The sequence below is a fragment of the Mchenga conophoros genome, linkage group LG5, assembly GCF_057382185.1.
Source record: "Mchenga conophoros isolate Kocher_MC1m ecotype Shallow Benthic linkage group LG5, M_conophoros_male_GT1.1, whole genome shotgun sequence".
Lineage (NCBI taxonomy): Eukaryota > Metazoa > Chordata > Actinopteri > Cichliformes > Cichlidae > Mchenga > Mchenga conophoros.
In genome coordinates this window covers 37,481,023-37,745,756 of record NC_140530.1, presented here as the reverse complement: position 1 = coordinate 37,745,756, position 264,734 = coordinate 37,481,023, and the positions used below count along the sequence as shown (strand labels likewise).

The 264,734-nt window shown below is 41.2% G+C and overlaps 8 protein-coding genes and 2 long non-coding RNA genes across 16 annotated transcripts; 3 read left to right on the top strand and 7 right to left on the bottom strand.

The window, feature by feature from the left end:
* Positions 1–2,569: 2,569 nt before the first annotated feature.
* On the bottom strand, positions 2,570–14,428 carry LOC146575094 (butyrophilin-like protein 10). 2 transcript variants are annotated; one of them, XM_085275281.1, is made up of 6 exons: positions 14,267–14,428; positions 9,336–9,671; positions 8,966–8,995; positions 8,024–8,302; positions 4,152–4,249; positions 2,570–4,000 (listed from the first exon to the last, which is right to left on the bottom strand). In XM_085275281.1, exons 1-5 carry the CDS (start codon positions 14,340–14,342, stop codon positions 4,170–4,172), a joined length of 801 nt encoding a protein of 266 aa, XP_085131407.1. In that variant the 5' UTR covers positions 14,343–14,428; the 3' UTR covers positions 2,570–4,000; positions 4,152–4,169. The 2 variants fall into 2 exon arrangements, with proteins under 2 accessions (XP_085131407.1, XP_085131408.1); XM_085275282.1 differs by lacking the exon at positions 8,966–8,995.
* A 16,163-nt stretch (positions 14,429–30,591) lies between these two features.
* LOC146575093 (V-set domain-containing T-cell activation inhibitor 1-like) lies at positions 30,592–36,592 on the bottom strand. Its single transcript, XM_085275691.1, has 4 exons — positions 36,491–36,592; positions 35,035–35,352; positions 31,356–31,622; positions 30,592–30,743 (listed from the first exon to the last, which is right to left on the bottom strand). Exons 1-4 carry the CDS (start codon positions 36,564–36,566, stop codon positions 30,592–30,594), a joined length of 813 nt encoding a protein of 270 aa, XP_085131817.1. The 5' UTR covers positions 36,567–36,592.
* Positions 36,593–47,394: 10,802 nt separating this feature from the next.
* On the bottom strand, positions 47,395–48,972 carry LOC146575092 (uncharacterized). Its single transcript, XM_085275690.1, has 3 exons — positions 48,416–48,972; positions 47,959–48,275; positions 47,395–47,750 (listed from the first exon to the last, which is right to left on the bottom strand). The coding sequence occupies exons 1-3, from the start codon at positions 48,970–48,972 to the stop codon at positions 47,395–47,397; spliced, it is 1,230 nt and encodes a 409-aa protein (XP_085131816.1).
* A 6,771-nt stretch (positions 48,973–55,743) lies between these two features.
* Positions 55,744–65,201, bottom strand: LOC146575091 (butyrophilin-like protein 10). Its single transcript, XM_085275280.1, has 3 exons — positions 65,084–65,201; positions 56,346–56,681; positions 55,744–55,817 (listed from the first exon to the last, which is right to left on the bottom strand). Exons 1-3 carry the CDS (start codon positions 65,157–65,159, stop codon positions 55,798–55,800), a joined length of 432 nt encoding a protein of 143 aa, XP_085131406.1. The 5' UTR covers positions 65,160–65,201; the 3' UTR covers positions 55,744–55,797.
* Positions 65,202–91,722: 26,521 nt separating this feature from the next.
* LOC146575090 (uncharacterized) lies at positions 91,723–99,823 on the bottom strand. Its single transcript, XR_014892526.1, has 5 exons — positions 96,699–99,823; positions 96,388–96,493; positions 95,045–95,773; positions 93,842–94,060; positions 91,723–93,234 (listed from the first exon to the last, which is right to left on the bottom strand). It is a non-coding gene; the product is annotated as an uncharacterized LOC146575090 (long non-coding RNA).
* Positions 99,824–101,896: 2,073 nt separating this feature from the next.
* On the bottom strand, positions 101,897–182,108 carry LOC146575088 (CD276 antigen-like). The gene is made up of 4 exons (XM_085275278.1): positions 181,937–182,108; positions 115,126–115,428; positions 110,829–111,101; positions 101,897–103,204 (listed from the first exon to the last, which is right to left on the bottom strand). The coding sequence occupies exons 1-4, from the start codon at positions 182,010–182,012 to the stop codon at positions 103,134–103,136; spliced, it is 723 nt and encodes a 240-aa protein (XP_085131404.1). The 5' UTR covers positions 182,013–182,108; the 3' UTR covers positions 101,897–103,133.
* Positions 172,811–174,839, top strand: LOC146575089 (uncharacterized). Its single transcript, XR_014892586.1, has 5 exons — positions 172,811–172,864; positions 173,020–173,077; positions 174,094–174,188; positions 174,297–174,362; positions 174,531–174,839. It is a non-coding gene; the product is annotated as an uncharacterized LOC146575089 (long non-coding RNA).
* A 16,806-nt stretch (positions 182,109–198,914) lies between the features above and the next one.
* Positions 198,915–222,670, bottom strand: rbpjl (recombination signal binding protein for immunoglobulin kappa J region-like). Of its 3 annotated transcripts, none has more exons than XM_085275275.1 (13): positions 222,465–222,670; positions 221,987–222,083; positions 216,614–216,761; positions 211,537–211,671; positions 210,127–210,197; positions 209,902–210,017; positions 207,547–207,724; positions 206,123–206,260; positions 204,933–205,045; positions 202,580–202,720; positions 202,282–202,437; positions 202,030–202,133; positions 198,915–200,767 (listed from the first exon to the last, which is right to left on the bottom strand). In XM_085275275.1, exons 2-13 carry the CDS (start codon positions 222,021–222,023, stop codon positions 200,467–200,469), a joined length of 1,638 nt encoding a protein of 545 aa, XP_085131401.1. In that variant the 5' UTR covers positions 222,024–222,083; positions 222,465–222,670; the 3' UTR covers positions 198,915–200,466. The 3 variants fall into 3 exon arrangements, with proteins under 3 accessions (XP_085131401.1, XP_085131403.1, XP_085131402.1); XM_085275277.1 differs by having other exon boundaries at positions 207,547–207,721; XM_085275276.1 differs by having other exon boundaries at positions 221,987–222,080.
* On the top strand, positions 216,390–246,589 carry matn4 (matrilin 4). Of its 4 annotated transcripts, XM_085275271.1 has the most exons (17): positions 216,390–216,666; positions 229,656–229,796; positions 231,673–231,848; positions 232,127–232,285; positions 233,473–233,704; positions 234,784–234,906; positions 235,866–235,988; positions 237,005–237,127; positions 239,097–239,219; positions 239,567–239,689; positions 240,473–240,595; positions 242,080–242,177; positions 242,506–242,637; positions 243,017–243,200; positions 243,299–243,451; positions 244,399–244,503; positions 244,811–246,589. In XM_085275271.1, exons 2-17 carry the CDS (start codon positions 229,724–229,726, stop codon positions 244,867–244,869), a joined length of 2,109 nt encoding a protein of 702 aa, XP_085131397.1. In that variant the 5' UTR covers positions 216,390–216,666; positions 229,656–229,723; the 3' UTR covers positions 244,870–246,589. The 4 variants fall into 4 exon arrangements, with proteins under 4 accessions (XP_085131397.1, XP_085131399.1, XP_085131398.1 ...); XM_085275273.1 differs by lacking the exon at positions 237,005–237,127; XM_085275272.1 differs by lacking the exon at positions 239,097–239,219.
* A 16,069-nt stretch (positions 246,590–262,658) lies between these two features.
* Positions 262,659–263,825, top strand: LOC146575085 (odorant receptor 131-2-like). The gene is made up of 2 exons (XM_085275689.1): positions 262,659–262,808; positions 263,061–263,825. Exons 1-2 carry the CDS (start codon positions 262,659–262,661, stop codon positions 263,823–263,825), a joined length of 915 nt encoding a protein of 304 aa, XP_085131815.1.
* Positions 263,826–264,734: the final 909 nt, after the last annotated feature.

Below are 264,734 nucleotides of genomic sequence, written 5' to 3'. Positions count from 1 at the left end.
ATTAATGTAGCACAAGTTTCAGTTAGCTTTGCACAGAAATAGCTGGCAGTAATGTCGTCCAAGCAGATACTTTTTACTTTGAGTACATTTCAGAGCTGGTACTTCAACTTTTACTGAATACTTTTTAACACTAGTATCTGTACTTCTACTTAAGTACAGAATATCTGTACTTTTGCCATTTCATCAGCCGTTCAGCTGTAACCTTTCCTACCGTTCCTGAAAGAGTGGGTGGTATACTGATGGGTCTGGAATTACTTCCTCATTTATGAAGAGGCGTTACAATAACGGTTTCTGATGTACAGGGATCATACCTTTAATGACTGATTCACACTGATCAGGTATAACAGTCTGTCCACTGACAGCTGACGTGAACAGCACTGATCTTCTCTTCTTTGTCCTCAAAGTTGATGTTAGAAGCAAAGAAAAAGTTTAATGATTTGAGTGATCGTCATCCCGTGTGGTCCGATGCAACAGACAAACTACTGTAGCTCAAACTGCCATAAGGTTTCATGCTGGTTCTGATAGACAGTGCAGTATGTTGTGTATGGGGCAGACAGTCAGGGTGCCCACGCTGACCCCTGCTCACCACTGAAAGCACCAACAATGGCCACGTGAGCATCAGAAGTGGACCATGAAGCAATGGAGGAAAGTGGTCTGGTCTGATCAATCACATGTTCTTTAACATCATGTGGACGACGGGGTTTGGATCATCGCTTACCTGGAAAACACCTGGCACAGGGATGCACTATGGGATAAAAGGTGACTTGGAGGACGCAGTGTGTGAGATGCTTTGGGCAATGTCCTGGTAGGAAACTTTAAGTCCTGCCATCAAGGCAGATTTACTTTTGCATGTAACATCTGTGTGATTTGGTGAACAAACAAGTCTGATCCATGGAGGCCAAATCTCACAGCTTACAGGACTGAAAGGATCAGTTGATATCATAATATTGTGATCGCAGCTTTTTTATTTGTATGAGTCCTGGTGGGTTAATGTGCCAGAGCACATTATAACGTGGTTTTTAAAGGCAAAAGTGTTTATAGTTGCTTCAAATGGCAAATCTTAAAGCTAGAACTAAAATAAAAACTGAATGGATGTGGTGGTGTTTTGCTGCCATGGTTTGGATCAAAATTGTTCTCACTGATGGTCAAACTCCTGTAAAGATGAATAAAGTTATTCTTTAAACATAGATGTTTAGGAAAGACAGATAAAAAATATTCAGAGCAAAATGTTTCTGTTTTGATGGGGGTGAAGTTTTAGATGATTTGGACAGATGTGTACAGATGTGGGCATGTACAGCTCAGCAGGGCTCACTCGTCGCTCTAATGAGGATGAAAATGATGTGACTCACATGTTATGGTCTTCACAGTCACCAGATCATAATCCAGCTGACTTTACTGATGTTTCCTTTAATTAGTTTCATTATATGACCCTAACAGTAAGCTACCTTAGAAGAGCATTCAAACATGATAGTAAATGTACTTAGTTACTTTCCACCACTACAGCTTCCAAATTGCAGCTAAAGCCAAACTGTAGGAAAAGACAGAGAGACAAACAAGCTGAATATCCCAGGTCTCATCTTAAATTTGTATTATTAATCACAACTGTTGCATATGATCTATATATAATCTTCCCAGCAGCCCTGATAATGAAGATGATGGTGATGATGCAGCATTAATGAGGTCTGATCCTGCATCTCTGCAGGATGGAGACAACACCCTCAGATGCTGCGCACCTCTTTGATTCAGCTGCAATAAAAATCTAGGAGGATGTAATCACATGACCTCAGCTGATGCTTCAGTATTGATTGGTGCAGTGTTGGGGTAACATGCTCCAAAGGAATGTGCAACTTTAATCACGTTACATTTTTCAGTAATCCAATTTCAGTTATAAATATAGTAGCTTGTTGCTTCTATTACAAAGGTTCTTCAGTTATCTGAACACTGGCTGGGTACAAAGGGGGGGGGGGGGGGAGTCAAGTTTTTCCTTCCTGGTTGTTCACACTGCAATCAGAGTAATTTAGTTCATGTGCAGAAGGTGGTGGTGTGATCTACAGCTTTTCAGGAGTCAAGATATGGACATCAATTTTAGTTTTATAGCACAAAAGGACATTCTAATGTGAAGCTAGCCAAGAACCCAGAGTGATGTTAAAGCAGTGAGTGCTGACCCGAGCCCAGGAGCCAGACCCTGAACTTCAACTGATGAGCAGTCAGGCTGTGTCCTCATTAGGCAAGGGACTTGTGTTAGTTAAATAGTAATTATGCGACAATACAGGTGATGCAAACGTAATGTAACAAATTAATTTCTCTAGCAAGTAACTAACTAAGGTAAAGTGCTTTGAGGGGCAGCACCTCATAGCGAAGAATCATATGTTAAGGTCTTCACAGTCATCCATTGCTGTGGAAGTCATCTGAGGAGGAAGCATTGCTTTAACACCGTTGGAACATCACTAATGAACAGTTACCAACTGCTGACAGAGAAGCACTCATCCCAACACACCCTGTCAGTTGATAACTTCTATCTTCCTTTCCAAAGGTTTGAAGACACAAGCACATAAAAAAGTCACAAGAGTTTATTTTCATGTTTTTTGTACACTTGCAGAAATCTTTAAGCACTTTGTGAACTAAGTTTATAATACACAATCATCAGTTACAGCAGAAACACACTTACAGTACAATTGCAGTATCATTCATCCGCAGCATATGAGCAAGTTCAATAAGGAAGTTCTGTAATCACTGTGTGTTCAGCTGCTAGTCTGACCACTACCACATTCTGTCAATACTGACATCATTATTCTAGTCCAATCATCTTCTTGCACACTATCTTTAAGCCAATGAGCTTGCATGATTTAAATCTGTGTGCTCTGTATTCTCCCTTCTGGACTCTCAATTATGTACCCCACCTACTCCCCATCTCCACATCACCCAGTCACTCTGAGTCACTGGGATAACTGGGATTCCATTCTGCCATAAGATTATCATAGTCTAATTATCAATAAAACTGATTAATTTCTCAATAAATCATATTAAGTTCTCCCAAAGGATCTCTCCTTAATGAAATACTTTTATAAAAAAAAAAAAGCATACAGGCTCATTTAAGATAATAGCAAAGCGATATGCATACTAAAGGAGGCACATTATACAGAGGTTCACCTACATTTAGAGCAGTTCAGGGCTAAGTTCACCTTTGTTTTATCAGTTTAAGTCGGCTGATTCAGTGTGAGCTGCTGAATGTATTTCAGTCACTGAGCAATTTTATTTAACATGTTCACAATTCACCTTCAGATATTCATTCACACATAATCAAATGAACTGCTATGCAAAATGCAGTGTAACTCAATGGAAGGCTGAATTTCAACCTTTTCTTTCAAAATTCAAAAAAATTCAAAACAGTGATTTAATGCTCTTTGAAATTTGTTTGAAATGAATTTGCAAACTGATGATGATTCAGTTAATCAATGACGACACAATGCTCTCCCTACATAGGCTGCATTTGTAAGTTAAAAGTATCAGCATTAGTAATACTGACCCTGTAATGACTTAGTATTGGATCAAGATCAAAATTTGCTGTATCCAACAACCACTAAGCTAACACAGCGAGGCAGAGAATCTTGTTTCACTGTTGTAGCTTATTATATGATCCTGCTTCATCATCACATTACTTTTATAAAATGTCAAATTAAAATAAGACAACTTGCATTAAACAGCTCTGGAACAATTTTGAATTCTTCATAAAATTTGTCCAGGAAATAAAGAGTTCTTTATAACACACGAGTTAAACATTCTGGATAAAAGACATGGACACACACGCATGCAAACTCACACTGAAGCAGCTGACTTAAATCCCCAAAATAGAACTGGATTGAGATGTGTGACATGGAGCTTTTCTTCCATCCTTTGCTTCAGAAAACGTCAGGAGAAATTCAGAAGTGGAGAGATAATTCAATGAACTATAACACTTGTCTGTCAGACCCTCCTGGTGCTTTTGATCCCATTCGATTTGCTGTGGAATTGCAGAGAAAAAAAAGCAAAACAAAAAACTAATGAATCTCAATAGAAATTTGTTTTCTTTAAAACAGGGTCAATAAATGAATGTATTATCCTCACATCATGGGTAAGCTGATATTAAAGAAGACGATATTATACAAACTTACCTCGAGCATTGAGTAAAATTACACAACAACTATTCCAATTATTCCAAAAATAACTGAAACAATAGTAGCTCTCATCATCCCAGTCCCAGACGGCTCACCTGAAACACAAAAAAGATGAAGTCACACTCAAGATGTTACAGCAAACATGTACTTAACATAGGTTACAACCTCTGCATCGAAAACATATAAAAGGTGTTATAAAGTATATGGAAACTAATAAGTTAACAGTAAAACATGATTTACTAATGAAACCACAATAGCTAAAATCTCAGTTAAATTAGGAGAGTGTAAATACAAGTGTGTGGAAGTGTTTGACTGGGTCAAAGGAGCTTTCAAAGAAAAGCGTCTGGACTTCTCAGACGCTTTTCTTTGAAAGCTCCTTTGACTACGATGACCTGGATGACTGAGAACCTTCACAGAGAAGTGTTTGACTGTGCTGCCAACACCTGATGATTTATACACTCAACAAAAATATAAACGCAACACCTTTGTTACTGCTCCCATTCCCCATGGGATGGACGTAGAGACCTAAAATTCATTCCAGATACACAATATAACCATCCCTCCCAAACAGTGGTCACAAATCAGTCCAAATGTGTGGTAGTGGGCACATCTGCTATATTGAGATAATCCATCCCACCTCACAGGTGTGCCACATCAGGATGCTGATCTGACATCATGAGTAGTGCACAGGTGTACCTCAGACTGCCCACAACAAAAGGCCACCCTGGAATGTGCAGTTTTTTGCGCTATTGGGGGTCTGGGGACCCAGAACCGGTCAGTATCTGGTGTGACCACCATTTGCCTCATGCAGTGCAACACATCGTCGCATGGAGTCTATCAGATTGTCAATTGTGGCCTGTGGAATGTTGGTCCACTCCACTTCAATGGCTGTGCGAGGTTGTTGGATATTCGTGGGAACTGGTACACGCTGTCGTATACGCCGGTCAAGCACATCCCGAACATGCTCAATGGGTGACATGTCCGGTGAGTATGCTGGCCATGCAAGAACTGGGACATTCTCAGCTGCCATCTGCCCTGAACAATGTGAACCATGATTCATCCGTGAAGCGCACACCTCTCCAACGTGCCAGACGCCATCGAATGTGAGCATTTGCCCACACAAGTCTGTTACGGCGACGAGCTGGAGTCAGGTCAAGACCCCGATGAGGACGACGGGCATGCAGTTGAGCGTCCCTGAGACGGTTTCTGACAGTTTGTGCAGAAATTGTTTGGTTGTGCAAACCAATTGTTCCAGCAGCTGTCTGGGTGGCTGGTCTCAGACGATCTTGGAGGTGAACCTGCTGGATGTGGAGGTCCTGGGCTGGTGTGGTTACACGAGGTCTGCGGTTGTGAGGCCGGTTGGATGTGCTGCCATATTCTCTGAAACGCCTGTGGAGACGGCTTATGGTTGAGAAATGAACATTCAATGCACGGGCGACAGATCTGGTTGACATTCCTGCTGTCAGCATGCCAATTGCACGCTCCCTCATTGCTTGTGGCATCTGTGGCATTTTGCTGTGAGACAAAACTGCACATTCCAGGGTGGCCTTTTGTTGTGGGCAGTCTGAGGTACATCTGTGCACTACTCATGATGTCAGATCAGCATCCTGATGTGGCACACCTGTGAGGTGGGATGGATTATCTCAATATAGCAGATGTGCCCACTACCACACATTTGGACTGATTTGTGACCACTGTTTGGGAGGGATGGTTATATTGTGTATCTGGAATGAATTTTAGGTCTCTACGTCCATCCCATGGGGAATGGGAGCAGTAACAAAGGTGTTGCGTTTATATTTTTGTTCAGTGTATATATGGATGTTCAAATTCATGCTGCCAACGGTCATTTTATTCTCTTGTGATCAATCAGATATCTTCAAAACGTTTCAGTCTGTGTGATGAATACATCAATGTTACTGAACTGTATGACTCTGCAGGACAGATCAGATTTTTTTTTATGTTTTAAAGTCCAAGAGTGGATGGAAACTATTGGTGAAACTGCTAAAGAGGCCTAATTTTAAGAGCCACCAGTACCCCCAGCTTCCACTAAATTCATCACTGACTTTGAGTGAAGTTCACTGCATTGCTGAGTGTGTCATGCTCATTTAATACTATTACTATTAATACTATTACTTTAATACTTAACTTTAATGTTCTGAAATGTAGGTTTGTTTTTAGTTCTCATCCAAAGTTTTGAAAATCAGGAGACAAATAAAATGTAAAAGTTGCACAAATCGAAACTATTTACATTTACAGCTAAAGTTATTTTTGCTTTTCATCAAAACAGACTGTCGGGCTCATCAAAATGTGAGCTGAACTAAACCTGCTGCAGCCTGTTGGGCAGTGAGTTTACGGTTGAGTGGAGCGGCAGAAGTAAATGAAAAAGATTAGCTAGAGGCAAAAAAGAACATAATATTGCCACATAGAATGTAGCAGAATAATTATTCTATCTCGATTATGTTCTTTAGAAAGAATAATTGAAATTCAATTATGAGTTTTCAGAGATCTACTATACTAAGTGTTATAGTAGATCTATAACACTTAGATATGACAGACAAATCTTTTAGCTGCATATACACTTATACACAATAGAGTTTAAGCTTCACACCTGTTCTGTTACAATACCTATATAGAGTATTTACCCTGATGATCTGGTACCCTTTACTGCTTTAATATAAAAAGTCAATATAGTTTGGCTTAAAACAAACAAACACTCTTCACTGGACATCCTACACAGTTCAGTTAAAATTGTCACTACGATATGGTGGGAGAATGGCATTTGTCTAAATCTGCGTAGAGCTGGCTGTCCTCACAAACTGAGTGATCATGTAAGATGACAAGTGTGTGTGTGTGTGTGTGTGTGGGGGGGGGGGGGGGGGACCAAGACCAATGACCAATGGAATATTTCTAACATTTTGAGTTATTTTCCAGTGTTAGAAAATCAGCACTGCTCAGTGTTAGCCATTGTTAATCTTCAAAACTGACTAGGTTACTTTTAAACATATAACACTGTCAAAAGTGTTAATTTAACACTCAACAGTGTTGTATTTAACACTCAGAGGTGTGGACCCATATAGACACTCTCCAGTGTTAATTTAACACTGGAGATTTTGCTGTGTACAGAGTGTCAAAGAGAGCCCCTGTTGAATCAGGCTCATACTAAATATCCTGTGAAATTTGCCCAAACACACGTGGGTAAAGGTCAACTGGCAGAAGGTTCTTTGGCTATCAGACTAGATGCTTTGTTTCACAAACACCAAACACTGCTCATCACCACAAACACACCATCTCCACTGTGGTGGTAGCAGCATTGTGCTTTTGGGATGCTTCTCAGTAGCTCTGGAACGCTTTAATATGTAGAGGGGAATATGGATGCAGAAATATAACACTAAATCCTGGAGGATAATGTCACTTACAAGAGAACTGCAACTTGGGAAAAGATTTATTTTCCAGCTGGACGATCCCAAGCATATGGCAAAAGCTAGACAGACAAGGTTCTAGATTAGCCAAATCAAAACCTAGATCTCAATCCAATCAACAATTTGTGGTTGGACTTGAAAAGAACCGTTTATGCCAGATCCTTAAATAACTTGACTAAGCTTGAGATTTTTTTGCAAGAAAGATTGCAGATGGTCCAGCCCGATGGAGACATATCCATACAGACTCAGTGCTGTGGTTTGAGCTTAAAGTGCATCTACTGAATACTAACCTAATATTTATGAAATCACTTCTTTTAACTTACATATTTATATTTTTTAACTGAACTCAGTGGTATGTCCAGTGAGTTGGAAATCTTTTTGTAGCCATCTCTTGACTTATACTTTTCAGTGAGCTGTTCTAGCAGGAATACCAAAGAACCAGAGACTTACCACTCAAACGGATATAGATTTGCTTTTGTGCCTGATGGTAGATTTCCTTCTGTGTGGCGACACAGCGATAGCGGTCAGTTTTTTTCACAGTAGCTTTGAGGGTGATGGAGAAATGATCTCCTATTTTAGAGACCTGTGGCTTTTCAGAAAGAATGGTTTGATTCTTACTGTCCCACCACTCCACTGAAGGTTCAGGGTAAGCATTCTTAACATCACACTCAAGCAACGCCCAGTGATCTTCTTCTTCAAGGTTTGTAACAGAAGGCTGTGAAGCTGCACCTGTGAACACATAAAAGATAGATTATGTAAGAACAATGGTAGTTTGTCCCTTATTTTTTTCTGTTCAGCTACTCTGACAGAGCTTTTGCAACTGTGGCCCCAAGAATCTCTCCTCTTCCTCTGAGCTTGAGATCTGTGGACTCAGTAAGTCTCTTAAAAACAACTAAAAACTCACCTTTTGGTTTGTTTTGTTTTAAATGCCTTGGCATTTCTTTGTGAAACTATTTGTGATCTTTATCTTGAAAGGTGATATATAAATAAAATTGTACTTACTTACTTACTCTGAGTGCAGATGTAGGTGGTTTGTTTGAGAACAAAAGTAGAGTACTGCCATAACTTATAGCTTATAAGGTAGTTTTCTGCTGGACTGAACAGCTATGTCTAACGAACACATGTCTGACAACACATTGCCTCGATCAATAACAGATTTGTGGTTACTGAACTAATAATGAATTAATTAATGTATCAAAAATAAAAACTCTATAAATATTTATATATACAAATACAACTAAAACTGGTTTAATATTTCTCTGAACTGTTCATAAAAAATAATCAGTAAATGCTTTGCAAGGTTCTAACCAAAACAGTAAAGTAAAGCTGGTTTAAGTTCATATACACACACAGAATGTGACCAACAGTGACGTCATTTCAAACGTGACTCACCTGAGACGTTTCGGACCTTTAATATGCCCTCTGAAAGGAAACAAACACACATGTTAGAGGTGACTGTGTTATCATCAACTTGGCAGTCAGTTTGAACAGTCGTGCGTCTGATATATAAGGAAGAATTAACATTTATTCATTAAGTTATAGTTTATTTTATTTATTCCAATTTATTTTGTTTATTGAACCCTATGGACAACTCAGATCTTTGATAAGTAGACAGGTGCATGATGCACATGGGAAAGTCTCAGCTTTGTTCACTAAATATTGCAAATTTCACTGCAGGTGTGCTGTGGGGGTGAGAGCCTGCCAGATGTGCATGCTGACTGTTTCATCTGTAAATAATCAGCTGATTTATAACAGCACTCACCAACAACAAGCTCAATGCGGGATGTTTTTACACTGGGCTGGGTCACTGGAAAACTACAGGTGTAGATTCCGTTGTCCTCCAGCTTAGTTTTATTCATTCTTATGGAGGCGTTGCCGTGCTTCAGCTGTTCTGGAAAATGTGAGACTCGACCTTTGAATTCATCATCTTGACCTTTGCTATATGTGCTGGGATCAAACATGAACACCTCCTTTAGAGGAACTGTTCCTTCCTTCTTCCAGACAAACAGTTCTTTCTCTATGTTCTGATTGGTGCTGAGGGAGCAGGGTAAAATGACATCATCATCTTCCATCACAATCACTCTGCTGTCAGGTGGTCCTGAAAGACAAAACTTGAATTAAACAATGTGTTCAGATACAAAGTGATGAGGATATAATGAGAGTCATTTATGAGTCAGAGACAGCCAATCAGAAGAAAGTTCACGCTTGATTTTTACTAATCATGAACTTAAAAAAGGTCTAAGTTTAATTTAAAAAAAAAAAAAAAGAAAAGCCACAAGAATATAATCAGCAAACTTTTTCACTATAAAAATCACATATTTTAGCTCAGTTCCCCTTCATAGAAACAAACTGATTAAACTGGTCTGGACAAAAATGATGGTACCCCTAGAAAAGAGTAAAAATAAGATGACTATAGGGACCTTAAACCGAGGTGTGTCCTGTAACTATTGTCAGATATCTTCTTACTTGTAATCAGTCGGCCTATTTAAAGGGTGAAAAGTAGTTAATGTGCTGTTTGATGTTCCTGCACCGCACTGAACATGAACCACAGTGAGCTAAGGACAGAGCTGTCTTAGGTGATGTGACTGACAATTAAAGACAAGCATGTTAAAGGTAAAAGCTATAAGACTGACTCCAAGCAGCTTGATGCTTCTGTGAATACAGAACAATATACTGTATCATTCATGTTTTTAGGGACACCCTGAACATGAACGCAAGAGGAAATCTGATGACAAATTTCATCAATAAGTTCCAAGAGATAAGAGATTAGAGGTGAACTCCAGGTGAAGTAAAGTGTCAAATCACACCAGCCGTTACTGTTTGAGCCAAAGTGGACTTAATGGAAGACGACCGAGGAGGACACCAGTGTTAAAAGCAAATCAGAAAAAGCATGAATGGAATTTGCCATTTAGTCATTTTCTACAATGTCACATCAGCTCAGATGCAAAAATAAGGCTTATAAAGAAAATGACACAGCGCCTGCTCTGAAACATGGAGGAGCCTCGGTTATGTTCCTTTGTGCATCTGGCACAGCGGGTCTTGAAATCTCAAGAGTATCAAGGCATCTTGGAGTGAAATGTAGTCTCCAAAAGGCACCCTTCAAACCTGAGACAGTTGAAGCAGTTTTCTCCTGAGGAGCGTCGACAGGTGCAGACGTCTCACTAACAGTTACAAAACTCGCTTCATTACAATGATCGCCTCCGAAGGTTGTGTAGTAAAGTAATTAAGGGGACCATTTTTGTCCAGAACAATTTCATTTTTTAATCATTCTGCTGAACCACAATTCAAAAGCAGTGTCTGGTTTTCATGAGTCAATTTTCAGTAAATGTTTATTGTCAGTTTAAAGTTTCTTTCTTTCTTTTTAATTGAAGGGTCCATATTTGTGTATTTGATGACACTGAAAAATGATTCTTTTTGTGTTTCCTGTATTAATCATCCTCTTCAGTCTCACAAATACTGATTCCCAGTATCTCAGCTGTAACAGTTTTCTATGAGAGTTTATGCCAGGCGTTCAGGGCAGCTATTTTTGTTAGCACACAGACACGCTCTAATCATACAGCAATAATCAATAACATCAACAGCTTCAAAAACATAAAGTGTTCAAATATCTAATTTTCATCTTTTGGGCACTCAGCAGAGTCTCTGACAGCACGGCTCAAATCCAAAGTCCTCGTCCTGCTCTCTGCTCTCCTTCCTCTTTTCAGCAGCAGGTTTTTACTTTGCTTGTTAAACATAATTTCAAATGCTGCTAACTGCTCTATAAGGCGCTCACTGAACAAAGTGCTGCATCACTGACAGAACACAGAGGGCGAGGTCCATTAAAGTGAACTCTCTCTCTCTTTCAGGAAATGGTCTTCTGCTAAAATGACTGCATCCGCTTGATGCGGTATCTTTACGCAAACGACTGCATGTGAAGTAGAGGCACACTCCTTGATAGTCACTTTGACTGGCTGCTTCCTGCCTTTAGTGCTTCTTCCCCATCACACATTGTGCTTTGTGTTCAGGGGTGACAGAGGTGGAGAGGAAAGTGAACAAACGTGAGATTCTTAGAAACAGACGTGCATGTGCAGTACACGCCTCATCCGTTTCCTGAAGAAGACGAAACTTGACTTTCTCGCTCAAACGTGACTAAAAAACAGACAAATATCTAAACTACTGTTGTTACCACAAAGCTGTGTGGAAAGATTGTAAACTCATTTCTTAATTTATGATTTGGTGCAAAGATCTTCACACTTTTGTGTTTATGGGGAAAACAAACACAGGTGTGGGCTCAGGAGAATTTGGCAAGATAACAAGAAACGTATTAAACTCATAAACATCCAGCAGGTCACCAGTGAGCCACATGTGCTGGTGTTAGGTGTAGACCGGCTTTTAACTACACGCTAAACAAGCAGAGTTTCAGAAAGTGTCTCATGAGCATTTTGGTCTTGCAGTTCTTCTGGGATGAAGTGTGGCAAGTGCATAAAAAATTCATATAAAGAGATAAAAGTGAACATAACCCTGCCTCTAACCAGGTCACTGGTGACCAGGTGGCTCATCAGAGGTTAACAAAAGTTTCTGTGACAGCAGGTTTCTTCATTTCCACTTGATGAAATATCACCAATTCAGGCAGCAACAGTTTCAACGCTGTGAGGCCAAAAATGTTTCACTGATAAAGATTTGAAACACATCCAATCTGTGTCCTTTTCACCAGCTGAGCTCTCAAAAATTTCCTGCCAGTTTGAACCTGCACACCGCAGTCAGTAACAGCCTCATGTTAATGGGCCACAGAGTGTTTTAACTCTGACTGTAGAAAACTTCAGGAAATGGAGCCTAGTGTTCATCTTTGTAGTCATATTAATCCTACTGGCCTCTTCACTCATTGAATCACTCGCTCTGAGAACTGGGACTAAAACACAAACAGACCCTGAAAGAGTTAAAAAACTAAATAAAATTATATGTTATGCATGAGAGACCTATGGATGAGTAAAAGCCAACATCCACTCTGACAGCATCCAGCAACTCAGCGCAACATCAGCAGAACACAGCTGCTATTGAAACTGGAGATCCAGAGCCCACAGCTCAGTGGGATCAGGGCTGGACTGGTAATCTGGTCAATTTTCTTTTCCTTGTCGATATAATTATTCAGGCCACCTTCTCTGTGCACTGGTGCACCTTGCAGAACAGAGTTTAGTGTGGAAGACGTGTTTGATAAAGATGGACAAAGAAAAGAAAAAATACATGGAGCTGAAAAGCTGAGAGAGAAACAGGAAAAGAAAATGGAAACAGATGCAGCCAAATGTGAGACGTTAATAGTCAGGGCTGCTGCACCGTCACCAGCAGTACCACCAACACTTTTAACAAACCCTGGAGGCTCCACATAGGTTAGCACTCGCTAACAACATTAGCTGCCATCACCCCTGTCTGTAGTTGGGCCAGATTGTTGGGGTAGAAGTGAAGGACAGAGACACAAAGACCTATTTTACTTACCTAAGTCCTGCTAAGTAATGCATCTTTTAAACAGAAAATAATGTGATTATATGACTAATTGTTCGATTTACTTGTTTTTTTGCATGCACCACTCAGTGTTATCATTGCTTCATGTGCACATATTTAACCTGGGTGACCGATCATGGTGGGTCACCTGGGCCAAAATTGCCAGCGACAATTTTTTGTCCAAGTCCGGCTCTGAGTGGGATCAATAGTGAGCAGCATGGAGATAATGAGCTGACCCTGGAAGAAGAGTGGATCTGAACTAGATGATGTCCAGCCACCTCCAATCACAGATGCATCTACTGAGCTGAAGATGGAGATTGTGCCCAAACTCAAGGTAACCACCCAACTGAGAGCACAAGTCCCCAGGCTTACAATATCAGAGGAGATGCTCAGAGATGTGAACATTGACCTGGGCAAAAGGACGGCACAGAGGCTCTGATCATACTAGAACCAGAACAGGATAGCGTACAGTGAGCACCACAACCAAGAAGCTGGGAAAGTGTAGAAGAACATCTGTGCTGCATTGAACTGGAAGTCCAAATGTCCTGATGGGAGACACCACCAATGATGGTTGAGAACAGCAGGGCTGTGGTTCTGAGGGACAAGCAGCTGCTGAACAACCAACCAGATACTGTGGTGGGTAACAAGGAGCAGAAGACAGGTGTGACAGAAGACAGTGAGAGGAAGAAGGAGTGTGAGGGAAAAAAGAGTACAGGAGCCAAAGAGCTCCAACTCTGAAACAGGAAGAGAGACAGAGACAGTGTGTGTGTGTGTGAGAGAGAGTGTGTGGTTAATTATTCTTTATTCTATGAGTCAGTTTATTGTTGTCGACCCACTTTAAGAGAACATAAAACTTTAGATGCATTAAAAAATCGCATTCAGACACAAACAAACGTCACACCGTGTCAGCAGGATGAAAGCAGAAATGTGTTTACAGGTTAAAACACGTCAGGATGGAATAATGAGCATCTCTGATAACTGATCATAAACACTAAAGAGAATAGTTTCGGTTCATTGTTGAAGATGCGGCACATTAATCTGCCCTCTCATTGTTTTACTCTAAAACGCGGCTGCGTTAAAAGCTGATGTCACAGGTGTAGACTCCGCAGTCATCCACCCGCTACAGCAGCAGCCTGAGCAGCGTTAAAGCTCCATCCGCTGCTGTGAAACGTGACTGCGCCTGCACTGATTATCACTCTAAATCAATGAGTTTCTTACCGGATTCAGCAGCAAACGTCAGTCCGGACAAAGTCAGGAAACAGAAGCTCAGAAACAGAAGTGGTGGAAGCTCCATGTCTGCAGAAACCCTCTGAGGATCAAACGTTACAGCATCTCTTTTTTTAAAAAGAAAAAAAAAGAAAAAGCTCGGAGCCACTCCCCCTCCCGCACTGACGCACTCCAAAACACTTTGAGTTTCTATTCTCTTAAAGCAGTAAACCATTACTGCACTTCCGGTGTATGTATATGTCGCAACATCAGCGCCTTTTAGATTGAACTTGTTTAACAGCGACAATTACACAGAAACGCGGAGAGAAGAAAGATTAATGAGCAGAGATGGCAGATTATTGTAAAAAGGTTAGGCTGAGGTAAAGAGAAAGGACGCTCCCACCACGGAATCTGCAGCCTTTAAGGTCAAAGACAGGGCAGGGATAGCTCAGTAGGTAGAGTGGTGGCCCCCTGATCGGAAGGTCGGGGATTCAATTCCCCTGAGCAAGGTACCGTCCCTACACACTGCTCCCTGGGTGCCCAATGGCTGCCCACTACTTCATTGAGTGAATGGGTTAAATGCAGAGAGGAATTTCCCCACGGGGATCAATAAAGTACACTTTCTTTCAAAAAAAAAAAAAAAAGGGTCAAAGACAGCTGCAGGTTTTTTTTTTTTTTTTACACTAATATGACCTATATGATGAAAACACACACACACACACACACACACACACAAACCACACACACACACACACACACACACACTGAGGCTGTTCCTGCTCCTCCTCGTAATAAATACAGATTAACCAGGTTGTTCATCTAATACAATAAAGACTAAAACCGTGTTGCACAAATGGAAACATAAATGTAAAGCGCTCACACAGATTCATACAGGGTTCTGGACACTAAACTACAGCACAGAGCTTTTCCTCTCATATTGCTGATTTCTCTGCAGCATCTCTCTTACTTCTTCTAACCTTTTCATATTTTTCTAATATTATAATTTTAGTCTTTATTTGTAAATTCAGCTGCTGTTGCTTTGATGACTGTGATTGGTTGGATGTTTCCAACGCCACCTCTTTCACATGAACACGCTCATGCTCAGAAACTTACAGACTTTGGGTCAACTTAGCTGATAACCAGCTTTATGTGCCATCTTATCCTGATCAACAATCTCAGGTGAAATAAATCCAGGTAACACAAAGAGACCCTGGTTGTCTGCACCTTGCTGAGCAGAACGGTGTCCTGGTATTCAAAGTCACTGCCTCTGTTCCTTCCCCGTTACACCCGCCTCCCTCTCATTCACACACATGTATTCAGTCTCACGTCTACTGACGTCTACACACCTCCACCTCTCCAGGCTCTCCTCCACCTGCTCTCTACTCTCACTACAGACCACAGTGTTGTCTGCAAATATCAGAATCCACAGAGACTCCTGCCTGACCTCCTCTGTCAGCTCATCATCACTGAACAAGGAGCTCTGATCCTGATGTAATCCCACCCCCACCTTGAACCCACCTGTCATTCCTACTGCACACCTCACTACTGTCCCTCTGTCCTCACACATGTCCTGCACCGTCAGTTAGTCATCTGGAGTAACCGTCTTTCCGCTCTTCATCATCTTCGCGGTCCTCACTTCCTCTTTCATAAAGCTCTGTACTTCCTCATTCACTAACTGTCCTCCATCCATCCTCATCTCTCTCATAGAGCTAGAGATGAACAGAATAGATCAGTTTTAACCAAAATGTTGTATTTCTTCTACTTAACATGGACACATTAACGATAAGCAATAGGTCCACATTTCTGTCCATATTAGGAAAACACAACGAACCACTCATGAATCACTGTGCACACAACTAATCTAATCTAACACTATCTTAATTAATAGGATGTGGTGGGAAATGACGTGGGTTAGATTCTGAAGAACAGATTTATGACTCACGTGGCCTCATACCTGCTGATTTTTCAGAGTGTGCTTTGTGTAAACAAGGTTTAAATAAAGTTTAAAGTCTTTTTACAGCCAGTAATGTAATGTTTACTGAGAACCTGAACATGTGGGCTGCTAGTTTCATCCACCCACTCAGGATGAAGGAGTTGAACTATGAATCTACTAAGCCCCCACAGGATTAACTGACTGTTAACTGACTGTAAGGTTAATAGTTTAAAATTACTTTGGGATTGCTAATGAAGGTGTGTATTTTATTATTATTGCTGAGTGTTATCTCAGGATTAAATACAGGAATGATTTATGACAAAGGCTACAAAGTCAATAAGGAAAAAAGATCCAGTTCCACTCTCATGGTCACTTTGTATGACCTCAGTTTGACAAAAACATGTGCAAGAACTGACCTGTAGAATAATGGCTTTGTGTGTCAGCATTATTATACACACATGCACTGACAGCATATTATCTTCAGTGATCAAAGAAAACTCTGGCACCTGTGACAGTGGAAGAAGAATACAGATATAAGAGTTATATTTTCTGTAGGATTGTCCGACCTTTGTGGCTGTGGAGGAGCCATATCTTTGTAAACATGTGGGACGCACTAGTTATTAACCTGCAGTGACTCAGGAATGTGCAACCATATAAACAAGGTGAGTCATGAAGGTGGGCGAGTAGAAATAAAGAAGGATGAAATTTCCTGTTCAGTGTAAAAGACCAACCTTTGTTTAAAGATGAAGAATGAAACCCTGCGTGAAATGTTTAGCTGTGTTTGGTTTCTGACCGCGAGCTCAAAGCACAGATGATGGCATGAAAGGATGATGCTGACTGAATGTGACTGAAGAGCAGAGCTGGAGGAAAGAAAGCTGCATGTGTTTGCTGTCATTCAGGGATTCAGGCTTTGTTGTTTACAGTCAATCAAGTTTTTTATCAAAGGATTTCATTGCTTGCTCGGTGCATTTAAGACATTTTAAATCGAAGTGTTACCAGAGCTGTGACCTCTTCAGACATCATCCTCTTCTCCAACATGAACCTTTTCCAAAATGTGTCTGTGACTCTCAGAGTAGAGCTTTGGGCCAATTCATACAGCAGCCACGAGGCTTTATGGTTTATAATTCCTGAAGATCATTCCAGCTCTACTACATGCCAGAGAGTGGAGATAAAACCTCTCGTGGCTGCAGTCGGCTCTCTTTCTTCTCATTTATTCTGGGGTGATCCACAGTGACAAACATAAAAAAGGTTAAATTTCAGAGCAGGAGAAGGACGCATGCTTACTGTGAGAAAGTCTAAAACAGTTCAGCGAATAAGAAGATAAACCAGCTTCAGCTCAGATGAAATTCTGCACATTTTCTGGAAGAACTGCAGCCACATGGCGCCAGACTGGGAACAGGTTTGTGAGGATTTTTGGGACTAAGGAGGTACACAAGTCAAGACAAGTCATTTGATTTATTTAGCACATTTATGCACAGCCGACATTGATCAAAGTGCTTCACAGCAAATACAAATAGAAGAAACAATAAAAAGATTTAAAGCAATAATAGTAATGTTTTAATAAGTAAAATTGGAGGATAAATACAAATGATAAAAGTAAATAATGATAAAAAGTCATATAATAATAGCAAAAGAGATGCACTGTGAAAGTGACACAATAAACTGTAACTCATCTGAAGCTCATGAGGAGACGGTTAGTGAGGAAGACCTAATCTGAGGAGGAAGATGATTCCAGAGTTTTGGAGCTACAAACCTGGAATTACTAGAAGCTGCCGATCAGTGGACCTGCTGCACCATCATTATCTCAGAGCTGCAGTCCTCTGGTGAATTTCACCCAGCAGTGTCAGCATCCACGTCCTCCACAGGAAGTTGTAGCACTGACACATCAGCTCCCAGTTTATGTTTATCCAACCGACTGAATGCATCTTTTCCTCACATGGTATTTAATTTAATTCATTTTAAATGGCACCAAATCACAACAAAAGTCACCTCAAAGTGCTTTATATTGTAAGGTAAAGACTCTACATTAACACACAAAAACCCCAACAATAAAAAAAAGAAAGAAAAAAAACACCCTGTGAGCCAAGCAGTTGGTAATTTTAATAAAAAGAAATCTTTAGGAGAAACAGGCTCAAGGAGGAGAGGACAGCAGCCATGATGGGTGAGGGGAGGAAGACAAGATAAAGACTTGCTGTGGAGGAGAGCCAGAGATTAATAATAACTAATAATTAAATGGAAAGTGATGCATAAACACATAGTGGCTGAAGAAGAAACACCCAGTGCATCATGGGAATCCCCCAGCAGCCTACATCTATTGCAGCATAACTGAGGGAGGATTCAGGGTCACCTGGTCCAGCCCTAACTATATGCTTTAGCAAAAAGGAAAGTTTGAAGCCTAATCTTGAAAGTAGAGATAGTGTCTGTCTCCTGAATCCAAACTGGAAGCTGGTTCCACAGAAGAGGGGCCTGAAAACTGAAGGCTCTGCCTCCCATTCTACTTTTAAATACTCTAGGAACAACAAGTAGGCCTGCAGAGCGAGAGCGAAGTGCTCTAATAGGGTGATATGGTACTACAACATTACAGCAGACCGTCCCTCTGAGACAGGACGCTTCTAATTTTGCAGATATTGCACTGATGGAAGAAAGCAGTCCGGCTCAACAACGACACAAAGACTCCTCAGAGTGTTACTGGAGGCCAGGGTAATGCCATATCTGGTTAGATACCATATTTCTAAGATATTTACAAAAATAACAAAAGTCTTTGTATTGCCTTTGCAGCAGAATTCTCTTCTTACAAAATCTGTAATAAAATCCTTTGGTTCGCAGTCACACACTGCAGCAGCGCCAAGTCCTGTTTCTGAAGAAAAACCACAAACCTACACATTAAGTACGAGTGCACCCTCAGGCTAATCTTCAGAAAGATCAACCACACGAACAGGCTGTGTTGCAACACTTGTGTTTGTTTCACGTCAGGTCTGCACACAGCGATCAGAAACATATTAGCATTAAGCAGGTTTATAATCTGCAGCAGTGAGGAAATCAAACGTTAACACTGACATGTCTGTGAAGGTTCTCAGTCATCCAGGTCATCGTAGTCAAAGGAGCTTGGAAACAAAAGCGTCTGGACTTCTTTAAGTTGCTTGAAGACGTTTCACCCTTCATTCGAGAAGCTTCTTCAGTTCTAAGGTCAAATGGTGGAGAGTCCCAGATTTAAATCCAGTGGGAGTTTCCCCCCACAGAGGGACAAAAGGACCCCCTGATGAGCCTCTACCTAATCACATGGTGTGAAATCATGCGAATTCCTGAGGTCATTTGGCCCAGGATGTGAGTGGGCGTTAAGGCGTCTGGGAAGGATCTCAAAGCTGGATTATAGATGGCAGAGAGTTGGTGTCGTAAACCCCGCCTCTGTTCAAAGATGGTCGCTCACAGTGGACATAGATGGCTTCTTTCACTCCTCTTTCAAACCATCTGTCCTCTCTGTCCAAAATGTGAACATTGGCATCCTCGAAAGAGTGACCTTTGACCTTTAGTTGCAGATGAACTGCTGAGTCTTGTCCTGTGGAGGTGGCTCTTCTGTGTTGTGCCATGCGCTTGTGAAGTGGCTGTTTGGTCTCTCCGATGTAGAGGTCTGGGCATTCCTCGCTGCACTGTACAGCATACACCACATTGTTAAGTTTGTGTTTTGGAGTTTTGTCTTTCGGGTGAACCAGTTTCTGTCTCAGTGTGTTGCTGGGTCTGAAGTAAACTGGGATGTCATGCTTGGAGAAAACTCTCCTGAGTTTCTCTAGCTTATCCATGCCTTTGTTACGTCACGACTAGATTACTGTAATTCACTTTATTATGGTCTCCACTCTACCCTTTTACATAGATTACAGACAGTCCAGAATGCCGCTGCACGCATTCTAACTAAAACTAGGAAGTTTGCTCACATCACTCCCGTCCTTGCTGATCTGCACTGGTTGCCTGTGAAATTTCGTATTCAATTTAAAATTCTGTTGTTTACTTTTAAAATTACTAATAACACAGGGCCAAGTTATCTTAAGGAACTCTTAAATTCATATCTTCCTACGAGGGCCTTAAGATCCTCCTCACAGTCATTGTTGGTTCAGCCCAGATCTCGCTTGAAGTCTAGAGGTGATCGAGCGTTCGCTCTAGCTGCACCTGAGCTGTGGAACAGTCTCCCGATTGGCATCCGGGCGTCTGATTCTATTCAATCTTTTAAATCACGGCTTAAAACATATCTGTTTGAACTTGCTTTTCCTACCAGTTAATTTCTCGCCTTGCTTCTAGTGTGTTGTTCTAATGTTCTAATGTGTCTGGTTGTTTTGCGCTGTCCTGTGCTGTCAATGTTTTCCATCACTGTGTTTGATGGTTCAGCTTTACAGCTTTACTCTGCTATAGCTCTGTGCTATAGTTTATTCTTATTAGTGGTTTTTACCTGTGAACATAATCTCACACTTATATGACTCTGACGTTATAGTCTTAATTATTTTATTATTTTATTGTTGCGTTGCCTATGTCCTCTATCACTGTGTATGATGGTACAGTTCTCTTTGCTACAGCTGTGTGCTATTGACTGTTCCTATTAGTGGTTTTTACCTGTGAACATAATCCCACACCTATATGATTCTGATGTTTTAGTGTAAATCATTTTATTGTTTTATTGTTTCATGTAAAGCACTTTGGCATGCCCCGGGCTTTTAATGTGCTCTATAAATAAAGATTGTTGTTGTTGTTGTTGTTGTTGGTACACCGGCTACATAGGGGATGACAATGTTGTTAACACTGATAACAGCTTCAGAGGTAAACATGAACTGTCCCAGGAGTCTTTGCACTTGTTTGGTTCACTGCAGTCCTGTTTCATCAGGTATGTTTTCTGATCATCAATTAGCAAAAGAAAAAATTAAACCCATGAAAAAAATATTTAAAAAGTAGAAGAAAAGAGAACCCGAGAAAGTTTATTAAAAGAAAAAACGTGAAATATTCTCGGGTTGGTGTGAGACCCTGAATTAATTTTAATATGAGTTTCTGAAGAAAAGCCATAGAACCAAACAACAACTCTGACTGCAGCCTCGGGTAAGTTTTCCTCAGAAACAGCCGGCATGCAAACAGGATGTGTTCAGCATCCACTTCAGGTCTGCACACAGAAACATCTTACAAGCATCAGTCTAAAATTTATAACCCGCTCCAGATCAATAAGGACAAAACATTTTGGAAAGACTGAAAATGAATTGTTGTGATACAAAATTCAGCTCTCTGGCAATTAGACTCTGATGACCAGACTCCAGATGCTGACGAAGATGAAACTGTACAGTACAATACAGTCAGTAAGTCATATTATGATTGAAAATACTTTATTTATCCCGAGGGAAATTGTTTTAAAGGCTGTCAGATGATCCAGTGCCAGGAATAAGTTGAACAAAGAGTTTTACTTTGAAGTTAATTAAAGCTGCCAATCCCAGTAATGCCCCAGTTTTTTGTGGTTTGGGGTAAATGTTGTTTCATGTGGAGCCAGAGGGTTGATATCAGAGTCACTCTGGACTCTGACTCGCTGATGTGCCAAACCTGACCACCACAAATGTGATGCATTCAAAATTTATGATGGTGAGATTTCATGAAAGCAGATGGTTGGATGGATTTAGGTGTCCATCATCAGCACAGTCAGCTGAACGTAGTGGGCGTCTGTCAACTGAAGTCACTGAAGTGTTTGTGGTGACTTTTGGAACATTTAATGCAATTATGACCTGCTGTGTGGTACACACCATTTAATTGTCATGGTTTTGTAGTTTCTGGACTGATGAGCAGATTCAGACAGCCGGGAAAAGTTTGAACAGTTTATTTAAAACTGAATAATTGATGGAAGCAGACTGATGGAACAGGTGCTAGCTCCCTTCACAGAGAGGGAGAGATGTTATCAGCAAGAGCTGATAATAAAAGGTTGTCTGTATGTACAAGAGTCTTACTTATGTGTCCTTACTTGGAGTTAGTTAGATTGAGAAGAGAGAGGCACAGGGGATCAGGCTGGAATCTGGAGACGATAGAAGGTTGAGTGGAGACTGGGCAGGCAGGTGTGCTTCTGTGAGCTGAGAACTAGGAAGCAAACAGAGCAAAGGAATTACTGAGGGGTAAGAACAACAGCTAGAGATTAACAACCATGGTGGAGAAAACGATCTGGCAGAGAGTGACTTACACAGCAGGTCCTTAAACACTCAGCTAATGATGAGCTATGAGCTCCAGATGGATGAAAGCAAGTTAAGGGTAGTTTCACCCACAGGTGGAGACATGAGTAATCTGCCCACCTCTAAACCTGACAGAAGAGAGAGAATCTGATCACAAAAAAGCAGATACCCGTGCACTTTATGAACACAACCTGCTGATAGTGTTAGTGTAGTACAGTTTAACTACAGTGTCAGCTCATGAGTTAGCAGCCCAGCCTCCACATTGTAACTTTGTATTTTCTACTTAGTATTTTTATTTATTTTATTACTGTTTCCAGAGTAGATTTTCTTGTTTCATCCAGTTTATATTGTTTAGTCTTTATTAGTTTCAGTATTAATTTTAGTCTTTTTTATTATTATTGTATGGAGGTCATATGTCAGAGGCAGGATTTAGAAAATCAGTACAGACATTACAATACCAACACAGAACCTTCTGAAAGCAGCCGACTCACAGTGTTGTAGACAACCCTCATCAGACACATTGTAATAAGATTTTTAACAAGCTAAAAGAACAAAACTAAGAATATTCCCTCTGTACCTTTTATTACATGTTGGTTGGTTTTCCAAGTTCACAAACTAATTTCATTTAGTTTACTTTATGTTCTGACTCTACATTTAATGGTCACAGGACAACAGACTCTGGACAGGTCACTGACTTGTCACATGGCTCTTTGACAGAGTGGAACGAAGCCAGAGTACAGAACACAAAACTCTGACTGGATCCTTGTTGTTGAGAGGGAACCATAATAATCACTGCACCATCCTGAACACAGTAAATCCTAAGATGCTGTTTTACATAGTTAAACCAACAAACTGTTTATTAATATTTGTATGCGCCCTATTGTTTAAGTCACAAATGACAAGTAATGTAAAGCCGAGCTGACATGAAAACATGGAGAAAGTTCAAACAAAAAACGTTTCACTGCACATCAACACTGCAGTAAACCTGTGAGAGGCTCAGACGTCACCTGTGTGGGACTCAAGTAAATGTTAAAGTAAATGAATGTAAACACTGCATGAAAAGGATCTGGGTGGGGATCCTGATCCTTCTGTGCTGCACAGATGGTGAACGTAATAATAACTTTCACACACAAAGGTGCTGAGTGACACACAAAACTGCCCGAACAGGTACAAACAAAACCTGAGTAAACTGAGACTAACTAACCAAGTAAACAACTTCGCCTGTATTTTACTGCATTCAGCTCCTCTGTAACGGTTAGAATATCAGCTCCAAAGTATGTGCTGTGCAAAGAAACCAGTAATCATGTTGCTACACTGATGTTTTTATTCTTGACTCTTTAATATATTTACAATTATTTGATTATCTGCAAAATACACAAAAAGTATTGAAAGTATTCATTCTGTCTGAAAATGAAGAATTACTGTGATATTTTAATAGTGATGTGAACATGTAGTGTTGTGATGGTAGCTCAGTGGTTCCTAACCTGTCATGGTCCTGTGTTTTTAGTTTGGGACTTTCTATATTTCATTTGTATTAAATATTGTTTGTGGATTCTTAGTTTGCTCTCATGTTCTATTTAGTATCTTCCATTTATTTGTTTATTTATTTGCAGGTTAAGTTTAATCATTTATAGTAACCTGTCATTTTGAAGGTCAGTTAGTTTTCTGTACTTTCTGTTCTGGGTCAGTTTGCACGTATTGATTTCCTTCTTTCAGTTCTCTCGCCCTCTCTTGTTTCCTGTGTTGTCAATTCTCAGTTTCTATGTTAGATGTTCTTTTATTTTATCACTTCCTGTTTTATTCTGGCAGCCTCCTGTTCTTACATTTAGTTTTGCATCCTCTGCCTCAGTTGTGTCACATGTGATGCTGTCTTGGCCTTTCAGAGACTGCAGATTATTGTCTTTCACATTGTGATCTGTGTTGGTTTTAACGTTCCTTGTACAGGCACATTCAGTGAGGTCAGGTACAATAATTCAGGCCAGGAATTTGACATCATCCCAGGCTACTCTGTTCATACAGACCACCACACTGTTAACTTTGCAGGATAACACCACTTGCTGTTAACGACTGTCTGGTGTTCCAGTGTTTTTACAGTGAAGCAATGACCAAGATTACTTAAAAAATTTACACAAAGATTCACTGAAACTGACCCTGAGCTTCAACAGTGTAAAACAAGTGTCAGTGAAGGTTCTCAATCATCCAGGTCATCGTAGTCTAAGAAATTTAGAAAGAAAAGTGTCTGGACTTCTTTGAGTTGCTTGAAGACGTAATGTATTGTAAAACATGCTGTTTCTGTTTCAGCTCCTGTTTTAGACTGACCTAATTTCCAACTGGCACTTACCTCTTTTCAGTCTCTAACTCCCCATCTTTCTTCTTTTATGTGATCAACCAGCTTAATCTTGCCAAAAAAAGGGGGAGACACCAAAATTGTGCAGTCAGTGTAATCTGTAAACTGTGTATTGATCAAGCTGACTGTACAAAATGACCCTCAGGCCATCTGGAAATGCCTGGGTTCTTCTGATTGGTCAGTCCAATCCTGGTCCTGCGTTAACAGGGTAACAGGTCTCATGCATTTCCTCACATTTTTATGCAATATTTTGTTCCACCCACAGATTTAAAGCTGAAAATCTGGACTTCAACTGCATTGGAGGTGTTTCATTTAAAATTCATTGTGGCAATGAACACAATCAAAATTAGAAAAAGGTTGTTTTGTCCAAAAATTTATGGACCTAATTGAATATATGTATCTTAATTCTTTTGTGTGTCACTAGAATTGATTTGACCCTAATGCATTCACAAAAGTAGCTGTAACTGTGCCCTAACATTTTAGACCATGTTTGAAAATGCCTGTCAAGAGTTAGGGTTTTGTAAACCCTATCATACGGTTGGCTGACATTAAAATTTTCTCAATGCCCACCCTGTCAGTCCAGCGAGTGGTGATTGCCCATATATTTATCAGTTCCACTGTATTTACTAATCTTACAGATTAGAATTTTAATCAGCAGTACACTGGCCTCTGTGCACATCTCTAAACTGTACCTCAGCAACAAAAACAAAGCTTCAAAGATGGAGACCACTGCATTGGTAAAGGAAAATGTTTGATGCAGAAAAAACTCATTTACTGTGCAAATTTGAAAGAGCAGATATATTTGGTCGGTCATCCAACCCTGCTGGGTATTTGTTGTTTCTACAATTATGAGTTGATCTGTTTGTTGCAGTCGGTGTTAGTTGATTAATGTTTTTTTATGTAACTGGTTTCAGAAAAATATTTAACTACTAACTATATTCCTAGTAAGTAAAATTTATTTATATTATACACAAATAAAAATCACAAAGTGCTTTACAATAAAACCAGAAATAAAAATAAAACAATAATATGAAACAATAAATTATAAAACAACAAATTAATTAAAAGCCTGTCTGTGTAGAAATGTCTACAGCCATTTTTTAAAGAGTCAATGAAGTCTGTACAGCGTAAAGATAACGGAAGAAAATTCCACAAACTTGGTGCCACTGCCTGAAAAGCCCATTCGCCATGTGTTTTCAACCTTTAAAAAAGCGGGAAACTGAGTCAGTAATTAAAACAATAAAAGGGGCCAATAGAGTCAAAAACACTAATCATAAAAGGAGGAGGAAGTACATCAAGGTGTCTTGAGGTCAGTTTCACATGACCAAGCAGAGCACTGATGTCCGGTAAGGTAGCAGTTGGAAAAGAGGACCAGGTATCAGAAGTAACTGCAAGTATGACACTGAGAGGATGATGTAGAAATATCAGACCTGATGGCAGGGACCTTATTAACAAAATTACTCAAAAAATCCATTACATCCAGACTTGTATAGATTGATACACAAGGAATATCAGGAGAGACAATATTCTTAACTGTATTAAATAAAACTTTAGGAATTTTCTTTTCTGAAGCTATAAGATTTGCAAAATGTTCTGTCCTGGCGAAGATTTTCTTGAAAAATAAAGACGTGCCTAGCAAAAAAAAGTTTGGGAACCACTGGTTAAAAGACATCCCCGGCAGCCCCAGGAGGTTGATAGATTAAAATACAATAAATGTTTTTTAGAGAACCAACCTTCATCATCTGTAACTCAAATGAAGAAAGAGTATTTTGGTATTGGGTAACATGTTTATTGAGAACCTGACTGTGTGGGTGCAGTCAGTTTGTTTCCAAAGACAACAAAATTGTTTAGATTATTGATCTACCCATTCAGGCTGAAGGAGCTGAACTATGAATCTATTATGGTCTCCACGGGAGACTGAAATATTTTTTCAAAGTTAAAGTATATGTGGTGAGGAAATGTGAGAAGATTAGACTTTGCAACAAGCTGGCTGTGTGCAGAAGCTCAGGCTTGCCAGATGTCACAGCCTGTGTAATAACGGCCATGTACGCCCGTCTTTTTACAGCATGTTATCTTGATTTAATAAAGATCCCTTCATCTCTACTACATGACAGCATGAGGGTGAAAAAAAAAAACAAAAAAAACAAAACAAAAAAAAACAAACAAAAAAAAAAAAACAGGTGTTTTGAAACTAAAACACTGATAAGCTACATGAAGCACTTTGGATTTTCAAGTACTTCCAAAATTTCAAAACACTGGATCAGAGAAGACAATACATATCTCACAGCAATAATGTATTTTTAGACATAAAAATCCCATCTCAAATCATTCACAGGATAAAGACAGTGACAGAGAAACAAGAACTGAATATCCTGAATGTTCCTTTCAGTGTTCATACATGAGCTTTGGTAATGAATCAAACACAATCAGGAAGCGTCATCACAACTTAAATCTGTATTGCTAACCATAGTTATTGCATGGCTAAATATAATCTATAAAGAAACCTTACAGCAGCCCTGATGATGATGATGATGATGATGGTGGTGGTTTCTGCGAGAAAGCAGCTTTGCTCTGAAGAATGGGGACAACAGTGAAACTCTTTGACACTGTGGATTCTTAATCCACATTAAGAATCCACAGTTGAGGCTTTAATCCTTTGTTTTTTTTCCCTTCCTGCACACCTGTGCTACAATCAGTTGATTTTAGTTTGTGTGCAGAAGGAAGAAAATGGTTATCTATAGTTTTTTAGGAGTGGAGATATTGACATTAATGAGACAGTGTGTTTCAGGTAATGCAAGAGTAATGTAACAAATAAATATAACACATTTCTATTCTCCAGCACGTAATTAAGTATAGGGATGGGAATTGATAAGAATTGACCAATTCTCATTCCATTATTGATGTCATTCATCGATTCTCATTGACTCCGTATGCTGGTTAGTAGTGGTGGCAACTCTCAAAGACAGTACATTCCTGCAAATTAATAACATGTTGTGGGTCACAACAAATGTTTGTGCCACTTGGAGGCATTTCCCCTCTTTGTTGTAATTAGTAATGGGATAATTACTTAAGTATCACACATATTACACAAACGTTTCTTAAAAGTAATGCTGTATTACTGACCTTAATAACTCCCATAGAAAGTAATGTGTTTTACTATTCGTTACATCACTTTCACGTTACTCTGTAAAATGACTTGAAACACTGTCTCATAATTACCATTAACAATATGAACCTGAAGCTAGAGTCCAACACACAAACACAAATCCCCATCTGATGTGGAAACACATATGATCTTTACTTTAATAATCAGTTAGGAACACAAAGCCGACAGCACAAAGCAACAATGAAAACCAGCACAAAGAAATTTTAAACCAATCGTCACACTGATTCTACTGTAGAAATATAAACAACTAGAAACAGAGGCTGTGCCCTGACTGCTCATCACTGGCCGTTGAAGTTGAAGGATCTGGCTGCTTGACATTCATTCAATTTTAACATCACTGTGTTTTTGGCTAGCTTATCGTTAGCATGCAGCCTGCTTGTAAATAGCTGTAGTTGTGTTAGCAGGATAATGCAGTTGTTTCTGTTCTGAATGCAGTTTTGACTTTACCATAGCGCTCTCATTCTTTTTGTTTTAGTAAAAATAATTGGGTTTTTTTATGTTGAGTCACTCAGAAATCATTCAACATTTTCACTGTATTGTCAGGAAGGCATGAAATACTCATTATCTGTGTGTCTATGGCTGAAAAAACATCTTTAAAAAAAATTATGCTCCGATTGATCTCTTATAGTTTGGTCTTTTTTACTTTCATAGCTTATTCTACGATCATGCTTTACTCTTGCATTGCATTCATAAAACCTCAAATTACAAATCTGGGGACCAATTTAATTCTTTCCAGTTTCATCACATTTGTCCAGGAAATAAAAAAAAATCTTAACACTCCAGTGTTTAGCTACGCATCCTGGAAAAAAGTGATAACAATGCACACCAGTGTAAATTGAGGGCACACCGAGGCAGCCAACACGGTGGGTGAAGATCTGTGGCGTGGAAGTTTTGTTCAATTGTTTACACAGCTTCAAATCACAGAAGGAGAATTTCAGCACTGGAGAGACTGATCTTTCAATTTTAAGAAAATCAGTTGTTCTGTATGCTTCCCATGTCAAAACTGTTGCCTTCCATTTTCTCTCCTGTAGGATTGCAGGGAAGTAAACAAAATGAAATTACTATATAATATTAACTTCTCTTATACGTGTTTGATCAGAGTCACATAGTTAATGTCCCAGTTTTTTCTGCCCTGCCTGGTTTGCCTTTTACCAGCTGTCATTTCAGGCATAGCCAGTCCTAACAGCTTCGTTTCTGCAGTCATTGCACATTGATGCACCATAGTTTCTGAATAGATAAAGGTTTTTACCTGGTTTCTATCAGAGCTAAAAGGTACCTCTAATCATGAGCATCCGCATCCTGCTCAGTATTTATATTTTTAATGCTACCTTGAGTAATACCACTTAGTATCATCCTGATATCTGGATCTCGAAATAACGGGAGCTTAATCTAGTCGTCAGTCAGTTATAGTCATAAAATCTCTAGATTTCTAGGTGACAATTGCATAATTTAAAAATTGAACAATAAAATTAATTCTTCTTATTATAAATTTAAATAATATTTAATGAAAGAAAAAATTTAGAAACAAATGCAATAATTGCAAAATGTGGCTGGAAATGTATGAATGCATGATGTGTGGAAATTCAAACACTAACAGAAATATCACACTCGCATCATAGATTAGGTGACACATAACATTATTCAAACTTACCTCAAGATTTGTAGTAAAATTAAACCGCAACAAAAACAGTGATTCCAAAAATAACAGAAAAAACAGAAGCTTTAATCATCCCAATCCCTGATCGGACATCTGAAACACAAAAAAGGTAAAGTTATTCTCACAGTATAACAGTAAACACGTACTGATCAAAGAGTCTCTCAGACTTGTTCTCTAAAAGCCTAAAGAATTAGGGATTTGATCAACTGGTCCCGTAACAGAATTGACAAACTCCTGGGTTTGGGAGAGCCCGATTGTCCTGCGGAGACGTTTGCTGCTGGATACTCGATGGTCGGTTGCATCGTGTGTCTGCTGACTGTCTCAATGGAGGACACTGAACAACATCTACCAATTCAGAACCACGATAACAGAGTTCTGGCTGATTGGAGCTGGCTCGGACCTGGCTTATCGAAGAACAAGAAGCGGCTACAGCTGTTCAAAATCCCACAAGGCTGGCCGACATGATAGACAATGGGCAGGGCTGAATAAGACTGTGTTAGTGAACGCAATATGGATAAGATCTTGGAGAAAAAGAATGGGAATGAGAGGATTGAGAGAATTGGAGAACAGTGATGGACATTAGACCAACTGTAAAAATTGGATGCAGTTGTTCACACTAAAACCAAACATTCACCATCTTCACTCATGCAGCTATCCCAAAGGTACTGGCTGAAGGCCTGCCAAGGTTCATGCTGACTAGAACAAAAAAAAAAAAAAAAAAAAAAAAAATGTCATCCATGATAACAGGATTGTTGTAAGAACTCTTTGTCCCTCCTTCTCCAAACGCTTTTGTCCGCTTATCCCCAAGGCCAGACGGCAGGTCCCATTTCACTGCAGGGCAACTTGCATGTGACAAATAAATAACAAAAATTTTTCAAGTGAAATTTCTCTCCACTTGACAAAAACAAAACAAAAACAAAACAAAAAACAACAACAACAAAAAAAAGTATGAAATACAAAGCCTTCAGGTGCTTAACTGAGTTGGTACTTCAGCACAATAAAATTTAACCTGACATAGCTTATGTTCAGGTTTTCTGACACCATCATAAAGGTGTTCATTCACAGCAGAGGGGTGCCATAGGTATGAGGAGGACTGGGCACTGAGGCTGCTCCTGCTGCTGTTTGGCAAAGCTCAGGAGGCGCTTCTCAGCCCGCTCACAGCAGCAAGGAGAGGCTTTAAAGATGTCCGCCACATGGTAGTGGACCGCTTAGGCCAGGGGTGGGGACCTCCAGGCCTGAAGAGTCAGTGTCCTGCAAGTTTTACATATCACCCTGGGTCAACACACCTGAATGTAATGATTAGTTCAGGCAATTTTCATTGGAAGATAAGGTGCTTGTATTACTCCTTTCTTCAATCTCAAAGTTACTTGTCAAGTGGCAAGGACTCTTTTTGGTCACCTAGCTAGTGGATGACATTGACAATGAAGTGGTATGTTGAAAAGCTCCTGGACCAGTTAGATACTGCTTGTTTTTTCACAACGCTAGATTTAGCCAAGTGCTACTCGCAGATTTCCTTGTCTGCAGAGTCCAAGAAAAACAAACTGCCTTCTCCATTCCGTACGGGTTGTACCAATTGGCCACACTTCAGACACTTCTGCTTGTTAGGAGCACCAGTCACTATCCAGCATCTCATGAACTGGGTGCTGCGTCTACACACTGTTGCCTACCTGAATGACATCAGCGACCATGTGGTGCTATTGGTGTGCGGATCGATAGTGAAATATCAATTCCTCCGAAACCAGTTATTTATGTTCTAGAATATGTTAATTTTTTCATAAATTATCTTCAATGTTTCACTGAAGAATTATCCACCACTCACCTTCATGCACACAAATCTTTGAAGAAATCTGATGCCAGATGTTCATCTGTGTGGTTACACAGCGATAGCAGCCGGACTTTGGCGCAGTAGCTTGGATGATTATGTGGAAGCGATCTTGTTCTTGTCGGTCCTGCAGCGTTTTAGAAGGAAGAGTTTTGTTGTCACTGTCCCACCACTCAACTGTAGGTTTAGGATAAGCACCTGGAACTTCACACTCCAACTCCCCTTTTTTTTCAAGTATTGTGACATACGGCTTTGGAGCAGCACCTGTGAACACATCACAGACAACAAATATAATACAGTGTTAACAATGTAACAATGTGACTTGTAATACTCAATTGTTTCTCAGTGCATTAACAAGTTAAAATGTGTTTAAAAGCAAAGATAAGCAGAGTGCTCCAGCATTGTTTAACATGACTGTAAAGTTTGTACTGCAAACAACATCTGTAACTTGTAAACAGATGAGTTTGGACACATTTTCACATAGAAAGAGAAAATACTGCGTTACAGCAGTTAGTTAAAATAACCACTACCACCAACAAAAAAAACAAACAAAAACAAAACACTAACACTGAACAAATATAGCTACATTCATGTTAAAATGTTCACCTTCTGTCAGATCTGGCAAAACCAACCACTAAGCTGGTACTGTAAAAAATAAAATAGAATCAATAAATAAAATAAAAAGACTAACAAGAGGTGTCTATAGAGAGTTTATAGTTCTCCTTTTGGCAAAGCAAATGGGCTTCACACAAAAAGTATTCAGACTATGATTCTGTTTACTAAATAAATCATGAAACTGTGTACACCAAACATAAAGATGAAAAAAAAAATGCAGTAAGTATAATTTAATGTGATATTTCAACATTAAATTTGATTATGTCACCCAAATACAAGTTAAATCATCAAACAGCTTTTAACATGTATGCAAACAAAATGCAAACTGAGGAAACATTTCACTAGAGTTTCATTTATCTTAAGCATAAATACTAATTGTATTTTATATTAGTAAAACAGCAGGGCAAATATCTGAAAGGTATTCTTTGCAATAAATATCTTTCAACAGCATGCCAGCATTGTTCCCAGAAAATTCATAAACTTGATTACACACTCAAAACATTATAATTTCAGGCTACTGAAGAGTTGAAGTAAACTGAAAAAGTGCTTGATTATATGTAGCGTGTAACATTGTTTTCCACTGGGCTGTGTGCAGGTGGGCCTTAGTCTGATTTACAGTTATTGACTATGAAACAGTTATTGTGACATAAAAATTTCAAAACACATCATTGCTTTAAAAACAGACTAAAAATAATAAAACTAACACAGATAATCTTTAGATACTCTGTTTTTAAGCTGCTGTATGTCTTTACCAATTAATAATGAGTCCACATATACACACGAGGATGTAAAAGTCAGTTACATAATCACAAACAGGACTCACCTGGGATGTTTCGGACCTTTAACCTTTTAAAACGCAGAGGTTTTATGCGACCCACGTTTACATGTAAAAATTAATAAATAACCATACTGCTTATTTTCATGATGACCGGAAACAACGGCACAGACATTTTTTATGTCATTTCAAAGCCAAGATGTTCGTTTTTCAGCAGATTCAATCATTTCGATAAACTATTTACGACATAAAAATCATAGCATCTTAATTTACGGCAGTAAATAGTTAGTGACTTTACTGCTAGCCTGAAGCACCACCGTTAAAAAGCAGTTAATTGGGCCAAAAAAAGACATTTAAAGCCAAAAGGGAGCTCCTCTTTAAAAACAAAACTCACCGATTAACTTCTGCTTGTTCAAATTTAATCGTGAGTAAAAACACAAGAAGAAATTGTCATCTATTCTCTCATTAAGTTTTATCAGAGTTAGCACAAATTTCTGAAACTGCCAGATTAAATAAAGTTTTAAACTACTCACGAATAATTCCAACAATCAAGTTCGGCATCGCTGAAATCTGTAAACGGCCATGAGCAAAATGAACCAATCCTCATCTTTCCATGATGTAAAGCGATGCATCACAAAGCCGTTAATCCAATCAGCCAATCAGCGAAGGCGATATTTATGGAAGCCACATGAGTGTTTGATTGACAGCTGCTGTCATCCAATAGAAAGTTAACGCAGTGAAACCACTCTGACTTTGAAGCCGGGAAAATCACCTATCGGACCATATATGAAAGTTAATATAGTTAGCCTCGCAGTTACAATGGAAAAAAATCAATTCCTAGAAAATTATTTGAACTGTTGAAAAAGACCCGCTTAAATTAAAGTAAATATAAAAATATTCAATTTAATTGTTTGGGACCTTATTTTGTAGACGAGTTTAGCAATTAGGAACATTTGAATTGTAAAAATAATAGAATGAATCCTTATTATTTGCTTACTTTGGAGAAATTTTTGTGGCATTTTGAGGTAACTGGTTAGAGATGTTCTGCTTTGCACTTTAAACGAAACTCTGTAATAACTTAGAGTCACTTTTGTGTATCAGCATAATACTTGGCACGTTTATTGTACAAATAATGACGACAATAGCATGTGAATTTCAGCCTTCTAGTCCTCATAATGACTGATTTAATGTATTTAACATGTCAAGAATAACCTTAAAAAGAACAAGGCTTCAGTCACTTCCTGTATAATCCTCAAACAAATGATCTGTCTTAGAGCAAAAGATAAAACTAACAGAATAGAGTAAATATCACAGATTTTACTTCACAGTGATGAAAAAGGCAGGTATCAGCTATTTATGGTTTGGAAATTATCTAAAAGTTTAATCTGGTAGTTACAGACATGCAGAAGTGCACATGACTGTGGGGGGGCTCTAACAAGTTAATATGGGCTCTGAAAGGAAAACAGCACATATGTTAACGGTGACTCTGGTTTCATCAATTTAACAGTTAGATAAAACTGATGAAAATAAACTCAAAAGTGTTAACCTGCTATATTAGAGAGAGATTTTAATTTCATTTTGTGAAGGTAGCTACAGGACCAGCATGCGCATAGGAAGGTCTCTTGGTACGTTTAAAATGTAGCTCCTAGGGGCTATTATTAACCTCTTTTTTAAGGAAAGGTGGGTAGGAGATAAAGAGAATAGAAAAAAAGAGCAAAACAGAAAAGGCGTGTGCTGACATTGGTAACAACCTTACATTAATTTCTAAACAATTGTGAACAGATGTGGTTTTGTGTCTGGCCCTACGGCATATAAATTTGTCAGATTTTCCTTTTCAGGAAGAGAATATTTAAACAAATCACACAAATGTGAATTAAAACCTCTGTGGGACACAATTTACTGCAAACTCCACAAAACCATGTCTTCTCCCGGTTGCGTTTTCTTTTTAGGAGATGTTACAAGATCAGATGGTGCAGTACCAAAACTCTGTCCTAAAACTCTTCACTCAGTCGCACTGAGTGTTTAGAGGAGACCCCCACTTATTTCTGCTCATCAATAATACTGGGATTTTACTCAAACAGAGTAGAAATGAACTGAACTGAGTTGTTGTTTTCTCAGTAGCAGGCAAACAGCAAGTGATTTCTCTCTCTGAATCTTTGTAAATAAATTATAGTCCAGTCTTCAAAGATCACCCTGCGATTGCAGTATAGGAAAAATTTCCTCCATCCATCAATTTTTCTAGATGATTATAAAAAATATAATCAGGTCATTTTAAAAAGCACTCACCAACAACAAGCTCAACGTGGAATTTTTTTATTCCTGACAAAAGGCACGTGTAGTTTCCTTTGTCCTCCTGCATAGTTTTATTTATTTTTATGGAGGCATTGCCGTGCTTGAGCTCTTCTGGAAAATGTGAGACTCGACCTCTGAACTGCTCATTTTGATCTGTGAGGACATTATTGTGATGGGCACCATTATTATACGTGAACACCTGAACTGTGCCTTCTTTCTTCCAGTCAAACACCTTTGACTCAGTCTTCTCATTGGTGCTGAGGGAACAGGGTAAAATGGCATCATCATCTTCTTTCACAATCACAGATGTCACTGAAACACAAAACACGAATTAAACAGTGAGCTCATGCACAGAGTAATGAGGATACACCGAAAGTCAAGCATGGGAAGATAACTGGTTTAAAGCAAAGCTTTTCAAACTTTTTTTTGTCATGTTTCAGAAGCTAAAAAAATTAAAGGTTGGTTTTTATAAATAATGAACATTAAAAATTCAAGTTCAGTTTTAGAGAACACAATATCATCTGCAAACTCTCCGTTTTTGTCTGTACAAAAATCACATTTATTTGCTTTAGCTCCCCTTCACATTGCTCCTATGTGTGGTTAATTATTCAATCAATCTTTACTTATAAAGCACTTTTCATACAAAAAATGTAGCACAAAGTGCTTTACATAGTTAAAAGCAGCCCACCCCACCCTCCAACTCACTCCCCACACTCTCATTAACATAAATGATGTGAATACACACATATCTCCCCCCCCCCCCCCCCCCCACACACACACACACACACACACACACATGCACACTTAAAGAGTAAAAATTGGGCTGGGTTCACATGAGCCAAGTGAGGAAACACTATAACAGGGAGCCGTCTGCACCGAGAGCCGGTCACAGACCGCAGCCTCCAGGCTGGGCACACAGCAGGAGGGAGGCAAAGGAGCCCCCCAGCCAGGCTGAGAGGACCCCCAGAGACCCAGCAGCCACAGTCGATCACAGCCCCGGTGCAGAGAGCGCCCCTCCGAGGAGAATATTCTCTATTCTATGAGTCATTTTATTGATGTCGACCCAGTTTAAGAGAACATAAAACTTTAGATGCATTAAAAAAATCGCATTCAGACACAAACAAACGTCACACCGTGTCAGCAGGATGAAAGCAGAAATGTGTTTACAGGTTAAAACACGTCAGGATGGAATAATGAGCATCTCTGATAACTGATCATAAACACCAAAGAGAATAGTTTCGTTTCATTGTTGAAGATGCTGCACATTAATCTGCCCTCTCATTGTTTTACTCTAAAACGCGGCTGCGTTAAAAGCTGATGTCACAGGTGTAGACTCCGCAGTCATCCACCCGCTACAGCAGCAGCCTGAGCAGCGTTAAAGCTCCATCCGCTGCTGTGAAACGTGACTGCGCCTGCACACATGATCAGTCTAAATCAATGAGTTTCTTACCGGATTCAGCAGCAAACGTCCGTCCGGACAAAGTCAGGAAACAGAAGCTCAGAAACAGAAGTGGTGGAAGCTCCATGTCTGCAGAAACCCTCTGAGGATCAAAGGTTACAGCATCTCTTTAATAAAACGGAGCTCGGAGCCACTCCTCTTAGCGCACTGACGCACTCCAAAACACTTTTCAGTTTCTATTCTCTTAAAGCAGTAAACCATAACTGCACTTCCGGTGTGATATGTCGCAACATCAGCGCCTTTTAGATTGAAATTGTTTAACCGCGACAGTTACACAGAAACGCGGAGAGAAGAAAGATTAATGAGCAGAGATGGCAGATTATTGTAAAAAGGTTAGGCTGAGGTAAAGAGAAAGGACCTTCCCACCACGGAATCTGCAGCCTTTACAGGGAGTGCAGAATTATTAGGCAAATTAGTATTTTGTCCACATCAGAATCAGAATCAGAATCGTGTTTATTGGCCAAGTATATGTGCAGACACATACAGGGAATTTGGTTCCGGTAGATGGTGGCTCTCAAGCACAGCAATGTAAATCTCACACACACACACACACACACACACACACACACGCACACACACACACACACGCACACACACACACACACACACACACACACACACACACACACACACACACGTGTCTATATACACATTACACATACATACACAAAGCTGTGTAAACCAACTACAAATAACGAATCTAAACTTATATACATAAAATACAGAAATGAATGAGGTGGAATGAATACTACAAAATGTACATAAGGTGCAGCTGCAGTCTGGCAGTGGGAGCAGTGTGACAGGTCAACTGTTAAGAAGGGAGATGGCGAGTGGAAAGAAACTGTTCCTGTGTCGGGTGGTCCTGGTCTGCAGGCTTCTGTACCGTCTGCCAGAGGGCAGCAGATCAAAAAGTCTGTGTGCAGGGTGTGAGGGGTCTGCGATGATTTTCCCTGCCCGTTTCCTGGTTCTTGAGAGGTACAGATCCTGGATGGAGGGCAGGGGGGCGCCGATGATCCTTTCTGCTGCCCGTACAGTCCGCTGCAGTCTGCTCCTGTCCTGTTTAGTGGCTGCTCCATACCAGACTGTGATGGAGGAGCACAGGACAGACTCAAAGACCGCAGTGTAGAACTGGATCAGCAGCTCCTGTGGAAGACTGTACTTCCCCAGTTGTCTCAGGAAGTACATCCTCTGCTGGGTCTTTTTGAGGATGGAGTTGATGTTGGTCTCCCACTTCAGGTCCTGGGAGATGGTTGTACCCAGGAACTTGAAGGTCTTCACAGTTGACACAGGGCTGTCTGATATGGTGAGGGGGAGCAGAGTTGAGGGATGTCTCCTGAAGTCCACTGTCATCTCTACAGTCTTAAGAGTGTTCAGCTCCAGATTGTGCTGACTGCACCAGAGTACCAGCCGCTCAACTTCCTGCCGGTATGCAGACACATCATCCTCTTCATGCATGTTGTCTTACTCCAAGCTGTATAGGCTCTAAAGCCTACTACCAATTAAGCATATTAGGTGATGTGCATCTCTGTAATGAGAAGGGGTGTGGTCTAATGACATCAACACCCTATATCAGGTGTGCATAATTATTAGGCAACTTCCTTTCCTTTGGCAAAATGGGTCAAAAGAAGGACTTGACAGGCTCAGAAAAGTCAAAAATAGTGAGATATCTTGCAGAGGGATGCAGCAGTCTCAAAATTGCAAAGCTTCTGAAGCGTGATCATCGAACAATCAAGCGTTTCATTCAAAATAGTCAACAGGGTCGCAAGAAGCGTGTGGAAAAACCAAGGCGCCAAATAACTGCCCATGAACTGAGAAAAGTCAAGCGTGCAGCTGCCAAGATGCCACTTGCCACCAGTTTGGCCATATTTCAGAGCTGCAACATCACTGGAGTGCCCAAAAGCACAAGGTGTGCAATACTCAGAGACATGGCCAAGGTAAGAAAGGCTGAAAGACGACCACCACTGAACAAGACACACAAGCTGAAACGTCAAGACTGGGCCAAGAAATATCTCAAGACTGGTTTTTCTAAGGTTTTATGGACTGATGAAATGAGAGTGAGTCTTGATGGGCCAGATGGATGGGCCCGTGGCTGGATTGGTAAAGGGCAGAGAGCTCCAGTCCGACTCAGACGCCAGCAAGGTGGAGGTGGAGTACTGGTTTGGGCTGGTATCATCAAAGATGAGCTTGTGGGGCCTTTTCGGGTTGAGGATGGAGTCAAGCTCAACTCCCAGTCCTACTGCCAGTTTCTGGAAGACACCTTCTTCAAGCAGTGGTACAGGAAGAAGTCTGCATCCTTCAAGAAAAAAACATGATTTTCATGCAGGAAAATGCTCCATCACACACATCCAAGTACTCCACAGCGTGGCTGGCAAGAAAGGGTATAAAAGAAGAAAAACTAATGACATGGCCACCTTGTTCACCTGATCTGAACCCCATTGAGAACCTGTGGTCCATCATCAAATGTGAGATTTACAAGGAGGGAAAACAGTACACCTCTCTGAACAGTGTCTGGGAGGCTGTGGTTGCTGCTGCACGCAATGTTGATGGTGAACAGATCAAAACACTGACAGGATCCATGGATGGCAGGCTTTTGAGTGTCCTTGCAAAGAAAGGTGGCTATATTGGTCGCTGATTTGTTTTTGTTTTGTTTTTGAATGTCAGAAATGTATATTTGTGAATGTGGAGATGTTATATTGGTTTCACTGGTAAAAATAAATCATTGAAATGGGTATATATTTGTTTTTTGTTAAGTTGCCTAATAATTATGCACAGTAATAGTCACCTGCACACACAGATATCCCCCTAAAATAGCTAAAACTAAAAACAAACTAAAAACTTTGTATTTAGAAATAATAGTACCAACTGTGACACTGGCGTGGCACCCCCTGATGGACGGCGCCCTTAGCATTTGCCTATACGGCCTATGCCACGGGCCGGCCCTGGTTAAACTTGTGCTTTTGTAACGTTCAGTATGGCGGAAGATACAGGTTGCATGCCCCGTTGGAAAACTTTATTTCAATTTATTTGCATTTGTTTAATCCGAACAAGGAAAATGAGAACCAAAGTCCGAGTTGCAGAAAACTCTTGCGACTCCCATTTATCCCCAAACCTTAGATAAGTCAACAGGAAACCCCCCGTCTTTCTCCAAAAAGACGGGGGGTTGCGCACAACAAATCCCCCCTAGAATTACTTGATAGGGACCACTCTATTCCCAAAACTTAGGGCAAAAAGTCCTGAAAAAATACTTAGTCTTTTTTCTCAAATTCCACCTATGGTGGCCCCTAAAGACAAAGCATGTACAAACTCCAAAACAAGTACAAAATACAAAACACTTGCAAACTCCAAAACACAACGGAAGTGCTCCAGGACGCTAGGGGCAGTGTTGAGCTCGATTTGCAAAATAAACGGCACGTTTGTCTGTATGGGACGGTCTGGTCTCCGTCGTGCTGCCCAGGTTGCCTAGCAACCATGATACTAACCGCTGGAAACGTGTCATACAACTTTGTTTGGCAGAAATGAAGGAGAACATATTTTGTTCATTTGTTTGTTTGTTTCTACATGAGCTTTGTGTGATTTGATAAGTATCTGAGGCTGAGACCACAGGACAGTAAAACATGATTGTTGGGCTTCATTTTTGTACTGAACAGTTATTTCAAGATTAGTTAGTAAATAACAATTAGCTCATGTTGTTCATGAGACTAAAGTCATATCACTTTGGTAATGTAAATATAATATGGCCAATATTATAGTTATTATATTAATCATTATTAGCTATTACAGCAGTGAACATGAACTCTGTGTCAAATACTGAGCTTCAGTACAGATTCAAGTTGCAGTTATTTATATGTCTTACCACCTTAAATCTTCACTCAAAGACAAGTATCTTTGATAGTGTATATATATATATAGGTGTATCATATATAAGAGACAAATGTTGTTCCTTCAGTATGTTGGCATTACTAAATTTGGCTCATTGCTTACATATATTTATAAAAAGAAAATGTACAAGCTGTGATAACTGTGTCTGATAGAATGAAGAGCAGACTGATATATGAAATATTCCTTTATTGGGTGAGAAAATCAGACCATGTCATAACTGCTGTAAGTCACACAGAATAGATATCAGAGCCTTAAACAGGCTGACTTCTGCTAAATGGGTCAAACTGGGCAGAAAGTCTACAAACACATAACATCCTTATAGAATATGATGTAACACTATAGATCAACTTAGCTCAGAATATATAAAGCATATAAACAATTACAGCATTATGATGCAACAAACACAGCAGTGCTACTGATCCAAAATACTCAAAGCTTCATAGAAATGAAACAAACATTTATTTTTAGCTCCATTCTGCTGCTGATACAGACTTTAGGTTTCTGAACATTAAACTTGTTGCTGCCTTTCATAGTGTGTAACTTGAAGGCCCTGAGTACTTCCTCCCACACTGGAAACACTGGGATGATCACATTATGTGAACATTACCTAATAAGACTGATTCAGCACAGACAGTTATGTTAAACTTTCCTAGCAGTCCTTCACAAACAGGGAACAGTCTGTCTATTCTCTCCATCTGTCAGCTGCTGCTGGATCTTCCTCCTCCTCTTCCTCACACACTGCTGAGTTTGTCCTGGTGGATCATCAGGGGTGCAAAGCCTCACAGATGATGTGCAGCAGTGGGTCCCTCAGTCTGTCCTCACTCTGGACACTTGCAGTCGTCACACATGGAAATGAAATGTGTGATAAGCTGCAGGATTCAGACACAAGTGTAACTTATAAACACACGTTCATACTTTTATTCCACAATCAGAGAGAAAGAAACAGAGAGAGAGTGCAGGACAGACAGACAGGTGACAGTCTCAGGATGTCAGTGGTGTGTGACATTTTTAAATACGATGAAGGAATACAAGACAGTCATAAGGAGTTTCATAGAGCTACGTGCACGGGTGAGTAATCAGGTGATACTCACACCGAGGCATTGCAGTCAGATTTATTTATACCAAGAGACAGTTGCATAGCATTTCCTGTTTTTCAAGCTTACTTATCAGCATGTGTGTGTGTGTGTGTGTACGTGACAGGATGTAATGGCATGTGATACAAAAATATATGAACATTTTAATACATTTGAAAGCTTTATAACGGAGGTATGTTTTAATAATAGACATCTGCAGTTTAAACTTAAAAGTTACTCCTATCACAGGTGTACACACTGCTACAAACAGGAGGATTTAGTGTTTGTGTTATTACGAGTGCTAAACAAGAAGAGTTCCAGATGGTGCAGTGGACACATGTGTGACTGCTGTGATTAAAGCATCTTTCTTTCAGCTTAACGAGTGAACCGTCAGCTCGTTCAAACACACGTTAAAGTCCGTTTGGCTCGACACCACCGAACAGAGGCAGCAATATAACATAGCTAACATTAACAGTGCAGTGAATCCTGCTTGTGCTGTGATATTCAGGGCTGCAAACGGAGCAGCATCACTGACTTTCTGCTTGTTGTGTTTGTGGATATATGACTGACTTTAATTATCCATGAAATCATCACAATCACATTCTCTGTAAGATTAAGGTCAACTATCGAACGGCGTATATTTTGAAGTAAAGGCTTTAAAACCAAGTTAGTACAAACATTGCTAATGTCACATAACTTTCCCGACATGTGGCCAACAGCAATGTTCTTCATTATTAAACATTTGTGCATAAATAAGTAACATAATACTCAGTACTTACTTTTGAAAAGTACATAGTTTTACAAGAGGCATACAAGCACTGTGGAAAAAGTAATCGTGTGTAAGTCCTCTAAAACTGTTTTTGTGAACACTTTGCTCCCTACATTATACTTTGAAAATGGGATACATGTAATGTGTTCATCAAAGAACATGATTTTTTAAAAACGTTTATTCTTTCGCTTTTAAAGTATGTCAGATTATCATAAAACACTTATTTGTATGTTATAATGTTTTTCTTACACCGTGTGTAATTTTTATAAAAATCTTTTTTTTTGTTGTATCAATGTGTGATTATCTATCTTTGATTAATAAAATATTAAATCTTGTATTTGTGTACTTTGAGGTTATTAAAAAAAGATTGTGACATATTGCACTGATAAACACAGATGGCTGAAAGACATGTTTGATGGAAAAAAGGAAACAGGTGTTTTGCTGCTAAACTTTGAGGTTCTAAGTTTAAATAAGAAAATGCATAGAGGAAACTAGCAGCCCCAAATCTGTAGGTAAAACATGGAAACTTCACAGCAGTCATACTTGTTCATACATAGTTGCATTTATTCTTTGTTACGATACTTTACTGCTCCAATGAAACAACAAGATCTCATTTTAAAGTGCATTATTTGCCATCCTGCCATCTCATTTGCCAAGTTCTCTTAATATCTTAGAGCTATTTCCAGGGGCAAGAATGTTGATGTTAGATTCTGTTTTAAATCAGCTTGTGATCTTAAAGTCACTCTCATAGCAGAGTAATGTGCAACAGTTGTAATATCATTTAAATTTCCAAACTGTCCTTTTCTCCAGTCAGGGTTATGGTGAAATTTAACTTGTTCTTTTGTGTAATTGCACATGGCCCATCACAGGACCCCTTAGTAAGCTGTACAGCAGAAGTTTCAATTCACTTTCATCTATGCATCAGTCACCTGGTAGCGAGACTGTTAGTCACACAAATGGTGGACAAAAAGTAATTTTCCAATGTACCGGTAGAACAAATCGAATGACTCAATTAACATTTATGGTTTTATTTATTATTATTATTACACATTTTTTTTCAGTCCTCTTACATCTATGGCAAGGTGTGTGTGGACTCTATGGGTGGGGACTGTACCTTAACTGTGAAGCTCACATTTTTAACACAATCTTTGTGTGCATTCCTTACATAATACCAGTATGGCAACGAGTTTATGACTTATCTGTTTTTCTTTTCTCAAAGAAAAGACAGAAAACTTCACAATATGTGAAGTTACAGCACAGTTTCTCCAAATGTGTGCTTCTTTTTTTCAGTCAGGGGGCTTTTCAGAGCATCTACATTAGCTCAGGTAATAAAAGTACAATCACTAAGAGTACTTTAACATTTGAGGTTCCGATCGAGTCTTGCTTAGATGATGTGAACTATTTCAAAGACCTGTTTTTTTCTTCTTCTTTTTTTAAATTATGCATCAAACTTATGCAAATCAGTTGTAATTTATTTGAACAAATGAAGGGACAAGCAACTCCTTTTTACCTTCTGTGATGCATTTACTTCTTACACATTAAACTAGAGTTAATGGTGTCAGAGGTAACGTGTCTCATGTTACCATCTTGTATTTCTAAAACCCAGCCTCAGTGTTCACCCTGTAGACTCTCGGATGGAATCACCATTGATCTAGATAATCAATAATTTCATCACGACATCTTTAACGTGTTACGTTTTTCTTGTTTTTATGTTTTACATAAAAAACTTCAAATTTCTATATTTTTAAAATGAAAGTGTCATGTAAAGGTATCTTTCTTTAATGATGTTGGTGCAGCGATCTCAAATACTAATTTTTTTATGGTCAAACTATGTGATTTTCCAAATGTGTGTGTGTGTGGAGTAAAATTACCTTCTTCTTATGATGTTGTCACCGTGAATCATTCAGGATTAACAACACAAATTGTTTCGATATAACTTACAATTCTCAGACGTTACCGCTAGTTTTACAAACACAATCTTCTTCAGGTCTGTTTATGTAGCTTTTATGAAACTGATTTCCATAGTACAAGTAGCATTTAATTTTTCTTTGCTCTCCAGTATAAATACAAGAATTTGCAGGCTTTATTGAATTTATGTATTGATCATTTATGTATTGGTCACATTGTTTATTGGTAATGCTTTTAGGTCACTGTTTTAGCATGTTTTCCTCATACTCCATTCAAACAGTTAGACAGGTGGTGGGGGTCTGGTAAGGAAGTTGGGGGGAAGCAGACAACTCCACAGGAAGAGTCTTTTTGTCTTTTCTCCACTGTAAGAGATAGCAAGGCAGTGTGAAACTTTCTTTGGGCGAAAGACCAAAGGTGTGAAAACAGCTGTGTACTGACTTTTGTTCCTGTAGGAGGTATTTAACTGAGAGCCATGCTAGGCTCAGTGAGAGACTCTGCTCATCCTCTGCCCCAGCGATGGCAGTCCCTCACCAAGCCTGGTTTCTGTTCTTTGTCTTGATTAAAGAATGTTAGCTACCGCTCATCGCTTGTCTGCAGGCTTTATTAAATGGAAAACTTCCACAACAACCTCTAAACAGTGGTTTATGGCTTTTTATCAGCTGCAACACATGTAACACTTGGATGTTAGATTCTTTTACCAGTCAGTGTTGTTAGCCCCAACCCCCAGGCTCCAGGTGTCTGAGCTCTAACCCTGGCTGCCAAATGTCCCCCTGAGGCCTTTGTGCCTTTTACCACCAGACTAAGTTTGTAGTCCTATCTACTAATATTATAATTTTTTTTTTTTATAATAGCACAAGGTTCAGTTAGGTTACTACTTTGACTTCCTCAATTTGAGCACATTTCTGACCCGATAATTTATCAAACTTTTTACTCAAGTGTTTTTGACACTAACAGCTGTACCTCTACTTAAGTAAAACATTGTCTGCACTTTTGCCACTTCAGTTGCCACTTTCTCTGGAGTTTGTACAATTTTTACATTCACATTTTCAAGGGTTTATGTGTTATCCTTGATCACAGTTCTAAATAAGTTAACTTTCTTGACATAAAAGTAGCCCAAAAAAGACAAATATACGTCCAGTTCTTTTTTACTCCAAACCTACTGATCAGAAAACATTATGTGATGCTGGACGTTTTCATCCTATCATCCTATCCACCTCCAAAACAAGTTTACCTGTAAGCCAACACATTAGACTTAAACAAATTTGTGAAATTCCTGAACAATACTGTATGCTTTGTGCAGTAGCAGTAGTACTAGAACTAGTACTAGTAGTCCTAGTATTGTGCAGCAACCAGGCTTCAAGAGTGATCACTCTTCTGGCTTGCAAATGGTGAAAACATGTCACAGTCTTAGCTGCAAATCAGAAATGTTGGTAAATTTAAAAAAGGAGTTTAAACTTCAGGTTTGACATAGACACAGACTTTATTAATGCCACACTCAGGAGATTCACATGTTATGCGAGCACAACGGTCAGTAAGAAAAAGTGAATCAGAGATACATTACAAAATACAAAAATTGAAAATAAATAGTGGACAAATTTAAAACAAGCAAAACACCTATGCAAGAGTAACTACTAATGATTTACAAATACTTGTCGTATACAGCCAATACACTCAGAGAATTTTAGCATATCAGTATAAAGCTCTTTGTAATTCCTGGACAGTTCATGAAATAATTTAAAATTAAATCTGCATTTCGGTTAACTTTTTTTAAATAACAGGTTTATGTCTTAGATCTACGGATACAGCTAAAACACTCTGCTTGTATAATGCTGTATTCTCTCCCAGCTTACCCTTTTCTCACAACAGGGTGATTCCAAAAGTACGAGTCAATAAAGCATAAACATTATCCCAAAAAAAAAACAACCCATCAGCCCATAAAAACGAAAAATCAGCATCAGCCCACCGGGTGATTTTTCTTTTTTATGGGCCGATGATTTTTTTTTTTTTTTTGTAACGGTATAAACACTGAAAGGTGGTGGATTGCCCAGATGCTGGGAGATGTGTAAAAATAACTCAGTTGTTTGGTGGTGGCTATTGCGGAGCTTCCACAGATTCAGTAACATTAGCAAGTGGTGGAGGCCAGCAGATGCAACACGCTGGCAGGTGGATGACGGAAAGGCAGGAGGAGAAGAGACCCGAGGCGGTGAACTGAACTTCAGGTAAGAAGTTATGACCTGCAGTCTGTCTGAGTCAGATATAAACCAAGATTAGGTGGAGTTTATTTTCGTTGTGCTGACTTTTTACAGTCAGTTACAATAACTCGTACTGCGTGCTAGCTAGCATGACGAAGTTTTTATACAGCTGGGTGGGTGCTTTGATGTTACTGATAGTGAACTTTATTTTATTCATAAGGTTAGTAGAGTCGCCAAACGCCCCTTAAAAACGGAATCGTCTCGTATTCATAGAAAATATTGCGCATTTCTTATTGAGGTGAAAAGGAACAGTTTGTCCTGGACTTCAGCTAGAATGGAAAAAAAAGACACAAAGCTGCAGTTATTCTGCGTCTTTACGCTGTCAGCTGCCTCTTCTTCTCTCATTCAATCATGAAACTGATCAATGATCAGCTGATCGGTATTTCTGACACAAGTCCCGTCTCTCGTTTGTTTATCACCCACTTTGTGCCAGAAAGAGGAAACCAGGGGATGTTGTGTTAAACAACAGCAGCACATTTAAGCTTGATCAGCTGATGTTAGAATTCATTTAATATCAATTTCTAGTATCAGCTGATGTTTGCTGGAGCCACAGCAGTAAAGCTGCTGGTCATGATGTCAGTTTGGTTAGCAGAGGTGGAAAGAGTACTCAAAATTTGTACTCAAGTACAAGTACTGTTACACTGGTTAAGTTGTACTCAATTACAAGTAAAGGTACTGGTGTTAAAAAAATACTCTTGAAAAGTACTTTTCTCAAAAACTACTCAAAGTATGAATTACTTTTTAACAGACTGACGTTTTATTCTGTCGTCAACAGCAGGCATTCGACTCAATTCACCAGTATAAATATTTATGTTCAAAGCACATTTCTCAGATGAACAAGGTATAGAAAGGTAACTTGTTTTGTAAATAAATGTAGATATAAAAGGAGGAATTTTGTTTGTTAAAACAATGACAAAAATGTTTCTGAACATGCGTAGAACCGTTTAAACTTTTCCCCATACACTGAACAACAGGCAGGTAAGTGTCTTAAACGCTTAGCGTTTTTGTCACACTTTACTTTCTGAACCTTTTGTTCAGTTTCAGCAAGAGCTGGTTTTCTAAATTAACAGAGGCAATCCGACTTGGTTTGGCTGTGAAGAGTAGACCAGCACAGCTAAAAAGTCGTTCACACGCAGCAGAAGCAGGCAGAGCTGTGTTCAGTTTAAGAGAGAGGTTTTTGATACCTGAGAAGGAGTGCAGCAGCTCCGTGGTGTCTGTGGCACAAGAAAGATAACCATCAAGCTCAACTGCACTTTGCAGCCTTCTGGAGATTGGTCTGGAGAGGAATTCATCTTCATCAGATGACTCTCTTTGCTGATCCTCACTCTCATGCTCCGTTGTTTCAAGATGTTGTTTGATGTATGTCAAGGCTGTAATTGCAAGTAGATAACACAATTTTGTTATTTAAATTTCAGTGATTATTCCTGAACACAAATTTAAAATCGGCAAATTCTCAAAAAGAATTGTTTAGTATTCAGGACAGACCATCAATAACTTACAATGTATTAGGTGAAATACTCACTTAGGCATGTGTTCAAATGTAAAAATACACAAAAATGGGATCACATGAATCCTTACCAGCCTCTGTTACATCTGCTCTGTCAGTCCAGGAAGTCTTGAACTTGGGTAAGAGGACTGCAGCTGCAGCCAACTCTGGATCCTCCATCATCGCTCCAAAACGCTTTTGAAGGCCATTTTGCAGGGCTCTGATGAGTGGCACGCATGTTTTGCTTGATGTCTCCAGCCTGCTAAGTTTGGACAGTAGTTGTTGGACTACTGGCAGGAGCCATCCCATAAAGGAAGTGGACTCAGACTGAAGGATGTTCGAAGCTTTCACCAGTGGCTTCGTGGTGGTATAGTACTCCCTTAGGAATGCAACTTCTGCAGGACTCAACCTGTAAGGCACAACAACAAAACCCACCATGACTATAATAGGGATCTTCTGATTTAATATTAAGAGTCTGCTCACGTTTTTAACCATCCATTAAGGAAAATTCACAAAATTGGCAATTGGTAGGTGTCCAATTTTACTCACATTTTCACCTTGAACTCCTCACAAATACTCCTGATGGCATCTTCCCCCTTCTCATCAATGATGCGTATTATCCTTTCAATGGCAAGGTAGGTTGAATTCCATCGTGTTGCATTGGGACGAATGATCTGTAGCTCACACTTGTCCTCTACCACTTCATTAGCCAAATGAGATCGGCCAGTTTTGTTCCAAATGGCCTGGCATTTTGCAAAGGTTGCACGGGAGAGCCTCTTGTAGGTTTCATTCATGCTCTCTGCTAGGGCAGCATCAGATGTTGCCACAAGGTTTAGCAGGTGACATGCACATCGCTGATGAGGCGGGAGTTGATACTCCAAACCAGAGTCTTCATCAAGAATTGCACTTGCCTCATGGTAGTCCCTATGGTCAGTCAGGTCAATAGTTTCTGGGTCTGCTTCATCTTCAGCTTCATCTGCATCATTTTGTGCCCCAAACATATGGAAGGCCTTGACAAAGTTGGATCCCCTATCAGTTGTGGTTCTTACAACTTTGGCTCTAATCTTGTATTGGCAATGGATATCATCAAGCGCACCATCAAGCATGTCAAATGTGTGAGACCCTCTCGATCTTTTGCACGCTAGTGCTGCAGATCTTCTTTCCAGGGACGCTTCCTCTATCCAATGGCATGTGACTCTAAGGTAACTTTTCTGATGAGCTGACCAACAATCAGTAGTGGTAGCAACAAATTTGACTTTATCCAATGCTGCAACCAAAGTCATCTTCATGTGATCAGCAGCTTCATAGATTCTGGCACGGACAGTGGGTCTGGAGATGACTTTGGCTTGAAGTTGTAATGTGGTAACCAATTCTTTGAAAGATGGCTGTTCTACCACTGCAAATGGCTGTAGACCCTCACATATGAAATTGATGACAAGCTTGTCAAGAGTTGCTTGTGGAACATGTTTGTTTGCAGCTCTCAACATCCGGTCTGGTAACTTGGCTTGTGTATTTGCTGAGAGCTTGTTTGGTGTGGCTGTGGACTTTCGCTTTTTTTTAAATATAGGCCAGCTGATTGTAGGCCTGTGAGTTTTAAATGACTACAAGTTTAATTTATTGTAATGACGGTGGTTGTCCAAATAATAAGCTAAAACATTCCTACGAATTGTAGCTCAATTATGCATGCACACACACACGTACGTTAGCTAGCTCCGTCTTATTTTAATATCAGGCTAACCAATGGCGGTGACAATATCTTAGCCAAACTAATAACCTTAACACACATGAAAAATAAGAAAGCAATATCATACACGTATAGTTGTAAAACCGCTTACCTCAATGTGTTTTTTTAGATTAGATGCTGAAGTCTTGTAAGCTGAAATGACTGTAGAGGTCAAACAAAGTTTGCACTGCATCTGGACGCTGTCTCCTTTTCTTCCTCTGTACACGAAAAATTCCTCCAGGTATGGCCACGGGCACGCGTCCTCCGTCTTTTCTATGTCATTTTCACGGTTGACAGTGTTGTCCTCTGTCTCCATTTTGGCTTCTTTGTCTCCAAATCTTCCGTCTATAAAGTAGTTTATACTCCACCATTTAGCACCTCTAGACACCTGTGCCTGCTGCTGCAGCGGAGTTTATTCTTTGCTTATGTCTTAAATCGGCGTGGTCGCGATTGCACGGCCTTATTGGCTGCAAAAATGCAGATGAAAGGTTTGAATAATAATTCAAATTGTGGGCGTACTCAGTAGCGACTTTATAAGTAGCGAAGTAGATTACATGGTGTAAGTTTTACTCAAGTATGAGTAAAATTACACACTTGAAAAATTACTCATAAAAGTACAAGTACCCAAAAAATCTACTTAATTACAGTAACGTGAGTATTTGTAATTCGTTACTTCCACCCCTGGTGGTGAGAGGGAAACATGAAGATGTCCTTACTGAATCATCAGAGCTGAACAGGTGATGGAGAAACAGGTTTACCTTTTAGGTGACATGAATGAGTTGAAGGGAAGTTATGAACTGTTTCTGAGAGACAAATAACACCAGGATCCTTTTCTAAGTAGCTTTTTGCAATTTATTGCTAATGCAATTACATGGCAAATTGACTTCCGAGGAAATTTTAGATGGCATCATCAGAAAGGTTGCCAAACCCTGACCTAATGTATATGCACAAGTCGAGGAGCATGTCAGGTTACATTTCACTGTGTGTTATACCTGTATAACTATGCATGTGACGAATAAAGAACCTTGTACCTTAAATATATTCTGCAGTACAGCAGTTCCTTGTTTATCGCAGGAGTTATGTTCTAAAAATAACCTGCAATAGGTGAAATCCGTGAAGGAGCCAACTTTATTTTTTAACCATCGTAGAAAATTAAGTCCAGTATTACAGAATGAAACCGAAGTCACCCGCGGCTGCCTTTTTCGGTGCAAAACGTTTCACTGACATTGGTGTGTTTGTTGGGGAGAAAACTTAGAGACATACAGTACAGCACTTCAGAGTCACACTGCTAGGATCGAAGATTTGTGTAAATTTTACAAGCTGAAAGCATTCTGTACAGTACAGGAGACACAAGATGAGATTGATTGACATTGGTATACAGCCAATCCGTACACATGACACAATGCGCTGTTAAATAAAAGCATGCAAAACTGCACAAAAAAATCCGCAAAACAGTGATGCCGTGAAAGGTGAACCGTGTTATAGTGCGGGACCACTATAGCTCAAAAATGGAAGAAAACCGCAAATCAACATATGAACATTACCTGATGCCGTCGAAGTGAAGAAAAGTTGCAGATAGACCATTTCTAAGGTCAAATGGTGGCGAGTCCCAGATTTAAGTCCTAGGGGGGAACTCCCTGTGATTCTCTAACTAATCACACTAATCACGCCACGGTGTGAAAACGGATGTAGGTCACAATCGGCCAAGGTTTCGGGTGAACCCGCTTTGAAACCTAGCCCCACCATATCATGTGACTTCATGTGACTTAGAACTGGAGAAACTTGTCTGATGAAAGGTAAAATGTCTTCAAGCAACTTAAAGAAGTCCAGACACTTTTCTTTCCAAGCTCTTTAAAATACCATGACCTGGATGACTGAGAACCTTCACAGATATTATTTACTGTTATTTATGCATGTGTTGGCTGTTGATGTGGTTTCCCTGCTGTATTGTTTTTGCTTGTTTTTTTTTTCAGCAGGTGATGAAGCAGATTTTCAGTGTTTTTTTCTCTCTCCCTCACTCTTTATCCCTCTTCTTCTCTTATTTTTCCTCCCTCTCCTTCTATCAACCTTCACTGTAACTTATCTTCTTTCTTCTTTTCTGACCCACGGTCTGGTCTGTTCTGATTGTAATAACTCAAAATCAAAAAATTCTAATAAAAATCTAATAAAATGTATATGAATATCAAGTGACCAGTATAGCAAAAAATGTAATCATCCACTTGGGAAAATAAATCTGTTGGGCATTTTTCTTGGTCTTCAGACAATAATTCTGTGGCAGTAAGGACAGACCCGACCACACTTCAGCACTTTTCATCTTTATTGACACTCAGTTGCTGTCACACTCTCAGTCGGCTGCAGCTCCGCAGCTCACAGCCTGACACATTCCAACAACAACAAGTACAACAGTCAGCACAGGCTTTTTAGCCAGCGAGGCATGATTGCAGATGCTGCTCACACATCTGCGCGCACACACACACACACACACACACACACACACACACACACACACCTCATTTAAAGGTTGAGTCATGGTCAAGGTGAGGTGCTGTGACTTGTTTTAAACATATTCCCTGGCTGCTTGTAATCCTGCAGGAAGGAAAACAAAATTATTTTAAATAAATGTGGAAATGTTTAAGAATGTGATAAAGAATTTGTTATTGTCTGCTAATCATGATTGTTGAAATAACACATTATCAAAACTTACCGTTAATATAGTTACATACTCTAGTTCTAAGTAAATACAGGAGAACTAACACAAAAAGAACACAAAAGACAAAAGTAGCAATGACCCATCCAACAGGGAACTCTGAAACAGAAGAAAAAAACACTGATGTAACCCTCAGCCTGTGAAGGGATGTCATGAGCAGACCTCAGGTTTCAACAGCAAGCTCAGTGATGTCAACATGGATCTAACTTCCTGTTTTCTCCTGCGCGTCTCCACAGCTACCAGGCTGGTTTCTGCTATGAGCAGTGAGGATGATGATGCTGGAGCTTCCTCCATCAGAAGGATGTTTGAATCTTTGTGCTGTTGCTCAGAGACTCCTTCTTTCCTCTTGCTAAACCCCCATTCCTTAAAATTAATTCTAAGAAAATGTTTTTATTGCTCTGCTTTTACAGTGGGATACAAAAGTTTGGGCAACCTTGTTAATAGTCATTATTTTCCTGTATAAATCGATGGTTGTTACAATAAAACAATTACACACACACAGTGATATTTGAGAAGTGAAATGACATTTATTGGATTTACAGAAAGTGTGCAATAATTGTTTAAACAAAGTCAGGCAGGTGCATAAATTTGTGTACCACAAAAAAAAAAAGAAAGAAATGAAATCAATATTTAGTAGATCCGCCTTATGCTTAAATTACAGCCTCTGAACGCTTCCTGTTGGTTCCAATTAAGGTCTGGATTGTGGCTGAAGGTATTTTGGACCATTCTGCTTTACAAAACATTATCTATCTATATATATATATATATATATATATATATATATATATATATACACATACACATACACACTTACATTGACAGGTAAACCAGTGCAAACTAGCCAGATTGTGGATTTGAACCTGGTGGGACTGTCGATCAAAGACGCTGAAGATATCTACCTATTCGGAGAAGCTCACTCAGAATAACGCCTCTGAGCTCACTGTAGTTGTGAGTCTTTGAGCACAAGAACGACAACTGGGGTGATCGTGGCTACGAGTTACTTTTTGCTTCGGCTCCAGTGAATCTGTCTGCTGGAGTGTTTTATCACACACCTCTACTTTTTCACCTGAAAATTTTTTTCCAGACATCTGACTGCATGTCTTTATCGTTTCATTATTTATTTTTTTGTTTCTGTGCTGACATAATTTTTTGCATTCAGTCTGTGCACACATTTTTGAAAAACACTATTTTCTTAAAACATTTTAAGATTAAAATTTCACTCACCATTCAAACGCACATTGATTTCCGTATGTGCCTGATGCCAGATTTCCTTCTGTGTGGCGACACAGTGATAGCGGCCAGTCTTTTTCACAGTAGTTTTGAGGGTGATGAAGAAGCGCTCTCCTTTTTTAGAGACCTGTGGCTCCTCTGAAGGAATGGTTTGATTGTTACTGTTCCACCACTCCACTGTAGGTTTGGGGTAAGCACCCTTAACATCACACTTAAGGACTGCCCAGTCATTTGTTTGATCAAGATTTGTGACAGAAGGCTCTGGAGCTGCACCTGTGAACACATAATACATTGTATAAGAATATAATAAGAATGTAAACACATAATAGAAATATTGTAAAAGAAAAATGGCAGTAAATCAGTTCTTTTTGATGTTTGAAAACAAAGAAAAGAGTACTAACTCAACTCAGAGTTTTTACTCAACAATATTTTAGACTCACATGCAGACATTTATATAGAGAAAAGGTTTGGACTAAGGTTGTGCGATTGGACAAATATATCAACTATCGATGATAGGCTGAGCTTTTCACCGATCACAATTTATTTATTTGAGCAAGTTTGCTAACAACGTTGGTGGAAGCTAAGAGAAGCAGTCAACAGAAAAAAAAATAGGAAGGATTTCAGTGCTGTTTATAATTGTCATAAATACGAATATAAATAAATATTTGAACAACTGTAGAGGTTACAGAAAATATCAGCAAAAACAAAATGCAATCTCCAAAACAAATCCACACTTCTCTTAAAACATATAACTAGAACTGTTTTTTTTTTAAATTACACTGAGAGGGATAAGATACTTTATGTAGCTCATAAGCTAGTTTTCTACTCGGTTGAATAACTTGTAAGGAGTTCACGTATACACACGAGGAGGCAAATATCAGTGACGTCAACAAGCATGACTCACCTGCGATGATTCGGACCTTTAACTTTTTAAAACGCAGAGGTTGTATGCGACCCGGGTTTGCATGGAAATATTAATAAATAAACATACTGTATATTTTCATGACATGGACAACATAGACACGGAGACGTTATACGTCGTTTTAAAGCTCAGATATTTATCTTTCAGTAGATTCATGAACCCCAGTGAAGGATTACGACTTAAAAACACCCGCGTCTTAATTTACGGCAGTAAATAGTTCGTGACGTTCATTCTAGCTATTAGCATCACCATTAAAAAGCCGTTTATTGGACAAAAAACAGAGTTTAAAAGACAAACATGGGGTCGTTTAAAGAAAAAAACCCCCACAGATTAACTTCAGCTCGTTTCAGTTCAAGCGGAAGTAAAAACAACCTGAAAAAAAATGAAATTATTCTGTCAAAAAGTTTTATCGGAGCTAAGCAAACTAACAAAACTGGGATTTTAAAGCCAGTTTTAAGGAATTGTAAGATTACTTCACCAATCAAGTTCGGTATCGCTGAAATCCTTAAACCCCCACGAACATCAATAACCTATCAGCATCTGCCGCCGACCTGAAGCGACGCGCCCACGAGACCGTTATTCTAATCAGTCAAACAGAAAAATTAATCTTTACGCCAATCACACGGCTGTTTGATTGACAGCTATCATCATCCGATAGAAAGTTAACGCAGTGAAACCACGCTCCTTTTGAATCTGGAAAAATTACCTGTCTGACCACATATGGAAGTTAATGTAGTTAACCTCGCTGTTTCAATTGAACGAAAATAAATTATAGAAAACCAATTTTATCTGTCGAAAAAGACCCTATTAAAAATACTTAATTATTATTTTCGTTATTTAGCAGATGGTTTTTGTAGTTTAGTATTTACGAACGTTTGAACGGCAAAAAAATAAAATTAATCCTTATTATTTGTTAACTTTGGAGAGATTATTGTGGCGTTTTAAGGTAATTGATTAGACATGCTCTGCTTTGCACTTTGAACTAAACTGTAATATCTTACAGCTACTTCTATATGTCAGCCTGAAATTTGGTACATTTATTGTAGACAAATTGAAGAGGATAGCCTGCAAGTTTTAGCCTCTTAGCCCTTAGAATGACTGATTAACTGTATTTAACACTTGAAGTAAAGGGCTAAAAATATCAAGGCTTCAGTCATTTCCTGCATAATCCTCAAACAAATGATCTGTGTTAGAGCTAAAGGTAAAACTAACAGACTGTATTAAAGATCACAGATTTTACTTCACAGTGATGAAACAGGCAGGTATCAGATATTTATGGTTTGTAAATTATTAAAAAGTTTATTCTGGTAGTTACAGACATGCAGAAGTGCACATGCCTGTGAGAGGCTCTAACAAGTTAATATGGGCTCTGAAAGGGAAAAAAGCACAAATATTAGAGGTGACTGTGTAATTATCAATAGGCAGTCAGTTCAAACTTGAGAAAACAAATTCAGGAGTGTTAACCTGCTATATTAGACATATTGTTATAATCCCTAACTAAAAAAGGAAGGCAAAGTCACATAATCCATAAATGTCCTTATGTATATTATACAAAAGGCTGGTTTATGGTGGTGGATGTGTTATGACACAATCAGAAAACAATTTGAACAGCTGTCAGTCTGAAATTTCAGGTGAAGTCAGAATTTTTTCATTCACCTTTTACAGTTGCATTCACAGAGATTTATTTTGTTTAGTGAAGACTGAATGGATCTGAGGGCACCTCAGAGCTTAGATAAGTAGACAGGTGCAGGGGCAGCATGAACATGGGAAGGTCTCAGTTTTTTTCATTAGATATTGCAAATATCACTGCAGGTGTGCTGTGGGGGTGAGACCCTGCCAGATGTGCATGCTGGCTGTTTCATCTGTAAGTAATCACCTGATTCATAACAGCACTCACCAACAGCAAGCTCAATGTGGAATCTTATACCACCGGACTGACTTTTTGGAAAAATACAGATATAGTTTCCTTTGTCCTCTAGCCTAGTGTCTGTTATTCTTATGGAGGCGTTGCCATGCTTCAGCTCTTCTGGAAAATGTGAGACTCGACCTTTGAACTCCACAGACTGATCTTCAAAGTCATTGTTATGATGTGTGCCATTATTGTATATGAACACCTGCTTTCCCTCTTTCTTCCAGTCAAACAGCATTGACTCAATGTTCTCATTGGTGCTGAGGGAACAGGGTAAAATGGCATCAGCATCTTCTTTCACCGTCACTCTGGTCACAGGTGTCCCTGAAAGACAAAACATTAATTAAACAGTGTGTTTTCATACAGATTGATGAGGACAGAAGGAAAAGTCAGGTATGAGTCAGGGACAGCTAACCAGAAGAAAGTTCACGCTTATTTTTTTTTATTAATCACGAACAACAAAAACCAATCCAAGTTCAACAAAAAAGAAAAACAGTCACAACATGAAATCGCAAACGTCGCAGTTTTTTGCTTTAGCTCCTCTTCACATTGTTCCTCTGTAGTCCACGCCTCACTGCACAGTGTGAGAGTAACTGGTTTAAACTGAGGCTGAAGGAGCTGAAGAGCTTGTTTCAGAGAGGATGGAGTCAGAGGCTGCACCAAGGCCCAGTCTGAGATAAACAAGGATCATTGTGAACTGTTAATCATGATAAACTGTTCCAGAAGTGTCCAAGAATCAAGTATGGAGCTGGAAATCAGTGTAATAGCTCACCTTTACTTCATGTACTACATTTCTGTTTACAGAAGTCAGTGTGAGGTCCATTAAAGAGGACTCTCTCTGAATATTGATTTTTGCTAATATTACTGCATCCACATGAGCTGTTACAGAAATGCTTCTCCCTTCTACCAACACACAGCTGAAGCACCCCCAAAACGAATCAAAGCACTCCCAAAGTTTTCTTACTTTTTTTGAGAATATTTGCTGTTTGTGTGACACACCACTAAAAATCTAAAAACCATACAGTACTTGGTTGAGACGTAATATTCTAACAACAAAATGGTTTGTTCCAGCTCGGCTTTCTCCTGCTCTGGCTCTAGCGCCCTTTCTGCCAGAGCGATGGTGGCTGAGATGCAGCTGGCTTAAAACAGGACATTTCAGCTGCATTTAACCTTCAGTTACTCTTTATATAGTTAGGTAGGAGTAGACCATGTTTCTTTTTAGCTGAAAACCATTACACCCAGGTAGGGATGCAAGAAAATATCGATACACCGAAATATCGCGAAATTTCGTGCAATGATACTGAATCGATATTCAAAATCAGTTTTATCAAGGTCTTCTACAGTTATCGAGGTCTCGCAATAACTGTAGAAGCGTCTAGATTGCCAAAACCAAAGAAGCAGAACAGTGGATGTGTGGCCAATTGTGCTAGCTAACTGATGATTGAAGAGGAGAGGATACAGCCGGCCCCAGCAGCTTTCGAATCTGATGTGTGAACTTATTTTGGATTTAGGACAAAAGAAGGCAGTAAAGACTATGACAAGAGCTATGCAGTCTGTAAAATCTGCACTGCCAGAGTCAAATATTCCGGTAACACAACAAATTTATGAACACACATGCCATAGCGACATAGCGTCAAATGCTAATTTTAAAATGAAACGAGGTGATCCCGCTCAACAGACAATTGAAGAAGTTAACTTTTCGAAACGCCCAGCAACTTCAACTTGTGCAACAAAAATAACGCAGTCAGTACTTGTTTTTATTTCCAAAGACATGCGCCCTCTGAGTGTTGTGGAGAATAAAGGATTTCGGAATATGATTAAAATGCTGGAGCCCTGTTACACCGTTCCTTCCCGACAACACATCACGGACATTGCTCTGCCAAAGTTGTACCACAAAGTCAAAGCAACAGTGCTGGACTCCCTGAGCTTGGCAGAGACAATTGCTTTGACATGCAAAGCAGAAACAGTGCCTCCTTCAGATACCAGCTCACAGGTTGATCATGGACGTAATTACAAGATGGAATAGCTCCTATGATATGATAGAATGATTTTTAGAACAGCAACCAGCCATCTGTGCAGCTCTTCTTTCTGCAGAAGTTAGGAAGAGTGAAAAAGAAATTTTCACATTGAGTCTGACATCACATGTGCAGAAGAAGTTGTCAGGGCACTCAAGCCTATGAAGGACGCCACCCTGGTGATGTCAGAGGAGAGCATGCCAACCCTGTCCATCATTGCTCCTCTTCATGCAAAGCTTGTGATTGGTGCACAAGAAAGTGTTGATGATACACCGACAGTAAGGGACATTAAGACTGCCATAGCAGAAGATCTGGGAAAGAGATATGTAAATGAGAGGGAGACACTATGGATGGCAGCTGTTGATCCTCAGTTTAAGGACCTGCCCTTCCTGTCTGAAGCAGAGACCAGTGAGACCTATTCCAGACTGTTGGACACTGAGGTGACTGTGATAAAGAAGGAAGAAAATGTAAGTAAATAAATGAATGAATTTATTTGGAAAATTCAACTGAAGTTATAAGCAAGTGAATAAATTTTATTTTATTTTTTAAGTATATTGATGACATTTGTCATCAAATATTAGTGCAGAACAGGGTGAATCTTGGATTTGAATTTTGACTTTCTGACAATATTACTATTTGAATTTAATGTTTTTCAGCAGCAAAAGAATAAGGAGACTGACAAACAGGTGGAGGAAGAGAATGCCACAGAGGAGGCTCATCACCCACATAACAAAGACAGCTTTGACTCCATCCCTCGGCCACCCCTAAAGAGACAGAGGACCTCATGTGCATTGGTGGACTTGCTCGGAGCTACGTTTGCCTCTACTAGTGACAATACTGCACCAAAATCAGAACATGATGTTGCTGCAGCTGAGATCAAGAGGTATAGAGATGAGACCCCTTTGCCTCTCACAGGAAATCCTCTCAGTTGGTGGAAGGACCATGAACAGGAATACCCTCAACTATCCAAAGTAGCAAGGAGTTTCCTATGCATTCCTGGAACAAGTGTCTCTGCAGAGAGAGTTTTCTCCTCTGCAGGAGACATAGTAAATGCACCAAGAAGTGTCCCGAGAGCTGACCATGTCGATCAGCTTGTATTCCTGCACAAAAATCTGGAAATTAAAAAATAAGCACTGAAAAAACACTATAACATGTAAAATCTCTGATATGAGAATGTTTGACATTTTGGTTGAGTCTCATAAGCACTTATTTAGATGAGTAAATTCCTTTTTTCAGGTTGTACTAAAAATGTTCCATTGATGGACACTGCAGAGCTGTACTTTATTTTACTTAATTGTAATAGCCCTTTACATTTTTTGTTAATGTTTACTTGGATGGATTCTTCAAGCAATTTCATTTTTGATTTATATTTGTTTATGTTAAGGTCACATAAAAAGTGCTTTGTTTTGATGCTCCATAGAGCAATTTTTGGATAAGTATTTTACAATCATAGTACTTAGCAAGTTAGACCTCAGTGTTACATTGTTTACTTTTTCATGTTAAAAAAATACTTGATATTTCAGAGAGAGAGAGAGTGTTTTTGTTTCAGATAGCTCATGTCAAGCATTTAACAGTTTGGACTGTTTACTGTGAGTTTTCCTAATTAAATTTAGTCCTACTAAACACAAATATCGTCTGGCTTTTAGTATCGCAATATATTGTATCGTCTACCCTGTATTATGATAAATATTATATCGCCAGATTCTTGCCAATACACACCCCTACACCCAGGTAACCTGCAGTGTTGAAAATGTGTTTTCCGAAGATGTTTGCTACCCTACAATCTGTCCTGCTCTGTAGTAAAATCAGCGACATTTGATCATCCTGCTGCTCCCATTGAAATTTATATAGCTTATTTAAAATCTAAAACTTTAAATTGTCCATAGCTTGCTGTTGTTGCCACCCTGTTTGAAATGGAATGAGAGAAGCTGCTTATTTTGTCATATGTGCATGTACCGATATCACACCCAAGGTACTAACTAGCTAACTGACTGGATGTGTGTGTGTGTGTGTGTGTGTGTGTGTGTGTGTGTGTGTGTGTGTGTGTTTGTGTGTGTGTGTGTGTGTGTGTACAGAGACAGCCAGGTTCATAATGGATATGAGGAAGTTTTTTCAGAAAAAAGGAGCCACATTCAGGTAAAAGTGTAAAATCAAATGATCCGTCAATCAAGAATAATGTTGGATCAGTGTTTCAATATTTATCTTTCATTAGATGTTCGTGTGGTTTGGTTATTTGCCTTTTGGTTGAAAGTACACTGAGAGAGGACTTTTTGTTAGTGATCTTAATAGTATTTTTTTATATTAATTTAATTTTTCATCTAATTGAATACAATCTATTTGTGTATGATTGTCAGTCCAAAGAGGGAGAGAGGAAAGAGGGAACGTGAGGAGAAAGTACAAGGTCAGGAAGAACCAGGTAAGAAAACAGACAGGGAGCAGTGACAGGCACAATAGGAAACTGTTAAACTGACAAAGAGAAAAAACCTGATTTTACTCACACAATCTGGAAGTTGTGTTCTCCCTATATTAAAGCTGCTGTACAGAATCTGCAAAACAAACTGGGTTGAAACATTTTTATCCTCTTTAACAACATTCCAACATAACATTATCATTGATTGGGGAGATTAAAATTAATGTTATATTTTTATGTGGTTCAGCCACAACTCTTCTAAAACCTCAGCCAGTAATAGGTAGGCCAACTTTTGGACCATCCAGTTGTCTGTATGACTGCTGCAGTACGTGCATCACATTTGCACACAGAAAGAGCCAAACAGCCCTGGTGGAGTGAGGAGCTGTAAAGAGAAGCAGATGCTCTGTTTATATTCTAAAAATGTTTTAAGCTTGTTTCAAAGATTCTGTACTGCAGCTTTAAATGTTTTCCAAAAGCACACATACACTTATCAGTGTTTCTCAAACCTTTTACAGTGTGAGAAAATGTCAAGCTCTCCCAAGCACCACTATGAAAGCATGAAACTCATAAATCTTACAACACAAAATTAGTATTATTAAATTAGTAAAATTAGCATCTGCAGTAAAGATCTTTTCATACATTCTACAACAGGCAAAGTTGCCTCCATTTTTATAATTTTTTATTAATATTTTGTACATTTCAAGGACTCTTCTGTTTTGGAAGTGTTTTTATGTGTCTGTATTATATTACACATACACATTAAAAGTGAATCTCTGTCCAAAAAATGCACTCAGTTTACTTTTTACTCACTGTGAGCATCATTCATTATTCTCACGCAGTAATTAAGGTTAGGATATGCATTTTTTTTTTTATTCCAATCCATTCTTCTTTTGCAGCATTTAAATAACCTTTATCAGATTTGATGGTTTTGTTACATACAAAAATGTGTTTTGTTTTTCTTTCACAAATGTGGGGATTAAATTGTTAAAATGTACAAAACAGTGATGTCGTGTTTTGTGATGAGGACCCAGGCACAGAGAGACTTGATGACTTTAAGAATCTTATGATTCAATAAAGAAATTTGCAGACTTGCACAGAGATGGTAAAATTATGATGACTAATAACGGAGACGAAGACAACAGACGATGAGGACAGGGAGGAACAGGGGTTTAAATGCACCAAGGAGACAGTCAGAGGAACTCGGGACAACTGAAGACATTTAAGGATGCAGGGACTGACAGAGACAGGGAAGAAGTCTCACCATGATGTGTAAAGTTTATTTTTCCTGGCTGGAGCTGCTCAGCATCCCCAAAACTCTGATCCTAGAATCGCCTCTGGTAATGATACCAACAATTATCACAACAAAGAGGGGAAATACCTCCAACATACGCAAACATTTTACCAGACAGCCTGTAATTATTTTACATAAAAGTAATGTCTTCAATATGCTGCTTAGAAATGGTGGTGACAATCAGCCAATGAGACTCAATAAAGAATCAAATCAATAAGTGATATTGATAATGTAATCAGAACCGCGAAATTCATCAATTCCCATGAATATGTGACTGCGCAGTGTTTGTGTTGTTTTCAGATTTTTGATCTGCTCTATTGACAGAAAAAAAAATCATGTCATGTTAGCTTTAAAACTCCACACAATAATTTGTGACCTTTACCAACACAATGTACCAGAGCAAACACTGCATCTCATATTCTCTCTCTCTCTCTCTGTCTCTCTCTCTCTCTCTCTCTCTCTCTCTCTCTCTCTCACACACACACTCTATACTTAGGACTATCAAAGTTAACTCAGTAATGAAGCCTTTTAAAATTCCTTTTAATGCCTCTAATTCTTAGATGCGTGATTAAGAAAATCAAGTGCTACTTCAGCTTTTAAGCTCTGTCACATGGTTCTCTCAACAAGACCACTGCAGATGTGAACAGAGTTATCACTGTGGTACACAGAGCCTAGAATATCACTTGGTGATGTGAAGAACCTTCCGCCCACTCGTTAAAGGGAGACCATGCTGGACAGACCATTCTACAAGCAAGAGGCTTTCAGTCATAGCTTGATCTGATGAAGAGCAGCAATACAGGCCAGAGCCATCTATTTACACAGAAGACCATCCCAGCAGTGGTCCAAACATGAAACAGCACACAGTGAGATAGTTTGCACTTTGCACATAAGTACTTGGCAACAGGTGCCACATCTATGTGATGTGAGAGGTTGTTTTTGACTGTATGGGCATGTTTTTCAGAAGAAGTAAGCAGCCCTGTCATCTAAAAATATCAAAATGCTTTTCTGCTTGAACAACTGTCTCAGTGCAAAGAAAGAAAAGTAATGATGAGCATAAGCTCAAGTGTACTCCTAGCAGGTTTTATAAGCATGCAATACCTTTTACAGAATATTCTTTATAGTATGTGTTATGTATTGTATTGTTACACTAATGAGAAAACACACATGCATATAAAGTTGCGATAATGAAAAACATACATGGACTGTTTTCTTTACTCTTCCTGAGCACTCAAAGCATTTTATACAACTTGCTTAATTTACTTTCTCATTCAAGCATTTATTATTATTTATTATTAATATTTTTCTAAGGTATTGCTTTCTTTCCGTTTGATTGAAATACCAACCTTCTGGTTACTAGATGACGTGCTCTGCCTCCTAAGCTACAACCACCTCCAATTTATCTGGCACTGCCATGATGTCAAGAGCATTAGGAAATTTCAAAAAATCTATATATTAATTTTTTAAAACAGAAAAAATAAATCTGTCAAATAATTGCAATTACATATTTTAATCAGTTGTTAGCCCTAAGTATTATAGTGTAATTATCAAAAATATCCAGTCAGACGCTTCACTTTGTGTGACGCTTTTTATCAGCACGATGGGCAATAACCCCAGTCAGAGCATCAGCTTTCCTGGAACCTTCTGGCATAATCTCAGCAACATAACAGGAAGTGTCCTTACAAAATAAAATCTTGGCAAATGGCAAATGAGATCATAAATAACTCAAGGTATGACTGCATATTATCAGCACAAGTGATAAGAACGTTTCAATCTCAAACATGACAGAACGGCTCAAATCCAAAGTTCTCGTCCTGCTCTCTGCTCGCGTTACTCTTTTCAGCGCCACTTAGCAGCATTTTAAATTATGTGTGGTAATGACTTTATAAGACTCTCACTGAAAAGATTACGTGTAGCATCATTGACATCAGGACACAGAAGGCGAGGTCCATTAAAATTGACTCTCTCTGCATGTTGACCTATTCTTATATAACTGCATCCGCTTGATGCAACAATTTTGGATGAACAACAGAGATCAATGTCAGGAGGTACAGGTAACATATTTCCCAGCATTCCCCTCTGCCATCAAAACTTTCCAGGAAAAGCCTCTATGTTAATGAGTGGAGTTAAAATCACAGAGCAAATATTTTTAAAAAGTAAAATTCAATTCACAAATGTTGGCTCCATAAAAAGAGTTAGGCATAATCATATAATACTTCTAGCTTTACCATGACTCCAGTAGCGTGGCTGTCTATTGTAATGTAGAAAACACTCTTTGATAGTGATTGCCTGAGATGAAATTTGACTTTCTCTTGTTGTAAAGTTGTTATTATTTTTTAAGCCAACAAATCAATAAAGTATTCTGATTCTGATATCCATATATCATATTTCAGTTACCACAAAGATGCATCAAAGGGTTGATGAATACATTTCTGATTCATTGCAGAGATCTTCGCATTTTTTGTTTAAGAGGGAAATAAAGACAGGTTTAGTCACATCTGGACTGAGACAAAAAACAAACAAACAAACAAAACAACAAAACAATCGACAACAATTGACACGTTTTGCTGCTGCAACTCTCAACTTTTCGCTTTTGTTTGTCTTTCTTTATGAAACACTACCTCTACACTATCTCTGTATTCGTAGAAACAGTGTATATGTGTTTCAAACTGAACATGAGGTTCATTGGGAAACAAATGTCACACAGTCTAAACAGAGACCAAAACAGATGCGTTTACAGGAAGCAGCGCACTGACAAAGACGCACACGCGTACGTAAAACACATGCAAACGAAATAATAAGTTTCGCTAATAAATAACGATCAACACAGAAAACAACTCTGGTTTTTTCAATACTGAAATGCGGCTGCATTAAAAGCTGATGTCACAGGTGTAGACTCCGCAGTCATCCACCCACTAAAGCAGCAGCCTGAGAAGCGTTAAAGCTCCATCCGCTCCTGTGAAACGTGACTGCGCCTGCACACATGATCAGTCTAAATCAGTGAGTTTCTTACCGGATTCAGCAGCAAACGTCCGTCCGGACAAAGTCAGGAAACAGAAGCTTAGAAACAGAAGTGGCAGAAGCTCCATGTCTGCACAAATCCTCAGAGGATCAAACGTTACAGGATCTCTTAAAAAGGGAGCTCGGAGCCACTCCTCCCAGCGCACTGACGCACAAAAAAGAAAAAGAAACATTCATTCTCCTTCTATTCTCTTAAAGCCGTAAGCTATAACTGCACTTCCGGTGTGATATGTGACAATATCAGCGACATTTAGCTCTAACATGTTTAATAACTGCGACAGTTACACAGAATCGCTGACAGCAGACAGATTAATGAGCAGAGATAACAGATTATTGTAACAGTTTATGTACAGGTTGAGGTAAAGAGAGAGGACACCCCATACTTCCAGAATCTGTAGCCTTTAAGGTCAAAGACGGCTTCATTTTTTTCACACTACCATCTCTATATCACACACACACACACAAGGAAAAAACAGACGTAAGTTAGTTGTAGTTATAATACTCTTCACATGCCTCATGGAAGCATGTCCTTTAGGAAAGCGGCCCAGAGGATGACCTGGGACACACTTCCACACTCCAGGAGATGATATCTTTTAGCTGGCCTTGGTGTCCACCTGGAGTACCTACATACCTGCTTTGAATGTTGTCTCCACAACTCAAACCTGCATAAGTGACCAAGGATGAAATTAGGGTGAAATTTGGACGGATCCATCCATCCATCTTCTTAACTGCTTGTCCATTTCAGAGACACCGTACAGAGATCCGTACAGCAGAACGCTGCTGCAGGATTGCTCTCCCCCCGCTTCAGGACACCTACACCAGGAGATGCCGGACTAGAGCAGCGCAGATACTGAAGGACCCGTCCCATCCTGGCAACAAACTGTTCCAACTTCTGCAATCTGGTAGAAGGTTCCGCATCTTCCGGGCAAGGACAGAGAGACTCAAGAGGAGCTTCTATCCCCAAGCCATCCGTGCCCTAAACACACACACCCGCCCTCTCACATCTTCTATAATTGACTGAGACAGGACTCTTCCAGACACTAAACCAAGGCACAATGTACATTTCAATTCCTTTAATTTTAAATATGTTTATATTGTCTATCCTGTAAAATAGTTAGATGTCTATTCATATTAATGTACAGAATTCACCTGCTTGCTGCTACTACTGCACATTCACCCAGTGTACATATATATATATATATATATATATATATATATATATATATATATATATAATGTTCTTCCTCTACACACCCCCCCCCCCAATTTTTGCACATGTCGAGGAGCGTGTCAGGCTACATTTCACTGTGTGTTATACTTGTATAACTATGCATGTGACAAATAAAGAACCTTGAACCTTGAACCTTGACACTTGGGGGGGGGGGGGGGGGGGGGGGGGGGGGGGGGTACACCTGGACAGGTCACCAGTCAGTGGTAGAATTTTCTGATTAATTGATCATTGGTTGGTAAATATATATATAGTCACTTCTGGCTTGGACAAACAATCGAACAAACAAAACATTTAGTTTCAGTCCAAAACCAATGGGTGCTTTTACAGTGGCTACATATCTTTTATATGTGAGCAGCGGATTCAACGTGTCGACTAAAATCTATATCATATATATCAAATCTAAAATAAAATATACCTGCATGTCTGAGAATAGTTACGAGCTTTAAGAGTTATATACACTGGTGTGAAAAAGTGTTTGCCCCCTTCCTGATTTCTATTTTTTGTTTGTCACAATTAAATGTTTCAGATCATCAAACAAATTTAAATATCAGACAAAGATAACGTAAGTAAACACAAAATGCATTTTCTAGATGGTGTTTATTATTAAGGGGCAAAAAAATCCAAACCGACATGGTCCTGTGTGAAAAAGTGTTTGCTCCCTAAACATAACAACTGGTTGTCCTACCCTACAATCAAGCATTTATGATAACTGGCAGCAAGTCTTTTAAAGTGCTGTGGAAGAATTTTGGTCCATTCACCTTTGCCAAATTGTTGTAAATCAGCCGCATTCGAGGGTTTTCCAGCATGAACTGGCCTTTTAAAGTAATTTCAAAGCATCTCAGTCGAGTTCAGGTCAGGACTTTGACTAGGCCACTCCAAAGTCTTCATTTTGTTTTTCTTAAGTCATTCAGAGGTGGACCTACTGGTGTGTTTTAGATCACTGTCCTGTTGCAGAACCCAAGTGCACTTCAGCTTGAGGCCACGAACACATGGCCAGACATTGTCCTTTAGGATGTTTAGGCAGACAACAGAATTCATGGTTCTATTTATCACATTAAGTTTTCCAGGTCCTGTACCACCCCCAACCTCTTCTCCGTCACTCCTGACTTCGTCATTCTATACCTGAGTTTTTCTGTTATAACCTGCTTCCTCAGATCCACAAAGACAAAGAGAACCTGCTTCTGGCCTTCTCTAAACTTCTCCATCAACAATCTCAAAGCAAACATCTCAGCATGAATCTACACTGCTGCTCACTGATTATAATCTCTTTTCTTAGCCTAGCTTCAACCACTCTTTTTCATATTTTTAGCTTTCAGCTTTATCATCAGCTTTATCCTTCATCCTTGTTCTTTAAAACTTACACTAGCTCACTTATTCCTCATTCCTGTAATGCCCACAGTGTGTATTAAACTATCTGTTTTAAAATACCACTGGTCTCTCTGTTAGACACCTCCATACCTCCACAGGTATCTGGACTAACTTGCTTTACTTCAATATAATCCAATTTTATTTATATAGCACAAAATCACAGTCTCCTCAAGGTGCTCCATACTGTAAGATAAAGACCACTCAATAACAGACAGAGACTACAACGATTAACCCCCCCCAACAACAAGCACTTGGTGACAGTGGGAAGGAAAACCCTTTTAACAAGAATATTTTCCTGGCAGAACCAGGCTCAGGGAGGGGCAGCCATGTGCTGCAACTGGCTCGGAGGAAAGGGAGAGCGATCAAGAGAAGCACATGGGAAAGAGCCACACAATAATAATGGGCCTTTCCACTCTCCATCCTCTTCATCACTGCCCTCAGTTGCTCCTTACTAATCATCGGTACTTCCTGATTCAACTGCCCTCCTTCCCCCCTCTCGCATTAAAAACAAAGCTGGACATTTTAATCTGGGTCCATATTTCTGTCTGTGCACAATTACCCACCTGCAGATCATAGTACACACAGTGAGGTTCTCATGTTCCTGAATGGTGGGAAATTACATGTTTTACATTCTGATGCCAACAGATCCATCCACTCAGGGACTATGAAGCTATTAAAATCTCCAGAGGAGAGAGAAATTCAAATTTCTTTAAAACATAAACTGAGTGTTTTTAAGGCATGACTAATCATTTTAAAATTAAACGTGAGATTACTACTATTCTGAGAATTGACAGCTGAATTTTTTCTCAAAGTCAGACAGAGGAATGATACTACAACCCAGGCTATGAAGTCTTTAAACAAAAGAAAAAAGATTTCAGCTCCACTCTCACTTTCACTTTAAACGACAGACTTCCTGTCAGGCAATTAGATTTCACAACAAGCTGGCCGTCATCCAGAAGGCCAGACTTCCAAGAACTGATAGCCTTTGGAATAATGACCGTATGTCAGGAGCTGTACTGATCTATGTACTCACAGCATATTATCTTCATGATGCAGCATCTCCTCTATCAAGGAAACTGCAGGCATTCATGAGAACTGATGACAGTAACAGGAAGAAGTAAGATGCGTTTATGACTTTTCTTTTTGCACCACTAATCATTTTCACTTTTCATGTGAACAACATGAATGAAAATGCATGTCAAACTACTTATTCTGCCTTGTTGTCATCTACTGTTCAGAAACCCTGATTAAAATCAGAGTTAAACCAGTGACTTAGAGGCTTTTTAAAAATATTCACAACAATCATCCAGAAGGCCAGACTTCCAAGAATCAGATTCAGATTCATGAAGGCAGAAGAGCAGAGAAAGAAACAAGTGAGAGTAAAAAAAAACAAGCTTCATAAAGAATGAAACCCTGGCTTTGCACTGTTGTGCGTTCATACTCATATATTTGTATTTGGTTTGAAAAGACGAGCTCTATAATGAACTCTCTATAGGCTCCTCTGGGTAAGATAAGATAAGATAAGATAGAACTTTATTAATCCCTCGGGTGGGTTCCTCTGGGAAATTCGATTTCCAAAAAAGCACAGCACCGACAGAAGTTACAGAATATTATACACACACACACACACACACACACACACACACACACACACACACACACACACACACACACACACACACACAGAGACAATATAAATAAAATATACGAAGGGGATAAATAGAATAAATAGGAATAAAAAATAAAAATACAAGTGAATTGCACATTTCAAGTATTGAGTCTATTGCACCGTTGACTATTTACAAAAGTATTGCACAGTGAGGTGAAGAGGCACTACAGCTTAGTTGTTCCCCCCTCCTTTGTCCTCCTGTTTCCCCTCCAGAGAGGAGTTAAACAGTCTGATGGTGTGTGGGACAAAGGAGTTTTTAAGTCTGTTGGTTCTTGTCTTGGGGAGAAGCAACCTGTCACTGAACAGACTCTTCTGGTTGTTAATGGCCGTGTGCAGAGGATGCCCAGCATTGTCCATAATGTCCATCAGTTTCTTTAATGTCCTTTTCTCTGCCACTGTCACCAGAGTGTCCAGCTTCATGCCGACCACAGAGCTAGCCTTCCTGATCAGTTTCTCCAGCCTGCATGAGTCCTTCTTTGCTGTGCTGCTCCCCCAGCACACCACAGCATAGAAAAGTACTCCAGCAACCACTGACTGGTAAAACATCCTCAGGAGCTTCCTGCAGATGTTAAAAGACCTCAGCCTCCTGAGGAAGTACAGTCGGCTTTGGGCTTTTTTATACAGGTGCTCTGTGTTGCATGACCAGTCCAGTTTATTGTCCACCCACAGCCCGAGGTACTTGTACTTGTTGACCACCTCCACCTCCTCCCCCTCTATCTGAACCGGCAGTGGACCTTCTCTGGACCTCCCGAAGTCCACAACCAGTTCCTTAGTCTTTGAGGTGTTGAGTTGCAGGTGGTTTGTGTGACTCCATGCGACAAAGTTCCTCACCAGACTTCTGTACTCCTCTTCCTGATCATCCCAGATACACCCCATGATGGCCGTGTCATCTGCAAACTTCTGAATATGGCATAATTCAGAGTTGTAGCAGAAGTCAGAGGTGTACAGGGTGAAGAGAAGAGGGGACAGCACAGTTCCCTGTGGTGCTCCTGTGCTGCTGACCACTGTGTCAGACGTGATGTCCTTCAGCCTGACGTACTGTGGTCTGTCGGTGAGGTAGTCGGAGATCCAAGCCACCAGGCAGGGGTCCACCTCCATCCTGTTCAGTTTTTCCTGAAGCATACAGGGCCGGATGCTATTAAAGGCACTGGAAAAGTCAAGAAACAGGATCCTGACCGTGCCTTTTCCCCCATCCAGGTGTGAGTGGGCTCTGTGTAGGAGGTACAGGATGGTACAGGCATGGTATTGTCATTCATTCATTTATCTATCTTTATTATTTACATGAGTACATGTGCAATATAACAATAGAGCTGATAGGCTGGAAGGGGAGGAGAGAAAAAAATAGACAGAAAGAAAAAATAAAAATTGGAGAAATGAGAGAAGAGAGAAAAACACAAGCACAAGTAGAAAAACACAACAACTCACCAACTGTTGGAGAAAACACAAAAATAAAAAATAAACAGCAGCACAAGAGTACCAAAGAGCTGAGAAGACATCTCGATGACAAGTGTGTGCCCACCCCAGCAGCACAAGGAGGGAGGCCTCACAGCCAAAGACCAAGAGCCCCACAGAACCACAGGCAGCCAGAGGCCCGACCCAGGAGCTGAGAACTGCACCTGGGATGTTGATGCAGTAATGATGATACACTGCTGAAGACATCAAGTTTAAAGCTAACCCTCAAAACTTCACCAACTTTACATTTTTTTCTTTGTTATTCAAGAAAAACTGCAGCAGCTGCTGAAAAAGTTTCTCTTATACTTTAGAATGAAAGTGAAAAGTAGAGTTTAATCTAAACTTTAAGGATCTGTTGGATCAACATTGCTTTCTTATTTTAGGATTGCATATTTAAAGTAGGGTGACATTAAACTGATGGTGTGATTACATGAAAAATAATAGAATAGAATAGAATAGAATAGCCTTTATTGTCATTGTACAGAGTACAACGAAATTGGAGTGCCACTCCCTTGGTGCAAGTTTCAATAATAAATATAAGTGTAAAATATAAAAAGTACAAAAAAAACAATCGTAAGTACTCAAACAATAGTAAGTACGATATATACAGGATAGCAGCATAATATAATGGCAGTGACGGTATGGTATAGTTAAGCAGGTTCAATTGTTTTTGTGCTTATTTACTACGCTGATAGCTCTGGGAAAGAAGCTATCCCTGAATCTGTTTGTCCTGGTTTTATGTGACCTGTACCGTTGGCCTGACGGTAATAGTTCAAACAGTTGGTTGCTGGGGTGAGAGTGGTCCTTGATGATATTGCCAGCTCTGCTGAGGTACCGAGAGTTTGCAGTGACCTCCAGGCTGGGCAGAGAGCAGCCAGTGATCTTCTGGGCTGTGTTGATGACCCTCTGCAGTGCTTTCCTGTCTGCAGCTGAGCACCCTGCATACCATGTTGTTATGCCGTACGTTAGGATGCTCTCTATGGTGGCTCTGTAAAATGTCACCAGCAGCCTCTCCTCCAGGTTGTTCCTCCTGAGCACTCTCAGAAAGTGGAGACGCTGCTGGGCCTTTTTAACCACCGCCGTGGTATTTGCAGTCCAGGAGAGGTCATCAGAGATGTGCACGCCCAGAAACCTCATGGAGTGTACCCTCTCCACACAGCTCCCGTGGATGTAGAATGGGGCCGGGTCTGCTCTGCCCTTCCTGAAGTCCAAGATAAGTTCTTTAGTTTTCGTGGTGTTCAGTTGGAGGTTGTTAACTGAACACCACTCAGTCAGTCTGTTGACCTCATCTCTGTAGTCCGACTCCTCCCCCCTTGAGATGAGTCCAACCACTGTGGTGCCATCCGCGAACTTTATGATGGTGTTTGAGAGATAGGTAGGGGAGAAGTCGGATGTGTAGAGCGTAAACAGGAGGGGACTCAAAACACATCCTTGTGGAGACCCGGTGCTGAGTGTGACGGTGCTGGACAGGTGGGGGCCGAGTCTGACAGACTGTGGTCTATTTGTCAGGAAGTCCTTGATCCAGAGGCAAATTGGGGTGGAGTAAAAAGGTTGTGAGTACAAACTTGGTGACTGGCAGTCTTTCATAGAGCAGAAAAACAGCTCAGATGAGTATTTTGTTTCTCTTCGGTTTCTGTCTTTAGGTATTTTGTGTATGACAGAGTAACTGTGTACAAGAGCGCAGAGCTCAGCCTCTCAGGATTAAACCACAATAAATTTCTTTATGTTAATTTCTCAGCAGATTGATGAAATCCAAACTGACAGCATCAGTACAGGGAACAGTTTTAATCTGCAGTAAATTCATGTGATGTAATTTGTTCTGTAGATATTCTAAAACTAATTCTTCATTAATTATTAAACTGTACTCATTATAAGAAATTCTTTCAAACGTATACTGAATGAATTAGTTTAACTAATGACTAGTAGGAAATGTAAAAGTACAAACAAGAACAGCACTTCGCTCTCGCTCTGCAGGCCTACTTGTTGTTCCTAGAGTATTTAAAAGTAGAATGGGAGGCAGAGCCTTCAGTTTTCAGGCCCCTCTTCTGTGGAACCAGCTTCCAGTTTGGATTCAGGAGACAGACACTATCTCTACTTTCAAGATTAGGCTTCAAACTTTTAATAAAGTATTTAGTTGGGGCTGGACCAGGTGACCCTGAATCCTCCCATGATGGATTCCCATGCACTGTTTCCGCTTCACTCACCTTTTTTCACTCTGTGTTTATACATCACTACTGTGTTCATCCATTACTTATTATTAGTCTGTCTCTCTCCCACAGTGTGTCTTTGTTCTGTCTTCCTCCGCTGACCCCTGATCAGTCATGGCAGATAGCCGTCCCCTCTGCCTGTCATACAGCACAGTGTGCACAGCTTAAGGAGTCAAAGAAAACGTCCTCGCTAAAGGATCAACTTTCTTCAAGTATTTCCAACATGCAGAACATTTAGAAGAAGAAATATTCTCATCAGGTGCCAACAGGAGACATTAAGTAGTATCAAATGCTATCATTACTAACAATCTTTGCGTTGTCGTTGCTCAACTAATCTTTTACTAGGAAAAATCTGTAATAACAGTGTTTGGGTCACAGTGCAGTCTCACACTGCAGCAGTGCCCAGTCCTGTTCCATCATGTATGTTTGCAGATCAAGAAACAAAAAATTAAACACATGAAAAACTTAAAACCAGGAAGAAAAGAGAAAGAGAGAAATGATTTAAAAGATAAGTTTCAATTATATTCTATGTGTTTCTGAAGAAAAACCTCAAACCCACACAGTAAGCCAGAGTGCACCCTCAGGCTGATCTTCAGACACATCAAACACACAAACAGGAAGTGTTGCAACACGTTTTTGTACTGCAAGTGTGAACAGCACTGAGGAAACCAAACATTAACACAGCTTCAGAGGTAAAACCTCTACAGTCCCAGGAGTCGTTGCACTTTCTGAAGAAAAATCAGTAATCACAGTGTTTAGCTGGCAGTGCAGTCACACACGGCAGCAGTGCCCAGTCCTGCTTCATCAGGTATGAAGGAAAGAGAAAGAGCTGTTGCCACATCAACAGTTTAGTGATTAAAACAAAGATCTGACCTAAACTCTAAAGAAACAGAAACTCACCCTTAGAGAGAGAAACATCTGGTTACAGCAGGATTTACAATCAGTGCTATTAGGAAATCCAAAATTATAAAACAACAACATCCAGATCAATAAGGAAGAACACAAATTATTGAGACAGAATTCAGTTATTTCTGGCGATTACACTTCAATGATCCATCGTAGCAGAATGGACCCCCAACAGAGAACAGATCAGGACAAGTTATAGTTTCTGAAATCAATGAGCAGACAGACAAGGAAAGTAAAATAAAAAAATATATAAATACCGTATTTCCCGGACTACAAAGCGCACCTGAATATTAGCCGCACAAGCTAAAATCAGGGGAAAATCCTGTTTTGTACATACATTAGCCGCACCTGACTAAAAGCCGCAGGTGTTTCAATGTTGACTTATAATATGTAAGAGAATGTGCACAAAGCGAATTGTCAGGAAAGAGATGGCTGTTTGGAGACATCACTTTTATTAATATTTTGAAAAACAAGTTATGGGTACATATTTGCATAACTTTTTAGGTATATGTACAAGTAGCGGTAATTACAAGTACGAAACCTGTACTGTGCTTCATAAATGAGTAACAAATGTAGTACATAACAATAACCTACAGCACACCAGAAAAATAGATCCGGCCTACCTTTTAGGCTCAGGTGCAGTGACACGGCTTTAACAAGAAGAAAGGTCAGTCATTCACCACCATCTTCCCCAGTGTCGGAGACGAACAGGCTCAGGGTGGATACTGTAACATGTTGACTCATGTGTGTATCAACCACTAGATGGCACTGTGTTGCTGCAATGTGTGTAATTCACTCGCGAGCAAGAAGCTCCAGAGGAAATGGAGAAGTAGACGAAATAAAGTGGAATCGGAGCAGAGATTGGTGTGTGCGTGCAGTTAGTAAGAAGCTCGGTATATAGACAAAAACAACACATGGTGTCAGAGTAGCGGCTTTCTACGCAATCCCTCGCCGTCGGACAGCGCAGACATGGAGGCTTACGGCGTTCCCACACCGCGTATGGATTGGGACTCTAGCAACCTGCCCGAGGCATGGCGGCGTTTCAAGCAGCACGCCGAGCTAATGTTCGCTGGTCCTCTCCGGGGAAGGAGGAGGCAGACAAATGCAGCTACCTTCTTCAATGGGTCGGTGAGAAAGGACGGGACGTCTACAACACGTGGACGCTCACCGCAGACGACTCCCGAAAGCTTCAGACGTACTACGATAAGTACACTGATTACATCATACCGAAAGCTAACCCAATCTACGCCCGATATAAGTTCCATGAAAAGATGCAGGGTGAAAATGAGACATTTGAACAGTTTATTACAGAGCTGAAACTGCTTGCTAAAGACTGTGGGTACCCAAATACAGATGAAATGGTCAGGGATCGCATTGTATTTGCCACTAACTCGCCACACGTCCGAGAAAAGCTACTCAGCCAAGGCGCAGAGCTCACGCTAGAGAAAGCTATAGATATAGCACGATCACACGAGCTAGCAAAGCAACAGCTAAAAACTATGGGTCACTCCAGGGGCCAAGAAACTGTGCACGCCATCGGCAGGAAATCGCACAGACAAGAATATCAAACAAGAAGCGTGAGACCAAAAGAACACGCTAATGCAACACTAAAAACGTGCAGCTATTGTGCCGGACAACACAGTAATAAAGACACCTGCCCAGCAAAAGGGAAGCAATGTGCAAAATGCAAGAAAATGAACCATTTTGCGAGAGCATGCAGGTCAAGACTCCCTTCGCAGACAAAAGCCCACCTCAAATCAGTACACACTGTGAGAGAGAACATAGAAATGTCAACTATGGACACAGATGAGGACCAAGACTGTTTCTACATTGATAGCATTACCATAGAAAATGAAGGAAGAAATGATGAGCAAGCATATGCAGACATGCAGCTTGGTTCCCCCCCCACAGACAGTGAGGTTTAAAGTTGACACTGGGGCGCAAGCAAACACAATTCCAGCTAACATGTTCCAGACACTCTTCCCACACGTGACACTGAAGCCTGTCACACACAAGCTCACAGATTATGGGGGACACTCACTCAGCGTGGAAGGAAAATGCCAGTTAAAATGCAAACACAAAGACAAGACCTGCACGTTGGAATTCCATGTTGTTAACACAAGCGCCCCACCTGTATTAGCAATGAAAGCTTGCCGTGACCTTAACCTGGTAAGGATCGTGATGGCAGTGACGGAGGAAAGAGGCAAGACAACCAACAGTTCACAGGCAATACTAGACGAATATGCAGACGTATTCAAAGGGATAGGAGAATTTCCTGGTGAATGCAGTTTCCATGTAAATCCAGACGTTGCACCCACAGTCAGCCCACCTCGTCGGATTCCCATTGCTCTGCGAGCCCGACTCAAAGACGAGCTCGACAACATGGAAAGGAACCAAATCATATGCAAGGTCACAGATCCTACGGACTGGGTGAATGCACTTGTTGTCGTGGAAAAACCCAAGACAGGCAGACTCAGAATATGTCTGGACCCCAGACCCCTCAACAAGGCTATACAAAGACCCCATTACCCTCTACCCACCTTGGAGGATGTCACCACAAAACTTGCTGGGGCCAAGTATTTCAGTGTTTTGGACGCCAGATCAGGCTACTGGGCCATTAAGCTAAGCCACGAATCATCTCTGTTAACCACATTTAATACTGTGTTTGGCAGGTACCGCTTCCTCAGGTTGCCATTCGGCATAATCTCAGCTCAGGATGAGTTCCAGCGACGCGTGGACGAGACCTACGAGGGCCTGAGGGGCGTGGCAGCCATTGTGGACGACGTACTGGTCTTCGGAGAAACCAAACAGGAACATGACGACAACCTGAGGGCCATGCTGCAGCGCAGCAGAGAGAGAGGTGTAAAACTGAACCCTGACAAGTGCACCATCTGCGTCAAAGAGGTCAGTTACTTCGGTCACACATTGTCACACGAAGGGCTGAAACCAGATCCACAAAAAGTAAAAGCAGTCCAAGACATGGCGCCCCCACAGAACAGGGCGGAATTGGAAACAGTGCTGGGGATGGTTAATTATCTAGCAAGATTTGCCCCACACCTGTCAGAGATAAATGCTCCGCTCCGCCAGCTGTTAAAGCAGGACAGTGAGTTTGTATGGGACAAGAACCATGACAGAGCCTTTCAACGAATGAAGGAGCTGATCACTAAAGAACCAGGCCCAGTTCTCTCCTTCTTCGACCCCAAGAAAGCGCTACGACTCCAGGTCGATGCATCCAAAAGTGGCCTCGGTGCTGTGATGCTGCAGGACGGCAAGCCAGTTGCCTACGCATCCAAGTCACTTAACAGCACTGAGCAGAACTATGCCCAAATAGAAAAAGAGCTGTATGCTGTTCTCTTTGGTTGCAAGCGGTTCCACGAGTACATGTACGGTCGACATGTGACCATTGAGTCGGACCACAAGCCACTTGAGTCCATACTCAAAAAAACACTAGCATCAGCACCACCACGGCTACAGAGGATGATAATACAGCTGCAAAAGTACGACATCAGCATCATCCACAAGCCAGGGAAAGACATCCCGGTAGCCGACACGCTCTCCCGGAAATCCATAGAGTTTCACGACAAATCACTATGTGACGGGATGGATGCGCAGATCCACTCAGTCCTCAGCAACATGCCTGTCAGTGATCAGAGACTCTCAGAGATAAGAAACGAAACAGCCCAAGATCCACAGCTCAACAGCCTGAGACGGACCACATTGAGTGGATGGCCTGATAAACGGTCTCAATGTCCGCCTGACATTCAGGAGTTTTGGAACCACAGGGATGAGATCTCACTGATAGACGGGATCATGTTTAAAGGAGAGAAAATGATCATCCCAAAAAGGCTCAGAAAGGACATGATAGATCAGATTCATTCCAGCCATATGGGCATAGAAAAGAGCAAAAACAGAGCCAGAGACCTTCTGTTTTGGCCAGGCATGGGAAAGCAGATTGAGGAAGCAGTCGGAGCCTGCAGCACATGCCAGGAGAGACAAGCTGCTAACCCCAAGGAACCCCTGTTGTCACATGCAATACCAGAACGACCGTGGCAGGTCATAGCCACCGATCTGTTCACTTGGAACTCGGAAGACTACATCATCATGGTAGATTACTACAGTAGATTCTTCGAGTTGGAAAGACTGCGCAGCTGCACTGCAGAAGCAGTGATCCACAAACTAAAGTCAGCCATGGCTAGGCATGGTATTCCAGAGTCGGTGATTAGTGATAACGGTCCGTGCTATGCTTCCAGTAAGTTTCAACAGTTCGCAAAGTCATGGAGTTTCACCCACACCACTACTAGTCCCCATTACCCACAGAGCAACGGCCTAGCTGAGAAAACAGTCCAGACAGCAAAGAAACTTCTGGACAAGGCCAAAGCGGAACATAAGGATCCCTACTTGAGCCTATTAGAATACCGGAACACCCCTGTGGACAACTTAAAGTCGCCTGCACAACTACTCATGAGCCGGAGACTTCGCTCCATCCTCCTTGCAACACCAAAACAGCTGGCACCCCAAGTAGTTTGCCAGCAAACAGTGCGTGAGAGGAGAGAGGTCTGCCAGCAGCGCCAGCAGACTTATTTCAACAAAGCCGCCCGACCTCTGCCTCAACTATGTCCTGGCACACCGGTCCGGTTCCGGCAACAAGACGGTTCCTGGAAGCCAGCTGTGGTCACAAGTTGTGCCGACACGTCCAGAAGCTACAACATAACCACAGATACAGGACAAGTTTACCGGCGTAACCGCCGACACCTCCGCAGAAGCAGGAACAGCGTAGGAGGTGAGGAGTTCATTCAACCAACCGGCATCCGCGATGACAGCCCTGTGGTATCTCAGTCCCCGCCTGTGGAGCCCCCTGATAAAGACATTACAACACCTGGATACACGACTCGTTATGGGCGTGTTACCAAACCAAGACAGGTCTTGGACCTGTAATATTGTAAAGGGTGCAGGCGGATCGCTGCCCTAAAAAAACAAAACAAAAGCTGTTTACATGTTTGTTGTTCCAATGATGTCATTATATGCATCTGTTTATTATGTTAATGATGTAGCCAGTATTGAGACGAATGCTACGTTAGTAATGGATGTTGGTCAGGATGTTATTCCTGTAATTTCAGTTGCCTTAGGAATTTTACAAGCCTGAGTTGTGTTGTGTTTGTTTTTAAGAAGGGAGATGTAACATGTTGACTCATGTGTGTATCAGCCACTAGATGGCACTGTGTTGCTGCAATGTGTGTAATTCACTCGCGAGCAAAAAGCTCCAGAGGAAATGGAGAAGTAGACGAAATAAAGTGGAATCGGAGCAGAGATTGGTGTGTGCGTGCAGTTAGTAAGAAGCTCGGTATATAGACAAAAACAAAACAGATACGTCATCCACTCTCAGCTCCTTTCCTTCGCTGTCACTTTCAAAACCAAAGAAATCCTCGTTGTCAGTGTCAGAGTTGAACACCCTCAGAAGGGCTGTGGCGGTGTCCTCCTCTCCATCATGCAGCAGTCCAGCCCTTTGAAATCCGTTGGTGATCGTGGATGTTTTCACACTTTTCCACGCTGTCAGAATCCACCGGTGGAGTTGAGCATAACTTGCTTTTCGCAAGTTTATGGCCGCTTGTCATCCACGCCTCCCGCTGAACGTGTAGCGCTACTTTGAAGTTTGTTTTTCGCTACTTGTACGGCACTATGTTGCCTGGCGGATGGACATGTGACCAACATACTACTCTTGAACCCCGATGTGTGTCCGATCACATGCCCTTCCGCCAGGCAACGTAGTGCCGTACAATAGCGGAACATCGTCTTACGATATGACAAAAATCATGGACAGGGTTCAAAGCTTGTGCAAAAAGTAGCGGCTTATAGCCCGACAATTACGGTAATATGTTATTTGTTTATCTTCAAAGGTCCTAAATAAAGTGTTTAACAACAAAATGCTGGAACATAACAAAAGTTAGGGGGGCCATCAGGCCTCTGGCCTCTGAGCCTGGGGCTCGCGCCACTCTGGTGGATTGGCAGAGCCCACGGGCACGTCACTGCAGCCCCCTGTGGCTTCTGCACCACGGCTGCTGGGTGACCCCTCATCTGAGGCTCTTTTCACCTCTTCCCAGGAGGGTGGCACGGTTGACCCTCCAATGGTCCTTCTTGGGCTCTCGCACTCTGGGGCCTCTGGAAGTCTGGGGCCTGGATCTCCTCCATACCTGCATGCTCTTGGGGGACGGGGCTATTACTCCCCACACCCCCTAGCAGATCGCTACATGGAGAAACTTTTTTAATACAAGCGCGCTGATCCACACAGGTGTGCACAGACACAAACCACACCTTTCTTGGCTGCTACCTCAAAGCACTTTGTGCCCTGTCGGTCTTGCGTGCTGCACAATAACATTTAATATTTACTGTTTTTTTACACTTAGCTAGATTATTGCAATGGTGTTGTGTTTTTATGCTGCTCTCTTGTTTTGCTTCTTTTCTCTTCTTCTCTCAACAGGTGATCCAGGTGATTTTTTTTAAAGTGTCCTTTCTCAAGGATCATCTCAGATTTACTTAGTAAAGTAAATCGGTTGGGCATCTTTCTTGGCCTTCAGACAACAATTCAGATGGCTGAAGAACCAAACGGGACAGGCAAAAAATAAAAATAAAAGAACAATTACTCTGTGTAATTTTTAGTAGTGATGTGAACATGGAATGTTGTGAGTTCGATGGTTCCTAACCTGTCATGGATCTGGTGTGATGTGATGAGTTGGGACTTTCTATTCGTAATTGTTATCAAGTATTCTGTGGATTCTTAGTTTGCCTTTCATGTTCTGTTTTAGAGCTTTCATTTATTACAGGGGTGTCCAACTCCGGGTCTCGAGGGCTGGTGTCCTGCAGGTTTTAGATAACACCCTGGGTCAACACACCTGAATCAGATGATTAGTTCATTACCAGGCTTCTGGAGAACTTCAAGATACGCTGGGAAGGTCATTTAGCCATTTGAATCAGCTGTTTTAGATCAAGGACATCTAAAACCTGCAGGACACCAGCCCTTGAGGCCTGGAGTTTGACACCCATGAATTATTTACTAATGTATTTTTTGTAGGATTAGTTCTGTCATTAATAGTAATTTTGCATTTTTAAGGTCAAATAATTTTGCAGTGTAGTTTTTGTTCTAGCTTGTAGTTTGCAGGTATTGATTTTCTTCTCTCAGTTCTCCTGCCCTCTGTTATCCGTGTTATTAACTCTCAGTTTCTATGTTGGGTGGTCTTTCAATGCTAGCTGCCTTGGTTGCCCATAACGTTCATCAAGGGCTTTGATGGCTTGAGTGTATGGGTTAGGAGCATAGAAAAAAGGCAAGAGCTAATCGTTTACCTTGGTCTACTTTCAGATGATCGAGAAGGACATGATATTTAAAGTGCTCTGTCTCATGAGGGTCAAGAAGGTTAGTAAGGGCCATTCGTAACAGCCTATACTGGATTTCATCTTCTCTGGTAAGGTCTGGGAAAGAAGGACCCTCAAGCTTGCATACATGTGTTCTAGTGCTAACAGGGTGACTAGAACTAGCAGGAATGAGTCCCGAAGGTTTCCGTGCATGCAGACCATCAGCTGTAGCTGGTTGCTGCTTTACAGGGGGGCGCTGCCTTGGTTCTTGAATGCAAATGAGAGGTTTAGCGGGGTCTTCATCTAGAGGAACAGCAGGTTGAACAAAAGGAAATCTGGTGGGGAACCTGCAGTGCTGTGGCCAGGAAATTAAAAGGAGTCTCATCTGGTGTAGGAAAAACTGGTCTAGGCAAACCGCTTGAAGGAACTGCAGCATCTAATATTGATGAATTTGGTGAAGGAGGGCTGGCAGCAGGAACTGCACCAGAGGGACGGCTAACCTGTGGGGGCTGAGAGGGTGATTGACATGTTGCTCGATCAATCACTGGGAACTGTTCATGTTGCTGGTGTGTTTGAGGAATGGCTTGTAAACTGCATACAGAGGATTTGCTTTATCAGATGAGACAGTGTGAATTGAAGATCTGGGGGAACTGCGAGAATGGGGAGGAGATAACTGAATCATGAATTGCCTAATCTCCCTCATTGTCATCAGGAGTTCCCTCACAACCTCATCTTGATTGGTGAGTAAAGGAGCAGGGTGTGTCTCTGGTTGGCTTTCTGACTCTCCATCAGGATCCTGCAGCCCATGTGTGTCTGTGTCACTGTGCTGGCATTCAGTTGGACTCTCTGTATCACATCTAGCACTTCTACTTCTAGCTCCAGGGTACTGAACGTCATACTGCTGCAGGTAAGCAGGAGGTCGCCTTTCACGACCGAAATGTCTCAAATCTACTGTTGAGGGCTGTGAATCCATGACGATAACACTGTTCCAGCTCAAAGGACCATGTTTTGGAGGAAGGTTCAGAGGATGTTGGAGATTGTTACCATCATGGCTCATCCGGTCAGGATGAGAATGAACAATCAGTCATCACTTGTAGGCTTGTTTTATTGAATAATGAGTAAAGGAAAGACACACATGGACTGCTGTCTCTGAAAGGAAATAAAGTAACTCAAAATAATACATGAACTCAAGAGACTCAAACAGAAACTCACCTCAGCTGCCGCCCCATGTGGGAGTGAAGAAAGAGTGAGCTGTAGGTGAGTGCAGTCCTTATATAACGGGTGAGAGGTGAGTGCAATTAAGGGCAAGCACCACACCCAATCAAAGGTGAAGAAAAGAAACAAGGTGCATCTGGTGAAGTGAATGTGCTGAAAGGTGAGCCTTTACAACAATACATATTCAGTAATGCACATTCACTATTATATTTGTAAATATATTTATTGTTATAATCCTCAGATTTACCCATTCTTATACTTTGTTTGTTCTTATGTTATTGTGTTGTATTTTGCATAATTGTAGTTTGCTTGTGACGCTTGTGCACAAGAATTTCACTGGCATGTGCTGTACCAGTTTACCTGCACATGTGATGTGACAATAAAAGTGATTTGATTTAAATAGAACCTCAAGCATCAGGCAACAGTATTTAAAAAACTTGACACAAACTTCACACTGACGCTGATCCTGAGCTCCAACAATGTAAAACAAGCTGGTCCTGTTTCAGCTCCTGACTGACCTCATTTCTAACTGTCACTTCTCCCTCATCTTTGTTTTTTTTATGAGCTCAACCTGGTTCATCTGTCTGCCTCACCAAAAGAGAGAGAGAAAAAGTAGTAGTAGTTAGTGGTTGCTGATCTTTGTGCTGAATTTCTGTAAATTCAAAGCAGCAAGTGTGTTTATTAGTTGTGTACAAACTGTGAATATTAAAAGTCTGATTGTGCTGATATATATATATCAGCTTTAAAGTTAGTGATGTTCCTTTGGTGTCCTCTAGTGTCTGTTGCTGCTTTGTGCTGCCTGGTGTCAGATTGCTGCTCCTGAATGCTCTAACAGTTTTGTTTTAGGTCCTTACAAACACATAAGGCTCAGGTGGTAGAGCAGGTCAGCTGCTGATTGGATGGTTAGTGGTTTGATCCGTGGCTCCCCCCGAATACAACAGATACAAGATAATAACCCCAGTTTGCTCTCCGATGCATCCGTGTGAATGTTAACTAAACAGCACTACAGCAGAAGAAAGTGCTTGTATGATTGGGTGAACGAGGCATGTTGTAGACAGTGTTTTGAGCACTTCTGGAGAGTAGAAAAGCGCTGTATAAGAATCAGTCCATTTACCATAAGGCCAGCCGAAGAAATACAACTGTTAGTCACAAAACACTGAGCCATCAGTGAACCCAGCAGATTTTTAACATCCAAAGAAGGATTTCTGCTGCTGGAGACGTTAATCTGGCCCTAAATGTTCTTTTTCTAAAAATATTTCACAGACTGTTCTCGTTTATTTGACCTCCATAGAAAATGGGGTTAGGACATGTGGTGGCAGTGTAAGATGTGCATTTTGTAGTCCATTTTCTGCATATTGTAGTTTCAACACTGCAGACATCCATCATCATATTTGACAGAGACGAGCGTAAGGTTGGTCCAGTTCTCAGCACACAGCTCTTCTGTTTCCTAAGTCCTCATCTACTCTCCTACTCACTTTTCCTTGACCTCCATGAAAACGTCATCGAGGTCAAATAAAATATACATATAATTGACAGTATTTTATACATAAATGTAACTGTTCACTGGTTAGGGTTACAGTTAGAGTGTAGAGGCAGGACGTCACAGTACAAGCATACTCCCAACCTATTAAGATTATAAGATTGTGTTTACATAATTATACATAATATATATTTTATTATGTTTACAAACAAGGATAAGTCACAAAGTAAGTTTAAACAATGAAGGTTTATTCATCGAATTTATTTATTAATCAAATAAACATTATTTTTTCACATGTTCAAAGCACCATAGCGGACGCACAGACTCGTCTCATAGAGTGGGCCATCATAACAAAGAACTTCATTTTTACTTGTTGATTTAAGCTGCTCTTCGTATTGTTGTCCACCAGATGTCACCAAAGAGTAATGAACCCTTTTTACAAGCTTCATCTGGCCTTCACATGTGAGTGAAGTTGCCCCCCCCACCTTCTTCAAATCCAACAAAAGTGGTATCAGACGTTTGTGCTGGTTTGTGCTGCTAAAATTGTCATTTGTGCTGCTTCTGTTTTAAAGATATTAATGAAAATGTAAAGGTCAAAAGGTCAACCAGCCCCCCCACATTACCCAAGTCAAAGGAAATTGACGTCAAATGTTTGTGCTACTTTTGTGCTGGTTTGTGCTGCAAAAATTTTTGTGTGTGCTGCTATCATTTTAAAAATATTAATAAAATAACGTCTTGATGCGTGCTTAATCATCCAGGTAAGTAAATCCCAAAAGGTTGATTCTGTTCATCTGGACATTTTCAGTGGGAGAAACGTTTCGTCACTCATCCAAGTGACTTCTTCAGTCTCAGCTGACTGCAGGTTTCTCCAACCTTATAAACAGTACATTTGCATAGTGAAGGAAACTAGCGCCACTGAATGAACAATGTGCTGGGGGGTTAGTTCCATGATTGTTAGTATGCAAATTCTTATGACCATTAATCAGTGACAACTAATCAAAGCCCCCCTTCTCGATTCAGAGATGGTCAGCATCCTGACAGCCTGATGGACGAAGCTGTCTCTCAGTCTGCGTGTTCTGTCCTGGAGGCTCTTCAGTATCCTTCCTGATGGCAGCAAACTGAAGACGCTGCTGAAGGGATGAGTGGAGTCACCTGTAATGGAGAGGACCTTCCAGATGAGGCAGGTGCAGTAGATCTCCTGGGGAGGGAGGCAAGAGAGGTCCCCACAATGCTCTCGGCTGCTCTCACTACCCGTTGTCATTTTTTCCTGCAGAACCCAGTGCAGGAGTCATACCACACAGTGATGCAGCTGGTGAGGATACTCTCAACTGTGCCTCTGTAAAAGGTGCTCATAATGGGGGTTGAATCTCTTGTGCTTCTCAGTTTGCAGAGGAAGTAGAGTCGCTGTTGGTCTTCTCCACATTCAGGGACAGGTTGTTGTTGCTGTACCACTCTGCCAGATGGTTAACTTCACCCCTGTAGTAGATCTCGTTGTGGGTCAGCAGAGTGAAGAGAAGGGAGCTCAACACACATCCTTGGGGAGCCCCCGTATTCAGTGTTCTTGGGCTGGAGGTGTTGCTGCTGACCCGTACTGTCTGCTGTCTTCCTGTCAAGAAATCTAGCAACCCGTTATACAGCAAGGTGCTGATCCCCAGCAGATCCCGTTTGTGAATGAGTTGCTGGGGAATGATGGTGTTGAATGCTGAACTGAAGTCTATGAACAGCACTCTGACATATGAGTCTCTAGTGTTCAGATGTGTGAGGGCTGAGTGAGGGGCAGTTGAAATTCCATCATTGGTTGAGTGTTTTGACCGGTATGCGAACTGAAATGGATCCAGGTTGGGGGAAAGCAATAATTTCATTTGATGCATGACTAACCGTTCAAAGCACTTAACTTAATAATGATGGAGGTGAGTTTGACAGGACGGTAGTCCTTAAAGCAGGAGGTAGATGACTTCTTGGGTACAGTAATGATGGTGGAGGCTTTGAGGCATGTGGGAACGACGGCCTGACCCTAGTGATGTGTTAAAGATGTCTGTGAAGACATTTGTGAGTTCCACAGCATAGTCCGTCAGTGCTCGTCCAAGGATGTTATCAGGACCTGGAGCTTTGCGTGTATTGATTTTGGCAAGGGATCTCCACACACTGTCTGGGGATTGTGTCACCACAGTCTGTAGAGTGGGCTTGTAGACGAACTGGTTTGGTGACTTTGACCAGGGGCCTGGGGGAACCCATGGCACACTTAGGTTTCTGCCTGTACTGACCCTTGTGCAAAATAGGTGGAATTAAGACCAAAAGCAAGCACAACTGATCAGTGCTGAGAGTGGTCCTGTTCCTGAGGTTGGGATGATCCTGTAATCTCTTATGAACGACCTCCAACGCTTCCGTGACTGGGATGCAAGTGAAGACAGATGTAACATCTCTCTCACTGTACATGTACTGTTTATAAAACTAGGGAAACGTAACCTGCACAAACAAAATAATTTGCAGGACAAATGTTTGACAACAATTTTGTTCGATTTAAAGAAGGTAGGGGGGGCAACTTCACTCACGTGTGTTTATAAGGTTGGGGAAACCTGCAGTCAGCTGAGACTGAAGAAGTCACTTGGATGAGTGACGAAACGTTTCTCCAACTGAAAATGTCCAGATGAACAAAATCAACCTTTTGGGATTTACTTACCTGGATGATTAAGCACGCATCAAGATGTTATTTTATTAATATTTTTAAAATTATAGCAGCACAAACGAAAATGTTTGCAGCACAAACGTAGCACAAACGTTTGACATCAATTTTGTTTGGTTCGGGTAATGTGGGGGGGGGGGTGGTTGACCTTTTGACCTTTACATTTTCATTAATATCTTTAAAACAGAAGCAGCACAAATGACAATTTTAGCAGCACAAATGTAGCACAGTTGACTGACACCCATTTTGTTTGATTTAATTAATGTGGGGGGGCTGGTTGACCTCTGATGACCTCTAGAAATTTTTATTAATATTTTTAAAATGATAGCAGCACAAATGAAAATTTTTGCAGCACAAACGCAGCCCAAACGTTTGATACCACTTTTGTTGGATTTGAAGAAGGTGGGGGGGCAACTTCACTCACATTATCACAGGTTGATCTGGCTGTAGGCTGTGGCACTTGGCCAGATTTGGCGCTGGTTGATTCGAGTCCATGTTAGTGCACAAAGTAAACTGCTCGCTTTAGTTGTGAAGCAAAAACGCTGAAACCGGAGAAATAAAACGTGCGAGGGGAATGATAACGATGACAAGAGTTTCCTGATCGTTTACTCTTGCTGTCCTGTGAACAACATCGGCGTGGTGTTAATTGTTTGCTGTTTTCGTGATCGCGTCGCGCATGAGGACATCACCAGGTAAACTCGCCACATTTTTAAACATTTTGTTGTTCATCAGCATCAAGACTGACAGAGTGTGTTTGAGACAACCTCACAAGTGTCACAGGTGACACATTTGGCGTTTTTTTTTTTTTGTTTTTTTTGCTGGTTTGTCGGTAGCAGCTTCTGAAACCAGGGGCGGATCTAGAAGGGTGGCATGGGGTGGCAAGTGCCACCCTAAAATGATCCCTTGCCACCCCAGTTTTGCAGTGTTGTTTATTAAAATAAGATAGCATTAACAGTTTGAGCATAGTTACAGTCAACAGTAAATATAAATGGTAAAACTGAATATATTGCATAGTGTTCCCCCCCTCCACCATTAACAAATGGTTCAGCCCATAGCAGTAGCTTTTTTCTTGTTTTCAGTAGCCAGCGATGCCTATCATTGTGCCAGAACACATTTTGAACAACACCATTGAAATTTTGCTTTTTACACAGGTGGTTGGATGTTACACTCTGGAAATGGAAGGAAGGTGAGTGTTATTAACCCTCTGTGGTCCACGGACACGCTGCACCTCCAAATCACTGACATAGCAACAAGCTGCAGCCACGCTGAGTCTCTATTTCAGCCCACATTGAAAGTTCAGACTTCAAAGTTTTTAAATTTTAATTGCAGGCCAGTAAATCCAGAGTTATGATAATATATATAAGCCACGCTTTATTCTGAATACTGTCCTCACGATTTTGTGTGTGTGTGTGTTTTAAGCGTTTTCGAAGGACAGCGCGAAAACAGTAAAGAAAGGGGGGAAAAGTCACCGCTTTCCTATCGGTGGAAAAATGCACCATGTCGACCAATTAAAAAAAAAAAAAGTTAACATGTGGGATTTGTTTGTTTATGAAGAGGGGAGAGTTTTGGGAGTGACGGTAACGTCAGCGAGACAGACCGAGCGAGTGAGAGAGAGAGAGAGAGAGAGTTTTTAGATGCGAGAGATTTGTGATGTTTAGTGTGGAGTGTTTACTTAGTGTCTTGTGTTGTCTTGTGTAATTGTTCTGTTGTGTAGTTGTTTTGTTTTGCGTGTCAGTGAGGGCACTAATGAATGTCACTAAGGCACATTTGCAACGTAAACACTGTCACTAAGTAGAAAACCAGCGGAGTGATACACCTCCTGTTGTCAGGCCTGCAGGTTTGTCCCTGTGTTGTTCTCCTGTTTTTACTGGCACACATCATTTGTGGGGCATCTTATTGCCAAACTCACTTTAGTTAATATCCCAGATAGCAAGGAGACATTGAACAGATGTTGATTTTCCATCTGAACCATCAGAATCGTCAGGATTGAAATGTCAACACAAAACCAATGTTGAAACAACATTGAAATACTGATGAAACCTTACACTGACATTGAAATAACATTGATTCACTGTTGTTCTGTCATCGTTGATTGTTGATCTATTTATAGTTGACAAGGTGACAACAATCACGTTGAAAAACCATCGATTTATGGTTGAGCGGGAAATTAAAGCTGCTACCACTTGGACTGAAGCCTTGTATTAACAAACATGCCATATTGGCCCAGTTTATTTTTTCTTATCATTGTTGTGAGGAGACCATACATAGCATTTGCATTTTCTGTTGTACAATTCATTTGCTGGTGTTTTTGTTATGGATAAAACGTGTCTCTTTTTTTCCCCAATAGCTGATCTGCACTCTGCCAACATCTGCGAACAAATATATTTCTATGAAGTTGTTCTATATAGTGTGTAACTGCTGATATAGAGCGTTATTACGTTTATTGTTAATGCGATGGTTGATATGGTACATTGAGAAAGGTTGCCGACCCCTGTACTGGATAAGAGCCCAGACGAAACTTTTTCGGAAGGTGCAGCCGTTAGGGGGCGGGGCTTGTTTTCAATCCATATGAACTTTTCTAACATAAGAACTGTATATTCTTAATCCCTGTATTTATTTTAATGCTTTGTGGTTGCTTTTGGACATCTGTGGCATCTATTAATGTCAAATCTAGCCTTTCTTTAACAACAAACTGCATTTACATTTACTGACATTTTCTGTTTAATTTCATTTTAAATAATAGTAATAATAATAATAATAACAATAGTATTTGTTTTGCTATTAAAATGTGTTTAGACACAAGTTTTGTTTTGAAAGTCCAAAGGCATAAACCCTACGGTGGCCCTGAGAGGCCAAACGGACTGCAACTTCAGAAAACACTTGCAAAAAGAAAAATGTTGCAAAAAGAAAAACGCTGCAAAAGCACACAAAGCACAACGGAAATAGGAAAAAAGACAACGGAAATGTTCCTGGGGAGACAACCCGACGGACCAGTTGCACGAACCAAAACATGCTAACCAGTGCGCTAGGACTGGGACACACTTCAAAGAAGTGGAGGAGAGGTAAATGTGTTGTAATCTCATGATTCTAATAATACTACAGATATGTTTGCAGTGTTTGGGAGTAACGAAATACAAGTAACACTGTCACGTATTTAAAATACGAGTAACTGTATTCCGTTACAGTTACTGTGTAAATAGGTGGTATTCAGAATACAGTTTTTTTGTTGAAATAAATAGATTACACATCATTATTTTCCTATTTCGTATGTTAGGCTATGCCCTCTCTATTTTTTGTTAATTCCACTCTGGTGGAAACCCAAACAAAACAAGCATTAAGAGGCTCTAATGCCTGTGTCTCAGTTTCGCGGCCCATGCCACCTCTACTTGCGGCAGTATAATGACATGACAAAATATTTTCAATAATTATTGTTCAAAAAATTTTTTAATATTAAGGCAATAGGCAGAGTATTACAGGCATAGCGATAAAGGATGTGCCCTCATGTAGTCATGTATTTTTCTAAACGCTCTGGAACAGCATCCTTCACTCTTCTTCTCATTCATGTGCTACAATGAGACCAGGCTGACAGCTGATCTTCTTGAGAACATCTTCCATGTGCAATTTGGTCCACCTGGCAGCTCTAGGCGTCAAGAGGAGACGAGTACTAAGCTACTGGCAAGACTATCTGCTTTCTGTAGAAGGTATTAAATTTGGTTGAAAATGTTGAAATGAGTATTTATGTCAGCAAAGTGTAATGGCACCTTTTTCCTGTTTATTATCATTAGAAATAACTTTTATTCTCTTTACATTTTCAGAGAGAAATGGAAGTCTGTCTCTTGAAGACATCCTTATGTTTGCAACTGGACTGAGAGAAATTCCTCCTGCAGCAATTCAGCCAAAGCCACAACTTCTTTTCCAGACCACTTCACGCTTCCCTGTAGTAGATGTCTGTGCAAATACTATCAAAATCCCAGTGCTACACAGTTATGAGGACTTCCAAGAAGCCATAGATTATGGCATCCAGAACTCTCCTGGGTTTGGGCTTCCCTAAGGTCCAAGTCCTTTTGCTTTTAAGCCACATTTATGGTTTTAGCAAACATTTGAAGTTTGTGATTTTAAACTCTGAAAATTTTTTTCTAATAAGTTATAATTTGTGTAAATCACATAAAGTTTAATGCATTGCAGAAAGTTCAATCAGGTTTTGGAATTTCAAAAGCATAGTATCATAGTGGGACAGTTGAACAAGTTAGACATATTTCACTGTATTAAGAAATTGCCAATGTAACAAAATAAAACATTTCTGAAGTATTCTAATGTACTGAGACACGCTAGTATAATAACACAGGGAAAAAAATCTGATAAATTCAGTTAAAAGGCTTTATTTAATCAAACACTTCTGTGTTTGATTACATTTTTTTGTAAGATATGCAAGTTGTTCTTGGAGTTAAAAAAAGAAATAGGAAAAACCCACATAAATACAGGTCTCGCTGAATGCTTTTGTAAACCTTTGTTTGTAAAACAGATCTCCAAATTAATCAACGTATTTGTTACAACACCTAATTAAAAGGAACAAGTTATTTTGTACAGTATGGTCTTTTGATTTCTTCAGGTCGAAAGCGTACACACTGAAAAGTTGACGGTAGTGAAACTATTTACAGTGGGGCAAAAAAGTATTTAGTCAGCCACCGATTGTGCAAGTTCCCCCACTTAAAATGATGACAGAGGTCAGTAATTTGCACCAGAGGTACACTTCAACTGTGAGAGACAGAATGTGAAAAAAAAATCCATGAATCCACATGGTAGGATTTGTAAAGAATTTATTCGTAAATCAGGGTGGAAAATAAGTATTTGGTCACCTCAAACAAGGAAAATCTCTGGCTCTCACAGACCTGTAACGTCTCCTGTAAGAAGCTTTTCTGTCCCCCACTCGTTACCTGTATGAATGGCACCTGTTTGAACTCATCATCTGTATAAAAGACACCTGTCCACAGCCTCAAACAGTCAGACTCCAAACTCCGCCATGGCCAAGACCAAAGAGCTTTCGAAGGACACCAGGAAAAGTATTGTAGACCTGCACCAGACTGGGAAGAGTGAATCTACAATAGGCAAGCAGCTTGGTGTGAAAAAATCAACTGTGGGAGCAATCATCAGAAAATGGAAGACATACAAGACCACTGATAATCTCCCACGATCTGGGGCTCCACGCAAGATCTCATCCCGTGGGGTCAAAATGATCATGAGAACGGTGAGCAAAGATCCCAGAACCACACGGGGGGACCTGGTGAATGACCTGCAGAGAGCTGGGACCAAAGTAACAAAGGTCACCATCAGTAACACACTACAACGGCAGGGAATCAAATCCCGCAGTGCCAGACGTGTTCCGCTGCTGAAGCCAGTGCATGTCCAGGCCCGTCTGAAGTTTGCCAGAGAGCACATGGATGATACAGCAGAGGATTGGGAGAATGTCATATGGTCAGATGAAACCAAAGTAGAACTTTTTGGTATAAACTCAACTCGTCGTGTTTGGAGGAAGAAGAATACTGAGTTGCATCCCAAGAACACCATACCTACTGTGAAGCATGGGGGTGGAAACATCATGCTATGGGGCTGTTTTTCTGCCAAGGGGACAGGACGACTGATCCGTGTTAAGGACAGAATGAATGGGGCCATGTATCGTGAGGTTTTGAGCCAGAACCTCCTTCCATCAGTGAGAACTTTGAAGATGAAACGAGGCTGGGTCTTCCAACATGACAATGATCCAAAACACACCGCCCGGGCAACAAAGGAGTGGCTCCGTAAGAAGCATTTGAAAGTCCTGGAGTGGCCTAGCCAGTCTCCAGACCTCAACCCCATAGAAAATCTGTGGCGGGAGTTGAAAGTCCGTGTTGCTCGGCGACAGCCCCAAAACATCACTGCTCTCGAGAAGATCTGCATGGAGGAATGGGCCAAAATACCAGCTACTGTGTGTGCAAACCTGGTAAAGACCTATAGTAAACGTTTGACCTCTGTTATTGCCAACAAAGGTTATGTTACAAAGTATTGAGTTGTATTTTTGTTATTGACCAAATACTTATTTTCCACCCTGATTTACGAATAAATTCTTTACAAATCCTACCATGTGGATTCATGGATTTTTTTTTTTCACATTCTGTCTCTCACAGTTGAAGTGTACCTCTGGTGCAAATTACTGACCTCTGTCATCATTTTAGGTGGGGGAACTTGCACAATCGGTGGCTGACTAAATACTTTTTTGCCCCACTGTATATAAAAACTATGGTACTATTTTTTTTTTTTTAAATACTCATTAAAGTTGGTTTGTGACAATTAGTGTCAGTGGTAATTGTACCCACATCTAGCAGATGATTTTACATTGACTTCTAAAGTCCAGTCATATTTTTGAGTGTTATATAATTTTCAACTGCAGTAGTCCAGTTGACTGGTCGAGGGAGCTCACTCTGTCTTTCCAAGTTTGTGAAATGAACCTGGAGATTGTCGTCCCCACATAGACTGTACTGAGCAGGTAGAATGTCATCAAACTGGTGCAGGATGTCTTGAGGCACTTGGAATCCACACTCTCTTCCACCATACCTTAGGTCAGTCAGAAAAATGAACAAATTCAGTCACTTCTCCAGGTACTATCCTTCAAGGTTACAGCAAAAGCGCAAAGTCAATCTTATAATTAAAAGTCAGTTCTGGAAATTGTGATTTTAAAGAATCTTAATTATGCATATATCTACATTTGTCATTTTTAGCCAAGATGTGATCCAAAGTTAAAATATGATTGTCTAACTTTTTTTTTTGTGGAAAAAAATATAAAAATAAAACGTATGTGCATGAAGTCAGAGAACAGAACTAATGGCAAAACACAAGTGGCAGCTTTAATTTCTATTCAGCAAAAAGGTGAAAACAACAAAAAATACTATTCAATTGCAAAAGTGTGTGTAATACCTGCTGTGAGTAACAGTTAGGGCAAATTGTTAAACCTAAATGGCATACTGCTTACTTAACTCAAGTGGTTAGGTCAAGAAAGAAAAGAGTGCACATAAGGGATGGACTGTTCCTGAACCATTTTATAAATGAACAACAGGTTTAATAACAGCAAGCTGGACAGGTATCCTGCACATACAATACACTATACTGAGGAAGAAAAATTTTAGTAAAACTGTGAAATAAAATACATGGACTAAATACATACCTATGAGGCAGGTGATACATGGCTTCTGGTTTACCAGATGGACAACAAGATTGGCGCACAGGTCGGATGGTGTGAGTGTTCCAGAGATCTCTGTACTCGTCAAGCTCTTTTTGCAAGACATTGAGGAAGACATATCGTAGAAGGCATTTATGTTCATGACTGCCGTTGAAAAGATGCCTCTCCCTCAGGTCACTGAAGAGTTCAATCCAGAACTGAGTTCTAATGGTGGAATGACAAGGCATATAAAATTTAATAACACAAGTAATTCAATGTAATTGTCCTCTTTAAAAAAAAAAGTCGTAATCTTAAGAATATTGAAATGTGCGCAATTTCGTTCAAAGAAAAGCTTATTCACATGTTCTGAAGTGTTTCATCAATGCACTGCAGGAAAAAAAAAGCAACTTCACACAAATAACAAAATTTAACAAAATGATTAATCCTTCTGTTATTCCTGCATTTGGCGGTTGAACTTAAGAAAAGTTGTAATATACAGGTCTGTCCATATAAATGTACTATTTTGTTTCTCCATGAACACTGAAGCTGTTATCACTTGTTAGATACCACACAGAAATCCAAAAGCTAGTGAAAACATCAGTAATTTTTTTTTGGCACACAAAGTTGAAGAAATGTCTGAAACGAATGACCTCCTCTAACAAATTTCTGTCATGTTGGATCAATGTTCTTATATTACTCATATTACAGTTCTCAAATTTGAAGAAACCCTTGTTCTTTTATTTATATGACTCCCTACAGGTAAACTATTTGATCTAGATGTTAGTTTGGTACTACGTAGGCACACAAATTTGAATAAATTTTACTCAGTTTTAAATACATCAATCTTTACTGATGCTATTGCCTCTAGGATTCATAATAATTTATTAAAATGTTGAATGTCAGTTTGTTTGTTGTTTTTTATAGTTCCTTTTTAGGTGGAATGTCTGAGTAGGATTTTCTTTTTGAGTGTGTTGTTTTAATACAAACAAATGTCACTGGTATACCAAACCATTTATTATATTTTTTGAAGCAGTTGTGCATCACATGAGAAAAATGTGTAGGTGACTATGTTTTTCTTTCTTTGTTTGTGACTGTAATTTAATATTTGAGTATAAAACCCCACCCACAAAAAAAAGTATATCGCTGACCACGAAACACCTTCAGAACCATTCAATTTTAGTTTCAGAATATATTTTAAAAGCCATGTACCTTTGCTTTCTGAACGAAGACCACCAACTTTCAATCCGTTGATTTGTAGTTGAGGTACCATACATATGACTGTGGGCTCCTGCAAGTTCATCTCCATGGTCTGATCTTAAAGCACAGTGAATGGCTGCCATTGTGCCATTTTCTGTGCCACAGTCTGTACGAAGGCATGCTGGAAGTTGACCAAACCGTGACAAGCACTCCATATAATATTTTGCAATGATACCTGGGTATCATTTGAGCTGCCACAGCTGAGCCACATAACTTTCCTTGAAAATCCATCGACACATGCACTAATAGCAACACCAAAGGGCTTCAGCTTATCATAACCATCCACATGCCACACTTGATTTGGTCCTTCTGAAAAATATCCTCTTCGAACAAACCTGCGTTTACAGCGACGCTTAACACCATATGGATCTAGTCTTGAGAGTATGTGCATTACATCATTTCTTTTAACTTTCAGATTATACTTTTGTCGCAGTGTCTGACACATGGATCTGTAACCCAGAAGCTGACCTGAGCCTCTCAGTTCTTGTGTAACAGTGGAAATGACAATGTCAGTGGGAGTAAAGTCTGTCCTTCTAGTCATTCCAGCATCTTTTAGCCTCCTCTTTAATGTTCTCAGACTCATACAAATATTATGCTTGTTTTCAAGAAAATCCAGGATCACTTCATATGTATGGCCCTCAGAGAAATACTTATTGATGATGTCTGTGACTGAGACTGGGCCTAAGGTTGAAGAGAAAACATGAAAAGATAATTACGACCGCAGGAATCCACAAATGCACTTAATAAGTGTTTTTTTAAAAAAATACCACATCTGAAACAAGTCTCAATAAACATGACTCAAGTATTTAATCTTCTTGATGTGTGCTTAAATAAAGGCCAGCAAAAGCTCAAAGAACATGGACCAGGATTCAGGACTTATCACTCTCATTAAGACCTCTATGCTGACAACTCAAAATGAGCAAAATTAGAGAAGTTAGAAGAATTTCGTCACTGTGTACATATGCCCTATTAAGTCATAAACTAGTTTTTAAAATTATGCCGTAGAACCGGTGGCAGGCTTAAACCAGAATACAGTTCTTAGTACCTACCAGTTCATGCCTTTGCGTTTTTGGAATTCTGATTTATCTTTGCATACAGAGTCTTTAACAATACAAAAACCTTAGAATAAGCAAATGAATATACCGGTAGTACTTTGGAATGGCACATCAATAATAATCCCCCCCCAAAAAAAGTTTAACACGCACTACTGAAGCTACTGTGGTGTATATAAGTCATTATGAAGCAATTAAAAGGTGAGCAATAAATACTAGAACTTAGGAAAGTGAAGTGCTTACCATTCTCTATAAAAGGTGCTAAAACTTGAATGTTAGTTCCACAGGACCCACAAAAAACTCCAATTTGCCCCACTAGCTGGATTCCACAATATGGACAATACATTGCCTGATGAAGACAATGCCAAATTAAAACCTGAACACATTAACTGCAATATTCCTTAATGACTTTGACTTATTAGTATTTGTTCTCGAGTTTAAAAAAGCTTCATTTCTAAGGCTACATTAAACATTATCTTTGTTAGAATTATCTTTGAATATATATTCCAGATATCTGTAGTATTATTAGAATCATGAGATTACAACATATTTACCTCTCCTCCACTTCTTTGAAGTGTGTCCCAGTCCTAGCGCACTGGTTAGCATGTTTTGGTTCGTGCAACTGGTCCGTCGGGTTATTGTCTCCCCAGGAACATTTCCGTTGTCTTTTTTCCTATTTCCGTTGTGCTTTGTGTGCTTTTGCAGCGTTTTTCTTTTTGCAGCGCTTTTCTTTTTGCAGCATTTTTCTTTTTGCAAGTGTTTTCTGAAGTTGCAGTCCGTTTGGCCTCTCAGGGCCACCGTATAAACCAGATTAGTGTTCTGTTAAATGGTTAAAGTTTAGGTTGGCTTTATAATTTCTTCTATATTCTTCTAAAGAATTAAGTTAAATTCCACAGTTGAATCATAAGAAACATTTTGGGCTTGCCTATGTTACATATAAACACCGCCTCATGTTTTATCTGGTCATTGTGCTTATTAGAAACTTTATATGTTGGAAGTTAACTTTTAACAAGCATGTAATGATGATATTTAAATTAGGTGGTCTTTTTTTAAACACATATCTCTTTAGGCCTAAACTGACAGTGCCAATACCACACATTCAGACACAATAGTAGATGGTGTCTTTAATACTATATGTACTAGTCTAATTTGGTTGTATGGGGTCTACATTGACCTTCTGTGTTGTAAGTTATAACGACTGCACAGTCATTAAGGATCAAAACAGCTTCTAAATAATTTTATGTTTTTTCTCCCTCTGCTTGCTTCTTACTGTCTTTGAGGCTTGGACCAGCACTTCCCACATGACATCAAATTCTTACAAGTCTAGAAAAGGAGCTGTTGGACAGAAAGACTGAGTGGTAAGTATTTTGGCTTTCCAGTATATTAGTAATTGTCAGTGACATTTATATTAATCAGGCTGAACTTCAACCTGATTTACTTGTTGCTTCATTTGTGCTTTGGTTCGGGGAAATTGTTTCTTTACTGATTTTTTCCTGTCTTCTCTTATTAGACTTGAGATATTATATATACACTAACCTATTGTAAGTTACATGTCTACTTTTTAATGCACAGGTACAATACACAATCTGCACTTTTCTAATTATTCTAAATATTCTTAACTATTTAAACATCTTTCAGTATCCTGCTCTGTTTGCACACTATCTGTATGCTAATTTTAACAACTGTACTGTACTCTGCTCTGGTAATTATTGTCCATGATGTAAATATGTAAAAATTGTGTTTTTTGTTTTCTGTTCTGTGTCCTGTTCTTTTTGTATATGTGTGGAGTTTTTTTGCTGCTCATACAACCAAATTTCCGCTTGTGGGACAATTAAAGGATTATTCCATTCTATTCTATTCTATTCTATTCTATTCTATTCTATTCTATTCTATATCACTGCTCTACGCTGTTGCTGATGACTCCAGTTAATTTTACAAGACATGCTGTGTAAGTTAATACAAACAGCAACAGTTTGGTCTGTATTTCTTGAAAAATCATATCCCACAAACATATCCCACAGATGACACGCGAAGGGTTAAGTGATGGCACGACCATAGCTGGACTGGCCATTGGGCATACCGGGCATTTGCTCGGTGGCCCGATGATTTTTTTTTTTTTTTTTTCGTAACAGTTTAAACAATGAAAGTGGTGGATTGGTCAGATGCTGGTCGGTGTGTAAAAATAACTCAGTTGTTTGGTGGTGGCTATGGCGGAGCTTCCACAGATTCAGTAACATTAATAAGTGGTGGATGCCAGCAGGTGGATGAGGGAGAGGGGAGGCAAGAGGGGAGACCCGAGGCGGCCCCCGGTCCGAGTGTCAGGTGAACTGAACTTCAGGTCAGAAGTTATGACCTGCAGTCTATCTGGGTCAGATATAAACCAAGTTTAGGTGGAGTTTATTTTCGTTGTGCTGACTTTTTACAGTCAGTTACAATAACTCGTACTGCGTGCTAGCTAGCATGATGGAGTTTCTATACAGCTGGGTGGGTGTTATGATGTTACTGATAGTGAACTTTATTTTATTCATAAGGTTAGTTAGTAGAGTTGCCAACGGTCCTGTAAAAAACGGAATCGTCCCGTATTCAGAGAAAATATTACGAGTTTCGTATTGAGCTGAGAAGGAACACAGTTTGTCCCGTAGTTCAGCTACAATGAAAAAGACACAAAGCTGGAGTTATTTTGTGTCTTTACGCTGCACAGCTGTCTCTTCTTCTCTCATCCTCTCCCCCTCTCTTTCCTGTTGCTTCTTCAATCATGAAACTGATCCATGATCAGCTGATCAGCTTTTCTCTCTTGTTTATTTATCGCCCACTTTGCGCCAGAAAGAGGAAACCAGCGGATGTCCTTACTGAATCATCAGAGCTGAACAGATGATGGAGAAACAGGTTTACCTTTTAGGTGACATGAATGAGTTGAAGGGTTGGGTTGAATATTAGCAAACATGCCATATTGGCTTAGTTTATCTTTTTTTTTTGTTTCAAAACAGCTGATAACTATTCGCTGATGGCTGCAAACATCTGCAAACAAATATAATACTGTTAAGTGGTTCTATATATTGTGTAACTGTTCATATAGAGCGTTATTAAATTTATTGCTAATGCAGTCATACGGCACACTGACTTCTTAGGAAATTTTAAATGTCACTCGTCATCAGAAAGGTTGCCGACCCCTGGTCTACACTGTCTACACTGTATATAGTGAAGTCTGCAAGTTTTTGAATAGTGAACAAATCATTTTGCAGATTATCAGTATGAAAAGTTATTGGCCATGTTTGCATAGCCCTTTTTAAAATAATGCTTTCATGACATTATTGTGTGTCAGGTGGTGGTCGGGGCTATCCAGACTGACAAGTGGGACATTGAATGTCACCTCTCCAGTGGGCAGGGAGCCTGAGATTGTCTAAATTGGGGTTTGTTCTGTAGCAAATGATTGAAAAAATGTTTTAAGAAAGCAAATAGTTGGTGTTCTAAAAAATATGATTGTTTGCTTGCAGGACACCAGGACAGAAGAGTCCTCTGTCACAGATGGTTGGTCAGTGAAGATGGTCGCCTTCAGGTTCAAGCTCATTGCATCTCCAACCCACATCCACTGCCACTGGACTTAAGGGAAGTTAAAGACTTTCTTCTACACTTACATTTGGATCACCTCGATCCATGGCAGTCATTCAGGCAGTAATGCCTGGACTGGAAACAAGCCATCCTTAAAATATTACAACATACCAAGTTTCTGTGTTTGAATACAAAACAAATGTGTTGTTTGATCTAGAGACAGCACAATAAATAAATTTTATTTTGATTATATAAATAATGTAACTATTGCTGTTGAAAGCATATAAAACAAGTCCTTATAAAACAAGATATGATCATTATACGTTTGTTTGTGTATGGTAAGTCCAGTTGGCATTCTTTAGCTTTAAGATGGCGCAGGTTTAGAGTAAACCATGGTGCTGAGTGGAAAAATTAGACAGTTCAGTGTTTAAAGAGAGCAAATATTCATATTTATCAGGAAATGAGGAGCTGTGAATAAATGAAAGGTCATAAATGGCAGATGAAAGATCAGCAGGGTTAATATTACTAATTTTGCTAAATGTGATGTCATGGAGAGTACAGGATTTGGAGGCTGTTGTATTTACAGAAAGTTACTGTAATCATATGTTTATTTCAGTTACAGAAATAAACATACGAGCAATTGTGGTGTATAGTTCAAAATAAATGTTTTGGGGTTTTTTTCAGAAAAACATCGGCTCTTTTTAATAAATGTTTATTTCCCAAGGACTTTCTAAAAGATCCGAACAGTCGACATTCCAGACAGATTTGGTATTTAACGCTAAATCAGAGTTAACGTACTAATTCTCCAAAAAGAGTTAAATTAACACTCTCTGGAGTGGACTCGTATGGACACTTTAACAGTGTTAAAATCAAATCTGACCGTGTTAATTTGGCCATGCTGGATTTGCTGTGCTGTGTTAACAGGGTAACAGGTCACATCCTACACCCCCAATATATTAGCCAAAAATGTGCTAATAAACTAAGACTGTAGACAGTCACTGATCACCACATGTAGAGTATTTGTCAGTTATGTGCAGACCCTTTAAATTCCAGCCTGAAAAAGAACATCACAAAGTCCAGCTTCAAAATAAAACTGAGGACCACCTCCACACCAACAACTCCAGGCAGGTGTGTGTGATATTTAGTTAGTGATGTTCACTAACTGACAAACACAGACCCGAAGTGGTGCTGCAGCTGCACCAGAAGGAGCTACATCCCATCCACCACCAAACATCAACCATATCTTCACGGGGGTTTGACCTGGTGTTTTTCAGTTCAAATATTTATTAAATATTCCCAAACATTTAGTTTGGTTTTTATGAACTATTTTAGAGCTTTTGTTTTATTTCTTTTGTGTGCTTATTTTTGTTATTTGTGGTAATGTTGAGTTAATTTTGCTGTGTCCTCCGTTTCCATGTTAGGTGTCCTGTTGTTTGAATTTGCCTTGTTTGTACCATCTGGTCATAATGTCTTTAGCAGATGCCTTTGGCGACTACAAATACTTTGGAATTTTATATTCCTTCTAAAAAGATAAATCCATCCATCCATTCTTTTTTACTTATCCAAATCAGGGTCGCTGGAGCCTATCACAGCTGCCATAGGGCGAGAGGCAGGTCTGCGTCTCTCTAACACAGAGAGACAGACAACCATTTGCACTCACATCCACACCTATGGACAATTTAGACTCACCAATGAACCTAACCTGACTAACTGCAAGTCTCTACACAGAAAGGCTAGATAGTGGAGTTGTTTGAATTATTTGCATATCAGTGTAGATATCTAGCGTGATTCCGTCCCATTTAGATCTGATCTGCTTTTAAAGTATCCCTTTAAGTTTTTAAGCTGTATATTAGTACAACTGAAAACCACGGTGACCGGCTTAGCGACTGAAGAATGAATCAAATCAGAAAACTTAGAATTCATTTTGCTGGATCGATCACAGTCACATCATCAGTAAACAGTAGTGACCCAGTTTTTACAAAGCCCTGCAATAATACTGGCTCCACTTTGACAGATGATGTGGTGTGCTTCAGGTCATAAGTCATTTCTCTCCTTCATACTTTTCTCTTCCCATCATTCTGGTAAAATCTTAGATGTTTTCAGAAAAGTATAACCTGCCCCTCTCCTTGAGTCTTCCCAAGTTGGATACACGAAAGTTTGAAAACACACACAGAAAACAAAACAAAAAAAATAGTCACAATAGTTTAATTTTTGATATTTTATTCTGAGAATCTTGAGCTGTGTGAAAAATGATGGACATAATTATGTTAATTATAATAATTATAATTATTAATTATAATTATATAAGTATGAGGACATAATTAAAAGCATGAACATAATTTTCAATATCAAACATCAACAACATTTCATCTGCAGTGTGTGTATCCTGACAGTTTTCTTTAGCAAAAATAAAAAGATAAAACACAAAAGCGTATTTAAAAAGGCACTTTCTTTTCAGACTGCAAAATATTCACATTTATTTACAGCAGAACAGCTCAGGGTTATAGTTAATTACATTAAGTTAATGTATGTTTAGTGTTAGAAAACAAAGAAAACTTATTTCCCTTCTTTGGAGCATTCTAAAGGAAAGAATTAACTTGAGACAGTTGTTTGACAAACCTTCTGTTATCAGACAAATTTCCTTTCAAATGTTATTTAGATATTTACTGAAATATGAGTCCAGCTGGAAACACAAATCCATCCACAGTGGGCAAATGCACCAAGAGCAGGTGGAGCCATTTCTCTGCTCCGTCCTATCCGATTGTTCAGTCTGACGTCACTAGCCGTGTCTGAGCCTAAACTCCGCTGCAGGTCCATATATCAAACGATCACTGTGGCATTACTGAGAGTTGAAAAACTGTCTAAAGCCATTTCTCTACTCCGTCCTATTAAACTGCCGCAGAAGAGGAAAGCACAGGACAATGACCTCAGACCTCTCATGGAATAAATACAACAGTAATTTAATATTTTAAACCTATTTCAGGTGACAGGATGACAGTTCATACATGTGTGGGATAAAGAAAAACATTGATGTGCTGCATCTGTTTTCATTCAAATAGAAAAAAAACCCCCAAATGCCCAGTGTTGAAAAGATGGTGTTAGACGGTATTTGAAAGTATTTTTTATCAAGTACTGAGGACTTTGAGATAAACATTTATACTTTTATTTTTTATACAGATATATGTGAAGTGATGATGATCAAAGTATTAGAAAAATGGCTTTGGTGGCCGAACAGGAAATATTTATTTTGCACAAATGCAGCAGAAACTACACCCCTCCATCCTGACATTTAACAATGTGCTAAACCACAGGATTAAAAGCTGTTCTGAACTTTTAAACTGCTGAAAATATCAAAAATAATCCAACATGTCCAAGCTGCTGTGCTCCAAAACTTAATTTGGTTCTCATAAAACAAACATAAGCAACACACACACCGTACTTCACACACTTTGTTCAGCATTGGGTTTCAGTTCCTGGGCTGAGGGTTCAGAGGACTCCGTCTTGTTTGATTCTGCAGATTGGAAAACAAACTGTGTTAAAAAGTCATAACTGAGCAGAAATGCAGTGCTATGAGTTTGAGTAGTGGCGTGCACGATGACACATGAGTGTGTTTGAATTATACTTGCTGATATGGCAACATAACTACAGCGGGCAGATTCGCCCACTTTTATTATGATTACAGACAAAACACTAAACCGTCTTTATGAATAAATCGTGATGTTTGCTGTTTAACCATCTTCATCAGCCTCTGCAGTGTTCCTCCTCTTTACTCACAATAAGCTTTAGTTCATTTCAGTTTGTTTCATTAATATATTCAAAAATAAAGTGAAATAAGCAAGATTGTAAAAATGACGGTCACACAAAAATATGAGAATGTTCATAAATACCGTAATTATCGGGCTATAAGCCGCTACTTTTTGCACAAGCTTTGAACCCTGTGGCTTTTAGTCAGGTGCGGCTTTTCTATGGATTGTCCCTGATTTTTGTCATATCGTAAGACGATTTGTTTTGTTTGTTCCGCTGTTGTACGGCACTACGTTGCCTGGCGGAAGGGCATGTGATCAGACACACAGTATCGGTGTTCAAGAGTGGTATGTTGGTCACATGTCCATCCGCCAGGCAACATAGTGCTGTACAAGTAGCACGAAAAACAAACTTCAAAGTAGCGCTACACGTTCAGCGGGAGTCGTGGATGGTGTGCGGCAATAAACTTGCGAAAAGCAAGTTATGCTCAACTCCACCGGTGGAATCTGACAGCATGGAAAAGTGTGAAAACATCCATCCATCCACCTGAGCCTAAAAGGTAGTCTGAATCTATTTTTCTGGTGTGCTGTAGGTTATTGTTATGTACTACATTTGTTACTCGTTTATGAAGCACAGCACATGTTTCGTACTTGTAATTACCGCTACTTGTACATATACCTAAAAAGTTATGCAAATATGTACCCATAACTTGTTTTTCAAAATATTAATAAAAGGGGTGTGTCTCCAAACAGCCATCTCTTTCCTGACAATTCGCTTTGTGCATATTCTCTTACATATGATAAGTCAACATTGAAACACCTGCGGCTTTTAGTCAGGTGCGGCTAATGTATGTACAAAACAGGATTTTCCCCTGATTTTAGCTTGTGCGGCTAATATTCAGGTGCGCTTTGTAGTCCGGGAAATACGGTACATTAAACTTACCTTTTTAATTCATGAAGTAATACCTGACAAGAATCCCAACTACTACAACAGCAAGAACAACAGCAAGAACAGCAACAGCTACAATCAATCCAGTGTTTGGTTCTGGAACTGAAGAGAAAACATTGGTGTAACTCAGACTGTGACTGCATGTCAGGAACAAACAGCAGGTTTAAACAGCGAGCTCAGTGATGTCAGCATGGATCCAACTTCCTGTTTCCTCCTGCTCATCTCCACAGCTCACAGGCTGGCTCTGGTTCTGCTCTCAGCTGTAAAGATGATGTTGGAGTTTTGTCTTGTATGAAAGATGTTTGAATCTGTGCTGCTGCTCACAGACTCCTGCTTTCCTTTTACTGAGCCTCACATCTGAAAACATGTGTGAGTCTGTGTGTAATCGAGGTTTCCTCCACCCTGAGCTTCTTAGCTACACACATCATTAAAGTGAATCTCTTCAGACTGATGATTCCAGAAAACAAGGAATATGAATCTGTCAGTGTAATGACCGCCTGCTGCACTGCCAACAGATGACTCTCTGCACTGCAGAATTTTGGACTGTTAGGATCTATTTTTTATGTATGCCAAAAAAAAAATCTTTATGATCCCCAAGACTAATAATTTTTCATTAGTAGTTGTATTCTCAGACACATTTCACTTTGTTTGTTACAGATTCAACAGAGGGAAGTCAATTACTCTGTACATATTTCTCAAACCTTAGGGTCACTCAGTTTATTAAATTGCTGCTCAGTTTTTGAGTAGTAGAAATAATTGGGCCTCAGCTCTAAACTCACCCATATGGAAAAGAAATAGAAAAACCTTATAAAAGACTTGCATAAGATGTGGCCTACTTCATATAGTAAATCATTTAAGGCTCATATGATTTACTCATGAAAGTGGCCACTTTCTCATTACTTTCATACATAGTTTTAGTAAGTATCCAAAACATACAAGTTTCATTATATAATTTTTCAAGGGATCTTATATCTGTTTTCACTCTTGTATGCTTTTCATACAAGTTTCACACAAGACAGATACAAACTTTATAAGATTTATATGTATCTTTTCCATATGGGGAGGCTGAGGAGAATCAATATCAGGGCTAACTGTAATGATAAAGATCTCTGGTCCCTGTGTGTGAAGTGCTGAGGATTGAGGCTCAGATGGAGCTCAGAATTTATCCAGTGAAGAGCTGCAATATTACAAATTATTCCACCTGAAATCTTCACACCTGACCTGTATGATGTTGGATGAACACCAAACACGACTTAGTTACTGTGTCACATCGGTAAATGTGCGATTGCTCCGGTAAATAGAGAATACAGAAACAGCAGTTCTGTTTTACTGTCGCCTTCCATTACCATGACTGGCCTGTGTTACTTTTGTGTGAGATTACTTTGGAAGCACTCGTTTGTCTAAGCCAACACTGCCACCTACTGGCAAAACTCAATATTGCTTTAGTGCCACATCAGGTGAGAGTAAATGAGCTTTTTCGCTCTGTACTGTGTCAAACTACTGTCACAACAAAAACAAAAAAGGTGATGTGGTGTGGGGGTCGACCACCTTAAAACTACTTTGACAAGAACTCTGAAACTTGTTTTTAATGCTTAAAATCCTCAGGGTGCCTCACATTCAGTCCTATTTACAACTGAATTTGACAGATATTTAAATTTTGGTTTGTTACAGAGTCAACAGAAAGAAGTTCGCTGTGTGCGCCCTGCTGAGAAAAACACAGCTCAGTTCTGCTCTGCTCAGTTTCATGAAAGGTCCTAAAGCAAAGTTTCAACACTGCTCTAACAGCACTGAGTCGGTTCTTATAAAATCTCCCTCTCTCCTTCAATATAAACACTCCTAGAATAAACTGTGCTGAGCTCAAAAGTTCCATTTTACTCCTGAGATCTGAAAATACAAGGTTAATTTAGGTCTACATATTATTTCTTTTTGAATAATTAAATACAAGTAAAATATTGGTAAAAACACAAAATTCTAAATTGTTTAAAATAAAGTCAAAATGTGCCTTTGGAAAAGGCTTGGAAAATATCAGTCTGCTGGTGTGTAGGGCCACCTCTTTTCTTTCCACTTTACTGACTGGGTGTTTGTGGAAGGCGCAGTTTTTGGCTTTGCTCATATTCCAAAACATGCTTCATTTTGAGGTGATAAAACAAATTACTTGTATTCCTTCTCTTCACTATTACTGTCGGCCGGCGTAATTTGCAGATGATATTTTTCAGCTCAACTTCCGACTGCTTAAAACCAAACCAGGTCAATATGACCAACGTCACACCGGTCTTCTTCACCTCCTCCTCCCCACACGTAAGCTCCATGCTTGCAGCTGCTGCAATGCTTTCAACCAAAACAGGCGCAACCTGATGACATCATCAACATGCACTATCGCAGTAGCGCAGTATAAGCTGTGTTTAGTGATGTGCGATACCACTGATTTCCTTTCCGATCCGATACCAAGTAATATTCAGGGTGGTATCGACGATACTGATCCGATACTTTATACAAAAAAGGATTTTATTTATTGTATCTCAAATTATAGCGTCATAATGATTACAGGACACCAGATTACTTGTTCTTATCACTTAATAATGCAGAATTCATCACATAGAAATAAAAAAACTAAAGTTGTGCGCTATTTGAACACCTTGCCTGCCTGCAGGACTAAAGGCCTCCATGAGAGACGTCTGTCTCGCCCTAGCAGCACCTGTCCCTGTCCTCCTCTTCAGTTCGCCTCAACATACGCTCGTCATATTCTGTGATATGATTTACTCTGAGGTGTTTGACAAGGTTAGTGATGTTGCCACAACCATACATGCCAACCCTCCTGATTTTTCCGGCAGAATCCCACTTTTCTCCAGATTTTCCACCTGGACAACAAAGTTGAAAAATCATATGCAGAATTCCTAGCATGGCCCAGCCAATTCCAGTTTCCAACAATGACGGCAGCGTCTTAGTTTTAATATCACTCTTATTTCTCTTTCTGGGTCGCAAAAAAACTTTTTACATATTTTCAGGTGAGAATGTAGCTGTGTAAACTTCAAATATCTGAGCCGACCAACACATCGTTTTCAAACCCCCGCGGTCTTTCACCACTCGGGTTAAACATGATGTACAAGTCACTTTGATAACTTAAAAATGTTATTGTTTGGCTTTTTCAGTGTTTTATTTGTTCGTGAGTAAATTGGTTTGGCTGAGATTAAAATTATTAGATTAGATTAAATTAAATTAAACTTTATTATTCCCTCGGGAGGGTTCCTCCGGGGTTTTCACACAGCTGAACAAACGTCAAACAGAAAACTGATTAAACAGAAGAGTTTACGTCAGGCCCTGTTATATTTTAGATAGCAAGGAGCAGACGGCAGAGTTTCACTCCACCGAGGGAGCTCGTGACGTACTACCCGGCTTTCTTTAGACCGCGAAGGCGGGTCCTCAGGTGGAAGCAGCCTCTGAATTTGGACATTTTGAATGTCTCCCTAATTCTGAGGTCTCAAGGTTGGCAAGTATGGCCACAACTCCTCACTCTTGGAGCACTTTTTTGCCACGTGTATCCAAACCACGTCTCAGCTGTTTGTGGAGGTAAAATACATCCACACAATTACGCTCAGCCATTGTTGTGAGTGCGCACGCCAAGGGGCTGCGAGACATTTATACAGCCATATTTCGCACATGACTATGAATCCCCGTTAGCTTGTTAACGCGGATTGCACCGTGCAAGGGCTGCACGGTGTCAACACATTAGCGCGGTTAGCTTGTTAACGCATTAATGCTGCGTTAATGCGGCTATGGCGTTAACATTGTTTTAATTAGATTAACACTGAAAGCACTAATATATATACATACTGCCTGGCCCACAGGAAAACAAACAAGTCACCATCTGGATTTAACGGCGCAGGTGTGGCAAATGTCCTCTATTAAATTGCAGGTTCAATGGACTCAAATTATGAAAGAGTGACTCCCTGAACAGGGAGCTCAAGGGATCATATTCACATTGGCCTCTACAGAGTCGAGACGTCAACCCCACTCTGAATCTTTCTGATGGAGAAGACTTTACACAGCAGTACGATTCTCCCATCATCAAAACTCTCAAAATTATTGAAACTCTGCATGAAAATAAATATGGCGAAAAAGGGCCATCATCAAAGCTAGCTGTGGTCCGACATGTTAGAGTGTGTGACTTTTTTTCCCCGCTGTGCAGTGTACATGCCACTGTATGCCATAACATTTGCACTCCACATATTTGTTTCATTTATTTATGTATTGATCAAAAGGTCATTCATTAATCTCTTAAAAGGCCTCCTGAGATCAACTTTCAGATCCAGGATTAACTCATCCTGGTTATATTCATCAGGTTTTCTGTTCTTTAAAGCCTCACAAGATTTAAATTAACCAAGATGGATTTAATCACCTGATATGAATTTATGCTTTTCTGATCCCAGTGTAGAGGAAACACAGCAATACTGAAGACAGATCAGCAACTCCTACAACACTGTTTAACCCTTACAAGTTAATCTGTACACCGGACAGGGCTGAGAGCACTGGAGAACAGATGGCTGGTCAATCAGTGCATCTCTAGTAGCAACTTTTGTTTGCTTGCTTCAACAATAAGATTCTTACTATCCAAAGACAGCAACAGAACACCAAGGAACAAATAGGCCACAGAATAACATCGGTGGTGTTTTCTGTTTTTTCAAAGAAAATGGGAGAGGACAGAACCAGAAAAAATATTAGTCAGCTGTTGAGAGGAAAATCCACATTTCTCTCTTAACCTCCTAAGACCCGAACTCTTTCATGGCATGCATTTTTAAAAGCTCTTTGCTATTTTGGGATCTGATTAATGTAAAAACAAAGAATTACCAGAATTTTTTTTTTTTACCTGATTTTTGTTTCTGAGAGGAACGAGATCCACATATGAGGATATTCGCTTTAAATTTTGATAGAACAGTGGCAGTATAATGTCCTCGTAAGTGGAAATCAGGTTCTTGTAGAGCAAAATTTTGTATTTTGGTCTAGACATCCCAAAATGTGATGTCCACCAGGTCCTTGGAGGTTAAAGTAGGTGCTAATAAATGACATTTCAGCTACTTTCAAACTCAAGAACCCTGCAGCCAAATGTAAAATCTGGAACCTTTCTGCAGCCCTTACAAGTCACATTAGACTAAGTTACAGTCTCTCTGTCTATATGTTGATGATTTTCTTGTTGAAAGCAGATTCTTTAATTTCTTGATGCGTGCTCAATCATACAAGTAAGTAAATCCCCCAAAGCTGATTCTGTTCACCTGGACGTAGCGTTTTCAGTGGGAGAAACGTTTCATCGTTTATCCAAGTGACTTCTTGAGTCTCAGCTGCCTGCAGGTTTCCCCAGTCTTATAAGCAGTACATTATACAACAGTACAACAGGCTGGGAGGTCAGTTCTTTGATCAGATTCTTTAATTGGTGAAGTCCACACTTTGGGAATCATTAACATGTGTGAATTACTCCCTCCTGACTGAAGTGTTATACCTGTATAAAAGTAATAAGTCAAGGCGCACTAACAGATCTCAAAATATTCGGTTCACTTGAAATGGTCTTAACATCGATGCACTGTTTAATGTCAGTTCCTCGAACAGCAACGCTGCAGTCCTGGTTGGTGTTGAGTCAAAGTCTTATTTTATCATGTTTGCACTGAATGAACCTGACCTGGAGTAGGTTTGAGTTTACTGCTATGCTGCTGTGACTGCAAACATCAAAAGCTGCTTCAAAGACCTGGAAGATCCCAGCATCACACAGAGAATAGGTACCGCTCTCCCTCTCACGCCCAGTGAGGATGGGCCTGGGCCCCTGGCCTTGGAGATTTACTTGCCTGGACGATTGAGCATCAAGACACAACAAGATGTTGTTTATTATATAAATTATGGTCCTATTAGAATAAAAAAGGATGATAAAGCAGTGCGAGCCTACTTTGTGACTAATAAGTCAGTTCAGTCGAGTCGTTTTAACGGATTATCCTTCACTCACCACATCTACAGGAAACAGTTTGTTTCTTTCTTAGTTTTATTGTTTAATTTATTAACATCAATATAGAAAGACTGCTCAGACTTCTCTCTATTATATGTTATTTTAAATTTGCTGCTATGTTTGTATCATTAAGTCTTCTGTGGTTTGCAGCAACAATTAGGCACTTCGTATGTTGGAAAACTCCCATCTCTGGATTCAGGGACCACAACAGGACATAATGACACCTGTAAGAAGTCTTATATACAAACAAAATCATTTATGAGTTGAATTCAGACTAAAGTTGCTTTTTGCTTCAGTGTCAGTGAGTCTGACATTTTCCAGATATTTGAAGTTTTTATGAGTTCATTATTTAACCTTTTGTTTCCTTGAAGACGTCAGTCTTTGCATTTAATCTGAGAATATTATTCACGTTTTTCAAAAGCAATAAGAAACATTTAAGGATCAAAATGCCACTCACCATAAATATGTACATTGATTTCCTTTTGTGCCTGATGTTTGATTTCCTCCTGTTTGGCGACACAGCGATAGCGGCCACTTTTTTCCACAGTAGCTTTGAGGGTGATGTTGAAGCGACCTCCTTGTTCAGAGACCTGTGGCTTCTCAGAAGGAATTTGATTGTTACTGTCCCACCACTCCACTGTAGGTTTGGGATGAGCATTCTTAACATCACACTGAAGCAGCACCCCGACATTTATTTGATTATGACTTGTGACATAAAGCTCTGCTGCTCCTGTGAACACATAACAGACAGATTATGTAAGAACAATCACAGTTAATTGGTTATTTGTTCCTGTTCAGCTACTCTAAGTGCAGATGTGGGTTATAATGTGTTTGAGAACAAAGACCAGAGTACTGCATTAACTTTTCTAACATCACAGCTCTGATGTTTGAGGACAAATTTAGTTTTTACTCTAAACAATATTTTTGACTCACATAAAGAAAATTTTACACAGAAAAAGCTTGGACGTCCCAGAGTTTGTCTAAGAGTTATATAAAAGATTTAAAAAAAAGTTTCAGGCATTTAATAATGTAATAACTGTGGACGTTACAAAAAATATCATCAACAAAAGCTCTCCAAAATAAAAATACATTTGAATCCACATTTCTCTACATAATTTAAATTATTAATTACACTGAGAGGGATGCGATACAGTTTGAGCAAAATCTCATCAGGTAGTTTCTACTGGACTGAACAGCTACGTCTAACGAACACGGTGCCCGGATCAATAACAGATTTTTGGTTACTGAACTAATAATTAATTAGATAATGTAGCAAAAACCCACACCAAATATTTACATATACATTTACAAATACAATTAAAACAGTTTTATTTCCCTGAACTGTTTATAAAAAAAATAATCAGTAAATGCTTTGCAGGGTTCCCACCAAAAGACAGTAAAGTCGTTGATGGATCAATTTTTAACTGAGCCTCACCACAAACGGAACTCACCTGGGACGTTCCGGACCTTTAACCTTTTGAAACGCAGAGGTTGTATGCGACCCAAGTTTACATGTAAAAACTAATAAATTATCATGCTGCATATTTTCATGATGACCGGAAGCACCGATACAGACATTTTTACGTCAATTGAAAGCTCAGATGTTCGTTTTTCAGCAGATTCGTGAATATCAGTGAAGGATTTACGACATAAAAACAGTAACGTCTTCATTTACGGCAGTAAATTGTTAGTAACCTTACTGCTAGCCTGTCGCATCACCGATAAAAGCCGTTTATTGGAGTGATAAACATGTTTAAAAGATAAACATGAGCTCGATTTAAAGAACAAAACCCCGCAAATTAACTTCAGCTCGTTTGAGTTTAGCCGGGAGTAAAAATAAGCTGAAAAAACGTGACTTTATTCGCTCGTAAAGTTTTATCGGAGCTACACAAACTTCTAAAACTGCGACATTAAAACCAATTTTTAAGTACTGATAAATATTTTATCAATCAAGTCCGGTATCGCTGAAATCTCTAAACGCCCACAAGCAGAGTTAACCAATCGGTATCTTTCTCCTCCGCTCTGAAGACGATTAATCCGATCAGCCAATCAGAAAAGTGAAGCTTCACACTAGCTATAAGCAGGTTTGATTGACAGCTACTGTCATATAATAGAAATTGACCGCAGTGAAACCGAAAACTGTCAGTTTGAAGCCGAGAAAATCACCTGTCTGACCATATATGGAAGTTAACGTAGTTAGCCTCGGTGTTACAATGGAACGAAAAGAAATCAAATAAAACGGTTTTATCCGTCGAAAAAGAAGCGATTAAATTATACTAAATGTGTAAATCTTTATTTTAATTATTCAATGCATCAGGTTGTAATTGAATTTAGCATTTAGGAACATTTGAAATGCAAGAAGAAGTTGAATGAATCCTCATTATTTGTTAACTTTGAAGAGATTTTTATGGAGTTTCGAGGCAATTGGTTAGAGATTCTCTGCTTTGCACTTTGAAATACACTCTAATATCTTAGAGCTACTTCTATATATCAGAATGAAACTTGGCACATTTATTGTAGACAAAATGAAGATGACATCCAGTAAATTTCAGCCTTGTAGCCCTCATAATGACTGATTAACTGTCTTTAACATATGAAGTAAAAGCTTAAAAACATCAAGGCTTCGGTCATTTCCTGCATAATCTTCAGACAGATGATCTGTGTTAGAGCTAAAGGTAAAACTAACAGACTACATGAAATATCACAGATGTTACTTCACAGTGATCAAACAGGCAGGTATCAGATATTTATAGTTTGTAAATTATTACAAAGTTGAGCCTGGTAGTTACAGACATGCAGAAGTGCACATGACTGAGAGGCTCTAACAAGTTACGGAGTCTGAAAGGAGAAAAAACACACATGTTAGAGGTGACTGTGGTCTCATCAATTTGGCAGACAGATAAAACTGATGAAAATAAACTCAGAAGTGTTATCCTGCTATATTAGACATGGTTTTTTTATAATCCCCAAAGAAAGCACAGTCACAGATTAAAAAAAATCCTTAAACATTTAAACTGGAGGCTGGTTTATCCTGGTGGATGGGTGATAATCACACAGTGAGTCACACTTTGAACAGCTGTGTGTCTGAACTATAAGGAGAAATTAATATTTATTCAGTGTTTATAGTTTCATTCGCAGAGATTTTATTTTTTTTCTTCCTTTTTTTTTGAAGACTCCTCAAATTTTAGATAAATTGACATATACAGGAAAATGCATGCACATAGGAGGTTAAGTTCCAAAAGCACCTTATAGCTGCTATTTTTAACTTCTTTTTCAAGGAAAGGTGGGGAATTGACACGGAGTTAGGAAAAGAGAAGAGGCGTGTGCTGACAGTGGGAACCACCTTACATTAATCTGTCCTTAATGATGTAGCACAATTTGTCCTAACTCTGATGTTTGGTCATATAAGCAAGAACAGCCTGTAAAAAATATCCCTTCATTACAAGGATTAGAATTTTAAAGAAGGAACATTTAGGGTCAGATTTACAAACATCTGCATCAGCACAAAATCTTCTTTTGAAGTTGCTGTCAGTTTTGTAACTGTTGTGAACAGATGTGGTTTTGTGGCCTTACAGCATGTGTAATTGTAAGATTTTACTTTTTAGGAAGAAAATATTTAAACAAATCACACAAATGTGAATTATAAAATCTGCAGCACACAATTTACTTTGCAAATTGGACAAAATCATGTTTTCTGCCTGTTGTGTTTTCTTTTTGGGGGGAGATGTTACAAGATCAGATGATGCAGTACCAAAACTCTCTGTCCTAAAACTCTTTAGTCATGCTGAGTGAAGCCGACCCCCACTTCAATAATACAGGGATTTCCCCCAAACAGAGCAGAAATGAACTGAGATGCTGATTTCTCTCTGTTGAATCTTTGTAAATAAATTATAAGTGAACTGCAGCTGCATCCAGAGAACTGCAGGTACACGTTTCAGGAAGTCCAGGAAGACTTGAGAAACATGTTGAAATTGAACACAGGTGCTGAGAACCAATGTGGTTTTGTATTGTTTTGTTTGATCAATATTTTTCAGTTATAGTTTGATCAGATTTAGGCAACAGAATTAGTCACTTATATTTATTTATATTATATTTCGTTTTAGGAAATCTTTCACTTTAACAAATGTGAAAAAAACCTGTTTAAATAAGTTATCAGTACTTTTAGGATAATTAGGAAAATTAGGATAAAGCAAAGATAATTCAAAACACCAAAATGGGGAGGGTGAAACAGTCAGCTTGGGATACCATAACAGGACGTCATTAACCAGTTAGTGATGTCATGGTGGCTATGTCCAGCTTTTATATACAGTGTATGTTTGGGGTTTACCCGGATTATCTCAGTTTGCTGTAGAAACACATGTGAGCATCAGACTGGATCATAGCTTCTACATCCACAGGTCCGCTGAGGTCTGTGTGATGTAAAGTTCCTCACAGAGTTGAGACGTCACATAGATTTTATTTTGTTTAGGACGACTCTGTGAGTGCGTCAGATTTCTTTCTTTTTTTCTTTTTTTTTTCCCTGTCCCGTTTGGCTCTTTTGCCATCAGAATTATTGTCTAAAGGCAAAGAAAGATGCCCAACGGATTTACTGATTTCTGATAAGTAGACAGGAGCAGGACCAGCATGCAGAAGGGACGGTCTCAGTTTGTCCACCAAATATTGCAAATATCACTACAGGTGTGCTGTAGGGGTGAGACCCAGATGTGCATGCTGACTGTTTCATCTGTAAATAATCAGCTGATAACAGCACTCACCAACAACAAGCTTAATCCTGAATGTTTTTCTTCTGCTTGGAAAGTCACAGGTGTAGATTCCTCCGTCCCCCGGTTGAACTTTATTTATTCTTATGGAGGCGTTGCCGTGCTGCAGATCATCTGGAAAATGTGAGACTCGACCTGGGAGGGCAGGACTACGATACACCCCAGTATCATGTATATACACCTCCTTTTCAGTTCCATTCTTCGTCCAGTCAAACCGCACAAACTCAATGTTCTCATTGGTGCCGAGGGAACAGGGTAAAATGGCATCATCACCTTTTCTCACAATCACAGATGTCCCTGAAAGACAAAACATGAATTAAACAGTGAGTTCACTCTTCAGTTTAGTTCCTCTTCACATTTTTCTGTGGTCCACGCCCCACTGCACAGTTTGAATGACAGGTTTAAATGGAGGGCGAAGAAGCTGAAGAGTTTGATTATATTTCTAATATAAACTTGATAAATAGTATTTTGTGTTTTATAGTTATTTTGGCCTCTGGTATTGGTTTCTGATTTCATTATTTGTGCATTTAATCCTAATTAGTTATTGATGACTTTCGGTTTATTACTTCCTCTTTGTATTTCCTTTCTCTGCACTCAGTCTTGTTTTGTCTCTTTTTTCCATGTTTGTCTTTCTGTGAACATTTCATATGTTTGAGTTCTTGTCTCTGTGTTAGTGATTTCCTGTTTTATTTTAGTGATCCTTGTTCAGTGTGTTTAGTGTTCAGTTTTACGTTCCTCAGTTTTATTTTCCCTGATGAGTTTCAGTTGTGTTGCCAGGTGTGTCTACTGTCTCTAATCACCTGCTGTGGGTTTACAGCCCTTGTCTATCCTTAGCCTTTTTCACATCAAAAACGCTGTGGGTAGTTTGTTTGTTGTAAGTTTCAGACCTGCCAGTGAGTCTGGATTTGGGGTCCTAGCTCTTCCTGAAATACCACAAGGATCATTGTGAACTGTCAATCATGTTAAACTGTTCCAGTAGTGTCCAAGAATAAAATATGGAGCTAGAAATGAGTATAATAGCTCACCTTTACTCTATTTATTACATTTATGTTTTCTGAAGTCAGTCAGTCTCTGAATTGGTCATGATCGACTCTGGGCTGGACCAATTACAGCCGAGGGGGTCAGATGCACCCTCCCCCTTTGCTTGGGCAACAGCTCTGAAAGCAAGTTTATCACAGTTATCTGCTTTAATCAGCACATTTGAGAGTTAGCAAACCCTGCAGCAGCTCGTCTCCAGTTTAGAGGTGGAACACAAAGGAAGAAGGCATTCATGTGATTGGTCACGCCACAGCCTCTGTGATTGACAGGCCCAGTTACTGCATTAAACCGGGGTACATGATGGCAGTAACATCAGCGCTGTAAGCCAGGAGGCGGGGGAAAACATCAGGGACACACACTCTGTTTTTACAGTTTAGAAAATGAAAGTTTGCCGAATCAACTGTCAACACTTATACTGGTGACCATTACTGGATTACTTTAATGATGAAGAAATCTTAAAAACTGACAAATCGAAGGGCTTTTTGTGGGTTTTCAGGAAGCAGCACACAAACCGCTGACACCAACGTTACATCTAAAGACGTCTCCAAATGAACCAACGAGTATGAGAAATAATCAAGAGGATACTTTCATTTTCTTGATCTGCTACAGTGATCAAACCAGCTCCTCACTATGTCCTGCGTTATGCATGTATACTAGGTATTATGGTAAGAGAAACTGAGCTCGGATTTCAAACTAAAAGCAGTTTGTGATTTCATCATTAAACAGCATGTATCAAGTCATTAGTGATATAATAAATCATGAAATACATAAAAATATAGAAATTGTTGTTAAAAATGTTAAAATTGTAGATACTATATATTGGCGACTATCAAACTTTTGAGTTGTCGAGCAGCTGAATAATGTTGACACGCCCACGGTTCAAAACAAGTCAAAGTTCCAGTTTAAAAACTCCTTTATTTGTTATAAATATCCTTAAAACCATAGAAAAACTGTGATCAAAACATTCCATGAGTGGTCAGCAAAAGTCAACTTGACCCACCACCCACTCGTTCACAAAAATTCCCTTGGGCTGTGAACAGCTGATACAGCAATCACTACTACTATTATCAACACCACGTGACCCAAAGCTACGCCTATCCACAACACTATATATAAAAACAAATTTACTATGCTTTGTTGACACATTCATTTGAATTGTTATACATTACTATCATAATAAAGATATTACTTTAGTTTAACAATTTTTATAATTATTTTTGCTACTGTTATTGCTACAATGATTATCACAAAGACTGGAACTATTGCTATTATTATGGCTGGTTAACTGTTATTAGTATTAAACTCCAGCATACCCTATGATGGAGTTCATTGTTTTCAATTATATTATCATTCTGACTTCATTCTGAAGGTACAACTTCATATAATTGTGAAAATCTATCACAGGGAGACAGTCAACCATTAATGCTCACATCGACACATATCATTATGATCAATATTAACAGCTCCAGTGGTATACACATTCACCTAACAAGAGAAAGTTCCCTGCTCTGATGAGGAGGCGTCACCAAAGGAGCCCAAATGTGCAGAGCTGCCTGCTGTGAAGACCTCTTGTGAATAATGGAGCAGCCAAAGTAGCTTCTTTATGGTGTCAGAGCTCAGTTTTTCAAAATAATAATAAAATTCCACAAAGTTATAAAATATTTATTTTCTTATCTGATTTTAAATCCAAATTTAGAATGGATTGTGAGGAAATTTAGTGTCTTCACAAATTAATTTCACTTCTGATGGATACGGACTAAGATTTCAATTTATGCCACAATTTAAGTTTTTATTGGTCTATACCTGTAAACGTATAGTGAAAGAAAGGGGACTGGAGACGAGTGCTCTGTGTACCATGGAAAGTTTAAGGGAGGATTCAGGGTCACCTGACCCAACCTAACCGTAAGCTTTATCACAAAGAAAGTCTATTTAAACAAATGAACAATACAGTGTTTGAATCCAAACTGGGGCTGTTGAAGGACATAACCTTGTTAAAAAATGCCCACAGGATTCCTCACAGTAATCCTGGGGACCAAGGTAATGCCATCCAGAATAAGTAACTGGTTACACACCAGAGATCTTCAGTAACTTTGAGTTTAGAAGCAGACTGTTACATCAGTGTTGGGAAGGTTACTTTTAAAATGTATTCCACTACAGATTACAGATTACATGCTCCAAAATGTATTTTGTAACGTATTCCATTATGTTACTCAATGAAAGTAACGTATTCTGAATACTTTGGATTACTTAATATATTATCATGCTTTTTACAACTACATGAATGTACTATTGCTGTGTGATTTATTACTATTAATTACTATTAATTAAAAACTTTAATATAAATGAGTAACAGTAGGTGGACATTAGGTAAGGCTGCACTTTTTGCAGCGATCTCGTATAGAAAACTATTCCACGCGTATATAAAACAGGTTCGCGGCTCCGAACCGTAGTAAAGGGACCTCTGGCTGATACGTCGGGTTCGTGTCGGGCTCGTAGCTGAAAACTAGCTTAACTTTGTCGTCTGGGTCAACTTTGCTAGCGAGAGACAGAGAGAAGCGTTGAAAGGCTGCTCCAACGGGACTTATTGTTTTCGGAGGAAAACACGAACACAGCGTACAGTCGAGTCTTAATAGCTTACTTACAGCTGGGCTGTCAGGCACTCTTCTTGGCTGTAGTGGTTATTATTATATTTACATGCTTCCAGCTCCCGTTTCTGGTCGGTGACAACTCGTACTTTTCGACTCTTCTTTTTCTCCCTCGTGCTCACAGACACATAAAATTAGTGTCACATGTTTTTGGTCTGAGGGAGCAAACCTTTTGTAGCCGCTGCACTGTTGTGATTTATTCTGAATGATGTTGGATACTATGATGAAGTGTGGAACAACAAATGCAACCGATGGTGAGCAATAAACGGACAAGATAAGTACAGCTAGAGATACTGGACTTACTCAACACCATAAGTTTTATTCGTAACAGTGGCATCGCTTTATTCCACCCATCAACCACCTTCAAACGTACTCAGCCTCTACATCAATACGTTTCTTACCGGATTGATCACCAAACGTCAGTCAGGACAGAGTCATGAAACAGAAGCACATAAAGAGAAGTGGTAGAAACTCCATGTCTGCAGAAATCTGCTGAGGTTCAAAAATAGTATATCTCTAATATAACAGACTCAGAGCCACTCCTCTTAAGGCACTGATCGAGTTCTGAGTTTCTGTTTTCTAAAAGCAGTAAGCCTACACTTCCGGTTTAATCTGTCACTGTTTTTTCAGTGACAGTCACACAGTAGTAGTAGTTCGAGTGCAGGTCTGTGTCCGTGTACATGCGTATGTGTGAGCGTGTGTGTGTTCCATGTTCAGCCGAGAGAAAGTGTCCCTTCACCCGGTTAGGCAAAAGTCAGCAATCATCAGTTGACACGGGGGGCCTTGAAGGAGGTCGAAGAGTCACAACAAACAGTCTTGTTATCTAAGGGAGAATTTGTTATTCCCGTTAGCTTTTGCCTTGAGCATCCAGCTGGCGCCAGGGGGCCGCTTGAGATGAAGATGGTAGTTGTTTTGGTTAGTGCGAACAAACTGCTTCCAATTTTTACAACTGGTCTAATTTCCGTCAGTGGTCACCAAATCTCTCAATTCACATTGTTCTTCTCCAAGATTTTATCCATATAGCGTTCAAAGAAACACAGTCTGAGTACTCACAGCCCTGCCCATCGTCTATCATGTCGGCCAGCCTTGTGGGATTTTGAACAGCTGTAGCCACTTCTTGCTCTTCGATAAGCCGGCTCCAATCAGCCGGAACTCTGTTATCGTGGTTCCGAATTGGTAAATGTTGTTCAAAGTCCTCCATTGAGAGTGTCGCCAGACACACGACGCAACCGACCATCGAGTATCCAGCAAGAAATGTCTCTGCAGGACAATCAGGCTCTCCCAAGCCCAGGAGTTTGTCAGTTTCGTTAAGGGACCAGTTGATCAAATCCATAATTCTTCTTTAGGTTTTTAGAGAACAAGTCTGGGAGACTCTCTTAGGGTTAGAGAATAAGCGAGACTATACAAAGACATGAGAAGCCAAGCAGGGAAGATAAGGGAGAGGGAGAAGGAGAAAGTTCGACCGCCTCCGTCAAGATCCAAGAGTATTGAATATGTGTGTGTGCATAATTATTAGCCAACTGACAGAAAACCTCCTCCTGGACACTCTTCAGAGAGGTCAGTATAACAAAGCTATAGTGTCTTTAAAGCTTCATGTAGCGGACACACACATAAATTTCATATTCAGATGCAAACGTTAGACAGTTGGTGTTTCAACAGGAAAGAAAAAGGATGTGTGTTTCAGGAAGCAGTGCACAGACCGCTGTTGATGAGGCCACACCTAAAGTTAAGGACATCTCCAAATGAAACTGAGTTTCTCTAATAAATGACCATAAATAATCATAATCATGTTTTTATTGTTTAAGATTGTAAATGACCCAGATTATTTGTTCTATTTGATATTTTTCAGATACTTAAATCCCTGAACGAATTATACCTTATAATGTTCATTAGACTCTTATTTTGAAATTCGGAAGGGGCAACTTCCGGGAAGAAAGATCGAACTGCTACTGCTTGCTCACCAGAAAAGTTAATGAGAAAGTTATTGTTTTCCATCGATCTGTAAATTAGCATCTAGCTGGAAGGTGAACAGGTATGTTTGTGTATTGTACTTGTTGTTTACATTTCAGACAATCTGTAAATTTATTACTTGATTGTTAACAAGTTTCTGAGTCCTGTAGCAGGCTGATGCTGGCACCTCTTGTGCATTTTCTGTGGATTATTTAGCATACGGGAAACGTAGTTATATAAAGTGAATGTTTATTTTGGGTGAGGGCCTCCAGCTCGCACTGGAACGGTTCGCAGCCGAGTGTGAAGCAGCGGGAATGAGGATCAGCACCTCCAAATCTGAGGCCATGGTTCTCAGCCGGAAAAGGGTGGAGTGCCCACTCCGGGTCGGGGATGAGTTCCTGCCCCAAGTGGAGGAGTTCAAGTATCTCGGGGTCTTGTTCTCGAGTGATGGGAGAAGGGAGCCGGAGATCGACAGACGGATTGGGGCTGCAGCTGCAGTAATGCGGACGCTGCACCGGTCCGTCGTGGTGAAGAGGGAGCTGAGTGTAAAAGCGAAGCTCTCAATTTACCGGTCGATCTACGTCCCTACCCTCACCTATGGCCACGAGCTGTGGGTAGTGACCGAAAGAACGAGATCGCGGATACAAGCGGCAGAAATGAGCTTCCTCCGAAGGGTGGCTGGCCTCTCCCTTAGAGATAGGGTGAGAAGTTCGGCCATCCGGGAGGTGCTCAGAGTAGAGCCGCTGCTGCTCCACATCGAAAGAAGCCAGCTGAGGTGGTTCGGGCATCTGACAAGGATGCCCCCTGGGCGCCTCCTGGGTGAGGTGTTCCGGGCATGTCCCACCGGGAGGAGGCCCTGGGGCAGACCCAGGACACGCTGGAGAGATTATATCTCTTGGCTGGCCTGGGAACGCCTTGGTATTCCCCCGGATAAGCTGGAGGAGGTGGCTGGGGAGAGGGAGGTCTGGGCCTCTTTGCTTAGGCTGCTGCCCCCGCGACCCGGCCCCGGATAAAGCGGATGAAGATGGATGGATGGATGGATGGTTTATTTTGTTTGATGTTATGAGTATCAAACTGATTTGATATTGGCCCTGTGAGGGTGATTATTGCTGATCTAAAGTCAAATTGGTAACTTACAAATGTGGTTATTAGTAAGTTTGTTATATTTAGATTTTCCGTCTGTTAATAATTTGATTTTTTTTAACATCTTGTATTTTTCTGTATTTTTATTTCATTATGTCATTAATGGCAGATCACATATTAATTATGGTGAAAAACATGTTGACTTCAGGTTTTTGTTTCGTTTACTCGTTTAATACTCAGTATACACATGACGCAAAACAGAATGCGGACAGCTGCGTTAAAAGCTAAAGTGACAGGCACGGATGGTGTAGGCATCCACCCACGAAACCATCACCCGAACAGCCTTAAGGCCCCACACTGCTGCGTGTTCACAGACACTCCATTGTTCCATAACTCCCCTTCCACCTATGATCAGTCTATTGAACGATTTTCCTAAAGGATTGATCACCAAACGTCAGTCCGGACAGAGTCATGAAACAGAAGCACATAAAGAGAAGTGGTAGAAGCTCCATGTCTGCAGAAATCTGCTGGGGATCAAAAATAGCATCTTTCTAATATAACGAAGCTCGCAGCCACTCCTCTTAGAGTTTCTGTTCCCTAAAAGCAGTAAGCCTACACTTCCGGTGTAATCTGTCACCACTTTTCAGTCACAGTTACACAGAAGATGTGACAGGAAAACGATTCACGACCAGAAATGACTGGTTATGGTAAAACTCTTTGTGTAGAGGCTGAGGTAGAAACAGAGGATCCACTCCTATCTCCAGAATCAGCAGGGTCAAAGGTTAAGGCCAGTCTCAGTTTCTCTCTCTCTCTCTCACACACGCACACACACACACACGCACACACACACACACACACGCACACACACACACACACACACACACACACACACACACACGCACACACACACACGCACACACGCACGCACACACGCACGCACACACGCACACACACACACGCACACACACACGCACACACACACACAGACACACACACACACCTTATATTATAGTGCACATTTCCTCAGCACAGCATCATTTGGATTATAATAATTTATTTTACCCTTTAGCTACACACTGTGTGCACAATTATTAAGCATCTTATATTTTATTTTTGAAGGTTATTGTTATTGTTGAATGTCTACAGAGATCTTGGTCAGTCCAATAATATTATCTTAAGTCAAAACTGAATATTTAAGAAAGGAAAAATATGAGAATGTGTGTGTGTATAATTATTAGGCAACAGCTCCTGGACACTCTTCAGAGAGGTGTACGGTTTTACTTCAACATAATTCTGCTGTTTTAGAAGGACCCACAAATTCTCCACAAATGGCCTGTAACTGGCCTGTATTTGTACAGCGCTTTTCTAGTCCCTAAGGACCCCAAAGCACTTTACACAACCAGTCATCCACCCATTCACACACACATTCACACACTGGTGATGGCAGCTACATTGCAGACATTGCAAGCTTTAGTTCAGGTGATGAAGGGGCCATGTCACTCTTTCATCTTTCAGGTCTTTTCTGGAAAGCCGTGCAGTGCAGCGCTGTAATACATGTGATGCATCGTCTTGCATGAAAATCACATCTTCTTGAAAGATGCAGACCTTTTCCTGTACGTCAGCTAGAAGAAAGTTTCTTCAAAAACTGTCTGTTTGGGCGTTGACTTTGTGTCCATCTTCAGCCTGAAAAGGTCCAACTGGCTCATCTTCAGTGACACCAGCCAATACCAGTACACCACCTCCACCTTGCTGCTGTGTGATTTAACTGGAGCTCTGCGCCTGTTACTGATCCAGCCACAGGTCCATCCATCTGCTGCATCAAGACTCACTCTTATCTCACCACTTATTAAAACCTTCGAACCTTTATTCGACACCTGTGAGCTTGATTACATTACATTTTGTTAGCTTCCTATAACGCTGTATGCAAAGACTGCAGGTTATATTTATGCTGTAGAGACTGTATGTTCCTGTGTCAAAACCTTGTTGTGTTCATTGTGAAGTAAATGCAGTTTACAGAAAAGGGGATATGTTTTGTTTTTTGTAGTTTGCATGAATGTCTAAATGTAGGTTCCTGAATGTTACTCTGTGTTATACAGGTCAGGTATTTTGGGTGTACGGTTCATTGAAGAAAAGTCCAAAGATGGTGAGCCACCCCTCCAGGATTCCTTGAGATGATTGTTCTGAGAAGGAAGTTAAATTCTTTGGACGAGCCTCAAACTGTACAAAGTCTACTTAAGTGTTTGGACAGAATTGACCTCACTTTGCACATCCTGCAAGGAGGGGGTTCATTGCTGGACTCCCACTGCAAGGTGTGGCCTGACACAAGAGACTGAGCCAAATCCCCTGGGGTGTGGTTTGTTTATTATTTTCCATGATTTTGGTCCCAATTTTTCCTTTCATGTAATGCTGTTGTTTCCATTGTATGTATATGACATTATTCTTATGTGAAGTTGATAAAATCAAGTTCTCAGAGTGTTTCATTAGTCACTCAATTTGCTCCAGCAGTCAAACATTAACTGCACAACATTCAAATCTGTATCCCAAGTTTAGAAAGGGGTGTTACACCTACAGTTACAAAATACTTGAGTTGCCTTACACATGTAAACGCTGCTGTCTTTTCCTGTTTTCCATGTAATGCACATTATTATAAACTGTAGGAGTCAAAAATTAATTTCTGCTCTTTGCTCCCATTAATGGTCTCTCTGGTCAGTGGTGTTGCAGAGCTGTGTTGTTGTTCTGTCTGTAAGTTGATTAAATATCTGAAAACATGCAAATTCTAAAAACTTTATAACTCTTCACTCACGCTGAGTGCTTAGAGCAGAGTCTCCTTCTGCTCCTCAGGAATGAAACTGGGATTTATTCATTTATTTTATTTTATTTTTTTAAGCAAACACAACTTTAGTGTTTCAGGTTTTTAATCTGTTTCTTTGAACATAGTTAAAATCTCTGTGTACCTGCCAAAAGTGCACACAGATTTTCATGTATTTTCTTGTTTCCATTTTTTACTTCTCTTTATCAGAGCCATGTGCACCACATCTGTGAGAATGCAGCTGCTACTGTTAGCGAGCTAATATTCCAGACTTTAATTATTACCTACAGCCTGAGAGGGAAAAAAAACAAGAGCTATGCTGTGTGTGTGTGTGTGTGTGTGTGTGTGTGTGTCAGCTCTTTCAGTTTTTGTGAGTCTTGAGTTTTCATTTTGTTGGTCAGTATAACATAAAGCTATAGTGTCTTTAAAGCTTCATGTAGCGGACACGCACTTAAATTTCATATTCAGAAGCAAACGTTAGACAGTTGGTGTCTCAACAGGAAAGAAAAAGGATGTGCGTTTCAGGAAGCGCGCTGCTTCCTGAAACGCACATCCTTTTTCACAGACCGCTGTCGATGAGGCCACACTTAAAGTTAAAGACATCTCCAAATGAAACTGAGTTTCTCTAATAAATGACCAATAAATAATCATGATGTTGAAAACACGTTCGCCTGAAAATGTTGACTTCGGTTTGTCTTGTTTACCGTAATACTCAGTATACTCACATAACGCAAAACAGAATGCGGACAGCTGCGTTAAAAGATAAAGTGATGGGTACGGATGGTGCAGGCATCCACCCACGAAACCATCACCGCGGTAAAGTGAGCCGTCATTTGTGAGCCGCGGTCAAGCCAGCCGCCTCTTATCCGCCGCATAAATTTCCTTGCGCTTTTACACCAGTCTTTACCGTAGCGCCTTTTCGCTTATCCTGATATCCTGAACAGTCACACGCGCGCACACAAATTACAATGGAACAGCCCAATACAGTCAATACAATTATGTCTATTTCAGAAATTCATTAAAAATCATCCTGAGTAGTTGAGGTCCAACTTTCAACACATTCGTCCTCAGGGACACCTACTGTACCTGTGTGCCAAGTTTCAGCCAGATTCACTGTAAAATTCCTCAAAAATTAAAGGACATTTAGGACATAAGGGAATGCATATACTATTATATATTGTACATATATTTATTAGTTTCAGATGTAGCCATTCTTGTATTTTGCTTGTTTACATTATTGTATTTTGCACAACTCTGTTGCTTGTGAAGCTCGCACACAAGAATTTCACTCACATGTGCTGTACCAATGTACCTGCACATGTGATGTGACAATAAAAGTGATTTGATTTGATTTGACATTTATATGCAATTCAATACAGTCAATACACTACAATTATGTCAATATTCAAAAATTCATTAAAAATCATCCTGAGTAGTTGAGGTTCAACTTTCAACACATTTCTCTTCTGGGACACCTACTGTACCTGTGTGCCAAGTTTCATCTCAATCCGCTGCATCAATAATTGTTTAATATTGATGGATCAAAAGTGCTGCGGAGAGAGTCATGACAGGGATTATAAAGAGACAGCATATTTGCTTGTCTTCACTGACTAGCTTTGAAATCCAGATTTTAATTTTGGAATATTAGGTGTACTTGTGGTTTGTATAGAATTTTAATGTTGAACAGGAATCAGAGTCTTCATCTCTCAGGCCTCTCTTCTGTGGATGCAGCTCACATCATTCTGTACAAAACGATAATTTTTAATTCTGCAACTGTTTATAACCTGCATAGTTCACATTTCTGTATAGCTGTATATCTCATACTTCTGTATAGTTTTTTTAATTTCATATTCTGTATAGTCTTTCATATTTATATCCTGTTCATAGCTTGTACTCACTACAGCCTGTACATACTTATAGTTATAGCATATTCATAACTTACATTATAACATACCATAATAGACCCATTTCTGTAATATACTTACATACCTATATTATTGCTAATATATATTGTAATACATCTATTACAATATATACTTCTTGATGGATGCAAACTGCATTTCATTGCCTTGTACCTGTGACATGTGCAATGACAATAAAGTTGAATTCTATTCTATTCTATTCTATTCTATATTAATTCAGAAGACAAACACCCGTCTCTGCTTTTGAGATTAGCATTAAAACCCTCAGTTTTGACAAATAATACAGTTATAGTGGATCAGGTGACCCTGAATCTTCCCTTATTTGTGCTGCAATAAGCCTAGGCTCTTGCTGGCTTCCCATCATGTATGAATTTTTTCCTTCTTTGCTCGTTCTGTGTTTATACACCTCTCTGCATTTAATCATTAGTTAGTATGTATCTCTTGCACAGTGTATATGTTGTCCTATGGCTGTCTCTCCTTGAGCCTGTTTCTGCCAGATGTTTCTACCTCTTCAAATGGAGTTTTTCCTTCCCACTCACACTAAATGTTAGCTCATATGGGGTACTTAAATTGTTGGGGTTTTCTTTGTATTATTGTTGTGTTTTTACCCAGCAACATAAAATGTCTTTAGGTGACTGTTGTTGCGATTTGGTGCTGTATAAATAGAATAGAATAGAATAGAATAGAATAGAATAGAATAGAATAGAATAGAATAATGTACTTCAGACCGGGAGATTGGCAAAATGTATAAATAGGATGGCGATTAGGGGAATTGGAGACAGCTGTGTAACACAGCAGGGATACATTGGGAATAAGAAGACAGTGGAAGTAAGACTCAACACAAGAAAGAGACAAGAGGCCACCAAACTAAAACACAGACTAAGACACACGAGCTTGACACAGACAAAACCATAAACAGACATGAAGACGAGACTGGCTTTAACACTAGAGTGTTTTCACAAGTGTTCCATCCACTTGTGGAACGCTGAAGAAGAACTACACTTAAAAGCAATATGGAGCTGAAAACAAAAGAATACATAATGTAAACATATCATCAAATAATCCAGGACTCACAAGCAATGATATGATGAACAGAACTATAAAGAACAAAGCTGAGAAATGCTTGGTAAACTGACCAAGAACTATGTCATCATGTCATTTTTTAATATCATAGTTAATGTGTCCTGATTTGTAGATAGTGCCATCTTACAAATACCAGGAAATCCAACTGGGTGACAAGCCAGAGTTGTCTGCCCACACACCCACTGACTAGAAAAAGGGTCCAGGACTCTTCAAGCTGGGATACAGGCATCAAAGAAAAAGATGTAAACGGATAGAAAGTCATTAGGAAGGCATGTTGTTGCTGCTGCTGTCAGACTTTTTCATTCATCCACACATATTGAACAGGAATAAACATGACTCACTGCACTCTCACTTTGTATGCCACAATGTTTGCTTAGACACCTGTATGCTTATATTGTTTATTATATCCCAGGAACATTAATGTTAAAACTTGTGCTCCTATGTCTCTATATTAATCTATTTATAGCTCCATTCCCTCACTTCATTTTATACAATTGCTTTGTTCCTGCATGAGAGCTATTTAAAGTGGTTTCACACACAGTGCCTCCAGATGAATACAGAGTAGTTTTGGACAGCAGAGGCTGGAGAATGGTATTGCTCTCTGTGTGAAAAATAACTACTTATTTGAAATGAAGATGAATGTATGTTGTCAAGGCAAAAAAAAAGTTTTTTCTTTTAAACAGTACATTGCATAATGAGAGTTGGCAGTTCGTCTTGTAATTGGAAGGTTGCCGATTTGAGCCCCTGCTCCCACAGTCTCGGTCGTTGTGTCCTTGGGCAAGACACTTCATCTAAAACCTACTGGTGATGGCCACAGGGGCCGATGGCGCGATATGGCAGCCTCGCTTCTGTCAGTCTGCCCCAGGGCAGCTGTGGCTACAACTGTAGCTGCCTCCACCCGTGTGTAAATGAATAGTGGATTTGTAAAGCACTCTGAGGGTCTCGAAAAGCGCTGTATAAATGGAATCCATTATTAGGGCCCGAGCACCGAGAGTGCGAAGGCCCTATTGTATCTGCTCCGTTTCTTATTATTATTATTAGGGCCCGAGCACTGAGAGTGCGAAGGCCCTATTGTATCTGCTCCGTTTCTTATTATTATTATTAGGGCCCGAGCACTGAGAGTGCGAAGGCCCTATTGTATCTGCTCCGTTTCTTATTATTATTATTATTAGGGCCCGAGCACAGAGAGTGCGAAGGCCCTATTGTATCTGCTCCGTTTCTTATTATTATTATTATTATTATTAGGGCCCGAGCACCGAGAGTGCGAAGGCCCTATTGTATCTGCTCCGTTTCTTATTATTATTATTATTATTATTATTATTATTCAGGCGAAACAAGGGCCTTTTTGAGGGCCTAAACATGCTCAAAAACTCATGAAATTTTGCACACATGCCAGGTCTGGTGAAAAATTTTGTATTTTAATGGTTTTACATATGAGCACTGGGAAATGGCTCTAGAGCGCCACCTATGCCTTGTTAAATGCAGCCCTACGACCACATCGTTTGAGCTACATGTATGAAATTTGGCACACATGTGTATCATGCCGAGTCGAACAAAAAAGTCTGTGGGCCCATTGATGCAAACCCAACAGGAAGTCCGCCATTTGGAAGAGAAGGTGACATTTTGGCTCTAATTTTGCCATTTCCATGCCTCGAACTTTTGCGAACTCCTCCTTGGGATTTGGTTGTATAAGCTTCATCTTTGGTCAGTGTCAACTACACCCTTGTGCCATGTTAAATTGCGGAGCTTTTGAGTTTTCACAATACTATGAGGCCGTGGCGCCATGGCGAATTTCGATGACTCGCCATGAAAATCTTATTGCCTCTCATTTTGTCATACATTTTCTGACCTTGACCAAAGTGAACACATATGATAAGGCTCCACCCCTGAACATATTTCAACTGCCATATTTGACACCAGTGACAGCGCCACCTAGTGGGAACAGGAAATGTCATGTTTTACACTTTGGGGTACAGTATAGTGATGGGTGACACCTGCAGCCTCAAATTTCTCCAGGAAAGCCTTAAGGAGTTGGTCTTGGGTTACAGTGAAAACTGTGACTTTTCGCAAAAGGGTGTGACCCCAGCAGCATGGCGAACTTTGATGTCACGCCATGAAGAAACAAATTAGTATAACTCAATGAAATCCAGTCTGATCAGTACCAGACTTTACAGGCATGATGTCAGACCCGCCCTGAACAGATTGACGTGCCCATTGTCGGAAATACGGACAGCGCCACCTACTGGCCACAGGAAATGTCATGGCTTTAATTTTGTTGTACTGATTTTCACAGGTTCATCGTGGCCACCTCAAAAGCGGTGAATATCACCATCAGTCCCTCGTGATGCTTCAGTGCAAAAATTGTGACTTTACACTGAACGGCGCACCCTGGTGGCAACGCGGTTCAACATGAAAGATGAAGTGGCTTTTGAGGGGCTTGGAAAGTTTATAGAGGCTTGAAATTTGGCAGACACACCCAAATGGATGAAGGCTTTGTTGTCATGTGATCATTTTCATTGAATAGCGCGAAATTGCTCCACAGCGCCCCCTACAAAGTTTCAAAATATCAGCCCCTGCTCTGTGTTTTATCTATGAGTCTGAAACTTGGTAAGCTCATGGAAGATATTAAGATGTACAAAAAAGTCTCTTGGAGCAATATCCCAAATCCAACAGGAAGTCAGCCATTTTAAAATTAATGTGTAATTTTGGCGACATGTTCCCCTCTTTTCAGGCTTCATACTTTGACGAACTCCTCCAAGGGATTTCATCAGATTGGAACGATCTGAAGTTTGTGGAATCTAAAGACCTTTGTGATGTTAAATTGCGAAGCTTTTTACGTTCAGGGAAACGGGGTGGTCATGGCGGCACTTAGAGTTTCAATCACTCGCCAAAAAGCAGTAATCTGCTGTCACTCAAAAACACAATATCCAATCTCTCCCAAACGTCGCAGGTGTGATGAGACTCGAGCTCGGAAATGTTTGTTATGCCATTTGTCAGTAATAGTTAGAGCGCCACCTAGTGGGACGACTATAATCATGGTTCAATGAGATGAAATGTTAGCTGGTGGTTAAATGCATGAATTCCATCAATGTGACATCACATTGGACGTGCTGGTTTTAGGTGTTGGGCGTGGCTCGACACGCCAGGGTGCGAGGGCCCTCATAACGCTGCTTGCAGCTTTAATTAGGGCCCGAGCACCGAGAGTGCGAAGGCCCTATTGTATCTGCTCCGTTTCTTATTATTATTATTATTATTATTATTAGGGCCCGAGCACCGAGAGTGCGAAGGCCCTATTGTATCTGCTCCGTTTCTTATTATTATTATTATTATTATTATTATTATTATTATTATTCAGGCGAAACAAGGGCCTTTTTGAGGGCCTAAACATGCTCAAAAACTCATGAAATTTTGCACACATGCCAGGTCTGGTGAAAAATTTTGTATTTTAATGGTTTTACATATGAGCACTGGGAAATGGCTCTAGAGCGCCACCTATGCCTTGTTAAATGCAGCCCTACGACCACATCGTTTGAGCTACATGTATGAAATTTGGCACACATGTGTATCATGCCAAGACGAACAAAAAAGTCAGTGGGCCCATTGACGCAAACCCAACAGGAAGTCCGCCATTTGGAAGAGAAGGTGACATTTTGGCTCTAATTTTGCCATTTCCATGCCTCGAACTTTAACGAACTCCTCCTTGGGATTTGGTCCTATAAGCTTCAAATTTGGACAGTGTCAACTACACCCTTGTGCCATGTTAAATTGCGGAGCTTTTGAGTTTTCACAATAGTATGAGGCCGTGGCGCCATGGCGAATTTTGATGACTCGCCATGAAAATCTTATTGCCTCTCATTCTGTCATACATGTTCCGATCTGGACCAAAGAGCACACATATGATAAGGCTCCACCCCTGAACATATTTCAACTGCCATATTTGACATCAAGGACAGCGCCACCTAGTGGGAACAGGAAATGTCATGTTTTACACTTTGGGGTACAGTATTGTGATGGGTGACATCTGCAGCCTCAAATTTCTCCAGGAAAGCCTTAAGGAGTTGGTCTTGGGTTACAGTGAAAACTGTGACTTTTCACGAAAGGGTGTGACCCCAGCAGCATGGCGAACTTTGATGTCACGCCATGAAGAAACAAATTAGTATAACTCAATGAAATCCAGTCTGATCAGTACCAGACTTTACAGGCATGATGTCAGACCCGCCCTGAACAGATTGATATGCCCATTGTCGGAAATACGGACAGCGCCACCTAGTGGCAACAGGAAATGTCATGGCTTTAACTTTGTTGTACTGATTTTCACAGGTTGATCGTGGCCACCTCAAAAGCGGTGAATATCACCATCAGTCCCTCGTGATGCTTCAGTGCAAAAATTGTGACTTTAAACTGAACGGCGCACCCTGGTGGCAACGCGGTTCATCATGAAAGATGAAGTGGCTTTTGAGGGGCTTGGAAAGTTTATAGAGGCTTGAAATTTGGCACACACCTCCAAATGGATGAAGGCATTGTTGTTATGTAACCATTTTCCTTGAATAGCGCAAAATGGCTCCACAGCGCCCCCTACAATATTTCAAAACATCAGCCCCTGCTCTGTGTTTCATCTATGAGTCTGACACTTGGTAAGCTTGTGTAAGATATCAAGATGTACAAAAAAGTCTCTTGGAGCAATATCCCAAATCCAACAGGAAGTCAGCCATTTTAAAATTAATGTGTAATTTTGGCGACATTTTCCCCTCTTTTCAGGCTTCATACTTTGACGAACTCCTCCAAGGGATTTCATCAGATTGGACCGATCTGAAGTTTGTGGAATCTAAAGACCTTTGTGATGTTAAATTGTGAAGCTTTTTACGTTCAGGGAAACGGGGTGGTCATGGCGGCACTTAGAGTTTCAATCACTCGCCAAAAAGCAGTAATCTGCTGTCACTCAAAAACACAATATCCAATCTCTCCCAAACGTCGCAGGTGTGATGAGACTCGAGCTCGGAAATGTTTGTTATGCCATTTGTCAGTAATAGTTAGAGCGCCACCTAGTGGGATGACTATAATCATGGTTCAATGAGATGAAATGTTAGCTGGTGGTTAAATGCATGAATTCCATCAATGTGACATCACATTGGACGTGCTGGTTTTAGGTGTTGGGCGTGGCTCGACACGCCAGGGTGCGAGGGCCCTCATAACGCTGCTTGCAGCTTTAATTATTATTATTATTATTATTCAGGCGAAACAAGGGCCTTTTTGAGGGCCTAAACATGCTCAAAAACTCATGAAATTTTGCACACATGCCAGGTCTGGTGAAAAATTTTGTATTTTAATGGTTTTACATATGAGCACTGGGAAATGGCTCTACAGCGCCACCTATGCCTTGTTAAATGCAGCCCTACGACCACATCGTTTGAGCTACATGTATGAAATTTGGCACACATGTGTATCATGCCAAGACGAACAAAAAAGTCTGCGGGCCCATTGACGCAAACCCAACAGGAAGTCCGCCATTTGGAAGAGAAGGTGACATTTTGGCTCTAATTTTGCCGTTTCCATGCCTCGAACTTTTGCGAACTCCTCCTTGGGGTTTCATTTCATAACCTTCAAATTTGGACAGTGTCAACTACACACCTGGGCCATGTTAAATTGCGGAGCTTTTGAGTTTTCACAATACTATGAGGCCGTGGCGCCATGGCGAATTTCGATGACTCGCCATGAAAATCTTATTGCCTCTCATTTTGTCATACATTTTCTGACCTTGACCAAAGTGAACACATATGATAAGGCTCCACCCCTGAACATATTTCAACTGCCATATTTGACATCAAGGACAGCGCCACCTAGTGGGAACAGGAAATGTCATGTTTTACACTTTGGGGTACAGTATAGTGATGGGTGACATCTGCAGCCTCAAATTTCTCCAGGAAAGCCTTAAGGAGTTGGTCTTGGGTTACAGTGAAAACTGTGACTTTTCGCGAAAGGGTGTGACCCCAGCAGCATGGCGAACTTTGATGTCACGCCATGAAGAAACAAATTAGTATAACTCAATGAAATCCAGTCTGATTAGTACCAGACTTTACAGGCATGATGTCAGACCCGCCCTGAACAGATTGATGTGCCCATTATCGGGAATACGCACAGCGCCACCTAGTGGCAACAGGAAATGTCATGGCTTTAATTTTGTTGTACTGATTTTCACAGGTTCATCGTGGCCACCTCAAAAGCGGTGAATATCACCATCAGTCCCTTGTGATGCTTCAGTGCAAAAATTGTGACTTTAAACTGAACGGCGCACCCTGGTGGCAACGCTGTTCAACATGAAAGATGAAGTGGCTTTTGAGGGTCTTGGCAAGTTTATAGAGGCTTGAAATTTGGCACACACCTCCAAATGGATGAAGGCTTTGTTGTCATGTGAGCATTTTCATTGAATATCCCAAAATGGCTCCACAGCGCCCCCTACAAAATTTCAAAACCACAGCCCCTGCTCTGTGTTTCATCTATGAGTCTGACACTTGGTAAGCTTGTGTAAGATATCAAGATGTACAAAAAAGTCTCTTGGAGCAATATCCCAAATCCAACAGGAAGTCAGCCATTTTAAAATTAATGTGTAATTTTGATGACATTTTCCCCCCTTTTCAGGCTTCATACTTTGACGAACTCCTCCAAGGGATTTCATCATATTGAAGCATTCTTTAGTGTGTAGAATCTAAAGACCTGTGTGATGTTAAATTGCGAAGCTTTTTCCGTTCAGGGAAACGGGGTGGTCATGGCGGCACGTAGAGTTTCAATCACTCGCAAAAAGCAGTAATCTGCTGTCACTAAAAAACACAATGTCCAATCTCTCCCAAAGGTCGCAGGTGTGATGAGACTCGAGCTTGGAAATGTTTGTTATGCTATTTGTCAATAATGGTTAGAGCGCCACCTAGTGGCATGACTATAATCCTGGTTGAATAAGATGAAATGTTAGCTGGTGATTAAAAGCATGAAATCCATCAATGTGACATCAGATCGGACGTGCCGGTTTGAGGTGTTGGCAGTGGCTCGACGTGCCGGAGGTGCGAGGGCCCTCATAACGCTGCTTGCAGCTTTAATTAGGGCCCGAGCACCGAGAGTGCGAAGGCCCTATTGTATCTGCTCCGTTTCTTATTATTATTATTATTATTATTATTATTATTATTATTATTATTCAGGCGAAACAAGGGCCTTTTTGAGGGCCTAAACATGCTCAAAAACTCATGAAATTTTGCACACATGCCAGGTCTGGTGAAAAATTTTGTATTTTAATGGTTTTACATATGAGCACTGGGAAATGGCTCTACAGCGCCACCTATGCCTTGTTAAATGCAGCCCTACGACCACATCGTTTGAACTACATGTATGAAATTTGGCACACATGTGTATCATGCCAAGACGAACAAAAAAGTCAGTGGGCCCATTGACGCAAACCCAACAGGAAGTCCGCCATTTGGAAGAGAAGGTGACATTTTGGCTCTAATTTTGCCATTTCCATGCCTCGAACTTTGACGAACTCCTCCTTGGGGTTTGATTTCATAACCTTCATATTTGGTCAGTGTCAACTACACCCTTGTGCCATGTTAAATTGCGGAGCTTTTGAGTTTTCACAATACCATGAGGCCGTGGCGCCATGGCGAATTTCGATGACTCGCCATGAAAATCTTATTGCCTCTCATTCTGTCATAGATTTTCTGACCTTGACCAAAGTGAACACATATGATAAGGCTCCATCCCTGAACATATTTCAACTGCCATATTTTACATCAGGGACAGCGCCACCTAGTGGGAACAGGAAATGTCATGTTTTACACTTTGGGGTACAGTATTGTGATGGGTGACATCTGCAGCCTCAAATTTCTCCAGGAAAGCCTTAAGGAGTTGGTCTTGGGTTACAGTGAAAACTGTGACTTTTCGCAAAAGGGTGTGACACCAGCGGCATGGCGAACTTTGATGTCACGCCATGAAGAAACAAATTAGTATAACTCAATGAAATCCAGTCTGATCAGTACCAGACTTTACAGGCATGATGTCAGACCCGCCCTGAACAGATTGATGTGCCCATTGTCGGGAATACGTACAGCGCCACCTAGTGGCAACAGGAAATGTCATGTTTTACACTTTGTTGTACTGATTTTCACAGGTTCATAGTGGCCACCTCAAAAGCGGTGAATATCACCATCAGTCCTTGATGATGCTTTAGTGCAAAAATTGTGACTTTAAACTGAACGGCGCACCCTGGTGGCAACGCTGTTCCCCATGAAAGATGAAGTGGCTTTTGAGGGTCTTGGCAAGTTTATAGAGGCTTGAAATTTGGCACACACCTCCAATGTGATGATGGCTTTGTTGTCATGTGATCATTTTCATTGAATATCCCAAAATGGCTCCACAGCGCCCCCTACAAAATTTCAAAACCACAGCCCCAGCTCTGTGTTTTATGTATGAATCTGAAACCTGGTAGGCTTATAGGAGATATCAAGATGTACAAAAAAGTCTCTTGGAGCAATATCCCAAATCCAACAGGAAGTCAGCCATTTTAAAATTAATGTGCAATTTTGGCAACATTTTCCCCTCTTTTCAGGCACCGTGCTTTGACGAACTCCTCCAAGGGATTTCATCAGATTGAACCAATCTCCTGTGTGTGGAATCTAAAGACCTTTGTGATGTTAAATTGCGAAGCTTTTTACATTCAGGGAAACGGGGTGGTCATGGCGGCACGTAGAGTTTCAGTCACTCGCCAAAAAGCACTAATCTGCTGTCACTCAAAAACACAATGTCCAATCTCTCCCAAAGCTCATAGGCGTGATGAGACTCGAGCTCGGAAATGTTTGTTATGCCATTTGTACATAATGGTTAGAGCGCCACGTAGTGGAATGACTAACTAATCACGAATGAATGAGTTGAAATGTTAGCTGGTGGTTAAATGCATGAATTCCATCAATGTGACATCAGATCGGACGTGCTGGTTTTAGGTGTTGGGCGTGGCTCGACGCGCCGGGGGTGCGAGGGCCCTCATAACGCTGCTTGCAGCTTTAATTATTATTATTATTATTATTCAGGCGAAACAAGGGCCTTTTTGAGGGCCTAAACATGCTCAAAAACTCATGAAATTTTGCACACATGCCAGGTCTGGTGAAAAATTTTGTATTTTAATGGTTTTACATATGAGCACAGGGAAATGGCTCTAGAGCGCCACCTATGCCTTGTTAAATGCAGCCCTACGACCACATCGTTTGAGCTACATGTATGAAATTTGGCACACATATGTATCATGCCAAGACGAACAAAAAAGTCTGTGGGCCCATTGACGCAAACCCAACAGGAAGTCCGCCATTTGGAAGAGAAGGTGACATTTTGGCTCTAATTTTGCCATTTCCATGCCTCGAACTTTTGCGAACTCCTCCTTGGGGTTTGATTTCATAACCTTCAAATTTGGACAGTGTCAACTACACCCTTGTGCCATGTTAAATTGCGGAGCTTTTGAGTTTTCACAATACTATGAGGCCGTGGCGCCATGGCGAATTTCGATGACTCGCCATGAAAATCTTATTGCCTCTCATTTTGTCATACATTTTCTGACCTTGACCAAAGTGAACACATATGATAAGGCTCCACCCCTGAACATATTTCAACTGCCATATTTGACACCAGGTACAGCGCCACCTAGTGGGAACAGGAAATGTCATGTTTTACACTTTGGGGTACAGTATTGTGATGGGTGACATCTGCAGCCTCAAATTTCTCCAGGAAAGCCTTAAGGAGTTGGTCTTGGGTTACAGTGAAAACTGTGACTTTTCACGAAAGGGTGTGACCCCAGCAGCATGGTGAACTTTGATGTCACGCCATGAAGAAACAAATTAGTATAACTCAATGAAATCCAGTCTGATCAGTACCAGACTTTACAGGCATGATGTCAGACCCGCCCTGAACAGATTGATGTGCCCATTGTCGGAAATACGGACAGCGCCACCTAGTGGCAACAGGAAATGTCATGGCTTTAATTTTGTTGTACTGATTTTCACAGGTTCATCGTGGCCACCTCAAAAGCGGTGAATATCAACATCAGTCCCTCGTGATGCTTCAGTGCAAAAATTGTGACTTTAAACTGAACGGCGCACCCTGGTGGTAACGCGGTTCACCATGAAAGATGAAGTGGCTTTTGAGGGGCTTGGAAAGTTTATAGAGGCTTGAAATTTGGCACACACCTCCAAATGGATGAACGCTTTGTTGGCATGTGATCATTTTCATTGAATAGCGCGAAATGGCTCCACAGCGCCCCCTACAATATTTCAAAACATCAGCCCCTGCTCTGTGTTTCATCTATGAGTCTGACACTTGGTAAGCTTGTGTAAGATATCAAGATGTACAAAAAAGTCTCTTGGAGCAATATCCCAAATCCAACAGGAAGTCAGCCATTTTAAAATTAATGTGTAATTTTGATGACATTTTCCCCCCTTTTCAGGCCTCATACTTTGACGAACTCCTCCAAGGGATTTCATCATATTGAAGCATTCTTCAGTGTGTAGAATCTAAAGACCTTTGTGATGTTAAATTGCGAAGCTTTTTCCGTTCAGGGAAACGGGGTGGTCATGGCGGCACGTAGAGTTTCAATCACTCGCAAAAAGCAGTAATCTGCTGTCACTAAAAAACACAATGTCCAATCTCTCCCAAAGGTCGCAGGTGTGATGAGACTCGAGCTTGGAAATGTTTCTTATGCTATTTGTCAATAATGGTTAGAGCGCCACCTAGTGGTACGACTAACTAATCATGAATGAATGAGTTGAAATGTTAGTTGGTGGTTAAATTCATGAATTCAATAAATGTGACATCAGATCGGACGTGCTGGTTTTAGGTGTTGGGCGTGGCTCGACACGCCGGGGTGCGAGGGCCCTCATAACGCTGCTTGCAGCTTTAATTATTATTATTATTATTATTATTATTCACCCCAAACAAGGGCCTTTTTGAGGGCCTAAACATGCTCAAAAACTCATGAAATTTTGCACACATGCCAGGTCTGGTGAAAAATTTTGTATTTTAATGGTTTTACATATGAGCACTGGGAAATGGCTCTACAGCGCCACCTATGCCTTGTTAAATGCAGCCCTACGACCACATCGTTTCAGCTACATGTATGAAATTTGGCACACATGTGTATCATGCCAAGACGAACAAAAAAGTCTGTGGGCCCATTGACGCAAACCCAACAGGAAGTCCGCCATTTGGAAGAGAAGGTGACATTTTGGCTCTAATTTTGCCATTTCCATGCCTCGAACTTTTGCGAACTCCTCCTTGGGGTTTCATTTCATAACCTTCAAATTTGGACAGTGTCAACTACACCCTTGTGCCATGTTAAATTGCGGAGCTTTTGAGTTTTCACAATACTATGAGGCCGTGGCGCCATGGCGAATTTCGATGACTCGCCATGAAAATCTTATTGCCTCTCATTTTGTCATACATTTTCTGACCTTGACCAAAGTGAACACATATGATAAGGCTCCACCCCTGAACATATTTCAACTGCCATATTTGACATCAAGGACAGCGCCACCTAGTGGGAACAGGAAATGTCATGTTTTACACTTTGGGGTACAGTATAGTGATGGGTGACATCTGCAGCCTCAAATTTCTCCAGGAAAGCCTTAAGGAGTTGGTCTTGGGTTACAGTGAAAGCTGTGACTTTTCGCAAAAGGGTGTGACCCCAGCAGCATGGCGAACTTTGATGTCACGCCATGAAGAAACAAATTAGTATAACTCAATGAAATCCAGTCTGATCAGTACCAGACTTTACAGGCATGATGTCAGACCCGCCCTGAACAGATTGATGTGCCCATTGTCGGAAATACGGACAGCGCCACCTAGTGGCAACAGGAAATGTCATGGCTTTAACTTTGTTGTACTGATTTTCACAGGTTGATCGTGGCCACCTCAAAAGCGGTGAATATCACCATCAGTCCCTCGTGATGCTTCAGTGCAAAAATTGTGACTTTAAACTGAACGGCGCACCCTGGTGGCAACGCGGTTCATCATGAAAGATGAAGTGGCTTTTGAGGGGCTTGGAAAGTTTATAGAGGCTTGAAATTTGGCACACACCTCCAAATGGATGAAGGCATTGTTGTTATTTAACCATTTTCCTTGAATAGCGCAAAATGGCTCCACAGCGCCCCCTACAATATTTCAAAACATCAGCCCCTGCTCTGTGTTTCATCTATGAGTGTGACACTTGGTAAGCTTGTGTAAGATATCAAGATGTACAAAAAAGTCTCTTGGAGCAATATCCCAAATCCAACAGGAAGTCAGCCATTTTAAAATTAATGTGTAATTTTGATGACATTTTCCCCCCTTTTCAGGCCTCATACTTTGACGAACTCCTCCAAGGGATTTCATCAGATTGGACCGATCTGAAGTTTGTGGAATCTAAAGACCTTTGTGATGTTAAATTGCGAAGCTTTTTACGTTCAGGGAAACGGGGTGGTCATGGCGGCACTTAGAGTTTCAATCACTCGCCAAAAAGCAGTAATCTGCTGTCACTCAAAAACACAATATCCAATCTCTCCCAAACGTCGCAGGTGTGATGAGACTCGAGCTCGGAAATGTTTGTTATGCCATTTGTCAGTAATAGTTAGAGCGCCACCTAGTGGGACGACTATAATCATGGTTCAATGAGATGAAATGTTAGCTGGTGGTTAAATGCATGAATTCCATCAATGTGACATCACATCGGACGTGCCGGTTTGAGGTGTTGGCAGTGGCTCGACGTGCCGGGGGTGCGAGGGCCCTCATAACGCTGCTTGCAGCTTTAATTAGGGCCCGAGCACCGAGAGTGCGAAGGCCCTATTGTATCTGCTCCGTTTCTTTTTATTATTATTATTATTATTCACCCCAAACAAGGGCCTTTTTGAGGGCCTAAACATGCTCAAAAACTCATGAAATTTTGCACACATGCCAGGTCTGGTGAAAAATTTTGTATTTTAATGGTTTTACATATGAGCACTGGGAAATGGCTCTACAGCGCCACCTATGCCTTGTTAAATGCAGCCCTACGACCACATCGTTTCAGCTACATGTATGAAATTTGGCACACATGTGTATCATGCCGAGTCGAACAAAAAAGTCTGTGGGCCCATTGATGCAAACCCAACAGGAAGTCCGCCATTTGGAAGAGAAGGTGACATTTTGGCTCTAATTTTGCCATTTCCATGCCTCGAACTTTTGCGAACTCCTCCTTGGGATTTGGTTGTATAAGCTTCATCTTTGGTCAGTGTCAACTACACACCTGGGCCATGTTAAATTGCGGAGCTTTTGAGTTTTCACAATACTATGAGGCCGTGGCGCCATGGCGAATTTCGATGACTCGCCATGAAAATCTTATTGCCTCTCATTTTGTCATACATTTTCTGACCTTGACCAAAGTGAACACATATGATAAGGCTCCACCCCTGAACATATTTCAACTGCCATATTTGACACCAGGGACAGCGCCACCTAGTGGGAACAGGAAATGTCATGTTTTACACTTTGGGGTACAGTATAGTGATGGGTGACACCTGCAGCCTCAAATTTCTCCAGGAAAGCCTTAAGGAGTTGGTCTTGGGTTACAGTGAAAACTGTGACTTTTCGCAAAAGGGTGTGACCCCAGCAGCATGGCGAACTTTGATGTCACGCCATGAAGAAACAAATTAGTATAACTCAATGAAATCCAGTCTGTTCAGTACCAGACTTTACAGGCATGATGTCAGACCCGCCCTGAACAGATTGATGTGCCCATTGTCGGGAATACGTACAGCGCCACCTAGTGGCAACAGGAAATGTCATGGCTTTAATTTTGTTGTACTGATTTTCACAGGTTCATCGTGGCCACCTCAAAAGCGGTGAATATCACCATCAGTCCCTCGTGATGCTTCAGTGCAAAAATTGTGACTTTAAACTGAACGGCGCACCCTGGTGGCAACGCTGTTCAACATGAAAGATGAAGTGGCTTTTGAGGGGCTTGCAAGTTTATAGAGGCTTGAAATTTGGCCCACACCTCCAAATGGATGAAGGCATTGTTGTTATGTAACCATTTTCCTTGAATAGCGCGAAATGGCTCCACAGCGCCCCCTTCAAAATTTCAAAACATCAGCCCCTGCTCTGTGTTTCATCTATGAGTCTGACACTTGGTAAGCTTGTGTAAGATATCAAGATGTACAAAAAAGTCTCTTGGAGCAATATCCCAAATCCAACAGGAAGTCAGCCATTTTAAAATTAATGTGTAATTTTGATGACATTTTCCCCCCTTTTCAGGCCTCATACTTTGACGAACTCCTCCAAGGGATTTCATCATATTGAAGCATTCTTCAGTGTGTAGAATCTAAAGACCTTTGTGATGTTAAATTGCGAAGCTTTTTACGTTCAGGGAAACGGGGTGGTCATGGCGGCACGTAGAGTTTCAATCACTCGCAAAAAGCAGTAATCTGCTGTCACTAAAAAACACAATGTCCAATCTCTCCCAAAGGTCGCAGGTGTGATGAGACTCGAGCTCGGAAATGTTTGTTATGCTATTTGTCAATAATGGTTAGAGCGCCACCTAGTGGCATGACTATAATCCTGGTTGAATAAGATGAAATGTTAGCTGGTGATTAAAAGCATGAAATCCATCAATGTGACATCACATCGGACGTGCCGGTTTGAGGTGTTGGCAGTGGCTCGACGTGCCGGGGGTGCGAGGGCCCTCATAACGCTGCTTGCAGCTTTAATTAGGGCCCGAGCACCGAGAGTGCGAAGGCCCTATTGTATCTGCTCCGTTTCTTATTATTATTATTATTATTATTATTATTATTATTATTATTATTCAGGCGAAACAAGGGCCTTTTTGAGGGCCTAAACATGCTCAAAAACTCATGAAATTTTGCACACATGCCAGGTCTGGTGAAAAATTTTGTATTTTAATGGTTTTACATATGAGCACTGGGAAATGGCTCTACAGCGCCACCTATGCCTTGTTAAATGCAGCCCTACGACCACATCGTTTGAGCTACATGTATGAAATTTGGCACACATGTGTATCATGCCAAGACGAACAAAAAAGTCTGCGGGCCCATTGACGCAAACCCAACAGGAAGTCCGCCATTTGGAAGAGAAGGTGACATTTTGGCTCTAATTTTGCCGTTTCCATGCCTCGAACTTTTGCGAACTCCTCCTTGGGGTTTCATTTCATAACCTTCAAATTTGGACAGTGTCAACTACACACCTGGGCCATGTTAAATTGCGGAGCTTTTGAGTTTTCACAATACTATGAGGCCGTGGCGCCATGGCGAATTTCGATGACTCGCCATGAAAATCTTATTGCCTCTCATTTTGTCATACATTTTCTGACCTTGACCAAAGTGAACACATATGATAAGGCTCCACCCCTGAACATATTTCAACTGCCATATTTGACATCAAGGACAGCGCCACCTAGTGGGAACAGGAAATGTCATGTTTTACACTTTGGGGTACAGTATAGTGATGGGTGACATCTGCAGCCTCAAATTTCTCCAGGAAAGCCTTAAGGAGTTGGTCTTGGGTTACAGTGAAAACTGTGACTTTTCGCGAAAGGGTGTGACCCCAGCAGCATGGCGAACTTTGATGTCACGCCATGAAGAAACAAATTAGTATAACTCAATGAAATCCAGTCTGATTAGTACCAGACTTTACAGGCATGATGTCAGACCCGCCCTGAACAGATTGATGTGCCCATTATCGGGAATACGCACAGCGCCACCTAGTGGCAACAGGAAATGTCATGGCTTTAATTTTGTTGTACTGATTTTCACAGGTTCATCGTGGCCACCTCAAAAGCGGTGAATATCACCATCAGTCCCTTGTGATGCTTCAGTGCAAAAATTGTGACTTTAAACTGAACGGCGCACCCTGGTGGCAACGCTGTTCAACATGAAAGATGAAGTGGCTTTTGAGGGTCTTGGCAAGTTTATAGAGGCTTGAAATTTGGCACACACCTCCAAATGGATGAAGGCTTTGTTGTCATGTGAGCATTTTCATTGAATATCCCAAAATGGCTCCACAGCGCCCCCTACAAAATTTCAAAACCACAGCCCCTGCTCTGTGTTTCATCTATGAGTCTGACACTTGGTAAGCTTGTGTAAGATATCAAGATGTACAAAAAAGTCTCTTGGAGCAATATCCCAAATCCAACAGGAAGTCAGCCATTTTAAAATTAATGTGTAATTTTGATGACATTTTCCCCCCTTTTCAGGCTTCATACTTTGACGAACTCCTCCAAGGGATTTCATCATATTGAAGCATTCTTTAGTGTGTAGAATCTAAAGACCTGTGTGATGTTAAATTGCGAAGCTTTTTCCGTTCAGGGAAACGGGGTGGTCATGGCGGCACGTAGAGTTTCAATCACTCGCAAAAAGCAGTAATCTGCTGTCACTAAAAAACACAATGTCCAATCTCTCCCAAAGGTCGCAGGTGTGATGAGACTCGAGCTTGGAAATGTTTGTTATGCTATTTGTCAATAATGGTTAGAGCGCCACCTAGTGGCATGACTATAATCCTGGTTGAATAAGATGAAATGTTAGCTGGTGATTAAAAGCATGAAATCCATCAATGTGACATCAGATCGGACGTGCCGGTTTGAGGTGTTGGCAGTGGCTCGACGTGCCGGAGGTGCGAGGGCCCTCATAACGCTGCTTGCAGCTTTAATTAGGGCCCGAGCACTGAGAGTGCGAAGGCCCTATTGTATCTGCTCCGTTTCTTATTATTATTATTATTATTCACCCCAAACAAGGGCCTTTTTGAGGGCCTAAACATGCTCAAAAACTCATGAAATTTTGCACACATGCCAGGTTTGGTGAAAAATTTTGTATTTTAATGGTTTTACATATGAGCACTGGGAAATGGCTCTACAGCGCCACCTATGCCTTGTTAAATGCAGCCCTACGACCACATAGTTTGAGCTACATGTATGAAATTTGGCACACATGTGTATCATGACGAGCCGAACAAAAAAGTCAGTGGGCCCATTGACGCAAACCCAACAGGAAGTCCGCCATTTGGAAGAGAAGGTGACATTTTGGCTCTAATTTTGCCATTTCCATGCCTCGAACTTTAACGAACTCCTCCTTGGGATTTGGTCCTATAAGCTTCAAATTTGGACAGTGTCAACTACACCCTTGTGCCATGTTAAATTGCGGAGCTTTTGAGTTTTCACAATAGTATGAGGCCGTGGCGCCATGGCGAATTTTGATGACTCGCCATGAAAATCTTATTGCCTCTCATTCTGTCATACATGTTCCGATCTGGACCAAAGAGCACACATATGATAAGGCTCCACCCCTGAACATATTTCAACTGCCATATTTGACATCAAGGACAGCGCCACCTAGTGGGAACAGGAAATGTCATGTTTTACACTTTGGGGTACAGTATTGTGATGGGTGACATCTGCAGCCTCAAATTTCTCCAGGAAAGCCTTAAGGAGTTGGTCTTGGGTTACAGTGAAAACTGTGACTTTTCACGAAAGGGTGTGACCCCAGCAGCATGGCGAACTTTGATGTCACGCCATGAAGAAACAAATTAGTATAACTCAATGAAATCCAGTCTGATCAGTACCAGACTTTACAGGCATGATGTCAGACCCGCCCTGAACAGATTGATGTGCCCATTGTCGGAAATACGGACAGCGCCACCTAGTGGCAACAGGAAATGTCATGGCTTTAACTTTGTTGTACTGATTTTCACAGGTTCATCGTGGCCACCTCAAAAGCGGTGAATATCACCATCAGTCCCTCGTGATGCTTCAGTGCAAAAATTGTGACTTTAAACTGAACGGCGCACCCTGGTGGCAACGCGGTTCATCATGAAAGATGAAGTGGCTTTTGAGGGGCTTGGAAAGTTTATAGAGGCTTGAAATTTGGCACACACCTCCAAATGGATGAAGGCATTGTTGTTATGTAACCATTTTCCTTGAATAGCGCAAAATGGCTCCACAGCGCCCCCTACAATATTTCAAAACATCAGCCCCTGCTCTGTGTTTCATCTATGAGTCTGACACTTGGTAAGCTTGTGTAAGATATCAAGGTGTACAAAAAAGTCTCTTGGAGCAATATCCCAAATCCAACAGGAAGTCAGCCATTTTAAAATTAATGTGTAATTTTGATGACATTTTCCCCCCTTTTCAGGCCTCATACTTTGACGAACTCCTCCAAGGGATTTCATCATATTGAACCATTCTCCAGTGTGTGGAATCTAAAGACCTTTGTGATGTTAAATTGCGAAGCTTTTTCCGTTCAGGGAAACGGGGTGGTCATGGCGGCACGTAGAGTTTCAATCACTCGCAAAAAGCAGTAATCTGCTGTCACTAAAAAGACACAATGTCCAATCTCTCCCAAAGGTCGCAGGTGTGATGAGACTCGAGCTTGGAAATGTTTGTTATGCTATTTGTCAATAATGGTTAGAGCGCCACCTAGTGGCATGACTATAATCCTGGTTGAATAAGATGAAATGTTAGCTGGTGATTAAAAGCATGAAATCCATCAATGTGACATCACATCGGACGTGCCGGTTTGAGGTGTTGGCAGTGGTTCGACGTGCCGGGGGTGCGAGGGCCCTCATAACGCTGCTTGCAGCTTTAATTATTATTATTATTATTATTCAGGCGAAACAAGGGCCTTTTTGAGGGCCTAAACATGCTCAAAAACTCATGAAATTTTGCACACATGCCAGGTCTGGTGAAAAATTTTGTATTTTAATGGTTTTACATATGAGCACAGGGAAATGGCTCTAGAGCGCCACCTATGCCTTGTTAAATGCAGCCCTACGACCACATCGTTTGAGCTACATGTATGAAATTTGGCACACATATGTATCATGCCAAGACGAACAAAAAAGTCTGTGGGCCCATTGACGCAAACCCAACAGGAAGTCCGCCATTTGGAAGAGAAGGTGACATTTTGGCTCTAATTTTGCCATTTCCATGCCTCGAACTTTTGCGAACTCCTCCTTGGGGTTTGATTTCATAACCTTCAAATTTGGACAGTGTCAACTACACCCTTGTGCCATGTTAAATTGCGGAGCTTTTGAGTTTTCACAATACTATGAGGCCGTGGCGCCATGGCGAATTTCGATGACTCGCCATGAAAATCTTATTGCCTCTCATTTTGTCATACATTTTCTGACCTTGACCAAAGTGAACACATATGATAAGGCTCCACCCCTGAACATATTTCAACTGCCATATTTGACACCAGGTACAGCGCCACCTAGTGGGAACAGGAAATGTCATGTTTTACACTTTGGGGTACAGTATTGTGATGGGTGACATCTGCAGCCTCAAATTTCTCCAGGAAAGCCTTAAGGAGTTGGTCTTGGGTTACAGTGAAAACTGTGACTTTTCACGAAAGGGTGTGACCCCAGCAGCATGGTGAACTTTGATGTCACGCCATGAAGAAACAAATTAGTATAACTCAATGAAATCCAGTCTGATCAGTACCAGACTTTACAGGCATGATGTCAGACCCGCCCTGAACAGATTGATGTGCCCATTGTCGGAAATACGGACAGCGCCACCTAGTGGCAACAGGAAATGTCATGGCTTTAATTTTGTTGTACTGATTTTCACAGGTTCATCGTGGCCACCTCAAAAGCGGTGAATATCAACATCAGTCCCTCGTGATGCTTCAGTGCAAAAATTGTGACTTTAAACTGAACGGCGCACCCTGGTGGTAACGCGGTTCACCATGAAAGATGAAGTGGCTTTTGAGGGGCTTGGAAAGTTTATAGAGGCTTGAAATTTGGCACACACCTCCAAATGGATGAACGCTTTGTTGGCATGTGATCATTTTCATTGAATAGCGCGAAATGGCTCCACAGCGCCCCCTACAATATTTCAAAACATCAGCCCCTGCTCTGTGTTTCATCTATGAGTCTGACACTTGGTAAGCTTGTGTAAGATATCAAGATGTACAAAAAAGTCTCTTGGAGCAATATCCCAAATCCAACAGGAAGTCAGCCATTTTAAAATTAATGTGTAATTTTGATGACATTTTCCCCCCTTTTCAGGCCTCATACTTTGACGAACTCCTCCAAGGGATTTCATCATATTGAAGCATTCTTCAGTGTGTAGAATCTAAAGACCTTTGTGATGTTAAATTGCGAAGCTTTTTCCGTTCAGGGAAACGGGGTGGTCATGGCGGCACGTAGAGTTTCAATCACTCGCAAAAAGCAGTAATCTGCTGTCACTAAAAAACACAATGTCCAATCTCTCCCAAAGGTCGCAGGTGTGATGAGACTCGAGCTTGGAAATGTTTCTTATGCTATTTGTCAATAATGGTTAGAGCGCCACCTAGTGGTACGACTAACTAATCATGAATGAATGAGTTGAAATGTTAGTTGGTGGTTAAATTCATGAATTCAATAAATGTGACATCAGATCGGACGTGCTGGTTTTAGGTGTTGGGCGTGGCTCGACACGCCGGGGTGCGAGGGCCCTCATAACGCTGCTTGCAGCTTTAATTATTATTATTATTATTATTATTATTATTATTCAGGCGAAACAAGGGCCTTTTTGAGGGCCTAAACATGCTCAAAAACTCATGAAATTTTGCACACATGCCAGGTCTGGTGAAAAATTTTGTATTTTAATGGTTTTACTTATGAGCACTGGGAAATGGCTCTAGAGCGCCACCTATGCCTTGTTAAATGCAGCCCTACGACCACATGGTTTGAGCTACATGTATGAAATTTGGCACACATGTGTATCATTCCAAGACGAACAAAAAAGTCTGTGGGCCCATTGACGCAAACCCAACAGGAAGTCCGCCATTTGGAAGAGAAGGTGACATTTTGGCTCTAATTTTGCCATTTCCATGCCTCGAACTTTAACGAACTCCTCCTTGGGATTTGGGCGTATAAGCTTCAAATTTGGTCAGTGTCAACTACACCCTTGTGCCATGTTAAATTGCGGAGCTTTTGAGTTTTCACAATACCATGAGGCCGTGGCGCCATGGCGAATTTCGATGACTCGCCAAGAAAATCTTATTGCCTCTCATTTTGTCATACATTTTCTGACCTTGACCAAAGAGCACACATATGATAAGGCTCCATCCCTGAACATATTTCAACTGCCATATTTGACATAAGGGCCAGCGCCACCTAGTGGGAACAGGAAATGTCATGTTTTACACTTTGGGGTACAGTATAGTGATGGGTGACATCTGCAGCCTCAAATTTCTCCAGAAAAGCCTTAAGGAGTCGGTCTTGGGTTACAGTGAAAACTGTGACTTTTCGCAAAAGGGTGTGACCCCAGCAGCATGGCGAACTTTGATGTCACGCCATGAAGAAACAAATTAGTATAACTCAATGAAATCCAGTCTGATCAGTACCAGACTTTACAGGCATGATGTCAGACCCGCCCTGAACAGATTGATGTGCCCATTGTCGGAAATACGGACAGCGCCACCTAGTGGCAACAGGAAATGTCATGGCTTTAATTTTGTTGTACTGATTTTCACAGGTTGATCGTGGCCACCTCAAAAGCGGTGAATATCACCATCAGTCCCTCGTGATGCTTCAGTGCAAAAATTGTGACTTTAAACTGAACGGCGCACCCTGGTGGCAACGTGGTCCACCATGAAAGATGAAGTGGCTTTTGAGGGTCTTGGCAAGTTTATAGAGGCTTGAAATTTGGCACACACCTCCAATGTTACGAAGGCTTTGTTGTCATGTGATCATTTTCATTGAATATCCCAAAATGGCTCCACAGCGCCCCCTACAAAATTTCAAAACCACAGCCCCAGCTCTGTGTTTTATGTATGAATCTGAAACCTGGTAGGCTTATAGGAGATATCAAGATGTACAAAAAAGTCTCTTGGAGCAATATCCCAAATCCAACAGGAAGTCAGCCATTTTAAAATTAATGTGCAATTTTGGAAAAATTTCCCCTCTTTTCAGGCACCGTGCTTTGACGTACTCCTCCAAGGGATTTCATCATATTGAACCAATCTCCTGTGTGTGGAATCTAAAGACCTTTGTGATGTTAAATTGCGAAGCTTTTTACATTTAGGGAAACGGGGTGGTCATGGCGGCACGTGGAGTTTCAATCACTCGCCAAAAAGCAGTAATCTGCTGTCACTCAAAATCAAAATGTTCAATCTCTCCCAAAGGTCGCAGGCGTGATGAGACTCGAGCTAGGAAATGTTTGTTATGCCATTTGTCAGTAATGGTTAGAGCGCCACCTAGTGGGACAACTATAATCATGATTGAATGAGATGAATTGTTAGCTGGTGGTTAAATGCATGAATTCCATCAATGTGACATCAGATCGGACATGCTGGTTTTAGGTGTTGGGCGTGGCTCGACGCGCCGGGGGTGCGAGGGCCCTCCTAACGCTGCTTGCAGCTTTAATTATTAGGGCCCGAGCACCGAGAGTGCGAAGGCCCTATTGTATCTGCTCCGTTTCTTATTATTATTATTATTAGGGCCCGAGCACTGAGAGTGCGAAGGCCCTATTGTATCTGCTCCGTTTCTTATTATTATTATTATTATTAGGGCCCGAGCACCGAGAGTGCGAAGGCCCTATTGTATCTGCTCCGTTTCTTATTATTATTATTATTAGGGCCCGAGCACCGAGAGTGCGAAGGCCCTATTGTATCTGCTCCGTTTCTTATTATTATTATTATTATTATTATTATTATTATTCAGGCGAAACAAGGGCCTTTTTGAGGGCCTAAACATGCTCAAAAACTCATGAAATTTTGCACACATGCCAGGTCTGGTGAAAAATTTTGTATTTTAATGGTTTTACATATGAGCACTGGGAAATGGCTCTAGAGCGCCACCTATGCCTTGTTAAATGCAGCCCTACGACCACATCGTTTGAGCTACATGTATGAAATTTGGCACACATGTGTATCATGCCAAGACGAACAAAAAAGTCTGTGGGCCCATTGACGCAAACCCAACAGGAAGTCCGCCATTTGGAAGAGAAGGTGACATTTTGGCTCTAATTTTGCCATTTCCATGCCTCGAACTTTTGCGAACTCCTCCTTGGGGTTTCGTTTCATAACCTTCATATTTGGTCAGTGTCAACTACACCCTTGTGCCATGTTAAATTGCGGAGCTTTTGAGTTTTCACAATACTATGAGGCCGTGGCGCCATGGCGAATTTCGATGACTCGCCATGAAAATCTTATTGCCTCTCATTTTGTCATACATTTTCTGACCTTGACCAAAGTGAACACATATGATAAGGCTCCACCCCTGAACATATTTCAACTGCCATATTTGACACCAGGTACAGCGCCACCTAGTGGGAACAGGAAATGTCATGTTTTACACTTTGGGGTACAGTATAGTGATGGGTGACATCTGCAGCCTCAAATTTCTCCAGGAAAGCCTTAAGGAGTTGGTCTTGGGTTACAGTGAAAACTGTGACTTTTCGCAAAAGGGTGTGACCCCAGCAGCATGGCGAACTTTGATGTCACGCCATGAAGAAACAAATTAGTATAACTCAATGAAATCCAGTCTGTTCAGTACCAGACTTTACAGGCATGATGTCAGACCCGCCCTGAACAGATTGATGTGCCCATTGTCGGAAATACGGACAGCGCCACCTAGTGGCAACAGGAAATGTCATGGCTTTAATTTTGTTGTACTGATTTTCACAGGTTCATCGTGGCCACCTCAAAAGCGGTGAATATCAACATCAGTCCCTCGTGATGCTTCAGTGCAAAAATTGTGACTTTAAACTGAACGGCGCACCCTGGTGGCAACGCGGTTCACCATGAAAGATGAAGTGGCTTTTGAGGGGCTTGGAAAGTTTATAGAGGCTTGAAATTTGGCACACACCTCCAAATGGATGAACGCTTTGTTGGCATGTGATCATTTTCATTGAATAGCGCGAAATGGCTCCACAGCGCCCCCTACAATATTTCAAAACATCAGCCCCTGCTCTGTGTTTCATCTATGAGTCTGACACTTGGTAAGCTTGTGTAAGATATCAAGATGTACAAAAAAGTCTCTTGGAGCAATATCCCAAATCCAACAGGAAGTCAGCCATTTTAAAATTAATGTGTAATTTTGATGACATTTTCCCCCCTTTTCAGGCCTCATACTTTGACGAACTCCTCCAAGGGATTTCATCATATTGAAGCATTCTTCAGTGTGTAGAATCTAAAGACCTTTGTGTTGTTAAATTGCGAAGCTTTTTCCGTTCAGGGAAACGGGGTGGTCATGGCGGCACGTAGAGTTTCAATCACTCCCAAAAAGCAGTAATCTGCTGTCACTAAAAAACACAATGTCCAATCTCTCCCAAAGGTCGCAGGTGTGATGAGACTCGAGCTTGGAAATGTTTGTTATGCTATTTGTCAATAATGGTTAGAGCGCCACCTAGTGGCATGACTATAATCCTGGTTGAATAAGATGAAATGTTAGCTGGTGATTAAAAGCATGAAATCCATCAATGTGACATCACATCGGACGTGCCGATTTGAGGTGTTGGCAGTGGCTCGACGTGCCGGGGGTGCGAGGGCCCTCATAACGCTGCTTGCAGCTTTAATTATTATTATTATTATTATTCAGGCAAAACAAGGGCCTTTTTGAGGGCCTAAACATGCTCAAAAACTCATGAAATTTTGCACACATGCCAGGTCTGGTGAAAAATTTTGTATTTTAATGGTTTTACATATGAGCACTGGGAAATGGCTCTAGAGCGCCACCTATGCCTTGTTAAATGCAGCCCTACGACCACATCGTTTGAGCTACATGTATGAAATTTGGCACACATATGTATCATGCCAAGACGAACAAAAAAGTCTGTGGGCCCATTGACGCAAACCCAACAGGAAGTCCGCCATTTGGAAGAGAAGGTGACATTTTGGCTCTAATTTTGCCATTTCCATGCCTCGAACTTTTGCGAACTCCTCCTTGGGATTTGGTTGTATAAGCTTCATCTTTGGTCAGTGTCAACTACACACCTGGGCCATGTTAAATTGCGGAGCTTTTGAGTTTTCACAATACTATGAGGCCGTGGCGCCATGGCGAATTTCGATGACTCGCCATGAAAATCTTATTGCCTCTCATTTTGTCATACATTTTCTGACCTTGACCAAAGTGAACACATATGATAAGGCTCCACCCCTGAACATATTTCAACTGCCATATTTGACACCAGGGACAGCGCCACCTAGTGGGAACAGGAAATGTCATGTTTTACACTTTGGGGTACAGTATAGTGATGGGTGACATCTGCAGCCTCAAATTTATCCAGGAAAGCCTTAAGGAGTTGGTCTTGGGTTACAGTGAAAACTGTGACTTTTCGCAAAAGGGTGTGACCCCAGCAGCATGGCGAACTTTGATGTCACGCCATGAAGAAACAAATTAGTATAACTCAATGAAATCCAGTCTGATCAGTACCAGACTTTACAGGCATGATGTCAGACCCGCCCTGAACAGATTGATGTGCCCATTGTCAGGAATATGAAGAGCGCCACCTAGTGGGAACAGGAAATGTTATGTCTTACACTTTGTTGTACTGATTTTCACAGGTTCATTGTGGCCACCTCAAAAGCGATGAATATCACCATCAGTCCTTCTTGATGCTGCAGTGCGAAAATTGTGACTTTAAACTGAACGGCGCACCCTGGTGGCAACGCTGTTCACCATGAAAAATGAAGTGGCTTTTGAGGGGCTTGGAAAGTTTAAAAAGTCTTGAAATTTGGCGCACACCTCCAATGTGCATAAGGCTTTGTTGTTATGTGATCATTTTCATTGAATAGCGCAAAATGGCTCCACAGCGCCCCCTACAAAATTTCAAAACATCAGCCCCAGCTCTGTGTTTTATGTATGAGTCTGAAACCTGGTAAGCTTATAGGAGATATCAAGATGTACAAAAAAGTCTCCTGGAGCAATATCCCAAATCCAACAGGAAGTCAGCCATTTTAAAATTAATGTGTAATTTTGGCGACATTTTCCCCTCTTTCCAGGCATTGTTCTTTGACGAACTCCTCCAAGGGATTTCATCATATTGAACCAATCTCCAGTGTGTGGAATCTAAAGACCTTTGTGATGTTAAATTGCGAAGGTTTTTACGTTCAGGGAAACGGGGTGGTCATGGCGGCACGTGGAGTTTGAATCACTCTCCAAAAAGCAGTAATCTGCTGTCACTCAAAAACACAATGTCCAATCTCTCCCAAACGTCTCAGGTGTGATGAGACTCGAGCTTGGAAATGTTTGGTATGCCATTTGTCGGTAATAGTTAGAGCGCCACCTAGTGGAACGACTAAGTAATCATGAATGAATGAGTTGAAATGTTAGCTGGTGGTTAAATGCATGAATTCCATCAATGTGACATCAGATCGGAGGTGCTGGTTTTAGGTGTTGGGCGTGGCTCGACGTGCCGGGGGTGCGAGGGCCCTCATAACGCTGCTTGCAGCTTTAATTAGGGCCCGAGCACCGAGAGTGCGAAGGCCCTATTGTATCTGCTCCGTTTCTTATTATTATTTAGGGCCCGAGCACTGACAGTGCGAAGGCCCTATTGTAATTGCTCTGTTTATTATTATTATTATTATTATTATTATTATTATTATTATTATTATTCCGGCAAATGAATTGGCCGTTTGAGGGCCTAAACATGCTCGAAAACTCATGAAATTTTGCACACGCGTCAGGTCTGGTGAAAATTTACGTATTTTAATGTTCTCAGACATGGCCAGGGAAAATTAGCTCTAGAGCGCCACCTAGAAAAATGAAAAACGCGAGCCCCCGGTATGGGTATGGTCTATAAGTTTGAAAGTCGGTACACCTATATAACGTTCAGAGTCGAACAAAAAAGTCTATTATGGCAATGTCCTAAACCCAACAGGAAGTCCGCCATTTTGGATTGAAGGTGACATTTTGGGTCTGATTTTACCGTTTCCATGCCTTGTACTTTAACGAACTCCTCCTTGGGATTTGGTCCTATAAACTTCAAATTTGGACAGTGTCAACTACACCCTTGTGCCATGTTAAATTGCGGAGATTTTGAGTTTTCACAATAGTATGAGGCCGTGGCGCCATGGCGAATTTTGATGACTCGCCATGAAAATCTTATTGCCTCTCATTCTGTCATAAATGTTCCGATCTGGACCAAAGAGCACACATATGATAAGGCTCCACCCCTGAACATATTTCAACTGCCATATTTGACATCAAGGACAGCGCCACCTAGTGGGAACAGGAAATGTCATGTTTTACACTTTGGGGTACAGTATAGTGATGGGTGACATCTGCAGCCTCAAATTTCTGGAGGAAAGCCTTAAGGAGTTAGTCTTGGTTTACAGTGAAAACTGTGACTTTTCGCAAAAGGGTGTGACCCCAGCGGCGTGGCGAACTTTGATGTCACGCCATGAAGAAACAAATTAGTATAACTCAATGAAATCCAGTCTGATCAGTACCAGACTTTACAGGCATGATGTCAGACCCGCCCTGAACAGATTGATGTGCCCATTGTCGGAAATACGGACAGCGCCACCTAGTGGCAACAGGAAATGTCATGGCTTTAATTTTGTTGTACTGACTTTCACAGGTTCATCCTGGCCACCTCAAAAGCGGTGAATATCCCCATCAGTCCCTCGTGATGCTTCAGTGCAAAAATTGTGACTTTAAACTGAACGGCGCACCCTGGTGGCAACGCGGTTCATCATGAAAGATGAAGTGGCTTTTGAGGGTCTTGGCAAGTTTATAGAGGCTTGAAATTTGGCACACACCTCCAAATGGATGAAGGCTTTGTTGGCATGTGATCATTTTCATTGAATAGCGCAAAATGGCTCCACAGCGCCCCCTACAATATTTCAAAACATCAGCCCCTGCTCTGTGTTTCATCTATGAGTCTGACACTTGGTAAGCTTGTGTAAGATATCAAGATGTACAAAAAAGTCTCTTGGAGCAATATCCCAAATCCAACAGGAAGTCAGCCATTTTAAAATTAATGTGTAATTTTGATGACATTTTCCCCCCTTTTCAGGCCTCATACTTTGACGAACTCCTCCAAGGGATTTCATCATATTGAAGCATTCTTCAGTGTGTAGAATCTAAAGACCTTTGTGATGTTAAATTGCGAAGCTTTTTCCGTTCAGGGAAACGGGGTGGTCATGGCGGCACGTAGAGTTTCAATCACTCGCAAAAAGCAGTAATCTGCTGTCACTAAAAAACACAATGTCCAATCTCTCCCAAAGGTCGCAGGTGTGATGAGACTCGAGCTTGGAAATGTTTGTTATGCTATTTGTCAATAATGGTTAGAGCGCCACCTAGTGGCATGACTATAATCCTGGTTGAATAAGATGAAATGTTAGCTGGTGATTAAAAGCATGAAATCCATCAATGTGACATCACATCGGACGTGCCGGTTTGAGGTGTTGGCAGTGGCTCGACGTGCCGGGGGTGCGAGGGCCCTCATAACGCTGCTTGCAGCTTTAATATTATTATTATTATTATTATTATTATTATTATTATTCAGGCGAAACAAGGGCCTTTTTGAGGGCCTAAACATGCTCAAAAACTCATGAAATTTTGCACACATGCCAGGTCTGGTGAAAAATTTTGTATTTTAATGGTTTTACATATGAGCACTGGGAAATGGCTCTAGAGCGCCACCTATGCCTTGTTAAATGCAGCCCTACGACCACATCGTTTGAGCTACATGTATGAAATTTGGCACACATGTGTATCATGCCAAGACGAACAAAAAAGTCTGTGGGCCCATTGACGCAAACCCAACAGGAAGTCCGCCATTTGGAAGAGAAGGTGACATTTTGGCTCTAATTTTGCCATTTCCATGCCTCGAACTTTTGCGAACTCCTCCTTGGGGTTTCATTTCATAACCTTCAAATTTGGACAGTGTCAACTACACCCTTGTGCCATGTTAAATTGCGGAGCTTTTGAGTTTTCACAATACTATGAGGCCGTGGCGCCATGGCGAATTTCGATGACTCGCCATGAAAATCTTATTGCCTCTCATTTTGTCATACATTTTCTGACCTTGACCAAAGTCAAGACATATGATAAGGCTCCACCCCTGAACATATTTCAACTGCCATATTTGACCTCAAGGACAGCGCCACCTAGCGGGAACAGGAAATGTCATGTTTTACACTTTGGGGTACAGTATAGTGATGGGTGACATCTGCAGCCTCAAATTTCTCCAGGAAAGCCTTAAGGAGTTGGTCTTGGGTTACAGTGAAAACTGTGAGTTTTTGCAAAAGGGTGTGACCCCAGCAGCATGGCGAACTTTGATGTCACGCCATGAAGAAACAAATTAGTATAACTCAATGAAATCCAGTCTGATCAGTACCAAACTTTACAGGCATGATGTCAGACCCGCCCTGAACAGATTGATGTGCCCATTGTCGGAAAAAAGGACAGCGCCACCTAGTGGCAACAGGAAATGTCATGGCTTTAATTTTGTTGTACTGATTTTCACAGGTTCATCTTGGCCACCTCAAAAGCGGTGAATATCACCATCAGTCCCTCGTGATGCCTCAGTGCAAAAATTGTGAGTTTAAACTGAACGGCGCACCCTGGTGGCAACGCTGTTCAACATGAAAGATGAAGTGGCTTTTGAGGGTCTTGGCAAGTTTATAGAGGCTTGAAATTTGGCACACACCTCCAAATGGATGTAGGCTTTGTTGGCATGTGATCATTTTCATTGAATAGCGCGAAATTGCTCCACAGCGCCCCCTACAAAATTTCAAAACCACAGCCCCTGCTCTGTGTTCTATGTATGATTCTGAAACCTGGTAAGCTTATAGGAGATATCAAGATGTACAAAAAAGTCTCTTGGAGCAATATCCCAAATCCAACAGGAAGTCAGCCATTTTAAAATTAATGTGCAATTTTGGCAACATTTTCCCCTCTTTCCAGGCACCGTTCTTTGACGAACTCCTCAAAGGGATTTCATCAGATTGATGCGATCTCCTGTGTGTGGAATCTAAAGACCTTTGTGATGTTAAATTGCGAAGCTTTTTACGTTCAGTGAAACGGGGTGGTTATGGTGGCACTTAGAGTTTGAATCACTCGCCAAAAAGCAGTAATCTGCTGTCACTCAAAAACACAATGTCCAATCTCTCCCAAACGTCTCAGGTGTGATGAGACTCGAGCTCGGAAGTGTTTGTTATGCCATTTGTACATAATGGTTAGAGCGCCACCTAGTGGAAGAACTAACTAATCACGAATGAATGAGTTGAAATGTTAGCTGGTGGTTAAATGCATGAATTCCATCAATGTGACATCAGATCGGAGGTGCTGGTTTTAGGTGTTGGGCGTGACTCCATGCGCCGGGGGTGCGAGGGCCCTCATAACGCTGCTTGCAGCTTTAATTAGGGCCCGAGCACCGAGAGTGCGAAGGCCCTATTGTATCTGCTCCGTTTCTTATTATTATTATTATTATTATTATTATTATTATTATTATTATTATTATTATTCACCCCAAACAAGGGCCTTTTTGAGGGCCTAAACATGCTCAAAAACTCATGAAATTTTGCACGCATGCCAGGTCTGGTGAAAAATTTTGTATTTTAATGGTTTTACATATGAGCACTGGGAAATGGCTCTACAGCGCCACCTATGCCTTGTTAAATGCAGCCCTACGACCACATCGTTTGAGCTACATGTATGAAATTTGGCACACATGTGTATCATGCCAAGACGAACAAAAAAGTCTGTGGGCCCATTGACGCAAACCCAACAGGAAGTCCGCCATTTGGAAGAGAAGGTGACATTTTGGCTCTAATTTTGCCATTTCCATGCCTCGAACTTTAACGAACTCCTCCTTGGGATTTGGTCCTATAAGCTTCAAATTTGGACAGTGTCAACTACACCCTTGTGCCATGTTAAATTGCGGAGCTTTTGAGTTTTCACAATAGTATGAGGCCGTGGCGCCATGGCGAATTTTGATGACTCGCCATGAAAATCTTATTGCCTCTCATTCTGTCATACATGTTCCGATCTGGACCAAAGAGCACACATATGATAAGGCTCCACCCCTGAACATATTTCAACTGCCATATTTGACATCAAGGACAGCGCCACCTAGTGGGAACAGGAAATGTCATGTTTTACACTTTGGGGTACAGTATTGTGATGGGTGACATCTGCAGCCTCAAATTTCTCCAGGAAAGCCTTAAGGAGTTGGTCTTGGGTTACAGTGAAAACTGTGACTTTTCGCAAAAGGGTGTGACCCCAGCAGCATGGCGAACTTTGATGTCACGCCATGAAGAAACAAATTAGTATAACTCAATGAAATCCAGTCTGATCAGTACCAGACTTTACAGGCATGATGTCAGACCCGCCCTGAACAGATTGATGTGCCCATTGTCGGGAATACGGACAGCGCCACCTAGTGGGAACAGGAAATGTCATGGCTTTAATTTTGTTGTACTGATTTTCACAGGTTCATCGTGGCCACCTCAAAAGCGGTGAATATCACCATCAGTCCCTTGTGATGCTTCAGTGCAAAAATTGTGAGTTTAAACTGAACGCCGCACCCTGGTGGCAACGCGGTTCACCATGAAAGATGAAGTGGCTTTTGAGGGGCTTGGAAAGTTTAAAAAGTCTTGAAATTTGGCGCACACCTCCAATGTGGTTAAGGCTTTGTTGTTATGTGATCATTTTCATTGAATAGCGCAAAATGGCTCCACAGCGCCCCCTACAAAATTTCAAAATCACAGCCCCTGCTCTGTGTTTTATGTATGAGTCTGAAACCTGGTAAGCTTATAGGAGATATCAAGATGTACAAAAAAGTCTCTTGGAGCAATATCCCAAATCCAACAGGAAGTCAGCCATTTTAAAATTAATGTGCAATTTTGGCAACATTTTCCCCTCTTTTGAGGCATTGTTCTTTGACGAACTCCTCCAAGGGATTTCATCATATTGCACTATTCTTCAGTGTGTGGAATCCAAAGACCTTTGTGTTGTTAAATTGCGAAGCTTTTTACGTTCAGGGAAACGGGGTGGTTATGGCGGCACGTAGACTCTCAATCACTCGCCAAAACGCAGTAATCTGCTGTTACTCAAAAACACAATGTCCAATCTCACCCAAAGGTCGCAGGCATAATGAGACTCGAGTTCGGAAATGTTTGTTATGCCATTTGTACATAATGGTTAGAGTGCCACCTACTGGAACGACTAGCTAATCATGAATGAATGAGTTGAAATGTTAGCTGGTGGTTAAATGCATGAATTCCATCAATGTGACATCGATCGGACGTGCTGGTTTTAGGTGTTGGGCGTGGCTCGACGCGCCGGGGGTGCGAGGGCCCTCATAACGCTGCTTGCAGCTTTAATTATTATTATTATTATTATTCCGGCAAATGAATCGGCCGTTTGAGGGCCTAAACATGCTCGAAAACTCTTGAAATTTTGCGCACGCGTCAGGTCTGGTGAAAATTTACGTATTTTAATGGTTTTACATATGAGCACTGGGAAATGGCTCTACAGCGCCACCTATGCCTTGTTAAATGCAGCCCTACGACCACATGGTTTGAGCTACATGTATGAAATTTGGCACACATGTGTATCATGCCAAGACGAACAAAAAAGTCTGTGGGCCCATTGACGCAAACCTAACAGGAAGTCCGCCATTTTGGATTGAAGGTGACATTTTGGCTCTGATTTTACCGTTTCCATGCCTTGTACTTTAACGAACTCCTCCTTGGGATTTGGTCGTATAAGCTTCAAATTTGGACAGTGTCAACTACACCCTTGTGCCATGTTAAATTGCGGAGCTTTTGAGTTTTCACAATACTATGAGGCCGTGGCGCCATGGCGAATTTCGATGACTCGCCATGAAAATCTTATTGCCTCTCATTCTGTCATACATGTTCCGATCTGGACCAAAGAGCACACATATGATAAGGCTCCACCCCTGAACATATTTCAACTGCCATATTTGACATCAAGGACAGCGCCACCTAGTGGGAACAGGAAATGTCATGTTTTACACTTTGGGGTACAGTATAGTGAAGGGTGACATCTGCAGCCTCAAATTTCTCCAGGAAAGCCTTAAGGAGTTGGTCTTGGGTTACAGTGAAAACTGTGACTTTTTGCAAAAGGGTGTGACCCCAGCGGCGTGGCGAACTTTGATGTCACGCCATGAAGAAACAAATTAGTATAACTCAATGAAATCCAGTCTGATCAGTACCAGACTTTACAGGCATGATGTCAGACCCGCCCTGAACAGATTGATGTGCCCATTGTCGGAAATACGGACAGCGCCACCTAGTGGGAACAGGAAATGTCATGGCTTTAATTTTGTTGTACTGATTTTCACAGGTTCATCTTGGCCACCTCAAAAGCGGTGAATATCACCATCAGTCCCTCGTGATGCTTCAGTGCAAAAATTGTGACTTTAAACTGAACGGCGCACCCTGGTGGCAACGCTGTTCAACGTGAAAGATGAAGTGGCTTTTGAGGGTCTTGGCAAGTTTATAGAGGCTTGAAATTTGGCACACACCTCCAAATGGATGAAGGCTTTGTTGGCATTTGATCATTTTCATTGAATAGCGCGAAATTGCTCCACAGCGCCCCCTACAAAATTTCAAAACCACAGCCCCTGCTCTGTGTTCTATGTATGATTCTGAAACCTGGTAAGCTTATAGGAGATATCAAGATGTACAAAAAAGTCTCTTGGTGCAATATCCCAAATCCAACAGGAAGTCAGCCATTTTAAAATTAATGTGTAATTTTGGCAACATTTTCCCCTCTTTCCAGGCACCGTTCTTTGACGAACTCCTCCAAGGGATTTCATTATATTGAACCAATCTCCAGTGTGTGGAATCTAAAGACCTTTGTGATGTTAAATTGCGAAGCTTTTTACGTTCAGTGAAACGGGGTGGTTATGGTGGCACTTAGAGTTTGAATCACTCGCCAAAAAGCAGTAATCTGCTGTCACTCAAAAACACAATGTCCAATCTCTCCCAAACGTCAGATCGGAGGTGCTGGTTTTAGGTGTTGGGCTTGGCTCGACGCGCCGGGGGTGCGAGGGCCCTCGTAACGCTGCTTGCAGCTTTAATTATTATTATTATTATTCAGGCGAAACAAGGGCCTTTTTGAGGGCCTAAACATGCTCAAAAACTCATGAAATTTTGCACACATGCCAGGTCTGGTGAAAAATTTTGTATTTTAATGGTTTTACATATGAGCACTGGGAAATGGCTCTAGAGCGCCACCTATGCCTTGTTAAATGCAGCCCTACGACCACATCGTTTGAGCTACATGTATGAAATTTGGCACACATGTGTATCATGCCAAGACGAACAAAAAAGTCAGTGGGCCCATTGACGCAAACCCAACAGGAAGTCCGCCATTTGGAAGAGAAGGTGACATTTTGGCTCTAATTTTGCCATTTCCATGCCTCGAACTTTTGCGAACTCCTCCTTGGGGTTTGATTTCATAACCTTCATATTTGGTCAGTGTCAACTACACCCTTGTGCCATGTTAAATTGCGGAGCTTTTGAGTTTTCACAATACTATGAGGCCGTGGCGCCATGGCGAATTTCGATGACTCGCCATGAAAATCTTATTGCCTCTCATTTTGTCATACATTTTCTGACCTTGACCAAAGTGAACACATATGATAAGGCTCCACCCCTGAACATATTTCAAGTGCCATATTTGACGTAAGGGACAGCGCCACCTAGTGGGAACAGGAAATGTCATGTTTTACACTTTGGGGTACAGTATTGTGATGGGTGACATCTGCAGCCTCAAATTTCTCCAGGAAAGCCTTAAGGAGTTGGTCTTGGGTTACAGTGAAAACTGTGACTTTTCACGAAAGGGTGTGACCCCAGCAGCATGGCGAACTTTGATGTCACGCCATGAAGAAACAAATTAGTATAACTCAATGAAATCCAGTCTGATCAGTACCAGACTTTACAGGCATGATGTCAGACCCGCCCTGAACAGATTGATATGCCCATTGTCGGAAATACGGACAGCGCCACCTAGTGGCAACAGGAAATGTCATGGCTTTAACTTTGTTGTACTGATTTTCACAGGTTGATCGTGGCCACCTCAAAAGCGGTGAATATCACCATCAGTCCCTCGTGATGCTTCAGTGCAAAAATTGTGACTTTAAACTGAACGGCGCACCCTGGTGGCAACGCGGTTCATCATGAAAGATGAAGTGGCTTTTGAGGGGCTTGGAAAGTTTATAGAGGCTTGAAATTTGGCACACACCTCCAAATGGATGAAGGCATTGTTGTTATGTAACCATTTTCCTTGAATAGCGCAAAATGGCTCCACAGCGCCCCCTACAATATTTCAAAACATCAGCCCCTGCTCTGTGTTTCATCTATGAGTCTGACACTTGGTAAGCTTGTGTAAGATATCAAGATGTACAAAAAAGTCTCTTGGAGCAATATCCCAAATCCAACAGGAAGTCAGCCATTTTAAAATTAATGTGTAATTTTGATGACATTTTCCCCCCTTTTCAGGCCTCATACTTTGACGAACTCCTCCAAGGGATTTCATCATATTGAAGCATTCTTCAGTGTGTGGAATCTAAAGACCTTTGTGATGTTAAATTGCGAAGCTTTTTCCGTTCAGGGAAACGGGGTGGTCATGGCGGCACGTAGAGTTTCAATCACTCGCAAAAAGCAGTAATCTGCTGTCACTAAAAAACACAATGTCCAATCTCTCCCAAAGGTCGCAGGTGTGATGAGACTCGAGCTTGGAAATGTTTGTTATGCTATTTGTCAATAATGGTTAGAGCGCCACCTAGTGGCATGACTATAATCCTGGTTGAATAAGATGAAATGTTAGCTGGTGATTAAAAGCATGAAATCCATCAATGTGACATCACATCGGACGTGCTGGTTTGAGGTGTTGGCAGTGGCTCGACGTGCCGGGGGTGCGAGGGCCCTCATAACGCTGCTTGCAGCTTTAATTATTAGGGCCCGAGCACTGAGAGTGCGAAGGCCCTATTGTATCTGCTCCGTTTCTTATTATTATTATTATTATTCAGGCGAAACAAGGGCCTTTTTGAGGGCCTAAACATGCTCAAAAACTCATGAAATTTTGCACACATGCCAGGTCTGGTGAAAAATTTTGTATTTTAATGGTTTTACATATGAGCACTGGGAAATGGCTCTAGAGCGCCACCTATGCCTTGTTAAATGCAGCCCTACGACCACATCGTTTGAGCTACATGTATGAAATTTGGCACACATGTGTATCATGCCAAGACGAACAAAAAAGTCTGTGGGCCCATTGACGCAAACCCAACAGGAAGTCCGCCATTTGGAAGAGAAGGTGACATTTTGGCTCTAATTTTGCCATTTCCATGCCTCGAACTTTTGCGAACTCCTCCTTGGGGTTTCATTTCATAACCTTCATATTTGGTCAGTGTCAACTACACCCTTGTGCCATGTTAAATTGCGGAGCTTTTGAGTTTTCACAATACTATGAGGCCGTGGCGCCATGGCGAATTTCGATGACTCGCCATCAAAATCTTATTGCCTCTCATTTTGTCATACATTTTCTGACCTTGACCAAAGTGAACACATATGATAAGGCTCCACCCCTGAACATATTTCAACTGCCATATTTGACACCAGGGACAGCGCCACCTAGTGGGAACAGGAAATGTCATGTTTTACACTTTGGGGTACAGTATAGTGATGGGTGACACCTGCAGCCTCAAATTTCTCCAGGAAAGCCTTAAGGAGTTGGTCTTGGGTTACAGTGAAAACTGTGACTTTTCGCAAAAGGGTGTGACCCCAGCAGCATGGCGAACTTTGATGTCACGCCATGAAGAAACAAATTAGTATAACTCAATGAAATCCAGTCTGTTCAGTACCAGACTTTACAGGCATGATGTCAGACCCGCCCTGAACAGATTGATGTGCCCATTGTCGGGAATACGTACAGCGCCACCTAGTGGCAACAGGAAATGTCATGGCTTTAATTTTGTTGTACTGATTTTCACAGGTTCATCGTGGCCACCTCAAAAGCGGTGAATATCAACATCAGTCCCTCGTGATGCTTCAGTGCAAAAATTGTGACTTTAAACTGAACGGCGCACCCTGGTGGCAACGCTGTTCAACATGAAAGATGAAGTGGCTTTTGAGGGGCTTGCAAGTTTATAGAGGCTTGAAATTTGGCCCACACCTCCAAATGGATGAAGGCTTTGTTGTCATGTGATCATTTTCATTGAATAGCGCGAAATTGCTCCACAGCGCCCCCTACAAAATTTCAAAACAACAGCCCCTGCTCTGTGTTTCATCTATGAGTCTGAAACCTGGTAAGCTTATGGAAAATATCAAGATGTACAAAAAAGTCTCTTGGAGCAATATCCCAAATCCAACAGGAAGTCAGCCATTTTAAAATTAATGTGCAATTTTGGCGACATTTTCCCCTCTTTTCAGGCTTCATACTTTGACGAACTCCTCCAAGGGATTTCATCATATTGAACCATTCTCCAGTGTGTGGAATCTAAAGACCTTTGTGATGTTAAATTGCGAAGCTTTTTACGTTCAAGGAAACGGGGTGGTTATGGCGGCACTTAGAGTTTGAATCACTCGCCAAAAAGCAGTAATCTGCTGTCACTCAAAAACACAATGTCCAATCTCTCCCAAACGTCTCAGGTGTGATGAGACTCGAGCTTGGAAGTGTTTGTTATGCCATTTGTACATAATGGTTAGAGCGCCACCTAGTGGAACGACTAACTAATCATGAATGAATGAGTTGAAATATTAGCTGGTGGTTAAATGCATGAATTCCATCAATGTGACATGAGATCGGACGTGCTGGTTTTAGGTGTTGGGCGTGGCTCGACGCGCCGGGGGTGCGAGGGCCCTCATAACGCTGCTTGCAGCTTTAATTATTATTATTATTATTATTATTATTATTATTATTCAGGCGAAACAAGGGCCTTTTTGAGGGCCTAAACATGCTCAAAAACTCATGAAATTTTGCACACATGCCAGGTCTGGTGAAAAATTTTGTATTTTAATGGTTTTACATATGAGCACTGGGAAATGGCTCTAGAGCGCCACCTATGCCTTGTTAAATGCAGCCCTACGACCACATCGTTTGAGCTACATGTATGAAATTTGGCACACATGTGTATCATGCCAAGACGAACAAAAAAGTCAGTGGGCCCATTGACGCAAACCCAACAGGAAGTCCGCCATTTGGAAGAGAAGGTGACATTTTGGCTCTAATTTTGCCATTTCCATGCCTCGAACTTTTGCGAACTCCTCCTTGGGGTTTGATTTCATAACCTTCATATTTGGTCAGTGTCAACTACACCCTTGTGCCATGTTAAATTGCGGAGCTTTTGAGTTTTCACAATACTATGAGGCCGTGGCGCCATGGCGAATTTCGATGACTCGCCATGAAAATCTTATTGCCTCTCATTTTGTCATACATTTTCTGACCTTGACCAAAGTGAACACATATGATAAGGCTCCACCCCTGAACATATTTCAACTGCCATATTTGACACCAGGGACAGCGCCACCTAGTGGGAACAGGAAATGTCATGTTTTACACTTTGGGGTACAGTATTGTGATGGGTGACATCTGCAGCCTCAAATTTCTCCAGGAAAGCCTTAAGGAGTTGGTCTTGGGTTACAGTGAAAACTGTGACTTTTCGCAAAAGGGTGTGACACCAGCGGCATGGCGAACTTTGATGTCACGCCATGAAGAAACAAATTAGTATAACTCAATGAAATCCAGTCTGATCAGTACCAGACTTTACAGGCATGATGACAGACCCGCCCTGAACAGATTGATGTGCCCATTGTCGGGAATACGGACAGCGCCACCTAGTGGGAACAGGAAATGTCATGGCTTTAATTTTGTTGTACTGATTTTCACAGGTTCATCGTGGCCACCTCAAAAGCGGTGAATATCACCATCAGTCCCTTGTGATGCTTCAGTGCAAAAATTGTGACTTTAAACTGAACGCCGCACCCTGGTGGCAACGCGGTTCACCATGAAAGATGAAGTGGCTTTTGAGGGGTTGGAAAGTTTAAAAAGTCTTGAAATTTGGCGCACACCTCCAATGTGGTTAAGGCTTTGTTGTTATGTGATCATTTTCATTGAATATCCCAAAATGGCTCCACAGCGCCCCCTGCAAAATTTCAAAATCACAGCCCCTGCTCTGTGTTTTATGTATGAGTCTGAAACCTGGTAAGCTTATAGGAGATATCAAGATGTACAAAAAAGTCTCTTGGAGCAATATCCCAAATCCAACAGGAAGTCAGCCATTTTAAAATTAATGTGTAATTTTGATGACATTTTCCCCCCTTTTCAGGCCTCATACTTTGACGAACTCCTCCAAGGGATTTCATCATATTGAAGCATTCTTCAGTGTGTAGAATCTAAAGACCTTTGTGATGTTAAACTGCGAAGCTTTTTCCGTTCAGGGAAACGGGGTGGTCATGGCGGCACGTAGAGTTTCAATCACTCGCAAAAAGCAGTAATCTGCTGTCACTAAAAAACACAATGTCCAATCTCTCCCAAAGGTCGCAGGTGTGATGAGACTCGAGCTTGGAAATGTTTGTTATGCTATTTGTCAATAATGGTTAGAGCGCCACCTAGTGGCATGACTATAATCCTGGTTGAATAAGATGAAATGTTAGCTGGTGATTAAAAGCATGAAATCCATCAATGTGACATCACATCGGACGTGCCGGTTTGAGGTGTTGGCAGTGGCTCGACGTGCCGGGGGTGCGAGGGCCCTCATAACGCTGCTTGCAGCTTTAATTATTATTATTATTCAGGCGAAACAAGGGCCTTTTTGAGGGCCTAAACATGCTCAAAAACTCATGAAATTTTGCACACATGCCAGGTCTGGTGAAAAATTTTGTATTTTAATGGTTTTACATATGAGCACTGGGAAATGGCTCTACAGCGCCACCTATGCCTTGTTAAATGCAGCCCTACGACCACATCGTTTGAGCTACATGTATGAAATTTGGCACACATGTGTATCATGTCAAGACGAACAAAAAAGTCTGTGGGCCCATTGACGCAAACCCAACAGGAAGTCCGCCATTTGGAAGAGAAGGTGACATTTTGGCTCTAATTTTGCCATTTCCATGCCTCGAACTTTTGCGAACTCCTCCTTGGGGTTTCATTTCTTAACCTTCAAATTTGGACAGTGTCAACTACACCCTTGTGCCATGTTAAATTGCGGAGCTTTTGAGTTTTCACAATACTATGAGGCCGTGGCGCCATGGCGAATTTCGATGACTCGCCATGAAAATCTTATTGCCTCTCATTTTGTCATACATTTTCTGACCTTGACCAAAGTGAACACATATGATAAGGCTCCACCCCTGAACATATTTCAACTGCCATATTTGACCTCAAGGACAGCGCCACCTAGTGGGAACAGGAAATGTCATGTTTTACACTTTGGGGTACAGTATAGTGATGGGTGACATCTGCAGCCTCAAATTTCTCCAGAAAAGCCTTAAGGAGTTGGTCTTGGGTTACAGTGAAAACTGTGAGTTTTCGTGAAAGGGTGTGACCCCAGCAGCATGGCGAACTTTGATGTCACGCCATGAAGAAACAAATTAGTATAACTCAATGAAATCCAGTCTGATCAGTACCAGACTTTACAGGCATGATGTCAGACCCGCCCTGAACAGATTGATGTGCCCATTGTCGGGAATACGGACAGCGCCACCTAGTGGCAACAGGAAATGTCATGGCTTTAATTTTGTTGTACTGATTTTCACAGGTTCATCGTGGCCACCTCAAAAGCGGTGAATATCACCATCAGTCCCTTGTGATGCTTCAGTGCAAAAATTGTGACTTTAAACTGAACGGCGCACCCTGGTGGCAACGCTGTTCACCATGAAAGATGAAGTGGCTTTTGAGGGGCTTGGAAAGTTTAAAAAGTCTTGAAATTTGGCGCACACCTCCAATGTGATTAAGGCTTTGTTGTTATGTGATCATTTTCATTGAATATCCCAAAATGGCTCCACAGCGCCCCCTACAAAATTTCAAAATCACAGCCCCTGCTCTGTGTTTTATGTATGAGTCTGAAACCTGGTAAGCTTATAGGAGATATCAAGATGTACAAAAAAGTCTCTTGGAGCAATATCCCAAATCCAACAGGAAGTCAGCCATTTTAAAATTAATGTGCAATTTTGGCAACATTTTCCCCCCTTTTCAGGCATCATTCTTTGACGAACTCCTCCAAGGGATTTCATCATATTGAAGCATTCTTCAGTGTGTAGAATCTAAAGACCTTTGTGATGTTAAATTGCGAAGCTTTTTCCGTTCAGGGAAACGGGGTGGTCATGGCGGCACGTAGAGTTTCAATCACTCGCAAAAAGCAGTAATCTGCTGTCACTAAAAAACACAATGTCCAATCTCTCCCAAAGGTCGCAGGTGTGATGAGACTCGAGCTTGGAAATGTTTGTTATGCTATTTGTCAATAATGGTTAGAGCGCCACCTAGTGGCATGACTATAATCCTGGTTGAATAAGATGAAATGTTAGCTGGTGATTAAAAGCATGAAATCCATCAATGTGACATCACATCGGACGTGCCGGTTTGAGGTGTTGGCAGTGGCTCGACGTGCCGGGGGTGCGAGGGCCCTCATAACGCTGCTTGCAGCTTTAATTATTATTATTATTCACCCCAAACAAGGGCCTTTTTGAGGGCCTAAACATGCTCAAAAACTCATGAAATTTTGCACACATGCCAGGTTTGGTGAAAAATTTTGTATTTTAATGGTTTTACATATGAGCACTGGGAAATGGCTCTACAGCGCCACCTATGCCTTGTTAAATGCAGCCCTACGACCACATCGTTTGAGCTACATGTATGAAATTTGGCACACATGTGTATCATGCCAAGACGAACAAAAAAGTCTGTGGGCCCATTGACGCAAACCCAACAGGAAGTCCGCCATTTGGAAGAGAAGGTGACATTTTGGCTCTAATTTTGCCATTTCCATGCCTCGAACTTTAACGAACTCCTCCTTGGGATTTGGTCCTATAAGCTTCAAATTTGGACAGTGTCAACTACACCCTTGTGCCATGTTAAATTGCGGAGCTTTTGAGTTTTCACAATACTATGAGGCCGTGGCGCCATGGCGAATTTTGATGACTCGCCATGAAAATCTTATTGCCTCTCATTCTGTCATACATGTTCCGATCTGGACCAAAGAGCACACATATGATAAGGCTCCACCCCTGAACATATTTCAACTGCCATATTTGACATCAAGGACAGCGCCACCTAGTGGGAACAGGAAATGTCATGTTTTACACTTTGGGGTACAGTATTGTGATGGGTGACATCTGCAGCCTCAAATTTCTCCAGGAAAGCCTTAAGGAGTTGGTCTTGGGTTACAGTGAAAACTGTGACTTTTCGCAAAAGGGTGTGACCCCAGCAGCATGGCGAACTTTGATGTCACGCCATGAAGAAACAAATTAGTATAACTCAATGAAATCCAGTCTGATCAGTACCAGACTTTACAGGCATGATGTCAGACCCGCCCTGAACAGATTGATATGCCCATTGTCGGAAATACGGACAGCGCCACCTAGTGGCAACAGGAAATGTCATGGCTTTAACTTTGTTGTACTGATTTTCACAGGTTGATCGTGGCCACCTCAAAAGCGGTGAATATCACCATCAGTCCCTCGTGATGCTTCAGTGCAAAAATTGTGACTTTAAACTGAACGGCGCACCCTGGTGGCAACGCGGTTCATCATGAAAGATGAAGTGGCTTTTGAGGGGCTTGGAAAGTTTATAGAGGCTTGAAATTTGGCACACACCTCCAAATGGATGAAGGCATTGTTGTTATGTAACCATTTTCCTTGAATAGCGCAAAATGGCTCCACAGCGCCCCCTACAATATTTCAAAACATCAGCCCCTGCTCTGTGTTTCATCTATGAGTCTGACACTTGGTAAGCTTGTGTAAGATATCAAGGTGTACAAAAAAGTCTCTTGGAGCAATATCCCAAATCCAACAGGAAGTCAGCCATTTTAAAATTAATGTGTAATTTTGATGACATTTTCCCCCCTTTTCAGGCCTCATACTTTGACGAACTCCTCCAAGGGATTTCATCATATTGAAGCATTCTCCAGTGTGTGGAATCTAAAGACCTTTGTGATGTTAAATTGCGAAGCTTTTTCCGTTCAGGGAAACGGGGTGGTCATGGCGGCACGTAGAGTTTCAATCACTCGCAAAAAGCAGTAATCTGCTGTCACTAAAAAACACAATGTCCAATCTCTCCCAAACGTCGCAGGTGTGATGAGACTCGAGCTTGGAAATGTTTGTTATGCTATTTGTCAATAATGGTTAGAGCGCCACCTAGTGGCATGACTATAATCCTGGTTGAATAAGATGAAATGTTAGCTGGTGATTAAAAGCATGAAATCCATCAATGTGACATCACATCGGACGTGCTGGTTTTAGGTGTTGGGCATGGCTCGACACGCCGGGGTGCGAGGGCCCTCATAACGCTGCTTGCAGCTTTAATTATTATTATTATTATAAGATTAGGGAAACCTGCAGTCAGCTGAGACTGCAGAAGTCACTTGGATGAGTGACAAAACTTTTCTCCCATTGAAAACGCTACGTCCAGATGAACAGAATCAACCTTTAGGGATTTAATTACCTGGATGATTGAGCATGCATCAAGACATTCTCCATGTTGTTTCTGAATTCTTTGTCACCTTATGAATAATGTATATAATTTTGAATAATTTCATGTAAATTTAAGTCTTATTAACTCATTCACTGCCATTGACGTCTATAGACGTCAATGGCAGTCAACGTAAGTTGAACTGAAGCCCACCAGCAGTAAAAGTAGACCTGCAAGGAGGTGCAGGGTTTGCGCACGTAAGGGATTGCACAGTGAGACAAAAATGTGGTGCAAGTCTTGTTGTGTTTCACTGCCAGCCATTTGAAAATGGCTGGCAGTGAATGAGTTAATAGAAACTGAGGAAAGAATGTAATTTGTTTTTACACGTCTTGATACTTGGATATGGGGATTAATAGGTAGTTATTTATATATTTTCATTATCTTCTGTATTTCAAACTGTAAATTAAGCTTGTTTGGTTATATTTTTTATTGCACTCTTGTAATTTTTCATGTTTATACTTTTAATACATTTTTGATAACATAAAAATAAATCTGAAAGATACCTGCATTTTTCAATACAAAATTCACAGATATTTTCAAAATTGATTTGGCATGCAGCGTTACATTGGTAAAGTATAATATATTGCATTAGAAACTTTCACAGGATCAGTACTGGACTATATCAAGTTCTGTATTGCAAATGTGACTGTGGACAAAAGCATTCGGGTTTTCCCAAACCAAAAACCCTGGATGACCAGTGACGTCTGCACACTCCTCAAACCCCACAATGCTGACCTTACAGGGAGTGCAGAATTATTAGGCAAATGAGTATTTTGTCCACATCATCCTCTTCATGCATGTTGTCTTACTCCAAGCTGTATAGGCTCTAAAGCCTACTACCAATTAGGCATATTAGGTGATGTGCATCTCTGTAATGAGAAGAGGTGTGGTCTAATGACATCAACACCCTATATCAGGTGTGCATAATTATTAGGCAACGTCCTTTCCTTTGGCAAAATGGGTCAAAAGAAGGACTTGACAGGCTCAGAAAAGTCAAAAATAGTGAGATATCTTGCAGAGGGATGCAGCAGTCTCAAAATTGCAAAGCTTCTGAAGCGTGATCATCGAACAATCAAGCGTTTCATTCAAAATAGTCAACAGGGTCGCAAGAAGCGTGTGGAAAAACCAAGGCGCAAAATAACTGCCCATGAACTGAGAAAAGTCAAGCGTGCAGCTGCCAAGATGCCACTTGCCACCAGTTTGGCCATATTTCAGAGCTGCAACATCACTGGAGTGCCCAAAAGCACAAGGTGTGCAATACTCAGAGACATATGGAAGAAATATAGTATCATCAGAATTCAAGTATTTTTAGACATTGAATTTATGACACTGAATTTTTATCCTCCAAATTTCCCTGCAAAAATATTCACCTGCAAAAATTCACCTGCAAAAAATTCACCTGCAAAAATTCAACTGCAAAAGTGATGAACTTTAATGACCCAAGCCAGAGCAATCAGCACCAGATCGAGTCGAGTGGCTCTCGGCCAATTAAATTACGCTGTTTGATCACATGACACCGTTAGCCAGCAGTTTGTCTCCTAAAAGAGAGCTGTTTAGAGGTGAGTGATTAAGTTTTTCTCCTAAATAGAGATCATTACAGAACGCCTAGTCCTACTTAAAATCCCATTTATTTTTATTTTATCATCTACTCGAACTAAGGAAAACGTTTGACTAACTCAAAGACAATTTCCACGCCTCCCCTGCCTGACTGCAGAGGCAGTTTTGAATTTAGGAGCAGCAAGATGGAAGCGGCAAACCCTGGCGATTCTCCGGTAAGTATATTGTTTTTTATCTTCAAGTTTGTCTTTTGAAACGTTAATTTTATTTAAATCCGTTGCTCACGTATAAAGTACACAGACGGGGTCTTTGCTCAACTCGTCTGAGGCGTGTCTCACTAAGCGCTACATGCTAGCATCCTGCTAACCGAGCTACCCTTTACATGCTGTGCTTTAGAAAATAGGATACTCGTTAAAAAAAATACTCCGCAGATATTGATAGATAGACGAACACTGCAAATATAATGTTGGAAAAGAGAACGGCCTTTGGTGAAGTGGTAAAATACACCATGAATAAAGCCATAGATTGAATGGCTGCCATGGTTGCAGAACGGCCTGATTTAATGACAAGAATGGGGAAGAGTGAGGCGAAGTGAACCAAAGCCACAAAACACGGTCAGACAAGGCGGCAAAAGGGCAGTGATCTGTCCGTCAGTATGAAGTTGGTGTGTGCTTTGGTGAACAAAAACTCCAGACCGGTAGCAGGAAGATGGGAGACTCGTGTTTCACTGGAATAGTGGTGAATTAAAACATCCTTTGTTGGGGACATTTAGGTGTAAATGCATCCATAAAGGTGAGACAGAGGCAGACCAGACAGTGAAGAAAACAAGGCAAACATTAGAAATATTAAAACGGAAATATAGGATTAATATAACATACAATTGGGGAAAATGTAAGGAACACAATGTAAATGATATTGTAAAGTCATTAAAACAGCATACTCTGATTAAAAGAAACAGATAATTGGGTAGGAGGATGATGATGATGATGATGATAATAATAATAATAATAATAATGTTAAAGAACATGTACAAGATGGGTATGTATACTTGTAGCCAGAACTTAACAACTACAAAGTTGTAGCATGCCAGACCATCTTGATTGAATGTAACTTCGCTCCACACAAGTTTTATGGTAGACATATTCATATTGGTATCTAATAAATGATTAATTCTTAGATTTTATCAAACGTTAATTTATAAATTGTTTCTGTCTTTATGTGTTTGTTTCAGATTATGCAAGATGTAATTATTCAGTCAGCAAGACACTTGCTGCAGTTACTGACATCATCCAACTGAACTGCTGCTGTGATGAATCAGAATACAAGGTTTACTTTAGCAAGACCTATGAGTTAATGCTACATTTAACTAAATTGTTATATATTTTGTGTCCAATATTGTCTCCATATGATTTTGTTTTTTGCAACATCTTGCAGAGAACAGAGTCAAGGTACCAGCTTGGTCAACCCTAAAAGACCATCTGTTCATCAAGAAATGACCAGGTGAAAAAGTCATAAACTAAACACTCTGCATGAGCATGGAATTTAGGATGCAACTTTTATCTTACCTGCTCTACACTCAGGGCTTGAATTACAACAACAGTCAATCACATAAAAAAAAAAAAAAATACTTTTGGTAGTTCTGTGTCTCTCTCTCTCCTCCAAACCCAGATGGCTGCTGGTACTGAACCGGGTTCTGGTTCTGCTGGAGGTTTCTTCTTGTTAAAGGGGAGTTTTTCCTCTGCACTGTCACTTCATGCTGCTCAGTGTGAGGGATTGTTGAGGTTGAGTCCATATGTCCTGCGAACAACTGCTGGGCAATGACACCATGCAATCTTCTGGGATTCCTTGGATAGAAAACCTGTGAGCTGCACTTGTCCTTGGTCTTCACAGCTCACCTTTTTACTGTTTATTGAATCAAAATTCTCCAGTGACATGGATTCTACATTGTAACTGATGTGATGTTCTATAAAGTGGTTTTAATAAAAAAGAGGCAAAAATTAGTTTGTTTCTTTATTCAATTTTTGAACAGTGATACTCATTCAGTAAATGCAAATTATTTACACGGCAGTGCACTATAGGCATAAATCTAGACCCCTAGATAAAACATGATGGCATTATAGCAGTGACAACTCCTCCACAGTAGCAGGTGGGATTTTTCTTTTTTGAGGACGGCTCCTTTTACCTGTCACTACAGATGGTCTGTTTGTTCTGATCAAGAGCCTTTTTTTGGGCAGCTGAAGAGGAGAAGTCTATCTTATGGCCAACCTCTGGCTGTATCTTGGTCATATTACCCAGCAAAACCCAGTATGCAGGTTCACCTGTAACAGTCCTTGTGCCACAGATCACTGTTGCTTCTACATTAAACAGAAGAGCAGTGACGTGGGTGCAGGTCTCCGTGACTCCGGCCTTACAGCTGGAGTGGGCGGCTTCAACCTTCCCTGTGATGCTCACAGTGACCCATGGCTGCAATGCTGGTTCATTCAGTCTTTGAGAGTGCAGGACCTGAAACATACAAAGTTCTTGTCTTTAAATGAACTATGAGCCAAGGCTGACATAAATGTTTTATCTACTTAATCATTAATGTAACAGTGTTTAGAAAGTTAGCACATACATGTAATTTTTCATTTCTTTATGTGTCCATCTATAGAACGCTGCAGGTTATAGTGTAAATCTGCCTGTTCTCTGTCAGAAACCTGCCTGCAGAAAATGAACCTAAAGGATGTAATGCAAGGATGTCATCACTTTCAAGATGGAGAAAGCATAAAGTGACAATTATGAATCACTTAATATGATAAGGAGATTCTGCAGGTCATTAATCAATGTATAAAATTAAATAAAATTATTTTTAGTGACACAAGATACAACTATGGAAGGAAGATGTATAATCGCTCAGTTTGGGGAAATTGTGGGTAGCCTGCAAGGGCCTCAACTTCTCCATACCCACAATGTGCAACAAATGGGCACAGCTATCTTCAACAGTGGAATATCGGCCAGTTACTTCCAACTTTAACGCAGCTTGTAGTCTTGGAGAGCAGCACACCAAAACTGCATGCACAACTTCTGCTAACAGTGGAAACAGATTAAGAAATCCATGCAAACAGATTCATAAACCGAAAGAATATTATTTTACAGGATAAATGATCATATCAGCCGCTGGCTGATCACAAACCCTGAGGGTGTATACGAGAAGCAGAAGAAGCAGAGGGGATATCCAGTTTAAGTTTAGATAGTATTTGTAAAGATATTGACCATATCCTTTTCTGAAAGTGTGGATATAATGGATGGGGTAAGGTACTGACATGCTACAACTTTATAGTTGTTAAGTTCTGGCTACAAGTATACATACCCATCTTGTACATTTTTATTTTATTTTATTATTATTATTATTATTATTATTATTATCATCATCATCATCCTCCTACCCAATTATCTGTTTCTTTTAATCAGAGTATGCTGTTTTAATGACTTTACAATATCATTTACATTGTGTTCCTTACATTTTCCCCAATTGTATGTTATATTAATCCTATATTTCCGTTTTAATATTTCTAATGTTTGCCTTGTTTTCTTCACTGTCTGGTCTGCCTCTGTCTCACCTTTATGGATGCATTTACACCTAAATGTCCCCAACAAAGGATGTTTTAATTCACCACTATTCCAGTGAAACACGAGTCTCCCATCTTCCTGCTACCGGTCTGGAGTTTTTGTTCACCAAAGCACACACCAACTTCATACTGACGGACAGATCACTGCCCTTTTGCCGCCTTGTCTGACCGTGTTTTGTGGCTTTGGTTCACTTCGCCTCACTCTTCCCCATTCTTGTCATTAAATCAGGCCGTTCTGCAACTGATAGGTTTGTAGCTTGAACCCATCTGCTGGAACGTTGAAGACAATATAATTACACTGCAAGCAAGACGCAAGTAGGCAAACTTCTTCATGGTACTCGTGCACGGGAGAGAACCGGACAGGCACCGTTCCTTCGCTTGACCCCAGTAGCTCTCGTCCGTTCTCCCGTATCACTGTCCTTTTATTGAGGTTACATGAATATGCATAAGTTCATTAACATATGACGTCTACATACACAAAGAGTACCTTGCCTGTGTGTGTGTGTGTGTGCGTGTGTGTGTGTGTGTGTGTGTGTGTGTGGACTGCTGATCAAAGGGTCAAACATCCTTGGTCAGGAAGAGGGTAGCCTCCCCCTCACCCTAGACGGTTCATCCTAGATAACACGGTGAGGAAGTCCTGCAGTTCATCTAAACAAAGAGCACTTAGACTAGAACAGACGCAGCTACGTTAATCCTACCATAAAACAATAAGACACGGTATGACCTCTCATGCTCCCAAAGTGCTGTCTAATACACACAAAGTTTGCAGACTATCAAGGATCAAAACCTCTACCAATCTACAACTAATTACAAAACTCTAAGCATATATAAGTAAATATTTCTAAGCATAAATAACAATCAACAATACAAATCTAACAGCAACCATGGCAGCCATTCAATCTATGGCTTTATTCATGGTGTATTTTACCACTTCACCAAAGGCCGTTTTCGTTTACAACATTATATTTGCAGTGTTCGTCTATCTATCAATATCTGCGGAGTAGCTCGGTTAGCAGGATGCTAGCATGTAGCGCTTAGTGAGACACGCCTCAGACGAGTTGAGCAAAGACCCCGTCTGTGTACTTTATACGTGAGCAACGGATTTAAATAAAATTAACGTTTCAAAAGACAAACTTGAAGATAAAAAACAATATACTTACCGGAGAATCGCCAGGGTTTGCCGCTTCCATCTTGCTGCTCCTAAATTCAAAACTGCCTCTGCAGTCAGGCAGGGGAGGCGTGGAAATTGTCTTTGAGTTAGTCAAACGTTTTCCTTAGTTCGAGTAGATGATAAAATAAAAATAAATGGGATTTTAAGTAGGACTAGGCGTTCTGTAATGATCTCTATTTAGGAGAAAAACTTAATCACTCACCTCTAAACAGCTCTCTTTTAGGAGACAAACTGCTGGCTAACGGTGTCATGTGATCAAACAGCGTAATTTAATTGGCCGAGAGCCACTCGACTCGATCTGGTGCTGATTGCTCTGGCTTGGGTCATTAAAGTTCATCACTTTTGCAGTTGAATTTTTGCAGGTGAATTTTTTGCAGGTGAATTTTTGCAGGTGAATATTTTTGCAGGGAAATTTGGAGGATAAAAATTCAGTGTCATAAATTCAATGTCAAAAAATACTTGAATTCTGATGATACTATATTTCTTCCATAGAGACATGGCCAAGGTAAGAAAGGCTGAAAGACGACCACCACTGAACAAGACACACAAGCTGAAACATCAAGACTGGGCCAAGAAATATCTCAAGACTGGTTTTCTAAGGTTTTATGGACTGATGAAATGAGAGTGAGTCTTGATGGGCCAGATGGATGGGCCCGTGGCTGGATTGGTAAAGGGCAGAGAGCTCCAGTCCGACTCAGACGCCAGCAAGGTGGAGGTGGAGTACTGGTTTGGGCTGGTATCATCAAAGATGAGCTTGTGGGGCCTTTTCGGGTTGAGGATGGAGTCAAGCTCAACTCCCAGTCCTACTGCCAGTTTCTGGAAGACACCTTCAAGCAGTGGTACAGGAAGAAGTCTGCATCCTTCAAGAAAAACATGATTTTCATGCAGGACAATGCTCCATCACACGCGTCCAAGTACTCCACAGCGTGGCTGGCAAGAAAGGGTATAAAAGAAGAAAAACTAATGACATGGCCACCTTGTTCACCTGATCTGAACCCCATTGAGAACCTGTGGTCCATCATCAAATGTGAGATTTACAAGGAGGGAAAACAGTACACCTCTCTGAACAGTGTCTGGGAGGCTGTGGTTGCTGCTGCACGCAATGTTGATGGTGAACAGATCAAAACACTGACAGAATCCATGGATGGCAGGCTTTTGAGTGTCCTTGCAAAGAAAGGTGGCTATATTGGTCGCTGATTTGTTTTTGTTTTGTTTTTGAATGTCAGAAATGTTTATTTGTGAATGTGGAGATGTTATATTGGTTTCACTGGTAAAAATAAATAATTGAAATGGGTATATAATTGTTTTTTGTTAAGTTGCCTAATAATTATGCACAGTAATAGTCACCTGCACACACAGATATCCCCCTAAAATAGCTAAAACTAAAAACAAACTAAAAACTACTTCCAGAAACATTCAGCTTTGATATTAATGAGTTTTTTGGGTTCATTGAGAACATGGTTGTTGTTCAATAATAACATTATTCCTCAAAAATACAACTTGCCTAATAATTCTGCACTCCCTGTAGGTCTGTTGACAGAGCTCTGTACAGGTCTGCTCGAGCTGACCTGAAAAGGGGTCCCACCTGTCCAGCAACAACACATGGCATGGAATAATAGACATCATAAACCACAGAGGCAGAACTGTGAAAACAGAAAACCTGAGTGTGCAGCTAGCAGAGGAAATAAACAGCTTCTTCGCCCACTTTGAAACACCACAACAGCAGCATTCATCTGCCTCAGCCCTGCTCCCATCCTCATCCTCACCTGGTTCCTGCACCGCTCCATTCACTGTAACGGAGCACGATGTCAGATGTGTGTTCCTAGCAGTGAACCCCAGGAAGGCGGCCGGTCCAGACGGAATACGTGGTAAAGTGCTAAGACCATGTGCCCACCAGCTCACCCTCATCTCCACCAGAATCTTCAACCTCTCACTGGATGAAGCAGCCATCCCATCCTGTCTAAAATCAGCCACAATCATCCCAGTACCAAAGAAGTCTCCCATCACCAGCCTGAACTAGTATTGCCCTGTGGCCCTCACACCGGTAATCATGAAATGCTTTGAGAGACTAGTCCTTCAGCACACCAAGGATTACCTCCCCCCAGAATTCGACCCCCACCAGTTTGCATACCGTGCAAACAGATTCACAGAAGATGCCATCACCCTCCACTCGGTGCTGAGTCACCTAGAACAGCGGCAGAGCTACGCCAGAATGCTCTTTGTGGACTACATCTCACCCTTCCACCACTCGCCCATTGAGAGCCTACTAACTTACTGCATCACAGTATGGTACAGCAGCTGCACTAAGGCGGATAGAGCCACCCTCCCAGCATGTTTGCAATGAGTAGGAGATGCTCTGTATCTCACTGTACAACTGTATAGTGACAAAGGTATTGGGTTCTTTTCTAAAAATTGCTATAAACAGAGGAACCCAAACTGATGAAAAGTGGCGAATATTTTTTTTCAAATGACTATTTTTAGTGGATTTTTGATATAGAAGCAGAATGACAGAATGTTAAAAGAAGTTACTTTTAGTCATTCTAAGCTGGGCATTGCGTTCTCTGGCTGTTCAAAGCCATGGAACTTTAGACTTTCCAAGCAAATAATGATGGCCATACTGATGTTCTTTTCAGTACATTTTACTTTATGTTCATTTTCATTTTTATGATGTTTCTATTTTTACATAATTCCTCCCACATAGCAAAATTGGTATGGCCTGGATCTGTCCCACACAATGTGCTTACACATGGCCTGCGTACCGCAAAGAATGACGGCCCTATGGTGGCCCAGATCTGGTTTACCAGAGGTGGCCCACACATGAGCCAGCACAAGGCCAGTTGCAGACACACTGCTGGCCCTGTGCTGGCCCAGAACAGTTTCAGCTCTGGCCCCAGATGTCAGCCTAATGTGTACCTTAGCCATGTAAGCCATGTAATAACAACATGTGCTGGAACATAATAGTGCAAAAGTAACATGACGAAACTCTGTTCAGACAGTGAATGGACTGATTCTTATACAGCGGTTTTTTACTCACCCATATTACTCAAAGTGCTCTATACAACATGTCACATTCACCCAATCAGGCCAAATGTGGCATGCCATCACATAAACAGTGCCATCTTACCATGCCAGAAGTCAGCCAGCAGTGCCGGCTTGACACCAGATCCAGGCAAGACCCGTCTGCTATGTGGGATGACTTGTTCTTTTGGCATTTTAGTTGTGGATTATGTTTGGACTGTGTCTCTTGCCCTTTCAGTATTGTTTTCTTGTGCTTCTAAGTGTCCCTTTGTTTCTTTTTAGGTTATGTAGTATGGGTTAGAGATATTTTGTATGTTGTTTTTGTTTAATAAATCCGCCTTTTGGATTATTCCCTGATGTGCCTGAGTTCTGTTATTTAGTGTCACTTTGAAAGGACACACATCCAGCATTGACATATAATTGTTCTTTCAATTTTTGATAAAGATTACAGTGAATTGAGATGTAATTTGGCCCAGAGGTACGGTAGGACGCCCAGAGTAAGAAAGTGTTGAAAGTTGGACCTCAACTATTATGGATGATTTTTAATGAATTTTTCAAATTTCCATAATTGTAGTGTATTGGCTGTATTGAATTGCATATAAATGTCCTTTAATTTTTGAGGAATTTTCCAGTAAATCTGGCTGAAACTTGGCACACAGGTACAGTAGGTGTCCCTGAGGAGGGATGTGTTGAAAGTTGTACCTCAACTACTCAGGATGATTTTTAATGAATTTTTGAAAATTGACATAATTGTAGTGTATTGACTGTATTGGATTGCATATAAATGTCCTTTAATTTTTGAGGAATTTTACAGTGAATCTGGCTGAAACTTGGCACACAGGTACAGTAGGTGTCCCAGAGGAGGAATGTGTTGAAAGTTGGACCTCAACTACTCAGGATGATTTTTAATGAATTTCTGAAATAGACATAATTGTATTGACTGTATTGGGCTGTTCCATTGTAATTTGTGTGCGCGCGTGTGCGTGTGACTGTTCGCGCGCGCGCACGTGTGCGCGAGTATAGGCTTTCAATCAGGATATAAAGCGAAAAGGCGCTACGGTAAAGACTGGTGTAAAAGTGCAAGGAAATTTATGCGGCGGATAAGAGGCGGCTGGCTTGACCGCGGCTCACAAATGACGGCTCACTTTACCGCGGTGAAACCATCCGCCTGAACAGCCTTAAGGCCCCACGCTGCTGCGTGTTCACAGACACTCCATTGTTCCATAACTGCGCGTGCGCCTACGATCAGTAAATAAATAATAAATTAACGATTTTCTTACCGGATTGATCACCAAACGTCAGTCCAGACAAAGTCAGGAAGCAGGAGCTCATAAAGAGAAGTGGTTGAAGCTCCATGTCTGCAGAAATCTCCCAAGATTGTGAATACAGTATCTCTCGAAAATAACGGGACTCACAGCCACTCCTCTCAGCGCACTGACGCAGTTTTGAACACTTTCGGTTTCTAGTTTGCGAAAGCAGCGGGAGATAAATGCACTTCCGGAGTAAACTGTCACAGCATCAGCGCATTTTAGCCTTAACACTGGCATATTAAAATGTCTAACTGCAGTAGAAATAAACAGTTTTGTTTGTTTGTTTGTTTGTTTGTTTGTTTGTTTGTTTGTTTGTTTGTTTGTTTGTTTGTTTGTTTGTTTGTTTGTTTGTTTGTTTTTTTGGGGGGGGGGGGGGTTATAAAGAAGAAAAAAAGGTTCGTTATCTTTAGGAGCAGCTCCCAATTTCCCAAAATTGTTTGTGTGTGTGTGAGAGTGTCTGAGAGAGAGAGATCAAAAACTAAGGAAAACACAGATGATTCTGTGATATTAACATTATGATGCAGCTTTGTTCGGCAGCTGCAGTCACAGCTGTTTGTGACAAACAGCGAACACATTGTGTGTCTGTTCGCGTCACTGGGTTTACCATAAAACAGCGACTGTGTGTTTCAGACTGACAGCGTGAGGTGATCTGCCGCTAAAAGTGATGAAGTTGAAACAAAAAAGAGCAGTATGGCAGAAAAGAGTCGTGTTTTGATTGCAGTGTATTTATTGCAAATCTGTTTCTATAAAGATTCATAAATATCATGCGCACAAACAAAAAAGAAAGGCCTGATACAAACTCGACTTCCTCCCTCTCGGCTCCCGCTGAGATCACAACATCCTGCTTTTAACTATCGTCCTGTCCATGTTGACCCCAACGAGTTCCTGTTAATAACATCATTGCAGTTCTCTCATTCAGAATCATTAAAGAATTATTACTGTCACTAATTTTATTACACCTGTTAATTCTAAATACTGCATTTTAAGAAAAATGCCATTAGTGCTTTTGCAAATATTTCTGAACTCTTTACTTTATCAAGGTTAAAATTTTAAATGTAACATTGCAACACTAAAAACTCCGTTTGTATGACCAAAACAGAGCAGAGCTGAGACCTGATTTAACACAGAGTCTAACCTAAAGTTTCTTCTTTCTCCCAAATGAGATCACAGGATGGCAAAGGTGTATTTTAAAATTTATCCTTCTGCTTTCATTGAAGCAGCAAACTAACACAGTTCCGCATTAGCACTGCTTGCTATTTAGCCTCCTTTATTTATTCATACAATTCATTATTTACACATTTGGTTCCTCAGAACCTGAAAATCCAGCCTCATAGAAGAAAAACGTTTTTCATCAAACACTTCTCAGCCGTCTGTGCTCATCAGTGCTTAAGATTTTTTATTCAAATACTCAAAAAAGTTTGAATATTTTATGTATCAAAATGAATTATTACAGTTTCCGAAGGCCAAAGAATAAAATACATGTACATTGGACAAAGCTTTATTTAAAAAAGCGTACAAAAATGAGTTTTATATGAATCAGATATTTGAAGTGTAACATACGAACAAAAAACTTTTTTTTGACATATTGTACACACTTTTACAGTAGGTGCACACACTTTTCCTTAAGCACTTGTACGCCACCGGAGACTGGCGGCTCTCGGTCGGAGGTGCAGGAGAGGACTCGAGTTTATCTGCAAAGCTGCTTCACATAAAAACCTTAAAAACAAATATACAAATATTTCTAGTTGTTAATCTTTGTGCTGAGTGTCAATTTAGTTCAGTTAGTTTGTTACTCTGCTGTGTAGAAACTACATGTATGGCTATTAAGAGTTGTGTTGATTATGAGTATGATGCTACTTTATTGGTTGTTCTCTGCTGCCCTCTAGTGGGATTTACCGCATCATGCTGCCTGGTGCAGGGTTGCTCTTCCTGAGTTCTCTTTTGTTGTTGGTTCTTTAAAAGATTTGAACAGACCCCAGGTGTGTTTGCGTTTATTCGATACCTGTGCTGACTGCAGATGTCCTTGTCCGTTGTTTTTCTGCTATTTCGCTCCCTGACAGACAGTTTTAAACGTTAACAAACGAACGAAAAAGCATTTTCATGTACTTGTTTTTGCGAGTTTCTACATAGTTCTCACATGAATGGAAATTTGACAATTTCTAAAACTGTAAAAGTTATAAGTTATAAAACTGTGAATATGTTGGGATTGTATTCTGTTGTATTTACCTGTGAAAATGTGGCCTGTATTTGTTTTATGTAAAAGAAAACGCACATTTGTGTCACCTTTGCTCACATATCCTGAGCTAAACCGATCATACTGTCTGTGAAGTTGTTCTTTAATTGCACGAGTTGTTGGCGTGCTCGCTGCTGTATGCAGTGTGTGTGCGTGTAGTGTTCATCACACTGGGAGGTAGTGGTGAAGATGGTTAGATCATTATAGAAACAAACAAAATTGAACCTTATATTATTGTTTAATGATATAATGTGATATAGAAATAACATCGAAGGATGCAGCCTGGCTCCAGAACTCCAGCTGCTGAAAGCTAAAGGTCCAGTTCACTCACATGCACATGGCCCTCAGTGATGTAGGCGTGCTGACAGTTAAGTGTGAAAATTTGTTCGATATGTAGTGTTTATGTCCCCATGTTATACAGGCTGCTTTTGTCCATGAAGCCAACAACCAACTAGATCTTTTTAAAATAAATTTGAGGTGAAAATGACAATAAAGGAACACTTTACAGATCACCTTTAAAGAGCAAGTTAAAAATAGCAAATAGGAAATCAGATATGTGTCTTGTTTTATATCTTTGTTTAGTCTCATGTGACCTGTCCAGGCACTAAAGCAGCAGTTTTTGTAAAATCCACAGTTACATCTTACATTTTTCTGTTGATGTCCAATAACACGCACTGTTATTTCACTATGTCAGAAGTCAGAGTTAATTAAAAGGCGGTTACTCTGCAGCAGCTCACTGCTGAGAAGAAGAGAATAGAAACACATCATCTCAAGCACACGCTCACTCACGTGCACACACATGATTGACCAATAACATGGCCCTTTAGCTCGGTCACAGACATTTATTTGACCCTTTAGTTCGGTCAGGTGGAGCAGCACCCCGGTGGTCATGTGAACTAACTCTCCCACAGAGAGCCATCAAGAGAGTGTGTTTATCACAGCAAAATGTGTGTGTGTGCCGTGGGAAAGGGCAAAGTCAGCAGTGGGTTGGGTGTCAGGGTTCACCTCACAGCATCGCTTCTAATCTCAGAACCTGAAATCATTCCCGGTTCTTCCTGAACTCATGTGAGCAGCTCGCTCACAGCTGCCCTGCTGCACCTCTGATTTCACTGCAGGGTGGAAAAAGGAAGAAAGTGGTAGATCTGGTGTCTACTGAATCACATGAGGAGCTGTAGTTTAAAGAGTCTGCATGGATAAAATAATGCTTTCAACAACAAGTACTATTTATTAAAACTACCAATGAGACAAAATGTCTTCTGGGAGTAAAATGCAAACTTGTGTTATTACATGTTTACATCACATAATTTCATTTGTGTGTGGACTCCACTGATCTGATGATTAAATGTCAGTGGCTGTTAAAGTTCTGGGTAAATAATGTATGGCAACAGCACCGCCTACAACTGCAAAGCTCTCCAGCGAGTAGTGCGGTGCTCTGAACGGATAATTGGAGGTGAGCTTCCCTCCCTCCAAGACATCTACAGGAAGCGCTGCCTGAGGAAAGCGGGGAGGATCATCAAGGACTCCAGTCACCCCAGCCATAAACTGTTCAGACTGCTTCCATCAGGAAGGAGGTTCTGCAGCATCCGGTCCCGTACCAGCAGACTGAGAGACAGCTTCTTCCATCAGGCCATCAGACTGCTGAACACGTCATAGACACCTCAGCTTCACTACTGGAACTTCAACATTATGCACTCCACACTGTATATAAATGCCACTGTTTTGCACATATTCAACTCTGTATATTTTATATATTTTATTATTATTTTTTTTACTATTTAATTTGTAAAAATGTGTATACACACACACACACACACACACACACACACACACACACACGTAGGAAAATATTTAGTATACACATCCAGAAATGCATACACTATTATATCTTGTACATATATTTATTAGTTTCAGGTTGGCCATTCTTGTATTTTGCTCGTTTGTGTTGTTGTGTTTGCACATATCTGTTGCTTGTGGGGCTCGCACACAAGAATTTCACTCGCATGTGCTGTGCCAGTGTGCCTGCACATGTGATGTGACAATAAAAGTGATTCGATTTGATTTGATTTAAAGCTGAGTGAAGTCAGTAAGTTCAAATATATGAGGAGTTTTTTACATTTAGTCCTGGTGCTGACAGAGTCTGAGGTGGTCTGTGCGGTGCTAGATGCCAGGCTATATTTGTACATGGATTCAAATATTTAAACTAGATGAGGTCTGATTTCTTGGACATTTCTGAAAAGTAAAATCAAACATTTTTCATTTCTGAATCACTGAAAAGCAGCTTTGTCTTTATAGTAACACACAGCGAACAGATACGGAGACTGAACATGTTACAAGAGGTTTAAGGTGAAAATCTAAAGTGTTTATGAACAGATTTACTGTAGATGCTTTATTTTAAAAGAGCTCTTATAAATATTAAACATCCACCAGTAATGAATAAAAGAAAGGAAAATCAAAACTGCTCATGCTAAAGGAAGAACAGTGGTTGGAGATGAAAGCACAACCAGAATTATTGTAAACTTGCAGTTTTGTTGCCTTTGACATGTTTGCTTCAAACACAGGAGCAGGTGTGACTTTGGTCGGCAACAGAGCAATAATACTAATACTAATAATATTACTACTGCAACTAGTACAAATAATAATAACAATAGAAATAAGTGCATCAGCTATGAATCTGCTACCAATTTGTAGCTGAATGGGTCAAGATGACAGTTACATGTTTGCACTGCTTTGCAGAAATCATAAATCTACATAGACATGAATTTAACATTAAATACACATTTACACATAAACTACTTACACTCGTCGAGTCAGAACCTCACAGATCTGAAACAGGAAATCAGAAATTCCTCCACATTTGAGATCTCGTTTTTGCAGGACAAAGTTGCTCGGCAACTTTATTCTTATAAAAAATAAAACCATCAGATCTATTTCTGTATAACAACCAGTGGAGTCGAGTCCCTGTTGCAAAGAGAGGCGGCGCAGACGAGCTGCACTTATCGACACAGACTCACTCAGACTGATTGCATCGTGTTGGCATCTGTCTGCATTTATTTTATTAGATGTGAATTATTTAAACCTTTGTGATTGTTTGTAAACAGGTTGTTTTTTCATGTCAGCCAAAGGCAACGTATAAAAGGTGGATGTAGACTTCTGAAAAGTGATGCCAATGCAGAAGCGCCGTAAACATGAATTCTCTATCAGACCAGCAGGGGGCGACTCCTCTAGAAGTCTGACTGTATAGAAGTTGAGAAAATGACCCTACTTGGACTGTGACCTCATTAAACAGTTTCCTGATGTTTACGGTCTCATTCTCAAGTTTGAGTTCTTATTAAAAACAACATGCTGTTCATTTTGTAAATTATGGCCCCATCAGAGTGAAATACAGGACATGCTTCACTGTGGCTTAACTAATTGGCCATATGAGCCTCGGTTTCTCCTTCAGCTCCACCCTGTGCTCGTTACATCTGGCTGCAGTGTCCAAAAAAACCACAAAATCACAACCCTTTGGAAGTGTCTAGACATAAACAAAAAATTAATAATGGATTGGATTTATATAGCGCTTTACAATGCCACTATTCATTCACTCTCACATTCACACACTGGTGGAGGCCCTGGGGCAGACTGACAGAAGCAAGGCTGCCATATCGCGCCATCGGCCCCTCTGGCCAACACCAGTAGGCGGTAGGGTAAAGTGTCTTGCCCAAGGACACAACGACCAGGACAGAGAGCCCGGGGATCAAACCGGCAACCTTCTGGTTACAGATACGCTTCCCAACCCCCCTGAGCCACGGTCGCTAACTAATAATGCAGTTAGCTTTGTTCATTATCTGTATGGAAATTCTCTTTCTGTCTGACAGACAGCAGAAAAGAATGAGAATCAAAATACTTTATTAATTCCTGAGGAAATTATGTTTGACACCACAACTTGAAACCAACGAATGCTAATGTTGATCCATAAATGATGGTGTGTAGATTCCTTCTCTCACCCTAACCGATGGCCCCGCCCCTCCCTGAGCCTGGTTCTGCTGGAGGTTTCTTCCTGTTCAAAGGGAGTTTTTCCTTCCCACTGTCGCCAAAGTGCTTGCTCATAGGGAGTCATATGATTGTTGGGTTTTTCTCTGTATATATTATTGTAGGGTCGACCTTACAATATGAAGCACCTTGAGGTGACTGTTGTTGTGATTTGGCACTATATAAATAAAATAAAATTGAACTGAATTAAATAAGCAGCTGATTTCTTACAGTATATTATTATTTGTTATGTTGAGCACGTTTCTCCCTGCTGAAAATAATTGGACAAAATCAGACACTGCAGGTTAAAAACTGTTCACAAAGCTGCAGCAGCATCAGCCTGACGTGGGGCCAGACAAGTTCACTGTAATTTCATTCACAAAATACAGCAACACCACACAACACAATAAAAACAGCAGCAGTTTTGAATTTAAACCCAGTGAGAGAATCAAGTCTCAGGTCAGCTGGCTCTGCAGTTACAGCCTGGTATGAGCTCGTACCCTCCACACAGGCGCCTCCTGGCAGCCCTTTCTCAGTCCGAGCCCTCTGCTGGCCTCTGTGCTCCCGCACATTGAATGGAAAGAAACAAACTGTTAGTTTGTTTAGGCTGAGACCACAGTTTGTGTTAAAACAGATTATTTAATAAGGTTAAAGGACCTTAGTCATTAGAATTACAATAAAAAGCAAATAGTGAATATGAAAATATGGTAATACTTTAAAGAAATGACTTTGACACTGATTTAAAAAAGGAAACAAAGAAAGTTTCTTCTTCTCTAATCTCTGATTTTTGTAGCTAACAAAGGCGCCATCACTAAGACTCAAATATATCTTTAAATGACAGGTTCAGTTTCCTGTGACCACCAGAGGTCACCTGACGGTATGAACGTGCTGTAACAAGCTGCTAAACATTTAGTTTAATGAGGCGTCAGTTTCTTTCAGCCTTTCTCAGGCTGCAGATCACAGCAGCGACGTGTTTTTCAGCTAAAATCAAAAAATGCTCTGTTAGTGTGAGACACTGTTGGCTGTGTGCTCGTGTGAGCTGATGTGCTTTTTGTCTCAACCACATAAAGTTAACACAGTCTGAACAAAAGAGCTTAAGACACACGAACAGCAGCAGCATGTGTGTGAAATGTGTGTGTGTGTGTGTGTGTGTAACCTTCCTGGGCAGTATCCCTGTGGGTCGATGCTTCCTGACAGGAAACGGCTTCACTTTCAGGATCAACAGTCCTGCTTGAACACATCTATACCTCCACACTGCTGACCTGGAGCCCTGACATACATCCCAGTGTCGACCACACCTTCATTATAAAAGCAGACCTAAACACTGCTGTAAAAAATAACTAAATAAAAATGAAATTAAACGGATTCAGAGCATCAGGAGCCCGTTTGTGTGTGTGTGTGTGTGTGTGTGTGTGTGTGTGTGTGTGTGTTCTCTGAGGGGTTTCTGTGCCATTCGTTTCAGGAGTCTGCGGGAGGATGTGAAGGTCAGGAGGTTTCACATGAGGTCAAAGGTCATCGCAGCACACACACACATATTGTCTGGCAGTAGTTAGTATTTCACAGAAGGGCTGATGTTGCGTTTTGTGCTTCCTGAGTTTAAATTGAAGGTTTTTCTGGTTACACAGAGGAGAAAATGAAAAAAGAGAGAAATGTCGTGATACCTCTTCCCCCAGGAGCAGAGCTTTTGTCCTAGTGTGTGTGTGTGTGTGTGTGTGTCTAGGATTTACTCTGCTCTACAGTACCTGTACCTATGACGGGGCGTGCCCACCTGTTCCTCGTTACCTGCACTTTGTGTCCCCGGCTCTGCTGTGCAGTCGAACAGTTCAGGCCAGAGTTTCTAAAAACTCGCTGTAACATCAGAACCTGCTGAACGTGTCCAGCTCCGTCCTTCAGTGAGTCTTTTCTATGTTAGTTGTTAGTTTTGTTGTTTTGTTTTGTTTTTGCATCCTGTTGTTGTTTTCAGATTTGACTGATGACGTCTTCATGCAGTTTTAACCAGGCTACAAAATAACTCCACATATAGGTGGAGATGGCTGAGTGGAAAGACTGACTTCATTTCACTTTGAGTTTTTCCCCCAGTTATGTTTTTATTCTTTCAGCTTTTTGTTTGTTTGTGTTTTTGCTTCTTTTAAAGTATTTTTTCCAGTATTAGTTTAGATTTTGTCTGTTTTGATTTTGACCTCAGTAAAATTTGGGGTCATTAATGCAAAACAAGACAAACAAAATATGATGAAAATGTTCTTCCTTACACAGTACGACTGAGCTTTGTCTTGATCGTTCTGTTTATTCATCCAAACTTCTCAGTTTGCCAACTTAGATATAAATGTTCCCGTGACATCTGTTTGCCACATGACAGTTTGCACCTTCTGCACCCGAGAGGCAAACTGACCTGGCACCGACAGGAGTCTCCTCTTGATAGATGTTAATGTTTAAATCTTTCAGTCCTGTTGGCTGTTTGTATAAGAGCAACTCTGAGAGTTAAAGGTATCAATAAAAAAGATGCACATGATCTGAGTGATCAACAGTAACTGTTCATCCAAAACTTTACATCGGACCCTCCCCCAAAACCAGCTGTTATGTAACAATGGCAGAAGCCACTCTCACCATCAGCGAGCTGTTGTAGGCTTGGATAACACTCTCAGTGGGTATTTCCACATCCTGTTGATTATCAGAATCGCAGCAGTTTGAGACTTGACTGTTTGATGATGATGATGGATTATATTCGCCGTGAGCTCATAAAGCATTTTTCACAACACCGTACGAGGCGTTTAATGTCTCCAGAGGCTCGTAAATACTGTCAGCTCAGAGTCTCGCTCTGCACACGACCCCAGACAGTCTGGGTGCCTGAGGTAACTTCCTCTGATATGCACACAGTTACTCAAACACATAAACACATGCAGTTATAGTCTATGTACACATGACAAGGAGCAACTTCCAGAGCTGGAAGATTAAGCCAAACCGGAAGTGCACAAAATGACAGGAGCCTCATGGGATGGCTTCAAAAGCAGGTCAGTCCCCAGACTCCCATTTTAAAAGTTAAAGTTAGGAGGTGACTGCTGTATCTGTAACCTTTGGGAGCATTTTAATAATATGGCTTTCTATGAGATGTAGGCCATCCAATAAAGTTTGTCCCCCAGTTTTAGTGAGTGAAACCTTATTTGTACATGTACAGACTGCACTATTGTTTCACCTGTTCATGCTGTTGGGAAACTGATCTGCTGAAAAATCAGGGTGGTAGAGGTTGTTTATTTGCTAAAATATAAAAAAATATTATTGTGATGAAATTTAAATCATAGGATGCTTTTATAAGGTGTTGAAATAAGTGACTGGAGGCATTACCAATATGGCTGCAAAGTGCAGAGACGTGTTTTTGGAAGGACCTTTCTTCTCTGACACAAACCGACACACATCTGTTCACCTTTTCCAAGGATATTAAACTACATCCCAAACTGAACTGTTAAACCTAACCTCATCCTCCAAATGATGGACGTATTTGTCCTCAAAAAGATGTTGAATCTCCACAGAATGACAGATTAATGTTCCGACAACATCAGCTGTACATGTAGACACACGGGAGCGACATCACCCTCTGATGCTGTTAGACAAACACACACAGCTAAATGGTTCGACTGTCTCTGAAACACCAAATAAAGCTTTTCATTATATAACTGAGACGACACAGAGACATTTCCCCTCGTGGTAGTGAACAGGAGGAATGCACATCTGTATTTGTTCTTGTCACATCTGCACTGAAGCTTGTTTGTATGTCGGATGTTCAGGCTGACCCACATGGAAAGAAAAAGACAAGACAAATGGTCCCCGGTCACCTCTGGTTTGTCCCAAAAGGAAGTTTATTACAGCTGAATGTCGTTCTCTTACTTGTTGATGTTCCTGGAGTTTCTCTGTTACTTGCTGATAAAAGGTTATACCTAAATAGACAGGCCAATGAAGGCTGAAGGTTGATGGCTGACTCGGGTTTGTACAAGTGAGCAGTTGCATCAGCTGATAGAAGGAAAAAAGCAAAAAGGTTCAAAACTCTAAACAGAAAGTTTTCCTTTTGAAAATCATTTGAAAGCATCCTCAGAGAAAACATAGTTACTAAAAGAACTTTTTTCCTAATTTATCTGAAATCTGATATATTTCTGAGCTTTCCTGTAACTTTCTATAATTTACAGTCACGTTAAAAAGACATAACTCGCTCTATTGATACTAAGGTTTTACATATGTGGACATGTTGTCATTTATTTAGCATAAAGCCAAAATGCAGAAGTAGTCAGTGAAAAACCAAACACACACCACAGTTCACAGAATCAGCTCCAGTAACTGTTTTCTGACTTTATCAGTTTCTCACATTGTTGTAGAGGAAATGTTGCTTCAGTTTATTGACTTCTGTGAACATTTGTTTATGCACAGCTCCTCTGAAGAGCTGACCTTTGGGCTCATCCTCCTGTCGAATATTTTGGTATACAGAGGAGTAAATGCAGTGGCTGCAAAACAAACACCCTACTGTCCCATCTCAGGTCTGTCACTGAGCCCTCCTGGACTCTGCAGTTTGCCTACAAAGTGCAAACATGTCTGTAGATGTTGTGTTAATATTGCATTGCACTTCAATATCATGACTCTGCAGGAACTTATGCCAGGTTACTTGTTGTGGATTTTAGTTGTTCTTTGAACATCTTCATCCTGGCTCTGCAGCTGGATCAGGCAGCTCCCATCTGCAGCTGGATGAGTGACTTTCTGTCTGACAGGAAGCAACGTGCAAGTCTGGGCAGGCATATCTCAGACTCTCCATCAACACTTGTTCTCCCCGAGGCTGCTTTTCTTTCTCTATACCAAAAGCTGCACCTCAGTCTGTCAATCTCTTGAAGTTTGAAGACGACACTGAGTCAGAGCACAATTAGGATGAAGAAACACAAAAAGCCAAGAAGTACCGAGGGCTGATATACACTATATATAATAATTAGTCCTCAAACACTGAAGGAATTACATATAAATAAATTACATTAAATAATAAAAAAATGTAAGTGTTTTGTGCACGTGAGTGTTACCCACACTTTACTGTAAACTACACTACAGTCAGATATGAACTGAAGCAGAGGTGAAGTGCATTAAAAGATTGTTTAGTGTGAGATTGTGACAAACTGAAACATTATTAAATACCAAACATCAGGTCTTTACTCTCCAGTCAATCACAGAGAAAACAGGTGCTCTGAAAACACACAGCTATCCTATCATCTGTGCTAAATCCAGCAAACGATGGACACGCCCCCTGCGGGTATAATCTCTATTAACCATCATTAGCATTCCTCCAATATTTCCCATGCTCTGTTAGTTTCAAGCAATTAGCATTCTGCTCATACTTCTCCAGTTGCTGTTCCAGGAGGATTTCTCCCTGACAGCTGCTTTCACCACGGGCAGCTCAACAAATGTGAGCAGCAGGAGACGTCCACTGATGAGCTCTTTCTTCTGTGAGGACACGCTGATAGGGTCTCTCTTATTGGCTGGACAATGAGCATCATCTGGTATCTTTGCTTGTCTTTTATGTGCTCTTGTATTTTGATATGAGCTTGTCTTTTCTTCTCCATATCTTCTCTCTGTGTTTTCACTGTGCTGCCTGTCAATCACAGTGATGTGGAGGTGATGACATACAGGAAGAGGAGTGTGCTAAAGCAGAGTAAAAGTAGACAGTGGCTCCTTTATCCCACTGTGATACACAAACAGGGGGATACGGGTCTCTTGGCTACAGCATGAAGGATATGAATGCTGAAACTGGGAGAAGGTCCAGGAGCCTCTATAATGCTGCTGCTGTAGCCACGTGTTTTACTGTTGGGGATTCAAACCTTTCCACTAATCCTGTTTCTCTGACCTTTCACCTTGAAATGAATGTGTACATTAAACACTCAGCCAGGACACTTAATCTAATCCTAACCCCTTTACTTACTGAGATAATATCTTAAAGCCACTTTGAATCATTTCTTTTTGAGGTTTCTGATGTGAAGGTATACGTTGATAAATTTGAATGTTGAACCTCAGTTCTCAAACATTTCTCAAACATAAGGAAATCAGTCTGGAAATGCACTGATGAAAATAAGTTTAAGTTCTCTCCACTTGTTCCTCTTGGTCGTCCTCACCCAGCACGTTGGTCCAGACCGAAACAGCTGAGCTGGGAGATTCGTCACATATGCTGCTGTGAAGCGTCAAGCTGAGTGTTTTCATCTTGGTGTTTTGATTCTACTTCATGCTCATAGGCTGTCAATCAAACGCTGTTTGTCCTCTATGACTGCAATGATTTACAAAACAAACTGCGTGTGTGAGCCCTGTGATTGGTTGGCATATTTAAAGCGTAGCCTATGGCAGGGATGGTCTCCAGCCACCCTTGAACCTGAATTAAATAAGCAGAATAAAATACATGGTGAATTCAGCAACTAGTAATTGAGCTCCTGATCTTATTTGCTGGGGTCACAGATGTTGTTGTTACCTGAGCTGTTTGTGGGCTGTTAGTAATAATAGAAAGAAAGTAACAAAAGAAATTCACATTATTTTTAGCTTTTATGTAAAAATGTTATTATGTACACATACTAGCACGTTAGCATGCTAAACTTTATATATTTTAAAAAATTGGCAAACTGTCAAATATTGAACCAATAGAAAGTGTAATACTGTATATCATTAGAGGTCATTAGAAGTCAGTCCCTGTAAGAAAGCTGAAGCCCAGCCCTGCGTGGCTGCGATCTGTGGCCACTGCATTACAAACAGATGTGTTTCTGTGAAGAATGAGCTGAGGAAGAAATGACGTTGTGTGCATTATGTGCCTCTGATAGTGAATCAGCCAACAGGGAGCAACATGCACACCATCCAGATGACTTCTGTGTCTTATTTCAGCAGTGCATTCTGCACGTGTGCAAACAGCATAACTCAAGTCCAGCTGCTAAAGTGACCGACAGGCTGATCATTCTATCACTAATTGAAGGAGTTTGACACAAAAACAAAGGCTTTCTTTTCTTTTGTCCTACTGCTTAATTATAGTTAATTACAATTTTATTTTATATTATGACAGGATGTCTTTTTGCTTCATTCAGTGTTAAAGTTTAAGGTCACTGAACTTTATATAACAGAGCATTGAATGAAGAATAAAGGTGTTCTTATAGATGGGAACTCATAAAATGGGCTCTTTCATATAGTCTCCAGTTCATCAGGATGGAGGGAAAGCGTGGTGGGCGTCACTGTTTTGGGTACGAGAATCTCTCAGTTTGAAGTTTCTCCCACATGACTGAGATTAGGAGCCAGTGACCGTATGGTCTTGTGTTCCTGCCCGTCTCCTTCCTTCGTTCTCTCACACATATTTGTGTTGTTAATGCTGAGGAAGAGGAGGAGAGGAAGGGGAAAAGAGTGCAGGATGAAAGACTCGTTCTGTTCCCTGCAGAACATCAGACACGTGAGGCGTGAAGGTGAAGGCTGCCTGGCGCTCGCCTGGCTGATTGAATTAAAGAATGTTTTCTGTACAATGATGCACGTGAATGCTCTTTGAAGGGAGACTCAAAGTGTGCACTGCACATGATGCCCTGTGAAGACAACACAGCCTGTCGGTGTGACCAGCAGCAGAACTACAACTACAGCCAGATCAACAATGACTGAACAATGAAAAAAGTAGTTTGAATAAAATAGGTTCACATGACAAATGAATATGTCTCGAGCTTGGATTCTGAGGTATTACTGAACATAAAAATGATTTTAACGCAAAAATATCCAGTTATTAGATAACATTAGCTGTGAAAAGCTTCAAACAATGGTGTTACCTTAAAATGAGTCCCAGCATTTTATACACTAGTGTCAAACATAAGGCCCGGGGACCAGAATCAGCCTCGAAAACACTGTGATCTCACTGGACAGCTTTAATGTGAAGGAGTGCACAGATTTTGGTCTTTTAACTAAATTTTCACAAGTTTTACAGTTTGTCCCACAGATAAAGACCCACTGCCATCCATACTACACCAAATTCTCTGTGAATTAATTAAAAATTGTAATATTTTACGATAAATTGTATATTTCAAATTATATTTTATTATAAATATATTTATTTATAGTCTGAGCAATGGACTACCAGAATCTTTTGTGTAACTCTACACATTTATCATGATTTTCACTGGTCCAGCCCACTGCACATCAAAGTGGGCTGTGTGTGTCCCACCATGTTAATGACTTTAACATCCCTGCAATACGTTTTTATGATTAGTAAAAGTGTAACTAAGATTTTTTCCTATGTGACGTCTTTGATTCCAATTCCAATTGAAATAAATGAGAATATTATGTGATGAATTTTTAAAGTTTTGTGAGGTTTGGCATGAAAATCATTCAAAAACAGTAAATTAATTTTTTTAATTGTTTTTAATTCCTGCCTGTAGTGCAGGGAGACATTTACACTGAACTATAAGGGGAACATATGAGGTGATTATTAGTATAAAAACAGATTTTTAAGTGGAATATGATGTAGGAGCAGTCTGCGCTGTGACTGGCCGGTTGGTCGTGTACGAAGGTCTGGTGGTCTCTGAGTTTCTCGATCAGACCCTCCCTCTCTTCACATCTTGTTTTTGTGGAGCTCTCTCTCTCACACACATTGTTGCCGAGTTCCTCTCAGGTCATCAGATTAATATCTGCCTGCTGTTCTTCAGAACAGGTGCAGTGAAGTCACATTTTCACTCAGATAAAAAGAAACTGCAGGCGGGGAGAAATCACTGCAGCGATGCAGCTTTAACAAATATGAATAAGCTCCAGCTTATCTCCTTTCCACGCATATTAAATCAGGTGACTTGTGTTTTTTGGATTGTTGCTTAATCTCAGTGAAGAATGAGCTTCCACAGATAACGCCCGAACTGAGGAGAAGTCGCCGTGTTAAGAATGAGAAGTATGCGAAGGCTGAAAAGAATGAACTTTGGGGTTTACAACAGAGCGATACGGCGATGCGGGAGGTCCTGCCATGCCTCTGTCATGATCACCTGCTTCATTTGGTGGGAACAAAAGAGCTTTTGGTTGTTCTTTTCAGCCCAAATTTAATTACTTGTAATTTTACTTCCAAGAATCAAACATGCAGCAGGAACAAAGTGTAGAAACAAGTCAAGTGAAATCAGATTTGCTGGTTTGGTGACTTCAGTCGTAACCTGACACTTTGATTAACTCGATTAACAAAATAAGAATGAAGATTAAAGTGTGAGGGAGGCTGTCATCACCGTGCTGCTTACATCTTCTCTAATGTGTGGTGCAACAGAAGATCACACACAGTTCAAACTACAAAAGGGAACACATAAACCCATTTACCCCTGAAAAACAGTCAAATTCCAGTCTGCTTATCCACGTCAGGGTCGTGGGGGGGCTGGAACCTATACCCGGCTGAGACACTGCAGACAGGCTGTCGCTGGGCCAGACAACCATTCACACTTACGGTCAGCTTGGAGTCACCGGTGAACCTTACCCCATCTGTGTGATTGGAGGTGGAGTAGCTGGAGAGTTTACAGAGAAAATCCCCAGACTGGATCAGAATCAGTAAAACTAAATGATGAATGTGTGATGAACGTCCACTTAGAGTCTATTATTAACTTTCTTCTTCTTTTGGTAGGCTATGGTGTGTTGATATCTGTGCATTCCTGTATTATCCTTTTGTGTTACACATTTCTATGTTTTTTTCCTTGCTACCTAGCCTGACCTGTTTGTGTATTGTATGTACGGTCGGCAAGGTCTGTCATCTCGGTTGTGGGCAAAAGACCTGCAACTGACAAATAAAGGCTATCTCTCTCATCATCATCTTTTGCTGTGGGAATCACCACGGCAGATCATCTGCCTCCATCTGACCCGACCCTTAGCATGCTCCTCCTTTTCTACCTTCATGAATCTTCTCTCTGTTCTTCGTCTTTTCCTCCTGCAGGCAGCTCCATCTCCAGCGTGTTTAGTCCAGTGTATCCACCCTCCCTCCTCAGCACATGTCCAAATCATCTCAGCCTCTAACTTTGCTCGACCTGAGGTGGCGGACTTATTTCTAATCCTGCTCGCTCCCAGTGAACATCTGAACATCTCCAGCTGTTTCACATCACCGTTAACTCTGGACGTTTCTGATCCAATATGGAAATGTCATTTTTAATAATCCACATGTTTGATTTCTCAATGATTTTGCACCTATGCATTAAGATACAATTCATTATTGAAATGCATATTATTCTGTATAACTTTGTCCTTGAGTTATTTAAAATAATAAGTTTTAATGCTAAACAACTTGAAATAATACTGAAGTAAAAAAATGTACCAAATGATTTCTTGTCTAATATTCTGATTTCCTGTGGGTCTCCACTCTCCTCCACCTTGGTCTTAGTCCCGTTTGTGCTGCTCTATTGGGAATAAAATGCTGGAAATATCACTGGTGTGTGACATGTAACACAGAATAATATTTCACAAGATTTTAGATTTATAGAACAAACGGGCCTTGTTCTATTTGATAGTTTGACAACAGGCTTTATTGTTTTGTCTTTTCTACACTCAGATATTTCTTTTGTCCATCACTCACCGGAGCAGCGCCTCTGCTGACACTTTGATAACTTGAACTGTAATTCTTCCCGTGGGTTTAATATATTAACATTAACATTCACACACAACCAGTGAAACACTGACACCCAGACTGTTTGTCACAGAATATTGGGTTCAAAAAATTTCCCTCAGTGGGCAAAATGGGAAGCACATCGTTTTACTTTGCTCTCAACTCACATCCATCCATGAGATAAACACATCCTCCCTTTCACTGTCACTTCTTTTCGTTTTTGAATCATATTGAAGGTTTTACTGCCACAGAGACCCTGAACACATCATACAGGACACACAGTGTTTCTCTGGTGGCTGCAAAACTCAGTCATAACTCACAGTGTGTTTGCTCACACTGAGCACTCATTTGTACTTCAAAACCAGGAACACTGAATTTAGAGATTCGATTTTAAGGAACAAGGATAAAGTGATGTTTAATGTTCAGTGTCCTTCGTAGACTCTGTGGTGAAAGTCTCTTTATCGGCCTGCCGTCAGTGAGGTCAAAGGTTAGTCAAGCTTCACTAGCACCTGATTTTAGAACGCAGCTGTTTTGTTCCACAGGAGCTTTAATCCAACCAACCACAAAGTCATCCTACAGTCTCTGTCTCAGATGTGTGGGCAGCTGCAGCTGATCTTCTTTTTTTCTTTGGGGCTGGGGGTTGGGAAGCGTATCTGTAACCGGAAGGTCGCCGGTTCGATCCCCGGGCTCTCTGTCCTGGTCGTTGTGTCCTTGGGCAAGACACTTTACCCTACCGCCTACTGGTGTTGGCCAGAGGGGCCGATGGCGCGATATGGCAGCCTCGCTTCTGTCAGTCTGCCCCAGGGCAGCTGTGGCTACAACTGTAGCTGCCTCCACCAGTGTGTGAATGTGAGAGTGAATGAATAGTGGCGTTGTAAAGCGCTTTGGGTGCCTTGGAAAGCGCTATATAAATCCAATCCATTATTATTAAATGATCACATGAAAATATGTGATGAAAGCTCAGGTTTTATCTGTTCTTATTTCGGATGGTTGCCTTTATTACCTAAGAAATGTATAAAAAAACTAATTTTCCTTAAACTCACATATGCAAGGATCTAGTGATTTATTTTTATTAATGTCAAGACTTCTTCCTGCCAGCGTGTTTTCATCATACTGCTGATCCACTGAGATCAACACAGCTGTACATCCAAGTCTGTGCTTCAGGTTTGGTGTTGAAACGTCTCTTTTTTATTAGTCTGTCACTAATTAGCAGGTAAGCAGATTAACAGATGTGATCACATCTGGCTCCAAAATGAGGCTGAGGTCGAACTGCTTACGTGGAAGCTTCAACAGAGAGACATCAGTGACATCAGGGGGCGTCAGCCGTTCTTTTTTTTCCATTTCATCTCCTGTTTCCCGTTAACACTTGTCTAAAGCTATTTAAGGCTTTTAAAATATACAATTTCTGTCAAAGAACTTTGTGCTGAAGCCTCGATTAGAAATCACCGATATGAAAAGTGTCGCGTTAGTTTCAGTCACATGACCGAGGAACCTGTTTTCATTCGTGTGCACTCGTACCAATGTAAACATAAGATTTTGCTTTCTTACTGAGCTTGAAGAAAACGCTTTAATTTTAATGTGCAGAGCAGATGGAAGGAAGGTAATTATGATGTCACACCTGTCTCCAGTTCAGCTATTTGTACACTTTGATTTCTGTGATTCCTGTGAACAAACGAACTAACTCTGCATGAAGAGGTGAAAATTGGCTCTGGTGAACTCCTGATGGATGGTCTCCAACAGGATGTCATCGTTTTGTCCTCCACCCATCCCTCCTTCTCTCTTCCCTCCTCCGGCTGTCATTCGGGCCGACGGGGGCGGCTGGAGCTCAGGCGTGTAGGTGAAACTGTAGGAGGTGCGGTAAATCAGTCCATCCAGTCGGACGAGAGACAGAGGGACGGTGATGACGCGCCGCAGACAGCGCCAGCCGTCGCTGAAAACCGAAACATCGGGAACGACGCAGAGCAGAGATTTGGGAGACCTGAGAGGAAAAACAAGGACATGAAAGTCAGAGCTGTGGTCTGGAAAATAAATGAGAAGACAAACTTCGAAAGTTGCTGACTGCTGTAAAGATGTAAGGAGCAGGATGTCACTGGAAGCACCAAATGATCTGATCAAATATAAAACAGATAAAGTGAAGACCTTTAAAGAGTTTTTAAAGACATTAAACTTAAAATGTAACTCATCTGTATGAACTGTGTTGTAGAAAGATGCAAAAAGAAAAATAAATACAGTAAAAGGTATAAAAATGTGACAGAAAAAGAAAAGAAAGAAAAAATGCAAATATGACATTTTTCTATACCTAATACTTCTTCAGTTTCTCCTTTCTGAGAATTTGAATGAAGCTGTTTAAGTTTGAGTATAAACTAAACATAAACGTGTGGCTGGTACGAGGTCTGAGCAGACAGCAGACACTGTGAATGCCCTTTTATAAAATATTTTATTTGAACCTATATTGCGCCTCTGGTTGGCCTGGCAGGGAGGGATCATGTTCCTAATTGGCTGCAGCTTCTTGCACAAACAGCACATTGTGGACGGCTGTTCTTCACACACGCTGCTGCAGAGCCTCGCGGTGAGCCGCTCTCACTGTGACCCTGACTTACGATGCCTCAGCACTTCAGGTGTGGGATCTGAGGTGGATCCTGACTTCAGAGGCCTGTTTTACTTCGGTTTGGTCACGTGAGATTCTCTGAGAGCACGGCTGGATGTCAAGTTTCTGTGATGCCCGTCTGTAAATTACAGACGCCCACATAAGAGTTAGAGGGAGGATTGTTCCCTGTGAGCCAAGCTGAGTTCCTCCTACTGATGTTTGGTTATAACATAAACCTCTTTATACATCGCTCTGGTCCAGGCTTGGCTCCGACTATCAGGGCGGATGAATACGGGTAAAGAGGAGACTTTTTTACATTGATGTCATAACTTTCAAAAATGCTTCCAGTTAAAGTTGCTGAAAAAAAATGCCCATCATGTTTTCCCAGAGTCCTGAATTTTATCCTTGAAAAAAATATGGTGCATTTTTCTATTTTTAACAAAAACAAATGTTTTAGAAAATCTTCAACAAACTGCGAAAAGTCCCTCTAGCTGTGAGAAGCTCCGCCCCCTGCAGGGGCCATGTAAATTTAACAGGTTAAGTTTTTAGGTAAAAGGCACCATGTGACACTATTTTCCAGCTTTATATTTCGATCCTGCTGAAGCAGCTTTCCATGATTCAAAGCTGAAAACGACTCGTGATTGCTCGCTCACTTGTACATGGTCTCTGCTTCGCCGTTGCCGAACCAGACTTTGAGATGAGGAGTGAAGTTTTCTCCGTGAATTTCCAGCATGGCGACGTGCCCTCCACCGTTCACCTGCAGGAAGAAAAAAGGAACTCTGGATCTCCTTGTTTTGACTGAGTGGTTTGCTCCATTTCTAGCTAACAGCACATTTAGGATTTTATAAAAATATTATAAAACACATGAGAACCACACAATGTGATGGTTTGTCTTGGCACTTCACCTCTAACCCAGTGACAACAGGAAATGGGCTAACTGGTGTCGTGATACAAGCTAGACCCTGATTGAAGGTGAACTCTACGACTTCCACCCCGATGATGGTCCAACAGGACCCGTCATTCAGCACCACTTTGCTGGGATCTCTGACGCTGAACGGGGCCTGAAGGGAAGAAAAAGATAGAGGAGATGGTTAAAAGGAAGAAACATGTCAACAGGACAAACGTGAAGGTGTCAACTGGAAGAAATAAACACAGGCAGGTGGAGGACGAATCGAAAACAAAGGCTGGGAAAGAGAAGAGAACCTGGTACTCTATGATGGCGTCGTTGGTTAGACACAGATAGGCGTGAGGGTTGTCTCTGAACTGAAAGGCGCACTTGTGGAGCTGGGAAACGGGCTCGTCCACGTCTAAGATGGCGTGCTGCTTGTTGACCTTTCGGATCACCTGAAGATGAAGAACTTTAGCTTAGAATCGATTTATGAATAATTAAAATATTTCCCCAATAATAACAACTTAACTGTTAGAAAAAAAAAAGGTGCTATCAGGCATGATTTGGAGGGTCACTGTTTATCTGTTCTAGCAGCTCTTTGAGGCTAATGTGAAATGCAGTTCACATTTGTTTTAGTTGGAGCCAGTTCGCCTGTTTATGTGTGTAAATAAAAATGCATTGAAATCATTTAATTATAAGTCACTGAATTTGCAAATAGGTTAAAAACTTTGGTTTATTACAAATGCTAAATACACTGAAACTCAGTGTGCTGATAGAAGAAAAAACAAAGGAAAGGAGAGTTTTTAAATATAGAAAAAATTAAGTTTAAATGATGCTTTTGTTTGGATTTTGCAGGTGGAGAATTTGAATTTGCTGTCAGGACACTGCAGCTGTGGGAGGATCACAGCTCGAGGCGGTGCGTCTGATTGTGCTTATGGACAGTTTCTAGATATAAAAGGGCTTAATCATCACTTTACAAAGATTTTAACATATTTACACATCCTACTGTGGTCTTATATAACTGTATATTATTCCCAGGTATTATTGCTGAGGGTAATAAAAACATAAATCTGTCTAATACATCTACAATAACAGTTTTTTTTTAGATCTGTTGAAGAAGAAATACCACGGGCTTCTAAAAACCATCCAAATATATCATCTCACAGATGTAGTCAGAGATCAGGAGAGTAAAATAAACAGTGAGCAGCTGTCTGAGATAACACAACCAGCAGAAACTGAGCGATTCGGGTTTTAAAAGATGTACAAACATCATCCAGGTGTATCTGTGGAGGTTGGACACTGAATTAACTGTGGTGTTTTCTGGCGCCGAGTCCAAACCTCAGTATTAAGACACTTAAATGTACCCTAAACTGCACCACACACACAATCTGAAACACTTTGTTCTCGTGCTGCTGAGCGTTTTGTCTTCACCTCTCCGGTCGCTGAACGCCGACCACGACCGCCACAGTCCAACGCCAGCTTTCTCTGTCTTTAAACAAACTGGCTGCAATAGGCCTCAACTACAGAAACATATAGAGGTGTAGTGTGCGGGTATACCCTCACCAATTACCAGCAGGCCAGCAGCTCAGGGTGTTATGACAGCAGTTTAGGAAGTACAGAGAAAGGGTGTGCTCAGTGAAATGTGACGGACTGCAGTGCAGACGTTTGTCTAAGAACAGCTCAAACTGTAAGGATATCTGTGGGATTAGCAGCTTATGTAACACCTGCACAGACACACATCTGGAAGTCATTCAGTATTGAGCAGCGATTATACCTTAACTGATTTTATGGTCAAATAATTAGTGCAGAGCGCACCCATTTCCCCACTAATTTCCAGCTATAGATGGTTATAAAGAGCTTCTTTTGTTGATAAGATATTGAAAAGTCAACATTGATTAATCCAACTTACTTCCAGGAATCTGGTGTCTCGCTAACAAACACTTCAGCAGTGTGTCTGCTTTGGGATTTAAAGATTCTTAGTAAACTAGCAGGATTTTCCCAAATCTCGTGGTTATTGTTTTAATATCCTGAGATGAGCTCAGAGAATTTCAGTCAAGACTTCTGAATTTACAGGGTTGTTTAATCTCAGTGGTCGATTGTTTCATGTATATCAGCCAAACTAGAAACTAGATTTAGGAACATAAACTGTGGCTAATCTGGAAAACACTCCATGTTTCCACCAGAAAAAACTATTTACTGCCCCAAATTTGGAACTAATGACACCTGTGGCTGTGGGAGGGGCTATTCCTAGAAATTTCCTAATGTTTTACAGACGCACACCTGAGATCCAGTCTGACACAATTTTCTTTTCACAGAAAAAAATAAATAAAAATCATTTGATTCTCCATTTTGTAGAAATGTGGCATGGTTAGAAAAAAGGCATTAAAGGGTATCTGGTATTTCTATCATGTTTATTACAAGATTTGTAATCTTTTCGAGCTTTGTTATTTATTATTATGAGGTTTGCTTCCATCATCTCACTGTGTCGTCCTCTGCAGCTGTTTAATGACACTGACTACAGCAGAGGTTTTCAAAGCTTTGGCTGAGTGCAGATAAAATTCACTGGAATACCAGTGAGGGCACATATGGTGGACAATACAAGGTATGCACTATTCACATACGTTCTGTGTGTGTGTGTGTGTGTGCGCGTGCGTGTGTGTGTGTTACCATGGGTGGCAGAGCTGCTCCAGACTCGGTGCACACTAGCTGGACCACACAGCCGTAACAGATGAAGCCTTCGCTCAGCACAAAGCCTCCTTGCTCAGCACACTGGTCATCTACTACCACACACACACACACACACACACACACACACACACACACACACACACACACACACACACACACACACACACACACAACTATGCATGAATATTCATATTCCTTCCACTGCAGCACACACACACACTGACGGTTAATTTCTGCACATTTTCAGCTTTATTACATTTTTTCCTTACATGACTTTTCTGCTAACAGAGGGCAAACAGACCGTCGGTGTGCGTGATCGAAGAGAGGACCAAGTGCTGATGGATGAATGACTGAGGTTTGGGTTTTGGTGGTGGGAGGTCCGTGCACACAGGGCACTGTGTTAAATAAATAACCTCACAGATCTTTAAATGGACTCTTCTAGACTTTACTGAGGAAAACCGCTCGCACAGTGACTGTATTTATGCAGGATGGCTGCAGGGCGAGAAGACACGTCTGCTGACTGGAGGATACAAGTTTGACACCATCACAGACAAATCAGAGCCTGTTTTCATAGGTGCCATTTGATTTCTCACACACAGGACACCGCACGAATCCTTCCACATGCTGTGTTCCTACTTCTCTGTTTGGTTTAGGTGAGGATGCTGGAAGAATAAAGCATCCAAAAGACACCATGAGGACCACGGGTGTAGGTTCTGTTTGGGGACACCAGCAGACACACTTCCTGCCTATTGAATTTGTATACAACAATTTCTACCTTATGTGCATCGATTTATAGAAGAGAAATGGGCAATACAACCCAGTAAGAGCTCTAAGCTATTCTGTGTTGCTCAACATAATTATTCTCCACATTGTTCATTCAATGCACTCATTTTACTGAGTGTGACTACAAACAAGAAGCTCAGGCAGTATAACTGTGCTAACATCCTTCATATTACAGTTTGAGGGTAAACGGCAGTTTTATGGGATGTCTGTGTTCTACATCTATGTTTTTCAGTTAAAGTCAAACTGTTAAATCATAAACTGAAAACATTATGACCTTCCCTGTATCCAAAGCATGTGTTTGTGTGTGAATACAAAGCTTTGAATCTACTGTACTGTTTGCACACAAGCCGTGACACATGCTGACACGGACACACACACACACTTACCCATGGTGATGGTGAAGGCCGTCCAGTGTCTGGCGCTCGCTATGAAAGCTCCTCTGTCCACCGAGAGGTAACGAGTGCTGACGGTCTGAGAGCGTAAACGGTTAAACAAAGCCACCCTGGAGCAGGATGAGATACACACTGCAGACACACACACACACACACACACACACACACACACACACACACACACACACACACACACAGTTAGTGGGATTTAAAGGATGTTTGTGTGGGACAGTCTGAAATTTAACCATTTTGAAAATAAGAAATAAACACAAACAAGCTCTGGTGGCTTGGTGACAGTCATGTGATGGAAACTGATTTTAATCAAACATTTTATTTATTTTTTTTTAAATATCCTGGTGAGTAAATATATTTAGCATAAATAAATCTCTGAGCATCGTGTTTCCTGTGAGCCTTTTATCAAATGACAGCTGGTAAAATGATAGACAATTGTCTCAGTGTGTGTGATGAAGGACAAGTGATGAGCATTTAGTGCAGGTCCACATAAAGTGAGCCCACTGGGAACCTGTGAGGCACAAACATGCACACATGTGTGTTTCCATCACACGTGTGCTCAGGCTTCACAGCAGCTCAGCACTGTGGCATCACAGCAAGAGGATTCCTGATTTGGTCCTTCAGTGAGGAGGTTGCATGTTCTCCCTGCGTCTCTGCATGTTCTGGTTTTCAGGTTAACTCCAGTGTATCAGCACAGGCTGAACTAAGTCACACGAAACCAGAGACCACTGAGACCATCTGCGTTAAACGTAGTCATTCTGTTTGTCCTTCCCTGATCTCATCTCAGGATAATAAAACAACAGCGATAATAATTTACTGAGAATCTGTGTTTAAACTCAACTCAAGTCAATCCGTGCACACCACACAGTGTCATCCCAGCGCTCCCAGGACTGAGGATGAATGCAGGGAATCCTGAATCTATGTGAGGACCTTCCATGACTCCCACCCTAACATTAACCATCAAACTTAAAGGCTTCTTCATAGTTTCCATCTTAATGTCTGCAACGATTCACATGATGCAAACGTCATCAAACAGGCCAAAACACAGAGACAGTTAAATCAACACATTTCCCCCTTTTGTTTCTGAATGAAATCATTTTGCGTGATTTTACTCAATTTCGGTTTCCTTTGATTCATTTTCAGTTTATTTAGGCTCTTTGCTTTTTGTTGTTTTTGCTCATTTTTTTTTCTTTTTTTACTGTGTCACCAAGGAGACCAAAATAGTAAAAATCATACTAATGTCTAATTGCTAAAGAAATGACAACAGACCTCAAAAGCAAAACAAACACAAATATCCATCTCAGGTGATGTGAGACCTTTTCAAATGTTCATTTCTGCCACTTATCCTCAGTTTAAAAATAAATGGAAATCCCTGATTTGCTGGATTAAAAGTGGAATAAACCCACGATCAGCGTTCTTCATGGACTGTCTCTTCTGGGAGGGTTTGGAGATGACTTTGATCATCCGGCTCTGGAAAGAACCCACTTCCTGTCTGTTGTTCAAGAAGAGGCGCAGCAGCAAGCAGAAATGCTTCCTCTTGTCCTGATCAGAGATGAACAGCGACTTGGCGCAAGCGAACATCTGCTGACGAGACACACAGACAGCACGAGTGTGAGACTTATTACACTTCACATAATCAGACGCAGAGGAGGAAACTCTTCAGGAATGTTGTTTTTCATAAATAACTTTAATTGAAATAAACTTTTTCTGGTTATTTTTTTTCTGCTTTTCTCAGCATTTGAAGCTCGGCTGAAGGGTCGTACAGTAATAAAGACAAAGCACGTCTGTTTCTCCATCAGTCGGTAAATAAGCGAAAGGCCGGCGCACGGGCAGCGTGTTTGCAGTTTTTCTGTCAGACGCGACTGTTTGTTGAGTCAACAATGGCCTGAAATAAAAGGTTTAATGCTCGTGGCCGAGTAAACACACGCAGAGCTCAAACACAACAGTTCATACATCATCATTCACTTATCTGCTCACTTTCAGACAACCGCCTGAATGAAACTTATTCTAAGGACTCTTTTTACTCTTGTCACAGTAAATATACATGTCATGTATCATATGTCGTAAAAAAAATTGTAGACTTTGCCTTTAATATGAGGTAGTTACAAAAAAAACCACAAATCAAAACAAAAGTATACGACGTGTACAGCTCGCTGTGAAAACACTGGTCGGTTGTTTAACGAGTGTAACAAACGATGTTTATGACAGCGACGTTAATAACTGTGTGTAAAACCGCAGAACTCTCAACAAAGCCGAGGTTTCATCACTGCTGCTTCTTTTCAGCCAAACCAACGTGGTGACAAAGAAAGTTCAGATGTGTGCTTATGGTTGTGAAAGGACCCATCTTAAATCAGTTCGTGACTATTTTCCTTCCTAAAACTGTACAGAGTCGTTTTGGTGCCTAAAACGAACCAAACAGCCGCTGAAAACACGAAAAAGATGAAATAAAAAGAAAGAATTTCTGAAACACATCAGACAACAACAACAGCTCCCTGTGTTATGTGTTTGACCCTGACCTCCACTCTGTATCTTGTGGCAGATGAAAACTTAAAGTGTTGTGTTTCTGATTTCTGCTTGTGCTGGTCACTAATCATGTCTGGCAGTTTTTTGTGCACTTCACCTGTTTGGTGAGGCACTCTGGATATTTGGGGCTAAACGTCACATATTCCTGTGTGTGAATTATAGAAATGAGAACTAGAAGTGCAGAATGCAGGAAGCAGATTTCATTTAAAAAGTAAATGGCCTGTATTTGTATAGCGCTTTACTCGTCCCTAAGGACATCCAGTCACCCACCCATTCACACACACATTCACACACTGGTGATGGCAGCTACATTGTAGCCACAGCCACCCTGGGGCGCACTGACAGAGGCGAGGCTGCCGGACACTGGCGCCACCGGGCCCTCTGACCACCAGTAGGCAACGGGTGAAGTGTCTTGCCCAAGGACACAACGACCGAGACTGTCGGAGCCGGGGCTCGAACCGGCAACCTTCCGATTACAAGATGAACTGACAACTCTTGAGTCGCAGTTTTAGTGCTGATATTCAGCTCGATCCAAACTTAAAGAAACTCAGAATGTCGTTTGGCTTTCTGAGCGTTACAGATGATCACAGTGTTGCTCTGTGATGCTTTCACTCCAACACTCTTATTCCACTGAGGGGCAACCAAAGACACTCAGTGTACTTCTATTAAAAAAGGATTTTACATTAACTTGATGTGTGGAGCTGTCAGGTATATTCTGATTTTTTTACACTCTATTATCACGTTTTAGAGCCGTCACGTTACCAAACTTCACTTCCCAAAATCTAAATTTTTGTTAGATTTCACAATGATGATCATTTGAGACATGTAAGACTGGAATGGTAACGGCAACAATTTTGGTCTAATTAGTCTGTAACTTTGCATAATTAATTAAACTTTTGCGTATGGGTATCACTGACTTTGTATTAATATTTCAGTTTAATCATCAGCATCATTATAGCATCTCTGATCAGTTATGTCTGAAAATAATAAATTAATACATTCTGCAAATCTTCAGAAAACTGTTCGGGACAAAGACGTGGATGGATGCAGATGGCTCGCTGGTGCCACCTCAGCCCCCATCAGTGAACACCTGGAGATGAATTGAGAGGATAACTAACGGGACAAGGGGGAGCGTAAGTCTCCGAAAATTAGTGTCTGTGTCACAAAAGGAATTTTCTGACCGGGAACGACTGTCGACATAAACAGAGGTTTGCTCACGGCCACCAGAGAGCTCTCACCCTGGAGTTTGGCTGTTCATCGAACACCAGTTTGAATGCGTCTGCCTGTGACTGGCTGGAGCTGTCCAGGCACATGTAACCACACACTCGATACACAGAGTCGCCATAACCGGCCGCTGGATGGAAAAGACAATGAGAAGGAAAAACAGCAGTGAGTGGAAGAATGTAAGACATAAAATTCACTCAAATTTTAATGTAAAGCTGACTATAATCATCTTTATGTACCTTTTAAATGGTCCTGCGTGACTTTCCATCCATGGCCAGTGATGTAAACACAAGGAGGAGGGCAGAAGAACCTGGAGGTGATGCAGAAACAGTCACTGAAACAGCAGATTTTATCCAACTAAACCAGTTCACGTGCTCATGATTTCACTAATCTCTACATTAAGATTTTCTTCTTCTGTTCATTCATCTGTTAAAATCAGGTGAGTCTCGTGTGTATTACAGGTATTACAAAACGTTTCTCTGCCTTAAACATCACGGGCAACAAACTCAGTCTCACTAATGGGAAATACTGTGAAATGTAAATCACATGACTGGTCAGACAAATAAAGCTTTCTTTGATTTATTCAAATGCATGTCCTGCTCAACATAAAGCAAGTTTAATTAGAAGAAACTTGTTTGTTCACAACTCTAACTGTCGTGCATAATAATGGTTAAAGAAGGTGAACGTGCAGCCAGTTCACATCAGCCTTATTCAGCTGCATGAATATGACAGCTCAGGGCAGTTACAGGACACACAGAAGAACAAATTACATCATGAATAATAATCTTCAAAAGAATATTGCAGGACAGAATATGACATTAGAAAATCAAATAACAAAGGAGTTTTGATCATGCAAATTATCCTTAACACACAGCCTGGCTCTCATGAAACTGGCTGCACATAAAAAACTGCAAATAAACTTTGCAGTTTCTCAAAAACTCAAAAGTATATTCACCTTCCTCTACTTCAAGTCTTTAATCTCATCTTTAATTTTAGTTTTGTGTGCCAGTTGCTAGCTGTAGCTAGAGGTGAAATGACTGGTTTGTTATTAAGTTTCCACCAAATGTCAAATATGTTGCAGATTTCTTATTCATTTCTGTGACTTCATGTGTAAGCAAACAGGATTTCTTTGGGGTTTGGGTCCAAAAGAAATCATCCGTTGTTCTCGAGGAAATCATTTTATCACTGTTTTATGACACTTTGTGGATCTGTGTAGATATTAAAGTAACTGCCAAATAAACTTGGAAATCTGAGCCTGTCCCTCAGATCAGTCAGATTAATCTGTTTGTTAGAAAAAGATTTCTGTGTTGGGTTTAATAAAATGTGTTAATGCTGCAAGTTTATTTGTGTAATGTCTTGATGCATGCTCAATCATCATCATCATTGATCAATGAGATTAATGCACGCAGATTAATGATCATAAACTGACCTCACAGCCCATTGTTTATTCATGCGCCTGGTTTCAGTCATTGTGCAAATAAACTGTTTATAAAGTTGGGGAAACCTGCAGTCAGCTGAGACTGAAGAAGTCACCTGGATGAGTGACGAAACGTTTCTCCCACTGAAAACGTTACGTCCAGATGAACAGAATCAACTGTTTTTGGATTATTTGTGTAATCTATTTTATTTCTATAAAATCATCACCACACCTTTTCTCATTGCCGTAGGACTTCTGAGCGACCTTGGCGTGCAGGATGGTGACACTCTGGTCTGCGTGGGCTTCTCGTCCTAGATCTGCTGATGTTCCCAGTAACTGACAGCCTTGAAACCCTGAGTTCAGTCTCCTGATTGGACGACAAGGATGTTTGTCACAAAGAAACGCAAAAAACAACACATAGTGTGTTTGTGAGGAAAAGCCAAGATTCTGATGGTGCTCAACAGAAAAACTATGCATAAAAGTGTTGATGGAGGTGCAAATGTTTGTGCAAATTTTATGACATAAAATAACTCAGCAGTTGTTAGTTTATCTACAAGTGTGAACATCACTGTAGCACTTCAGGAAAAATCAGGGGTCACAAATATTCATAATACAGGAATGACCAGTGCTCCAAAACATCCTCCATCACCATCATCGTCTGACTTTAAATCAGGCCCGTTTCTAAACTGTGTGATGTCTGCAGCATCTCAGCCCAGTTTGGTGTTTTTCACAGAAACTAAATGTGTGCAACGAGACTCCGTTTCAGGCAGACAGCTCACTGCCATCATAAACGAACACATGGACGTGGTTAAAGTGGTGAAAACCTGCTCGTTCCCTTAAAAAAACAAAGCTGAGTGACACATGAATGAAGCAGACTAGAGTTTTACCACCATGTTATCAAGAAACGAATCCCACTGTAGTTTGAATTACACTTTTGTTCATGTTCCCACAAAGTAGCTCAGACTAAGCACACAATTATCATCAGCAGACACTCCATCCATCTTTAGAAGAGACTCAACAGCAGCAGATATAAATACAGGCAAGCCAAAGATGGGATAACAGTGTTGTTAGAGACTCATTAAAACATGGAACAGTTCTTTTTATAGCTGGAAAACATTCTCAGCACAGAGAGAAAAGACAGGAGACGCAGTAATGTCACATTTTCACAAATTTAAGTTTCAGATACAGACTCGGGACCAAATGAAAGCAAAATAATCCTTTCTGATCAGAACTAGTTAACTTACAGGTTACTTGTACAAAAATAACATGTTAATACACATATGCTGATGCATATACATGCAGTTTATTATTCAATTCATGCTACTTTATATGCAGTTTAGATTTACAGTTTAGATCTATGGTTGCTTTTCTTTGTTGATCACTTGACTTCTGTATTCATGCTTATTTCATTTCTTCTTCTGGCCTCTGGTTTTTTCTTGTTTCATTTTGTTCCACAGAGCATCTTTGCTCATGTCTGGATCCATATTTTTCATTTTTTAGTAGATTTACATGTTCACAGTTAAAACAGTCAAAAGGATAAAACTTTTAGAGCAGGGTGGACTCCTTGTACATACCCTGACCTCACTATTCAAAACTTGGGCCATGTTTAATATGAACATACGCCAACGGAGATATATGGATGTGTATGCATGTTTGGTTTTTCTTGCAAATAAAGAGAAACATTATTCAAATATAGGCAGAACTTAAAAGCTATTGTTTAATCACATTATTTGTTTCATGTATTGTTCATTTTCTCCTCTGATTGACATTTAATTTAAAGAAAAAACCCTCAAAGTCTTATTTCCGGTCATTAAATTTTAGATATTTCATGTTTTGACAGCAGGTAAGTGAACAGCAGGTAAGTGAACAGCAGGTAAGTGAACAGCGGGTGAGCCACTGCCAGAACAAAACTAGACTAAGTGGACAAAAGATTCCTGAAGCACAAATACAGACTTGGGTTTTCTGAATGGACATTTAGTATTTGATATTATGTTTCCACTTGCTGGGTCTTTTGTAATTACAAGACAACAAAGCAGTGCTTTAATCAAATAAAGGCTTTACACTTAGATTTTAATGCTTTTATTAGTCCCACAATTTCCCCTTGTGGGACTAATAAAGGTATCTTATCTTATCTTTTTCTATTCATTTAATCCTGAGTTTGAGCAGGTTATTTACAACCTTTTTACTTTGTAAAGTGTTCATTACTTCTGTTAACGCGGCCTCCTTCTGTGTGATTAGATTTTAAATGCTGAGCTGAACAGCAGGCAAAAGGCTGAAAGAACAAGCTGACTGACCCCGTGTTGCTCTGCTAACAATAGCGCCTGTCACATTAGCTGTGTTTTCTCCCCGCTGTAGCGATGTAATGAGGAGCCAGACACAGAGTTACGACCCCGGGGCCTGGAGTCTGGAATGCTACTCCTAATGAAGACTGTCGACACGAGAGGAGGAGAGGAGGAGAGGAGAGGAGGAAGGCAAGGGAATAAGGAAGGACTCAAAAGACAGCTGAATTATGTAAGTGGTTAAAAATCAACCTGCTGCGGTTTCCTGTGGCAGCCACCAAGTTCTCACACAAATTTAAGGTAAGAGCAAATACTTTCCATTCACAACTATTATCTGGATATTAAGATATTAAAAAAGTAGAGAAACTGAGAGTGACTAAAGTCCCAAACAGAGATGGCACAGTGGATGTTTGAGCTTCACATGCAGACTTTGGACTCTTCAGTATACACGACTTCACTTTTCAAGCTTTAAGTAGAAAGAAATTCATGTTTTAACAACTCTTAAGAAATATTTCCAATCCTATTATGGCAAACAACAAACTTTAACTCAGTTCTATTACAATAACTCTAAAATCACAAAAAATGGAAAAAAAAAAGTATCACTTCTCTTTCTTATGGTTTATATTATTTTTGAAGCCCTTAAACTGTTACTGAGCACAGAAAGCATTTAGCAAATATATTATTTGTGCACTTAGAAAAGTCACCAAGGATACAAGTCCTTCTATAATCTCGACCCTGATGATGACACATGTATTCAGACCAGCTGGTCTCCATAAGGGCGAGCGCCTGCTTGGCCAGCTGTACTGAACATCAGATCCTACTAACGCCTCTCTCCACGGGTCAGGGTTCAGACTTGAATGGCTGTGTGTGTCTTCACCAGTTTGTAGTTTAAATTAGACCTTCACATTTTCACAGGTCAAAGGGCAGGCGTCAGGAGCGCAGGGCTCCTGGTATTTCACACCAGGAACACAGAATGAACTGAAGAAGGACGGGGGGAGGGGTGGACAGAAATACACTTGCATCTACATCTTCTGCTCCAGATGTTGTTCTAGCACACAAGTATTTGAAAGTTTAAAATCACTACAATTACTGGGTTTGTTAGTATGATGAACTCAACAGGTGTCTGGGCCCTAAAATCCACAAGTGGAAGAAAAGTTTTTTAAATTAGAAGTTTTACAACCTTCAGAGAATTTAGATCCAAGCTGGTGAGGAGCAGGAGGTTGATTAAGAATAAAGTGTATTTCTCGACTGGTTGTGAGTGGCTGCTGGAGTTTCGAGCTTGCAGCTATTGTTTGGTGAAACTGGTCACATAGAAAGGACTGCACCTAAACCCTCTATGTGATTGCTGGGTTCGAGCAGATTGCCCAGGTCAGTTGTAGTTTGCATGGAAGTGTCGACTTGTCTGCAAAAACTCAATATTTACACTGTGGGCTGCAGTAAAACCTAAAAAAGTGGGACGCAAACTGAAAATAGAAAACATTTACCTTTAAAATACAAGCTGAACCTTACTGACATGTTTACTTTGAAGGCAAACAGTGTTTGCAGACAAGTTGGGGTCTTCCATGCAAACCACCGGGAGGTTTTTGGTACATCATGTGAAACCTCTTTGTGACCAGTTTTATTCTAGAAACTGCCAGCAACCTCCTACAACCGCATACCAACTGGTTGCAGAATGCATGGTTTCCTAGCAACTGGTGATTACCAGGTTGGTCTCTGATCGATCTCTAGGTCTGCATGGGGCTTGCCAGAAACCTTCAGTAACCACCTGCAACTGTTTGGGATAATACTCATTTTCCCCTTATGACCAGTGGCTGCCAGATGGTCGCCTGTGTGACTGGGGCCTTTCTGAACTACTGGGAATTGTTGGTTGCTGTAGTTTGGACACCAGTGTGTGATTTGTGGGCTGACTGGTCCAGGATACGATTATGGGATAAGATGTTGCTTCAACCAAAACAGAAGTGGAGCTCCAAGCCATAGACAGTATATAAAAGATGGCTGTAGCTTTTAAGTCTGAAGCGTGACAGTGACGTGGAAATACCCTATAAAGCAGCTTTCTTTCTGATGACCAGCAGGGGGCGACCATTCTGTTTGCAAAATAAAGTCCAGCTGTATAAGGGTTTATGTAGAAATGCTTCCTGCAACTCCCAAATAAAAAATGAGAATGAAGCATGCTTCAGGAAAGACCTCAGCACATCTGGGTTCACAAAACCAAGATAGCAACAGCTTAAATGCACAGCTTTAAAACTGGACCTCAGTAACTAAGATGCCATGCCAAGTTGGATACATCCATCTTTTATATACAGTCTATGCTCCAGTCTTTTTCAAACTACATTTAAGTTTTCAGAGCTAAAGGCCAGAAAGACAGTAACACCCAATCAGATTATATGTTCAGGTCACATGACTTATTCATAAAAACAAATATCCTATCATGTGCAGGATTTTAACATAAATATCATAATTCAAACTGTTTTGGTTCGTCTGACATGAACAGTTCCTGCCACATGGGACTCGTTTTCTTTGGCCTCAAAACCGTTAATGTAATCACATTACTTTAGTAATGACATTAGAGTGAGAAAGCTGAACATTAGAGAGTCACTGATCAGTCACAAATTATCTGTAAAACACTTGATGAACTTTAGGAAGCAGAAACATTTGTGCGCTCGTGCGCCGTAGCAGGTCTCACCTCTCCAAACTTCTCCGCGCGCTCAACATTGTTCGGATTTCAAAGGCCGGGGGGCGGGGTCTCTACCTCCCCAAATACTTCTTGGCACTTTTATACCTCCTCACCATCACTGCACCACTTCATTCCAACAGTGAGTAAAACCGAGCGAAGGTCAGCGCGGCAGAAACACGAAGCTGACCTGAAACTTTTTCACGTCCACGCGCTCATTCCTCACCTCCTCTCCGAGACTTTGGGATAAACTCCAGCAAACCGTGACCTCACCTTTCCCGACCCGGGACACCCTGCGTGCGTGTGTTTCGGGACTTTTGTCGCAGAGGTCTGAGCACCCGGCTGGTTCTCCGTCTTACCTGTCCCATCCACCCGTCCGTGCTGCATCGTGTCCGGACGGCAGCGTCCCCAGGTGAGTCAGCGGGCTGATTGGGTCCGGGGACAGGGGAGGGGGGTATAACAGAGCGGTGTCTGCCTCGGGGAAGCCAGGTCGGTGCAGCAGTGTTTCTGAGAGGAAACGAAGTGTTAGATTGATTACACAGTGATACTGTTTAAAGCAGAGATTAACACGATGAGTCAGACCACAGTGTCGCATCATTTAAACTTCATTTAACCGAGTGAAATAGGAGATGTGTGCAGGACAACGCGGTGCTTTGCAGCCTGCTTCAAGAGCAAAGGTATCCCAAAGCAGAAATCATCGAGTTCATCGTGTAATATGGTCACATGTGATATGTGTGCATGAAAGTTTTAACTGAATTGTCTTAATTTAATATCTGATTAATAATTTTAACCAGTTTTCAAGTAATCCAGTCAAACAGACTGGACTTTAAAATGCAACAATTCGCTGTTTTTCTTGATTAAAGTAAAAATCTTTAAATTTTAAACTAAAAAAATGGGCTCAGCTTCTGGGAGGAAAATAAAACTCAAAACTGAGTTATTCTGTGGCATTCAGAGAAAACAGTTAAGTTATTATTCACTGAAATGATCTGTGGATAAATTGTTAATGAAAATAATTGTTAGTCAAATGCCAACACAAGCAGTTTGTGACTGAGAGTTTCCAAAGAGGCTTTCAAAATTTAAGGAGCTTGGAAAAGCCTCTGAAAGTTGGATGTTGGATAAGGTCCAGTTTGGACATTATTATCAGTATTGATCATGATAATAATGCACTAATAAAGACAAGTTCTCACTGATGTTATTATGATTTTTGTACAGTTTTAGCTGCAGTAAGTGTTTACATTGAAGTGAAACAAATGATGAGTCAGTGAAATGAAGTGGAAAGATAATTAAAGGTCAATAAAAGCATAACATTTGAAAATAGATGTGAGTGTAAGACAGAGGGAAAGAGGCTTTGGGTTCACACTGGTTGCCTGGAGGTGATGCTTCAGGCAGTCAAAGCCACCATTCAGGGAGAGTCTACTCGAGCACACAGACGGGTCAGGGCTCACGTGGTTAAGTCAACACAGTCAGTCAGAGAGAAGCTTAATCATACAGCCATACAGGCAGGTGGACAGACTGGAGGTGACAGAGTCATGATACAGGCGCATGATCAGCAATGCCGTGTCTCTGGGAAACTTTACACGGGTCAGCGGTGCAGGTGTGACTAAAGAGGGGCTCCTGGGCTATCAATGCAGCCATGGGTACAAATTACTGGGTACAAGGGGTCCACACCTCCTTTTTCTAGGGGAAAAAAGTGTGTGTCATTATGAATAATAATGCAGTGCTCAGTCTGGAACTCATTCAGCCAATAATTGCATGAATAGCTGCAGTTTTTCTTTATTTTTTCTTTTGCCTTTTGCATTTTTGAGAACTACTCAAGTGAATCAAAACAGAAATGCAATGAACTACAAATATATCCAGATATGTTTGTGAAAGAGTGGTAAAACGTTGTTAGTTAAACAGCTGTCGATGACTTTATTTGTTGTCTCACATGCTGACGAGATGAAAAAATGAATTTCTCTTTTGCACTAAATGCATAAAACCAAACATTGGTGAGTTTTTGTTTGTCCAAAGGTTTACGACACAGACTCAACCTAGACCTACTCCTAAGTTTGTTTGTGTTTTAAATAAAAGGAGAGCTGGGACTGAGAAGCTGTTCTGCACAGCCACATTCAGACTTTCAGTCCTTTTGTATAACGGTATTATTCCCTGCATGCGATGCATTTAGAGGACACATACCCTGACAGGCTCTGTACTCCTAATAATCCTGCTGATGATAATCTACCCACCTGAGCCGCAGTCAGGTCTTCATATAACCGGGCTCAGGTCCGTTTATGTTCGCGGGCAGATGATAATAAAAGGTGGTGGAGGAAGTCGGGGTGTAATTCAAAGACAGGCAGGTAGTGAAACTGCTCGCAGTAGCAGACTTACATCTGGTTCTAATCTAAATCTAACAACAAGAAGTGCTGTGTGTTCATCTCAATATGGTCTCCAGCTGCCACTCAAACCCTAAACCGCCTACAGAACAACCGCAGCCTCTCTGCCCGTCTCCCTGTATACATCCAAACTGCTCTCTCTGATCTCCAGCTTTTCTACATCCTTTCTTTCCCCTCACGCTCACTCTGGCTCTCTTTATGTTACACAAACATATGACCTCCATCTCTGTCCGGCTTTCTAATCTCTGAAGCTCAGAGCTGATGTGTTTTCCTCTCAGTGTGAGTCCAGCCTGTCAGTCAAACTTCTGTCCTTTCTGTTTTTCCACATCTTGCTCTTTCACCTGCTGTTTTAATCTCAGTGCTTCCTCTTAACATTGCATATGTTCAGTCATATTCACACTGACAGAACATAAAGTCAGTAGAAAACACTGCCATCCATTGATCTGTCTAAAAAGCAGACCTTTAATGAAAGTCTGTGTAGCAGGAATGTTTTTTACACCCTTTATTTGTTTACTGATTCGCCTCCTCAGATTTATCAAGTTTGTTTTTGTTCCCGTTCTATAAAATATTGCAGTTTTTTCCAAGCTGCTGGTGTGTGTTATATACCAGATGTCTTTGGCAGCTTTACACAACGCCGATAGAGAGACGAGGCTGTTTTTTGATGTGTAGCATTACTGTTGTGAAAGGAAGCAGTTTAGCCCACAGAACAATGATAACCACAGTTTATTAACACAACCGTGGACATTTAAGTTTTATCGTACTGAATGATGCATGCCTAATTCCATATCTGTGCACAGGCCACAGCCTTGAGGCTTCCCTCATTTCTTTATTTTTTGTTTCCAAAGGAGATTATCTTGTTTTTTTCAAGTTATCTGCAGCAAAACAATGTTTTTGTTTGTTAAGCCACTTATCTCTAAATGTTTTTATCTATTTTTTATTTATAAAAGAAAACATAAAAATGTGCTTTTGTATTAACAAGGTGATTACCAAAGAAATATTAGCCAGCAACTTGATATATCTCATCATAGTGTGCAGTGTATGCCTAAAACAAAAACCTGTCTGCTTCAGATGAACAGTGTCTGAAGTCATGTCCTTAAGAAACAGGAAGAGAATCCAGCAAAGACCCAACAGAGAACCTGAGAAAAGCATCTGGATCTTTATTTGATCCATCTGCTATTCAAGCTTCAGCAGAAATGTTATCAGTGGAAAGACTGCTGAAGCCAATCTGAAGGAAGTGTGCCAGATTATATCAGAACATCTCTTCATAAATCGCTGCACCTACTTCCAATGTTAATGAAATCGAGGTGACTCGAGGTTGTTGCACAGTGCTTTATAATCTGAGGTGTGTATTTGTGACAAGTCGGGAAACAATCTTACAAGTGACCCAATCAGATGTGGAGCCAGTATTTCACCATCATGATGTTTGACCCCAAATCCAGCTGTTTAAATAAGAAATATTTGTGCCTCCAGAAGATTCATTGTTCCAAATTGACAGATAAGGTAAAAATGACATTTTAATAATGTCTGCTCATAAACTGAAAGTAAAATTCAAATCAGTGCAAATTATTCTTCAGAGGAATAACTATCAGATACAGGGATCTATCAGGGCAGCTCAATTTTCTTTCTTTGAAAGTGTTTTCTGGCAGTTGAGCTTGACGTGTCAGGTACTTGTGGCATTTTTCAACAAGCAGGGTTACTGTTGAACTGCTACTCGTTCATAGAGGTTTGACGGAGCTTGAGTTTTAGAGTTAGTACAGTTTAGTAACAAGCAAAAAGAAACAGAGAATGAAAGGAGACACACAGCTTCCCTTAATAGTCACATTAACAAGAACCGATTCACTTTCACTGTGAGCGCTAACACTTCAAACCTGTAAATTAAGTCTTTCTTTGCTTGTTTCATTTGACTTTTGATAAACTGAGACTCAGAAACTTTCTAAACGGATGTCTGAAAGGTAAGATTATCTGTCACCATTTTAACCTCAGGGTCATGACCCCAGGGGGGCGGTGCGGCATCATTATCAGAGGCTGACGTGGACGATGGTAAATAAGATGTTTTCACATGTCAGGCATTCGTTTATGACAGCTCCACTCAGTTCATGTCACCATTGACTGGTCTTTCGAAACTTCACTTATCAAATTGAACCCTAGTTTCCAGATGTTTTTTTTCTCTTTTCACAACATATAATGATATTTTTTTACGTTCTTTTTTTTCGCACTTAAAAAATTCAAATTGCGGTCTGATGACCATAATAATGTCAGAACAGTTTTATGTGAGAATTCAGGTTTCTGTCATGAGATGCTTTATGTCACAGAACTGACAAAAGGCCGTGTACTGTTCGTCACAGGCACTGCTGAGCATAGAAATCATAATTTGGCCAATTGATTTTTTTGGTTTCTTTACTAATTTTAGTGGAAATGGATGTTAAAAGGTAATGTGATTAGTTCAGTTCGGTCTTGGTTTCAGGACCACATCAAATTTACAGATGAATTGACATAAAAATCTTCAGAGGTTTGGCCCAGTGTAGACATTCAGATCAGGAACCACGATTCTCTGTAAGGATTCTTTACCATAAAGATAGTATAAAAAGAGTTATTCTGTCCAAATACCTATCATAATCAAATAAGTAAAATTGGGAGACATCATCTTGATGTCCTCAAGAAATAATTTCAGCTAACTAGTCTGGATCATTTCTATATCCAGGGAAATAACTCTGAGTCACAGCCTCTGAGGCTAAAAATGATTTATCTCGTGTAACTGGAAATATCCAAGAAGTCTGTGCTTTAGTTTGGGTGAGTAAAATCCTAACCTAGTCTAGAATGCTGCTGAGCACAAATTAAGAGTTGTTATTCTGATTGTTGTGCATTTTATTCATGCAGCTTGCTAACTAGCCTTGCTGGCTTTACCTAGTAGGTTAGTACTTGACCTTCTTGTTTAAATAACAGTGAGAATGTCGGGCTCCCAACATTAAACAGGACTACAACCAACATGCAAACATTAAGGCTTCAAAGTGGAACTCAAAAAACAATGGGTGAAGTGACGGTGGCTTCATCTTTCATATACAGTCTATGCTCGAGTCACACTCTGTGTGGAGGACATGTTCAGCTCAGGTCGAGGTACGTACCCTCTTTATTCTATCACTGTTCAGTTACAGTAGCTAATGTCACGATACGTAGAACACAACTGCATTTCGTTTGTTACATTTTCCTAATATTTCACACTCAACAGAACCACAGAAGTATTCACGCTGTATTCAGGTTTGGCCAGCAGAGGGGGCTGCAGCCACCATAGCACCACCGCAAAAGTGCTTTCCAATAAGTTAGTTTTATTTATTTATAGGATTACAAAATAATACTACTAACCTTTCCTGCCATCTTCCCCGACATCCAGTTCATCCATGATGGGCGTGGCCTCTGCTGAATTTAGGATGGGGTGTTCCTCGGGTCCATGGTCACTCTGCTTTTTTAGAAAAAGTTCAGGTTTAACAGAGAAATGTAAGTGACATAGACCAACAAATGCACACCTAGCAGATAGTCTTAAGGGGGAATAGAACAATGACTTCACTGTCCAGTACTGAGTCCAAGAGCTGTGTAATTCTTTTCAGGCAGCTGTCGACTAAACATTAGGTTGGCTTTGTGTTGCAGTTTGATGGTCCACTGAAATCAGATGTTTTTCTGCTGCTGGGTTCACTATCTGTGTAAAAGCTTCAGAAATGCTGACGGGCGACAACATACGTGGCTTTGAAGAACTTACAGGGTGAAAAACAAACCATGAGAACTTCAGCATCGGCTAAAAAACAGCACGTAATAACATCACGTTATGGTCTTACTGTTAGCTGACCTGAAGTCAAACTGTTGTCCTGCAGCTTTCTGGTTTAGATGCTCCTGTTGTTGTTTGTATTCTGGCCTAAAGTTAGAAAAAAATCTGTTCTATACATCAGTTTCTGCCCATCACGACTGCAGCGTAGTTAAAATGTCCAGCAATCAGTCCAATGATCAGTCAGCACAGAGCAGAGCTTCTACTACACCTTACAGTCACGCTTCAGTAAGAGGGGCTATGGTGTATCTGCGCGTGTTCATGTTTGCACTTCATCCCGGACCTGTTATCAGGCCATGCTGTGTGTGTGTGTGTGTGTGTGTGTGTGTGTGTGTGTGTGTGTGTGTGTGTGTGGATAAGGAGATAATCACCTGTTACCAAACTGCAGATTTCTCATACACACCTTCCTCTTCAGCAAACACTGCAGGTACTTGCAGGCTGATTTTTTTTCTACATTTATCTAACATCAGGTTTTCATTAATTCATTCAGTTAGCCAAAAATGCAAATAGCTTCATTCTTCGCTCTTTTTTTATACTTTAACATGTGGGGAAGAAGGTTTTTAGTCATAAAAAAACACCAAACATTAAAAACAGTCCCATAAAAAAGGTAAACCCCCTCAGAAGCTCTTTTTAGAAACAAAGGCACAATAATGAGCAATTTTCAAGGTAACATTGCTTCAGTTTATTTGAGGAACATGCAAGTTAGTCATTGAGAAGGGCTGTTATTTACAATCTGTAAATCAGTCCTGCTGGCAGTACAAGATACTGTGTTACCTTCATAACACGAGGAAAACACCCTCTGCTAATGAGTGAGCATTTAGCAGCAGATTTCTAAGGAAACTGAGAACAGAAGAAATCCAGAAAACTTTTCATTTTTCAAGCCTTTAGCTTTATGATTCTCCTCTCTCCAGCACATACCTCCACCTCTCCAGGCTCTCCTCCACCTGCTCCCTACTCTCACTACAAATCACCGTGTCATCTGCAAACATCATCATCCACAGAGCATCCTGCCTGACCTCATCTGTCAGGCCGTCCATCACCACTGCAAATAAAAAGGAGCTCAGAGCAGCTCCCTGACATAATCCTACCCCCACCGTGAAACGTCAGCCTTTAGAGAGCGAGTCTTTCATGCAAAGCTTACCATGTACTGACTTCATATTCTCACACAGATTTTAGTGCTATTGATCTTTAAATAAAAATTCCAACTTATTTCCAATTTGTTGACCTACCTTGATTATAACAGGATGAACAAGCAAATCTGTGTTTTGGGTTTGTACCCTCAGAGTTGTAGAAATTCATGTTTACATGTAAATACCTTCATGTGTGAGCCTGACGTTTCGTGCAGTGTCTCTGTGTTTCACAATCAGCAATAACATCTGCAAAGAACATTAAAGCCTGACAAAAACAAACAACAGGAGTCAACAAGATGCCTGTGCTTTCCATCTGTCAGCAGTCACCGGACCAAAAACACATGCTACAGATTTACTGCCAGCTCTGACCAATGCTGAAACTGCCAGCTTTGTAAAAATCCTGTGAAAGGGCTTTGTGTTGGTTGGTGATGTGAGATGCCAGATGAACAGTTTGGAGTCACATTTGTCAACCTCTTTTGAGCAGCGAGGGACAGATGGAGAAGAATGGATCCAAAACAAGCTGAAACATATTCAATGTTTTGACTGAAATGTGCTGGGATCCTGCTCATTCTTTCTTGGCTCTGTGTGCGCACGGACATGGCCACAAGTCACTTTATTTGGGTTAAAAAAACTGGAGATGAGTTTTAATTAAGGCAGATAAACAACAGCCAAAAAGAAACTGCTTCTCAGTTAAAAGATTAGTCATATAATCAAAAAATGGATTAATTCAGAAAATAATCAGTTTAGCCAATAATCAATTTGTTACAAATCTTTCCTTCAGTAACGTGATAATTCTGATCACCATCAGGCCTAATGCAGCTTAAACGTCCTGTAAATGTGCTCTGCAGGTGCTGAAGCAATGCCCATGCCCGGTGAGAGTTCCTTCTGTCCACTGCCTTCAGTGTGAGTTGACATCAGGGAAGAGTGCAGGGAAAGCAGGAAAATGCATCAACATGTTCTTCTCCCAGAGGGAGCAGCACTAACAGGAAACCCAGGCCTGATAATGTGCTGTTGTCTAAGTGTGTCTGTGATCGTCTGTGCTCTGACTTTGCTCAGTAACAGCACAAACGTGTCCATTCAGACGAGCTGATGGGAAGCTAAGAAATCTGCAAAAATGTGGAAATGGAGCCTCTGACATAAAACTGATTCTTTAGACAGTAATAGTAAAAATTATGTAAGTACTTTTACTTTAGTGTTTACTGGTGTAGTGGAGGTTACATCACTACAATCACAGACAATTAGAAATTATATTCCACAGCTTTCATCTGATGATGATATGACTCATTATGGATTTACTGATCAATTTACAAAACTCACTGAAAGCAACAATAATGTTACTTTTTCATAAACTAAACAGGAAGTATGAAATTGAATGTGTTTGTATGTAACAGGATCGATGCAGCTGAGCTTTAGTTTTAGCTGTTTGAGTCTTTTCACTGATGGATGTAGACCGCAGAAAGAAAATAGTTACATGAAAAACATGTAACAAGGGTTGTAATGGGGTCCTGCTTTTTTGAAAGTGTCTTTTAAATGTGTTGATGGAGTTTTAACCATGAATGCCATTTGGTTCCATCAGATTCAAGACAACGCAAACATCCTCTCCGCTGAAATCTCCAAACCAGAGAAACCCAAACTTAAATAGTGCAGATGATTTGGAGATGGACTGTCCTTAAACACAGCTGACGGTCGTATTATGACATTTATGAGTTTGACCTTTTACCCTCTTAAATATCAGCTTTAAAAATGACACGTGGATAAATCCAGAGGTTCATTTTTGCTGCCTGAGCTCGAAAAGAACTTTAAAGAAACAGTTTGTGTTTCATCTCTCGTGGTAAAGTCACCTTCACGCCAACATCAACAATATCTCTGCTCTCTGACTGCCTTGTTACAAGTAGCTGAGTAAACTGCACGGTTGATTTACTCTCCAGTATGTGGCATCAAACTGCTCCTCACAAGCATCTAGCTGCCTTTCTAAATGTGATTTTGTATTTAAAGCACATTTTCTTTAAAATTAGGAAGCCCATTCAAATACATTATACTGCCATGCTGCAGTTGCACAATATAATGTGCTGTTCATAAAACTGATATCACAGTGGACAGTTAAGATACTGTAGTGAATATATTTCCAAGAGTGGTTGGCGAGCAGACCATCTAAGTTTGTTTACTGTGCTAATGGAAGGAAACAGGAGCTCGAAGTAAGACTCACACTGTTAGCAGCCTCGCAGCCACAGCGAGCGGCAGCCGTCACCACCAACCCGTCAATGAAATGTTTAACGAGAAAATATTGGCTCTGAGCTGAAAGATTCTCTTTGTGGATAATTATAGAACATATGCTGCTCTGTGACCCGGGCTGAGGCAGAGCTGTGATACGTGTGTGTGTCTGCAGCGCACACGCTGAGCGGCGGCAGGATCCAGTGGATTGTTGTTTAGTGGGGGAGACAGGAAAAGGGGAGGTGGGGGGCTGGTTGCTGCCCTGTGGGTACAGAAAGCTGTACCACAGACACACAGACACACACACACACACACACACACACACACACACACACACACACACACACACACACACGCCTTCCCTAGCAAGGTTATTATTGGTAACGAAAACTAACGAAATAATGAAAACTTGAAGTGAAAAAACATTTTCGTTAATGGAAATAAAAATAAAAACGAGACTTTGCCAAAAAAGGAAAACTAACTAAAACTGTAATGAGTGCTCACAAAACTAAAATTAACTGAATTTATAGCAAAAATGTGTTTAGTTTTCACTGATGTGTGCGTGTCATACAATAGTCTAGCGTGAAAATGAGGTGGTTTCCAGGTTTTTTTCTTGCTGTGTCTCACTATGCCAGCAGGTGGCAGTATGTTAGTCGAATCGTCTGTGTTGCTGCTTCGTCCACGCGCAAAATCGTGTCAGCAAAAGTCGGGAGAAAGTGCCAGAGTCTAATTTGGGATTGCTTTGATTGGTAATCTAGCTTACCTTGAAGGTCAGGGAGCACGCCCAACCCTCATCCCCAGAAACAGAAGCTAACTCCAGGCAAGGCAGCGTGATGCATCCCGAGACAACTCCACAAAAAACATTAATGCAGTGCTTCAATCGGCGACCTGATGGCTACTGGTTGGTCAGTTCGCAGGAACATCACAAGCGAGACGAAGCGTTGGCGAATATGTTTATTGAGACTGGGATATACATGCAGCGTGTGGGGATAGGTGAATTGGATAATCCAAATTGCCACTAGGTGTGAATGTGCGAGTGAATGTGAGTATGAATGGTTGTCTGTCCCTGTGTGTCAGCCCTGCGACAGACTGGCGACCTGTCCAGGGTGTACCCCGCCTCTCGCCCTATGACAGCTGGGATAGGCTCCAGCGCCCCCCGCGACCCTGAAAAGGATAATGGATGGATGGAGACCGGGATATCTACACAACTGTGTGAGTCAATTGTCTTCAAAAAGTTTAGTAATTCACTTGAACCAAAATTAGGAACACCTGGTTCTGCAAGAGTTCATAGCCTCATTGGGGCCAAGATATATCTTTTTATAGGTACCTGGTACCAAAGGTTGTTCATCTGCCCTCATTTCCTTTTTCCTTTTCTTTTTAAAGAACCCATTGGTTCCCCATAGGTGGGAATGTGAGTTGTCTGTCTCTGCGTGTTAGCCCTGCGACAGACTGGCAACCTGTCCAGGGTGCAGTATGGTAGCTGGAATAGCAACATACCCAAGGATGAGCAGAAGAGAATGACTGATATGATGAAAGTGGGATTTTGTTACACTTAATTATTGCAAATATGACTAAAACTATAACTGAAACTAATCAAAACTAAACTGAACACACTTACAGACCCTGAAATCAGTTCATACCTTAAAAAATCTTTAAACTCTGGTGTTTCAGTGGAACCTAAAGTGGGCAGGTGTGCACTGTTACAGTGTTACATGCTTCAATCACACATGAGCCAAAATTCAGGCTTCAGACTCCTGGAAACACAAAGTTTCTGACAGTTTGTTCTACTCTTGGATCTGTATGATGTCACACGAAGCAGTTATCTCTAATATAGTCACATGACGTGGCGTTACTTCTTGTTCAGGAGAAAACTGCAGCGGTGACCTGTGAGGTCGGGGTGAGCACAAAAACAAGCGGCTGTGTGGTGACATTACTGGTGGGAGGTGAAGCGACCAGTGCAGCGGGTGCACTGGGGCCTTTAAAGGGAGAGAAACTGGGGCCACCCAGGCCTAGTATAAGCTAATAAAGTATGAAATGTGGAGGTGGAAAATAACATAATAGGTCCCCTTACATAAAAACCATAAAAAACACATTTTCTTGAAACATTTTCCTACATGAACTCAGTCACGTCACAGCAGAGGCTGCACTATGTGACATGAGTAGTGCACATTTGTCACGCTCACTAAAATTACTACCAGGGCCCTGATTAGGATTTCACCGTGTCAGGATCTGGATCTAATATTGTGTAAGTGGGAACAATCTGACTGTAGTCTGATACACCCTGAACTTCAATAACAACCACCTTCATTTTATTCACACACTTGTAACAATGGACTGAATATTTTTCAGTAATTAGAAAAATAACATTGCTTTTGATAATCTTTGTTTGAAGGTAGAAGGAATCGAGATCTGTGTAATACGAGGGGCTGAAGCTATGATGATTGATGCGCTCTGCACAGGTCAGTGACAAAATGATAAAGACATAACCACCAGCTAACCTTGAAAACATAAAAGCAAGAAAAATGTGCTCCAAGTGTTTGGCTGAACTTTCGCGGCAGAGACGCTCGTGAAAATATGTGGACGAGAGTGAAAGAGACGAGAGAAAGTGGGCGAGGAGACGGAGGGAAAGGCAACGAGACAAACAGAGACACAAACTGAAAAAAGAGCCTTTGTGCTCGGCTACGTCTGTTGACTCATTACTCTGATCTGAGCCAGTGATGACCGCAGTCTCTGGCAGCCAGTCAGACAGCGATAAACCCCCGAAGGACCCCTCTCTGTGGGCCTAAATGAAAGAGAGGTGGCTTTCATGCTGCCTGTTTGAATTGACCCAGTGCCTCAAACATAAACACGTCCCAGACTTTATCATTATCCCCCTGCTGCTGCTCGCCTGCAGACACATTAGGGTCTCTGTGTCTGCCTGCAGCCTTGTATTAGCAGGTACTGCTGTGCACCTCATCCAGGTGTGTTACGCTGAGTGCTTTATGAAGGGGCAGGACTGGAATGTTTCACTGCCATTGTCATCATTAACACTTTACAGATCACTCTGATGAGCTTCAAGAGATTAAACATTTTTCAGTTGAGTGAGTGGAGAATATGTTCCAAAATATAAGGTATAAGACAGTTACTGTATTCTTAATGAAAACACTGAAGATGCCAATGATTTTTTTTGTTGCTTCTGCTTCCATTTAAAGCTCCATCCAAGTACGCATCATGGCAGTGGTTCAGAAATAATCTCTCTCATCATTAGAACCCCTGAAAGCACATTCCTGTTGTGTATGTATTCAGTAATAGTGTAATAAAATCCAGAACGTATCTACATGACCAACAGCTGCTAATACAAGTAACATGGTGAGCCACACAGCTGGAGGTGCTTTTTAATTTAGACATCCATTCACAATTAAATTCACATCATTCAAAAATCTGTCACAGTCGTCGTCATACAGATGTGTCAGGCCTGAATCGTAGGTTTGGTATTAATGAGGACAAAGCTCAAAGGACAAAGCACCTCAGTTGCTCTCAAGAATGATTAAGTGTGTCTGATGTGATCTAGGAATGTCTTCCAGAGGTAATTTCTAATTTGTGTGTGTTTAGGCACACATATTAGACACAAATAACTTTGAAGGATTAGATAAGAATCGAGGTATGTGCTGTGGTCTGTGTGCTCGGTGCTGGTTGATGAGGCTCGTGCCTGTTTGAGGATCGTCAGCATGGGAAAGAAGGAAAGAGGGATCTCCTGTGTCCAAGTTTGATGTCTTGCAGACTAATCTGTCCATCCTAACCTCTTCCATCTGCAGACATTAAAGCTTTATGACAGCATTGCAGTATGTGACCGAGTCTCAAAGCGGGCACTATCTTGCTCGTCTTTTCTTCACAGTTTGATCCTGTTCCAATTTATCTGAGCCCAGCTGCGAGCGACCCGTCTGCTAGATCGATATCATTTGGATGAAGATGAGACAACTGAGCGCATTCATCCTGTTGACCCTGGCTGTCCTCGCAACAGCCAGACCAAAAACAGGTCAGTGTGCAGATACTGTGAGAATTACTGAAAAATTCTTTTAAAAAATAAAGATGTTTCTCTTCCTAAACAGGTTATATAAATGAGGGCATAATTTAATTTTAAGAAAACAAATGAAAGAAAAGGAAGTCGGGAAAAATGAGAGATAAATGTTTAATGATGGGCATTTAGATGATCAAAAGAACAGGGAGCTAAAGTGGGTTTGGATCACAATAGAAACACAGAGTCACGGCACAAAGACAAACCAAAGCCTAAATAAGAAAGCTATGATTTTAAATCAGATGCTTTCAGTGGATTGCAGAGAGTCTATAACTGTAAACAATGGTTTAAACAACCATTTGACAGAACAATTACACCTTTACCAGAGCCAGATGTTTTTCACTTTAAGGGTAGCTTTGCATGAACAGTTCAAAATAATCCTTGGTGGTGTCCTTGTTGAACTTTTGGCTCACAGGGACGTACCCATTTAAAGTCTTTGTTGTTTAAGCTTTCAACATGTTTGATATTAAATGTAAATGTGTCCTCTAAAAGGAGGAAAACATTATAATTTAAATTTAAAATGTCTAATATAAAGTGTTTGTGATGACTGAGATCATGTTAGCTAACTATGAACACACAGTGACATGCGTGTGGCTCTATTGAGTTCAAAACTGTTTTTATCTTTAACTTTTGGAGTCACGGTTTAATTTAATTGACCAAATTAGGACTAAGAAATGGCAAAGACCCAAATTTAGATAGAAAATGTAAAAAGAAGGGTTGAGGACTTTTTTAGAAAAGTTATAACCTGTAAATGTTGCCACCGCAGGTCACTGAATAGGACTCTTTATACAAGCGTGTGAATTATGACTTCTGTGAAAGGCACGAATGTTTCAGGACATATCCCTGACACATATACATTACATCTGCGGCTGACTTGATTTATGTGACCAGACAATGCAGTGGACGTGTTAATAAGGCGTTAAAAATTGGCTACTGTTGACGTCTATTTGAACCTAAAGATGGATTCCATCGGTCCCACACGTCTGCTTATTCTGACACTGTTGTGACTTTCACTCTGTCTGAAGAAATTCTGGATGGGCATTAATCAAACAGTTTCTTTCCAACTCGTAAAGCCACACCACAAACACAAGCCAACCTCATACTTCATTCATGACGGCAGCGTTTTTGAACCTAGATGATGTTACAACATGGGAGCGCGTCCGAAAAATATAAAGACAAAAACAGGTGTCCTGTGGCGGCTGACGCCACCGAGAAGCAGCGCTCAGGTGGTAAATAATGTGAACGCTGTACCGATGTTTGAGGAAGGCTGCTGCTGTCGTGCTTCAGAGAGAGAGTAAAATCCACACAATTTAAAAAGAAAGTCGAGTAAGAGAGAAGCAGCCTTTTATCCTACTGATCAGTCACAACAGTAAAATTGTTTAGGTTTTCCTCAGAGCACCAAAACAGCTCTGATCCTTTCACACGACACACGACACCGTCTCGGGGCCTGTGAGTCTCCTCCATCATTCAGAGGCCACGTCTGTGTTTCATGTGTTGAAATCACACTTTGCTTCTCCGGCTCCTGAAAGTGAAACAGTCCACTGCGTCCCACTGAAATTCATTAAACACAGATTACAAAAATATTTTAAAAAAGGCTCAGCAGCTTCCTGAGCTGGACACTGCGGTGAACATCACTCAAACAGGAACGAAGCATTTGTTGGGGAATAATTTGTGTAACGACACAATAAAAATCCCCATGTTTCATGTTTTATGGGATCTCACCAAATTTAAATTTGGAGCTTTTGAGGTCGGAGGATTGCTGACTTCTTCTTGAATTTTTTTCACCATTGTTGAAACATCTAGTTTGAACAGATTCTGCTTTTCTTCTTTCTTCCAGAACCTGCGCAGAAATGTAAGACTGGTCCGGTGGATCTAGTCTTCCTCATCGACAGCTCCCGCAGCGTTAGGCCACATGAGTTTGAGACCATGAGGAAGTTTATGATTGACATCATTAACACCCTGGATATTGGACTAAATGCCACCAGAGTGGGAGTTGTTCAGTATTCCAGTCAGGTAGAGTAACCAGACAGGACCCAGACCTCCTTTCATGTTGTAGTCCTTCATCTCTGTCAGTGCGCCCCAGGGTGGCTACAATGTAGCTGCCATCCCCAGTGTGTGAATGTGTGTGTGAATGGGTGCATGACTGAACGTGTAAAGCGCTTTGGGGTCCTTAGGGACTAAATAAAGTGCTATACAAATACAGGCCATTTACCATCTTAACAGCTAACCCTTCTCATCACTAACTGGTCTTAAGATGATGTTTTAATCTTTGAATTCTTCACTGCTTTCAGGTCCGCACTGAGTTCACTCTGAAGACTCACGCCAGGCTGAGCAACATAGTGAAAGCCATCAATCAGATCATCCCCCTCGCTCAGGGTACCATGACCGGACTCGCCATCAGATACATGATGAATGAAGCTTTTACTCCAGAGGCTGGAGACAGGCCAAAGGTACTTATTGGATGTCTTATACACAATGAACCATTTTGTAACCGTTTCCTTTAGTTGTGCTGGTGGTTTCAGGCATTTTCATTTTAAATCTTTACTTTTCTTTTTTAATTATCTGTATTTAAATCATCACAGAAATAAATATCATCACCTATTTTGTAGAAGCTTGTTATAGCAGAACTTTGAGTGGAACTATGCATACATACAGACATTCCTGTCAGGGTCATGGGGGCAGCAGTCTAAGTCTAAACCTCATCCAGGTCCTCTGGGGGGGACACCAAAGCATTCCCAAGTCAGCCAAGAGATATAATCTCTCCATTGTGTCCTAGGCCTCCTAGGAGGACATGCCAAGGACACAAAAGGCATAAAGGAATTTTAAAAAAGTGTAGATGAAATGCTGGAGGCTTTGTGAGGGTCTAGTGCAGTGTGGATTGGACAGCAGTCAAGAGCTGAGGCCCTGGTTGGCCAAACTCTACCTGATGAAGCTGGGATAATAAAAAAAATTCCATCCATCCATCCATCTTCATCCGCTTTATCCAAGGCCGGGTCGGGGGGGCAGCAGCCTAAGCAAAGAGGCCCAGACCTCCCTCTGCCCAGCCACCTCCTCCAGCTTATCCGGGGGAATACCAAGGCGTTCCCAGGCCAGCCGAGAGATATAATCTCTCCAGCGTGTCCTGGGTCTGCCCCGGGGCCTCCTCCCGGTGGGACATGCCCGGAACACCTCACCCAGGAGGCGCCCAGGGGGCATCCTTGTCAGATGCCCGAACCACCTCAGCTGGCTCCTTTCGATGTGGAGCAGCAGCGGCTCTAGTCTGAGCACCTCCCAGATGGCCGAACCTCTCACCCTATCTCTAAGGGAGAGGCCAGCCAGCCTTCGTACGAAGCTCATTTCTGCCGCTTGTATCCGCGATCTCGTTCTTTCGGTCACTACCCACAGCTCGTGGCCATAGGTGAGGGTAGGGACGTAGATCGACCGGTAAATTGAGAGCTTCGCTTTTACACTCAGCTCCCTCTTCACCACGACGGACCGGTGCAGCGTCCGCATTACTGCAGCTGCAGCCCCAATCCGTCTGTCGATCTAATAAAAAAATTAAAACAATAAAATGTTTCTGAATTTATGGGCTAAGAAAACAAAGATGGAGGGGACGTCAATAACAGCTGTCTCTGGTTGGTTCTGCCGATGGCTTCAGGTTCCAAACGTGGCCGTGATCGTGACAGACGGACGTCCTCAGGACCGCGTGGCTGAGGTGGCCGCTGAGGCGAGAGAAAAAGGCATTGAGATCTATGCTGTGGGCGTGGCCAGGGCAGATATGACATCACTGAGGGCCATGGCGTCACCGCCCTTTGAGGACCACGTCTTCCTGGTTGAGTCCTTTGATCTCATTCACCAGTTTGGCATCCAGTTCCAGGATAAGCTCTGCGGTAAGACTGCAGGACAGGAAATACAAAGTATACAAGTAACTGCTATTACTATATGTGGTGCTTTTTATTTGTCTTATTATTTCTAACACTTGTGTTATATTCTGTAGTATATTTAGATGTTACCACTTATGTAGCATACTATGTTTTTATTTCCAAACAAAATGTTATTGTACCTGAGAAGAATGACAACTATGAGTTCATTTTAAAAACAAATTCAGCTTTTAATCAGCAAAAAAAAACATTTACCCTGAGCTGGAGTCAGTCAGGATGAGTTGTGTAACTAGTAAGTTTTAAGATTCGTGTGAGTGCAAAATCTTACTGGAATGTAAAAACTTTCCACTCTTTAAGGATTTGGAAGTTGTGTTTCTCTAAAATCTCCATCTAAAAGATTTTGTATTACTGGATCACTTTTATTTAAAGTCATCTTAATGTAAGAGCAGCAAAAATCTTCAGATAAAACTGTGCGATTAAAATTTCATGACATTGGCTTCATCTGGGCCAACATAGATTTTTTATGTAATTAAAAACACAACGTCTAGCTCGAGTTAAAAAAAATTACAAAATCCTTCTGACCGCACATAACCTAATACTTTTTCATAACAACCTCTGCAAATCCCTTAAGTGCTCGATATTTCCTCATGCTGCTATTATTCAACACTGGACTACAGCTAAAAAAAACAGTCTGGTCTCCTGCAGTGGGAGATGCAAAATGCAGACGGATAAAATAAATACAAAAAGTAAATCAGTGAAATAAAATAAGCTCTCAGTGAAAATGAAGAGTCCTGTAGCTAAGAGGTGACAGCAGGGCTAAAACCACTAATCCCATCATGCTTTGCAGATGAAGCTGTAGAGATTGTGTCGTGACTGCAGACGAGTCCTGGTGAAGATGTTTTCTCATGAAGTGTTTTTCTTTGATTAGTGTTGGTTCTCAGTGCTTTTCATTTCACAGTTTTCCTTCAGGGGCACCGATAATTCCTTTCTACAGAAAAAACACAAAGTCGTTGGGAATATGATTTTGTGATAATAAGCTGTAAGTTAAATATATTGAAGCTGGTTTTCTGAATGCTGATCTGACACAGGCGTGGATCTGTGTCTGGAGTCAGACCACGGCTGTGAGCACATCTGTGAGAGCACTCCTGGATCCTACCACTGCCTCTGTCTGCCCGGATACACTGTGAACGATGACGGGAAGACATGCGCAGGTAATTTGCAGTTTGCTCCCACTATACTAAAATATATACAGCTACCAGCAAAATCAAAAGGACAACTGTCTTTCCCTTTTGAACTCTGTATTTTTATTTTTGTCTTCTAGTGGAGGAGATTAGCATGATCTACAGCTGTCTGAAACTATCTGTTTTAGCTCTTTATTCTTAAAGGCTAATATAAGCCGACAATACAATAAAAAATAACTCTTTTATTGGGTGAATGTCAAAATCTGAGAACAAAGTTCACAAAAGTTTCAGGGAAACACAAAGAGACATTCAGGCCCCACAGAGTGAGTAATGATGGGAAACAGGAGGGAGAGGAACACAGGTTAATAATCAAAAACTAAAATCAACAGAATAACACCAAAACAACGAAACACACTCACAAGAAAAATAGCAAGAAACAAAAACGCAGCACCAGGTCTGGGACCATGTCAGCTTTTTTCTGATTGGTTAAGCAGCAGAAGGCGGGTCCTCTGTGCTCGCAACAATGCTGTCCTCTCAGCACCCAGACGTTATATTGTTACTTCGTTAGAGTTATTTGATTATATTTTGCACTACCCTACTGTATATTACTATGTACTAGTATTCTTATTGTATATCTTATTCCTCTGTTCCTCTCTTGCAGCACTGAGCATGTGTATGACAAAAGAATTTCCCTCAGGATAAACAAAGTTCTTCTTAAATTATTTTCGCTTATCTTAAAAAGTAGAAAAAAAACTGCCTGAAACAGAGAATTTTCAGGAAGTTTTTTTGACTTACAGGGGAAACTTGAAAATATGAAGCTTTGTCCTTTAGCACATGTGTGACAAGAAAACAGAATAAAAGAAAAGAAAAAGTCAGTTTTAGAACCAGAAAATCAAACAAACACTGGAGAGTGCTTATAAAAAGTAATATCATTCGTGTGTGTGTGTGTGTGTGTGTGTGTGTGTGTGTGTGTGTGTGTGTGTGTTTAGCCATAGATCTGTGCGCTGAGAGAAAACATAACTGTGAACAACTCTGCGTCAGCTCGCCGGGCTCCTTCACCTGTGACTGCAACAAAGGATACAAACTGAACAATGACAAGAGGACCTGCTCAAGTTAGTCACACACACACAATGTACATGCAGATTCACACATCTCATATCGTTCACCTTTATGCTTTGCTTTTAAATGTGTTCTGCTGCCATTGATTCTGCTGCTTGGTGAGTGAGGGTTTGCATTTTGTTCCTCCGTCTCCAGTTTGTACAATTAAATCTTTTTGTAGATCTGCTTTGAAACTTTCCTCACACTGCAGGAAGTAACATACGCACATGTACACACACCTTAACTGCACACAGTCAGCACACACGAGGCTGATTTATGAGAAGCATTTAAATGAAAATCTCTAAAGCACAAGTTAGAAAGCATAAATTCTGAAACAGTACAGTATGTTTACACTAGATCCTTAATTTCAATGCATTCTAGTCATGCTGTGTTTCATAAGCCAGCACATCGAGTCCCACACTCCTAGTTAGCATGAGGCTGATGTTTAAGCTAGTTTATGGAAATTGGAACATCTGGTACGATGTGTTTCTTCTGAAAACCTTTGACAGTCGTCGTTGTTTATCTAACATACACAGACTCAATCTGCTGATTTTCTCGCCTCAAATGTTTCAGAAGACATTTCACTGGACTGTTCATCTAAGTATGAGAAACTTTGCGAGTGAGCCAGCACGTCAGTTGTGGTTTGAAATTCTGGGACAGAAAGCGAGCAGGAGCTTTTCAGCTAATCACTTACAGCTCAGTGTTTGCATGCTTGTGGCATGCACTAAGAGATGGAGAGCACCTGTCAGTCACCGATAGCATCACTGCCTCACGGCTCACCTGTCAACAGTATGAATCCTTGCAGTACCAAACCCATGTGGAGATATACAGTTAGAAATGATCATTTCATTGTATTTGTATATCAGCTTATTGCAGTAAGAGTCATTCACAAATGAGGTTCATATTTGGGACAGAGCAAAGCAGGTAAAAGCCGAGACTTACTGAGAGACAAGGGGAACATAAATGCAACCCACACATTTGGCTGCTGTCCTCTCTGCTGCTCATGGCCTCGCTGCTTTCCTCCCCTCAGTGATCGACTACTGTTCGTTTGGGAACCACAGTTGCGATCATGAGTGTGTGAGCGTGCTCAATGGCTATCGCTGTCGCTGTAACGAGGGATACAGGCTGCTGGAGGACAGCAAGACCTGCCAGGGTAAGCAGAGCGAACATGGAAGAAAAATCATAACCGGTTAATAACACAGCCACGATGTCCACTGCTGTTATGACGGAGGTGAGGCTCTGATTTCTTTACACTGAAACCGGCCTGACCCAACCGCTAATGCATGATTCAGAACATTAACGTTTCCCGAATGTATCTCTGGATTTGGTTACTAGATAATCATGACATTATGTAGAGCGCTGGAAGAAATCCACAATACTAAATTATCATTTTTGAGGTCACCACAAGATGATGAAAAACACTTTAATGATGCCTTTTAAAAAATTGAGTCGAGACCTGAGAGATGGTGCAAGAATAAAGCAGCATGACTAATATGCAGTAGCTTTTTTTCAGTCCCCACTCAAACTTTATAGAATTACTCAAGATATGGGAATAATTCAAGGAGTGTTTCAGTGTGGAAAAATAAGCACAGGTACAGCAGAGAGCATGCAAAGGCCAAGAATGCCAATTTTTGGACACTTCTGCTACAGCAGCAATGTGGCAGAAAGCAGAAACATTCGATTCCTAGCATGAGCAGCGGGGTAGCATGTGATTGTTAAAGAAACCCTCTTCTGCTTATTTCCACCTCCATAACTTTATCTTTGAGGCTTTGCATGGTTCAAAATAACTCTTCTTATACTGAACCTCCGTGCAGGTCTTCATATTCTGTCTGAAACAAGCTGCGTTCGCTCCAGAGCTTTGTGTTAGGTATATCCCCTCTGTGACATCATAGATCCAAAAGTAGAAAAAAAGCTGTCTGAAGTGTGACGTGTTCAGAGCTGTCTGACGCCTGAAACGAGTGCTTGCTTCACAGCGACATGTTCGTCAGGAAGCATGTTGTGTGTCTTTAAGGTTACTGATGCGTCACCTTTGTGAACAAAGTTACAAACAACATAAAAATTAATAAACTGCTTTGAAGTTATTCTGACTTAAAGGATGAAACGGCAAAGAGAAAATGCCATTTAAAGTTTTAAAGAAGAAATAGAGCTTGAAGGATCTCCTCAGGAAGTTGTTACAAAACACTGACAAAGTCCCGATCGTCCTGCAGAATGAATCCATCGTTGAGGTGCTGTCAGCTCCTGCTTTTGATGCATTTCCATGCTCTTTAACATAAAAATAAATCTGGTGGACCTTGGGCCCAACTTTGGAAGGACTGACATCAGAGGTTATGAAAGGAGCTACAACAAGAAAATTACCAATGACTGGCTGATGGAGTCCTCATTTTCTTCCCATTTAAATAACGCCAACTTCTACATCTGTGGCCTGCTTCTTTGAATTTCCTGACATTAGTCGTTCTGACTTTCAGCCCCAAAGTGTTGAGTGCTGGTGTCAGCCTTTTGGCTTTGGGACCAGTTCTTTGGTAAAAAAAAAAAAAAAAAAAGAAGGCAGGAAGCGTTTACTGAGGACCTCGCGTAAGGTGTCAGACTGATGCAGAGACAATAACATCAACAGCTGCAGCAGAGCACCTCTTCATCAGGAACCTTTAAAATTAAGACCATTTGTGGGTGCAAAGACTTCCTGTTCTCCTGAAGCCGTACACATCTACACAGCATGAATAAGACACAATGTGACTGTAGTTCACAGCAGAAAGGAGACATTTTTAAGTAATTCGCAGTCGGCTTTGAATACACAGTTTATAAGATAAGTGTGACTCACAGTCAATTAAAAATTAGATTCAAAGATTCAAACGTCATTTAAAGGAGTCCAGATGAATAAAAGGGGATTGCGTGCTTATATTTGAATAAATCCTGTAATCTCAGAGTTTGGGGTTATTGCATGACGTCTACCGTTTCCAGAAATTAATATCTGGCATTTAGTCCATCGATCTGAGCCCTTACTGGAAACCTCTGAGAACAAAATCCAAAGCAGATGTCAGAAGTATATTTGTTTGGCTCAGACGCTGATAAATGTTAAGAAAAAATCTTAATCACAATTACACACTTTCACTCAATGTGTTGTTCAGCCATTGACCTGTGTGCTGAGGGGAAGCACGACTGTGAACAAGTCTGCATCAGCGCGCCGGGCGTCTACACCTGCGACTGCAACAAAGGATACACGCTCAATGAGGACGAGAAGACCTGCACACGTTAGTCAAGCCCTCGTGCAAATACACACAGGTGTACACGCACCTGCAGAAACACACCTACAGTCAGAGAAAAGGCTGCTCTTTCTCCTGTTCGTTCTATGAGTTAATATGAAATGCTTGTTGTTTCCAGCTCCTTTAAAGTAAGGACTGAAAACTGAGTCCATCTGGGTCTCTGTTTGGAAACATCACTTTTATTTAACACATGCAGAGTAAAACTAGACACTTAGAGTCACATTCACTCACTATAACGTTATAAATTGGGAATAACGTGTGTGTGTGTGTGTGTGTGTGTGTGTGTGTGTGTGTGTGTGTGTGTGTGTGTGTGTGTGTGTGTGTGTGTTACTCAGCCATTGACCTGTGTGCTGAGGGAAAGCACGACTGTGAGCAGATCTGTGTCAGCGCTCCGGGCGTTTTCACCTGTGACTGTAACAAAGGATTCAAACTCAACAAGGACAAGAAGACCTGCACAAGTCAGTGAATCTCACATGAAAACCCTGCTTGTGTTTATTACATAGTGCACCCGATAAAAATGTTTGTTTTACTGTTTGCTTCCAAACAGTAAAAAAAAAAAAGGGGGGGGGGCACTAAAAGATGTCACTGAGCTGCTGATTCGCTCTGCTAGGCCAACCAAAGGTGCTGAGTTCAGCTCTCCATTGATGGATGGATATAAATTCTAGATACATTTCTTATGGAACTACTTATTATCCAAGAAAAGTTATTTCGCACACTTTAATGAGGACTAGCATGTTCATTTAGTTTGTAATATCATCCTCTACATTAAACAAACAGGCAGGAACGGGCTGATGGAGCTCTGCTGCTTAATGGCCGTGGTGTCGATTCCCAGGTTGACACCATGTGTGAAGGCTGCTCGATTAATCACATTTTAATTCAGTTTTCAGTGATTATGAAAACAAAACAGTTTCTTATAGGTCAGCTTTAGTTTGTTTTATAAATCTTGTGCATTTGTCCCTTTTACATACTCGAGTACATACTGTTTACTTACTCGAGCCTTTCGATGAACAGCATCAATTCTTCAAAAGGTTTGTGTAGGTGAACATATGGAAGGATTAATGAGGAGGTGGTTTTCACCATAATCTAGCAGCAAAGATAAGTGTTGACCTCCCCGAGGTCAAGTCTTCCACACCTGTTCACTAAGCCTTTAGTTGTTGTGCATTACTTGCGGGTGAACAGTTTTTTGCATGTGTCTCTCTCTGCTATGGTGTAATATGTGCTTTCTGTCTGTTTGTTGTCAGACATGAACATGTGTAACACAGTGGAGCACGGCTGTGAGTACCAGTGTGTGAGCACTCCAGGCTCTTATCACTGCATCTGCCCCGAGGGACAGCTGCTACAGGACGACGGCAAGAGCTGCGGCAGTAAGTCATCATCTGTGCAAATGCACAATCCTCTGACCTGTTTCAGCTGCCCTGCGTTAGTTTAAGAAACTCAGCACTCTGTGCAGAGAGAGCTGCTTCAGGATTAAGATGCTAGCTCCTGTGTGAACCAGCAGAAATGCTGCAGGTGTGGGGAAAAAGACTCAAAAAACTTCAGAAAAAATGCTGTCTTTTTATTAAATCAGTCTACGACAACAAAGCTCAAAGATAAATTATTAACCTGCACTGCTGAGCTTCACTATATTTTAAGCCAAAGCATAAGAAATGTATTAAAGAGGAGGATAAAGATTCAGGGCATTTCAGTGGCAGCTGGACGTTGATCAGGTGACTCTCAGTGAAAGGAAAAAACATTCAGGCCCCGAGCAGAGGTTACGTCTCAGGAAAGGAAATAAAGATGTACAATGATCTCAAACTGATGTTAAAAACAGCTCAGTTATGTCTGGATGAAACGAGCTGGACAAAGATGTTGGGATTGTTTTATTCCTCCTGGGAGGGCGAGCGAATACCAGCGTACCTGCCAGTAAGCTTCACATCACATTCTGAGGCAGAGAGACAGCAGCTGTAACTGCAGCAAAAGCTGGTTCTACAAAGTATTGACTCAGGGGGCTGAATAATTGCGCACACCCCACTTTGCAGTTATTTATTTGTAAAAAATGTTTGGAATCATGTATGATTTTGGTTCCACTTCTCACGTGTGCACCACTTTGTGTTGGTCTTTCACCTGGAATTCCAATAACATTGATTCATGTTTGTGGCTGTAATGTGACAAAATGTGGAAAAGTTCAAGGGGGCCGAATACTTTTGCAAGCCACTGTATCATCGCTTCAAGAGCTACGCTCCAAACCTGCTTTCCAACTGCTGCAGACATCTGAGAGCAATCCTTAGTCACTATGACGACAACAACAATAATATTATTAAAAATATTAATAATAACTCAGTAAAACTGAGCTTCCTTACCCTGTTTTGTTTTGTTCATTTTATTTCAATGACGTAAACTGTACAAAAGTTCACCTTGGAAAAAGAAAAGAAAAAATAAAATAATACCCAAAATAAAGCAAAAATGCTCGTCAGCATCGCTCCAGCTTTTCTGAGCTTTTCTGGAAGAAGCTCACTCTTATTTAATCAGTTTGTATTTATCCAACTTCCTTACTGACATAAACTGTGATGACAACAACATACGTCTCCCTAATAGCAGAATATATACACGATGTAAAATCCAATGATTATACATTCAGCTCCATAACTTTACCTCCACACAAACTGAGTAACTCCACTTTTGGAAAGTTACTAGTAAACTCTGCAGCTCTGCCCACTGCACTGACTCATGTCACATTTTTTTACTGTGGTATTTGTGTTGCAGTGTTTGTTTAGTATTTCATGTCTTGATTTCTTTAATCATATTTTTCACAGTGAAATAAATTAAATAATTAAACCTCCCGTCCTTCGTTTGTCTCGTTCTTCTTCAGCCTGCAAGTCTGCAAACATCGACCTGGTGCTTCTGATCGACGGCTCAAAGAGTGTCCGCCCTCAAAACTTTGAGCTTGTCAAAAAGTTTGTTAACCAGGTTGGAAGTATTTTCTAACACACTGAGTATTTTACTGCCAAATTGCAGTATTATTTCATATGTCCATACCTGCACATGCAGGACGGTCACAGAATAAAACAATGCCATCAAATATGAATTACTGCAGGAGGAAGAAATCTTGTTTTGGCTCCAGAAATAATAAACAACTAAAACAACATGTCCTGGACATTCAGCAAAAAGATATTTTACATATTAAATCTTAGCTAGTGATACTTCTTGACATCTTTGTCTGATATCTTAAAAACTATCAAATAATGTTAAAATAATAAAATGCTGAATATTCATCACCTCACCTGGGTCCCTGCAGGTCGTCGACTCTCTGGACGTGTCTCCTCACGGTACCAGAGTCGGTCTGGTTCAGTACTCGAGCCGGGTCAGGACCGAGTTTCCCCTCAACATGTACCACACAGCTGATGAGATCAAAGCTGCAGTCATGAAGGTAGTGCTTCTGTTTGTTTGTTTGTTGTAGCCGTGACAGACAGTTTGAAACATCAAGCAGTGGAAGTAACTTAAACCTGCATTCTTGCTAATGGCCAGCAGGGGGCAGTTCTTGCTTCTTCCTAAAGAAGTCCAGCTGTAAAGTGAACGAGAGAAGTTATCCCGCTGATCTGTGACACACAGGTGGCGCCAGTATTGTGAGATTGTAATACTTGTGTGACGCTTAAAGTCAACATAAAGATTCATGTATTTTACATATACATACAGACCCTCAGCAGTGAACTGCAGTTAATGAAATCCTGAATAAAAGATGAAACCTTCACCATGTTTGGGCCCTGCTCAGCTACACGACTCGAAATGTTGTTACTGTCCATGTTCAGGTTGAATACATGGAGAAAGGTACGATGACCGGCCTGGCCCTGAAGCACATGCTGGAAAACAGCTTCTCTGAGGCAGAAGGCGCTCGTCCTCTGAGCCGCAGCATTCCACGAATCGGGCTGGTTTTCACAGACGGACGCTCCCAGGATGACATCACCGAGTACGCCAAGAAGGCCAAAGAAGCCGGTAAGACCCAGGATGATAATAACAGCATCTGTAGCTCAGTGTCTGAATCAAGCAGTGCAGCAGTTATCATGTGACCCTACACCTGTGCATGTACGCAGGCATCACCATGTACGCGGTGGGTGTTGGAAAAGCGGTGGAAGATGAGCTCCGTGAGATCGCATCTGAGCCTGTGGAGAAGCATTTCTATTACACCACTGACTTCACCGCCATCAGCACCATTGCTGAAAACCTCAAACTCAATGTCTGCCCAGGTAACATGCTCTGCTAGACCTGACCGCAGCGTGTAAAACAGCAAGTAAACAGACAAGTTAATCTGACAGCATATTATTGGTTCATATTCTGAGGCTTGCTTTCTGCCGCAGGAAGTGAAAAAGCTCTATCACCTAAAAAACTACCAATGTGAACCTCATGAGACTTATTAAAGAGATGAAGAATGTGCAAACAATGCATTAAATCCTGGCCTTGGGAGAGTGCTGTGTTTTTAATCCTCTTTAAGTTTTTAATATTTTTTTAATACTTAAATTGGTTTTAAACAGGAAAAACATCCTGAAAGTAAGAGAGGATCCTCCCCAAGAGGATAATTATATAAAAATCGGTGCTCTATTTTTTTACTACTATGGTTTAAAAATCTTCTCTACTGAATCCTTCGGTTCATGCAGCTTATATAATGGTGAAGGTCATTGGTTGATTGCACAAATAAAGCACATTACAACCTTTTATACACTTAGAGAAGAGTTTTGTACCATAAACAGCTGAAATTGATAACATTCATCATTTTAATAACAAAAGATTTTGGTCAAAGCTTCAGCAGAACTTTCATGTGATGGTTTGTGTGGTTTTTACTGGTAATTCATTGTAACAATGTCTTTTCTTTGTCGCCCTCTACTGACAGAATTACAACATGACAATTGCAGAAAAAGAGCACTAAAAACAAAGCAGTTACAAAACATTTTTCCTGAGTGTAATAATACTGTACCGAACAATAAATCCTCAGGTTAAAAAATTAATAATAGTACTTTATTGGTTTAGCCTGTTTGGAGCTCTAAGTAGACATTAAAGCTAAACAGGTAAAAAATTAAACTACAGCACTTCATCGCATCTTATGAGCAATGTCTGCACCTTCAAGATAACTGAAATTAACACAATGTATATACAGATAAAGAATATTATATATATTCATATATTTTTCCTTCTGCAGAGGAGAGTCAGGGCGAGATTGAGGTGAAGGACCCCTGTGCATGTGAAAGTCTGGTGGAGTTCCAGCAGGCCACTATGAACAGCCTGGAGCAGGTCACACAGAAACATATCCTTTAAAACAAAAACACATAATATCAGGTAATTCTGTACCTTCAGGTAAAGACTCCAGTGTCTTTGCATATTAAATCTCTTGTTATTGCTCTGGGTGTTTTTTTATTAACATGATAGCTGTTGTTTGTTTCCCTGTGACTTCGGCTTAGAAGCTGAAAGTTTTTGGGGTGCTCAGCATGCAGGTGACCCCACCCCCCTCTGCGCTCTCTGTACCAGATTTTTCTTCTTCTGCTACATACAGAATACAGTGAGTGTGTATGTGTGCATGTTAAGTACTTATGATTCCTTAATGACGTGTCCACTGGCTGGGATGACCGCGCGCCTGGAACAGCTGGAGAACCAGCTTTTCTCCAGGAAGTGATCTGTTGACTTCTGAGCGAGCACAATGGGACGAAGAGGAAGAAGAACAAACTAAAGCTTGATTTATAGCACTGCGGTAAATTTACCCCATAGCTACAGCGTAGCCTCGCGTCCTAGCACAAAGCCTGAGAACAGGCTAACGTGTTTGGTCTGCTTGGTAGTAAACTGCTGTGTAATGGCAGTATTTTGATTCAGAAGAATAAAGTATCCCTGGAACTAAATTGAATAGGTTGTAATAATATTGAACTTGCTTAAAATGCAGTAGCTATATTCAGCCAAAGTAAGCACGCTGGTTTTTAGATTTGCTGTGACAAATTCAGGTTCAGACTCTAATCAGTTCTGAAATCTCCCGTCCTGCGTTTCTGTGGAAAGAGCTGTTGTTCAACATTTATTAGCTTCAAGACCAACGAAAGATCTCTGGGGAGATTGAACACAGGACGATAAATCAAGCTTTGAGAAGAGTTCGGCACATTCCGACAAACCAAATCCTCCAAATCAGCCTCAACGGAAGAAAGTGTCTCCACTCTACGACATTTTTCCAAGTAAAGGTGCTCTTATACAACAACGGTCATAAAACACATGGATTTGATATTTCAGGTTCCCCATGACATCTGTTACCTCTGCCATTTTCTTTTTGGGGATATTTGTGTTTAACACAGTTTGCATAAAAAATGAACATCTGAAAAGTGAAGCTAATAGAGAATTGCCTTAAATCTACGCCTCACTTGATCTATGACCTCAGTTAACCCTCACATGATGAGTTCATGGTCAAAAAAACGAGTTTACTGTATGTAGTAAATATCAGCACGAACATGATTCAGTAAAAATCGGAATTTTCTCACACACAGTGTTCATTCGTCGCCACCCATCATTCGCCTGTTCTTTATTTATAATTTGATCTCTTTTGTATGGTTTGTTAAATATGACGTGTTTATTACAGTTTGTTTTATTTTAATCAGCAGCAGAATGACAAAAAGTAATGAAGTGCTATTACCACTCTGAATATTAAAGTCCTTTGGGTCATTTTCAGTAAAGTCATTACGTGCTTGCATGTAGACGGTAGATTTTTATCTTAGGCCTAAATGGTTAAAAGTGGTGAAGAGAAAACTGAGGTGTAGTTTTTAAAAAAGGGAATTTTAGATGTTTAAATATCACTATTCACCGAGGCTGTGGTCGAGTAAAGTAAATGTGAGCGCAGTGCAGGAATCAGTGCACAGAAATGTACTATGAATGAAGAAAGGTCACCCTAAAGGAATATTAAAAAAACTGAATTACAGTCATAAAGTCACTCTGTAAATGAACCACCTGAAGATTGTGTTGAATGTCTGTGTCTTATAATATATAAACGACTGCCACAAATTTATACCCCTTTGTATTTGAATCCCTGTATTTTTTGTATATTTTATAACAGGTTTACATTTTTTGTATTTTTCTAAGGAGTCTCTGTATTACAGCACAGACGACATTAAAGGAGTGAACTTTCATTTATTTGATGGTGTCAGTGAACTCCTGCAAAAGTTTTTATGCTCTCATTTCTTATGTACATCTGTGCTCTCTAGATACTCTCATGTTGCAAAGCCCAGCTGGTGGATCTAACCACTGCAATTAAACTACACCTCTAAAGTGTGTTTGAGGTGTTGGTGCTTACTGGAGCATTTCCGAGGCAGTTATCAGACAAATAGTATGCTTTACTGTGTTGTTGGTTCTTTACCAGAAAACAAGAAGGGAAGAAATCTGTGCTGCAGTTTAAGTGACTGAAAAGACGTCTAAATATGTGAGGAGCAGCTGTTCATTTGGATTGCAGTCATCCCCACAGATGGTTTTTATTTTGTTAAATTTCCCACCACTTGTTCCTCTCTAAGGTTTATGTAAGTGAGTAAAAGATAAATGCCCCAGGCATGTGCAGTGAGCAAAGCAAATCTGGGATGATACAGATTGGGATGGCCCAGGCATCTATCTTTTACCCCTTGCAGCTGGATAGGGTAGTGGTGAGACTGCACGGCTTTGGAGCCGGAGTTGCAAGTTTGATTCCCACCCAGTATCCAGTAGGGGTCCTGGCTAGACCCCTCGTGCTAACCAAAAAGCCCTGGAATGGCGTGGCTTTGTCTGCAGCCTGTCCTCAGCACAGACACGGATCATTTCACTACACATTGTACTGTATTGTATGATGTTGTATGTGACAAATAATAAAGCTTGTGTACACTGAAGCAGCAAACTGGAAACAACATTGACGGATCTTTAGGCCTAAGCCTTTAATACACTGTTCAAAAGAGTTACAGGAAGCCTTTGAAAACACATCAGGTGGGAAAAACGATCATACTGGATATCCACACTGATATGGACTAATCAAGTTTACCTAAATTTCATTGCAACAAGTTAAAATGGGACTCAGTAGTTTGTACGGAGCCCCACGTGTTTGTAGACCAGAGCATGCACTGAATGAGAAGCACACAAACCTCTGGTGATGGTACACTGATGTGTCATCCTGAAGGAGGTGGACTAACTAAGCAACCTCTGCGGGGTCCAGGCATCGCCTCATGCCATCAGCACTGACCCTGACCCTACTGAAGAAACAGTCAGAAGACCTGCTCAACCTCCATCATCAGGCACTTCCACCGCAGGTCCCGGTCACCTGCACCTCCAGCAAGCTCAGCAATCATCTACCCAGTAACTTCCATTAACCTTCCTGTCGTGTTTGGGTCAAAATTAAAAAAGTCATAAATATTGTGTTTTACATCTGACTGCCTCGAGGCCTGAGGTCATCCTCCACACTTTGCACTTGAACATATGAAAGTGATGAGCACCTCCGTTGAATTTTGAGTGTTTTAATAAACTTTGTTACATCTGTGCTGGTCGAAAGTGACCACCATAGAAAATGAATGGGAATGGGAAACTGAATTTGGTGATGAAAAAATGTTTCTTATGTTAATTTAAGAGTTGTTAAAACTGACCGGGAACACTAAAGTAAGGGGGGCGGGGGGTGAACACAACCGGAGGGTTAAGGAGCTGTTAGGATAACTGGGCTTTTCTTGAAAAGCAAATCATATACAGAAAATTTGATACTTTCTGAGAGTGAAAATGTCATCCTTATGCCCTCCTGTCTCCAAGAATAAAGTTTTCATGTTTGTGGTAGCCTCATGGAAACTCTGGCAAAAGTTGTTTTTGTTTTTTTTTTTAAGTTGCACAAAGGGAGTGAGACACAGAGGAACAAAGCCAAGTCCTCATGGGCGTCCATCAGCTGTTTAAAGAGCAGCTCCACAGGGATCAGTAATTGCTTTCAGTCACAGAGCATCATTATTGACAGTGACCTTCAGCACATTATCTCTATAGACTGGCATGAAAAACATGTTTGTTTTAAACAAAATCTGTCCCAACTATCAACAAGTAAAGTTGTGAAATGATAAAACTTGGAAAATAACAGTAACAGTTACTGCTGCAACTTCTTCTTTTTCTTTTATTTGGACACTAGTCTAAAACCTGGAGATATATAAAGTGTTTCTAACAATAATTCTATTAATAAGTATCAGTGATCGTTTCTAATTTGTTCAGCTGAGTTACAGAATATGGAAATGTGGATTTTTTGGAGGAAAGCAGAGAAATGAAAATGCTCTTAATGTTAGGGTTAGACATTTGTCCTTGAATGTGATGATGATGATGATGATGATGATGATGCCTGAAGTTAAAAAAAAGTTTCAAAGTCCTCTAAACTTTGTAGCAGCTGATTTCACAATAAAAGCTCATTAAACATATGAGCAATGAAGCTTTTCCCTCAGTGGGTTGTGAGTTGTCCACAGAGCCCGTCTGCAGAGATTTATTTATTTATCTTTTTGCTTTCAAACAATCTCATATTTTCCATTGGGTATGCTCTACTTGTTTATAATTAACCAGGACAGCCATTTAAAGTAAATCATATCATTGTCTCAAATATCACAGATGGTACAGCGTACTCTAGTTCCAAAGTAATTGCAGAGTTGTTTAATGGCAATGATGAAAAACTCCCTCATAAGACATACCTAATAAATCCCTTTGATGCTGTGTATGTGAACTGCATGCTGGGTGCCGCATAACAAGCTTTCCCAGTGTGTGTGTGACCTTTAACGTCACGGCCTAATGAGGGCTGATGAGACTGTTGCTCATTCTGGAGCTTGCAGTGTGACTTGCTTCCTGAATACACAGAGGATCACTGAAAATGTCAAGATGTCCCAAAAGTCATCGCTGTGGAGCGCAGAACAAAGTCATACTTACAGGAAGTTTACTCAAGCAATATTGTAAGAAGTAGGGTTGGGTGTTTCAGAGAAGTCAGAATGGCTGTTTCTGAACTGGAAAACTGAGGAAAAAGAAAAGATGTCGCTGAATGAAATGTGCCATTCAAGGTTAAAGAAATGCCGCCGGAGCCTGAAGACAAACAAGAAAACGCAGAATTTTGAAGATTAAAGTCAAAAATTCGCGAAAATGAATATTTTGTAAGAATTGATTTGACAGATAAACTGGAAATGCAAAAAGTAGAAGATGGTGGCTTGAACGTAGCTTACTGTTTTTGTTGTTTTTTGTAACAGGCCTTTGAGAACTTAGAAATTTATTTATTGTCATTGTACAGTTGCCTTCACAGCACAAAGGTGCAAGAAAGTTCCCTTTCAGTTGATTCACTCGGTACAACTCAGTGGTATGGGATATCACACCCTTGCATGTCCTGGCTGAAGAAATCTTTATTCACGGCTTTAAGACAGATGACACACGGCTCCGTCTGCACATATAACCGCTGTCATCGCAGTCATCGCTCAGTTCTTACGCTCTTCACCTTGCTGAGAACACCTCTGCTGTGTTGGGCTAGCCGTCTGCTGCTAGTTAGCTCCGGGGTCTGCCGACTTGAATTTAGCTTAACTGCCCCTGTTGGTGTTAGCCTCCACCACGCAGTTGGTGTGTAGGTTGCCCGCGGATCGCAAATTTCGAGTTTTCCTGTGCAGCTTTTTGCTTTGCGTTTTGGAATGGACTCCAAACCAAAGCAAGCAAAGCAGAAATCTTCTGTTCGCCCCTGTCCTCAGGGATGCGGTTTCTCTTTGCACGACAGCGACCAGCCCGATGCCTGCCTTGTCTGCCTGGTTATTGTCCACGCTAGGTGAGCGTTGACGGAGCCTGAAGCCTGTGCGTTTTGTTGCCAGCAGGCCCTGAAAAGACGGGTGGAAAAAGTGCTGGGACGCTCGGCTGTCACACGGCATGACCCTCTCCTTTCCAGGACCGAGGATTATCCTGTCGCTGTCCCCGCAATTAGCTGGGCTGACCACATGGAATATGTTGATGGGTTAGCCAATGACCGGCTGGAACCATGCAGGAGCGCTGGCGGAGTTCAGGCTGGGTTGAAGCCCGACATGCTGGACATCGGCCTGGACATCCATGGTTGCTCCATGAGCAGGAGAGCTCATTGTCGACCCAATGGGCCGCCAATGCTGCGCCGGTCTGCCACACTGACACCCTCTCTTTTTCCCCTTTTTTGTTTCGCCATGCTGCTTAAAAACTGCAGGTGGACTGGTCCTCTTCTCCACCAGCTCAGAAGCTGTTTTTTTTCTTCCCACAGGAGCCCGCAACAGCCAAAAACCACCTTCACATGTTTCCAGACTTTGTGTGCGAGCTAACAGCATCATGGGACAAACCTCTGTCAACCCCCGTCACTGTGCCCAGCTATATACAGCACATGGAGTTGGACGGCGCAGACAAGGCTAGCTTAGCTAACCGACCCCCTATGGAGCCGTCTCTGGCTGCTTATCTGGCCCCGTCCCATGACCATGGTGTCTGCGGCCGTGCAACTCTGCCGTCCAATCACTGCAGATTCTCTGCTTCGCACCTGGAGAAGATTTGTCGGGCTCAGGCCAGCACAGCTCTGCCATGACCTCCGTCACCACACTCCAGATGTACCAGCCAATGTGCCTGGTGGAGCTTGGATCTCTGGTTCGTGTTGACAGTCCGCTGGCACCTCTTCTTAACGAGGTCAGAGTCGCCATGAATTACATCCTCTGTGCGTCACAAATGCTCAGGCAGAATGAGCTGGGTCAGGCAGGTGATGCATTCCCCTGCAAACACACTGGCTTCAACAGTTGTCGTCCAGAGGCACCTGCGGCTGACCCTCTCTGACGTCCCAGATAGGGACATGACTGTAAATCTGGACAAACCAGTGTCTGTGGCTGGGTTATTCCGACATTCACTTGAAGCCATTCAGACTAGATTTCATCTGAGGAAGAAGCAGACAGAAGCTCTGCGCGATTTCATCCCCAGACATCAGACGAAGACCAAGCCTGCAGCTAGCTCTCACAGGCCTGCCACTCCTCTGTCGACTGGCAAGAGACCGGCGCCCACTGCTGCAGTGGGTGTGCCGCCAGCGCAAGCACAACCTTCGGTCCGAGCTCCACGTCAGTTGGCCTGGAGCAAAGGCCCACCATCGGGCCTCTGGCGGGACCTGACGCCCACGAGGAAGAAGCCTCAGCCCTCCTAGCTGGTTCCAAGTGGAGAAGGGGTCCAACGGCAAGGAGATGCTGCTTTTACCCCTCTGTTGCCTCCAAAGAGGTTCCGCTTACTACATTATATAACTTTATAACACTTATCATTAATAAAAAGCATAGCATTATTGAGGCGCTGCAAATGATTTAATCTCAACAGGTGACTGCTAAGGGTCTGCCACCTAGTGTGATAGCGACAATTCATAGTGCTGGGCCCGCATCTACTAGACCCGCGCTTAAGTCCAGTGTCCCAAGCACTGGACTTGTCTTTGGTGCTGGAGGCCCTTTCTAGACCCCATTTGAACCTATTGAGTTTGTGGATATGAAATTTCTCTCATATTACTGCATTACTTCTCGCTTTGGCTTCAGCAAAGTGAGTGGGTGACCTTCATGTGCTGTCTGTGCATCCCTCCTGCACACAGTTCTCTCCTGATGGCCAAAAGGTCGTATTGTGTCCAAATGCTGCCTATTTTCCCAAGATCATGCCTGCATCTTATAGCTCAATGGAGTTTGAGATGCTGAGCTTTTGCTCCCCTCCTTTTACATCTGAGGAGTAAAGAAGGATGCATTCTTTGTCCAGTGCTTGTGCTACGCACCTACATTGAGCGCACTCAGAATAAGATAAGATAAGATAAGATAACCTTTATTAGTCCCACACGTGGGAAATTTGTTTTGTCACAGCAGGAAGTGGACAGTGCAAAAGTTATGAGGCAAAAATTAGAATACAATAAGAATAAATACAGTACACAACTGTACAGAATAGAATAAAATAAAATACTATATACAGTAGAATAAAATAAAATAAATATACAATAAGATAAAAATAGAATACAAATACAAATACTATATACAACTGAGTAAAAATACAACGATGACAGAAAGGATTATTGCACTTAGTATTATTGCATATGTATGGATGTGTGTGCTTGATCAGTTAAAGTCTTTATTATGGAGTCTGACAGCAGTGGGGAGGAAAGACCTGCGAAATCTCTCCGTCCCACACCGTGGGTGCCGCAGTCTCCCACTGAAGGAGCTGCTCAGTGCTGTCACAGTCTGCTGCATGGGGTGGGAGATGTTGTCCATCAGGGATGACAGCTTAGCCGCCGTTCTCCTGTCACTCATCACCTCCACTGGGTCCAGAGGGCATCCTAGAACAGAGCTGGCCCTTCGGATCACCCTGTTCAGTCTCTTCCTGTCCCCAGCAGAGATGCTGCCGCCCCAGCAGACCACACCATAAAAGATAGCAGAAGCCACCACAGAGTCATAGAAGGTCTTCAGGAGTGGGCCCTCCACTCCAAACGACCTGAGTCTCCGCAGCAGGTACAGCCTGCTCTGCCCTTTCCTGTAGAGGGCGTCTGAGTTATGAGTCCAGTCCAGTCTATTGTTCAGATGAACACCAAGGTACCTGTAGCTGTCCACAGCCTCAATGTCCATACCTTGGATGTTCAGTGGTTGCAGTGGAGAATGCTTGTGCCTGCGGAAGTCTACCACCAGTTCCTTGGTTTTACTGGCGTTGATCTGGAGGTAGTTCAGCTGGCACCAGTCCACAAAGTCTTGGGTCAGACCTCTGTACTCCTTGTCGTCCCCATCAGTGATGAGGCCGACTATTGCAGAGTCATCAAAGAACTTCTGCAGGAAGCACTGGGTGGAATTGTGGGAGAAGTCTGCAGTGTAGATGGTGAAGAGGAACGGAGCCAGAACCGTTCCCTGTGGGGCCCCCGTACTGCAGACGACCCTGTCCGACACACAGCCCTGAGTCCTCACATACTGTGGTCGGTCGGTGAGGTAGTCCAGGATCCAGGTAGTGAGGTGATGGTCCACTCCAGAGTTCACCAGCTTGTCCTTTAGAACCGAGGGAAGAATGGTGTTGAAGGCACTGGAGAAATCAAAGAACATGATTCTCACAGTGCTTCCAGCGGTCTCCAGGTGAGCGAGGGAACGATGTAGGAGGTGAATGACGGCATCATCCGCTCCAATGCCAGGCTGGTAGGCAAACTGAAGTGGGTCCAGTGATGAGCTTATTAGGCGCCGAAGCTGAGCCAGGACCAACCGCTCCAGGGTCTTCATCAGGTGGGATGTCAGAGCCACCGGCCTGTAGCTGTTGAGGTCCTTGGGGCGTGAAGTCTTTGGCACTGGTACAACACAGGAGGTTTTCCAGAGCTGTGGAACTCTTCCCAACCTCAGGCTCAGGTTGAAGAGGTGCTCCATCACCCCACACAGTTGGTCCGCGCAGGACCTGACGACCCTCGAGCTGATGCCATCTGGACCCGCTGCCTTCTTGCCATTAATCCTCCTCAGTTCCCTCCTAACCTGGGTGGTTGAGAGAGACAGGCTGGAGCCTTGTGTTGAGTGTGTATTGGATGCTGTTGTTGGGGGTGGGGGGGAGCAGGGAACTCCCGGGGCAGGTAGTACGGACGCATGCTAACGGCTAACAGCTCAATGTCTCTGCTGCAGAGTTGCTCTTTTACAGTGATGTGCCCAGGGTTACACCATCTGTCGTTCACAAAAACTGCCAGTCCCCCTCCTTTCCTCTTACCGCTGTCTCTGGTCCTGTCCGCTCGCAGCAGCTGGAATCCCGGTAGTGTCACGCTTGTGTCCGGAGTTAGCGATGTTAGCCACGACTCCGTTAGCATCATGATGCTACATTGCCGGTACTCCCTCTGTGACCAGGTTAGCGACATGAGCTCATCCATCTTATTGGGCAAAGATCTTACGTTTCCAATAATTACAGAAGGAAGAGATGGTCGATAACGTCTCCTTCCCGGGCGACGGCGCTCCTTCCCAGCACGACACCCCCGTCTTTTCCTCCTCAGCTCGCTGGGAATATCGGGTCTGTCCGCCGGCAGTACCGCTGCAGGACTCAGCGCTAACAGTTGATCCTTACTGTAAACAAAGGATCTCTGCTCTGGGTCCCCAGACACGGGTGAAAAAAGTAGAAATAAACTGAGAAAAACGACCAGGACTAGCACAAAACGGTAGAACATGGTTGCAGAGTCTAATTACTAATACGTTAGTTATAAAAAAATTACGAGAAAAAAGATAAGAAAGAAAGAAACTCAGAATGAGCAGAGCTGCTGTAACAGGCTGCCGCACACGGGGGGCGCCGGAAGGATAGAATGTATGTTTATGCGACCAGCTGTTTGTCTGCTTTGCTTATCCAACTAGAAGTAGAGCTGTCTAAACAGAGGCTGTCCCACTGGATTATATAAGCTATCTCACTGCGATAGTCCCCTGTACTTTTTGAACATTTTTCAAGCTTTTTAAATGACAAAATTTCAGTTCTGAGAGCATCTCTCTCATCTCAGTCATTGTTAGTTTCTGACCCAGTCCCTGAATGCTTGACTGGCTTTCAACAGTTTGAGCCACTGTCTGATTCTGATTTAATAGCTATAACTGATCATCTCAAAATCTCTAATCTCTCCCATGATATCCTTCCCTCTCATTTTCTTATGGAAGCTTTGACCACTATTGGTCCCTGTATCCAACTTTTATTGAAACTATCACTGTCATTAGGTTGTGTACCGTCAGTATTTAAGCATTCTGTCTTTCACCCCATTATAAAGAAAAACAATCTTGACCCTAGTTCTCTAACTAATTACAGACTGATCTCCAAACTTCCTCCTATATCCAAAATTCTGGAAAAGGCGTCAATAAAACAACTTCAGACCTTTCCTGACACTAATGGTATCAATGAAAAATTTCAGTCTAAATTTAGACCTCGCCATAGCACTAAGACAGCACACTTAAGAGTTTTTATTGACCTTCTTCTGAGCTTAGGATTCAAACTAGTTGGTTATTTCGTGGCTAGTTATGCCGTTTACCCATATTGTTGTCTTATGCTATTGCTCTGACCGACTGTGAAGCACTTTGGTCAACTTTGTTGTATTATAATGTGCTATAGAAATACATTTTCATTTGATTTGATATTTAAGGATTTCTGGAATAATGGTATTAAAAGCCAATCTGAAATCAGTGAAGAACATCCTTACTGAATTCCCAAGATTCTCCAGGTGATGCAGAACAGAGAGATGGGCAGGGGAAATTGCATCCTTGGTGGACCTGTTTGCCTTAGGCTACAACCACACTAATGCGTTTTCTCCCGTCCAGACCTTTTTCCTCAAGGAAAAACGCAGCGTTTTGAAAACGCTCTCGAAAACGCATACATTTCAAAACTGAGCAGCGGCGCAGCGTGGACACTCGAGAACACAGACTTTCTAAAACAATGACGCATTTAAGTCATGTGATGGAGTCATGTGACCAATTAACCAAAAATAGCGCAGGGCATTATACAGCAGTTGTTTTGATTGTTCTCAATTTTGACAGCCCTAAAAAAGAATATTATCAGTTTGCACATGGTCCAGATAGATGGAACCTTCCTTGTTCACTAGCATCTTCTTGGCTTAAAATACGTTATCTCTCCCTGCTGATGCTGAACGTATGCTGGTACTACAACTTCTGGATGTGGTAATTGGTAACTGTAACAACGCGATGTTAGAGTCGTCTTGAGATAAGAACTTTCTAACTTTTGATGTTTTTTTAAGTGTCAAATTACAGCTGAATAACAGAAAGAGTTGCCTCAACGTATTTCATTTATTATGAGGTAAATGTCATGGTCCTGGGTCATTTTGACCCAGCGTTTTGTGTTTCCTTGAAGTTCATTTTTGTGCCTTGTGTTTATTCTGATTTTGTACTAGTTTAGGGTTGAACCTGAAGTTTGGTGTATATTCAGCCCTACCGGTGTCTGTCCTTGGTGCTCTGGTCATGTCCCCGTGTTGTGTTGTAAATCAGTCTGTGTGTTTCCTGCTTTACTTTGAAGGCTCGTGTTCTGGATTTCCTGTTCTATTCTGACGGTCTGTGTCTGTTGTCATTGTGTTCAGCTTGTGTCCTCCAGTCATCATGTGTATTCAGATCAGCTGTTCTTCCCTCCTGTGTGCGATTACCCGATTACCCTGTGTGCGTGTGTGTGTGTATATATAGTGGGTGTCGGTCTGTGTTCGTTGTCGGCTTGTCTGCGTTCATCCGTGTATCTCTGCGTTTTTGGTATCCTCCGTCAGTCTGCGTCTCTCTGGCTTTCACCCCGTGTCCTGAGGATTTCTAGTTGTTCTTTAGTTTTCCCAGTTTAGGTTTCCGTTAGTATGTCTCATGATTCGTTGTCTGTTCCTGCCACTGTCACCTGTAAATAAACTCTCACTCATATCATCAGTCGGCTGTCTGCATTTTGGGTCCTCCTTTTCCTCCACACCACACGGCTCAACCCGCCAGCCGTGACAGTACGAGCCGACCAAACATGGACCCAGCAGCATCCGCACCTTCCCAGGAGTTTCGGGAGGAAGTAATCGACTCCATTTCAAGGTTGGTCAACCTGTGGCTCGAACGTGAGGGAGAGGAGTTTCACCGCGCTGTAGAAGCCAGGCTACAGCAGCTAATTTCTGCTCACTCCTGGCTACTAGACTCTCTTCACCCGCTCGCACAAGACTTCATTCTTAACGAACTTCACCTCCACCCTCCAGCCGCTACCGCTTCCCAACCCAGCCCGGCGGTGAATGTTTTGCCCGGAGCATGAGGGTGGGAATGGATGTTTGTGTCTGTGTGTGCCTGTATGTCTGTGTCTATATGTCAAGTTGGGTATCAGACGCCACCTCTCTGGGGACACCTCAGGCCCTCCAAGGTTTGGAGGCCTATCTCCACCCACCACCACTTCCCCTGCCGGTGGCGGACTCCCTCAGGTGTTGGTGTGTTGGTGGTTCTTTGTGTCTGGGGGTGGGCGTCCGGGTACACACCGGCTCACTCCTTGGCGGCCGCTTGTCGGGGCCTGGGGCCTGGGGCTCGCTCGGGCCCCTTTGGAGGTGGGGTGCCCCCGGCCTCTCGGCCTAGGGCTCGGTCACTCAGGCGCAGCTGGGGGCCGGCGGAGCTCACGGGCGCGTCACTGCAACTCCCCCTGACTTCTGCTCCGCGGCTGCTGGGCGAGCCCTCATCTGGGACTCTCCTCAGCTCTTACTGGGACAGTGGCGCGGCTGCCCCTCTGTTGGTCTTCCATGGTCTCTTGTGTTCTGGGGGCCTCTGGATGTCTGGAGTTTTGATCTCCTCCATACCCGCTTCACACCCTGGAGGACGGGGCTGTGGCCCCCCCACACTCCCTAGCAGATCATTACATGGAGAAACCTTTGGAATGCAAGCATGCTGATCCACACAGGTATGCACACATGGGTATTCACAGACGCGGACTAAAGCTTTCTTGGCTGCTGCCTCAAAGCACACTGTGCGCTGTCTATCTTGCGTGCTGCACAATATCGTTTATTACTTAGTAAATACTGATATCTATGACTAGCTAGTTTATTGTGATGGTGCTTTGTTTTCTCTATTATTATGTTGCTCTTTGTTGTTTGCTGTCTCCTCTGTTTGTTTTTGTTTGTTTGTTTTTTTTTTTTTTTCTCCATACAGGTGACCCAGGAGTTTTTTTTTTTTCTCTCTCTTCCCCCCCCTTCTCACCGTCTCTTCTCCCCTTTGGTTTTCTTTCTTTCTCTCCCCCTCTCTCTCTCATTCATTCCCCCTGTCCTATTTATTAAAAAAAAAAAAAAAAAAAAAAAAAAAATGACAAAGGATGAACTGAAGCTCTGCCATCACGTAATGTCGCATACTGCTGTTTCTGATGTCATTTAGAAAACAAAAAAAAAAAAAAAAAAAAAAAAAAAAAGAATGTTTTGCCCGGCCCGCCGGAGGTTTTGCCCGGCCCGCCGGAGCAGTCGGCAGGGAGGAAGCGACGATCGCGCCGTCAGCGCGTCACCCCACAGCCGGATATTAGGACTTCAGAACTGCCGGCTTTGGTGAGTGAGAAGGACCCTTTTTCTGTTTTGGACTGTGGGACAGTTTATTCAGGGGCCTTGTTTTGTGCAACAGATGACAAGGAGACCTGTTTGTTGCCTGTTCATTCTCCTGCTCAGCTGTCTTTACCTCAGTTAGCTTCCCAGCCAGAAGCTCAGTTAGCTGCCCAGCCGTCACCTCCATCTCATTCAGCCTCACTACCCATAGCCCAGTTACAGTCACAGCCAGACTTATTAGACACCATGTTACAGTCCATAGCCCAGTCAATAGCTCAGTTGGTAGGAGACTCATCAGCCTTATTATCAGCTCAGCCATCGTCTTCACCAACTCCTCCTGTACAACAAGTTGAGTCAATCCAACCCGAAAAGAACTATTTTTCATCTGTTCATTCCAAGCAGAGAGACAAACCACCCAATATTGTAATCAGTCCTCAACAGCTGGCCAGTTCAGAGACTGTGACGCACTCCAGGGCCTCCCCAGAGGCTGGGTTTCAGCCCCCAGCCGACTCTGGACCCCTGGAGATTAAGAAGCCGGCTGAGGACTGCACCCGGCTGTCGCTGCCTGAGCTGAGTCAATGCTCTGTGCAGCTGCAGTCTGCTTTGTTCCTGCCAGAGGCCTGTGCGCCTGCTGGTTCCGACCTGTGTGTTCCAGGGGCCCCGGTGCCCACTGGTCCAGAGACTGTTTTCGCTGGAGGGCCCGAGGAGCCCGTCAGGCCTCCTGCCTCGTCAGCTGGAGGGCCCGAGGAGCCCGTCCAGCCCCAAAACTCGTCAGCTGGAGGTTCAGGGGAACCTGGCCAGCTTCCTGCCTCGTCAGCTGGAGGGCCCGAGGAGCCCGTCCAGCCCCAAGACTCGTCAGCTGGAGGTTCAGGGGAACCTAGACAGCTTCCTGCCTCGTTAGCTGGAGGGCCCGAGGAGCCCGTCCAGCTTCCTGCCTCGTCAGTTGGAGGTTCAGGGGAACCTAGCCAGCTTCCTGCCTCGTCAGCTGGAGGGCCCGAGGAGCCCGTCCAGCTTCCTGCCTCGTCAGCTGGAGGGCCCGAGGAGCCCGTCCAGCCGCCTGCTGCAGCTCCAACATCTTCGCCTGGCCCGGCTCCATCACCTTCAGCCTCGCCTGGCCCGGTTCCATCACCATCAGCCTCCGCTTCAGCCGCGCCTGGTCCAGCCTCTGCTTCCGTCTCGTCTGGTGCTGCGAAGGCCATGCCACCTTCAGGTCCCGAACTGCCGCCTCGACATCGGCGGTCATCTGCCAGGCCGCTTGTTGTGCGTCATCGTCGATATGGATGACCTCCCAAGCGCCGCCGCTACCTTCCGCGCGGCCGGCCTCCGGACTTGTGTCGCCACCGCCGTTGCTGTCCGCACGGTCGGCCGCCTGAACTGTTTCCCCGTCGCCGCCGCTGCTGTCCGCACGGTCGGCCCCCTGAACTGTTTCCCCTTCGCCACCGCTGCCTTCCGCGCGGTCGGCTTTTGGATCTGTGTCGCCAACGTGGCCGTTCTCAGAAGATGAATTGTCCTGGACTTCTTAGTTGTCAGCCTCCGGGCTGGCCTCCTGAACTGTGTTTTTGTTCTTGAACTCCAGCATGTGTGTTTGTTTTGGACAATTCACTTGGTTCGCTGGAGCTTGTTTTTGTTCGGTGTTGGTGGCAAGAAAAAGAAACTAAACTGTTACACCAACTAAAGCTTGAAGCCTTTAGATGAAAATGTCAAGATCAATAGCAGCAATGAAATCAGAAAAGACTAAAAAAGGACTGAAACTCAGTTTCAGTTTTTGCTAGTTTGATAAGAATGTGAGGAGGTGCTGGCTAAGATATTTTCTCTAATATTAGAAACTGGAAGAAAGTCTCAAATTGCTTGTCGTTGTAAAAAGAAATTGTTTCTTATCTGTATGTGTTGGATTGAATCATTTATGAAGTACTTAGAATAAAAAACAGAATTACGCTGATTAATTAACAGTGAGATAAGATTTACTGGCTAATATTATTTCATTGGTGTAACAATAAAGTGCATTTTATAGAGTTTAAACTCAGTGTGTTCTTATGGTTTCTCTTTTAACAGTTAGCAGGGCGCATGTGGAGAAACCTCTGTTGTAAAGAATTCTGTAGAACAATTAGCATACTGCTCACTGGATTTATTACTTATAATGAACATAATAAACAATTTTTTACAGCCACTTTGTTTTTTCCTGAGCAGAAGAATTTTTGGCTGTCAAAATAGGCTTTTGGTTAGATAGTAAAAGACTGGACATCTATGCGAAGCTACTCCAGGCATGCCTGTCCAGTGTTGGGAAGATTACTTTTAAAATGTATTCCATTACAGAATACAGAATACATGCCCCAAAATGTATTCTGTAACGTATTCCGTTACGTTACTCAATGACAGTAACGTATTCTGAATACTTTGGATTACTTAATATATTATCATGCTTTTTACAACAACGTGAATGTGCTATTGCTGTGTGATTTATTACTGTTACTGAAGGTCCGCGACTCCGAACTGTAGTAAAGGGACCTCTGACGGGGTCCCTGTCGGCTCGTAGTCGAAAAATAGCTTTACTTTGTTGTGTGGGTCAACTTTTCTTGCGAGAGACAGAGAGAGGCGTTGAAAGGCTGCTCCAACGGAACTTATTGTTTTCGGAGGAAAACACGAACACGGTGTACAGTCGAGTCTTAATAGCTTACTTACAACTGGGCTCGTCAGGCTCTCTTCTTGGCTGAAGTGGTTATTATTATATTTACATGCTTCCAGCTCCCGTTTAAAAACTCGTACCTTTCCACTCCCCTTTTTCTCCCTCCTCGCGCTCACAGACACATAACGTGTATGGCAGTCCATTCTCCCTGCAACACGGACTATACTGCCCATGATGCTACATTCTTTAGAGCTATGCTTGTAGCATTCTGCCTGTTAGCTTAGCACAACAACAACAACGAAAAGGCGCTCTCTCACCCAGGAAACACACAGTCGCAGAGAGAGAGAGAGAGCGTCGCCCTGTAACCATGGCAACCGTAACGCTGCCGCCTGGAACAACAGAACGTAGCTGTCAAACAAAACCCAAACAGTCCTGACCCGCGACAAAATGAAACAGGAAAGTATCCATTTATTTCAACAAAGTAACTGTATTCTGAATACCACCCTTTTAAACGGTAACTGTAACGGAATACAGTTACTCATATTTTGTATTTTAAATACGTAACGGCGGTACATGTATTCCGTTACTCCCCAACACTGTGCCTGTCACAAAAAGGAAAAAAGAAAAAACACTGCATGCATGCATGTGCGAACCTGCAGTACATTGCACCTGTACACACAACCTTCAATCCTTAAAGGACCTCCAACCAACCAATATATAAAGTCTGATGTCGTGTTACAGTAGGGATCTAAATGCATAATAAACTCAGGTAGGCACTGCATCACTTGCAATTTGTTAATGTATAAATGAATTACTAAAATACTTTAATGCATTCAAGATACTTTAAAATCTTTTAGCTGTACTGTGACTTTGACTGTTTTAGACATAGCTGATATTTACATTATACAAAAAAAACATATTAGGGTGAAATAGTAACAGATGTGAGATCTGCTGCCAAACTCTCATTGTTGGTATTTTCTAAATAAATGTCTAATGTGATTGTTGTTTTCTGTTGCAGGACATGCATGTATTCAAGTCCAGGGAAACGCGTCTGAGTTTGTTCCATTCATTCATTAAAAATGGTTAATAATCAAATAGCTTTTTTGTTTAAATAATTTGAATAACATATGTAAAGTTTAAAAGTATGAAAATCTAATTGTCTTAGTTTTGCAAAGGTAAGTTTAATATTGCACGATGTTATTCATGAATCATGCTTTTTCTAACAGACAGACGGATCATCCTTTTTGCCGTGCAGGTTAGCTGCGCGATTATGTTGTATTTGTTTTTAATTCTAGATGGCTGTGCACTGATTTTTATCTTTCTATTCGATCCTCAAACTTGGGTGAGTACTTTTTTCTGTTTCATTTTGAAAAGGAAAAAGTTCACAGTTTCTTCTCCTAACAAAGGTTATTATAGGTAACTAAAGCTAAGTTTAAAAAGTCAAAATATAACATAGCAAGACATCATTTGAACTTAAACTCTTGAATGATACTTTGCACCTTAATTTTTTTCAACATAGAAAGACAAAACAAAAATAATCTTCCGTAAAAAAATAATAATGAAAACTAAAATACCTTTAATCCCAACAGTAACAGTAGTAAACATCTTGACCTGTAGTTTATTACAAAATTATATAAAATAAATAGTAGAGACAATTGTCAATCGCTTCTAAAGTGTTTCTGTCACTGCTGGGTTGTTTTGCCACACCAAATAAGTGCAAAGCTTTAACAGGATCTAACAATTACTGATTTAAAAATGATAAAATAATCAATCTTAAAAGATTCATTAAATCTCAGGTAAAGGATTTATTTTGGGTCATTAACATGATATATTTAAAAACATGTTTTTCAGCTTCTAAGAGATGAGCGCTTCGTATACCAATGAGACTGTGGTTGTAAACTATCGAGATGCTTTCCCCAAAGCTATGGTCAAGAATGTGATTGTTGTGGTTCTCTGCATCTCCATTAACTACATCAATGTAGCACTTCTTCAAACTTTCTGCAAACAACAGGTATGACATTTCTTTAATCACATGGAATAAAAAAAAATGTGTGCAACAATTACATTTTTTTTGTTTTTGAGGAAGTTGTTGGATTGTTTTGTGTGTTTGTTTACCTATTTTTTTTATCAGTGTTATTCCAAACAATATGGCTGATGTATTATACAGCAGGTCTTAGTTCCATTATTCACTAACTTTTCTAATGTAAGTACTAATTGCTTTTACTTTTCTTTACTTTTGTGTGATTTTCTTCCCATTCTTTAGATCTTTTACATGAATCCACGCTACATCCTGTTTTTCCACCTGGTACTTAACGATATGATCCAAGTAACACTGACCGTCATACTGTTTATCAGCAGCTACATCTTCTTCCAGATAAATGTCTCTGTCTGTTGTGTGCTCATCCTGCTTGCTCTTTTTGCCACTGAAAACACCCCTCTGAATCTGGCTTGCATGGCAGTGGAGTGCTACATTGCCATCTGCATCCCTCTTCGTCACGTCCAAATCTGCACGGTCAAAAGGACGTTAATGTTGATTGGTTTAATTTGGATGACCAGCATGCTGTCTGTTCTTCCTGATCTCTTCATCACCTTGGCCATAGAACCACTGGATTTCTATAATTCTCGTGTGTTTTGCCTCAGAGAAACAGTCTTTCGAAATCCCCACATCATCAAGAAAAGAGATATCACCTATATAGTCTATCTGGTTATTGTCTGGTTTATTATCTTTTTTACTTACTTCAAAATCCTGTTCACTGCAAAAGCAGCAAGTCAAGATGCTACAAAGGCCAGAAATACAATTATTCTCCATGGTTTTCAGGTGTTGTTGTGTATGTCAATATATGCTGAACCTTTGCTGAGGCAAGTCCTGCAGCAGTGGTTTCCTCAAAATTATTCAGATTCCCTTTTTGCTTGTTATATTCTCTTCCAGATCCTGCCACGAGCAATTAGTCCAATAGTCTATGGAGTAAGAGACAAAACTTACAGGAAGTATCTGAAAAGGTATTTGTTGTGTAAAATGGGCCCCTAGGAAATGCAGACTGATGGAGGCAGATTTGGGGTTTTTTTTAACTTTAAAATTATTACACACAGTTTATTTCACTAATGATATGTAGTGTTGAAGATCAAGATCAATACTATTTTGGAACTTCAGATTACAGATCTAATAATGATACATTAATCCTTATTAGATCTGTAATCTGAAGTTCATATTTTGAAGTCTCAGCATTAGCCTATTAGATTTTTCAACATATTGTGTGTTACATAGTAAGCCCACCATTTGCAATTTGCATTTTGTATTTCTATTTTCTTTTTTTGGTAAGGACTTACATTTCCGTCCACAAGCTATTGTTTAAAAATGTAGATGAAATTAAAAAAAAAAAACAAAGTTCTATCAGACCACTTGATATCAGATGTTTTAGACTGATTTTTAATTCCTGTTTATCTCCATGCAGCTAAATCCTACACAAATGGTTGTCCAATCCGGTCGGTAAGTCTGACGTCACTAGCCGTGTCTGGGCCTAAACTCCGCTGCAGGTCCATATATCAAACGATCACTATGGCATTACTGAGAGTTGTATAAAGTCTTTCATCTCTAATAGAATGATCAGCGTTCTGCTCTACCAAGTGTAACAATTGAGTTTAACATCCAGGCATCCAACAGAGTTAGAAGTTAGCAGGAAGTTAGCTCGCTAGCTTCTATCTAAATACAATATAGTGTTACGCCGCAGTCTAGGGGTACAGGAACGCAACATAAGTTTGAAAAGACTGCCCCGCCTTGGTCCCCAAAACCATACACAGAGGGAAACCAATTCCTTAGTGAATCGTGTTTTATTATCTACACTGCAAAAATGAAGCTCCAGGGTGAACAAAGGCCAAAATAACAAACAAAACAAGCTAAGTCAGGAGGAGGTGCTATCTAAAACCCTATGTGAAATCA

Bases quoted from the DNA above. Each gene is read 5' to 3' on its own strand.
- LOC146575094 (XM_085275281.1), bottom strand. From the start codon at position 14,342: ATGGAGCTTCCACCACTTCTGTTTCTGAGCTTCTGTTTCCTGACTTTG. The intron at 9,672-14,266 runs GTAAGAAACTCA...TTTGTCTTTCAG, and splicing joins GACGTTTGCTGCTGAATCCG to GACCACCTGACAGCAGAGTG. The intron at 4,250-8,023 runs GTAAGTCTCTGG...TTTGTGTTTCAG, and splicing joins AATCTATATCCGTTTGAGTG to GTGAGCCGTCTGGGACTGGG.
- LOC146575093 (XM_085275691.1), bottom strand. From the start codon at position 36,566: ATGGAGCTTCCACCACTTCTGTTTCTGAGCTTCTGTTTCCTGACTTTG. The intron at 35,353-36,490 runs GTAAGAAACTCA...TTTGTGTTTCAG, and splicing joins GACGTTTGCTGCTGAATCCG to TGACATCTGTGATTGTGAAA. The intron at 30,744-31,355 runs GTGAGTGGTGGA...CCCTGGCCTAAG, and splicing joins AAAGATTTGTGTGCATGAAG to CGGTCCACTACCATGTGGCG.
- LOC146575092 (XM_085275690.1), bottom strand. From the start codon at position 48,972: ATGCTTGATGGTGCGCTTGATGATATCCATTGCCAATACAAGATTAGA. The intron at 48,276-48,415 runs GTGAGTAAAATT...TGTGCCTTACAG, and splicing joins GAGGAGTTCAAGGTGAAAAT to GTTGAGTCCTGCAGAAGTTG. The intron at 47,751-47,958 runs GTAAGGATTCAT...TTGCAATTACAG, and splicing joins AGCAGATGTAACAGAGGCTG to CCTTGACATACATCAAACAA.
- LOC146575091 (XM_085275280.1), bottom strand. From the start codon at position 65,159: ATGGAGCTTCTGCCACTTCTGTTTCTAAGCTTCTGTTTCCTGACTTTG. The intron at 56,682-65,083 runs GTAAGAAACTCA...TTTGTCTTTCAG, and splicing joins GACGTTTGCTGCTGAATCCG to GGACACCTGTGACCAGAGTG. The intron at 55,818-56,345 runs GTGAGTGCTGTT...TTTCCCTTTCAG, and splicing joins CCACATTGAGCTTGCTGTTG to AGCCCATATTAACTTGTTAG.
- LOC146575088 (XM_085275278.1), bottom strand. From the start codon at position 182,012: ATGGAGCTTCAACCACTTCTCTTTATGAGCTCCTGCTTCCTGACTTTG. The intron at 115,429-181,936 runs GTAAGAAAATCG...TTTGTCTTTCAG, and splicing joins GACGTTTGGTGATCAATCCG to GGACATCTGTGATTGTGAGA. The intron at 103,205-110,828 runs GTGAGTGGCATT...TCCAATCTGCAG, and splicing joins AATCAATGTACATATTTATG to AATCAAACAAGACGGAGTCC.
- rbpjl (XM_085275275.1), bottom strand. From the start codon at position 222,023: ATGGATGAACTGGATGTCGGGGAAGATGGCAGGAAAG. The intron at 210,198-211,536 runs GTGTGGTGATGA...CATCACCTCCAG, and splicing joins TCCTACGGCAATGAGAAAAG to GTTCTTCTGCCCTCCTCCTT. The intron at 207,725-209,901 runs GTGAGAGCTCTC...GTGTCTCGTCAG, and splicing joins ATGAACAGCCAAACTCCAGG to CAGATGTTCGCTTGCGCCAA.
- matn4 (XM_085275271.1), top strand. From the start codon at position 229,724: ATGAAGATGAGACAACTGAGCGCATTCATCCTGTTGACCCTGGCTGTC. The intron at 235,989-237,004 runs GTTAGTCACACA...TCCTCCCCTCAG, and splicing joins TGACAAGAGGACCTGCTCAA to TGATCGACTACTGTTCGTTT. The intron at 242,178-242,505 runs GTTGGAAGTATT...GGGTCCCTGCAG, and splicing joins TCAAAAAGTTTGTTAACCAG to GTCGTCGACTCTCTGGACGT.
- LOC146575085 (XM_085275689.1), top strand. From the start codon at position 262,659: ATGAGCGCTTCGTATACCAATGAGACTGTGGTTGTAAACTATCGAGAT. The intron at 262,809-263,060 runs GTATGACATTTC...CCCATTCTTTAG, and splicing joins AAACTTTCTGCAAACAACAG to ATCTTTTACATGAATCCACG.